The sequence below is a fragment of the Emydura macquarii genome, unplaced genomic scaffold (assembly GCF_026122565.2).
Source record: "Emydura macquarii macquarii isolate MOO-44397 ecotype Brisbane River unplaced genomic scaffold, CSIRO-AGI_Emac_v2 contig_2365, whole genome shotgun sequence".
Classification (NCBI taxonomy): Eukaryota; Metazoa; Chordata; order Testudines; family Chelidae; genus Emydura; species Emydura macquarii.
In genome coordinates, this window is record NW_027132502.1 from 1,246,325 (window position 1) to 1,497,589 (window position 251,265).

General features: G+C 47.7%; 1 protein-coding gene and 1 long non-coding RNA gene across 5 annotated transcripts; both read right to left on the reverse strand.

The window, feature by feature from the left end:
- Positions 1 to 25,270: 25,270 nt before the first annotated feature.
- Positions 25,271 to 153,904, reverse strand: TP63 (tumor protein p63). 3 transcript variants are annotated; one of them, XM_067561063.1, is made up of 15 exons: positions 153,837 to 153,904; positions 152,095 to 152,170; positions 126,702 to 126,830; positions 125,775 to 125,907; positions 87,330 to 87,584; positions 47,477 to 47,663; positions 45,911 to 46,026; positions 45,434 to 45,543; positions 45,026 to 45,162; positions 43,928 to 44,010; positions 42,758 to 42,894; positions 32,205 to 32,362; positions 30,933 to 31,077; positions 29,798 to 29,891; positions 25,271 to 28,035 (listed from the first exon to the last, which is right to left on the reverse strand). In XM_067561063.1, exons 2-15 carry the CDS (start codon positions 152,154 to 152,156, stop codon positions 27,742 to 27,744), a joined length of 2,040 nt encoding a protein of 679 aa, XP_067417164.1. In that variant the 5' UTR covers positions 152,157 to 152,170; positions 153,837 to 153,904; the 3' UTR covers positions 25,271 to 27,741. The 3 variants fall into 3 exon arrangements, with proteins under 3 accessions (XP_067417164.1, XP_067417163.1, XP_067417162.1); XM_067561062.1 differs by lacking the exons at positions 152,095 to 152,170; positions 153,837 to 153,904 and adding an exon at positions 129,294 to 129,313 and having other exon boundaries at positions 45,038 to 45,162; XM_067561061.1 differs by lacking the exons at positions 152,095 to 152,170; positions 153,837 to 153,904 and adding an exon at positions 129,294 to 129,313.
- A 14,850-nt stretch (positions 153,905 to 168,754) lies between these two features.
- On the reverse strand, positions 168,755 to 181,673 carry LOC137161638 (uncharacterized). Of its 2 annotated transcripts, none has more exons than XR_010922146.1 (4): positions 181,498 to 181,673; positions 180,646 to 180,763; positions 178,745 to 178,901; positions 168,755 to 169,186 (listed from the first exon to the last, which is right to left on the reverse strand). It is a non-coding gene; the product is annotated as an uncharacterized lncRNA (long non-coding RNA). The 2 variants fall into 2 exon arrangements; XR_010922145.1 differs by having other exon boundaries at positions 180,553 to 180,763.
- Between the last annotated feature and the right edge of the window lie 69,592 nt (positions 181,674 to 251,265).

A 251,265-nucleotide genomic window follows, 5' to 3' on the forward strand; every position in this document is an offset into this window, starting at 1 on the left:
TGCAGGAAAGCAACGAAACGTCAGATGCAGTGTCACGCTGCCTGGGGAGGCTGGGGCTTGGCTGCTGCTATGTCTAAACCCAGGGGAATGAACTAAACACAGGACAGCTCCCTGGCCATGGATGAGTAATCCAAACGGGGGGGGGGGAGGGGGAGGAGGAGGAGGGGAAGAGCTCGCTATAGGAAACACTAGCGCCCATCTTTAGAACGCAGAGCCTCTCCGGGCTGTGCCAGCCCTTTCTTCGGAGGCTTTCACTCCTGGTTGTCCCAAGGCTGCATGGTCTCTGCACCGCGTTGCCCTCCACCATGCAAAGGGGATGGAATGGGCTCAAACCCTGTGGGTGTGTGTGTGTGTGGGTGCGTGCGCGTGTTCATTAACCGTGTGGGTTTTCCTGGACAAGTACCCAGCAAAGGAGCTGGGCCCCTGGCTGTGTTTCAGAATCAGAGCTCAGAGGCGTGGGGGTGAGGGTCTGGTCATCATGATCCCGGCTGACCTTAGCGGCGCTGAGTAGATAAATGAGTTTTCACAGCGTTCTCCCCTGCCCAGCGCCGGGCACGCACGCAGGCGTGGCGCAGGCTGTGTGGAGCAGCAGCAGACATGGCTGACCACTGTGAGGCCAGTCACACACAGGGTGAAGTGGGGGGCTTTAGCCTGTTTCAGCAACACAGTGGGTCATAACAGCAGCTGATTTACGCCATCAACCAGCAGGTGCCAGGGAGCTGGTGTATGTGCCTGAATGCGTCTCTCTCTCTCTCCCCCACCCCCGGGGCCATTGGGAGGGTGTGACCGGGATTGAGGGTCTGGCTCAAGTACCATTGCACGCTGGCAATTCGCACATGCACACTGTCCCCCTGGGGCTGTTGGACACCAGTGTGACCCTAAATTAGGGCAGCCTCCAGGCTGCTCTAACTTACACAGGCGGCTAGACAAGGTAGAGCTGCACCGCGATACAGCAGCGGATGAAGCTAGTTTTGCCCGCCTCCAATGGCATGTGGCTAGCAGCCGGGCCCCCCCCCCCCCCCCCCCCCGGGGGGGGGGGGGTGTTGCAGTGGTGGCAAACACAGCCTGGAGCATGACGACGCTGGGTGGTGAAGGGCGTGAGGGAACAAGTGCAGCCTGCCGCTGAGCCGGGGTTTTGCTGGAAAGGCCAATGGGCCATGAGCTGCTGTCTGAGCAGGCGGGCACGGCCTTGTTCCCACGGCAATTGTCTATAGCTGGATATTTGGGGGGTTTTTTGGGGGTGGGCAGGGAAGGTGCCTGCAGGCAGCCCAGGTAGCCAGGAGGGACATGCACCATGCGGCCGGCTCCACAAGTCTCTAGAGGCCGGCCACAGGGCAAAGGGCACCCAATGGCAAGGAAGCAGGTGGCCCCTGGACATAAGAGAGCCACTGTGTTTTTTTTTGGGGAGGGGGGGGGGGCCCGTTGCCTCAGGGGGGGTGGGGGAGGCACATTACAGCCTCCTCTCCCCCCACCCCGCCCCCCCCCCCCAACACACACACACACGGCCTCCTGCCCCCACAGACAGTCGTGCCAGCACCTCACTTGGCGCGGAGGAAAGCCAGTGCATCCTGCTTAGCTCGGGCATGGGGCAAAGCCGCCTTTCCCCATTGTGGGCCGATCTGAGTCCCAGGGCTGCCTGCTGCGTGGTCATGCTAAATATGGTCCCTTTGCCTGGCTCTTACACAAGACAGCCGGGTGGAGCGGGGGGGGGGGGCCATAACGAGTTCTGAGGTATGCCGCGCCTCGCCACCGAAATCAGCCGTTACCACTGGCTCCTAGCCGCGGCTGGCGCTGGGCACGGCTTTCCCCATCTGATCAGTGGCCCATCCTTGCTCCTTGCCCCAACGGTCCCACCCTGGAGCTGTCATCTGCCTCTCTCTCTCACACACACACACACACACACGGCCAGCATTAGCCCAAAATAAAGCTTTTTAAGCAAGGGTCTTGCCCCACTCCACCCGCTCTCTTCCCCCCCCCATACCCAGCTTGTGAGCCCATTGCATTGCCGGAGCAGACAGGGATGCTGCCCTTGTCTACACGGCTCACATGGCCTTTGCTGGGTGGATGCTGCTAGTTCGGGGCAGCTGCTGGAGCCTTGTGCTGAGAGCAGCAGGCGCGGCTCGGCAGTTACAGCCCAGCGCCAGGCACCGCCCGGCTCAGGACCAGGCCGTGTGTGTGGCACTGCAGCATGGCTCGGAGCCAGCACACCCCTGGGCTGGGGAACGGGGCGTACACGGCCGTTAAAAGGCTATGGTCCAGCTGCCAATGCGCCCCTGTGGAATGCACGTACGCCTGGAGCCTCGACAGTGTTTAGGTCCCAAACTCGCCTTCATTTCAGTGGTGTCCAGACAGCTTCTAGGATCGGGCCCCGCCTCCTCCCGCGTACAATTCAGCCACAGTAAATCGGCACGCGCCTGGGCACACGTGCAGTCCCCTGCACTCTCGGCTTTGCAGGAGGGGCTGTGGCGGCACGGAGCTGGTTCGCCAACGGCTGGGGACTGGCTGTGTGCCGAGGCATGTTCATAGCATCCTAGATTAGGGGGTGACAGGGTCATCTAGTCCGACTCCCTGTCCAAAGCAGGCCCAAGCCCAACGCAATCATCCCAGCCAGGGCTTTGTCACACTGGGCCTTAAAACCTCTAAGGCTGGCTAGTCTACCACCTCCCTAGGTAACCCATTCCAGGGCTTCACCACCCTCCTAGGGAAATCTTTTTTTCCTAATATCCAACCTAGACCTCCCCCACTGCAACTTGAGACCATTGCGCCTTGTTCTGTCATCTGCCACCACTGAGAACAGCCTAGCTCCATCCTCCCTGGAACCCCCTTTCAGGTAGTTAAAGGCCGCTATCAAATCCCCCCTCATTCTTCTCTTCTGCAGACTAAACAAGCCTAGTTCCCTCAGCCTCTCCTCAGAAGTCTTGTGCTCCAGCCCCCTACTAATTTTCGTTGCCCTCCGCTGGCCACTCTCCACTTTGTCCACATCCTTTCTGCAGTGGGGGGCCCAAAACTGGACACACTATTCCAGCTGTAGCCACCCCAGTGCCGAATAGAGGGAATAATAATCACTTCCCGCCCTCTGCTGGCAATGCTGCTCGTGAATATACAAGAGCAGGGTTATACCCTGCAAAGCCGCTCTGGGCCATACAGCAACACGCCACCATCCATGAGCGTCTGCTCCGCATCGCCTCCGTGGCACTGGAACCCCCCCCACCACCCTGAGCGGCGGATGGTGAAATGGCGCCAGGGCTGACTCTAGCCGAAAGGGCCCATGGGGCACATTCAGCATGCGGAGAGTCCACCTTACCCCCAGCCCCTGCTCGCTCACCCACACCAACGCCCTTGTCTCTACTCCAGCCTCACGGGGATGCTCTCAGAGCCAGTTCTCGCCCCTGCCTATTTTTGCAGACTAGAATTTCCACGGCCATGATGTCTGGGTCAGCCCGGCCGTTCCTTTAATGATGATGGCTAGCTCCTCCCGGCTAGGAAAGGCCCGGATCCTGGCTCCGGCCCTGAGGTGCTATTCAGACATCACGTGGCCAGTCGCGAGCGAGGCGGCTGGCCCCCTGGCTGGTCACAGCAGAGGGATAGGCTACGCAACATCCGTGCAAGCAGCAGCCGTGCCAGACCCTGGCCGTGGGCCTCAGTCCTCACTTCCACGCCACCTCTGAAGTGGGCGGCTCCTCCTGCAGCCCGCCCTGGGTGAGCCTGGGACAGGGACCAGTGCGCCCTTTCACACAGGCTCTCAAGCGGCACCAGACACGTAAGCTACTCTCCCACTTTGAATCTGGCCTTGGTTTCAACTAGCAACCCTGTGGTGAAAGGCTGCCTAGTGCCACACCCCAGGGCCTGCCTGGTCCGCCAGCCAGCCCGGCCTTGGCCCCTGCCACCAAATCAGGGAGTTTTGGATGAATGGAGCCAGCAGGTGTTTTTAACTCCAAACGTTCCCACTCACTTGTTCCTCTTTGCAGGGGTCACCCTTACCAAGTCCCCATCTATGCATTGACACCTGGCCATGGTATCTCAGCTGCTACTCATCTCCTACGTCTGGGGGAATAACAGTGGGGCACGTTTTGGGGTTACCCGAGGTGTCTGGGGTGAGTGGCTACCGCCTGCACCCAGCCTGATGGAGCCTTGTCTGTGCCCGCCCGCTGCCTGCTACTGGCTCCACTCAGCCCCAGATTGCACCCGCCCACGGAGCCGAGCAATTCACCCACCCCGCTACATTCCTCGTGGGTTATCTTCTGCCTCCGTGGAAGCAGGGCATCCCAGTTCGCTTGTTTCACCCCCGTTCAACCCTCAAGGCACTTAGACGTGGCTACGGGAAAACCAAGTGGAAGGTCATTTAATGGTTTGAGACAGAGATTCAAAAAAAAGCAAGTGAAAGGGTTTGAAAACACAAGAAAAAGAAAGCCAGAAAACCCAAGCCGTAGCCTGTGCTGACTGACAAGTCACTTTCCTATCTAGTAAGGCACCCGCTGGTCAAGTCTTCCAGTGCTTGTCCGGTTCAGAAAGCTGGGAAACACCTTTCAGGAGCCACGCCCGCTGTGTGTGTCTCTCCTCTGTAACCCTTAACCACTTGTGCACATTCTTCTTCTCTAATACAGTTACAGACGAGTGGCTCCAGGGACAGATCCCCTAGTCAGAAACTTTTCTTGGGGGCTCTTTTGGCTTTGTAACTCCTCAAGCCCACACCTGGCCCCGACCGTAAACAGAGGACTGGCTTCTCTTCTCAGCACTGGGCAGGTTAGCTCCGAGACCAGCCTCGCCTCAGGCGTCAAGTTTCACAGCAGTACTTTTGAAACCCAATAGCCTACCCTCTCTCAGACTATTTCCCATACAAACCTCTGCCAATAGCCATGGCAATCAGCGAAGTCTTAGTTTTCAGCAGAGGCCACACGCAAGCCCCCTCCCGCCTTCGGTGAAATATTGAGAAGAAGGTTGAGCACAGGGGTAATATACCTGCCCGAGCCTGTCTGTGTCACACCCGTGGTGGCCAGTCCACCCTTCACTGATGCAACAGAGAAAGCACCTCCTGCTCCAGCTATGCAAGCATTCTGCCACCGTGCTAAAAGGAATCCTCAATAAACTGTTAGCCATAGAGAGCCGAGGCCAGGGAGAGTCAGTTTTGTTTGGTCAGGGTCCAAATTTCTTGGTCAAGGGCTCATCAAGTTCCAGATGCCAGAGAAAATAATAAAAATATCATATTAAGTAAATAAAAAGATTTCAGGGTCCATTCAGAAATGTCTGGTGGTCGGGATTTAGCCGGGGCTCTGCCCAGTGACTACCCCGGCAGAAAGCAACGTTAAACATCTGCACAAGCTACTTCATTCTCCTGTGAGCCGTGTATTGAGTCTGTGTATTAATCATGGAGCTGGAGTGCATTGGCAAGGTGCTGTACCAACACCCAAAGAGCTGACACGCTATGACAGAGGGCTGCGGACAGATGGGAGAGCACAAGGGAACAATGAGCTAACAGTGATCCGAATGACTGGCAGTGGGCTCAGCACGCCGGCGGTCTAATCTTTGCCAAGTTTCTTGTAGACATCATGGAAAAAGAACCGTCAGTAGGGATTTGAGGGAAGCTGGCGGCTGGCAGCTTTGGCTGATCAGACGTGAGCGGCAACAACTCGATAGTAAATGAGAGAGATGATGGGGGTGGGCCGAGCAGTGGTGCAGGGCCTCTAAAGCGAAGACAAGTGGCTTATGTTTGATGTGATACAGAATGTGGCACCAGTGGATGGATGCACAGACAGGGGTGACACGCTCAAAGGGATGGGCTAGACAAACTCTCTTTGGAGCAGCAGTCTAAATGGATACGGGTGGGACAAGATTGCATTTGTCATGGCCAAAGAGACGGCTGTTGCAGTAATCAATAGGCAAGCAGCTAAGAGCCTGGATGAGCGGTTTAGCTGTGCGGCTGGATAGAAACGGGTGTATCCTGCAGCTGTGGCCACTTTGTCTCTATGGTCACTGCACCTTCAGTCCAGAGGCAGCTGTGTCACCTGTGGTGTTCGAGCTGAAAGCCTATATACAAGATGAGATTGAATTGCTCTTGTCTCAATCATCCCCCCATCACATCTTCATCACTTACCTGGCTTCTTAGGCAGCTTGGGTAGTTTCATAGGGCTGCAGCTGGGAACTGACGGTCTGTCAAAAGAAGCTGCAAGATTTAAACATAGCTGGGATGTGAGGATCTAAGTCAAAGCGAATGCCCAGGACATGGGCTTGTGGGGGTGGTACGGTCCACAACGGTCAAGAAAGGAGATTTTGGGAAGGAACGACTTGGAAGAAAGGATTAAGAGATCTGGTTTAGCCAGGCTGAGCTGGAACTGGCAGCTCGCCATCCGTCAATAGCTGTCAGAGAGACAGGCCGAGATGTTCGTGTTGACTGAAGGTCGTTGCTGTTCACGCTCCGTTTTATTAGCGGAACAGCTAGTTTTGCACTTGCAGGGATTACTTGTTTGCACAGCTGCTGCTGGGTAACGCAAGTCCCCTGTCTCATCAATAGATTTTGAAAGCCAAGACATTCAGCACTCACTCACCTCGGCTAAAGGAGCTCACAGCAGCAGTAGTAGGCTGTCGTCTAGCAAGCCAGCCACCCACGTGGGACACGACAGACACTTTCTTAGTTTGTTACAGCTGATCCAGTTCTCTCAGTGACAGTAGGGGTGGCCTGTGTGCTTTGGAAAAGGCATTGATTGCTCTGAATCCGAGGCCTGGTCTACGCTACACAGTTAGGTCGATGTGAGGCAGCTTATGTCAACCTAATTATGTCAGGGTCCACACTACAGGCTTGTCCCGCCCCTACTACATTGACATCATAACTCCACCTCTACGAGAGGCGTAAGGCTTATGTGGGTGTAGTTAGGGTGACGCAGCAGCGTCTGTGTAGACATTGCGTTACTTACCTCGGCTATTGGCTGGCTTGTCAATTTCACAAGGAAGCCGGGCAGCTAGAGCCTGGTTGCCCCTGGCTGCTGCCTGGAGACTCCCCGCTCTGGGAGCCGAGAAGCTGGGGCAGCTGCCAGCCGTGAGTGGGGAGCCGAGAGCCTGGGGAGGGGGATCTGGGCCCCTGGAGGGAGCTGTGTGGAGGGCTCTCAGCCCCCCACACTTCCCCTCTTCCATTCATGGAAGCGCTCCAGGTGAGGACACGCACCACCAAGCCAAGGAGGGGAGAGTGGATATCAGCTGCAGCAGGAATTACTGTGGTGGGGGTAAGGGGACCTCTCCTGGATCGACTTAGGGCTGGAATGTAGACATGCCCTTCGTTAGTTCATTGTTAACGAAGCCATACTCCTCGAACACTAAACACAGCATGGGGGGGGGGGGCAGGTTTAAAAGAGTCTGATTTCCGTCTGCGGACGAGTATAAAGGAAGCTTACTAAAATTCAATGTAAGTCAGACCGTAGCTGGCTGAAAGGTGAGGCATTTGTGTTTGGGTGGAGAGGCTACAGTTGAAAGACCCTCATGGAGCTTCGTTACTCAGAAGGGTTTTATTCAAGCGGGATGTTCTTTTCTTGTCATTTGTCCACCCCAGGCTTCCCTGCTGAAGGTTTCCCTCTCCTGCATCTGGGTTGCAGTACGGGTTCCTGTGGTGGTTTTGTGTTTCAGAACGGTATTTATGAAACTGTATCATGTCGCTCGACCGCAGGAATAAGAATCCCCTGCACTTAATATCGAGGCTTCCTTCTGAGAGTCCCAGGGAACTTTATGGACAAGAAATTAATCCTCGCAACTCCCCAAGGAGGTAGGTAAGTAATGTCTCCCACCTGCAGTGCAGAGAAGTGAAGGCCCAAATATATGTAGGCGCCTAACTCCCTTGGGTTTCCCATTGTGAGGAAACAAAGGCAGGAACATCTGGGAAGTGCACATTGAACCTCTAGGCTGTAGGGAGTGGAAATCTTCTTGACAGGGTTGGTAAAGCCACCTCCAGCTCCCCTACTTAGCAACAGGAGATCTAGTTACATCGCCACTTCCCTGCACGTCCCAGTGGGGTGGGCAGGTTGAAAGGGCCACCAGAAGGAGGGCAGGTGGATGGGTGAGTTTAGGGGCGGCTGCAGGAGGCAAGTTGCTCTGCCGGATCACCACAGCCAGAACAGAGGAGACGCGGGGCAGATCCAGAGCGGCTGATCAGCTTCGCCTTCCAGCTACTGGGTGGCTGCAACCCGCAGCATTGCAGGTTTGAGTTTGCAGCAGGTGTTGCTAACACCTCCGAGCTAACCCCCACCTTTCCCCAGTGCGGATGCAGGTGCCAGTGTCAGCTTATCACAGCTGCCCATGTTCCAGCAGGAACCTCGGCTGCAGGCTGGCCAGGAGCTCCCAGCCGAGAGAGATTTTCTGTGGGTTTTCATTTAAAAAATAAAAAGGCCATTGTCCAGTGTCACTGTGCGCCAGCGCTAGTGCTGTAAGATGGCGACGGGCTGGCTCCGGCACTTGGAGACAACATTAGCCTGACCCTATGTAAGTGACTTCTTGCTGCTGGCCGAGGGGTAAGAGCTTCTCCACTGGCCTTTCCAGCCTGACCAGAAAAGCCATTTCTGCAAAGAAAGCTGCATCTCTCCCCTCCAGGCCCATCACCCAAAACGTAGCTGCCTGAGCCCCAGGGGAAAGGCCAGAGAGACGTGAGAGCCTGGCCACGCTGCAGTTCCCCGCAGCAGGACAACCGAGGCTGTCTCCCTGCTGCTGCATGGCCAGGGCTGCCTCCTCGTGACCACAAAGTGCTGAAGGGGAGACGGCACAGGCTGCCTTGCTCTGACACCCCCCGTGGCAGCTGGGCTCAGCTCCCTAGGACTAACAAAGCTCACCCCTGGGCAGCACCTGGCCTGAGATGCCGGCCGTCCTCTCAAGGGGAGCAGGAGGAGTCCCATTCACGGCCCTCGTCAGCTGCCCCTGGAAGTGCCAACATCCTTCCCGGAAGCCCAAGCAGACCGGAGAACGGGCTGCACTCAGGCACCAGCTGGAGAAAACGGCCCTGCCCCGGCTGCCAGTTCTCACGCGTTTCTAGACCCTTCCCACAGCGTGTGCACACAACAGCGCCAGGGTGTGTAACAAGCGCCCGCAGCCACCTCGAGGCCGGTCCCAGCCCAGTGATAACACAAATAGCGCTGGGTCAAAGGTGTTAATCTGGCCAAAGCTGTAATCTGAAATGCAGCCTGTCACTGAGCCGCTGCCCCAGAATATGCACAACTGGGAGTAAAGGAGCGGGGGGGGGGGGGGATCTGACACCACCACCCCCCCCCCGAAGGGGAAAGATTTCAGTACTGATCACTTAAATCTACTCTATGCATCTCCCCCTGATGCCAATAGAAAGCGCCCCTCTCCCCAACTTCAACCCGAGCGAAACCAGGCTCTTGCACGAGTTTTCAGGCCCCGTGGTCAGAGGAGACGCAGCACTGCAGCACGGCTGATTGAATCGTGCAGCCAGAAGGGTGGGAACAAACCCTGCAGAGCAGGTGTGGACGGGGAGCTGAGCAGATTTGTTTGGCAAGGGAGAGGACGCAGGAGAGAAGCTGCTCATGAGATTTCTAGGGCGGTTTCAGATAAAGAGTGCAGCATTAGTGGCCATTAGTGGCTTGAGAAGGGTAATGCATGGGGTGCTAATGCTGTTGCTGTTGAGCTCATACTCTCATTACAAATAAAGGGGGCGGGTAACAGCAGAGATGGCTGTGGCACCATCCGTCTGGTAGTGAGATTAGAAGAAATGCTAAGCAGCTTCTGTGCACGTTCACAAGAGCTCCGCGCACCCCTGCCCACGTGGAAATCTCACGGCTGGCACAGCACAGGTCTCAAGGCTGTTTAGCTTGCAGGAGATCAGCTGCTTTTCAGGCTGGCACAGACCGTACAGAGCTCGGGACTGCGTTCCCAGCCCAGCGCAGCGAGCTAATGGCATGCGTTCCACTGGGACGGGCACCCACCTGGAAGTGTTTGTGTAAGACTTACAGAATCTGCGACTTCGCCCTCGTCTGACAGCAGCTCGTCAGTCTAGTTTTAAGGCGAAGTTGATGGGCTAGGTGAGGGTTCAGTGCTTTTAAATGACCTCCACCCACCCTGTCATCTTGCAGTTTCCACAGGAATAAGCCGCAGGTAATCCACAGCATGCGCAGAGGAGATGCGCAGCAGAACCAGGGCTTCCACCATGCCAGTGCAGAACTACTCTCATCTCCAGGGAGCTGCATTCAAAGCCTGCGTTAACCCCTGATCCAGCCACACGCTGACGCCCAGGAGAGCAATGCAATTACTCACGTGCTTGAAGTTAAGGGCAGGTTTAAGTGCTTTTCTGGATTGGAGTTTTAGTTCGCAGGCCAGAAACTGAGGCTGCTGATTTCATCCCACTCCGTTTTCTGCACACAGCACAAGACACACACATCGCAAAGGGCCTTTGCTTACAGCGAAAAGCAGGACGGGCAGGGCAGCGGGCAGTGCAGTTATGGTTGAGGGCCCCGATCCTCAAGGTGATTTCAGTGAGAGTCAGGTGCCTAAATCCCTGAGGCACTGGGCCCTAGGGGAACTTGCATCTGCACTTTGCTTGCAAACATTACACCTCATTTTTAGTAACTCCCTGAAATTTTTCTCATGAGAACTAAATGCCATTGAAAACCTGGTTCAGAAGCATAGGTATGGTGGCCAGGTTGGAGGAGCTGTGTAGTCTGAAGCCATAGATGTAAATGGGTGATCACAAAGCGTATTATTATTACTTGTATTTCAGACACACGGAGTGGTTCCAACGGGGTCTGGCCCTCTTTTGTGCTGCATGCTATACCCGCACACACACACACACACTTGCCTGCCCTAAAGCGCTTACATTTGAACTAGAAAAGCCACCGAGTGGGAGCAGAAAGAAAGGCACAGCGCGATGCAGTGATTGCCAAGGTCATGCCGCAGATCAGTGGCAAACAAAAGTCAAGCTTCCCAGCCCAGTGCTTCAGCCAAAGCTCACACTGCCTTGGAAAGCCACAGGAATGTAGCTCTGATTCCCGGGGACTTTAAATGGGGGTAATGCCATCACCAGCCTGCTGAGGGGATAGCCCACCCGCACCCAGAGTCCTGACGCTGGACACAGGAGGCTTCGTCTTCCACCCATTCGCACGCTCTGGTCTGGGCGGCCAGAAGAAAAGATACACGTGCGAGCGCCTTACGTTGGTGGAGACTTTGGCAAAGCCACTTCGGGGAGAAGAGCCGTCCTTCAAGGATTTTTTTTTTTCTGTAATGCACCGAGTCGAGGTTTGTTCAGGACTTAGAAAATACCGAACAGGCGCTAGGTGATTTTTTTACCTGTGAGTTTTGTGCTAAGGGAGGGTTCTGGATTGACAGCCCTTGAGACATGCTGAGCAAATGGGTAATCTGCATGGCCAATCCCAGGTCAAAGCTTCTCCCCACACCTCCGCTCCAACATGCCCCTAGCCTGACCTGGTAGGGCCAACTCAAAACCAAGCCCCTCCATGGTCTTTTCAGTTCTGGGGCTTTCTATTGAGGCTGGCACCAATGAGACCAGCCGCGGTGGTGACTGCTTCTGGATGGAGCCCTGACCCTCTAGGTACTGACCTGAGACTCCCCACTGAACAACCTCCAGATAGTAACGAGTTGTGTGTAAACAGCTCTGCATCCCAGCGCCTCACCGCTCCCCCAGGGAGGAAACACAGGGCCGATCCCACGTACAGTAGAACCGGTAATAAGAAAACAACCCACCAGAGCCTGAAAACCAGTTTGCCCCAGGGCCTCTTTGCTCATCTTAGTTCATTTCGACATCTCATCCCCAGTGCTGTGAGAGGCCAGGAGTTGGCATGTCAAAGCACCAACTGTGCCAGCTGCCAGATTGTTTTATTTGATTTACCGGCCAACTTGGGTGGATGGGTGGAGGCTGAATTTTCCCTTTGTTTTTATTTTCAAAACCCTTCTGGCTCTGGGTGCGGCAGGCGGGGTTGGGTGTTTTCACGTCTATCTCCTCTGTGACAGTTACATGCCTTCAGCAGCTGGGTCACCACTTGGCTCCAGTCTGCGCGTGTGCGTGCGTGCCACTGGGAACCTCTCCTAGCCCTCTTTCTGTGGGAGATAGGCACCAGGATTCCAGCCTCCAAACATCGCCCGGATGCTCCTAGAGACCTTTCCCTTTGCAATTATTTCTGTTCGCAATGGGGTGAAAGCAAAGCAAGGAGCTTAATGTAGGGACAGACCCACGCAGAAACACAGCACATAGCGTGCGGATGGAGTGCACAGAGCCACAGACATCAGAGATGGAGAAGGCCTGTTAGGTCACTCCAGTTGTTCCCAGCCAGTGTTTTGCTCAGCCTAGTTTCAAACGACTCCGATGAAGGGGCGTCCACCACTTCCCTCCGGCACTACGCCCCAGCTGGCAGATTTCACCAATTGCAAGAGTTTTCCTGATAGGCTGTGTCTACTCTCTGGCCTATGTCAGCAAAACTTGTCACCCAGGGGTGTGAATATTCCGCTCCCTGAGCAACAGAAGCACTCGTGGGCAGAGTGTTATGGCAGCGGGAGAGCTTCAGAGCTTATGCCGCTGGTGGGGGTGGTTTTTCCATGCCAGCAGGAGATCTCTCCCCCATCGGCATAGAACATCTTCACTGGACGCGCTGCATCACTGTGCGTGTAGACGTGGCTTAAGTAAACATACAGCAGGAAATACTCCTGTGCAGTCAGGGAGACGGGCTACAGGACACACGAGGTGTCTCCCTCTCAAGTGTCTAGGAGCAAGTGGCAAGCGGAGGGGCATTAGCTCCACATGCAACTTGTGCTGCCGAAGGGTAGGACTGAAAGTCACTGGGCTATGAGCTCCTAAGCCACCACACGGACTTCTTTCCCTGCTGCCTAGGAGTTGACGTGCAGAGCAGGAGAGCTGGGTGTAGAGATGGGACGGTGTGCTAAATATTATTTTCACTTTCATTTCCTTTTCCACCTTCCCAGGGTCCGCTCATGTAACTCTCCCCCAGCCGGCCTGGGCAGGGATGGCAGGAAGGCCGACTATCCCCCTTGGCAGGAATGGCCAAACTGCGGGAGAAAGCTGCAGTGTGTTGTCTACGGCCACAGAGCAGTTCAGTGCCTGGACCCCAGCCCAAGTCTGCCAGCAACGCAATGCCCTATCAGATCCTCTAGGCCACCCAGCCTTCGCGCCTCCCAGCCCGCTGCTGCTGCGCTAGCTAAGGTCACCATTTTGTCCCAGAAAGTGGCACTTTGAGTAAAGCGGGTGAACTCTTGGAAAGGTCTGGAACACATTTGATCAGGGATAGGCCTCCAAACGGAATGGCGTTGCGACCTAGTGCACGGGGTCGCGGTGTCTCTCCGGCTCGGCCTACCCGCCCCTCCGTCTCCATCTCCAGCGCAAGGGGGGAGGTAGATGGGCCAAACCTGAATGGGCTCCGCAACCACGTGCACCAGGAGAGGGGAAGCCAGGCCCAGCGCCACGGGACAGGAGCCGCCCTGCAGGGCGAGTGCAAGGTGGTCTCGCTCTCCAACTCCGCCTCCCCCCGTCTGTGATTTATCTTTATTCCTGAACTTCTGATGTGACATTTACTAAAACATTTGGCACCAAAGTCACAGGCTTAGCTATAGCTCGCACGTAGGAGCCATAGACATTTGCATGATGAAATTCCCCTTGGCTGCTACTTCCTGCTGCTCCAGGCTGTGGTGTGTGGAAGTGACTCCAGCGTTTGCACCCTATGCAGTGGCTTCAGGGGGAAAAGCAGCAGCACTAGGGCTGAATGTGCTTCCTTTTGATGACCAGGTGAATGCACGCTCTTTTTCGCTCTTTCTGGCAATGGGCAGGGGCTCTCACAGTCCCAAAAGGCTGCGAGGCCCACTTGATCCTTTTCTCAGCATTGGTGCAAACTGCATGCGCATGCATCATAACTGTGATTACCCATGCCAGGAATTGCAGAATTAGCTTTGCCCCTCGGGCAAGGTAGGTAGCAGCTGTAACCGGAAGACTCCACCCAGAGTTTTGCAAGCTCCCTCAACCCCAGCCTTACCGCACAGAGCCCACCATGCCTGTGGCTACTGCAACGTACGCCCCTTGGAAGGGGTTGGAGGGACTTGCAGGAGAGGAGGGTAAGGATCTGCGGCGAGTTGTGTTGCCTTTTGAAACTCACACAGTGACCGGATCTGGCTCCATAAATCTCATTGGGCTTGGGAGGCTGAGCCAGGTTAAGCTGTTTCCTGGGGGCCTCCAGTGTTGGACAAATCAATATGCTGTTTAGCTGGAATTCACTCAGAATCCCTGCACATGAAACCCACGCAGGGCGCATCGGCTAACCCGCCGGGACCCCTTGCCACTTCTCATGGCTCTGACAGCAACGGCTCACAGGAGCTGGGTCAGGGAAGCACCTGAAAGTCGGGAAGCTTGTGGGCAGCTGGTCAGAGCTCTTCTAGCATCTTGGCCATGCAAATCTGAGCAGGATGGCTCATCAGAGCAGGTGTCCCCTCAGATTCCTGAGACTGTCTGTTTTCCATTTGAACTGAAAGGCTCCTCCCATGGCTTGAGGGCACCGCCACCCCGGCTGCCTGCCGAATTTGCCCCTGGGAGTGAGGGGGTTTGTCCCCCCATGGTTTGGTTCTCAGGGGCTGGAGGCAAATCATCTCTGGCAGGTTTGGGTGCGGGACCCCCTGCCGAGCTGAGTTCTGCCTGCATGAGACGCCACAGAAGGTATTTTACTTGCACTGTCCGTCCGTCCTTCCAGCTCTCCCTCCGGAAGGAAACGTGGACTAACTGAAGTGAAACGAAGGCAAAATGCGCAATACCAGGAACGTTCCCATGCTGCCACTCAGGCAGCTGTCAGGATTAACGAGGAGGGCAGGTTGGTGTTATTACAGCAGCAGAGAGCTGTGCAATGCCCCAGTTACTCAACTGTTTGCACCATAGGACGGATGCCAGTGATTGTCCCATCTGATCTGTATACCCTACAGGGAAAGCTCAGAGCCCACACCACTCCCCGCAAGGTCCCCTTCAGAGGCTGCCCATCATGGTGGCTGTCCAATGGGCCAAGCCGGGGTGGAGGCAGTGCCCCCTGGAATTCAGACACTGCCATGTGTGCTGAGCTTTCCCGTGCAGCCAGGTGCTTCCCGGGGAGTGGTGCCTTCCCTGCTGGCCACAGGGTGCAAACTAAAGCAGGTTTCCATCTCTTCCCTGGGCAAAAGGCTGCTGCTGAGCCGTGCAGGGGCCGGAGAGCCTGCAGAGCGAAGCGCTCCATCCACCCCAGCAGCCTGGGGATCAGGGCACAGCGCACACCGTCCTCACGCAGCACTTGGAGCAATTCCTCCCCCACTCCAGGGCCTGCTGGCAAGCAGCACAGGGCAGGTGTGCAGGGCAGTCTCCACGGCTCTTCCTGGCCTTGAGAAGGGCAGAGATCAGATCCTCCTCGAGCCTCCACCTGCGTTTCAAGGGCCAAATTCAGGCAGGCCCCCGAGTGGCCGCATTCCACGGGGAGGGAACTCAGAGCCCCTCCCCGCCGGCGCTCCCCTGTTGGAGGCAGCCACGCTTTGGATGACCCGCACTGAAGAGCCTACGGGGAAGTCGCGGCATTGCAGGCCCACGCCCCACCCTGGACAGGAGAATGTGAAGGGAGACTCCACGTTCCCAAATGTGCTAACAGACCCACTGCTCGCTGGGTGCCCCCAGTTACCTCCAGAGGCACCCCAGGCCCCTGGTCTCTCACTCACACGGCTGGGACAAGTGAGAGGAGAATCACCCCCATGACACAGGCAGTGCTTTTTCCGTCCTGCCCCCTGCCTCGTGCAGCCCCTTCCGGCCTGACTCTAATCTCAGTTCCACCCCCCACCCCGGCGACAAATCCAGAGCATAGAAATGTCCTCATAACTAACCTCAATCTCCTCTGCTGCAGATTAAGCCCATTACTGCTTCTCCTACCTCCAAGGGACATGGAGAACCATTGATCTCCGTCCTCTCTCTAACAGCCCTGAACAAATGAGAAGATTGACCAGGTCACCCCCTCAGCTTTCCTTTCTCTAGGCTAAACATGTTCAGTTCTTTCAACCTTTACACAGAGGTTATGCTCAGCTCTATTGGGGCAGGGCGGGCGGGGGGGCACATAATTTAATGAATGTTTGAACCAGCTGCTGTAACACACTTGCCCCGGGTCCGTGGTAAGACTCAGCAGCTTAGAAGAACACACTCACCGCTTTGGGGGGGTGATTCCGCCTAGCGAGACTTATGCAACCCCGCTATGTGGGTGGTTTTGTTGTGCAACTTGCCGCCTTAATTCCTTTGCCTTGAACGTAGAGCTCAAAATGAGTTTGTCCTGCTAGCTCCTCTGCACAGGCTCCAGCTGTTGCTGCCAAAGGGACAGCGTCAAGCTAAAAAATCATGTAACAAATTGACTAGGCTGTGAGCTGGTTGGAGCAAAAACCATGTATTCTTATAGCACCTAGCCCTGGGGTCCCAATCCTGATGGGGTTCTGCTGGAATAGAAATCATCAAATTAAATGGTTGTGCTACCACGCCACTGTAGATGATAAAAACTAGGGGGACAGGATGGGGGGACATTCTAATAGCATTTCCTTTCCGCTCTGATTATTTTTCTGCCCGTCTCTTGGTTTAGACACTTTGGCTTTCTAGTTCATTTCATCATTGATTTTTTTCATGCATGGGGGTCAGATTTCAAAATGGCAGAAGGAAGGTTAAATGTAAAAAAACCCCCAAACTCTAGTTTTCGTTCTATATACAGACTGGTGAAAACATTTCTCTTCGTATTAAGGTACGTAAGTACCATCTGCCAAAATCTGTGGATGGAGTTAACAATGTCTTTGTAATAGTCACTCTCTGCATTTCTCTCACATGTCACCGTGAGTCACAAATGATCTGATGTAATCACACACACCTTTGATTCTTACAGAAGGTCATTAATCAAAGATGGTTTCCATTATTGCAATATATTTTGTTGCATAGCAACTTGGTTAAGGGATATTAGGATCTGTTGCAATATTTCTTACCCAATTACAGAGGTGATGGATACGCAGCATTCTGGAGAACTGAGAAGTGGTTGGACCCACCTGAAGGGACCTTCAGCCATAGCATCAATGGTGGTGTGGACCAGGACCGCCAGCCACCTGTAAGCCATAATCCAGCATTTGAACGCTGGCATCCCAAAATGCAAGGCCAGTGCCATGTTCCCTTGGGGCACCAAGTCCTGCCCAGCCAGCAGCATGATTCATGCTCCATGATCTGGATCAGGGCCCCAATGTTTGTCAGCTACTGTAAAATTGTCTCCTTCACATTCCTACTAAAGCTCATTTAATGACATATTTCTACTCATCTGCAATACTCTACTAAATATTTTGCAGCTTTACTGGGGTAGAAAAATGGAAGCGGCTTTAGAGGATTTCAATCATCTTCTATCATTCATCCAGCCAGGGCTTCTTGGCAAGGGATTTGTTGGTTCACTCAAGGCATCTGAGGTGGGATTAACTCTCTTTTCAGGTGACAGGCATGGCTGGGCGGAGGGACTTAAACTGTTGCAGTTGGGGTGGATGGTTTAGTCTTTGAAAAATCATGGCAGGTTTGGAGTAGAAAGATGGAGTTTAAAATGAGGTCTGCTCTTTTTGGGGGGCAAGGGTGTTTGGGGGGCATTACAGGCATTTAAAACTTGAAAGTTTTAGCTAAAGAGTAAATCGCTTGGGGTTTTCTTAGTTAAAAAAAAAAAAAATATCAAGAAAACCACAGGTGTCACATCCCCCTTTTTCCCTGACAGACTCTCCAGAGGACTGGGGAATGGATATGAACGGATGCATCACAGCTACCAGTGAAGTGAAAGCTGATTGAGAGGGGAAGCGATTTCCGAGCAGAGGAGTTAAAGAACGCTTTGGTTTTACTTAACACCCATTTAACTCAAATGCCAAACAAACCGTTGGAAGAAACGCTTTGTGCAAAAGGTTCCTAGACTGCCCTCTTTAGGGCAGGAGTGGTTATTTTCCATGGTGTGGGTGGGGCCCTGAGTAATGAGGCCTTGATGTAGTTAGCCTCTAGGCCGGGTCTCCCTTAATAGAAGTATTCTGAATCCTTGCTGGATTGTCGAATGTTGCTTCGGGTATACTTCCCTTCCATCCCTGTCTCTCGTGCTATTTGCCAGAATGGCTCCTTGTTGTGTTTCTGTAACGAACTCTTTTACAAGGACAGGCTGATGGCCTCTTGCTCGCTTCTCTGCCGGAGGGCCAGTGGACTGCTTTTTGTCTGGGGCCTACCCTCCGACTTGTCCAGCTTGGATGGCCCTAGGAGGAGGAAGAAATGCCACCAGCCGGCTCTCGGAGTTTTGGAACCCACAAGGCAGAGTCCCCAGGAAAGGAATAGAACAATAAACAACTCCTTCAATTAAGGGCTGGGAAAGTCCTCCCCGTACACGTCTCTTGGTCGTCAAGTGTTTTTGCCAGCAAAATGCAGGGCAGATACAATTTGACATTCCTGGTATTTCAAAAGGTGAAAAACAAGGACAAATTCCTATGGAAAGCTCAGCTGTCGGGCCTTCTGAACACTTTGTGACACAGTAAACGAAAGGGGAACCCCCCGGCTTTATTTTTCCTTTGCTGATCATATTTGGGCCTCTCCTCCAGCAGGGAGCCTAAGCAACCCAGTTATTGCAGCTGCAAAAGCTTCAAGGCTGCTGAACAGCTGTTTGCTGTTCCCTGGGGACAGGGTGGCACCTGCAATGCCGGGTGGTTCAGAGGGAGGCGTATCATCCTTTCACCATGTCCCAGGATACAGAGGCAGGCTGTGCGCCTCCTGGTGGGTCACAAGGACCGGTCTGCACTTCATTGCTCACCCTATGCGCTGTGACACAGCGCTCCTTGGATCAGCGATGGGGAATGCTTTGCTGGAATCATGGGAGAAGCTACCGCTGAATGGACCGAGGCTAGCTACACGTTATCGTGAGCCACTAGAAATAATTGCAAAATGGAAGGAAACATTACCTGAGCCACTGAACTTTCCTGCCCCTGTCTTAGAATTAAGTGCTCAAATCCGCCCTAGGTCTCAAGTAAGAGATTGTGGTGGCCCCATCTAGGGTCCCATCTTCCTGCACAGTGTCTCACATCATGCAATGGCCATAGAGCTGATGGCCTTTCTTCAGGAAAGGCTCAAAAGAACCAGAAGAGCTGAGGATGTTGCAGGCACAGGATTCAGGTGTTTTAATGCAGGGAAAATTTGTAAAGCATCTGCCTCAAGACCCTGCTGTCAGAAAAATCTGGTGGTCTGAATGTAGAACTGGGTTCCAGAAATACCTCAATTCTAGTCCTGGGTTCCCTTTGTGGTGCTGGACAAGTCACTGCACTCCGTGCCTCGGTTTCCCTATTTGTAAAATGGGGATGTTAATGCTACCACTTACCTCCCCCTCCCAGGGCTGTTGTGACACATCGTTAACATCTGTAAAGGAATGCTGACCGCCGGCCTCCGTTTACAACCTCACTAAATCCGCTCACACTCGAAAGCGTCACAAGCAAACAAGCGGCTGTTTTTGCAGCAGGGAACCCCAGGAGAAGATGGGCTTCGGCTAGAATAAGTAACTAGCTCATCTCGCTGCACTGGTGCCACCGGGGCCGTTCTTCGGGTGGAATTTTTAATCAGACGGGGCGGCTGGAGCTGCAAAATGCATCGCCAAAGTTCGAGCCCCCTTCCGTTTCAGCGGCGGTTAGCGCTTTCTCCGTGTAGCACCGCAGCTTGTTAACTGAATATTAGTAGTAGGTGCCACCCTCACTGCTTCAGCTCTGGTTGGGGACATCAGACCCACGTGAACATTTCCTGGCTTTATCTGCCCATGCCGTGGGCTTATGCGGCGCGTTGGGCTCGTGGGTGCTAGCCCCCCGCAGCAGGGCGAGTTCCACTGGGATGTCCATGCGTTTCCCTGCTCCGGCGATGCCTCTGTTTCAATCCCTCTGTGACCAGAGCTGCCAATAAGTGTCTTTGCTCCACTTTGCCACCACCTGTGCAGCAGTTTGCTCAGACTTTTGCCCCTGGAATTTGCAGGAGCGAAGTATCCGGACTGGCTGCATCGAGACTGCTCTTGATCCACCAGAGGGCAACATCTCCATAGGCAGGCGAAGGGGCTTTGTTTGCCGGACGCGTACGTCTGGGCGTCTCATGTGCTGTTCAGGCACAGACTCATGTTAGGCACTAGGTGCCGGGGGGCTTGGATTTCTGTCTCTCTTTACTCTCAAGTGAATAAAACCAGGTGGGGATAATGTACCGGGGAGGTCCCTGATTTGAAACTGCCTCAGTTTCAGGAAGAGATTTTGTTTACACATTTGCTGCTAAGCCCAAATTGGAGGAGGATAGCAGGGTGAGCAGCCGTCTCTGGTCTCTCTTGCCTAGGAGCACTGGCAGGCTGGACCCTGGAACAGCTTCAAAGACACTCTAGTGAAGCGTCTTGCAGTACTGCCGCATGCAGTGGGAATATCTCCTGCAATGTGAGCCTGTGGGCAATGGAAACAGTGGGAAATTGGCCACGTGCACACAAGCCAGCTGCTCTCAGCGGCAGCCTTTGCTTTACGGACCGAGGGGTCTCAACCTAAGCTAGCGCCTGGGACCCAAACATTCTGGGGGTGGAAGAAAGCCAAGGGCTCCATCTACTGCAGGGAGCCTGGGCTAGTCTCTGCAGCGGACGTTACTGCATCACGACCGCCACAGCAAATACAGCTCAGCACCTCGCCTAAGCTGGCCTCGTAATGAATATATACCCACCTGTAGGCTGAAGGGTACGGTGTAGTCTTATAAACATCTGGCGAGACACACCTTGGTGACCTAGGGCTGTGGGTTCAAATCCCAGCAGCACCGGCCCAGTGTTCCTTGTTTCAAATGGAGCAACGCAGACGTGTGTGTTCAGGGGCTAAAAGCTTGAGAGCCACAGGCCCTGTGGGCTAGATTCAGAGAGGAGCTTATGAAGCAACATGTTGTCATGCCTCGCGCAGCTGCTGGAAACTGACATTTCTCAAGAGCAAAGCGTCTGTAATCCCACAGCAGCGTGTACCAGGTCGCTTGGCCAAGAGGCAGAATGAGCTGCTCTCCCCTGAGGGCAGCAAGGCTCCTGGGAGAAGGGAGTGCCGGATCTTCATCTCAATGGGCCAGCAAATGAGGCATCGCTGTTAACGATGAAGACGGGCAGAGTGCTACCGAAAACCAGCAGTGCTGCCCCAGGGAGATGCAAGCTGGACAGGGCTAGAAAGAGCCCAGCATGCACCCTCCTTGCGCTTCCCCACCTCCCTGTATCCACCTGTTCTCTCCTGGCTTATGCTTGCATAGCAAGCTTTCTGGGGCAGGGACTGTCTCTTTGCTGTGGGTTTGTACAGCACCTAGCACCAGGGGGCCCTGGTCCACGACCGGGGCTCCACACGCTATGAGAATATGAATAATAAATAACAACGCCCAATCAGCCTGTGAAGAAGAGACCCTCACCCTGTTCTGACCTGCTGAAGTTCTGTTGGGAAGCTGTCAGGGCTGAATGGCTCAAGCCTGACTGCATTTTTCTGAGCACCATGCAAAAGGCCTCTGGACTAAAATTCACAGCTCGCCCAGTCTGCCTCGGCGCTGGTAACGAGCGACACCAGGGGACGAGGCGACTGGCCGATTTCATGGTATCTCAGGTATAGCGCTCTGATGCTGTCGGATCAGCAGGGGTCACACTGAGCAAGGACGACCTGCGGGGTTGCAACTGGCAAAGTATTTAAAAGCTACAGAACAGCCTCCATAGCCAGGTGGTGGAAACACGGTCTAGAGCAGTGGTACTCAACCAGGGGTACACGTACCCCTGGGGACATGCAGAGGTCTTTCACGGGGTGCATCAGCTCATCTAGTTACAATATTTGCCTAGTCTTACAACAGGTTATAGGAACAGACTCAATGTGAATAAAACCGTAATTGTTGCGGTCGCCTCACTGCCTTCCAGAATGACCAGGCTCAAAAGTGAGGAACAGGTTCAAGTATTACACTCAAATGTAAGTAGAATGTTGACATTCCAAGGGATTCAGTTGATAATTCCATGGTAAAAAGGAGAAAGGAAGTAATTTTTCAGGAACAGTGCGCTGTGGCACTTCCGTAGTTTTAGGCCTGATTTTGTAAGCAAGTAGTAGTTTTTATGTCAGGTCAAACTTGGGGAACGCAAGACAAATCAGACTTCTGAAAGGGGTACAGTAATCTGGAAAGGTTGAGAACCACTGGTCAAGACAATAACCCTGGAGTTGGGGGACAACCCCCGCACTAGGCTGGTGGGGCAGACAAGGGAAGCCAAGTGGTTCCCGTGAATCCTGTGCAACAGAGATCCGCCCCCCCCCCGCCCCACTAGCTGACACATGGGCTCCCGTAGACTCTTGGCTCACCCTCCCTGGCAAAGCACCATGGGGGAAAGTTGCAGAGCCAGTCCTTGCATTATGCTGGCCCATTACCAGACTGAGGATTATTTCCCTACTTACCAATCTCTCAAAGTTCCATGGCAGACACACCCAGACATTTAGAAACAAGGCTCTGCCAACACCCCAGCTCTCATGAATGCCGGCGTGCTCAAGAAAACCCCCCAGGGGCCCGCCTGGAGACCCTCCTGGCAACTGTAGGAGAGGGCGCGCCAACTGATCCGCTGGGGCCTTGGCCATCAGCGACCACGCACCAAGGCATTGGCACCAGCAAACCCTAGTGCAGCCAAGCAGAGCCACTTTTCGCAGTGGCGAAGCAAATTCCTGACTGAAACGGGGGCAAAACTTCACCACTGTAAAATGCAGCCGACAACATTAGGGAGTGTAGCTACCCAGCGGCTGAAACAGAGGCAAAAGTACAGCACAGACTAACTCCATGACTTAAGATCATACGAGTGGACCGGCTGGCCTCTTTCCACTTCTGGGGGCCACAGACTCACTGGTAGTTCTGGGGACAGGATGGCTCAGGGGAATCATCTTGGGACAAAGCCCTGCCTTTGTCCTATCCCAGTCACTTGTTTCAATTCCAGCAGAGGCTGGTAGTCACCCAAGATAGCTAAACCTTCAGTGATCTCTGGAATGAGCTGCCGGGTCTCAGTCCATCCCTAGAGTGGCTCATCCAACGCCTCGGTCATCAGCCTCAGCAGAAAGACAAAATTACTCTCAGTCCATCATCAGATGCCCCTGTCCCAGGTCAACGAACCACTGGGAGGCTTAGCATGAGAGAACCAGCACCACTGATGATGGCTGTACTGGTTTAGTGATGAACAGGACTTCTGGTAGTCTGGCATATTGAACCGGCCCTAAATCAATCCCATGCACGTAAAGCTACGGAAGAGCAAGACAAAGACACTTCTCTGTGCAATGGAGTTTTTATTGCCTGTCTTGATGAGTGGCAACTTTTGTTTTTTAAAGACTTGCATCAGATCACCCTAAACAGCAGATATATTACATGATTCCAGAAGATCAGTGTTTATAGTGTAAAAAACAAAACCAAAAAAACCAGACAAGGGTTCATCTCGTGTAAGGAGAGAGAATATATACAAGGCATATAAAATACAGTTAGCATTCCTTTGAAATTTTTGCACAGCAGTGTGACCATTACAGAAAGCCTGCTGGGTTAGTACCTTTTCTAACATCATAGCACAAAGACCGTGCATGAACGCGTCAACCCTTCCAAGCCGATCCGAGCTGGGTTTAAAAAAATGTAAGTGCAGACTGAAAAAAAAAAAAAGTGTGTTTTGAACCGTGCATTGAAAGCCCTCATTTGTCCCACAAAACAGTCTGATTTTGTGTCTGCCAAGTCATTCAGTGAATACTTGGCCAAAATATCCCGATCTTCTGGTTAATATTCGGGTTGGATTGCAAGCACTAAGGGTTCCTGCCGGGAGACAAACCAATGAGAGAGAGAGAGAGGTCTCACAGTGGTCATAGGAATCTGCCTTCATGCTCACCAGCCATCGTGATTCAATTACTCACCTCCTGTTGCCACCACACTGGATAGGAAGAGGGTGACCCAGGCATGGGAGGGAAGGGGAGAATGAAGGACACACAGAGCCCCTGGCATGAGGGAAGGGGGGTGAGTGTCCTGGAAATAGATGGGGGTGGGACGGTGACGCATAGGGATTTTTGGGGGAGAGGGGGGGAAATGCAGCTCCTGGGTGTGCAAAGCGCTCCGCTCACAAGCAACAGACTGCGCGATCCCCCTCATAATGATAGAGGCCATCCTTCATGCTCATTGCGCGTAGACGCTTGACGTACGGCCCGGTTCTGGGGCCCACTCTTTACAAAAAGCCACAAGAAATGATCCAAGGTCTGCAGAAAAGGCCGGACAAGGGGATTTAGCAAGCTCAGTGCGTTTTGCTTCGCCAACAGACGAGCGGAGGTGACCAGATGGCCGCGTACAAGTCCCTTCACGGGCCACTGGAGAGCTCTTTAACGTAATGGAGAAAGGTCTAATAAGAACCACTGGCTGGAAGCGGCAGCCAGACAAATCCAGACTGGAAATAAGGCCCACACCATTAACAGAGAGGGTGCTTAACCATTGGAACAAACCAGCAAAGGAAGCGGGAGATTCTCCACCCCTCGATGTTTTCAAATCTAGCCTTGGCTGTAGCCAAACACCAGTTATGATTTAGCCACCCAATACAGGGGTGGCTGGGCGAAATGTAACATATAGGAGGTCAGACTGGATGTTCAGAGAATCAGAGTTGGAAGGGATCTCATGACGTCATCTAGTCCAATCCCCTGCTCAAAGCAGGACCAACCTCAGCTAAATCATCCCAGCCAGGGCTTTGTCAGGCCACAGCTTAAAAACCTCTAAAGATGGAGATTCCACCACCTCCCCAGGTAACCCATTCCAGTGCTTCACCACCCTCCCAGGGAAAAAGTTTTTCCTAATATCCAACCTAGACCTCCTGCCCTGCAACTTGAGACCATTGCTCCTAGTTCTGCCATCTGCCACCACTGAGAACAGCCTAGCCCCATCCCCCCTGGAACCCCGCTTCAGGTAGTTAAAGGCTGCTGTCAAATCCCCCCTCACTCTTCTCTTCTGCAGACTAAACAAACCCAGTTCCCTCAGCCTCTCCTCGTAAATCTTGTGCTCCAGCCCCCTCATCATTTTTGTTGCCCTCCGCTGGACTCTCTCCAACTTGTCCGCATCCTTTTTGCAGTGGTCCCTTCAGGCCGTAAACTGTATGACTCCTTGAATACAGAAAAGGTCCCCAGGGCTGGGGTGGGCAGCTGTGGGTTTAGAAAAATCCAAGAGGGGATGGTCTGGCGCACCAGGTGAAGTGGGTGCCTCGCCACCTCCCAAAACGGCGCAAGGGAGAGACGAAAGCAGTTTGGAAATTCAGTCTTGTTTTCAATTCAGCTTTTATTTGCTGTAGGCTTGAACAGGGTGTTCCAAAGACACGCAAGCCTTTGGTGCAGGCAACACCAGCATTGCTACAAGCACTGGCAGATCATCAACTCAATTAACCCCTAGGCTTGACTAGCAAAACAAAACAAAAACAAAACAAAAATCACAGCTACTCGGGGGAGGGGTAAAGCTACAGCAGTTCAAACTCCCTGGACGATTCAGGGCTATACAGAAGTGGTACGCAGGAGAGATACACAGAAGATTTTTTTCACAGCATATATCTGAATCTTTACTGATGCAGCAGGTGAATCGCTCGGTCTCCCTGCTGAATTGAAAAACCAGGGTTGAAGGCCTCTCTTTGCAAGACACTGGGAAATCTAGTATAGCATCTACTGCATTCACTTTATAATCAGTGGCTTTTATTGTAGAATCCTGAATCAGCTCCGAAGAATATTACCGTGTAGATCACAAAACCACTGAGGTGAAGAGGGACATACCAACTTCACCCCCCTGAATTTGCAAACTAGCTGTGCTAATGCTTTCCTCCCATGAACACTGCACCATCAAACTGACTCTCGCATCGGGTCAGGAGCAACACGATTCCCTTTTCGGTAGCAAGCTACACGAATGAAGTTTGCACGCTGCGCACTTTAAATACTTTGAAATCTAGGACTCTCCTCTTTGAAGTGTTACAAAACAAATGATCACAGGCTTTTGGCTCCCCTGCCTCTCAACTGCATCAAGGTAACAGGAATCAGCGTATGAAAACACAAATAGTACCTGTGTCCCTTAGCTACCACGTTATAAAGGGACATAATTCCTTTTAAGGGAAATGCTTACAATTAAAAAACAAAAAACCAAAAAACAAACAACACCTTATTGTGGTTCTGGAAGACCCGGTAACCCAAGAGGAAGTAAAAATCAGGGAACAAAACTTACACATACAAAAAAATATATATATACATACCTGACAGGGTAACAGTCTTGATTACTGGTTTCAGAGCTATTCAGAATACACTTGCAGAACATGGCAGTATTGGGTAGTTACTGAGGGGTACAGTCACTGAAAGCAACTTCGACCTATAGCAATGAGCAGATCTACAAGTAAAAAGCAGTTTAGCTTCGCTTTGCTTAGCTGGAGCGCAGTTCTGCTGCACCGTGTGCACTGCGTGGCGGTTTTTTTAGTTGTGGTCTGGCAGTAAAGCAACTCATTCAGAAACTGCCTTTGTGACATTTTGACCTGACAAAATTAAGGCTAGCTCTCAAAGAAAGCCTGCTTGACAGGAGCTGCACTGCTCATTTTGAATTTGTTCCCAGGCACTAGAAACGTACCTGGCCAATCTGCATGTGAAACCAGCCACTGGGTTCAGTTGTTTTTGTTACTCGTAATTCGTATTCTCCGCTCAGACACCACACCTGCTGCTGGAACAACAAATCAACCGCTGGATTTTAACTCTGGAAATGTAAACACAACTTTCTGAAGCAGGAACACTCCCCGGTGGCGCACGGAGCTTTGAAAATACTTGTTCCAAGGCAATTATTGGAAAGGAAGCATTTCTTGCTCCAGGTCACCCAACGGCAACCAAATGCCGACAGAGTTCAATCTATTGTGGGCATCTCTAGGATGGCTCTACGTTCCTTGGAAGGAAACCATTCTACGATAAAGAGCCTTGATTAAGGATTGTCTGGGCCAGCACTACAAACTAACCTTCTCCTTCTCAATCTACCTGGAGGTTTAACGTGGACCTGGAACATTGTGTCCTCCTCGCACCAACCGGCCTAGCTACAAACATTGCAAAGCCTAGTTCGGAAGCTTCTTAGCAATCAAATGCAAAACCGATACAGGAAAAAACCCCATCAGGAGGATAGGCTGTCTGTGCCAGTGAAATGAGCACTCTCGGGGAGCATATTAATATACATTCGGTACCAAAAGCAATCTGGTCAGACACTTCTCCCTACAGCTGGACAAGCACAGGGAAGGGGAAGTAGCTGGCAAGCGGGATGCTCCCTCTCTGGAGGAAGCACTTGGTTCAGCAGGAAGGAGCTGTTTAAGTGCAGCAATCTGGGGGACCCCCTCCCCTTTTCGTTCTCTGTTCTATCACTGCATTTTTCTCAGGTTAAAAAAAAAAAAAAAGAGAGAGAGTGGCTGAGAAACCCGACGTGTGGGTCGGGAAGCCCAGCTACGTAGGGTTCAAAAGCCAAAAGACAAACCCCGCTCCCTTCTCCCCAAAAGGAAAGCCAACAGCAATGGAGAAAAGCGCCATCCGCCTCCCACCCGCCCTCCCGCCTCGCTCGTCTTGTTCCCTGGCTCGGCTACGGAGGCCAGGAGCGCGGCGGAGACGGGGCCGAGGGGCAAGCTAACTAGAGTACGGCTCCTCTGCCCTTCGTCTCACGTCTGGCCCGAGCGGAGGAAGACACGGGGAGGGTCGCGTAGTTCGTGGGTGGGGCGGGGGCAGGGCCCCGGCGGCTCACTCCCCTTCCTCCTTGATACGCTGTTGTTTGTTGCGCCGAGCGTCCATGTCAAAGTTGAAATCGTTCCACTCGTCACGGGGTGGGAAGGAGATGGTCTGCCGGAGGGTGAAGCGGACCGCATCGATGACCCGCTCCCCCCGGGTCTCGCTGGAGCCCACGCTGACGGTGGAGGCGCCACTCGGGGTGCGCAGGAGGTGGGGAGGGGAGAAGTCGTGGAGCTGCCGGTGGTCCAGGATGCCTTTCCAGATGGCATGGCGGAACTGCTCCGGGATCTTGAGGCTCACCAGATCCTGGAAGGCGGAGAGAACAACAGGGTCACGAGAACCTGCCTTCACCGAGGTGCAACACACAGATCCTGCCTCCCTCGGGGCGTGCAGGGAAATGGCATGCCATCCCTCCTGCTGAAGTCAGAGTGCTACGCCCCAGCACGCCAGGGGTGAAAATACTCCCAGGTACACGGAGCGGCGGGTTTTCTAGGTCGCTCTTTCTGAATGGGCATTTGTGGAGCGAGAGATAGAGCAAACAACGCTCGACGACTAGACCACACTGAGCAGAAAACACGGGCTCGTGCACAAGCCGCTGGGGCCCAAAGGTCCTAAATCCTCTTGCAGCTGTTCAAAGTCTCCAAGAGTGGCCTCCAGGAGCTCTGCTGCTTGTGCAGTGGGAGATGCAGGGAGGCCTCAGCGCTTCTGAGAAGCCGACCATTTCTCTGAGACCCTAAGAATGGATTTAGGACCTAAATCCTAAAGGTTCCAGTATTGGAAAGTCTTGGCCTCACTGTACTGAAACTGCCCCTATCAAAAAGAGATCAAAGCAGCTTGTCACACCACCCTGGAGACTGAGAAATCCCACCCCCAAGGAGAAGGGACTGGTTTTATACTTGTTTTTAAACAGGAACCAAGTGCTATTCAATGGCTGTCACCCTGCGGGGCAGAGTCCTGGCGATTGCCAGGATAGACATGCCTAAACAAAATGGGGGGGGTATTAAGGCTCCAGGACTGTACATTAACACTGGTCCCTCACCTGGGAACAGACAGACCCACCTACCTCATCCCCCTCCTTCTACTCAAACTCTGGAAAAGCTCGGATCTGAACTCTGGGGCACTGACTCACTGCCAGAGTGCAGTTTGGGCTCTGCCTGGCTTCTGGACTAAGATCAGATATATTCAGCTGTTAAATTTGATCGAGGTCCAAACCTCCACAAAGTTTGGTAGGGGTATGTGCGTTAAAGGGCCTGGTGTCGGAGGCCATCCCTAACGTTGGCTACGCATCCCGACCTTTTTCTTACTAGCCAGCAGACGGGGCGGATTTGACCTCCCTTTGGTAAGTGTGACACCAGCTGCTCAGTGAAGTTGTTTTGGTTTGCCAGTGTTTGGTCTGGATCAGCTCTTCCAGTTGCGGCTATGGAGAGAAAATGAGCAGCCCCGCCGACAGAAGCAATAGCCCCCCCAGCCTTGCTGAGCCCTGGGGAGCGACAGAGGGGCAGGCAGCCTGCCAGCAGAGAGCAACAGCGTTGGAGAAGAGGAAACAACCTTGCAGAAGAAGCCACACTGGTGGTGCAAAAAAAAAAAAGAGCTCAGGTTGCACCAGACAGAGTTTAGCAGTGAGCGACCTGGCAAGATCATTAGGGGAAGGCTGAGAAGCAGAGGCAGGGAGAGGAAAAATGCAGACGACTTATGGGCAGCCACTTTTTTTTGGTTTTGTTTTTGTGATCAGCAGTTTGCAGGTAAGTCATGGGATCTCCAGCCCTTATAAAAACGGAAACCAAGCCCTGGAGAATGAACGGGGGAGGGGGTTTGGAGCTAACCGGGAGGCCAAAATAGAGGCAAATACTCTGCACCAGGCGAGGAGATTTCCTACTGCACTGGGGGGGCTTCAGTCTCTCAGCCTCCTGAGAAGCCGTCTCTGGTTCACAAAAGACTGGATTAAAATGAGCTGCTCTTAAAAAATCTCTCTCTCTCTAAGAAATATGGAGTTTGGATTTCTGGACCCACCCGGCCCCGAGCAATGGGGTGGAGGGAGCAAGCAAACAAAATGGTGACTGTTACTTACATCCATGTTGTAATGCTCAATCTGATAGATGGTGGTCAGCCCCTGGGTCGTGAAATAATCCACGCAGGATGAGCAGCCCAACCTCGCTAAGAAGCTGCAGGGGGGAGGAGGGAAGGGAAGGAGAGAGAAAAAGGATCACCCTGGCTGCAACAGCCCAACCCTAGCATAACCGAAGACTCTGCCACCTTGCAGCATCTCGGCACTGGGCGGCGGGGCCGTTCGAAGCGGCGCCACCTCCTCCAGCACGGCCACGGGGAGCAGACACCAGACGCGGCGGCCGGGCGACGACGGCTCTCCGTGAAACGTGCCGGAGGGGCCCCAGCCCAGTGCCTCGCAGACAGGCGCCCCCCTCGCAGGGGACCGCGGTGGCAGGAGAGGTCAGCGAGCAGCACAAGCGTTGGAGAGCAAACCCCCCCCCGGAGGGGGTTGTCCTTCCGAGTCAGAGCTGTCCTTCACGGAGGGGAAAGCTTGCCCTGCCGACACGTGGCGTGCGGAGGGAGGGCTTTGCTCCGTACATCCAGTGCTAAAATGCATCAGACACACACGCATGCGCCTTAACAACGTGTCAATCCCGAACTGTGAGCCTTCGACCAAGGGGAGCATGAGCCAGCTTGTTTGGGCTCCCAGGAGGAAGTAGGTTCTATTCCCGGCCCCGACAGCGACTTGCTGCGGGACCAGGAGGAAAAAAAAAAAATCACCATGGGTCCAAGTGAATCTGTAAGATACCACGCACCCTCAGCTCCCGACACCTCCACGGGGGTTCAGGATGCTCAGTGGCCTTGTGGGGGCCCTGGGCCCCCGTTTCCCTTCCTGGGTGACAGGGGTGATGCTACCTGCTGAGCCAACCTCACTCGGTGTGTGTGGGGAGGGTCGTTAAAATTAGCCGCCTACTGTTTGAGAAGCACAGAAACCCTGGCGTGGATGGTGCCCCAGTCAGAGCGCCCAAGGATCACCTACCCCTTGGATGTGTTCTATTTTACCGGCCCCCCGTCTCATCCTCCCCCGGGAGGCTCAGGTACGATAGCTCCAAAGAGGGGGGAGGGCAGGTGACTGTGCGGCCCGTGCATATGCGCGAGGGCCTCGTTTTCTACCGTCCTCCTAAGCATTTTGGTCTCGCCGGTCTGCTCCCGCTCACCTGACGATGCTGCAGTCTGTGGGGTACGGAGGAGGCGGGGTGCAGTGCGACGTCGACGGCATCGAGAGGGGAGGAGGCAGCACCTGCGTGGGACTGAGACCATTCATGTCTCCGGCCATGGCCATGTGGGTGCCCATCATGGGAACTAGACAGAACAAGCAGAGAGAGCAAATTGTCCCGTCAGAATTCCAGACCAATGGGCCTCCCGGGGCAGCTCCCCTGACTTGGGAATGCCATGTATTTCAAAGGGAGTCTTAAAGTCACCATAGAGCACCTCAGTATGCGGTATCATGGGGGTTATCTGGGGCCAGGAGAGCTCTGCAGAAACGGCAAATGATATTCCCTCCGCTCCCTCGCCCGAGTTAAATCCGGTCCCAAATATGCTGGATGGAAACCTAAGCCAACGGCAGGCTTCTCAGTTTTCTTTGCAGCAGAAAAGTCAACAGGACAAAGCCAGCAGGGCAACCCAATACAAACAGCTAAGGGCCTGGTTTTCAGAGACACCGCGCACCCAGGGAAAGTCACGGGGAGCCTCATGCCTCCGAAACCCTAGCCCGAAGCTGCAGCTGGATTTGCAGAGCTACCGAGCACCACCCCCTGATTAGGAAGAGGATTTTGCCCAGGAGGTTACAGTAGCTGGATCGACAGCCCTGGCGCCTGAATCTCACTCTCTGCAGAGCAGGGACCGTATGGGCAAGCAGCTGTGCATGCTTCCTCTGCCCTACCGCCGCAAACATGCCTCCGGGGACGTCCACGTCGCAGCAAAGAGGCGTGACTCCCAGCTTGCGCAGACAGACACACGTTAGCCATGCTCGAGCTCGTGAGACACAGCCAGCAGGGCCGCAGCAACCCGGGTGCTGGCTCAGGCTAGCCACCCGAGCACACACACAGGAGGTGGGGCGGGATCGTCGTCTGTCGACCAGGCAGTGTTGCAGCCCGGACCACGCTGCTATTTTTAGCCTGCCATGATGGGTAGAGCTAATGCGTGTCTGTCTACCCCCACTGGGAATTACGTCTCCTGATGAACCCTCAGACCTGCCCTAGAGGGAGGAGGGACCGCTGCTCTGAGTGGGGAGGTGGCTCCATCTGGGCCTGAAATCCCCCCGTTGCTGTGGTTGCCAGCAAGGGGCTAAGTGAAATGGGCGCTGGAACATGGGCAGAGATCACCTGGCCATTTCATACGACGCTCCAACCCTAACCTCCTAGTCAAATGCACCCAGAGGCTGATGGGAAAGAAGAAAAAACCAGCAAGAGAAAGAGCGAGTCCCTTACTGTTCGTCCCCATGCCGTCAGAGATGGCCGTCGGGGTCAGAGCATTGCGCTGTTGAGGATTGATCAGCTGGCTGACCGAAGGCAACTTGTTCATGCTGTTCATTTTGCTGAGCGGTGGCGAGCTGGAGCCATAAGATGACTGCGACTGCATGGACGTTCTGCAAAATAGCGGAGAGGTTGAGGACGAGAAAAGATGCCATTGAAACTGACGGAGCAGGTATTGTGTGTATTGTGGGGAGAGGGTTCTATTTTTGTATAAAAGACAGACATCATAGGGGTGTCGTGAGTAGCGCTTGTTGAGAAATCCCTATCTTCTCAGTAGGAAATGTCCAAAAAAAATTTAAAAACAAAAAATTTTCCAAGAACATTTTTTTTTTTTTGGATGGGGTGTTGGAAGAACAAACTGAAAATTTGGGGCTTTTTTTTTGTTTTGGGTACAAATGGAGTTTTTGGTTTCAAATAAATCCAGAACATTTCTACCAAAAACGTTCATGGATTTTGTGTGTTGTTTTGTTTATTTGTATTATTTTGTCCAAAAAAAGTTTTTTTTCCCCCTACCGAGCCAAATTTTTGTTTAAAAAATCCATTTTCATTTAAAAAAAAGAAAAGAAAAGTGATGATAATATTTCAGCTCACACTCGTCACTACTAACAGCGAGCTGCAGATCTTGTGATTGTTCTCTGGCTTGAATACTATTATTACATTGGCCTTTTAAAAACTCTTTGCTGGGGATTCACATAATCAGGTGACCATCTATTTCCAGGTGTGCATTACAACCAAAAGTTCCCACCCAAGTGGGTGCTCTTGATGTCTACGGAGGCTGAGGTGTTAAAAGCATTTGGACATTCAGATTCTGTTAATTTTAATGGGAATCAGATGTCCAAATCCCTTAGGCTGTTCCGAAAAATATCAGCCTCAGATTACAACCCTCCAAACCAGACTAAAACCAGCAGCCTCCTCTTGCACCAAAACCAGAAGGAAACCAACCAAACCCTCCCCAAAGCCTCCAGTCCAAAAAGTCTCACTCTGGCCAGTATTAACATGTGCCTCTGTTACAGGCCTGCCCAGAGAAAGGTGCTTGTGAGATCTCTCCTCTCCCCACCCTGGACTGCTTGAACGGCAAGATTTCATCTTGGAAGATCATGAGAGCGCCAGACCATGAGCTGGTGAACGCAGCCCAATCCCCAGATGGAGTTACGACCGTGACATTCCATCGGGAGTTGGGGATTATTTGGAATATGCCAAAAAAGATCATTAAGGCCAGTCTAAAAGTGCAACTGGCGGCATGTCAAGCTGTCGTAAGAGATCAGCTTCTCTCCCCTGTACATTGGGCAGAGATCTAACATGCTGGGGGCCTTTGTACAACTGTGCAAAGGTGCTTGGGAACCGGGCAAGCTTCCCAAACATGATGATTTCTAACACTGTTTCTTGTCTGGTGGAGCTACAGAGCTTGTGGGATTGTTTTGCTGCATTCTAATCAGAACGTGCCTGTGGGGAGCGGGACCTTTATCCCCATTATTTCCCAGCAGGAAACCCACTCATCTGTTCTCTACCCGAGTACACTGGATTCCTGGGAACTGACTTTTCTTGGATGGGAATGAAGTAACGAACGCATGCGAGATCTCAGACCATCCAGAATCATGGACTTCACCAGACTTTTCCTGCCTAGATAGGGTCTTTTAGTATAAAAAAAAAAAAAAACCCAAAACAACCTAACTTCTGGATGACTTATTGCAATGTTAGCATCCAGGCCCTACCTATCTACAGATAGGTAGTCTCCACCCGCCCTACACCTTTTAGACTCGCTACATTGGGTGGAGAACACCTGTTAGCACGATGCAGTATCCAGAACCTGAGGAAGTGCAGACTAATTACACAGTTGTAGGAGTCACAGAAGGGTGTGAAGGGAACTCCTTGTGTTTTGGGGGCACAACTGTAGGACAAGATCCAAAATAAATGGAATACACCCAAGGAAAGAGTCAGTGCAAGAAGCTGACAATGAACATTAGTGATGGATGCAGCTCCCATGGGGGAAGGGAGCCAAGCGCTGAAAGTCGGACCCAACTTTTCAGGGCAGAGGTGGAGATTTAAATCAGAGGTTTCATTCGGACCATTATAAAAGTCCAGGCCAGCCACCGGGTTCAGGTCCGGATGGATGCCTTGTTAAGGTTTAGAAGGTGTTTGGACTTTGGGGTTTTTAAGTTTGGACGCTTACGCTAGCCAGATTCCGGGTAACATGAGCACCACAGGGCTGAATGGACTCCGTGGCAGCAGTCCTCTTGCGTGTGATGCTTATGCATGCAAGTCACTATGTAGCAAACTTGCTGCCTGTCTAACGCCAGCCAGGTCAATGGGATTTCTAATGCCAGCCAGGTCAATGGGATTTCACCGGAAGAGAATTTAGTAAAGTTTGGGATGGATTCTATTTTAAAAAAATACAACTTTAGGAAGATGATTTTTTTGGGGGGGTGCCGGCTTCTATAGGGCAAAAGTTTCAAAAGCACTCAGCACTGGGTCAGAGTCTTCTCCCGCCACAGTCAACACTGACAGCAGAGTTGGGCTAATGCTGAATGCTTTTGAAAATACCATTCCCCATGGTCTCACACAGAGCCAATTCTCCCCTCATTTCCCTCCTGATTTACACCAGTCTAACTTCTTGACGCCAGTCGAATCACAGGTACAAAACAGGTGTGAGATGATAATCAGACTCCATATTTATGCCCATAAGCACTTCAGCTCAATTTTTTTATCATGTGAGAAGATAAAAGGAAAATTAAGAGACAGACAGAAAAAGAAAAATCCCAAGATAAACCAAGATGCAAAAGTTTATTGAAAAGTAACATCACACATCCATAAAGCAACAGCCTCAGTAACACAAGAAAGTAGTTCTTGGTATGAAACACACTACTTGGTGTTTGGAGATTTGTTTATAACAAATTGATTTGTTTCCCCAAGTTATTTTTTAAAGGTATTAAAAATCCTTGTGCATGAAACTTTTATTTTAAAATTATGTTAAATGACTCCCAAGGAAGATTACAAGTAGGAGCATTAAAATCCCTTTGCTGCCAACGCCATGAAATGCATTTTAATATCATATGGACTGCGATTAACAGACTGTTATGCTTCTTGGAACAATCTGATACAAAAGGCACAGAGTCAAATACTGCAGCTGACTTTTCTTTTTTTGTAAAGAGACTAGAATAGGTACATGGCCAACAACATTTGTAGTTATGCAAGCTACTATAAGGGTAATCAATTCTCATATTTCAGGGCATCAATTCATCATCTGGAAGGGTCAGGAAGAAAATGTTTCCACATGCAAAGCATGGCATGGTTGACAGGGGTACTTTAGGAAGTATCAGCCTAAATCAAAGGCAGAATATTGGACTTAATGGATCACTGGTTTAATCCAGTTGGGCAAATCCTAGAAGTTCTAGGGTCTAGATCACGAGATCCTTACCGCACACTGGTGAACACTTACTCACACACATAGTCCTACTGAAGTCCGTAAGAAGAATTCACCAACATGAAAGAGCGGTTACTTACCTACCTTATAGTAATTGTGGTCCTTTGAGATGTATTTATCAGTGTGGATCCCGCTCGAGGCGAGTGTGCAAGTTAGGAATTCTTTTGAATAGCAGCGTTTCTGGGACAGACCTGTGCCAGGATGTCCTCAGGACTCCACCCACCGCTGAGGACCTAAGGGGCAGAATCCTGAATAGGTAGGACGCCGAGTGATGGGATATGGGGCATGCCCGAAGCAGGCAGAGAATGCAGCCTGAACTCTAGTGGAATGATCCGTGACATTTGGAGGGACAGGTATGTCAGCCATTTGGTAGCAGACGGATATCCACTGCATGATCAACTTGGAGAGTTTCCGTGAGGAGACTGCCTGATCTTTGGATGCACCAGAGATGGCAATGAAGAGATAAGAAAACAGCCAGAAGGATTTTGCTCTGTCAGGGTAACATACCAAAGCTCTTGAAACATCTAAAAGGTGCGGCGTTGCTTTGTCTCAGAGCGGTACGGGTGTTCAGAAAGAAAACAGGTACACGTATGGACTGGTTTCAAAGGAAAGCCCGAGACGACCTTAGAAACCTCTCTTGGATGAGGTCTCAACACCGCTTCGTCTCGGTGGAATGCTGGGGGAAGGAGGGTCAGCTGTGAGAGCTCGGGGTTGGCGGGTCCTCCTGGCCTACGTGATGGCAACTAAAAAGATCACGGAGATGGCCACTGGCGTCAATGCCAGGCGGGATTTGTTCAGTGCTGGGCTGCAGGCCGACCCAGCATCACTCGACACGGCTCTGCAAGGGAAGCAGGGTGAGTGGGTCATTCCCAGGAAGGTTGATGTTTATGCAACTCCCCACGGGAGGCCAAGGACCAATGCTAGGCGCCGCGTTGGTCGCTGTTTGGTCCTGCCTTGTCTCGTGGTACCCTTCTCCAGTGCTAGAGGAGACCCTCAGTGCCTGACACGGAGGATTTCTTGTTGGAGCTGGGCCGGTGGGTCACATGCCAGCTGCTGGCGCACTGGCAGACGAGGATTTAACAGGGGTCAGATCCATTTCGGAGGTGGAGCTTCTCTCCTCTGGGTCAGAAGTTACCCGCCCAGATTGCTCTGAGAGGTAAAGTTTCAGATGGGCACCCTTGGATTTCGGAGTCCTCGGTGAGAGCGAGTTGCGCACGGAGCGCTGATCCAGGATGCGGCGCTCGCCAAGACAGAAAAAGGAACAGCTGTAGCCGTTAGCAAGAAGAATTAAGCCGTCACAAGATGGACATGACTTGGAACCCGAAGGCTTTGAGTCCACCATTAGCGAAGAAAGGTGCTGAGCACCAAAATGTGGTGGCTTCTGTTTTTGTTAAAAGACCAGATTGGAAAACAAATTAAAGTTTAGAAGGAGAATTGGGACTGACATCTGACTAGCCAGTTAAATCTAAGAAACGCTAAGGGGCAACAAGCAAACATCACTAGCTCTGTCTCACCACCACGGGCAGTAAGAGGGACCTGAGGGGGCGTTGTGGAGACACTTTATGCTCCTGGCTGGTGGGAAGAGGAGGAGATCACTGTGCAGGCAAAGCCCAATGGCCCGTTTCCCAGAAGACTCCTCTCTTGAGCATTAGAGACCTGTGCACACCTAGAGCGGGATCCACACTGATGAGAACATCTCGAAGAAGAATAAGGGCTTGCAATTCACCAGAGTCTCAATCCAACCCCCGGTGAAGTCAACAGGAACCCTTCCGAGTCCAGCGGGAGCTGGACTGGTCCCAGTAGGGTTGATGCAAAGTCAATGAGTCTTTCAAGTGACTTCAGCAGGCTGTGGAACAGACCCTTTCTGATCAAGGCGAGACAATTAATGACCCAGGTTGGAGGGCATACTTCTAAGAAAATGAATTCTTGCCTATGCTAATTAATGTGCTTATCACCTCCCGCTGTCCAGCAGTACAAAATATTTTAACTACTTGCGTTACTACTGCATGACCAGCATTAAATCAGGCCTACCCGACCAACTGTCACAATCCCCGGCTGTTTATTCTCAAACAATATCCCCCCGTCCCACCCCCACCCCCACCCCATGAAAACTTCTTTAATTTAATGATTGAGACCTGCTCAGAGAAACTCACAAGTTTCACAAATACAGCAAAAGTAACAAGAGAGAGTTTTAACAAACATATTACCAAAAAAAAAAAAAACCCACTGAGGAAGATGCCATCCGGGTTTCAGACCTCCCAATGATAACGCTCTGGCTAAGAGATCTGCAGAATTGTTTATTCTTGCAAAGTTTGAGTCCCTTCAAGCAATTGTTCTCATTATTTGCTCTGTTTCTATAAAGGGGGGGGGAAGGTTGGTGTTTTTTTTATTTGCCACAGAGTTTCTAGTCCCATGAACTGGACCAAAAATAGCCCCAGCTCCACTCATGGATAGACTGCTGGGTTTGGAGGGAGGGAATGTTTTAAGATGGCATCATTCGGTTTGGGAAGCTCTCTCCTGGAGTCCATGATTTCACTTCTGAAGCAGGCTGAAAGGAGACTGTAGAGGATGAACCAGAGAAAAAGAGAAGATGAAGGCTTAGGACCTTTATAAACAACCCAGAAGAAAAACACCTTCTTTCTACCTTCATGATCATAGTATGGACTAGAAGGAAGAGAGACCCCACATGGCTCAGGGCCTGCATGCAAGGGTCTGGGATAGGAAAGTTCAGCACGCTGCCCAGTCCTGGCTAGGAGCATCCAAGAATGAAGGAAAGTAACCGACAAAGAGCGCCACGGACGCAGAAATTCAATTTCCAAATCACAGACCCGGGGCGTAAATATTTATTTGGTGTTGATTCCAGCCACTGCCAACACACTGATCAAGCATGTCCAATGAGTGGAAAAGAGCCCTCACAACTGGGGGGGGGGGGAAAAACAGGTAGACCACCCAATTTTTGTTGGCTTAAAGACAGAGCCTGCTACCAAACAGGACTATAATCCAATGTATTGCAAGATGGTTATGATAACAATCTACCAGCCACACCATGCCACACTTCAAAGGCTGATAATTCTATGCAACAGGAGTGGAATATAATGCATAGAGTAGCACTGAGATCCATGCTATCTAAAACAGGGGGTGGCTTTATACTGCCTGCACAACAAAATACGTTGCTACCTCCTCCTACCTATCCCTATCTTTTTTGCTCCCTTTCCCTGTGATATTCCTCCAGTGAGAACACCATCCAAATGTTTGGAGTTCACAGTGCATGCAAGCAATATGAAAGCGATATGAAGCACGCCAGGCACACAGTTAATGGTGAGTAACTACACCAAGGTGTGAACGGAAACGTCACTGATAACGTTATTTCTCTGCTGACTGCAGCACACCCATTCTTCGCAAATTCAGGCCACAGTTTGACCACATCAAGCATCTGGATTGCTCTGCCTCACTGATGCTGACTTGAAAAATTAATTCCCTTAGGCTTGGATGATGAGGAGCATGCTCCTGTAGACCGAAAGCCAGTCGACGGCCTGCAAGCTACGGCCAAGTTACCACTGCAGAAGTACTTTGCTGGGAAACACTGATAAAACGGCTCCTCATTTCAGGAACAGTTGGTAAAATTGCTTTAACCAATCTATGGCCAATGCAAATTAAGGGCAGTTTGCACCATCTGAAACAATAAGTAATGGAGCAAAACTGAGCATGGGAAAATGTTGGCTGACTCGGACAAAGTGTTCTCTTGGTCACGTCCCTTAGAGACCGAGGAATAATTTCATAAGGGAAACAGGAAATCTCATTGCACCTATAGCTAGAATACTGGAGGGCTCTATGTGGCAACAGGTGAAAGGGTCTTCCCCATGTCTAACTTCTAGGATTCCCCGGTAATGCCCCTGGCCTGTGATTTACACTGGTGTGGCTGGCAGATTGAACGCAAAGAGTCTTCCAAATCGAAACATGAATTGGTCTTATAAAAATGCACTCAAGGCTTTGTCTGTCGCAGATGCAGGATGAAAACAATTGCTAAGCCCCCACCTATGATCATGAAGGTATCTGGCATGCCAAAAAAAGAGAGAAAACCATGCATCAAAGAATGAGTAGACAGAAAGGAATGAGAGAGAGAGGGAGGGAGGAAGGGAGTCTGCCAGAATGTAATTATAGTGAAATATTTTCTGACTACCTTGTCAAATGCAATACTTTTTGATCACCATTGTGCTTGTTTTTGCTTTCTCTCCCAAAATATTAAAACAATTATATTTCCAAATTGCCAAATGCAGTCCGACTTTTTTTGCATGAAAATCGCAGGCGATTACAGTATTTTTCCAAACTGATCCCTCTGATTTATTTTTAAACAGTTAGTATATTGCTACTGTAGTTTTCCCTTTTGCTTTTTCCAGTCCTCAACCACACCCTTTTAAAGCTTAAGATGAAACTTCTAACGTGAGAGTCTGTGTGTGTGGGGGGGGGGTGAGGGATGAATTTGGCTCTTAACTATGGTTCTAAAAGGGAAATGGAAAGAAATCAGTTTCTCTCAGTTTAAAACTAGATTATAAAACACATACATGTGCAGACAGCTACTTTTGGTGAATGTAGAGCTACAGGCAGCATATCAAGGTCCCAATCCTGGAATCAGATCGATGCAGGCGGACACCTGGGGCTGCACAAAGCCCCAATGGGACCTGACGCACAATCCAAATAGGGGACTGCAGGTAAAACTTGTAGCTTCTGATCTTGTAATGGGCATCTTATGCGCATGCAACTCCAGCACACGTTTTGGAAAGGGTAGCCCTATACACAGAAATATTTTCCTTTTAATTAAAAACTGCCTGACAAATGAGTCACAGTTTATCTGATCTCGGTTGTCCTGATAAGGAAGCAGTGACTAAGCCTCTCCTACCAGATTAGCAGAATTTGCTTCTTTTGACTTTACTGCCTAGAAGAGACTTTGTCACTGAGTCAGTGTTTCCAGAATTTCCTCTCTTCATTACCTCTATGTCGACACCTTGGAAACTCTTTTACTGCGGCTCTGGAAGGGGGGTAACAGCCATCAGCCCGTAGGGTCTTTATCCCTAGAGGTCTCTGGTTCTTGATTGTTGGTGCTGGAATGAATCCAGCTGACTAGGTGAACTGCTGGTTTGTCAAAGCAATCCAATCTGAAAACCAACCAAACCTAGGAGGTTGATATTGTTAATGCACTTTTCGGCACGGACTATTGGGCACCTTGGAGGAGATCTCTCAGCTATCACTGCGTTAGGTATGTGCAAACGCTGAAGGGTCACTTTTCCTCCTCCATTCTTAATAGCTCCTAATCTGTCGCCACAGTATCTGGGTACACGTGGCAGCTGAGAAATGAATACATAACTGGAGCAGCGCCAGGAGACGTGCTGAAAGAAGTTTCATTACATTAAGTGGATGGACTCTCACACATGCACAGTTTTTAAAGGTAAAAATACCAACTTTCCCTGTCAGGAACCCATCCCACGGATACAGAAAAAAGCAAAATGGCAAAGCGACTCTGTCAGCACTGAGAGGAAGGGGGCCATTTACTTCAATCCACTTCTGCTTACAAAACCATTTTTCAGACAGAAATGGCTGTACTTCAGGGGCGTCGTTAAAGCCACGAAGGTATACCGTGGTGCAGGCCAACTACCTCTCTAGCTAGCACTTATAGCGTAGACACACACACAGTGCAGACCGCAGAAAAGAAACAGGGATCTGACCAAGTAGATAGGAAAGCCGGCCAAGTGTCCCTGGACGCTCCATCCATTTCAACACACAAGAGCTGGCTAATGTCTCTACTGGACTAAAGCGGGCACTCAGCGCGCATCCTCAGGACGCGTGGGGTGAAATCTGCCACTGTGCAGAGAGCTGGCGCAAGGCCTAGGTGCCACATAAGCCCCAAGACAAGGCCAAGGTGCCCAATGGGCTTGAGTGTAACTTGTGGTTTCCTGGTCCCGTGCTGGCTTTACCCACAGTGCAAAGTGACACCCATTGCCTCCACGTGCACGCATACCAGCCGGAAAAAAGGCCACTGTCTGGGTGGGTGCACACAACACACGCTGCTCCTTTCTGCTGACTGCTTTAGTGCTGAGAGCAGGTAGTGCGAGTGAGCAGTGCATGAGACCGGGGGTCTGTCTATCCTCAGCTGTCTCATGGACTCAGTGTAACTGTGGGCAAGCCACAGTCCTCTCTGCGGTGAAGTTTTCCCCAGTGCAAAGTGGGGAGAATGGCAGCTTCTCTCCCCTAAGTTCGAGAAGGCAAAATGAACGATTGTAAATGCTTTGACAGCCTTAAACGAGGGGCCCAATGCACGTGCTAAATAATGCTTCAAACACCCCACGGTCACAGCTCTTCTGCCCCTCTCTCTCTTTTAGTTCTGCAATTGTTTAACTTAGGGTTTTAGTGTCCCACTAAGGCACAGCACCCGTCCATCAACGATGTAATTTACCGAAGGCACAACTGCCCGGTCTAACCGTTTTTTTACAGCCCCGGCTCTTTACGCTCTTGGAAGAGAGCTCACAGACAGAGTCCGAGGGTGGGTGAGTTGCTGCCGCCGAGTATTTTCCCTTTGCCACCAGAGTACGTATGTGGAAGAGGCACACCATGCATCGCTTAGCTCAGTACTTTTCTGTCTGCAGGCAGGTTAATGGAAGCCACCAGACAACGTACTTTAAGACAATTGATTGGCAGCCCGTGCATTCCAGTTAAGAAGCAAGCATTCAGTTCCTCTTCGTGCATCTCAAAGAACCGTCTATGAGAACAAGAGACTGGACCAAGTGGGAGGGAGGGTTGGGCTGCTCTGCTACAGAGCTAGGAGAAAGCTGTGGAGTTGGGATCTAAGGTCTCAGCTCCTCTAAAATTTTGGACTCTGGGATTTGCTTTGAGTCCATCTCTAGGATCCTGCTGGATCGGAGCAAAAAGTCACCCTCTGCTCCACACCTTGCTATCAGGCAGGATTTTGCCGGGGAAGAGTACTTGGGCATTTCTTAACCATCCCATCAATGGCTGAGTGTATGGGGACAACCTTTCGCAATCTTTTGTCCCTCTCTCCCTCTCTTGCCAACCAACCATTTGTTGGCATACTCACTGCTTCTGGAGCAAGTGCTGGTGCTGCTGCTGCTGCTGCTGCCTGTATGTCTCAATCGTGTGCTGCGGGAGGTACTGCATGAGCTCCAAGGACTCTTTGATCTTTAGCAGCATTTCATACGTCTCCCGTCCCCGTACCTGCACAACGGGGAGAAGACAAGACTTAAACAGCTTGAATCTAAAGTTACAAAACCACAGGGTAGGATTTACAGCCACCTCCACAATCTTCTGTTAAAGCCAAACAAACAGTAGTAGAGCAGGATGCAAACTCAGTCATGCTGTAGACGCTGGGTGTAAAAGAGCCATTCTATATTATATGTAGGAGGTAGACTGAAGCTTCATAATCCAGACCTGGATTATGAACACTCAACACCTGGGGGTGGTTTAGATTGAAGATTTTCATTTGGCGCCATGTAAATATATCAGGAAAATTCAGATCCAGGTGTATAGCACTTAGATAACACTGTGGTAGGTACTAGAGAAAATCCTTCATTACAAACAAGATTCATTTTCGATCAGTCTGGATTTGAATATCATGTGCCCCAAGCACCAGGTGCTTGTATCTGAGGGTTTGGTTTGGACCCACCTCTTCTATTAAGTGCACGGCGCTACATTACTCACTGAGAAAGCCAGTCAATTGGCAATTACAGACATTCTTTGCTCTTCATTTCTGTTCCTGTCCTGTGTTTATTACAGGATATTTCATTTTGATCATTTTCTGTACATTGCTGATAATGGTCATGAAAGCAAAAATACTTCCATCATAGCAAGAAAGAGTTCATTACTGCTGGAGGAAACTTGAATTTCATAATCTCAGAAAGGAGAGGGGAGAGGGAATGATCTATTAGGCCATTCCAATTCAATGGAATCCACCCATTCGCCACTGCAGACTGTTCCCTCTGTACATTCTTAGGCCCTTTATCCAAGCCATTCTTAAACAATTTAATCAATGGGTCTTGCACATTGCTCGCTTAGAAGGCGAATTTAAGAAGCTGGGTTTGGAAAAGCCATTGCTCACTCTTAAAGCTAACATTCTGTTGATAACTACATCCATGATGCTCAGCTCTTTTACTCAGAACCAAATAAGCAGCTGATTTACCTCGATTCACTTAGATGAGGACAAAGGAGTTAGAGGAACATAGGCAAAAAATAAAACAAGGACCAGACTTACCGGTAAGTACAGGAGCTCATCATCTGGGGAGCGACGTTTTTTGATAGATGTCATCTGAATGCCATGCGTGCTCTGCCGGAACGCTGCAAGGAAAACCCCAGAGCGCCCGGTTAGAATTCAGCATATCTACTGCTGCTGTGTTTTCAATGAGATCTCTGTGGACAGGACCCAGAGGTTTGTAAAAGGTTGCTGGCTGAAAAGGACCTGCCAAGGTGTGAATGCAACTTGCGGCATCTGTTTGTGGCTATGAAAGAAGGAAGCTGACTTTCACATCTTTGATGGAGTATAACTGGCCTTGAAGAATGAGAAATGACTCAGAGAGAGAGCTGGGTAAACAGAAAATCCACAACTAACTGCACCCAGGACAACCGCCAGGTCTTTACAGGCAATACAATGAATCTAAGTAGCTCAGTGCTGCCTAACTCTCCATGGATCATTACCATATTGCCCATAACTCTTTAGGGAGTGGGGTAGCTGGCAAGCAAGTAGAATCTATTGATGAGACGAATCCCAAGAGCTTGGTGTTCCAAACTAAAGTCTGGAGCCTGGCTCAGTGATTAAGTGTAAACACTGAGCATGCAGGAAACCGGGGGTGTTTGACTGAGTTAATGTCAAGAGTCTCAAGTCAAGCCCCCTTCAGTGGAAGGGCAGTCAGGATTATGCAAGAATTCAAGAGACCAAGGCAATGGAGGAAAAACCAGACGTGTCCTTACATAACCAACAGGGTTGCAGCAATAGGGCCTAGTCATGCTGGGCTCAGCGCTTTGCACAGAACAAACCATGTCAGGTACCAGCTTATGTTCCACATTTGGTATAGCTGTAACTCTGATTGCAACGGACAGGATTTCCACGCCGCACTGCGCCTAGTGACATAAATGCTCCTGCTGGGACAGCTGGCCCACTCATGATGCCAAAGAGGCAATTTTTGTTTCAGCCCAGTTAATTTTTAGCGTTTTAAAATTCACTGCACCCGCCGAAGCTGCTTTTGTAACAGGGCGTTGGTTGCTCTTCCACCCCACGTCCTCCAGCTCTGTCCCGCCAACCGGAGTTCACTGAAAGCTCTGGCTGCAAGCTGCCTAAACCGTGCCAACTACTTACGGCGCTTCGTACCGTCGCCATTCTTTGTGCTGTCGGAGACCTGCTGCTTTCTGATGCTGTCCTCGTCCGCTTTGCGATCCCTCCCTGGACAGGCGCAAATGCGGGCTTCGAAACACCGGCGGCCCAGGACTTGTCCACTGGAGTGGGGAGGAAGAGGGGAGGCATTAATAAAACGCCAGCTCTCCTGAGGTTCAGTCTGATGCCCCGATCACTGGAGCACCCTGAGTTGTAAGGACAGGGGCGAAAATAATTCTGCTCACCCTCCCCATTTTTAGGAATGCTACAAAAAAAACCCCCCAAACCCTGAACAGGATGGGAACTGGGAAGCAATGTCATCTGGCAAACACGGGACAATGCTCCCCCCCAGCACCCCACACTAGTGCTACGGATATACCACGTGCTACTCACTCTCTTGTTTCCAGCGTTACGATGATGAGGATCGGGCGGCGGTTCATCCCGCCAACACAGCTGCTGTTGCACATGAAGTTGTACAAGACCGTTGTGAACTCTGTGCCGACCTGGACGCAGAAAAACCGTGATAAAGGGGTGACTGCAGATGGAAGGGTCTGTGTATTCCTCGGGTTACTCTTTCCACCGCTTACTACACTTTCATTATGCAATGTCAAAGACAGGCCGCAAACTGCAAGGCTTGGGTCTAGATTTTGGCTTGCTCAGGGCCTGGGAAAGTTCAGACCCCGCAGGGGGTTTCTGCTTCAAACCCACCTCTGAGTAGGAGGAGGATGAAATGAATGGGCTGAAGAGAGTTAAGATTCCCCTTTAACTAAAGCAAAGAGCTTTTAAGAATTCCCCTTGGTTCCATGAGGGGCAGGCTTCATTAGAGACGGCAGGTGAGAACACCGGAGGGGAAACAGATCTCACACCTACCTGTGGTGGTTCATACGGTACGAGCACACTCTGCCTTCCCGTGATGGGGTCTTCAACGTATTGGGCATGGCTGTTTCCTTCCACCCGGATCAAGTGGCTGGGAGGGGCTATCTGCCCTGCAGACAGAGGGAGGAGGCAGAAGGAAAGAGTTTTCTTGCGAAGGAAGGAGTGTGATTTTTCACAAGGGGAGGAAGCGAGGCCGCTGCCTCGGAAACGCTATCTTCCTCACTCAGCTGGCCCCCCATTGCCACGGATCTCAGTGCCTCACAACCTCTGATGTGACTATTATTCTCACCACACCTCATGGAAGCAGGGAAGTGATTGTACGGATGGGGAACGGAGACAAACAGACTTGCCCACGGTCATGCAGGGAGCATGGAGTGGAGCAGCGACTTGAATCGCCTGCTAACCACTGGACCACTCTTCTCTGTCTCTCGAGGGGAAGAGTTGCCATGCCTTAGAGAGCTCCATGATAACACACCTGGGCCTAATTCCAGAAAGCAACTCCACAAAGATTTTCATCCTATGCCAGGCCTTGAAAAGCCTCTGCACAAAGCAACCTGAATCCTTCCACACCCCACTTCTTTTACGCACTTTCCAATAATACTCTACATAACACAGCTGCCCCCTGCCACTCCTGACCCTGACAGCTAGATAAGCGGCAGTCTTTGGGAGTCATGGCCTCCCATGGGGCAGCACGCTTATCTCGCTTCTTCCCTGGCCAAAGAACTGGCCTCCTTGCTTGTTGTGCTGCCTTGTCTAGCCGTTTAGACTGTAACCGCCTCAGGACAGGACCTACCCATTGTCATGCACAGCTAGGGTGCTAGATAAGTAACACATCCGGCCCAAAACCAGATGCTTTCTGAACCCACATGAACTTGGGTAAGAGTCAACAAAGGTGTGAAGCGTGGAAAAGTTAAAAACCCGGGACATCTTTAAAACGACTGCTGGCAAACAGTAATAAATTAAGAAACAATAGATTATTGATAAATCCATTCTGATCAGATATCGCTAAACGGATAGGAGGACCGTCTGCAGCTCGAGGTTGGTGCTTGGTGTTATCCTCCTAAAGACAAAGATCTCTCTATTTTTGAGACACAGATTGAAGACTCAGGATGACCTTGCATCCTGTTACCGGCTCCCTTTCCCAGTAGCATGGAAGATCATTCCTGAGCAGAGCAGCTGCCTCTTGTAAAGGGAGCACGTTTGGGGAGAGGAGGGTTGGGGAGGAGGCTCTCTGAGCCAGTCTGGCGCAGGGTCCAATGCTGATCCAGCACGGGCAGTAGTTTATTTTAGCCCTGCCTTCCCAGGGCTGCATTGCTACAGTGTACTACTGAGGGTCTTGAACTGAGGTGAGGATGGAAAGGCAGACGCTACACAGAAAGGAGGGAGGGTTGTCAGGCTCTCACGGGTTTCTTACTCAGCAAATCTCCCCTCTAACATTGGGCCTAGACTCCCATCAAGTCACACTGTGCCCGCAACACAGCCATGCCACGCCAGCACTGCCCGGACACGGGGTATGTAGCTGAGGGCAGATTCTGGCCCGGCCCGTGATGATCGCCTTACCCTCGTTGAACTCCCGGCTCAGCTCGTGGTTCGGGCAGCGTTTGACCACCTCGGTGACATGCTCGGCCTTCTTGTAGACGGGCATGGCGCGGATAATGGCGCCCTGGGGCGGCGGGGTCATCACTTTGATCTGGATGGGACACGTCTTGGCGATCTGGCAGTACAGCTTCTTCAGCTCGGTAGAGTACTAGACAGGACGGGGGACAAGAGGAACATCAGTCTGTGTTCGCAGCTGGGGGAGCAGGGGCAAGAGCCAAGGATGCAGAATTACCTGCGCTCTCCAGCCATGTGTACAAGGGGCTATTCCGGTCGCTACTCTGCATGAGCAGCAGATCCACTCTTTTTATTTATTCTCTACGCGTTTCAGACAAAAGAAGCGTCAAGTCAATGCTCCCCGGAGCAACGGCTGACGCGGTTCAGACGCGTCTGTTTCACAGCCAATAGTACATAAGGGAGCGATGGTGCCAGCCTCACGTCCGACTGCCTTTGACTGCCCTCACGCAATGGGTCAATTACCCATCCTGCAGCTAGGGGAACTGGGGATGGCCTTTCAGAAACTGCTCAAACAAGCCTGGAGCCCAGCACCTTCAGCACCACAGCTGAGTCCTTCACCTCCCACGCCTGATGCAAGCAATGGTCCAGTTCTAAATGCCCCACATCTGAGCAGCCTTGAGCCCTGGGAAATCCAGGCCAGCATGCACATTTCCAATTTCATAACATTTTGCGAGCGGCCGCCTATCTCCCCAGTGGTCTGAAATGAAATTGTGGATCCAAACACACCTACTACTGGGTGGGGATTTGAAAACGAGACCCCAGTCTGACCTGGGTGAGTGGGGCCCATCCCACGGTATTGAGTTGATGTTATTTACACGACATGCACTTACGTCAGGGGCGTGCTAACGGTGACCCTGCCTAGCGCCTCGCTCCGCGGATCTCAGAAGTGCTCACTACACGTTGCAGCAGAGCAGCATTGTGCTTTTTCACATGTGGGAAGATAAGGCCTAGAGAACTGAAGTGACTAGCCCCAAGAGAGAGCAGCAGAGCCTGGGACAGGGCAGAGAGTCTAAGACATGGGCCTTCATCAGTAGAGTACAACTTCCACTCCTGAAAGTAAGATGCACCACATGCTCCAGCTACTTTAGTTACAAATAAAATGTACTACAATCTCCCTTCCATCTGAGTACCTGCCCCATGAAGGCCCCAGTGTAGTAGAGCACAGAAACACATATGGGCTTCAGCAAAGCACGTATGCACCCAGGTAATAGCAATGGACATAAGCAAGCTCTTAAATGCTTAGTTCGATCAGAGCCTAAACCCTTTTCTCCAGGTTCTCTCCCTGAAGATTGTGTCGTCTGCTCTGCTACAGGAAAGACTTCCACACAACACCCCTCCACCCCACGCTTCCCTTTCCTGTCCCCCCTCCCTCCCCGGCAATTTGAATCCACATGTAAAGAAAAGCAGCGGCTCACAGCTCAGCAACGAAAGCTTTTTCTCTCGAAGACGCACAGAGACGTTTAGAGCTGGTTTTATTATTAGTATTATTATTGATCTATTTAAAGGTATGCTCTAGCTCAAACAGGAATGATTTCAGGGAAGATCTCCCGTCTGTGTTACGCAGGAGGTCAGACTACGTGACCACAATGGTCTGTTCTGGCCGTGGAATCTAGGAAGCACAGACCTGCCTCCGTAAGGCTAACCACTTTAACCACAGAAATTGCTGGCGTTCTCCCCCCGACCTCTATTAATTTCTTATAATGGAATGCGAGCAAAAGCCCCAAAGTGCTTGTTTTCTTTCAAATGTCAGTAATAGCAATAGCTCATCTACCTGCTCCCAACTGTTCAAACAAGGAGCCAACAGGTACGTACAGGTTTCCAAAGCCAGCTGGCCATCACATCCTGCCGGTACAGGAGAGCCTGGCATACGTACGGGTGGGTGACTGGTCATGTGGCAGCAAAAGGATTAGCTATTGATATTCGGGATTATGAGTGTTTCAAAGGTTACTGAAGGCAACATGCAAGAAAACCAGAGTCAGAAGAATTGGGGGGCGGGGGGAGGAATGAGTAATTCAAGGTCATCCTCCTGCCCGTGAGTTTGACACCACTGCAGCTGAGGGGCTGCCAATGTTCTAAATTTCCAATTTTTCTAAAATGTGAAGACTAAGTTATGCAACCTGTTTTATGTGCCTGCAGGCTAGGCATTAAACACACAAAGGATTTACCCAGCCTGCGGAAATGGGGAACGTGCCAAACAATTAAAAAAAAAAAAAAGACAGGTTGCGAAACACGACTCTAGACTGTGACTTATCAAAGGCTTCCTTTTAACCTGTAGTTTCATATTTTTTTTTATTAAAAAGTAATTCCTTGCCCAATTCAGTTATTGCCATCTGAATGCTACAATGTCCTCAAGAAAGGAAACACTTAAAAAAAAGATCCATCCATTCTTAAAATGGTGGGACATTCAGCCACCGCATTTTATTCGATACATTACTTTGGTGACTGTGCTGCAGCTCAGGACTTACGGACTCCAACAAAGTCACTAAGCCGAAGGTTTGCAAAGCCATCTAATGGATTTGTGTATCCCATTCCCATTGACAGAAACCAAGCATCCAAATCCCTTAGGCAGCTCTGAAAATATGTACAGCCCAGCTTGGTTCAATAAAAAGCACAAAACGTGTTGCTGGGGAGAACATGCTGGATGTCTACAGGTGTTTGGAGAGTTAAACAAGGAGGAGGAAGACAAACTTCAATTGATCTGGGGTAGATGTAAACTAGGTGTAATGGGTAACATTTCAAGTTAGGTTCGTTGAGTTACTACTGTTCTTTTCAAGAGTGAAATCTTGACGCTTGCTACAGGACTTGAATAAAGGTAAGAGCTTAGGGCTATACAGCACTTTTCATCCCCAGATAATCCCAGTGTGTATTTGCACACAGGGATCACTTTGGACTAAGAATGCAGCCCATGCCAGAGAGAAATTCAGCAGGTATTTGATGCAATGATTTAGGGCAAAAATGAATAACTGCACCCAAATGAAACTGCAGGGGAAACTATTAAGCAAACAGAACCTAACTTTCCCAAATGAAACTTGACCAGGTCACTGGAATTAACACCCTAACCTGTACTACAATGCACAGCATCTTTCATGACCACAAATGGTGTGGACTGGGAGTTTTAGATTTCATTTAATGGAACAAGTGTGAGAAACTTGGAAAAAATTCATTCCTCCTGGGAGAGGAATGGTCCGCCGTTTAAGCAGCGAGACTTAAGATTCTGGGTTTTCACAAGGCCCTGAGTACTCGCCTCTGACAGATACAGGCTGGAGTTCAGCACATCATAGGATCGGGCCAGGTATGACATTATATACACCCGCATGCAGCTTCCAGTGTATATTCTATTAACCTGGTCTTTGTTCAAGGCATCCCCAGTACACTGCAAAGAGGGGCTAGGGGCAATATTCACAGCAGAAAGGCAGGTGAGCACTGAAGACAAGAGGACAGGAAAGCTAACAGCCTTAATCCTCCCTGACTGGGACAGGGGTTCAAGTCTTGTCAGGGTTGCACAGGGGATAGGACATTGGGAATCCCAGCAAACCACAGTATTCAAAGCCATTTCAGGCAAAGCAGCCCTTCAGGCTACAGTCACCGAGAGGCTGCCGTCATGTAAGCGGAGTGTAAACTTGCCCATAAAGTACCTGCTTATCAGATATTAAATAAAGGGCTTTGGTTTTTGTTCCTGACAAACCCTTTGTGACCATTTGTAATTGGAGTCCTAACTACCTATTGGCGCAATAGATGGAAACAGCTCATTCACCGTGACTTCTAATCAGGCCGATGATATTATCTGTGTCTATGGACTAGAGAGATATTCAATATATTTTCAACCGAGGTTGGTGTTGAGGTGTTTCAACAGAGGTTAGTGAAAACCCCAGAGACAGAAGCCTTCTGTGCATCCACAGAGGATGTGTATATTTGGGACGATAGAGAGACCACGGCTTTGCACTTCAACCTATCCCAAAAATCGCTGCATCTAGACACAAGAGATTGACACTGTCTCCGGGCCCAAGTAGTCTTCACTCCCCTTGCTCAGATTGCCCTCCCTGCTGCCTGTTAAGGTTGGTTGATTGTTTTTGTGACACTCTTCCACCAGGAACTGGACCAAGAAACTCCTTTCTTCCCACTGGCCCCCAACAAGCATTAGACACCAAGAACTTTTGCTCAGTAACAATATGACGGGTTTAGAAAAATAATAGCCCTTCCCCTAGCAGGGGAAAGAGAAGAATGGATAAAATGACTAACAAGCTGCTGCCATCATTTTATGGTAGGTCTTGCGACGTTTGATGTTCTTTTCTACAGTCATGAGAATCTCCGCTTTCGGCATAGATGAAATACAAATTTCTAGCCCTCCTGGTTGTAGGCTGGAAAACACGTGCAACCTAAATGCTCAAAACCCCAAAAGGTAAATAAAAAGAATACCAACATTTTTATTTTTGAAAATCTCCTGATTTTCTGGGGTCTATTCATGGTTTTTGAATGCATGGGGCTGGCAATACTGAAACCAGGAACAGCAATGAAGGAGAAATTCCAGGTTCCTGTGTAAATGAGAGTTTTACAACCTCTCAGGCAGATTCTTCTTCAGATGGGCATAAGAGCCAGTCAGACTGCTTGGCTGTCCAGTGACATCCCTGGTACATGAGGCATAAGGTATGGCAGGAACTGACTCAAGCAACGGTCAACCTGTTTTGAAGTACCTACGCACCAATGCAGCAGCATCCCACCGTTCTGCAATACGAAGGTGAAATATCACTGAGGCTGCATCATTAGCTGTTTTCTCAACTCCGGGCCCAGAGATGGACAATTTGGTGAGACGTTATGAGGAAAGAACTAAATATGCCACGCTTGCCTAAGTGAACACGAAGAGAACGTAGGTCTACAAATATTAAAAGGGTGCAGACATGAGTGAGAGGAATTATTTTGGGGGGACAAAAAGAGGGTTAACTGAGTAATAGGTTCTGAAATCAAGAAAGGAAATATTTAGACTCAAAATGTTTTGTTCCAATGAGCTGTATTTTCTAGGGGAATAATCTCCCAATGGAAATGGACCGGTAAAATTCCCAGTTATGAAAAAATCTGGCCCGGGCTCAGAGAGGGACTAGAAAACCCAATAAAACTTTTCATTTTGTCATCTTTTTCTTCGAAAATGGCCAGAAACCAGAAAATTTAGTCAGAGTCAACACTTCATCCTATCTTGCACTGCTCTTTTTGAGACAAAATTAATATGCTGGTATACATAAGGGAAACTCTGGCAGGTTTGGACTCATTGGGTCAGATACTTTACAATGTCAGTATTCGGGCTCCCTCAGATGAAGTAATCAACATGCCCTGATACGCAGTTAGAGTATGACAATGAAACTGATTGGGAGAGAATACTTGTAAATTAGGTTTGCTCAATACACGGCTCTGTCCTTTTGCAACACGACAACTACTATTATCCATTAATGGGAACAGGAGCTGAACCAAAAAACACAGCCCAGGGAGCTAATCCCGAACACCCCAGAGAGAATTTCTACTAGAAGTACAGCGCAGACGCTGACTTAAAACAAATGCACTAGGAATACAGCCCAGCTATCCATTCTCAGCTGAGAGCGAGAAAGATAAGCTTTGCTTAGCCTTTTCCCTGGGGTTCAAGCACTATATGTCATGTCCAAATAGGCAGACTCCGAGATTGCTAAAAACAACAGTAAATTCTGCTCTTTGACTAATAATATGTTTTAAAGGCAAAGAAAAAACATTCCAGTGACTCCAGCCCTGCCCTCACCACCTGCCCAAGCAGACATACTATATTACACACTCTTGGCACCCCCCCTGGTAATTCAGTATCACAATGCGTACACATGCCAGCTCACATCAGCCAACACCTGTCTGATTTCTCAACAAGCCCCCTTCTCCTTAAGGTGGGTAAACAAAAGGTTTAAAGAAAAACCTTTCAACTCCCCAATGAAGCATTTTCGACTAAGTAAAGGAAGGGTCTCTTGGAAGGAACTGCTCTGTTTGTGCAATACAAGTCGCGTGGGCTGTCCATTGAGTAATGAACTCCCAGGCAGTACTCTGATGCAGCAAAATCCCCGACACGCTGTTTTAATTCATAAATTCCAAGGCCAGGCGGGACTACCATGATCCTCTAATCTGGTCTCCTGCACAGCACAGGCCATGGAACATCCCCCAAACAATCCCCCAAGCAGATTTTTTAGAAAAGCAACCCATCTTGATTTAAGAATTGCCAGTGATGGAGACTCCACCAGGACCCAATGGTTAATTACCCTCAATCCTAACAATGTACACCTGATTTCCAGTCTGAATTTGTCTAGCTTCAACTTTCCAGCTCTCCCTCTGCGCTACATTGAAGAGCCCATTATTTAATATTTGTTTCCCATGTAAGAATTTACAGCCGGTGATGAAGTCACCCCTTCGCCTTCTCTTTATTGAGCTAAATAGACTGAGCTCCTGGAGTTTAAGGCAGGTTTTCTAATCCTTTCATCATTCTCATGGCTCTTCTCTGGACCTTCTCCAATTTATCAACATCCTTCTTGAATTGTGGACACCAGAACTGGACACAGCATCCCAGCAGCGGTCACACCAGTGCCAAATACGGAGGTAAAATAACTTCCCCAACCAAGAGTTTGTTTATGCATCCAAGGATCCCATTAGCCCTTTGGCCACAGTTTCACACAGACAGCTCATGTTCAACTGATTATCGACCACCACCCCCAAATCTTTTTCCTGGAGAGAGTCCCCCGTCCTATAAAGATGGTCTAGATTCTTTGTTCCTACCGGTACACATTTACATTTAGCTGTATTAAAACCTACTGTTTGCTTGCACCCACTTTACCAAGCAATCCACCAGATTGCTCTGTGTCTGTAACCTGCCCCAATTTTTTTAGTCGCCTGCAAACTTTATCAGCGATGATTTGATGTCTTCTTCCAGTTGACTGATAAAAATGCTAAATAGTGCAGGGCCAAGAACCCATCCCTGCAGGACCCCATTAGAAAGACACCCACTCAGTGAGATTCTCCATTTACGTTTACATTTGGAAGACTTATCCGTTAGCCAATTTTTCATCCAGTTAATGTGTGCCGTGTTAATTTTATATCGTCCTAGAATTTTAATCAAATGGGTGTGCAGTACCAAGTCAAACGCTCTACAGACGTCTAAGTAGATTACATCAAACACTATTATCTTTATCAAGGAAACTCGTAATCTCAAGTACCTCTTCAATGTCTGTCTCAATTTCCAAGCTGGTCAAGCCCCTGCGACCCAGCAAGCTTCTAAATTAGAAAGTGTCGCACCCAAACACCAGGAGTGCCTACTGTTAACGCTGAATATTATTGAATACAAAGCAAATCTAAGCTGGTAGCTAGTGAATATAAGATCCTGCGTCATCAGCTCCCTTTCATTCAGAAGAATAACGATTAAAAACAAACTCACAACCTTCCCCCAGAAACTCACTTTTTAGTAAAGCTCAGTTAGTTTGGGATTAATTTTAAGTTGCAGTTTCATGATCCCATCTGGCTGCAAGTTCTCCACTGCTACATTGCAGCTGGGATACTGCCCCAGGAATAAAACATATGGCACCAGAGGGGAAACTGAGTCTCTCTCTATTCTGCTAGATGCCAAAACACAGTTCACAGAGAATTCAGACACGTGCAATTTTGTATTTGTTCCTGGATTTCAGTTTGTTTGGTGTGATTTTTTGTGTGCGTGTTTGTTTGTTAGCAACACGCTGTGCTAGAAGCTTGATTTCCTATGTGCAAAGGAGTTCCAAAGAGCAATGCCAAAGGTAACAACAGATTCCTAGGACATAAACACAAATTGCTTAAGAAAAGCCAATTTAAGCAATTCTGACATCAGAATGGTGTGGCGGGGAAAATCTCTCTCGACCCAAAATAAGATCTATGAATTATGAGACACCAAAACCATGTGTGTGTTGATGGTAAGTGCTCATAACATCTGCCATTCACCAGAGACGTATGAACAAGATGCTTTTGTGCTAGTCTGAATTCAGAGTCTCATCCTAGAGCGGCTGAGTCAGGAGAAAAAAGAAATCACAGTGGGTTTCCCATAAGAATTCCACACGCAGTGTTGCTGCAAGACCAATCCTGTACAGTAAACTCGGGAGATCCTTGACTCTACTGCCAATTTATCATTGCTTCGGGTCTGGAAAGTGCTGTATAAAGGCAGGTTCCATTGTCCTGAGAGAGAAGCTTCCTACTGATGGAGACGCTGGCTTCATTCAAAACACGGCAGCCAAAGGAGCCGCTTACAACAAACTTGAGAGCATCCAATGGTTGGGCTGAGCCTGAGCAGATGTGGAAATTGGGAGAGCTAACGGGAGAAGAGGGCGCTGATCACCTCAAAAGCTGCCCCTATGTGAGGAAAAATAATATAACGAGTTAGTGATTCTGGAGGCGAGGCTCCTCGTTTCAAGTGGCACCAACACTGCCCTTCCCACGCGTATCGCAGGCCACAGTGAAGTAAGCCTCACAACCTACTTGCAAAGGAGGAACACAGCTCCCTCAGTTTTTTTCCTATGGGGAAACTGAGGCACGGATATGGGCCTGTCTTGTGCAACGTCTTCCCATGGCAAGTCTGCAGAGCAGCGGGGCACGTAGCAAGCCCCTCGTTTTCTGGACTCCCAGTCCAGCCACAAGATCAGCCTTTGCCCCTCGAAGTGTGTGGACAAACGACGCAGCGCCGCGCCTACACAGAGCTCCAGCCACTGCACAGGCAGCTGCAGCGAGCCTGCGTGAATGTGGAGTAAACCCCACATCCTCACGTCCACACAGGGGCTGGGAGCTGGGGGGGCTCTGAACTGAAGGGCTCCCGTGCAGTTCAGCTTCATTTCAACTCCAATTACTGAGAGCTCGCTGCTCGTCCCCCCCCACGCCTCTCTCCGGGTGCAGAAGGTTGGTTGCCAGACATGTACGAATTGCACTGACGAGCCATTAAAATCCTTCCTCCGAGCGCTTTTCCCCAGGAGCCGCAGCCAAAGGCCGCCTGTTGCCACCTGTCAGTTGCGGGGATTAATTACCTGAACCGGGCTGGGAGCGGCGCATTCTTCCCCCGGCCGCGCCCACTCAGATGTTGACATCAGGCAGGTGGGCCTCATATCTGCGCTGGCTACAACCTGGAAGGGGGGCTCGGCGTGGGGGTGGGGGAAGAACGCAGCTCCGCAGGATAGAGATGGGGAGCGTTTACACTGCAAACCACAAGGAGGAGGAGGGAGGAATGCGTCACCATAATTCTTTGTTCCCTCGGGGCATGACAGCACGAAATGCTCGTAACGCTGGACTGGACTCCAATGGCAATTGCTGCACCTTGGGAGCTTTAATAATAATAATAATAATAATAATAAAAAGCCGGCCTGCTTAGCTAAACGGGGCTGGGGAGGGGTGGCTGGGAGGAGGAGGAGAATGGAGAAATGTAGCCTTCAGGCAAGAATTCAGAACGGAGTCTGGCGTGCTGGGTTTCCCCCCACCCCCTCGAAAGGATCAGCTAACTCTTTACCCATCTGACGAAGCGGGTTACAGCCCATGAAAGCTTATGCCTGCAGAAATGAAATTTGTTAGTCTTTAAAGCACTACAGGACTCTGGCTGTTATTTCTCTGTCTGACACTCTGGAGCTGCTTGGATTGCTTCCCAATTAGATTTCACCTCTCAGTCACTTGCAGGAGGCAACCAGGGTGAAAAAAGACAGAGGCTGCATGGAGAATAATCAGTGGGACCGGTCTCTGTCGATTCCCAGAGACGGCAGGTCTGAGTGGTGCCCAGGATCGCTGAGAAGCGTCCGGGCAGGCTAGCTGCCAGGAGAGATGGCCACTCTGAGCACTGAATGTGCGTATTGAACTCCCCCAGTTACATTTCCAGTCCACAGACAGTCTCAGCCAGGAGAGAGTAAACAGCTGGGCCCTGTGAAACTCAGTCTCCAGGACCGGGTGCTGAATCCACACAACTGAATGATTCTGATCGAATACTCTCAGCAGGACTCTCTTCTTTCCTCAACTTCCTGAGTGAAAACATCGTAAGATCAATATATTATCGGCCATTACAAGTCAAAGAACGGACGACTTGGCAATGCTCAACCCCCTGAGTTTCTAAACCAGCTGTTCCCAAACGTTTTCCCGCATGACCCCATTTTCAGATGGGTCGTTTCCCAATACCCCAGACAGCACGGAAGTCGCAGTTTAAAACTGGTGTCCTCCCTGCTGTGTGACCTCACACGCACTGTACGTGCAAGGTCACGCCACGAGGAGGAAGACATTTTGCTTTACAAAATGGCATCCTCTGGGTTGTATAACCTCACACACACACGGCGCGCGTACGAGGTCATGCAGCATGGAGTGCGCCGTTTCGTGGAGCAGAACAGCATCCTCCGTGTGACGTGCCCGCATGCGCCCCGTGCGTGGGAGGTCACGCTGTGCGGGGGATGCTATTTTGTAAATTGGCGTCCTCTGCACGCTCGGGATGGCCGTGACCCCAGCTGCTGATGAAGTGACCCCACTTGGGGTCACGACCCACAGCTTGGGAACTGCTGCTCTTAACTATCTGCTGCTGCTCTTGCTCGTATAAATTCGTTCGAGGTGGACTTGTGCTTGGAATCAGAGGAGATGGAATACAGGAGAGGAAAGCTCTGATTCTGCTCCACAGATTCACTGTTCCAAATAGAGAGAAGGGCAAAGAGATTAACTTCCAGCCCTGTGCAAGGCACTCCCTCTCTGTCCTGGGCATAGATAACTGACCCCATTCTACATGTTTACGTGCCATTCCTCCCCGCACTGAATACACTTCCGTTCCCCTTTACATAATACTGTCTCCAGCCCCTCCCTTCTCCAACACACACAACCCTAAACCAACACGGGGTGGTGCTGGAAGTAGCGAGAACACAAGGACTGACCGGGGGACACTGACCCGCACACCAGTAGAAAAGTAGAAATGTTTCCAAGCAAACTGGAGCTGCTGGGTCCGCTGCATTTTGGAAAAATCAGGTCACTTCGTTAGGTGTCTATAGACGAATTTAGTCTTGAAAGTTTAAACTCTTAAGTTTTTCAAAATGTTGGATATAATATGCTGGCTTTAGCAGTATTTGCATGCTTTGTTGTGTCAATGCAGTGATGGATGACAGGAACGGAGTGCTGCCATTTTATATTTCAATAAATATTTGCAGTCAAATTCAGAAGTCTGGCATTTGAGCTTTTTTACATTTCATCGAATTTTGTGAACAAGGCTCAGTTTCACCAAAAGCCTGAGAAAATTCCAGGGGGTTGGCTTGAGAACAGGGTCCATTTTTGGGTGAAAGAGATGAACATTCAAAGGGTTCTGCTTTCAAACAAACAAACAAAAACATTCCCAACTTTTGAACATTGTAATTGCAAAACTTCATTTTGCTAAAGATCAGTTTTCACATGGAAACACATGACCTTCCGCAAACTTCAGCGCAGAAATCCTGAAACATACATGATGAATAACTGTGTGAACATTTTCACAACTGTGTACAGCCCTACAGCATGCAATAAAGACCACACCTGTCCAAACATACTAATGAAAAGTTATAAGGAATAATATGGAGAGGAAGTTATGGGGAAAACCCTAACTTTTCAACTTAGGTACCTCTTCATTAATGCATTTCTCTCTCCTTTTTTGGAATTATTTTTAAAAAGTTGTTTTTTAATTTAAATTAACCAAACAATCTATTTACACTCACCCTGGTCATTCTGCTTATAATATGTTGTATCTATTTTCCGTATCTTGTCTGGTTCTGTCTTTTTAATTGCGGGTTCTTTGGGGTAAGTACCGCATTCGTCTTTGAATCTGGAAAGAACTTAGTACATTTTGGATGCAACCACTGTATAAAGAGCAACATATATGGGATACATTTCACATGGGAAAATGTGTGCAGAAGAGGGGGTCCTAAGTGAACTGAAACTGAGGACAGTGGGCCAATCCTGCAGTCCTCCCTATACAGACAACATGCCCATTGACTGCAATATCCAACCTGGCGTTACTCAATACAATACGGCAATGTCATTGCACCTAGTCATTTCCACAGTGAGGTGGTTTTTTTACTGCAAAAGAAAGAAGTATCCTAACATATCCTTGCATATATAGTTGCATACATAATATGAACTAAAACACTGCATTCATTAATTCTTGGCCCATTCAGAGTAACTCAAGAGAACTCAACCACTGGATTGACCTCTGAAAATTACATGCTGCCTCAACCATAAGGTATGGGCCGGATGCAGGAATCATGGAATGAAATTCTCTGGCCTGTATTATACAGGAAATCAGACTAGATCATCCTTAAATGATGGTCAGACAGGGTTTTCTGTTGTTGTTTTTATAGGGTGTGTATTAGATCATCCACCTCTCAACTGGACGCATCCTAAATCCTTGAATCTGAACAAGGGTCTGCCCAGAATGGACAGAGTGTTAAATGCCACTGAGCACTGTAGCTCTGTACTGGTGCAAGGGTCAGCCTGCATGGATCTGAGGGCAGGAGTGGGACCCTGAGCTGATTTTCCAGGTTACCGTTACAGACGAGGTCAGGTCAATGGGAGCCACCAGTAAGAACAACTCTTCCCAAACCCAGAGACCATTCTCCAAGCTCCCAGGCATCTCAGTCACAGGGCGCCAGTGCACACCTGGAAGGGAAACGGACTACAGGCCTAAGTGAAAGCGACTGCAGCACCACGCTTTCACGGTACAAGCTGCGGGGACCGCAAGCAGTGAGCACACCGCACAAATGGCGAAAAGCAAAACTCAATTTGACGTTCAGCCTGACAGCGACCCTTCAGCAGCAAGGCTGCTCTGAACCGAGCCTCCTGCAGCCAGTACCAAGGACCATTTCCTTGTCACCGCCCTTCGTTGGAAATACGTTCTGCACACGCCGGCCACCCCCAATTAGCACCGGTGATCTTCCTGTTCAACCCATGCCAGTGCGGCATAGCCGGAAAAGTGAAATTAATAATGAACATCTGACATGATCTCTCATGTACCATTCCTAATGGAAGAGAATTAAAGACAGGGAAATCTCTCTTCAAAACAGCACATTGAGCCTACAATTTTCAAAGGTGCATATAGGAGTTAGGCCCCCAATCCCACTGAAATAGGAACTGGCGACCTAACATTCATTCCCGTGCAACACCCAGCCTTAGGTGAATAAATGGAATGAAATGCATAGCAGCTTATGCGTTCTAAGGCCTGGTCGAAACTGACCGGCAAATTTGGCGGCCGTAGACGGGAATTATGCAAGCTCTGTAGAGTAGCTTCCGTAATTCCAAATCAACTTAGTCACGTCCGTTTTGCGCGCCGTCTCCACTATGCCACGCCAATGGGAAATGCGTCCTCGTCGACGCAGCGCTATGCTTTTTTTGGAGGTGGTTTTATTAGATCAACTTCTGGATCGATTGAGCAGGTCTTCACTGCCACTCAATCGAACCAGGGGGGGAGGGGGGGAATATCGATTTGCTGCCGTCAGTGTAGACATAGCCTTAGTTATGGGCAGCCGGGACTTCAGTAACTCATCCTGCCCTGTGCCATGAGCACCCCTGGATGGCAACACGTTATCAACGACCTTTTGAATTCCCTTCAGGCTGTCACATGAGCTAACCTGACTCAGCATAATAGGGCAGGCAAAGCACACAGAGCACTAGTGCCTTAGCAGAATGTCCGCCTGGATTCTTATCCTGCTCCAAGCTCTATGACATCAGAGCACATCCCAGCTATACGTGGTTTTGCACTGGAGACGCACCTTCTTTCACATATTCATAGATTCAAAGGCCAGCAGGGACCACTGTGATCATCTGGTCTGACCTCCTGCAAAACAGGCCAGAGAACTTGCCCAAAATAGTTTCTAGGCCGTATCTTTTAGAAAAACATCCCACCTTGATTTAAAAATTGCCAGTGATGGACAATCCACCGCGATTCTTGGAAACTTGTTCCAGTGGTTAATTATGCTCACCATTAAAAATAGACACCTGAATTTGTCTAGCTTCCACTTCCAGCCACTGGATCATGTTATACCTTTCTCTGCTACATTGAAGAGCCTGTTATTAAATGTGTGCTCCCCATGTGCATACCTGCACATTATAATCAAGTCACCCCTTAACCTTCTCTTTGATAAGCGAAATAGATCGAGCTCCCTGAGTCTATCGTATAAGGCACGTTCTAACCCTTTAATCATTCTCTTGGTTCTTCTCTGAACCCTCTCCAAGTTATCAACATCTTTTTGATGGTACTTTAATACATTTGCTACTTTGCTTCATTTTAATTAAAAACACATTTCCCACACTAAGGTGACAGATGCAGTGATTAATTGAGCATCCAAAGTGTGCAGTATATCCCTATTGAAAGATGATATGCTGAGATTGTCAGTTCTTTTGGGCAGGGACCATCTTTTTATGTTGGGTTTATACAGCCCCCCACCCATTGGGATCCTGGTCCATGACTAGGGCTTGTCGGTGCTACTTCAGTACAAATAAATAATGACAATGTAACCAAGTTTGACTGCTACTCGACCAAATGTGAGATTTTACAATGGTTAGTAGCACAATGCTCCCTGGTTAACTTTAATTATTTTAATCATTTCTTTTCCCCCACTACCTCCAAAAACAAATTAGAAAGACTAATTCCCTGTGAAACAGGTAAATAAAAACCAGGTGCTCTAATGATCTGGCAGAATGTGCCTGACACAGTGAGAATTTAATTAAAACATTTAAGACCTGGATCAGAAAAAGCACCATGATTGAAAGTTAATGAATAGTTCAATTTCATCTGACAGTCTGAACCTCAAGCTTCAGAACATTTAGCACCTTTTGGAGGGGAACTGGAGGAAAGGGATGGAAGAGGTTACTTTAAGATCTCATCTTATTCTGCTTGCCTTTATACTTCTATCTCCCCCAAAGATCAATCACTGGTTCAAATCCATCCAACAGAGAGGCACAGTTGCTGCAGGTAAAACTATATGTATTTCTTTTCATTAAAATACAAACTGTTTTAGTTGCATTGAGAGATGTATCTGCTTCAGCTGTAATCCTGGGGGAATTTTGTTATTATATCAGGGCACGATACAGACAAGTCAGTCAGGCTCCAATCCATCAGACACGTAAGCACATGCTTGATTTTACGCATATGCGTAGTTCCGTTGAAGTCAATGGAACCACCAATGTGATTACAATTAAGCAAGGGAATGTTTGCGGGATTGGGGACTTGGTTGAGAAAGGTCCAGATTCAGCTCCCATTTAAGGGAATGAGGAGTCTTTCAGTGGACTTCAGTGAGACTGGAACTGGGGCCCAATCTAGAAAAGATGCGCACAAAACAGCTCACCCACTCCGCACAAAACACATGCACAGATGCTGCTTTCAAATCTATGCTGCTCACAAGAAGTGCAGAATGCCAATTTCTCAAAATACTGAGATCCAAGATGGTTTTGTTCAGGTGCTGCTTTAAACCGGGCACCAGGTAACTATTTCAAACGCCCTTCTTATAAACACTGAGTTCAGTTGAGAGAGACTAAATCTTCCATCATCATCTAACGCGCAGATAAAGAGCACAGTATTTACTTCCTATTTTTTCCCAGATCTCGGTGGTTTCAGGTTGAGCTGTCCTGGCATGCTGCATCATGCCAGTTGAGTTCCATATTCCAACCAGCCTGAGGAAACACTGTCTGAATAACCTGACATCAAACTTCTGGATATGCATTTTTCCCCTCCTTATAGGTATAAAAGTGGCAGTTGAACCAAGCTGACAAATTAAGCTAGTGAAAAGCTAGGCAACCCAGAATCACTAGGTCAGGGGTGTCAAACATCCGGCCTGCGGGCCGCATACAGCCCACCAACCTCTTTGGTCTGGCCCATACGCTGCCGCCATCTCGCAGCATTGTACTCTTTGGTGGCAGCACGCGCTGCCATGAGATCTGTGCACTCTGACGGCCACGCCTGGAGCACTGTGTGAACGAGACACAAACGAGACACAGCGCTCCAAAAGGCAGGAGAGGGACAGTGCGGTCTTGGGGCATCGCGCAGTACGATAATTCTTTAATCGTTGATCGATTCTTTTAATGGTAAAATAGCAGTAGTTGTAGACGTGAATTTACTGCAGTTTTTATATCGCTGATATCTAGCAAATAAAATATAATACTGCATAAAAATGGCTGTGCCCAGTATTTCAATTTATGGTATGCATAGCCCACTTGAAGTGCATTTAATTCAGATCTGACCCGCCATAGCAAATGAGTTTGACACCCCTGCACTAGGGAAAAGAGGAGACAAGAAATTACCAGACGGAAACAGCAGCGCAAACAGCCTTTCACCTGCTGACTATTTCTGTGCCCGCTCATTCAGGAGGCAGCTCAGAGCAGCAAAGCGAAGGCAAAGGCTGGCGGCACTCTTGGCCTCCAGGTGTTGAGGTCGCAGGTGGAGCTGTGCCAGGCTCAGGGGGTTAGTTTGTGGGGCTCTAGTGCTCACCTGAGTCGAGACCTCAACATGGGATGAAAACCAATTCAACAATGCAAGGCACAACTTCGCCAATTCCACCACGGTTTGCTGTTCTGGGGCCCAAATCAGGTCAAAATAAGTTCCAGCCTCAAACCACAAATTCACGTGCAATAGAAAGATCAGCTGTTATTTATTTGCACTGCTGTAGCACTCCTCATCCTGGACCCAGACCTCATTGTGCCGGGTGCTGTGCGACAATATCAATTCACAGGCTTATTTGAAACACTCGGCATAGGAAACAGCAGGACAGATCTCTGCAACTTAAACTTCCGCAAAAGAGGGGATTCTCGGGCGACTCGTTACCCCCAGCTGGCATCAGAGGCCGGTGGGGTTTGGTGAAGTAAGACATTCTCTCTCAAAAAGCTTACATGAACTCATTGGATCTTGAATTTGTGTATTTGACAAAACAGAGTAACTTAGCCCGACATAATCTCTCATCTGGTTTGCTTATCAGGTGGCATCACACAGAGATGCAGGGACCCTGGAATACACAAATCTAAGCCAGGCTGAGAGAAATATCAACCTGAACCACACGGTCTAGAATGTGGTTCTAATTCCTTATATGCTGTAGCACCCAAAATGTGCTAGGGGATTTCTAGACAGAGGAAGACAGTCTCAGCCCCTACAAACTTGCAACCTAAAAAACGTAGAGAAGAATAGGCTGTAGCAAGGATAGGGTTAAGCATGAGGTATGACACCCATAACACAACTGTACACTGAAAATGAGTTTCATATTGCCCTCTAGTGGCTGGTCTACTACAGGATTACAGCCTACTATTACCACCACCAGCTCATGCAATTATATCTTTAGCTCATCGGCAGGGGTCTGTACTGGGCGGGGGGCTGAAGGTCCCATGTGCTAACCTTGCAGATGAACCATCACGCAGCTGTTTCACGAGCACCAGATGGTCACCAATCTACTAGAATTCTTTGAGGGGTCAATAAGCAAGTGGACAAGGGTGATCCAGTGGATAGAGTGTACTTAGATTTTCAGAAAGCCTTTGACAAGATCCCCCACTAAAGGCTTTTAAGCAAATAAGCAGTCATGGGATAAGAGGGAAGGTCCTCTCCTGGATCAGTAACCGGTTAAAAGACAGGAAACAAAGGGTAGGAATAAATGGCCAGTTTTCAGAATGGAGAGAGGTAAATAGTGGTGCCCTCCAGGGGTCTGTACCGGGACCAATGATGTTCAACATACTCATAAATGATCTGGAAAAAAGGGTAAACAGTGAGGTGGCAAAATTTGCAGATGATACAAAGCTAGTCAAGATAGTTAAATCCAAAGTAGACTGCGAAGAGTTACCAAGACATCTCTCAAAGCAAGGAGGCTGGGAAACAAAATGGCAGACAAAATTCAATGTGGATACATGCAAAGTAACGCACATTGGAAAACATAATCCCAACTACACATTTTATAAAATGATGGGGTGTAAATTAGCTGTTACCACTCAGGAAAGAGATTGTAGATTCACTGCGGATAGTTCTCTGAAAACATCCACTCAATGTGCAGCAGCCGTCAGAAAAGCTAGCAGAGCTGGGAATCATTAGGAAAGGGATAAGTAATAAGACAGAAAATATTGTATTGCCTCTTTACAAATCCATGGTGCACCCACATCTTGAATACTGCGTGCAGATCTGATCACTCTCTCTCAAAAAACATATATTGGAAAAGGAAAAGGTACAGAGAAGGGCAACAAAAATGAGTAGGGGTATGGAACAGCTTCCACGTGAGGAGAGATTAATAAGCCTGAGACTTCAGGTTGGAAAAAAGAGACGACTATGGAGGAGGGGGGAATATGACAGAGGTCTAAAAATCATGACTGGTGTGGAGAAAGTAAATAAGGAAGTGTTATTTACTCCTTCTTCACAAGAACTAGGGTCACCAAATGAAATGAATAGACAGCAGGTTTAAAACAAACAAAAAGAAGTATTTCTTCACAAAACACACAGTCAACCTGTGGAACTCCTTGCCAGAGGATGTTGTGATGGCCAAGACTATAACAGGGTTCAAAAAAGAACTAGGTAAGTTCATGGAGGATAGATCCATCAATGGCTATTAGCCAGGATGGGCAAGGATGCAAAACCATGTTCTGAAGTGTCCCTACCCTCTGTTTGCCAGAAGCTGGGAATGGATTACTGGGGATGGATCACTTGATGGTTACCTGTTCTGTTCATTCCCTCTGAAGCACCTATCATTAGTCACTGTTAGAAGACAGGATACTGGGCTAGAGGGAACTTTGTTCTGATCCACTATGGCTGTTCTTATGTTCTAAAATCCAAGAAGGGAAGGTTCTGCGATTCTTCCCCTTCAAGTCCCGCCCTGGATCCATTTCTCCTTTCTTTTCCCATTAATTCCACGTGAGGGGAACGTGCAGACTCCTCTCCAGTTCTGTGCTCTAATAAACTAGACTATTAATCATATGCACAGAAAAAGAAAAAAAAATTAAACCCATCAGGCTCTCCAGGCAGCGGCAGGGCCAGGAAAAGGCATAATTAAGGTAATTTTCCTGTTAACTTCAAACGTTCACCCCCCCCCCCCAACCTCCTCCGAAATCTAAGATGAAGGCCGTTCCCATCAGGCAAAGCTTTGGAGCAAGTAGCAGCGTCCCCAATTTCTACATAAACGCTGCAGGCCACAGGGCAGAGGCAAGCCCCAACTGAGCTTTCGACAGTATTCAAGCAGCACGGCGCCTCTGGTCTTGTCTTGCGCATACCTTACAAGTAGCATCATGTCTTCCCACCTCTTTCACTTGCAGCACACACATGAGCGCCTTGTTCCTTTGCTCTTTACTTCAGAAAAAGAAAGTCCTGAATGTGCACGCACCTGCTCTAAGAGAGAGACTGTTTCCTCCTGTAAATCTGAAGCATACCATAGGGTAGTATTTCAGCATAGATTTATGATCCTTTAATTTGTACAAAGGATTAGTCCTCAGCATCTTCTTGTTCCTGACAGGAAAAATTAGCATGACTCCACTGCCAGTGGGGTGCTGGGTTTTCACTGAGTTTTCTGAGTTGGACCGTGCTCCATTTGAAACCAAGTACAGGTAACAAGTTTTCTCCTTAAGAACAGTCAGGGCCACTCCCATTTCCTGATACATGATGCACAATTTCCAGGATTATGTCTACACAAATCCTCTCCCTCTTCCTGCTACCTGCAGAGAGTTTCATCAATCATTCAACATAACCAACAACAAAGCTATCCTGACGAGGATGCATCCCTTCGGGAGAGGAAGGGGAAGCCAGGATTCTAGCCCAGGTTCAGCCATTGATTCGCCATGCGACCTTAAGCAAGGCAGTTGAACAAATCATCTGTTCCCCCCTTTCCTTATCGCACCTGGGGGGTTGTGAGGCTCCTAACATGCTGTGAGATCCCCCCAAAGACGGTCCTCTACAGAGAGAAGTCGTTGGAGCAAGAAGAATTATACTACTCTGGAGGGGAAGGGGGCCCAACTGGACAGCATCAAAACTGAATCTACCCTCTTCTGCCAGGACACCTACGTTTCCTGGGCTCATTAACCTGACCAAGAGTGGGTGCTGGTTTTGAATGATGGGGGAGGGGGATAAGGGGGAAAAAAAATCTAACTGGGAGCATCCACAGCTCTCTTAAAGAGTTCTAGGAAAGCAGTAACTGATCTGGATGCAAATGATGTCAGTAAAACAGCTGAGATTCTAATTAACCTTAATTAATTACCTTGACCAGGCCAAGTTCAATGCCGGAACATATTGTTTACACAATGGGACTCTGGGGGCGAGTGCTGAGAAAACCGGGTGAGGGTGTGGGGAGGAACCATGGTTGAGATCTGCAAAGCCCTGTTATCAGTATTTTCTCCCAACGCTCTCCCCCACCACAAGAACCCAGCCAAGTACAGCCCTTGAGTTAGCTTTCCCTGATGTGGTTTCTCTGAAAAGTGCTTTCACAGCCCTGCCAAGATCTGATTCAGCAATGCACACACGCAACCTCAGAGCTTTTCAGCATGTGAGCAGCCCCGCTGAGGTCAAAGGGACAACGCACGTGCTTAAAGTTACGCACTTGGCTTCAGCGTCCTGCTGAACTAGGACCTCGCTCTCTGGGCACTGTTAGAAACTCCGTGTTGGTAGAGAACCACCTTCAGGAACATAGTAACTTCAATCACAACACCTGCAACACCACTCCTGCTGCTGGGCAAACCACCGAGTCACTCCCTCAAACCAGACTTCCTTCAAATGCCTTGACTGACCACTCAGACAGTGCCACGTTCTCCATTTCCTTGTCTCCCCCGGATAATGCAGGAGACCTGCCCAGCCCCAGGCCCTAGGCTTTCCCCAAGTTTGCCTCAAATGTCTGAGGCCCACTGGCAGGCAAACGCTGTGCCACTGCAAACCTATGATGTATAGGTCAAACCATCCCCTCTCCAATCACAACGGTTACTCCAAAATTAAAAGGCTAACGAATTAAGCCAGGGAAGGCTTCGTACACTGTGCAGATCAACAGGCACCATGGGAACAAGTTTTCCAAATAGTTTTGGAAAACTTAATGGCACTCTTTCCATATTGTACAGCCAGGAGAACAAGGGGAGACCATTTGTTTAAACATACGTTGTGACTGGAAAGCCACATAGGAGGAGGACAAGTGAGATTTAAGGCCCCAAATTGTACAAACCAGATCTGCACGGGCGGATTCCTGCACCACCCTAACGAATGCAGTATGACTACATAGGCTTGAAGGGGTCTGCCTGCATGGATCTGTTTGCAGGGAAAGAAATCCGTAAATCAACTGGGCAAACATGTCAATTCAGCCAGTCTCTCCGCCTCTGAACACTGGCAGAGGGAGATCTCCAAATTTGTTTTCCATTTGAAATCATTTGCTGAATGATCTGAGAAAAGCCACTGGTCAGGGGGCATTGGTTGGAATTGGGACTTTGATTTTTTGCAATTTGCATCATTTCAGTTAGTCACACAGCTCGCATGAGGTCTTTCGGTTGGACGAGGGTTAAGCTCTTTGAAGCAGGTTTCCGGTGCAGATCTCCACGGCTGCAAATCTGAAATTTGCTTTCCAAGAAAAACCACCAGAGGGATGGAAACAGCCGCACAACTTCTGAGTCCCTGCAGCAGCACTCCAGGGGCAGACTGCAAGCTCCGGACGGACCAGCATGTGCATAATGAGGCAGTCAGTGGGCAGGATCGTCCCGTTTAAAGCATCACTGCTTTCCCAAATGAGCAGCAGCCTTTGCCATTGAATCATGATGGAGGCGGAAGGGAGAGGGTGCGAGGGAGATAAGCTCCCTGGGAAGTGACCCATTTAATCTGATTTCTCAATTAACCGCATCTCAATTAAGGGAGGTGTTCTGTAATTGTGAATGGTTATCACACCCCTCCAGCATTTTAATTTCATTTTGTGCTCTCCTCTGTGTTCCCAGCAACTTGTCAACATCTCTCTGGCATCAAGAAGCCCCCATGCTGAACACAGATAAACAAAGATAACACGAAGAACAAATGATTGGCTCATTGTTCGATATCCTATTGTTCAGACCTGGTGCTTCAGAGGAAGGTGCAAAGCCTCCATACAACACAGAATGCACAATTACGAACAATGCTATACACGAGTGAAAATGGATTCCTGCCCTCCTAAGCACTCAGTTCACATCCCAATGCACAAGATCTGAACATCCCATCATCTGTCTCTTAGCTTGCATAATTACAACATCATTAAACAGCAGTACATTTATCGAGCCTTAAAACTCCAGCCAGTTCTAGCCATTGGAATCCCCATCACTGGAGGTTTTTCAGAACAGGCTGGACAATCACCTGTCAGGCATGGTCTAGGTTTCCTTGGTCCTACCTCAGTGCAGGGGGAATAAACTAGGTGACTTCCCATGGTCCTTTCCAACCCTACATCTCTAAGGCTCTGAGTCGCAGCTGTGTGTTTACCGTGTCACAATCCAAACAAGAGACAAATTGTTCTGAGACTGAACATGCTGTAATGATGAAGAATCAACTAACAAAGAATGTAGAAAGTTTCTTGAGCCACAGGGCTTGATTCTCTCCTGCATCCAGAGTCTGTTCCCCTTCCTGTGGGCCAGCCTGCCACAAGGTCTGCCATGGTGGTCCATAAACCAGTTGAGGACCAGCTAAGTTGTATCCTGCCTGACCCCTCTATCCCCAGTCCTGTCTCTGAACGCCACTAGCTTTACCCCTGAGCAGCACACAGGAGCCAGACAGGATTTGAGGACCGGGATCTGTTTTTCTGAATAGCTAAATGCAAGGATTTACAGACACGTCCTCAGTAGGATCAGACACACCGGAACCTTACTGAAACACACCAGAGGCACGTAGATGCAGCTCGCTGTACAGTGGAACAGGTTTAGGGCCCCAGCTGAACACAGAACAGTCCCTGCTCCAAAGGGCTTAATATTGAAAATATAGACAAGGTACTTCGGCTGGGCACAAACAAATGGGAGAAGCACAAGGAAACACTGAGATTACGAACACTCTGGTGAGTGGCCCACAGTGCACCAGCTGCCTAAAACTAGAGGGCATCAGTTATTCTTGAAGGCTAAAACTGTAACTGCATTTTTTTATTTAAACACAATTTATTTAATCTCTAGTCAGATTCCGCCGTCAAAGGCTCTCGTCTGTGGCACGCTGACAACTCACTCCAACCCCCTGCATCTTTAATCCTCTAATTAGCAAAGAAAAATGTGATCTTGACTCCCTAAGCTAATTTTCTGCCTGGAACATCCACTCCTGCAGGTAGAGTTTAGCAGCTAAGCAACATTAGCGGCTCGTGTAAGCCAAGAGAAAGCATTCCCACATGCGTGGGCACCCGCTCCACTGGGTGCTTCGCCAGGAGCTCTGAATGGAATCCCCCGGCCGGAGGAAAAGGGGCTTTTCACATTGCTAGCATGGATGTGGAGGGGTAACGCAAATAAACTAGAGGCCGGGACTCAGGGAAAAGGTGAGGCGTTGGCGTGCTCTGAAGGTGGGTGGAGGAGCCCTGGGATGGGCAGGGCTTACCTGAGGGGGAAAAGAAATGAGAACAAAAGCTATAATTTGAGTGTGTGGCAGACACCTCCCAGCCACCCTGTGCTCGTGTTTGCGAGGGAGGCTCCAGAACAAACGAACAGGAAGGGCCAACACTTTTGGAACCCCCCTTCACGCAAACGACTTCTCCAGAGATAGGCAGCGCTGTTGCTCAAGTCACCCTCAGCTGTGAAGACACAGGACATGGAGGGAGGAGGAGGAGGGTTGCCATAGAGGACAGGAGATGCACGCTGGGAAATAGTCTGAGCATCTCTGCAGTTAAGGTGACCTACAGGGTCCCAGGCCCAGTAACTGACACTCTCCTCAGGCCAATCCAAGGGGTTCTCCTAAGCTGTCGGCGATTGCAAGAAAATGTAAGCTCCTGGGGTCCAAGGAAGACCCTTTGCAACAGGATACACGGCGAAGGCTGACAAATGCATGGGACTGTGGGCGTGAGTGCAAGTGTGGGTTGTGTGTGTGTGCGCGGAAAAGAGTGCTTTCATTCCAACACAGCACGTGCACTACAGACGAATCCTGGCCAAAATGAAGTCTGAGGGGAGAGGGTCTGCCACGCTGCACTCCTTCAACTCACGGGCTTTGCCGAGCACTAGCGCTTGACTGAACAAGCTTGTGCAGGAGCTACAGGACAGTGCTAGGCAACCCAAACTCAGAGGGTCAGAGCCTCCATTCCAGCACACTGGCTACAGGAGGGGCTGCGAAATAGGGTAAGGGGGAACCATCACTGCTGCTGGAGCATTGCACGCAGGATCCGTTCCTACAACCGGCTGGCACAGAACTCAGCACCTGGCCCTTGAGAAGCGGGCCCCAGGGCTGCAGTCAGCATTTCAGAAGCTCCATTTCCACACTCTCCCTTTTACTCACACCAATTCCCTCGATCCGTACAAACAAATACAGCCCCAGGGATGAGGAGGAAGAGGAAGGCCCTAGGGAACATTTTTTTCATCCCAACAAGGAGCCAGCAGCGAGCGTGCCGGTCTTTGTGCGGATAGCTCTGTTTAAGACAAGACGGAGCTCAGAGCATCAGCAGTCCCACTCTGCCACTGACAGCAGATCACGGAGACCTGGATTCAGTTCGGGACTATCCCGCAAGTCAGGTAACTGCAATTTGAATACCCGTGGCATGTGCAGCTCCCTGATTTACACGCCCAATCAGGGTAATTACACACGCAAGTCACGTGTTCAACTCCATGCGCATTTTGTGGGCCTGCTTCATCAATATTTTAAACTGTACGTGAGGGACTCTGTTATGGGCTCAGCTAACTGCTCCATGATACACGTGCTGCCACGGACCCTAAGCGAGTGACGTTTCCAGGACAACATTATAGATGAATTAACAAGCTTTTTAAATTGCATCTGCTGAGCATTCATTCTCTATTTGATTCTTACTGACCAAACAGGATCTGGTCAGTAGCATGTGAGGAGGTGTATTTCACCAGGAATCCATGTCCTACAGTTTCGGAGACTTGCCCAAGGTTATTCATAAAAATGGCCATACTGGGTCGGACCAATAGTCCATCTAACCCAGTATCCTGTCCGCCAACAGTGGCTGGTGCCAGAGGCTTCAAAGGGAGTGAACAAAACAACAATTATCGAGTGGTCCGTCCTGTCATCCTCTTCCAGCCTCTGGCAGTCAGAGGTTTATGGACACCCAGAGCATGGGGTTGCATCCCCGACCATCTTGGCTAACAGCCATTGATGGACCTATCCTCCATGAATTTATCTAATTCTTTTTTCAACGCAGTTATAATTTTGGCCTTCGCAACATCCCTTGGCAACGAGTTCCATGAGTTGACAGAGTTGTATGAAGAAGTACTTCCTTTTGTTTGTTTTAAGCTTGCTGCCTATTCATTTCATTGGGTGACCCTTGCTCCTTGTGTTATGTGAAGGGGTAAACAACACTTCCTCATTCACTTTCTCCACACCATTTACGATTTCATAGACTGCTAATCATATTCCCCACCCCTTCGTCATCTCGCTCCTAAGTTGAACAGTCCCAGTCTTTTTATTCTCTCTTCATATGAAAGCTGTTCCATAACCGTCATCATTTTTGTTGTCCTCTGTACTTTTTTTCAATTCTAATATATATTTGAGATGGGGAGACCAGAACTGCACACAGTATTCCAGGTGTCAGCATACCATGGATTTATAGAGTGGCATTATGATATTTACTGTCATCTATTCTTTTCCTAATGGTTCCTAACATTCTGCTCCCTTTTTTTGACTGCTGCTGCACATTGAGCAGATGTTTTCAGAGAACTATCCACAACTCCAGGATCACTTTCTTGAATGGTAACAACTAATTTAGACCCCATCATTTTGTATCTCTAGCCGGGATTATGTGTTCCAATGTGCATTACTTTATATTTATCAACATTGAATTTCATCTCCCATTTTTTCTCCCAGTCAGCCACTTTTGTGAGATCCCTTTGTAACTCTTCGCAGTCAGCTTTGGTCTTAACTGCCTTGAATAATTTTGTATTTTCTACAAACTTTGCCACCTCACTGTTTACCCACTTTTCCAGATCATTTATGAATGTGTTTTGAAAAGCACTGCAAATCCTTGTGGGACCTCGCTATTTCCCAGTCTCCATTGTCCAAATGACCATTTATTCCAATCCTTCATACTTATCTTTTAACGGGTTACAGCACAACGAGAGGACATTTTCTCTTATCCCATAACTGATTATTTTACTAAGAGCCTTTGGTGTGGGACCTTGTCAAAGGTCTTCTCAAAGTTCAAGTACAACGCAGCAACTCTATCACCCTTGTGAAGATGCTTGTTGAGAAGCTCAAAGAATTTTAAAGGATTGAGGCGGCACAATTTCCCTTTACAAAAGCAGTGCTGACTATTCCACAACACATTGTATTCATCTTGGTGCCTGATAATTCTGTTCTTTACTGTCGTTTCAACCAATCTGCCTGGCACTGAAGTCAGGCTTACCATTCTGTAATTGCCAGGATTACCTCTGCAATCCTTCTTAAAAATCCGCTTTACATTAGCTATCCTCCAGTCATCTGATACAGAGACTGATTTAAAACACAGATTACATACCACAGTTAGTAGTTCTGCAATTCCGTTTTTGAGTACCTTTAGAACTTCTGGGTGATACCATCTGGTCCTAGTGACTTCTTACCATGTAATTTCTCCATTTGTCCAAAGCTTCCTCTATTGACATCCCAGTCTGGGACAAATCTGAGAAAGTGTCACCTAAAAAGAATGGCTCAGGTGTGGAAATCTCCCTCAGCCTCTGCAGCGAAGACAGATGAAAAAAATGCATTTAGTGTCTCCACAATGGCCTTGAGTGCTCCTTTAGCACCTTTATTGTCCAGTGGTTCCACTAACTGTCTGGCAGAATTCCTGCTTCTGATGTACTTTAAAAATATTTGCTATGAATTTTTGGGTCTTACGCTAGGTGCTCTTCAAATGCTTTATTGGCCTGACTAATTATACTTTTACACTTGCCTTGCCAGAGCTTATGTTCCTTCTGATTTCCTTCAGTAGGATTTGACTTCCAATTTTTAAAGGATGTCTTTTTGCCTCTAACTGCCTCTTATACTCTGTTGTTCAGGCACGGTGGTTTTGTTTATATGTTTTAATTTTGGGTATACATTTAGTTTAAGCCTCTATTATAGTGTTTTTAAAGCGTTTCCATGCAGCTTGCAGGCATTTCACACTTGTGACTGTTCCTTTTAATTTCTGTGTAGCTAGCTTCCTCATTTTTGTGGAGTTCCCCTTTTTGAAGTGAAATGCTACCGTGGTGGGTTTCAGCATGTCAGGAACAGAGTCATTAACAAAAACCGAAGTATTCCTACTCACAGTCCCTTGAATCTATGCACTGGACAGACACTCTCTCTCGCTCTCAAATAAAGTCCTCAGGGATAGTTCTTTTTAGATACTAAACTGATACCACATTTGATCTTAGCCAAAGCCAGATACTTTCTAGCACCAATGTGAGCAATTAAAATAAAAAATCAAAAAATCAAAACTCTTCTACTGTGCCTTGAAAGTTGCTAATCGAATTAACAACACGTCTAAAAGTTTTATGAAGAAATCACAGCTATTCACAGTCAACTTTCAGCTTGATTTCTCTCTCTCTCCTGCCCCACTCTCCACAATGTGTGTGGAAATGTTTGCTGGGCTACATGTTTGAACAGGTACTGAGAGACAAACAAGCCTTGGCCCCATCTCATACAGAATGGATTGGTTGCAGATGTTCTCCTGCAAGCTACATCTTGCCTCCTGCAAGAACATTCATCTCCAAAACACATCGTCTCACCTACTTTGCCTGAGGCCAAAACTCAAAGGTTATTTAATTTTTTTTTTTTTTTTTTATTGTTATTAACTCTAACGTACCTACAGCCGTGCAAGCCAAAATGCACCTGGTTATTCAAGATGAGCTAGGATCAGAACTATTAAATGCAGATAAATGTAACCAAGTGGAGGGGCAGCAATCAGTATTTTCCCCATTGCGGTCCCAACAATGCCAGGGGTCATAAAAACGCGACTGGTGTATTTCAGAGCTGCCTAATGACACATTTCACCAAGACAAGTCAGACGGCAGCTCATACAGTGGCTGGTGAGTCAATGACAAGTGCCTCTCCCTAATGGAGCTTGAGGGGTGGATGATCCCTAGAAGGTGTAACTGGCTTGGAACGACCAGTGGATAAAACCGATGGAGTTACGCCCTTGCCTTCCCAGGCTGGCCAGACAAGGCCCCGCATACAGTGGCCTACACAAAGCATCGGAGAGAGGCCTCAGCTAAGCAGGGAAGTGAGTGCTAAGCGGATTGCCAAATGGCAGCCATGGACAGTAACTTTCATAGATAAGCTAAAACTAGGCTTCTCTAGGAAGTACTAGCTCCTCAGAGGAGGAGATTAACATTGCATCACACAGGAGATGAAAACACAGGCCCAGATTTTCAAAGGTGAGTTCAGGTTGCCAATTTCAGACATCCCAAAGGATGCTGATCTGGGGGGAAGGGGTGGCGCTCAGTCCTTTCTGAAGACAAGACATCTCTAGTTAGGCACCCCAAATCACTAGCCAATATGGAAAACCAGTGCACGCAAAGGTTAAAATTGCACAGGAAAACCCTATACAAGAGAGACTCTTTAGTAGCCCTGTTTTAAGAAGCTGCCCCGAAGAACCCTCAAACACAGCATGCAATCCCGCTCCACTTTTAGGAGAAGATGCCTCCATTAGAGAGTAACGTTCTACTGTTAAGTGACCGACAGTGACATACGCCAAATATGTGGTCTCTCAATGACTCCACATCAAAGGTACTCAAGTGGACGTGTTTTTCTAATGGCCAGCCCCACAAATACTACCTGGAATCCATGTGTCAAGATGGGCTTTTTACTTCTCAAGCATCACCAATAATAAAGGCTCGCAGGGGGTGGGGGAGGGCTGGTTTTGCCAGCAAACGACACCAATGCAATGCCATTTCCTTCACTGGATTTGGGCAAAAATAACTGGTGGGAACTTAGTGAAAAGTCTGCTGATACTGCACTAGAAGATATAGAATCCAAGCCCTTCTCCTCTTGCTCCTGATGGTCTGCTAACAGGAGCAGAAGACCAGTAAAAACTTGTTTCTGTCACAAAAGTCACCATATTTTGACCGTATTGAGGGGCCGCAGAGCCAGAGTGAGCCATTTTTATACCACCACGTTCCAGCAGAGAACGTCAGCTTTAAAAGCAATGGGTTTTTGGTCAGTTTCTTGAAGAAAAATGTCACAGTCTTCTACTGTATCACTTTTAACATTCATGAAAGTGACAAATGGCACATGCCAGCTAATAGCTATGGACCCAATCTGTAAAGGCCTGTAGACGTCTAACTCCAATTGATTTCAAAAGCGTAAATGCCTCTAAAAATCTGGGCCAGTGCTCCTTCCCCATATGGCCATTCTAGGGACCCACAACTCCTTTGTAGGTCAGCATCTGCAATGATGTTTTTTAGTGAGAGGCCTTTATACAAAGAAAAATCTGCCTAAAAAGAAATCTAGCAACCCCGTGCACCTATCTGCTTCAAGAACATCAGGGACAGGTCAGCAAATGGATGACTCAGAATTAATAACCTGAGACAGTCTGCAGCAGAAAGGAACAGGAAACAAAAAACACTCACCATAAAACAGATCAGCACATAACTGATTAATGAACACGTGTCACTTAGCGTTTTGTGTCTGCTGAGCATCTCATGGGAACTTTTCTCCTCTCTCTCCTGTTGGCATGCAGACAGAAATTCCCAGAAGCTAGTGTCCCATGGTTTCCTTTCCTAATCTTAATGTCTGGCCTCAAGACAGGATTGCAGGGCCATCGCCACTGCCTATCTTCTGTTCACTCTTGCACGCTTTAACCCGCCTCTGAGTTTGGGCTGCTCTTCAGCTTCCAAGTCTGGAGGACGAGATGGAGTCCTAGTTCCATGTTGGGCTAGATCACGCTCAGAGGAAGGGACTGGCCGCTGACCACGTTGCATCTAATGAAAAGGAACCGATGGCCACACAGCCTCAGTGATGCTAGCCGCCAGTTCTGGACTGACATCTCTCTAGGATGCAGAGCAAGAGTGCTACAAACGCTACACCAGACTGCTCCGCCTGCAGAAGGGCCAGCCCCTCCGATTCCATCTCACTCCAGCTGCACAAAATGGGAAGCGCGGTTTTCATTCAAGCAGACACTCAAACCGCTTGCACGTGAGGATTTCTCTTTGGGGTGCCTTATGATGTTGACACTCCAGACATAAAGCTGAGGGACCATTAAATTACCAGCTAAGCCTGGGTCACCCAGCAGCAGACCCTGGAAGAGAACCCAGGTCTCCTGAGCCCCAGCCCAGAGCTCTGTCCACTAGACAACACTGCCACAAAGCAGACCCAGCCTGAGGAGCAGCAGAGAACAGGGCTGAAGGGGTCGATCGGCATCCCTGCCCTATCTCAGGACTCTGTCGAGTGGGTATGACGGGGGATGTGGACAACTGTCCCCTGAGAATCGCACAATTCATATGGCTCCCAGACCATAAGTGGTGATTTCTATTTTTTAAATATATATACTCTTTTGATCTTCCTCTTGGGAAAAAAAAGTTACCAAAATGTACTTTAAATATTTGAAAGGAAATAGGCTAATAACTTCAGTGTTTCCTGCAGAAAGAGAAAGGGTACTAAACTTAAAAAATGCATATTCAGTAGCAGACGACCTGTAACACAAAGCCAGGATGTTGAAACTGAAGCCATACTTAAAAAATCATACTGTTGCAAAAGAAAAGACAGCCATAAATCTGAGTTTCTCATTTTTATCTGTGATGCAACCTTATAGTCACCTAAATGTGACTTTTTGTGCTGCAAAAAATGTTTGCATTAGAAAGATATCAACTGGTCATGTGTATCAGACACGCACGTAGTTTGCTAGCTTAAAAAACAAAAATAACCCCACAACTTGGTATCACACAACAAACCTGCTTCTTCCAAGTCAATTTCTTTAATCTGGTATATTAAATGTGTGTTGAATTTTATTTGTAAACGTTTTCCTGTTTGTAAGTCAACAGTAAATGCATCTTCATATCAATATGAAGTTTAAAAAAAAATCGAAAGTCATTTCACAGGTCTATTTATAGAAATGAAACCCTTTTTAGTAGTTAATATGCTATGTGAAAATATGGATAGGACACACCTTCTTTACATAGTAGAAACCTTAAGAAAAGCAGTTATTGCACAATGGAAGTTCATGCTCCCTTCTATATACAAACCCTCTCTACCTGGGACAGTCTTTTAAAGCAGAATACTTACCATTATCACACCCTGCTCTACTAAAACACGCCCCTGCATCCCAGTTTAGCACAAGGTGCTTATCTTTAAGCACATGTAGTCCAATTAATTTAACACACACTTCGGCACGTGCTTAAACGCATTCTGGAATTGCAGCCCAGTCTACAGCATATTATAAGGAAAACTGGCACCTTATAGAATTCAGCATATTCCATCTGAGCTAAGAGAAGGAACTAATCTGCCCAAGTATCCCCCTTTATACTTTGGCAGGTACAGTAAGTGTCTATTTTAAACACTGTGCCCCACCCTGAAAAATGAAGGTATTAAATTACATAATAAATCACTTGCCAAATATCTTTGCTCCTCAAAGCTTTTTAGCGCAACGTTACAGATTTGTTTTTTAAAAAAAACTCTGAAAACTGACACGTTTTAAATAAAAGGGGGCAGGAGGGATGACAGTTGTACAGCTACCCGGCATCACCAGCAAAGAGAGATGTTGGTAACATTGATATTTTAAAAAAACACTTCCTATTCAACAGGACACAGATGCAGCAGAATGGGACATGGCCCCTGCTCTGCCACCAACTACCATGTGACCGTGGGCAAGTCTTTACGGCCAACATTTTTGACTGTCCAATTTGAGACGCCAAGGGCCCCATTTCCAGACGCACTGACCACTCACAGCTCCAGTCAGCGAGAGCAGAGGGCATTCAGCCAATGAAAATCAGCCCAAAAGCCGTATGGAAAAAAAATAAGGCATCAAAATTCAGGTGCTACATTTGGAAAATTTGGCTCGTCTTCTACTCCTCACTCTCCCCATTGCTAAAAGAGGGATTATAACTCTGATTTGCCTACCAGGCAGGGGTGTTGCGAGGATTAGTTCAGTAATGTTTGTACAGCACTTTGAAGATTTAAAGCACTACGTAAGTGCTAAGTATAGTTATAGATATGCCAAGTTTTAACCAAGAGTGAACAGAAGGGGGAAAAAAAGAGAGGGGGGTGTTCTGCTATTTTTTCCTCCTGTCTCTACTTTTAAGATGCCCACCTGACCACCAGCCATCAAACATTCTGATCTGTAAGTGTTTTTAACCCTTACTTCACTCAGCTCCAGAAACCCAAGTCCCACACGGATCTGATGAGAAAGATGGCCCCTTTCCAGGTTGGGGCTGTTCCTTGTAAAGTTAATTCCTCTGGCAATACTGCTAGAGGCGCAATGATACATTTGATGCATGGGTTTCTTTTCACACGGTGATTTTTTTAAATATATATAGTGAGATCCTAATCCAGGTTTATGATTCTTTTTATTCTTTTCTCATGGAAGGTGGGGCTGTGTGTGTTGCACTAGTGACAATTATGTTTAATTAACACTTTTTCTTTCTGCCCCAGACACACAGAATTCTCATTAAAAAACCAAAAAGCTTGTTTTTTGTTTTAAATGCTGGACTTGAGGGCAGAGAATGAGACTTTTGCTGAGTCAGTCTGATAAACTAAAGATGTAATAAAGCAAAGAATTTCTTTTCAACTAAACGGTGGCTGAGCTTTTTCATTCTGTGGCCCACCAGGGGATATATCCTCCCGCCAACGCTTCCCCTTGCAACATTGTTAAGAAGCAACGGGAAGGGCTGCGCAACGCACTGGTGGTCCATCATTAAGTCAATGGTACTTCATGCAAGCACATGGGTCCACCAAACACGTATAGGACTGCAGGACCTGGCAGGCTGTGAACCTTCTGGGGTAGGGCCAGTCTAAGCTCTGTATTTTTTTAGCAATCAAAGTGTTCTTGAGTCTGAGCACATTATTTGATTTATCTTGAGAGAGAGCACAGTCTGATGGGCAGTGGCTCAGTAGATCTAAGTTCTATACCCGGCTCTAACACCGAGCTGCTTGTGTAACCTTAGCCAAGTCACTATCTTGTCTATCAGAGCGTCCCCTGGGCAGCCCTTTAATGCAATGGGGCCCTGCTCTCAGCTGAGGCATGACCGTAATACAAATATTAAAGATTAATAATAGTCATATTAAATAAATATATCACTCCAAATAAATGTTCAAATTGTGTGACCAGCCTATCCTAGGAGTATTTAAAAGATGAAAGACAAAACAAATTATATATGAGAGAGAGAGAGAGAGAGAGAGAGAGAGAGAATGCAAACTGCCCCTCAGGTAAATTTCTGAAACCCAAGAAGTGCATGAATCGATTATTCCTTATAGACAGCCACATGGGAAAAGATAACACTAATAAAACCAGAATGTCCCTGGAAAGGAGGCCCTGGTTTCTATTTTCTATTATTCTGAATAAGAATCTGGATGGGTTCAGATCTTTTTTATGGTGCAAAGGCAAAGATAAACTCTCAGGCTCCTCCTGGGCTGCTTTTTATGGGTGAACTAGTTCTTTCCAGATTAGGTGGCGCACAAATGTTTCCATATGGGAGGCGGCACCTCCTTCAGAAAGTTACCTGGAGAGTTTCCTGTCTTTCTAGGCCCCTTCAAAAAGACAGAGGACAAACTGCGAGTGCCTCCGAAGAAGGCTATAGTCTTATTGCCAGGCTCTCAAAACAAACATGCCCCTATGGAAAACGAATTTAAACAAGGCTCCAGATGTGCATCCATCTAGAAAGCCGATTTGTGGGAGCTCCTTTTACAGGAGTCATCACCGCCATTGACACGCATTCCTTATTGCTTCCGGTTTGTTTTTCTGGCTCAGGTTAGAAAACCTTGCACACGAAGGCACGTATCAATGTTCTCTTGGGGCCAGAAAGCTCATACATCATTGGGTCTGGGTCCCTTGGTTGGTTTTGATCTGTTTGAATTTTAAGGAGGCATTCTCTCCGTGGTGTAGCTGTTACAGCAAAAGCTAAAGGAAGGCTGTGCACGCACACGTTGACCACTTGACTGGTTATCATGTTGGGCTGAGGGCAGTGCCCACATCCCAGGGTGTTTTTGTTTTGTTTTCCCAACCTTAGGTACACGTTTAGCGTCATACGTCACATCTTCAAGGAGGATGACTCCAAGACGTTACGCCATTATGTGCACCTGAGGCTACTGTAGACAAAATGCTACAATGTTTTTCAGATTACAGTGTGATCATGTAATTAAAAAGACTATTGCAATAACAAACACGCACTCAACAAGAGGGGCAGAATTCAAGCTGTGCATGCATCTTTAAACACTGGAATTTCCAGCCTCTAACTACTTTACCCTACCGTTCCAATCTAGGCTTTTTGCATGAAGTTGGGTTTATTATTTGTAATGTGCTGCGCAGAACCCTGATTAGCAAGGGGAGGGCAGTGATTTAGTTAAAATAAAGAAGTCACATTAACAGTGGGGGCCAATTTTTAACTCGAGGACTGGAACGGCTCTCACATTACGTGCTTCAAATTGGTCTTTCAGAGACTCGTTTTTAAAACTGGATGTGGTTACTGTGATTTGTGCGCAAAAAGATGTGTAACAGCACAAGCAAATAGTTATTTAGATGCACGTGGAGCTATCAGATTTGTAGACACAGTTAAATTAACTTGAGCACACAACAGCAGCTTGCAATCTTGCCCTGAACTTCAGAGTCAAAGTTCACAGGGTTCTGTATTCTATAACAAAATGTTGACAGGTCCGATCGATGTTAAACCCAATCTAGTGGAGGAGAATGTTGCCACACTTGTGGTTTTATCGTGCATCTTCACTAATAGGTGTTTTTCTTGAAGCCCTAGCTTCAGAAATCAAGAAGCTTCATGAAAATCTCAACTTTCATGAAAAAAAACGGGGAGGAGGAAAGTGTCAAGCTCTCATGGTTACAGAAAAAAAAGCATGAACATGCAAAGCATGTGTACCTTCAAGACCAGACAGCCAAAGGGAAATAAACAACCCCAAAATCTCAATTTACAATGGTCTGACTCATGATTTTTGATAGCCTGAGTTTGGCAATTCTGTTAACTTTAGTTCACCTTGATCTCGTGCTTTGATTTTTAATTTTCCTCCTGCAATCAGTCTATTCCACATGCAACTGGTTCTACTAGTGATAGCTGATTGCCAAATCTTTCACTGGAAAAGTCTGTGTTTTTTATCCGAGTGGGTGGGGTCAGTTGCATATAACTCTTCCTTGTGCAGAAAACAATCCCAGGTGTAACACTTTTGAAATGTCTTGTTTTCTTCTGCTTAAAAAAATGGGAGGAGACATTTGAGCCTTAGTATATGGGAATTCACTGAGTGCAAGTATCCCACAATGAGTGACACATCATACGCCACAGACTACAACTTCACCTTAATTGTAAGGGAAATCTCTCAAGTTTAAATAATACACCCTTGACTTCATTACAAAATAGAAAGAAGACACTTCATTCTATAGCTTGACTGTCAGCTGATTTATATTTAACTTGAGCTCTGGATTCGGAATCACTTTAAAAAAAAACTCCAAAGGATTTTAATTTTTGTCCTTTAAAAAAAAAAAACAGATTAACTTGACACTTCTTGTCTTCTCAAGCACATCAAAACTCAGACTCTTCTTGAAGTCCTCCACAATCCAGTCTCAATTTGTCATCATTAATTAATTGAACGCCATACAAAAATGAAAAACTAACTTGATTAGACAGCGTGTTTTACTGGAATACCCACCTCACGGAGCTTAGAGAATTCAGAGAGAAAATCCGAAAGCCTGCACAGCTCCCTGTTTGTAATAAGTATGAAATGAAACCGAAGTTTCACCTAAAGTGACTACTGCTTCGCTGAGATTTCTGGTCAACTTTTAATCAGAAGACCACCACAGAATCTGAAGTGCAAGCCTACTCTCCTGTCATGTTAAAAAGAGCCCTTTGCCACTCTCATTTCTAGGGTCTTCTCTTCATTAGCACCTGTGTCGACAAAACCTTTGTCACTCGGGGGGGTATTATTTACAGCCCCCAAGCGGCAAAAGTTTTGCCGGCATAAACGCTTGTGTGGATCGCGCTATGTTGGTGGGAGATGCTCTCCCTCCCCATCGACACAACGCGGCTACACACGCGCTCTGACAGCGGCACAGCTGCACCGATACAACTGTGCCGCCCAATGTGTAGACTAGCCCCAGGCCACCACTTCCAGTCCAGCTGGATCAACAGCGACTGAAAGTTAGTTACCATCTGATCGGTGTTCATTGTCCCGGGAAAAAGAAATCGCTGGTCTGAGGACAATTCCAAGGAGCAAAGTGTCCATACTTCACAAAGCCACTCCTATGTGAGAAACTAATGGGCAGCCTGAGGAGGTATGAGCTAAACCTAGCGTGACTCAGCCATGAACAACCTCGGAGGAGGCCGTTCCTTGGTGTGCTCTGTCTGCCAGGACAAGAAGATCCACTGCCAACAGATGCCAATAGGGCAAGATGGGCCCGTCCAGCTAATCCACTCCCAAACAGGGGAAGGAGCATGATACAATAACCTGGCTTCCTTCCTTAACGTTGTTGCTCTTGGGAACAGCAAGACAAAGCCAGAAAAAGTGCTTTAAACTCTGGGGCTCTTAATAAGGGTGGGGCCATCTAGTAATTAAGCTTTTAATAGGTCATTGTAGTGCAAGAAACTCTTCCAGTCAGGTACATTCCTAAACTGACAGTAGAGAGAAAGGAGATGCCAGGCATTAATCAAAGCACACGAAGTCATAAAAATTAGCGACCCAGCAAAGGGTCCAACAAGACCTTAATACCCTCTGCATTTGTCAAGAGGATCAGGCAGTCCTCCATCCTCTCACTGACATTCTGCCGGTTTTCTTATTTCTTAATGCGATAGCAGTGAAGACAGCTTTCAATCCTCTCCCGCCCACCTCAGCAGTAAAGCAGCCAGATGCATATTACCACCCATTCGAAGGCCCGTGTGAAATGAGTTGGTGGATTAATTAGCAACAGGGCAGAGCTCTGAAGATGGAAAAATCTGCTTGAGTGCTTAATAGCTGTACTGATTTCTGGCCAGTCCCTGGTGGACATTGCAAAGAGAGGTGGGAAAAAAAATCCCTCAGCACCCACAACCTCACGCTCATGTCATCAGCATTCCCTGGTTAAGGCCAAAGCTGATGGGGGCATGAAAACGGAGAGGATGTGACATGGCTTCGGCAGCTGTGTGGGGCGGCTGTAGCACAGACATACCCTCCTGCAGCACCCGTATGTATGAAGAATCTATGGTGCTACAGTTCTGCTGCTGCAGCGTGCATGCTTCCTATGCAGATGGAAGGTTTTTCCCACTGATGTAGTCAATCCTCCCCTCTTAGAGGTGGCAGCTAAGTGCATGGAAGGATTCTTACACCAACCTAGCCGCGTCTAAACCGGCGGTCAGGTCGAGCTAATTACATCACACAGGGTGAAACGTTTTTCACAGCCCTAAGCGATGCAGGTAGAGTGATCTAATCGTTAGGTGTAGACCATACCGGAGTTATCTTTTCATCTCTAGACATGGCCCCCTCCAGGGCAGCATTGCAGCGTACTGGTGGGGCAGCGTGGGGGAAGCTAGCTTTACATCTTCCCATGGTGTTCGGTGGAGAAAAGAATTCAGTCTACAGGCCTGGTCTCTTTTCAGCAGCATGTAACTCAACTTCCCCTGCCTGCCTCACTGCACCACAACCGAAGCCCAGCATTCACCAGCTACTAACATATTTAGATATACAGATACCAGGCATGTGATCTAGCCAAGCGCCTTGTGAGCATCTCCGCTGATATCAGTGGGACAACTCATGTACTTTGCTGCATCGGAACACTAAATGCATCGCATGTCCATCACATGAAAGCATTTTCCAGAGAGTGCTAAGGGGAGAGTGTCAAATGCTTTGGTGCCAAATTTGGTGCCAATAAAACTCTGGACCATATGCAGTGAAAAATGTCTTTTTTAAAAAAAATTAAATATCCATTTCCCCTCCCCCAAATATACACTGTCCAGGGCACAGTGAACACAGCCCAAAATGCAAAAGGAGCACCGTGCTGGAGAAATGGAAAGTAAAACTGACCAACATAATTTTCCTAAGTTAAAAATAAAATTAAACAGAATAAAGAGAGAAATCCAGATTTCCATATTTATTTGGATTACAACTGTCTAAGGCATTATTACTAACACAGGTAAAGAAGAACTTCAATTTCAATTTATGGTTTTCTTTACGGCCTCCCTTTAAATTGTAGGAGAATAAGAATTTGACTTGTGAAAGGGCACTACACTACTATGTTTGTCTTCCAAAAATGACTTCTGTTTCCAAACAGAAAATGTTCAAGATATGCAATAATTTACTGTCCATTTATAGAGGTCAATTTCTCCCCCCACCCCACAATTTCTCTCTATTTGGACAATGAAAATAAACTGGTCAATGTCACTTTTTAAACTCTCATGCAACAGCACTCTGCTGCTCACTCTGATTTAGTTGCAAACACTATTGGAGAACATTTAAACTTGAGTTAAAAATTGTATTGGAATTAAAATAAACAAATAAATAAATATATAATTTTTTTTTTTAAATGGTCTCAGGTTTAAACATTATTTTAAAAGACCAAAAAACTGAAGCTAAATTTACCCAGTTAGCTTGAGTTTTAAAGATGGGGAGAGGCTGTAGAAGGTAATTCTGTCAAGGGTTAAAAACCAACCAGAAAAAAGTGTTTAAAAGAGAAAAGAGTGAATCTTTTAAACTGGGATGCCTAGGCTTAAAATCATTAACATGAACTAACTCGTATAGTCAAAAGAGAGATTCGTTTTCCTCCAGGAAGGTAATAGAGAATTCAAAGCTTAAATTACAAATTAAAAATATGATTGGACACAAATAAAACAAAGTTCTCCTCTCCAAATTTAAAAACATGTAAATACAATAATAAAAAATATGATGATTTTGTGCAGGCACAGAACTTCCCTAGTGATCCAGTATTGCCAACCCCAATTGAAAAAAATCAGCAGTTAGGCCCCCCAAAATTGTGAGTTTTTTAAAGCCAAACTCGTGAATCACGTGATTTCAAGAGCTGGGGTTTAAAAACAAAAAGAAAGAAAGAAAGAAAAATGAGAGCTGGCAGCACTGGAGATCAATCTCTGCCTGTGAGATGAGTGTAGGATAAGAAAGAAAGGTCCATCCCAAGAGTCAGAAAGGAGAGACTAGCTTGCAAATCAGCACTGACTGCATAACTGTACATTCAACACCACGCTTAGTGTGCTAAATCGGACTCTACCAAACTTCTCCCTGTGCAAAAATCCTAATTTTCAATCTGCCGGACTAGAACGCTATTATGAACGTCCACCCGTGTTCTTACTCTTTGACCTGGAGACTTAGGTAACACATTTGTGCATCTCAGGTGTACTTTGTACACCTTGGGTTTTTGTGGAATCTCTGGGATTATTATTCCCTAGGGACATGGCCCAGATTAATTTTCCCCTCCCCTTCTCCCAAGATGTTATACACTGAACACAAGTCACTGTTATCAGAGGGTTGGAAGGGACCTCAGGAGATCATCTAGTCCAACCCCAATTTTCTATGATTCCTCACATTACAGTACCATATCTTTTTTCTACCACTTCCACCGGCCTCTAGGCCAAAGTCGAGGAGGGCGTCCCCTTCTGCAGGCCTTACCGTCCACGTTGCTGACTTCGCTGTGCTGGACTGTTGAAATGACACGTCGAAGCTGTGAGGTCCCGGGTAGTCTGTATTTGAGGGGATGGCCGGAGAGGGCGAGAGGGCGTCAAAGGTGGAGCTGGGCTGGGCATAGGGCGAGGGTGCCGTGACACTGTTCTGAGCGTGCTCCGTGTTGTAGGGACTGGTGGAGGAGGAGCCATTTTGAATCTGCTGGTCCATGCTATTTAGGAGCCCCAGGTTTGTGTACTGCGGCTGCCGAGAGAGAGAGAGAGAAAACATTAACAGCATTAGCACACACTTGCAAACCGAAGACCAAAGAAAGGCGGCCTTCGCTAGCTAGAATTTGCTTCATATGTGGCATTTCCTTAGCGCTTTTCGTTGAAGGACCCGAGAGCGCTTTGCCAACATCTTCCAGTTCTGTCCACCACCACCTGGCGAAGCGTTTGCCCATTTTACAGAGGAGGACACAGACGGCAAGAAGTGATATGCTCCTAAGTCACATGACATATCAACAGCCAAGCTGGGAAGAGAGCCTCAATCCAATAGATGTAGCAGAGAGGGTGATCAACCATTGAGACAAACTACCAAGGAACATGGTGGATTCCCCATCTCTTGATGTTTTGGATCCAGAGTGGAGGCCTTTGGGGAGGAGATGCTTTCGCCAGACACAAGTCATTGGGCTCAGTACAGGGGGTAGCTGGGTGAAATTTAAGGGCCTGTGTTATGCAGGAGGTCAGGTAGATGATCTAATGGACCCTTCTGGCCTTAAAAAAAAAATCTATCAATCTCCTGACTCCCAATAATCCTAGACCGTTCCACTCCTGAATTTAGGGTCAGATTCTGCCAGCCTCATTCATTCACCCAGTGAGTAAATGTATCGAAATCAATGAGGTGTCACCAGTGAAGGAACTACTCAATGAAAATGTGCGAGTGTGTGTCCCCTTGAGACATTTGCATTGTGTGTTGCAGTCCCACCACGGCTTATCACAGATATCGTCCACTGACCAGACACACAAGGGTAGAAGAGAGTTATTGCAGGGGTTTCATTGAGCATTAGCCTTTGACTTGCTGGATACAAGTTTCCTTTCATATGCTAATGAGCAGCAGACTTTGTGAACAGCTGTATTTGCATAGCATCTGGTACTTAACAGGCAGACAACACCAGAGGAGCTTCCAGTCGAAGATTAGACATGGCACAGCCAGGGAGGATGAGCAGGAAGGGTGGAGGCAGTGGTAAGGGAGGAGAAAAAGCTATGGCAGCAAGAGGTGAACAGAAACCCTTATCTTTATGGGAACATCTTGTTTGCGTCTGTTACGAAAGGTGGGGAGCCCCTAGCAATTCTGCGTCTGGCAGAATCCGAGGGTGTTTTCCTGCCCATCCAAAGCTTCCCTGGAATCCCAGCATTCTGGGAACACAGGGAAAGTCTGGGCTACAACCAGTCAGCAGGTGGTAATGGAGGAGACAGGGGTCTGCAGCTCTTTTCTCTTCACGAGCTCACGTGCCTTGTTTTCCCCTCAAGGCACTCAACTCTCTCCCGTGGCAAAGGGAGCAAGAGTTCCAAGCCTACGTCTCCTGCATCACATGTGGGCTAATCACTCCCCACCCGCTTCATCTTTGCGATGGCGACGGCCTCACCAAACAGCAGTTCCTGGACAACCATATCTTATGTACCCACTGGCGAAGCCCCGTGAAGTCAAAGCACTGATTTTAGATAGCAAGGTCCAGAATTAAAAGCCTCACTGATCCTGCATAGCCACACAGCACTCCCTAAACTCCCACTCCGGTGTACAGCAGGCTTTGCAATGAGACCCGAGACAGATTCACTGGTTCTAAGCTCTTCGTCACAGTTCGTAGGGGGCTGTCCCCGTATGTTACAAGCGAAGAGGAAGACATCCCCACGGCTCATTTGCGAGGCTAAAGCATCCAACGTTAGCCAGGCTTTTCTTATGTGTCAGGTGTGTTCCACTACCAAGTGGTGTTTATCAGATTCGTCTGAAAGGCAGATCAAATACACCAATCTTTTACAGCATGTTCTACTGACACTCCCACGCTCGGGCCAACAACCTTGGTTACTCTGAGGGCCGTATGTAAAGCCTGTGTGTTCTTTCAGGCTCTCTAAAGGGTTATAAGCAAGTTGAGGTATGGAGAAGGGGTGGTGGAGCACAGTCTGGAGGACCAAACACATGGAGTTGGGAGACAGCATGGCCTAGCATCCGTCACTAGATGTACAGTGCCTAGCATAATGGGGCCTCCAGGCACTACTCCAATACAAACAATAATTATGCTCTAAGTAGTAATCCTTGGTGAACCTCCTGTAAAGCCTTGGGCTAGCCATATAGCCTCTCTGCCTCAGTTTTCCCATCTGTAAAATGGGAATAAAGTTTACATTTACTACCCTACAGGGTGGGTGTGAGATTCACTCTATGTCCATGTTTGTGTTGAATTTTAAACATACACAGCACACAGTTAAAGGTCAAGTACAGCCTTGGTGGTAGTAGATCACAATCCAGGCCAGAATTTTTCCAGGCACCCAACCATTCTTGAATTTCAAGGGAGTTGGACGCCTACCTACTTTACTCTCCTTTGAAAGCCCAGCCCCATTTAATCTAACTTTCATATGTATTTTTCAAAGAAAACAAAGGCCCCTAGAGTTCTAACTAGATACACTCATTTGCTTCACGTCTCCAGGAGATTTGTATCTGACGCACTCCTTAATGAGCAGAAGAGACAAACGGAACACAATTATGAAAAGCGTTTGTCGGAGCAGCTCGTCAAATGGAAAGGGGGGGGGGGGGAAAAAAAGGAGGAGAATCTAGTCTTTTAGTCCAAGCTATTCATAATTCCAGGCCATATAATAGGCATTGGGGAAGAGAAACACCCAGACAGACGGAGCAACTACAGTGAATGGAGAGCAAATGCTGAAGATGCTGGCAAGATGTCAATTGAAGAGATAAATATCCCATTAAAGTTTAAGATCTCCTTCAGGGAATCGACGGATCCTCGTCATTCCATTCAATCCAGGGGTCATCTGTCTAAATGTTAACAGTGGAATATCCATTCCATTACATTTATATATTCACATTCCAAAGCTGAATGCCACGTCCCCATCTGCTCTTTAAATAACTATTAATCTCCTTACACTTATCCTAGCGCTGACACGAGCAGCTGTTTGACTCCCCTCCTTTCCCTCTGACTCCTACAAATCCTCCAACCCTGCCTGCTCCCCCAGGACAGGTGTTGCACACCCAGGTGACATGGAAAGAAAAGGCATAGGCATACACCTGACTGCACTAAACCTGTAAGGTATCCCAGTTGGAGGCCATGCCCTGGGCAAAAGGCTTGAAAAGTTGTTTGCATTCAGGGGTCAGTATCTGAGACGCTCGCGAGCCCTTTGGTAAGAATCAGATAAGTCTTTCAGAGGCACACGCCTTCTGACAACAGAATAATCAGAGGGACAGCCAGCCTGGAGAAGGAGCACATTGGAATTCAACTGAGCATTAGCTCAGCCGGCAATAAAACGCCTCCTTGGCCAGGAAGTAACTACAGACATTGTGCGCTCAAGAGAACAAAAAGCAATGTACATTTGTGCATGTTTGCAATCCAGCCCTTTCTAGGGAAATGATGCAAAGTATATTTTTAAGAAGTCCAGGATATTTAGAAAAAAGCTTTTGCATTAGACTTTAGATAAGATGCAGTCTAAGGCCCTGACCCAGCAAAGACAAAAGGACAAAAAGCTCAAAAATAAACTTTTCAAGTTTGAGTCATCATATTTTTAGCACCTGTGTTTTCATAAAGGCTCAGGTTCAAAATGTTTGTAGGTTCCCACCCCCCTTTTTAAATTCCTGACTTATTACTAACACCTCAGAGTAGATTTTCTGAACAAACAGGATTTTGAGACATCTAATTCATATTCTGTTTCTTTGCTTAGACAGTGTAATTAGATTGGTCACTTTCACTTCCCGTTTATGTTCAGTTTCATTTTAAGGTTCTCATGAACTTCCATAGTGTTTTTGTGTTTGGTCTAGCAACACTGTTAAATAAGATTTAAATGAAGGGATGACCGAATTTTTTTTAAAAAATGTACAGTTATTAAATCATAACACGTCATCTTTCCCATCTTCAATCACAAAATTACCCAGCTTTCAGCTAAAGGGTCTGGGCAACACGGTCCAGAAGACATTTCCTTTACTAAGTAATACTATAATAAGTAACACCACGAGGGGGCATTCAGAATCATAGAATCATGGAATATTAGAGTTGGAAGGGACATCTAAGTCCAATCCCCTGTTCAAAGCAGGACTAACCTCAGCTATATCATCAGAAGACTAGGTGCAGTGATCAGGATCACTTAATTTATGTGCAAGAATAATGCTCTCCCCCCCCCCGCTTAGTAAAACTGAGGCCGTTTTTCCAACGTGTCATGTTTAGTGTAAAGATGCTCATTCTAACATCCTGTTAAATGGAGAGATGTGAACAAAACCAACTGCTCAGTAAACGACAGCTCACTGTTGTACCATTATTGCATTGTGTCTGATATTTACATGGCAAGGAATGTAAACCTCTCAAAACTTCCAAAATAAATAAACAGTTTACCAAAAAAAAAGCAAGGAAGTTTTTGAGATGCATTAAGTAACAATCAGCACATTTTTAGAATGAAGACAGCTTTTAAGAGTCTAATACTTCTTATAGTCAAACATCAGCCAGCTTGAACAGAGCTCAGCTATTGAGTGATTGCATAAGAAAACAAAACTTTTCAGGAGAACGTCCATGAGAAAAACGTATCTGCAGCCCAGCGTCAGCCACAGCCCAATTCTTGTTTCTTTTCCCACTGAAAATTGGGAAGGCTTTGATAAGTGGATGGAAAAGCTGGCCGTTTTCACCTTAGTCTTTGTCAGCACCCGTGTCTCCTCTGTCAGAAAAGCTACTCTATAACTTTAGAACAAGACTTCTCAGGGAAGTGCAATTGATCTCTTTATATATGACAGCACAACACACAGGAATGGGGTGGGCAGGGACACAGGGGCAATCATTTTTGCCCACCAGATTGCTTTCCCACTAGAATTTTAAGCAGAGCTACTCCCCTAGAAGAGGGGAATCTGCAGGACCCTGCCTTGGCAATGCAGATCTGAAAGAGCTCCAGCAAAACTTTGTCACATAGACATCATGCCTTTTCTCCAGTAGGTCAAGAAACACTATGTGGTTCAAACGTTCCCTGGCCAACAGGGAACCCTTAAAAGTGTCATCCCGGATGCCCAATCTATTGCAGAAACGGGCCAGGTTGAGAACACGACAGGAAGCTCCAGAGACCAGGCAAAATACTAACCTCTAGCAGCCGTTACTGGCCGTAAGACAACCTAGCTTCTCAGTACAGATCTGTATTTTATGCAAACCATCACAACTCACGTTACTGGCCAAAAGACTCCATGCAACACACTTCATTTTAGCCACATACTGAGCACTGAACCACAGTGAAGATTGAAGGCACCAGGGCTAATAATTCCAGGAATAAATGGCAAGCAAATTTGCACTGATGTTTTCACTCTGAAGAACGAATGTATTGTGGAGTTTCATATTCGTCGTCCATCACACACCTTTACGGAGCTGCTATTTAAATGGTTTCTAAGGCTAGTTATAACTATCCAGATACCAGGTCTCCCAAACGTGACAGCTTCAAGCAAGGTTTAAAGTCCCACATTCTTGAAGTGTGCGATGAATGCAATGATTTTGGGGGATGGGGTGGAGAAGGGGGTTTAAAGTACTCTGGCTGACAGAAGATGCTCTTCTATTTACATTAATGGAGCTCCTGCTGAATAGGACACAGGCAGCTTTACCAGTTTGTCAGAGGACGAAGCTAATACAGTACTTTATAAATAGCATATTTACTACTCGTGCATGTGCTAAGAAATGCACCAGGACACAAGAGATCCCACCCACAGCCCTATACCGGAACCAGGGTTCAAACTGACATTGAGTGTGTAACTGAGACGACGAGACAGAAGAAACCTATACCACTTGGTTTGTGTCAGTGGCCTCCGTTCCCACCAATTTCTAGCAGGATGGAAGGGTTTCACTTTGAGTCAGATTAAGGCCATGTCTATACAGCGGTACCGATGCAGCTGCGCCACTGTAAGATGGTTTGTGTAGCCCCTCTATACTGCCAGGAGAGAGCTCTCCCATCAACATAACAAAACCACCTCAAGAAGCAGCGGTAGCCCGGTCGGTGGCAGAAGCTCTGCTGCCAACACAGCTCTGTGCACATGGCCACTTATGCCGGTGAAACTTACGTCACTCAGGGGCGTGTGTTTTTTCACACTCCTGAGCGACATAAGTTTTCCCAACGTAAGTGGTAATGGGGACAAGGCTAAGACTTTGAAAATGATGCCAAACTCCTACGAAAGTGGATTATGCTCCTTCAGTATAACATACAGCATTCCCATCGCCTCTGCCAATGGCTAGGACTCCAGCCTTGGACTTCAGAGACCGAATTCGAGTTCATGCTCCACTGCAGACTTCTTGTGTGACTCAGTTCCCCAGGTGTAAAATGGGCACAGTGATCCTTCCCTTTCTACTCAGATAATCATCTCTTTGGAGTAGGGGTGGTCTCTTACTATGTATGTACAGCTCCAATCTCAGTTGGGGCTACTGGAATACAAATAAAAGACAACTGTTTTGTTTTGTTTTTTTAAAGTTCATAAGGGGGAAAAATATCTTTTAGCCTTAAACATTCGCCAAGTGATATTAATAACAACAGTTTGCTACATTATCTGGAGTGCACATGCTCATTTATCAGTGTATATATATGTGGTAAGGGACACTTAAAATTTCATCTAGACTTCTCATGAGCTTATCCCCAGCAAACAAAATTTTGCCTATATAAAATAAAGTACTCTTTCTTTAGTTCAGCTAGAAAATCTGCTGAAATGCAGTTGGGAACTTACACCACGATCTGAAACTCGGATACATTAAAAATCAAGTTTTTTCTGCCTGCTTCTCATCTAACGAAAATATATTTTGCTACCATTGTTCAGGTGTCAGAAGTTTCCCAATCGTAATACTGGCACACTTCTCAGTAACTACACCTCAAATCTTTGGCGTTGGTTTTTAGAGACAGTCAACCAGATTCACTGAATGAGAAGACAGACATTTGTATTTTTAGAAGTTAAATTTTTTATGAGTGAACAGCACTCCTGTTACATTCATATATTTACAGAGGAGAATACGCTTTATGTAAACTTACCATACAGTATTCATGAAAGGCTTTTTAAAAAAATATACAGGCTTGATCATTTTCTCTAGGATGATCTGTCCCACTTTGAATGCGAGGGGCTGGGGGGGGCAGGGGGAAAGAGTGTTTGGTTTACATTTCAAAATTCCTGCACAGCCTTTTTATTAAGCCAAACCAAACCAATTTAAGGCAACAGCTTATGCCTGGGTCTAACTTTACACACGAGCACTTTGACAGGACTACTCATGTGATTAAAACCATGTACATGTTTGCAGGACTGGGGTCTAAGAGTCACCTTGATTCTTGTGAAAGCACCCCATGGTACGATTTTCCAAGAGGAAAAAAAGTCTGCACCCGACACTGAAGATCAGAGTTCTTTGAGGCTTCTGTTAATTTTTCTTTTGAGCTCAAGCTGAGTTTCACGCCATGGTTCACACTCAACTAGTTTAACTCTGCAAACATTTTTCAGCTAGTGCCCTCGAACCAAGCCCAGCCTAAGGGAGAAATGCTTTTCATTTTTTGGTCTTCGACCACCTGCCTCAGGTTCACATCACAGAGCTGGTCTAAAACCAGGATTATCAAACCTGACAGCGTAGGCCATTTGACGATAGAGATTTCATTATCTCCTGAATGAGACAGATCATTTATACACATGAACTAACACCACATTAGACTCTGATAATGAAAGTACTGCACAAAATAGATCATGGAAAGGGGCTTCCTTGAGCAGAAAGAGCCGAGCAGCGTTCAGCTTCTGAAAAATCATCTTCAAAGGAGTTTTCAGTCAAGGCAGCCTTCCCTCTCCCCTTCCCCCCAAAATAATGGACACACCCAATATGCAGAGTCACTTCTGAAAATTCAGGCCATTTATTTTTAAAAGCATTGCAACTTTTCTGCCACGCCCCTTCACACTAAGCCACACACAGATAGAAACAACAATCCATTTAAAAACCTTACAAGTATATAGCAGAAAAACAAAGTGAACATTAAATTGTAAGTCTCTTTGCAACGCCACATATTTCACACCAGCACTCAGAGTGCCAAATCTTCCAAAGCATCAAATTCCACAATTTTAAAGCAGATCAACTAATATCCTTCAACACCAGCAGACTTCAGACAAGGTAATGAAACTGAAATGCAGGCGAGCAGCTTCTAACGCTCTCGCATTACCAGCTGGAGAACAGAATGTCAAGGAGCCAAGCAGAGAGATTTTCACTTAAAAAAAAAAAAAACAAAAAACAAAAAAAAAATCAGACAAACAGATCTAAAGATAATAAGATCTCAAAAGGGGGGTAAAATAAAGACAGACTGCTGGATTGTAATGACCATGCTTTGGGGGCTGGTTTGCATGCCAAATGCCAGCCAAGAAAACCACAACATAAATCACGGGTTGAGATCAGGAAAAACTTGAGCTAAGATTTCTAGTGACAAATGTTTGGACTAGGGAAGGGGAGGAAGCAGTTTTCAATGGGAAAATGGACATTCGAATAGAAGAGGAATTGACTGAACTCTGTCAAAATTCAAGGGAGAGAGAGAATGGGCTGGAAAATTACTACTTGCTGATTATGATTGCCTAATTTCTTGAACTCTTTTTTTCTTCAACAGGGTGTAACCTAAATGATTCTCAGTCATTTAGCCATTTAGCATTTGATTAAGTGGAGGGGACATTATTAGTCAGGCCTGACAGGATGTCTGTGTCTCATCCACACAGAAAGGTGGCAGATGGAACCATAAAAACCATAGCCAAAGAGCACAAGGCAACAGTGGAATACAGGGTCAGTAATGGCTCACAAACTCATCTCCAATTGATTGCATCTTGGCTCAATTATACTAGGTTAAACCCGAATCCATCTGCTTTAAAACACAAATACAAAATGGGTGACAGTTATGACAGACAGCAAATATTTCAATCAGAAACAGGTAGTGTAGATAGGCTGCGTATTCACAAGGAATGCATTTTGTTGTAAACATTGAACCATGATGCAAACATGGAAAATACTTAGGAAGACTAATTCGTAAGGCAATTTACAGAAGGATACCGAGAACTGGGCAATTTAAAAGTACCCACCAAAAGCAAGGAAGAATGGTTATGATCAAATGTGAAAGTCTATTGATTAAATCATAGAGAACGCCACACTCACTAGAGCATCTGGCCATTTTAGTCTGTTCCGGCTGGCCCGCCTTGCCAACAATAGTTGCTAGAGAAAGCATGAGACCCCTAAAACATTCGGCTTTGAGGAACAAGGCAGGTGAAGTAATATCTTTCACTGGAGCCACTTCGGCTGGTCAGAGAAAAAAGGTTTTGAGCTTGCACAGAGCTCGCACAGGGTTTTGAGGACATTTGTTGTGGCCAGTTAAGTTTGGGGCCTACAGGTATTGTTGCTCTTCGTCAAGCACACATAAGCCTCTTCCAAGGTTTAAACAAGGATGTCAGCAGGCCAAACCTGGACCTAAATTTAAAATTTGGTAAAACCAGCCTTTTAGAAAACTGAACAGCTGACATCGCCCAGAATTTTTATTTTATATTTTAAAAATTCCAAACAAATAAATATTCCCTTTTAATTTTTGCAACCCAAACGGCAAATGAGGTACATGAACTCAGGACCGCTAAAAAGGCCAAAAATATGAATCTCTATTGCCTAAAGCTAAACGCAAGTTTAGAAGCCTAAATGTAGGCACCCAGATTATGTTTTTGGCCACCCATCCAAACCCACACTTCCGCACACTTACTTTTATCGCCCAAAGTTAAAACCCATGCATAACCTCCGGTGCTATTTGTAAAACAGAGAAGACTATTTAGCATCCAAATACACAGTGCAAATTTTCAGAATTGCATGAATGCAATTGCAATAAATATTTGCCTAAAGGACCTGCAAGATACCAACTGGTCATTTATATCTGAAATTACCATAACTGAGTGCAAATACAATAACTGTGCATGAAAACTAGGTTGACCAGATAGCAAGTGTGAAAAATAGGGAGGGAGTGGGTGGCTAATAGGTGCTTATATAAAAAAGCCCCAAATATTGGGACTGTCCCTATAAAATCAGGACATCTGGTCACCATAATGCAAACTGTTCTTGTTTATTTTTACATGAGCAACTGCATATACATTATTCAGGAAATTTCAATTTATTCCATATTCATCTGTGTCTCTTTATTTTAAACAGTCACATGTACGTCAAAATCTTGACCATAGCAAACTATTTGGTTGATCTCAATCTGTTCCTGGGTTGGTTTTGGTTTTTCAGTGGCTTTCTTCATGTGAACTAGTGTTCGTGGGGCTGGATTAGACCTGGTCATTCTAGTGGAAATGAGTAATGCTTTAGAGAGAACACCGAAAACAATAAGTTTCCTAAAGAATCTCCTCCTCCAACATTCTTTCACATTCATCTGCTACCAAAGAATATCTTTTTAGGCAGTCTACTTATTTGTATAAGGGTTGGTGAAACTGACCAAATCTATTTTCATACAAGGCATGAAGTACAGAACAGTAAGCTAACTGCATGATGGTGAAACAACTAGGGGTGAGATTCTCTAAAACCATGACTGATTTTGGGTGCCCAACTTGGGATCTTCAAGGAGTCTGACTTTCAGTGGGTAGTTGCTCAGGGCTCGGGGGAAAAAAATCAAGCCCTTCAAACAGTCTCTCAAGTTGGAGACCCCAAAAAATCACTACTTAATCTGACAACATGGCAAAGAGATCCCTTCATTTTTTCAATACAGCTGACTTGAAAATGTTCATGACAGTGTAACTTACAGTGCTACATATTGTACATAGTGATACACGCCCACAGAAGTCTCTCTAGCTATTATATTCAGCTCACGCGTGCTCCTGAAGCATTAAATACCAATGTTATAAATTTACAGTAATTGCCCCTTGCAGCCATCACATGCCTGTACACTGGGCAGGAGTCCGCTGTATAGCTTCCTTCCCCCCTCCGCTCAGGGGGATCAGAACCCTTTGCAATGCTTCCTAGATGTGGATAAAACCTAGAGAGGCTAGCATCCACACAACCCATCCCTTTCATCCCCACACACCACTCCACCATGAACTTTCCCCCTTGGAAAGACACTTGTCCTCCTTCTTCTCCACCCATGAGCGGGTGGAAATGGAGGACAAGTGTCTCTCCAAGCTTGAGGAAGCTGGAGCCCTTTCCAGTTTCAAGAGCCCCCCCTGCATGCTGCTTTCCAAAGTTCCCGGGGGCCAGGAGGAGTTTGATCAAGAGCCAACCCCCAGAACTGGTCCCTGCATCTGTAACAGCCTCAGCCGAGATGCACACTCAAACCTCACCGCCAGGGCCCGTTTCCAAGTAAAATGGAAGTGAAGTTCGAGCAGAAGCTTAGAAATGTGCCAAAAACAACACACACCACACTTCAGCCAGCTTAGGCTAACACTCGCACCTCTGCACCAGCAGCTGTGCAGCACAGGTCAGCTGGCTGCTGGTTAACACTTCCCTCCTGCCTACGTCTCTGAAACCCTGGTGAAGCTGCAGGGGTGGGAGATTGATAAAAACGCTACTGTTGGGAAGGCCCAAAAGTGTTTGCAGGGGGTTGATTCCAGTAACAGTAGTTCTGGGGAGCACACCCCCCTACACACCCCCCTACACACACACAGTCCATGTACGTGACAACCTATCTGAAGAGCAACCATATATGACAGCGATGGTCATTAGTTTAGAGACAAAAAACAAAAATCCAGTACCCGTTGATTAGGACATAAAATTAGCTGAAGGGGAAAAGCAGCTGGTCTCAGATTCCAGATCTCATCACAGAAGAAGCCTACAGTTTACCTTGCCAGAAGCAAGAAGCAGAAAACTTTTCCAGCGTCTCCGAGCCTAGACAACTGCTCCATTTGATCATCATTCCTTCACAGCAATAGCCCTTAAGCTGCTTTAAATCACATCACCTCTATATTTGCAGTAACTTGTATGTGAAGCAAATATGGAGGCAAAATTGGGAAGTGTGACTTTAAAAGAGAGAGAGAGAGAGAGAGAGAGACTTACTCCGTCTTTGTAACCTGATGTAGAAATTGGCATATCCTTTATATGTCATGTTGTAATTTAGCTGAAAGGGACAAACAGGAAATGGCAAAGTCATGTTCACACCAATGCCCTCTACATACTCTACCTGTATTTGTTTATTAGACTCTCATCATGCGGTTTGTCCTACTATAAAACAGCTCAGTAATCCCTCCGATAGCTGCCATATCTCACTGCAGCTCAATAAAGAAAAGGATGATGGGAAACCATGCTTGGGAGACGAACAACTTAAGAATTTCTGAGAAATCCTTTAATAATATAACTAAAGAAAACAAAACAGGAAATGTTTTCAAAAGCAGGTTTATTCATCCAGAGAGACCCACCCACATGTCTAAACACGGCTGAACTTGTGTGTCACTCTGAAGAGAACAACCTCGGTGAACAGTCAGAGGAAAATGCACAGAACACAGAGCTAAGATGGGAACACAATAACTGCCACACACATAAAATATATATATATATATATGACGTGTTTAAAAACAGAGCTATTTCTGAAAGCACTTGAACTGCCACATTGCACAGAATAGCGATTTTCCCATTTAGACTGGGATTAACAAAAGTCACATGATACTAATTCCAGGGTGAGCTGAGTTTTCTCTTCGCTTTTACCCCCAGAAGATGAACCTGAGCATGATCACCAGCTACTCTCCTTTTGGATGATTCATGCAATCTCTGTTGACGAGTCGTCATACATTTTATTGCACGGTCTGCACATTCTAACCACGGTGCTGGGGGCGGTGCCAGAGGAATAATGGGGCTTACCTGCCTCCATTTGCGATGTTAGACAAATCCATCAGTGGGAAAGCTTCCTTCTGAAGCATTTCCAGAATTTTAGTGGGAATGTTTTGTAAATAAAAAGTAAGATTTGCCCTTGAGCAACGCCAACACCACTCCACTTAACCCATCACAAGAATGAAATATAATTGCATCTTGAAATAATACAGACAGGACAAGTCAGAGTACATGGCGTAGATAAGATATTTATTCCATCTACAGCCACCACTCTCTCTTGCAAGTGCCATTCCCTCCAGGTACCCTAGCATTGCTGGTTTTCCCATACGTAGGGTAATAGAATCAGAGCCAAACACCCAAGTAAATAATCTGAGCGATGCAGCAAAAAGGACACCACACCAGACATCTGGGAAAACAGACATGTAATAGACAATCCTGGCTTTTGTTGTTTCTTTATACGGGGGTGGGGGGAGGGAGGAGGAGATGGAAGCAATTTCACTTGGCTTAAGACAGTTACTTATTAGTCTTAAAATAAAAGACCAAAGTAAAATATAAAAAATGAAAGAAGACTCCTAAAGAAGTTTCATGACAATGTATCTGGACTTGTGTTGATGGCATCCTAGATCTCAGGAGATGGCAAAAGGATGTGGAGGATGGAAACAGTCCAATCAGACTGAATGAAAATAATCTCTGCCTCCAGAATAGAGGCATTTGAAATGGCAATGGTTTTTTCCGCATGAAGAATTCTCACCAGTTTTTGGTCAAAATTTCTAAACTTTGGATGATTTCAACCTGCCCCAATCTGGAATGACTTTGCATTACTTCTCACTCGCCTCATTTTCAAGAGTGCTTGCAAAGAAAAGAATTAAGGCAATTGTTCCATTTAATAAAATGCCAAGTTTCCACAGGAGGAACAGACCCTTTCCCATTTCTGGAGGGGCCTTTTTACAGCCTTTTGCAACATGGCATTGCAATGTTCATTTCTTGTTGAAGCCAGCTGCCATTTTGCCAACAATTAAAAAGATCTTCCATCTCCCCGACGCTCTTCGGCCCCGTCCTCCCGCTTTCTCATAGTTCCTAGAGCGGAACTAACAGAACTTTAAATAAAACCAAAAGTTTCTATTTGGATCCGTGACGTGTAGGCCAGTGTCGTCATACAACATTCAAGAGTCAGCAGATCTGCACACAAATTAAACAATTTTTTGAAAGCGATGTGATGTTACTTGTTTGGGCAAACTCAAAAGTTAGCATTAATATTTAAAAAAAATAAAATAAAAGCCCAGGTGGACAACACCCGGATGTGTTTCATTTTCATACATTGCAACGAAAGCGCTCGAGTTGATTCTTTCCACTAGCATCTCTGTGACATGTGCTTCAGCTTCGTATTTCACAGAAATAAAGCTCATTCGATACCGGAGACGTCACCATTTGTGACAGAGCATTGGGCCATCCATATCCAGAACCCTGTCTACAACATGGACTTCAGCTAATTCAGCAGCCTGCTCCTCCATTGAAGAGGTGGGGTGGGGATGGGGCAAGAGGGGACACTATTTTTATCTTTACGCCAGTTGCCCACAGCACCTCTGTCGTGGACCAAGGTCCCCTGAGCAAGGCAGTAACAAAAAACAAACACAGAAAGAGAAGCCGTCCCTGTCAAAGGGGGCTGGACCTTTGAGATGGATCCAGGTCCAGCTCTCTTCTGCGGTTGGTTTCTTCCTAGATCACGTGACTAGGCCCCAAGGCCTGCAGGGAAGGGGAAGCAGGATATAAATGGCTGGTCTAGGGAGACCTTGAAGAGAGCAGAGCTGGTTGCTAGGTTTACCCACCCCTCATGCCTGGAGAGACCTGTCTGGACCCGTCCACCCACGGATGAGCCTCTGGGACGGAGTTAGGGCTTACGAACCCTTGATCGGATAGGAAAGGGGTGCCCGACCCTCTTGAGGGCTGTGGGGGCTAACAGGTGGGCAAGTCAAGCCTACACAGGCATGGTAGGGAGGGGTTTTCTGTGCAAGTGCTGGGAGCTGCCGTGCAGCAACGAGCCTTTATCCGCCAGATCCCAGCAGGGGTCTTTAGTCCCAGCAGAGCAATTACATCAGGCTGAAGACGTAAACAGAGGCATGAGCAGCACCAGGTACCACATGTGTGACCACCCCGCACGTCCGACCCTTGCTAGTGATCTGCTAGTGACCTGGCATCTGAAGGCAATGCCTCGTGCTAACCTTAGGTGAAGTCCCACATAAGGGATTGGCATTCCCAGCAAGTTTAATTCACTCATGGCATCTTTGGCAAAAAAAGAAAAAGAAAAAGAAAAGAAAAATGTTTTCTTCCCCCCGCCCGCCACCTTGAGAAGCGGAGAATTCAGATCCTGAGTCACTGCCTGACAAAATCAGAAATGACCTGACTCTGGGACAGCTGTACAAAGAGATGGCTGAGGAGCCGGGGGAGACTGCTTGTGGTTTGCTCGAGTCCCTCAGTAAAAGCACACACCACCCTGCCTTGGTGCAATACACACCAGGTCCTTGCACCTAGCCTTAAAAAAAATGAACCAGTGCACGGTGACAAAGCGCAGGGTGCAGACAGTGGTTTCTTACCAATACCTGCATAGAGGTGAGGTGCAGGAAGGAGAATCTCCCATGCTAGTGACCAGGTGGCTTCCTTTGAAGACCAAGCTTCCTTCCCCGTTCGCACAGTGCTTGGCGAAGGGCCAGGAAGCCAGGGGGGAAAGAAAGGTCTTTGTCGTCTGCACTGAAATCTGCAACCACCGCGTCTCTAACCTAGCCTGAAGAAAACAATGAAGGAAGAGAGCTCAAGAGGACCCGTGGGGCTTTTGTCCTTTTGAGGTTCTCCTCACCCTCTCGGCTGAACATTCAAGAGCCAGGGCAATGGGATATAAGCCTGGACTATGTTTAACTGCATACCAGAATCTCAACCACCAATTAACCCCACTGAGAACAGACATCAGAAAAAAGGACAACCTAGATGAAGGGGTCAGCCCATATCACCATCGGGTAGATTCTCACAGTCTTGTACTGTGTTCCCCTACAGCAACATCTCCAGATGACCTGGGGTGGATTAGCTCTGGAGACCCATCCAGCCATTGTTAGCTACAGACAGGACCCCAACAGATAGCTTTTAGGGGCAAAGAGAGTCACAAAGGGACGGAGTGGGGCCGGGAGGAAGCTGTCGAAAAGGCAACCCTCACCCTGAATCACACAAAGCTACTTAGTAGTGTTCTCGCTTCAGCCATTTATTTGAATTTCTCAAAACCAAAGGAAATGACTAGTTTAGCCAGAGGGAAGCCCATAAACCAGGAGCCTTTCATAATTTGAATTGCTTTGTTAGGGAATCTGACTCCCCATTCCTGTTCAAAAACTAAGCTCAGTGAAATATATGCCCCCTCCCTGCTGAAAGGGCAGAAATTTGTTTTGGAATATACAGTGGAAGATGGCAATTTTTTTTATATCTAAGATCTTTTCACCTTCTCTACATTTTATTTTTTTGGCAACACTTTGATTTACTTTGACCAAGTCAAGGAACGACTGACCAAACAGCTCGGTCTTTTCTCTAGCATGCACGGTGGCCCCTTCTGCCTCACTCATCTCCTCCCACTACCACCACACTAGCAGGAAGGATCCTGAAACTTGGGCTAATCGGGTTTTGTACTATGTACACGGTTTGCAAATGTGTTCTCAGGGTGCAGAGTTTGAAATTCTACATGCACCCCTATGTAAAGCGTCTATGACTAGTGTTCTTTAAGTACTCACAGTGACTTCATTCATCCAGCCAACCCTTAAAACTGCTATTTGTTCTCCAATTATATACAGAATGATTCTCATCTCCCTCTTTCGGCATTTACATTGCTTCACTTCTCTATTACAACAACTTCTACCCTTCTGTATTTCTCCTCTGCATGCTACAAGTCATGAAGACATAATGGATCTGGAGATGCCAGATTAGATGGACTCTGTGCCCCATTTTCACTTCCCAACGTAGATGGTTATGATTCACTATGTGTCACACTCATTTAACAGCTCATCCCTGCAACGTTTCCTAACAAACCTTCACGTGTTTGGGGGAAGCCTGGTGATCTTTTTACAGCATTTATAGGGGGAAGAGTGCCCCAAGATACCCCTTGGGCCCATGTCCTACTAAGTGATGCTTTCAATTAATAGCCATCACAATGCTCTTTGTACAACACTGTCCTTCATTGGGTCTTATGCAACAGTGCATTCTCAATCTGCACGGTGGAGTACACAGCATGCACTATGCCAACTCCAGTGTGTTCTGGAGACGGCAAAAAGCAGTTCAGTACTGGGCAGTACACTTGCAATCAGTGCTGTGACAATGGGAGGGAGAAGGGCTGCAGTGAGACCTTTTGGGACAGGAATTCAAACCACATGTCTGTAAAAAGGAAAAGAAGGGGAGGGGGGAGAAGAAACTCACTCCTAATCACAGAGGTATCAAAGATGCAATTGGTTGCAAAAAAGCAAAAACTTCTCAGTTAAAGATTGAAATTTATAAAAAAAAATGGCAAACAACGTTGATCAAAACTCCTATTGGCAGCTTAGTTTTCCATATATATTCCCCTGGCTTTCCTCCACCTTGTCGCTCCTGGCTTCTTAAAATCGGAACACAGTCTACAGATCCCTATTACTTTGGAGGGAAAAATAATAAAATCACTGAACATCTTGACTTCTCTACATTTTAAATGGAAATTGCGCTTCACTCAAAATTTTATAAAAATCATAGAGAGTGGTGGGGCTTGTTCATCACCCAAAATAATTTTTAAAAATTGAGCAATAATATTATTTCCCTGTTTATCTCACAAGGATTTATTATTTTCTCTCGGAGACCGAATGAACCCACAGTTTAAAATTCATGGTAATCTGATTTTTCTTGCCACAATATGGAACATCTCAGGGCGTTATGCTCAAAGCGAAAATACAGCAGCAGCCTTTAAAACCCTGTGCTCATCATGGCTATGATGAACAGCATTTAAACTGCAAGAACAGTAAGTGCATAGCTTCTGACAGACTGAGCCCGGCAACTCAACCACATGGAGTCTACAACCTTATTCAGCGAAAGTTGATCAGATAGCGTTAAGACCCAAACAATGCCAAGCAAACATGATCTCGGAAAGGTTCTCTCTGCACAGGCAACAAGAGTTTATAATTAACCTAGAAAGGAACACAAAAATATAATCCAATAGGTCAGAGTCATTAATGTGTGGAGGAAATGAATAGGAATGTATTAAGCACAGTATGGTGATCCTTTAAGAGAAAGCACAGCACTGAAGACTTTGTAAACTGAATCCAATGTGTTTTGCAAGTCGCCTTTTCTTGCTTTTCATATTCGCACACGCCAAGTGCGTGAACCCCCGACTGTACACACAGTGTGCCCTTCTCCTTAACTGTCACCCCTTCTATCACTCCCTTCCCTGAGACTGGGTTTGGTTTGGTTTTTCCAAATGGCTGAGCTTCTGCCTGCTGCAGGTCTAATATCCGAGGCACTGAGCTCCAAACATTTTCAGCTGAAACAGTCTCTGCGGAGGTTTTCGCTACCTTCGCATTCTGATGAGTGTCAACACAGCTGCTCTCCCCTGTGGAATGTAAGCTAATATTGCTATTAGAGCTGCCTCAACCCCAGGTAGCTTCCTCAAAGCCGCACAGTATGTGGCATTTTCTCCCCCCTGGTGCTCCCCCCGCCCGACCAGTTAAATATTTAAACATATTTTAAGTTTATGCTCCATTATATCAAGTGCCCAGATGTCATTAAGGCCTCTGCTTCTACAAACCAAAGTCTCTCAATAGGTTACATTTAAATGCATTCTCTCCACATAAGTTGTTTGCACAGATACACCACATAAACGGCTCACTTGTGTAAATTGGAAGACAAAACATTAAGAGTACACAGTAAAGACAATTACCAGTGGGGACTCTGGCAAGTTTTCCCATCAGAGATCCTCTGTTTATATATTATTTTATAAAGGTAATTTGAGATATTTAGAATACACTTCGGTTTGTTCCCTAAACACTATCCACTTTTCACGGGTGTGGATTTTGGCTGTCAAAGAAGAGTTAACAAGAGTCCTAACGAAGTAACACAAGCACTGGCCGCACAGCCACACGAACACAAGTGTGTGTGTGTATTCAATACAGTATGCCAGCACTGCTTTGCCGTACTTTGCCAGGAAAAGTTATTTTGTTTATAATTCGTCCCCCACTGAACAGCTGGATTTGTTGTCCCACATTTAAGACTTGGACAAACTCCATTCTTATTCCATCGTCTACCCTTGCAAGTTGCACGCTTGCCATTCACTAGAGAAAGAAGATTCAAAATCAAATGCATGCTCCATATCAAGCCCCGAGATCACCATGGCGGCAAAGCAATAATACAAGTTTGCCCCTAAAATCCTTACCTCGCTATACTGGGACTGGGCATTGTTTTCCAGGTACAACATGTTAGCAGTCAGGTTGATCAACGCCGCTGTCCTCTCTTCTGGCTCCAGGATTTTGACAGATACCCCCCACCCCCTATGAGACTCTAAAAATGTGATTCTACTTGGAAGATAACAGGACTCAGAGTGTGCCTCTCTGCATAATTTAAGTTTCCCTTATATACCCAACTATAGGCAAGAAGCAGGAGGTGGGGCTTTTTTGCTTTACCTGTCCAATCTGTCAAAGTGCCACCTGGAGTCCTCCACTCCAATGGAGAGAGGCCTCTCCCATCTCATTAAGTAGTTAGAATTCCTTATCACCAATCTCTAAAAAAGGGAAGGGGGGGGGGGAGAACAGGAGGGAGAAGAAAGGAAACTACAACTTTCTCCTGTCACTTTTAAATGAAATTGGAAGCTCAAAGAAAGAAAAAAAAAACATGGACACATTCAAGAGAAGCTTCTCAAAGCAGCTTCTTTGTTTTTTACTGCAGAGATTTGCAAGGATTTCTTCCTAAAAAACACTCCGGATGTGCTCCAGATTTTCAGATCTCAGAGAAACAGCCAGGCCTCTGAACACTGTCAGAATTCATCCCCCCAGAAGTACTAAGAAACCTCCCCGTGTGTGTGTGTGTCACACACCCCATATGTAGATGCAAAGATTACCGAAAAGCATGTGCAGATAATAGGATGACAGTGTGCATGCAGTGCTTGCTCACAGACCCCTCACTAAACTCCATCCCCTCACCTGCAATTGCTCCTGTTCTATACTCTTATGCATGGGAGGAGGAGGAGTAACAGGTCATAAAAAATACTCAAAATTCAAATCTAAAAACCGTTCAAAAGCAGCTGGTCCAAATGATCTTGTGGCCCTGAACACTGATATGGGGAGAGTCTTAAAAACTGGCTATTGGGCAACAGAAGCATATTATTTAAATAATGTAAAGGGCGCCCAACAGCAGGAAGGCACCAGGATGCTCCCACACGGTGATTTATTAAATATTTTAAAAAGAAATAGGAATTAATGGCTTGGCTTATGTTCTCCCCACTCAGCACTCCCTCGCCTGTCTGTGCAGGAGGGAGGAGAGATGGACAGAGGGGAAGATCAGAAAGTTACCATGCTGACACCTGGCTCAGAAAAAATAATACAAGACAGACTGCTGCATTGATTTTGTAAGTAAAGGGGACGCAAGGCAACCATGGGAACAGCAGCCCAGGAGACTGGCGGTTCCAAAGTTCCCATCTGTGCATTTCAGCTGGGATTGTCCAATGCATTGCCCCTTGGATTGCCTTACTGGGAGCAAAGCTGTGCTTCACAGCAGCCCTTTAGAGAATGCCACTCTTCTAACACGGGGAGTCTGTAAGCGTAACATCTAGCCCGGGTGTGAATGGGCTGTGTGCTTAGAGTACACGAGAGAAAACTCATTTGCCTGCTTCTGAAAGAGCAGTTATCAGGTGTGTCAGATGGGAGAAAATAAACCCCCCCTTTTTTTTTTCTTTAAACCAGAGTCTGGATGAGACAGAACGGTTTGCCTTCGAAATAGACTTGCAGTGCTCCTGGATGTGTGTCTAGGAGTCACTCGTCAACCTACTGCCACCTGATGGCTTCTCTCGAGGCCACTACTGCTCAAACTGGAGTCAAACCACATGCTTCAAGGCGTGAGAAAGCCACCAGCAGGAAGACAGTCTGAGAGGAGGGTAGGGATCCCAAGCAGGGCTGCCAGACTGGCTCCATGGTTTACTTCCTCTGAAGTACCAGGTACTGTTCAGTAACAGACACAGGACAGCTAACCATTAGGTAAGCACTAAGACCTTAAGTGCTGCCTACTGGTTGGATTAGGAAATGGTTTCTATTCCCAACTCTGCCACTAATTCTGTACGTCTCCTAGGGAGAATCACCCAGCCACAGACTCTTCATCTGTAAAAAGGTGGCAATCGCCGTCTGCTGGGAGGGTGGGTGTTGGGAGACTCTGCAGAGCACTGCATCACTTGTATGAATAAAGGATGTAAATAGATCCAAGTGGGTGTGTGCACACACACGCACACTGCAAATTAGCAGAAGGTGAAGTGCTCTCAGAACCTGGCAATAGAAGAGGGACAAAGTCTCTCTTGGAAGAGAAAAAGTCCAGGAGTAACAGAGGAGTAAAGCTGGGACAGCCAGTCAGTGCAGACCACCCTCATTCTAGCCCTATAGATCCCAAGCCATTCTCTCCCTGCTGCCCAGGGAGCGACAGAGAGGACCCACAAAGCGACAGCTCCCTGCCACAAAGGAGTTTACAATCTGACTGAGACCCAGTGAAAAAGAGGGAGACAACAAAGGGAAGGCGAGGGACCCAAGAAAAGGATTTGAGCGTGTTGCATGTGCTCTCGCTAGTTCCTCCTTATTAGAGGCATTAAAATGCTTTGGGGGCAGCATCCAATACGCAGGCTGCCTCGGACGGGGACAACTGCTCAGTTTGAACCAACGGAGAACGGGGGAGAAGAGTGCCACAGACTGGCAGAGCCAACATTACAAGTCATTACAGACCAGACTGGGGTTTAATTGTCCTTTTCACACGTCCCTGGATCTCCTCTGGACAATGGGACTGGCACAGGCATCTCGAGTGAAGATCTTTTTTGATTTCACATTGAAGCGGGCCACCTCTGCAATCCCTCCTTTCCCCAGTCTCTTAGCTGCTCCTAAGTCATGGTAGGGGGCTGTACTCTGATGGGCCTGTTTGGTCTTCCCTGAGGGGCACAAGGCCAATTCCCTGGCTAAACTGACCCCAAGTAATTGCAGCACAGTCTGGTTATCAAAAACAAACAAAAATCCTTCCGTGGAACAGATCTCATTTACTGTTCTTAGTCATTTATTCAGTGTTCCTGTGAGCTGTTAAACAAGCAGCCCCGTTCCACCCTACATACAGCTGCACTTCAGTGGAAAGGTGAAGCAACTTCTAGATACATTCAGCTCTAGGTTTACCTAGAGGTAATGCAAGGTATCCACAGCTACCCAGAGCTGGTCCTGGGCATATAAGATATAGCACAAATATATGGCGTTGGCTTGTCTTCACTGCTTCCCCTCACACCTCCCTTCCACACACAGTCACAACCTGGCTGCGTCCTCAGCACCGTGGGAGACATCTCCTCTGCGCAGCTGTCACAATGACAGCCTTTAATAGGCAGCAGCTTTAAAATGAACACAAGGAAGTATTTCTTCCCACAATGCACTGTCAACTGGTGGAACTCCTTGCCAGAGGACGTTGTGAAGGCCAAGACTATAACGGGGTTCAAAAAAGAACGAGAAGTTCAGGGAGGATAGGTCGATCAATGGCTATTAGCCAGGATAGGCAGGGGCTGCTGTTTGCCAGAGGCTGGGGAGGTGCGACAGGATGGATCACTTGAAGACTGCCTGTTCTGTTCATTCCCTCTGAAGCACCTGGCACTGACCCCGGTCAGACGATTGAGAGAAATAGATGGGCCATTGGTCTGACCCCATATGGCTGTTTTTACGGACGGGGGATCCCTTTCCACTCTGCTCCCGGGGAAAGGGAGAGGCAACGGATGACACAGGCAGGCAGACACCACTGTAGCACGAGGCAACCTGATGCATCACAGGGAATGCACAAAGACGATGGAGCCTCAGGGCCTCGAATGGTAATGACAGGGCACAAGGGCTTAGCTCCTTGGGACAGACTGGCTGCAGTCAGAGGAGTGTCTAACATACAACAGTGGGGGGATTTCATGGGGATGCTTTCACTGCTTCAGATCAAATATGAGCAGGTTACAAGTCGCTTCCCACCACCCCTTTTTTCCTCCAAGCTGTCAGCTTGTGCCCCCCTTCCCTCGCCCCCAGGCAGGGAAAGATCAGCGCTTGATCATTTTGCCTCTTATGTTATCATTAGCAATAAACCTCCTGAAATCTGAATGAAGTGGACCCTTCTTTTGCCAATGGAATACATCTTAGCCACCTGTAGCCCCTACTGGCTCTGCAGAAATAACACGGGGGGGAGAGCGGGGGCAGATGTTTCTTCAGTGAGCTCTGATTAGATCCCATACTGCTATATACTTTATAGCAAGATTACCATATTTGCATATTCACTTTTCTTTAAAGAGACTATCTACGAACCGCAGCTTTCCCGGTGGATTTTTAAGGGGAGATGCCTTAGAATTCATGCATCATCCTTCTGTGAGTTAAGGTCCGAACATTCTTTGATCAGTACTTTGGTTTTTTTGCTCCAGTGTATTTGTTCTTTTGAGGGGGAGGGGGAAGCGACCAAGAAACCGAGCTAAGCTTTCAGAAGAGAGGTGATTTTAGCACTTCCGTGTTTGAATGTTCAGCTCGATACCTTAAACAAGCCCAAATCTCAGAAAGCGCCCATCAGCCACCCACTGAAAGGCAGGACCCTCTAAGGTGTCAAGCGAGGCACCCCAAATTCAGGCACCAAAAAACCCCCCCAAAAACAAAAAAACCAAACGTTCATTGCTTTTGAACTTTTCCGCTGGAATACCGACAGCATCATGCCCTGATCTTTCCAGAAAGCATTTGAAGTCATTTACTTGGATGGAGGGAACACGCACACAAAGACACACACACAAAAGGGGCTGTGATTTAACTTGTCACCTGAAGTACAATGCTTCTAGTTTTACAGCACAGTGCACAGCATCATTATAAAAGCCGGCGTCCTAATGCAGCCCGGGAACATCGAACCTTCTGAAGCACGTGTGGCATCAGCCACGTCAAACTCCGGGTTCAAGTTCTCCTTTTGAATCTGATTCCCCACTGTCCAGAGAGGCTGGAATGGATTATAAAACAAGTTTGTTGCTGTGGTTTAAGGACCAGACTTCCCAGTAGCATTATCCCTGCCTGAAGTCTAGAGTGACATTGCTTTCAGTCATGATGGCAAGTGTCAAGGCACGTCTCAGAAGCCTGATGACAATACAATGAAATTATTATGCAAGTTCTTGGAGCAGGGGTGCAAGTCCGGCTGTCTATTAGGTGGTTCAGCCTGAACTTCCTGCTGATCAAAGCACAAACTACTCACACCTCCCCACTTAATTTCACAAATCGGCTTGTGGATCAGCCGTTCGGGAGAATGGAGAAACCAGCTCAGCTCTGCAGCATTTACAAATGTAGGCTTAGATGAAGGGAGAAAGAAACTACACGGGTTTGTTACCTCTTCTGGGTAACTGCTGAATGCTTAAAATGAGACATGGCTCAGTAGTTGGGGGAAGAAGGAATTTTAAAAAAGGTATGAAATATTTTCACAGGCATTTTTTTTCCCAGTATAACTTTTCTTGTAAATATGTCCCTATTCCACTGCAGTACTGAAAACCCAGGTGTGTTATACAAAGGCAAAGGGAGAAGCGAAACTTACTGGAAACAGAAGCAAAGCCAGCCAATTTGTTTTCACTGCTCAAACCAAGACGAAGAGCAAAGAGTAAAGAAACAGCACAGAGCGCAAGTGAAATATTTCCATTTTAATCAGCTAAGGCAGTGGTTTTCAACCTTTTTTCATTTGCGGATCCCTAAAAAAATTTCAACAGCAGTGCAGACCCCTTCGGAAATCTTAGACATAGTCTGTAAACCCCCTGGGGTCTGAAACACAGGCTGAAAACCACTGATCTAAGGCAATATGAATAACCCAAAGATTTTTCCTCTTTAAGATGTGGATTTTTTTTATTTTTTTTTTAAATAAAAGACCTAATCAACTACAAAGAGATTACACCTTTGTGAGAAAGCATTTTACCCACTAGTTTTACAAGTAACATCTTCGGTTCTGATGCTGCAACTTTCGGCGCAGGAATAGACTCTTTTCCGTAGGGCTACGCGCGTGGGGACAGGCTGCAGAGCCCACACAAGAAGCTGCAGCATCAATGCCTGCGACTACTACAGTTCAAAGAGATTAGAGGAAGCCACTCTCCATTTTATTCAGCTGCTACACTTGACAGAACTTGGTGTACAGTCAGTTTCCCCAGAGCATGTCTCTCTCCCATACAGCAACAGGGGAGAGAATGCGATTGGATGATGGGAAAATGGGGTTGTATGACCGCAAGAATTGGCAGGGGGGACTGAGGGTAATAGGCTGTTTTAAAGCCGTTTTGAAAACTGACTAGGTTTCAAGCAAACAGCATGTTCCAGAGTCTTTAAAATGCAAGAGTCAGCACATTCCTTCCTCTCCAAAAACCTCAAACTGCACTTCGCTGGCAACGCGCAGCACACAATCCATTTTGCAAATTGCAGAGGAAAAACAGAGAATCTCTGAAGACAGCAAAGCAGCTCTGCAATCGGTTTACACCCACAGGATACGTCAGCTTTCCCTCCCCGAAGAAGTACGCTTTCCCCCACTGGCTGTCACAACAGGCCTGCCCTCTGACCCTGGGTAAACATCTGCACACGCAGCCTATTTGAGCCGTTCCCGTCTGGTATCTCTGCAGAATGCCTCAAGGGCTAATTAGCAAGTCAATGGCATCGGGTGGGAGATAACCCGGCAGAGGGGAAAATTGTGAAACAAAACCAGTTCCTTCACAACAGATTTGTGGTTTAGGATGGGTACGCACAGCCAGAGGAGGCTGCCCTACCGCTGTTGAGCCCTTTGTAATAAGGAACAAGACACTCCTTTAGAGAGGCTCAATTACGCAGCCAAGATTACCCAAGATCTTCATTCCCTCCAATTTCCCGGCACACTCAAAAAACCTCCAAGCCCTCTTCTGCAGGGACAAGACCCACAGGCTAAACCTGCCCCCACTGAAGTCTCTGGGAACCACACAGGACCCAGGGCAGATAGTCCTAAAAAGGTAACCATACTGGAGTGGCAGTTCGGGTGGTGTTACATACGGTACCTATTACCATGCAACCTATGAACGGTGACTGCTGTCACTAGATAGTCCCCAGATTTTAGTCAACAGAAAGTGTTACTTGTATTGTATTTCCGACATTCCTTTTAGTCATTGATTTCTGGGCGAAATCAATCAAAACACTTGGCCGTGCTAAATTATTTTAAAGCAGTCTCAAACTAGTGTATCAAGACTGAAAGGAGAGCATGTCCGTGGTGAGAAACAAAGATTTTTGCAAGCAAGCTGATCAGAAAATGATAGCATGCTTTCACTGCACAGAAAATACCTCGAGACTGGAAATTGTAGAAAAGTCATGAGCGCGATGGTGTAGAAATAAGCCCTATTTTCTTTTTCTTTTTCCCTTCCTGAAATAGGCTTTTGGGGCCCAACTCCCTAGCGATTCTGCAGGCAAGACCTCCCATGACATCAGTAGCAGTCTTGCCTCTGTAGTAAACATACTTAGCACTCGAGCCTGTACCTTTAGATCTCAAAGTGCTCTGCACACATTTAATGCATTAAGTATCCAGGATGGCTGCAAGCTAGGTAATTATTGTGCAGATGGAGAAAAATGGAAACGGAGAAGTTAGCTGACTCGCCCAAGGTCACACATGAAGTCTGTGGCAGAAGAGCACCCAACTCCCCAGCCTACACTAACCACTGAACAACGCTCCCCTGCAGGCATGGCATGACGTGTCAGGTCCGTTGGGAAAAGGGAAACAACCCCATGATTGCAATGTTGCAAGACTGAGATCTTTCCCACTCAAATCACACTGCTCTGAGAAGCTGTGCCATCCCAGTCGCTCTCACAAGAGGCTCCCTGATGTACACCAAAGATTGCCATAGAAAATGGTACTAATACATGTCATGCCATGAGACGTAGGTTCTTGCTGAGGACAAGGAAAGGATAACCGAAAACAAAGGGGAAGGAGGAAGAGTGAAGGGTGGTGACGGATTAGAGGACGTTCTTTGGTTTGGTTTTGTTTATTAAAAGTAAAGAGTAAGTGTTGACAAGTCCAGCTTTTTTCTTACATAAAGAAGTCAGGGAACGAGTGTCATCTATACAAGATACGGGGAAGCCAGGAGAGCAAGGGCAGTATAAAGTACAGATTAGTTACAGGAAAGGCACAGCTGCTATAAAAGTTTTGTCAATGGATTTGTTTTTAACCAGTTCACCTTGCTTGGCCAACTCTCCCCGAACAATTCATTTGTCAACCCAATACAAAAAAAAAAAAAAGTCATTGCAATTATTTTTGGTCGCTTTGGGTCTGCAGCTGGGAGTGGGTGGGTTTGTACTCCAGAAGCTAGACCGAGCCCTGCCCAGGCATCTTGGCCACACTGCTATTTTTAGCATGCTAAATGGAGAGGAGCTAGTGCAGGTCTACCCATGCTGGGATGCACTCTCCCAGCTGCAGCGTAGGCATGCCCCTTTACTCTTCAGCCTGGCCCCACTGCAGTCTGGAGTTTTTCATGCTTATTAACTCACCGCAACCATCTCCCGGTTACCATGTGTTCTGCCAATCTGTTTATCATTTCCACCTACCGTCTCCTGTCTTCTCCTTAAATTGTAAAGTCTCAGCACAGCTGTGGGCTCTGCCCATGGCCTCTTTAGGGGCGGTTGCAATACAAATAGCAATAGAGGGCCCCCAAAAAGTGTATTTTATCACCATGGCTTCAGCCAGAGTATAAATATATTAACTTAGCCTCACTTCACCAATATCTGCGCACACACCACCTTGACCATTCACGTGCTGTATTATGAAAGTGCCTAGTAAGAATAAGTGTCTGTCCTGGAGAACTTACAACCACCGAAAGAGAGGAGACGCAAGGAGTAAGGAGGGAAATGGACAGAGAAAGGGGAAGTGACTTGCCACGGGTCAACCACAGCAGGTCAGCTGCAGAGCAGGGAATAGGTCTCAAACACTAGACCTGTGCTCTGTGCCCTGGATTATATTCAGCTCTCTCTGTCGTTGAAACGCGTGCGCCTTAGTGCTGAGACCATGCCTTCAGCTCCAGCAGGAAGCATCTAGTACACGGTACGTACTATTATAAACCAATAGTCAAAGTTCAATCCCCGTTTTCAATTATTTGTAGGAGGCCTTCCCAGGAGAAAATTCAATCCCAGGAGATTTTTTTTCCTGCATTTTCCCCCACAATTAGTTTAATGTAACAAATTCCACTTCATGTAAATGTCCTTTTTCATTTTACTGTATTCCTTTCATTTCATTCACCACCCTAGACATGCGAGATGAAGCTTTCGTTAGCGTATCTGCATACATAAAACAAATAAAGGTGTCCACACACTCATCTGCTGCAGAGCATTCAGCTGGAAACTCGCCAGTAGAGCCGCACTGAGCTGATGACTTAAATTCATCCACCCCCAACGTGAGGCGGTAGCTATGTCAGCGGGAGAAACTCTTCCGCCAACATAGCGCTGTCCACACTGGAGCTTAGGTTGGTGTAATTTATGTCATGCGGGGGTGGCTTATTCACATCCCAAGCGACAAATTATACTGACATAAGTGGTAGTGTAGACATCGCATTAGCTTTTAAAACATGGATTCTCAGGCTATTATACTCCTATTAACAGGAAAGACATTTTCCTGCAGTTCGATCTGGAAATTTAGATTTCACTGCAGGTGCTCATAAACGAAGGAGTCATTCAGAGCTGGCTGAATTAATACAGGCCATGATCGCGCCTTAATTTACTCGTTACTGATTGATTTAACATCCCCGCCACTGCCACCTTAATTTGCTCCCCAGTTAATTTAAATGTTATCACATTCACTGTTGTGCAGTAGAGGGAAGAAAGTTGCAAAGCTCAAAAGACAACAATTATTCTTGCCTAGAAGCCTCCTTCTGAAATACTGGAGAAAGGAATCCAGTACTCACCATGCAGAACTGAACGTGACTGACCATGCAAATGGAGGGTTAGATGAACCTTTTCTGAGGTATGAGGTTCCGTAGAGAGAAAACATCTGTATTAGCACAGGGAGATGGACAGGGGCTTATTTACAGTAGAGCCCAACATGTGAGAGATGTTTCCTAGACATTCATGAAGGCTGGTCCCTATGCCCCAAGGATCTCACACTAAGGGCAGACAGAGGGAAGGGAAGGGTACCTCAAACAGAGATTAAAAGAACAATACAAGTGAATTAGATTCACTTCTGGCAGAATGGCCAGAGCACGTTTCCAAGAGAAGCATGGGAAGATGCCTGCAGATGTGCTCAGGAAGATCAAGCCACGTGCTGGCACTGTGTAGAGGATGGCACGGAAGCAGAAGGAGGAACACCTGGCAAACCAGGAGGCAAGGGTGGGAACGCTGGCAGAGCACGGCTCACATGGAGCATGAGTGTTAATCATGTAGGAGACTTGCAGTGCATAGACATTTCTCACTCCTGCCTCAGCATCAGGGGGATACAAGAAAGATCCTAATGGTTCAAAACAGAGTTTCCATTAAAAAGTGGCAAGGAAACACCTCTGCCTAACCCTTGGAAAAAGGAAAACTGACAGCATTGTGCTGGGTGATTTAGAGAACACAACGAAACAGACTAAAGGGACAAAATCCCAACCACATCATGAAGCCATGTCCTGGGCAGATGCTGGACGCACAGTTTTTATTCCCTGACCCAAAGCTAGGACCCTGATCTCATACTCTGGCAAGGCTTTTAGAACCGGCTTTTAAACCATGAAATCCGATTTGGGCAAGTGGGCTGCAAATTCTAATTCAAGGTCAACGATGAAGAAGTGCCCCGCTCTTCACCCCAGCCTCACATATACTTAGAAGAGAAGTATGAACGAATGAAAGCAAACTAGTATAGAAGATCTGGATGGCTGCGGTCCACTTATATTTGTATGCTGCTACACATAGGCAATTGAAGCGCCGACAATCAACGAAGGGCAACGACGATATTTGCTGCTGAAGGGCTCTCACCCAGTTAAAAGGTTTAAGAGAAATGAGAGGAACAATGTTCACAACTGGGGATGGATTCTACCAAGCAGGACAGACAGCGGGGCAGTACAATTCCCTACAGGGACAGTTTAAGCTTCTTCTTTGCTCAGTTTCCAGACGCTGGCGGCAAAAGCATCCAGAGCATGTTGCTTGCAGACCGAGATCACTTTTAATTGATGTTTGTGTAGCGCTCTGAAGATGGAACGTGTTAAGTATTATTGCATATAACACGTGCAGCATCATGGAAAATTTTGGAGACCATCTTGCTTGTTCAAGGACGATCATGTTTTGCCTTTTTTTTTTTTTTTTTTTTTTGGGGGGGGGGGGGAAGGTGGGAGGGACGCATTTCCCTCTTTAGTTGTAGGATATTTGCATAGAAGCGGTACCCCCACAAACTGGGGATCTGATGCCAAGTCTCCAGAGAAGATGAGCTCGGGCACTCAACTCACCCTTCCGTCACTCACCCCAGGCTGTGGCGAAGCTAAGTTCCCTTGTCCAACCACATCCATCAGGGTTGTTCAGAAACCGTCCTACTCGAAGAGCAGGCCTGGGATTGCATCGAATGCTGCATTCCCACCATCTTCATTCCCTTCTCTCTTTGATGTTTAATCCTACTGCATTTTATGAAATGGAATTAGATTGTCAGCTCCTTAGGGCAGCTAATTTAACCGGGTAAAGTGCTGTGAACACCGATGGTGCTCTTGGATAACTGGAGTCAGTTTTATTTATTAATGGGCGCTCTCCAGAAGCGCACACAGCGTGTCTGCAGGCACAAAGACAGACTGTCCCAAGGAGCTTACAGTCAGACGTAACCTGCTGATTGTTCAGCAGACATTATACTGTACATGCCACACATGGAGTACTCTATGCATCCATAAAATCATCCAAAGGAAGCATGATATGAATTGCCTAGATCTGAACCCATTACTCCAGTTTTAGTTCCAGGTCAAATCCAAAGCCACTCAAGACCAAATAAAACTTTCAAGATTATTTTTTCAATATCATGAAGAATTCAGGAAAGTGATCCTATTTTTACACTTAACTAGCACCATTCATCCCCACAGCAGTTTACAAACCGAAATGCGGCTGACTCTGGGCAGCAGCCAGACAGCTAACACTGCAATGAGAAGAAGGGAAGCTTTCTTTTTTTTTTTTTTAAAGCCATGGAAGCTTTGGCGTCCATGCAAATGATCTTAGTACTCAATGTATTTGCCTCAGACGGGGCTGAGTCAATTCTTCCTGGATTTGAACCTGTGGCCCCATAGTCATAGGACTGGACGGGACCTCGCAAGGTCATCTAGTCCAGTCCCCTGCACTCATGGCAGGACCAAGCTTCATCTAGACCATCCCTGATAGGTTCAATCTGCTCTTAAAGATCTCCAATGACAGAGATTCCACAACGTCCCCAGGCCATGTATTCTTGTGTTTAATTAGCACTAGGTTTTCCTAACGTCCAATCCAAACTGCCCGTACTGCAATTTAAGTCCATTGCTGCTTCTTGTCCTGTCCTCAGAGGGCTATACGTACCCAAGGGGATAAAGGCATTCCAAACCTGATGATCAGAGGAATTTGCAGGTACATACTTTGCAGAAGAAGATAAACATTCAGTAATATTACAAAGCAAAGGCTGAACTGGGGGTGCTCACAAACACAGCGGACAACAAGACAGGAGTTGCAGGGGAGGTCACAGGCACAACAGGTGACTAAAGTAAGTGGAAAAGATTGTTCATTATGGGAATATTAACATGTAATCTCAACTTCCACTAAACCAAAGTATCTGCATTAAGGTGACCAAATAGCAAGTGTGAAAAATCAGGGCAGGGGAGGGAGTAATAGGCTCTTACATAAGAAAAAGCGCCGAATATCGGGACTGTCCCTATCAAATCAGGACATCTGATCACCCTAATCTGCATGCAGAAGAATAAAAATTTGGCAAGTCTCAGAAACCCTTTCATGCATGAACCCAGACAGCAGTGCAAATAAAAGCCTCGATCAAATGTCTGAACTGTCTGCACTGAACAACAAGCTTCCAGTCTATCTTTCTGTGGTCAATCCAGTAACATTAACGGCTGGGAAGAGAGGACCATACAAGCCATCTGGATTCATCTGCTCATCGTGCTGGTCTTGCTACATAATACGTTTCTCATCCAGGTGCCCAGCTGTTTTCTGACTAAGCAGGTACAATGGCTGCCTCTGGAAGTGCACATCACACCATAGTCAACTATTGCATACAGACATTCATCCCGACTTATTTTTTAAACCCATGCCTCTCAGCTCCAGTTGGTGCACGTCTTGTATTTGCCAGCTAGCCCTAGAAGTTTGCATGCAACCACCTCCTAATCACATCTGTCAGCTGCTGTCAGTCTTCCACTTGCTAGGCCTCCTACCCTGCAAAGAACTTAAAGCATGTGCTTAGCTTTAATTGAGGTCATTGGGACCGTAAGTATCTGTTGCCTCCTGCCTGATGTGTAGGTTGTGAGCAGAGACTGGCTTCTGTGTTACTTGTCTGCCCAGCAAGTAGCACAAGTGGAACCGGATCCTGAACTGCGGTTCCTAGATGTTACTGGAATATAAAAGGTCCATTTTAACTTGGTTTGATAACCATTATATGGGCTTCTGCCGGCCATAAACTGAGGTGGTGTAATCTCTATCCTTAGAGGTTTTTAAGGCCCGTCTTGACAAAGCCCTGGCTGGGATGTTTAGTTGGGGTTGGTCCTGCTTTGAGCAGGGGGTTGGACTAGATGATTTCCTGAGGTCCCTTCCAACCCTCATCGTCTATGATTCTATGTACAGCATTAGTACATCTTACAGGCCACGCTACGCAATTAACTGCATATACTGCCATTGCAAAACTTCTCCGCTGAGAGTCTGTGCACAATTCCCAGCAGAGAACAGTGTCACGGGAATAAAGCCTGATTTCTGCAGAGGCTAAAAGATGGATTTAAAAAAAAAAAACCAACTGATTTTTTGTTGAACCCGCGAAGAAAGCTCCAACCAAGGGACCACCTGTAGAAAGGCATTCTGCTGAACTGGTTCGGCAAGGGGCCGCACAGGAGGGAGGCTAGCCCAGAGGCACGCAGGGGAGATATGTGCACAGAGGGAGAGGGAGTGATAAACTCACCTTCCCCAGCTAGATCCCTTTAGACGGCATTCATGCTGCCAGTGGCTAGAGCTTATCCCGCCTTGCCAATTCCCAGCTCAAGGGCTGCGGTGGAAACAGGAGGTTTTCCAGGTGAAGAGCGAGCGGTTTAAAAGAAACAAGACAAGCTGGGTGGAACGCAGTTCTCTGGAGAAGAGCTCTCCGGAGAGAGACTGCTGATTACCTGGATGGCGTACCAGCTGCTGGAGAGCGTCCCAACAGTCTGAAGCACCAAGCATTTGGTCACGGGGCAGTGACACAGACACACACACACACAAGCTTCCTAGTTTCTTGCAATGGTGAGAAATCAGAGCAAAAGGCCCTCGATAGCCCAGCACTGGCCACGACACAGGAAGAGCAACATTACATCCGAGAGAGACCACCCTATGATCAGCACTTTCATGGCCCTGCCACGTGCAGCCTGGAAGTTGGGCTATTGCAGTGACGAACGCAGCCACCGCGGCGAGCAGCGGAGATCCCAGCGGGGCCTCACAGCACTAGGAAACATAGGCTGCCGACGCCACATGGGCTAAAGGAGTGACCCGTTTGTGACCCGTTTAGCCGCTCGCAATAGACTGTCCTCGCGGCTGAAGGCAGCCACTGGCGGGAGACTCCTTGCGCAGCCGCGGTGCTAGCGGCATCACATAAACTCTCTTGGGATCTATCTGGATGAAAGACAAGCTACAGGCTCTCCTCTCCGGGGAGGCTTTCGACCTCGGAGATGGAAAGAGTTGATGGCTACAGCGTTCTGCTCTTCAGGAGACCATGAGAAACACCTGCGTGCAAGCCACCAGCCAAAAGCATCCTCCCAGCTTACCCACCTGCAGGGCCCTCTGAGCCGAACGCCTAGCAGAGTGCGAGTCCCCTCGCTGTCCCCCAAGGCCTGCCCACTACAGAAGTCAAGCTGTGGCTTCCCAACCGAAGTGTCGTGGGTCTCACAAATGAGTTCCACAGAAACACAATGGAAGGGAGGAGATTCCCTACGGGTTGTTGTGGGGGACCCAGTCACAAGACAGCGGTATTGAGGGGGGGAGAGAAGGGATGCTGCCTGGGTTATTTCACACCAGACCCCATAAATCCTGCTCCGCTTCTTCTCTGCCACCTCCAGCTTCCTTTCATCTGGACAGAGTCCTGGTCCCCAATTTCTCCTGCCTCTCTGAAAACAGCATGCCAAGAACAGGGCGTTTCAACCGTAAAAGGCAGCAGGAGAATGGAAGGTCTTGGTTCCAGGGGAGAAGACATCGCTTCATTTTCAGTCAGCTGCCACTGGGAACAAAGGAGACACCCCCCCCCCCAATCTCGGTTTCCCTTTCTAGATTATAAACTCAATCGACTGACATAAACCAACCCAGGACTGGCTCCCTGATATTCTATTTGCACGGCGGGACACAAACACCGCCCAGCTGCAGGGAAATCCAGGCCAGAATTTTTTGCCCCCTCTCTAATTCTGCTCTCTAACAGAACTGCCCCCTTTCAGCCACTTGCTGGGTGAAATCCTCTGGCTTGTGTAACGCAGAAGGTCCGACTGGATGATCAGAAAAGCCCCTTCCAGCTGTAACCTCTGGGAATGCACATACTCTGTCCAGAACAACCCCTGATGTGGTCCCCACAGGCAGGACTCTGTCTCAGGGGGAGCTCGGTCGTGCACACCTGGACACCTTGCTTAAGCAGAGGAGTCACTGCCTGTTTTCAGCGGGACGGCACGGAGGAGGCTTACCATGCAAGCTCAGAAGAGTCCAAAGTGCGGCAACGTGGCAGAACCAGTATAGCCAGCTGCCGTCTCATTTAAATCCCTCCTTAACATTCAACACTCTGGGGATCTCCCCTCTGTCTAAGGCACTTATTACAGTCCCATAACCATAATACCTCCCATCTTTCATGGATTTAACCTCCTAACACCCTGGGTGGTAAGAAAATGCGACCGTCTCCATTGTCCAGCTACAGAGCAGAGACCCAGAGAGAGTACGCAGCCTGCCCAGGGGCACATAGGAAGTCTATAGCACAGCAGGGAATTGAACTCAGGACTTGCCCTAACCACTGAACCATCCGTCTCTCTAGTGAAACCAGAAAAGTCACTTCTTTCTTCAGTAAGGTCTCTGCAAAGCGGTACACGTGCCTACACTGGGTGACCACATGATCGTAATGCTGTGCCCCTCATTCTGCCCCTCTCCGTTTAATCACGTGCATGCTTTACATAGGCACATCTTCCAGGCACGGCCAGTACTTTCCTGCAAAGCCCCTCGCTACCTCTGAACTCTATTAAACTATGATCATAGTCTCTGCCCCTCTGCTGGAACACAGCAACAGCACAGTACGCAGGGAGTCAGCCACTTGCTTATGTAGTGAACATTTCAAGATCAGAGCCAGATGTAATAGAGTAATACACCCTAGAGTAATAGCCCCCTGTACTGGAGAGTCGCTACTTTAAAAGCACACAGCTCTGGGGCAGTTTTTCTGAGGTCAGTGGTTCCTATTCCATTTAAAAGCCATACGTTTCATCAATTGGACAGGAAGCCTTAGAGTGAAGGACTGAGATTTTTTTAAGGATGGCAACACCCAAGCGCCCTGGTGTTATGATGGGGCTTCTAATCTAGAATTCTAACTGGAGTCAAAACCAGCAAGCTACACGTACCTGAAAAAAAAGAGAGGAACAGGCCTCCTCTGAAGCCCATGGAAAGTCAATGAAAGATGTTGGCTTTGGATAAGCCCTTATCTATTTACTTTGCACCAGTTTAAATCTCTTCGCTGCAGACAGAAAGCTGGCTTTTATCTTTCCATAAGGCAATATATTAAAGATTGCTCTGTTTTAAGCTTAGTCTCACATGGCACCTCCGCTGCTACTACATTCCTGTGTGTTTATCTGCCCTCTTCAACCCTTTCGCTCCGATCAGATGCACACAGCACATCGTGTCTTCAAGTGACATGGCCGAGGTTGCACTATAGACAGGTGCTAGGAGAACTACTGCCCTGCAGCTATCTGCAGGAAGAGAGGAGATACAGGGTTAGAAGGTATTTCAGATTAAACACAACACCTGCCCTGAGGCGACACATTCTCTGCCAGCACAAGCTGCGGCCTCCATGAGCCCTAGAAAAAACAAAGCAAACACCAACTTCTCTGCAATGCGGCATTGTCGCCCGTCAAGTGATGTTTGCTAATTTACAGGGAGAGAAGGAGAAGGAACTTTCTCTGTTTTAAAGCCAGGCTGTTTGCACAGGTCTGAGATGCATTTTTTCCTTTGTGGAGCCTTTTGTCTAGTGCTTGATTGAACGAAGGAGTTGTTCTCCGTTACTGGAAGGCTCTGGTACATTTATAAATTAACACAGGGGCACACAGCACTTTAAGCACTTGAATCAACAGCCACGCAACAAATTACACGGAATTACATTAAGCAACTTGTCCACAAAGCTATACGCTGGGACGTATCCCCATGACATTCATTAATACTAATGAAAAAAAAAAAAACCCAGCCCCCGCACGCAGCTTGGAAAATGTGTGCCCTCCAGGGCAGAGATCAAAAGCAAGAAAACCAAAGCAGAGCCTAGTTGAAGGCAACAAAGCACCCCTTTTCCGCAGTGCTGTCCGGTCAGCAGGAGGCAGGATTTGCCAAAGCGCTGCAGGGAGCCGACAGACAGGGGAGGGCAGCTTGGAACAAGGACTCAAGGCGGTCTGTCACCTTACCGCTGCGCCGCGCCAAGCGTTTATAGAAAGCAGAGCTAGGCTTCTGTAACAAAGCCGCAAGGAACTCTACAGTCTGGGTGCTGGCTGTGGGAGGGAAGTTGGCAAAGATGCAGCCGATGCTTTTAAGAGATCCCACCAGCTTGAAAGACCCTGCCAGTGCTAATGACATTTCCCATTTTATCGTCAGGGAATCCCTATAGACCAGGGAGAGTCTTTCAGACTGGAGGAACTCTCTCAGGTCACCGGTTTACCAGAGCAGTGCAATTTTTTTTCAGGCCCCGCAACCTTTCAAGGCAACAGCCAAACTTTGCCCCTCCCTGGGTGGTGGAGGCAGAAGCTCCATTCCAGGTGGGCTTTATGACATGTACCTTCAATCACAGGACAATCCCGCGACCTTCCAGCACCGGGAATTGCAGTAGGCAAGGCCTGGGGAAAAAACCCTTCCTCATGCCTCTGAATTATAAGCACAAGTGTCACCGCCAGGACGAGAATCGGGCACCAGGGCGGACTGCTTCAGCACTAGAAATCAGTAAGATTAGCCTAAAAAGAGAACAATGGCTCTGGGGATTTAACGGTTACGGATTCAGGGGATGGAATACCGACCGGGGGAGGGGACACTAGTTCTGCAGACACTAGCCATAATCATGCGCTCAGGGGAAAAAACCAAGCTGTAACGTAACAAAAAGGTAATTGCTGGCGTGGAGACACAGGGAACCTTCAGCCAGCAGGACTCTGGCCAAGAGGAAGCCGGTCACCTGGAACCAAAGGCAAATAAGCCAACCGCCAGTGAGGCCTCCTCTGCATGTCACCAACACACACGCTGGTGAACCGGCAGGCGTCGCCAAATCTCGTTAGAATCACCATTTCCTTGCCTGTCTGCATGGGGGGAGGGGAAAGAGGCGCAATAACCGGGCTGGAGACCCAGGTTTTCAGGCTGTGTCTACACTAGCCCGCTTGTCCCGTTAAAGAACTCCCGCTGTTGCTTCTTTAGCCTTGCTTCCTTGGCGAAAGCACCAGTGGAAGTGCAAGTGTGCTCGGGATACCGGCAGCCCACGTAAGCGTGCTATGAGCAGGGGAGAGAGCGGATGGCAGGGGCTGGCTGGAAAGCCAGAAGGGAAAGAAGGAGGAGGCTGCAGAGAGCTCCCTCTCCCATCCCTCCAAAATTGGCTTTGCTTCGCCCTTCTTCTCATTTGCTCTGCCTGACTCTGCCCTCCAGCTCTGCTTCAAACGTCCCCACCAGCCAGGCCCTTGGGCGAGGGGCAGAGGGCCGGCTCCTGAGATCAACCACGCTAGAGAGCCAGGCCTTTCACAGAGGAAACCCCTCCCAGCGTGCACTGGCTGGGTTAGCCCCCATCTGCCGTTTATAAGCAGAGCTGTTGCCGCAGTGGGCACAGGGCCCGAGGCAAACGCTTACACGCACACTCACCCACATGGGGTCGCCCCCGTCCGCGTCCTGCATCCGGACGCAATCCATGCTAATCTCGATTTTGTTTGTAGGGCCGCTGTCCGACGCGTCGTCCAGGAAGTTCAGATTGATCGGCTGAACGGAACATATTGGCCTATGGGAAAGAAAGCAGCGCCGTTAAAACAAGGGCTGAAGTCCTGGGGGAGTCAGGGAGCTTACGGTGGTAAAGGCCTCAGAGCAAGGAGAAGAGGATTTAAAGCTTTTCCTTCTTCTCGCCCGGCCACAGCTAATAGTGGGTGTTAAGAAGGGACACAGCCCTGCCTTGTTCCTCAGAAACCCCGTCCCAATGAAACAAACCCAACCCAACCTTCACTGCAGGGTTTCACTAAACCTCCTCACTTTCCACCCCCTTCCCCCTGCATGTCCCGGAGCTGGTTAGGACCAAAGGATCGACACCGGGGGGAAGGGATGTTCTCATTATTCCCACGCTGGCTGAGACCAGGAACTCCTTGAAATCTCACCCCTTGTTCTCCCAGACTCGTCCTCTCCTCCACGCAGCGCCTAGATGTTTGGAGACGCATTGTGGGGAGGAGAGATGGACTGACATTCTTACTTCGAGAAATCTAATAGGCAGGGGAGGTGAGCACAGCGGTTACCCCAGGGCCCCAACTTCTGGGGGAGCCACAACACTGATGCTCAGCTTTCAGGGTACCACTTGTGAAATGGACATCTGGGCACCAGGAACCAAACTGAGACCCACTTCAGTGTCCCCAGCAGCCACTCAATAACCATTAGTCACCACTGATTCAGGCTGGATTCCTAGCAGTCATCCCGAAAAAAAAAGGACTTTGGAATTCCCAATACTAATTCTCTGAGCCCCCCCCAGACCCCCCGACATCCTGTCCCCCAAATGCTAGTGTGCAGCAGTCTCTGCTGGCTGGTACTTACTGTTCCAAGAAGTCCCAGAGGTGCTGGAAAACCTCGGGACTCAGGAATTCTCTTGTCTGCGAGCCCTGGGACATGGTGGATCGGTAATAACTCTCCGTCCAGGAGAAATGGCCTGGAGTTTCTACAAACCTAAAAACAAACAAACAGATGACGCTGAATCCTCAATTAAACTACGCAGAAACCCATAAACAGAAACTAATGTGTGGCAAAAGGAGACCCGCTAAATGTCTCGAACATTTATAGCTATACAGTAGGCATCCCATGGTACTGCAAATGTGTTTAAAGGGGAAGGAATCAGAGCACCCTTCATGTTATGTTAGACAACACCTCCACCTCACACAGAACTCCATGTCATCCTCACATAATCACCACAACAGTTTGCACTTAAATAGGACAGGGTACAGGGCTGGGAGTCAGGAGATGTGGGCTCTCTTCCCATCTCTGCCACTGACCTGCAACGTCACCTTGGACAAGTTAGCTTGCCTCTGTTTCCACTCCCCCATCTGTCTGCCTGGTCTATTTACAGGGTAAGCAGCGACAGCCTCTTACAGGCGTCTGCACAGGAGCTAGTATGCCAGGCCCTGTAAACGATACTGTTATATAAATAATAATAAATGATTATATTGCAGCTTTGATCTTGGGCTGAAAGTGGTGATTTTGAGGGGAGAAAAAAAAAAAACTCTCATCCATTTTTTGGTTTAAAAAAGTGGATATACTTTTCCTGCCTTAGGAATAGTCTCAGTTTTAACTGCAGAATTGCGATCACACAGGCTCAAATTAGATGTAAAGTGGTGTTTTAATCTCATTTTTCTCATTAAACAAAGAATCCCAAGTAAATTAAACGTTTAAAGATTATTTTAATAAAAACACACCCAAACGGCAGCGTAAAGCATGAAGGATCCTTTCTCCAAGAATCAGGCAGCACAGACAATACTGGAAAGGTTTATTCACGATACCGGGAAGTCTGATAAATCAACTCCAACTTCATGGTGTTACAGTGGTCAATTACATATGCTTTCTTATCGATTACATGGTACCTTTTAAATTCTTTATCTATTCACTTACAAATACAGACATTGTCCCATCCAGAGAGAACAACAGTGATAATGGTCCTTACATACATGCAGAGACACTTTAATCACTCTACTTACATCAAGGATGCTAGGGCTACATTTGGGATCGGGGGGTAGGGTGGAGGAAGGGGGGGGGGTCCTTACAGATCAGTGGCAGATGAGACAGAAATTCTAAAAGCAAATGTGCTGTTCTCATTGGAATTAGAATCACTGAGAGGACATCTGGCTTCCTGAGAACATCGGATGTCTGCACTAGCCACTGTCCTTGAGGCTCAGGTATGCTCGTTAGCCATTTAAATGAGTTTCGACCTACAACTTCTTAGCTGAAAACAACCTCACAGCAGAAAATGCAAAAGATTCATATGCAGAAGTACACACACTCTCATTTAGAGCCAAAAACTCGCCACACGCTTACACAGCCCACTCCTCTGAGGACAGCCGAGTTGTTCCACGGACTGCCTTGAATTGCTAGTTACAGGCTTTCCATTTAGCAAGGGCAGGCCCTAAGGAAAGCTGGGGAAGGAGCGCTATGGTGAAAGCCATCACGGCCGCTAACAGAACAATCACTGGGACTGAGTGAGAGAGAGAACCCCCAAGGGGAACACTTGGGAACAGGCAGCTTATACAAAGGGCTGCAATAAATATCTTTTGTTTTATACTTTCTTGACAACATGGCCTCCCCCGGTCCAAGAGAGGCCTGGGAAAAGCACAGGAGCTTTTGAAAAAGCTGTTCTTTTATTTAGCTAGATTTGTACAAATGCTTTAAAAAAAACAATGAGAGAGAGAGGAAATTGTGATATCAGCTATAGGCTGGTATTGAACCATGGATCTCCAGAGCTAAGAGCACAGGTCTCTACAGCATGAGCTAAACAGCCAGGCTCTGAGACAAGATAGGACACTGCAGCAGAGCCCCAGGCCCTGTGGGCCTGGTGGGGGAGGAGAATGCACCAGAGCTCTTCTCTGGATACCAATCAACCTTGGTACAACTGAAGCACATCCCACTTGCATTGCAGGAGCACCTTGTCGCCTCAGGCTGGCCGGGGTCCCCCTGTGCTAAGCGCTGCACAAACATAAGCCGGCCTGCTTCAGCTACCCACGCCCCCAGCTCCTCCTGCCTCTCTGCTCCCACTTCTCCACACCCCACCGAGTGGGCTGCCCCACACCACCCTGAGGATGCCAAAGAGCCCAGGGGTGGAAAGCCTGAACTCCTGAGCTCCCCTTGCAGCAGTGCCGGACCCCTCTGTCTCATGCATGGGCCGAGGGGGAGCAGCAGAGATTGCTCCCTTTGCTAATGCAACAGATCCTGCACCGCCCCTTGCTCCACGGGCTCCACAAACCCCCCAGGCCCTGCTCGCCATGGGGACACCTACCCCTGACCCCGCATCAGTGCCCATGCAAGGTCATCCACCCACCACACTGGCTTGCAAAACCTCTCTCCCGCCCTGAGCCCGGCCAGCAGCTGGCGACCACAGCCTGCCAAGCCAGCCCCGACCCTCCCCATCAGCTCCGAGCTACTCACCCGGCCGCCCACCAGCAAATCCTGGCCCCCCAGCAAAGGCCACGCCCCTGCCCCCAGGTCTGCTTTTAATCAAGGACTCCTCCAACCCAGAGCCCTCCTGCAAGTTGCAACTTGCCCCCCATTGGTTCCTAGCTCTCTAGACCCCCCCCAGGCCACATGACTGTGAACTTAGCAGCACAGCTTCCTGCACCCAGCTCCCCTCCTCCCCCAAGCCAGCCATAGCAATCACAGCTTTGCTTTTCTCCTCTCCTGCCCACAGTCAGGCAACCTCAGCAGCCCTTCTGTGACAAACCCTGGGTCCTGCTGCTTTGGGGAGTTCATTTGCACTGGCTGTGGGTGGGGGAAAAGGGGAAGAAACACATGGGAATTTCCAGCCAGTATCAGGCCAGCTGGGCCCTTCGCACCCTGTATCCCACCCTCCCTCAGCGGCCCGCGCAAACAGCTTTTAAGGAAGGCAGGATATCCGCAGAGGATGCCATCGGATGAGCCTGGCTGTGAGAACGCAATTCTGTCCACAGTCTGTGTAGCCTCTGGCCCTCCTCTTCAGTTCCCACCAGCCACAGTCACACGACCTCACATGCTTCAGGCCTTTCGATCTACACAGGTGGGCTGGTGTATATTCATTTGCAAAGGGACCCTGTCATTACGTGTGTCCCCACTTAGCAGGTGGTGCCCATAAAAAGAGCTTTTCCATTTCCCTAGACCAACAAAAACGTTGCCACTATTTCTCTCTTTTAATTCCATTGTAAAGCTTTTAAAACAAACAAGCTCCGTACTCCTCTGCCTCAGTTTCCCCACATTGTGCAATTATAACCACTACCCCTACCACCACCAGGAGGCTGTACGGGTTAACCAGCTAACATTTGCAAAGCTGCCTAAAGAGAGGAAATGTGACAGAAACAGTAAGTATTGATCTTCCCTCAGCTTGGACCAGGACAATGGGCAGATCACTTTTTTACTATTTGCTGAGGCATTTCCAAGGCACCTGTCATTACGAAATCCTGCTTGCCGTGCACTAAAATGCTGCTGGGTGGGTGGAGGTTATTGTGCTGCAAGGAAATGGTCCAATTTAAACTAAAAGTCAGAGTTCATGTTAGGTTGTTCTCTTCTCCCCTTTCCCCCTCAACAAAATCTAGATTTGGTACCTAACCTCTCATCATCACCCCCTTTTTAGCCTGCTAGGAGTTAGAGCAGCCTGAACAGCTACTGAATAGTTCACAGGAGTGCATGACTTTGTTTTTCTGCAGGAAAAAAAAAAAAAAAAAAAAAAGGCACGCCTTAACTCCATCCTTCTGACCGAATGCCACACATTTAGGCACCCATCCTGCAAACACCTACATGCTTAAGTTTAAATTGTGTAAGTCCCTCTAACTTCAGTGAGATCGTGTGTACAAAGTTCACCACACACATAGGAGCATTTTCAGGACTGGGAGCTTGGATTGCTACTTCCAAGTCACTATATTTTGTGACTTTTATATGCAGCGCCTTGCACCCCAAAGTGCATTCTATATTTAGTGCGTGATATTGCAAACACGACCAAATATAACACTTACTGCTGGTCATTACTACCAGACTATTGACTTCAATGGGGCTGAAGCCCCGCAGGAAGTGTTTACACAACTGGAGTTTACACAACCCATAAACGGGGTTCACTTCACTGACCCCTGAAGTGCAGACACCTCTAGGGTAAAACAAAGCAACTGTTTAAATGGAACATTATATAACACTATGTGGAGAATGCCCTATCAAGTTACAACAGACTGGGGAAATGTAGACAGTCACCACATTGTAATTTGGCTTGGACACTGGAGCTCACAACTCTACTCTTATAAAAAGATCTAGAGGCTCTTCAGTGATCCAAAGCAGTGGTTCTCAACCTTTCCGGACTACTGTACCCCTTTCAGGAGTCTGATTTGTCTTGAGTACCCCAAGTTTCACTTAAAAACTATTTGCTTACAAAATCAGACAAAAATACAAAAGTGTCACAGCACCCGGTTACTTTAAAATTGCCTACCTTCTGATTGTTACCGTACAATTATAAAATAAACCAATTGGAATATAAATATTGTCCTTGCATTTCAGTGTATGGGATATAGAGCAGTATAAACAAATCATTGTCTGTATGAAATTTAATTTGTACTGACTTTGCTAGTGCTTTTTCATGTAGCCTGTTGTAAAATTAGGCAAATGTCTAGATGAGTTGATGTACTCCCTGGAAGATCTCTGCGTACACCCAGTGGTACACGTACCCCTGGTTGAAAGAACCACTGATCAAAGGACCCTGGTTTTATGTCTCATCTAAGAGGCACTCTCTCTGCATCAGTACAATTTTCCCTAGCACTGTGCTGGAGCATTGTTTCCATACTGACTCGGAGTTCAACCTACCGAATCACCAGGATCGCTTCCAGCATCAGATAGTGTTACTTGCATGTCTTCCATCCAAACACTGACCCACTGAGGTATCTCAGTTGCAGGGACTTTTCACACATGCATAGAAAGCCTCACATGTAAAGCCTCACGCACTGAATACTTTTCTCACTCTGATGATTTTACAAGAATTACATGACCATGTGTGACAGAATTGTGTGATATCCCTTATGTGGGAAAGCAACATCATTTGCCATGAAACTGACTGACGGGTCACTTTTAAAACCTGACGACAGTTTGCACTTACGTAGTACCTGTGCTCTAAATATCTTAAATATTAACCCTTCCAACAGACAGGAATACAAGAAAAACAGGGTAAAGTGAGTCACAACAGATTAGCACTTCTGAAAACCAGATGCTTAGTCAATTGCAGTTCTTGTTTACTTCAACTGGAGCTGTAGAATCCCCGAATGTCTGGAAAAAAAAAAATCAAGCCTCCAGTGACTAGTTTACCATCATGCAAGTCATTAGCAGATTCAGGAAGAGAACCTAGGAGCACCAATTCATCCCCCATAACTATTCTTCCTCTCCTACCCTAGGATAAAAAGAACACAATGTTCCCTTAATCTAAGATAGCCACTTTCAATGTCAGGGAACAATGACAGAAAACTGTTGTGGTGACTGTGGCCGGGTAGATATTCCTACCCTAGGAGTGTTGCTCAGTGCATGCGTTCTTGCTTACAAACGACTAACAAAATGGAGCACAAAAGCCCATTTACTTATCCTTGTGAAAAGAAAGGAGCCCTTCTGTGCCCACAACACCTAGAGAAAGCACGCTGGGCCTATGTTTAAAACAAGACGTGCCCAGCCTTCGGGCCAGGTGCTTCATATTTATAGAAGGGAGGGTCCGGGGAGGAGCTAAAAGCAGAGCTCCCTCTGCCAGTCTGCCTCTTTAAGAGAGAAAAACACAGCCCCAGCAAGTTGTGTGCCTGGGTTTATTTGCTTTCCTCTCTTCCCTGCGGGTGACAGAGATGAGAAGATCTGAACTGCCAGCAGGCTAGCAGCAGGGTTTATTGTATACGGGGAGAAGAGATGTGAATAAGAAATCATCCAGAAGTCCAAAACTAGCTCAGCCTTATGGCGTTGACCTACCGCAGCACGGACTGACTTCAGCATCTCTGGAAAATCATGCCTTTTGCAGGGGTGGGGCGTCATTTTCTCCCCATAGCGTAGGAACTCTTCAAATACAATTGCCTTGTCTTATAAGCCTTAACTCCACGGCTCAGCGGTTCCATTCTCACAACCTCACGGGAAGTCTCACTGAGGGAGGGGAGTAACTCAGACTAAGGATAGGCAGACTGGAGCAGATACCAGCCTAAAGCAAAACCTTTTTGAAGACTGGCAATCTCGGGGTACATTTCCCTGCTTCCCTCTTCTCCCCCAAGATATACATTTATGTTTCTTCCGTGCCCCTCTATATTGCTGGGGTTAGGGTGACCACCCATCTCATTTGAGCCAGGACAGTCCCTTTTTTAACCTCTGTCCTGGCCGTTCCAACTTTTTTTTTTTTTTTTTTTGGATTTGTCCCGTTTGCAAGGTGGCCGGGGGGAGGGAGAGGGAAGCAGGGCTTGGGCTGGGGGTGACGCCAGCCCGAGCCTTGTGTGAGGGCAAGCCACGCTCAAGCGAGAAACAACACCCACCCCCGTTTGGGGAGGTGGGGCAGGTCTCAGGCCAGCCCCGCACAGTGTCCCAATTTCCCTTTGGGAAAAATGGTCACCCAAGCTGGGGTCCATTTGGAGGGGTCCAGAGAACGTGAGAAAAGCTGCCGCATTTCATGGCAAACAGAAGAGCCAGAAATCTCTTTTTTCAAAAGGCCGGCTCACGTTTACCCAGCAGTAGCCACACTCCCAATAAATATCTGCTGCCCGTCACCAGAGCAGCTTGCAAACCTTGGAGGACGCTCTCCTCACAGCCCCCCCGGGAGGCGGGGCAGCATTTTCTCCCCTCCCCCCCCAGTCCTTATCACCTTCCAGACTCATGGCTAGGTGGCATAGCAGATTAACGCATTAGCCTTTTACAGCCAGGGGGGCTGGGGTCGAACAGCGAAACGGGCCACAAGTGAGATGAGTTGTGATGGTCTCAATCTTGTCCTCTCTGTGATTCTAATCCAAACGCCAGCCTCTCCCTGCGACAGCTGCTGAAATCCAGTCACGTGCGTGAAAGAGGCACGATACACAACCCCCGCCGCATTCAAAAGCAGTCAACATAATTGACCAAATCTTGGTATAGTCATATTTTTAGTTCTTGAAAGGGGAGGAGGGCACTAGTTCTGAGTGTGCTGCTAAAACTCTAGGAACTTGGCAGCGTTGAGCGCGCTGGAATTCCCCCTGCTCTACATTTTAACACTGCAGTGATTTGTAGACATCACTATTTAATGAAGCACACAGCTGGGCAAGAAGAGGAGGAGGCGGAGTTGGCAGCCTGGGATAAGCCAGCGTCTGGCAAACGGTGTCATCTGGAATTCCCCTAACTCTGGGGGACTTGCTCAGTACACACTGGAAGAGCCTGTTAAAGGCCACCAATAACCAAACAGGCTTATTGCCATTAGACATGGATCCAAAATAAAATGCCCCTGTGCAGGCACCCTCCACCCCAGTGCCTGGGGAGGCTCATATCTGAATTTTGCCATTGCCCCCCATCTTCAAGATGAGCCAATACAAAACCCTTGGAGCCACACACTTCCTTATTCTATGAAAGGCTTGAGATCTGGATCCTAACTTTGCATCTCTGGCCCTTCCTGAATTGCAGAGCAAGTCCCCAGCAACACATCACATCTTTCTAAACTGCCCGAAAGGCCATGGAACTGAGGCTTGGGGAACCAATGTGAGTAAACCAAGGAACTAACCCAAACTTGGATCACCCGCCCCCCTTTTTCCCTGCCTACTCCTGAATTTCAGGACTTTGGCCCATGGAACCCAAAGAGAGACTGGTTTCTGAGGGTTCCTGGCCCAGCAGCAGTGGGAATTACTGAACGGCACACAACAATTTATTCTTACGTAGGTTTCCACCCAGATTTCAGATTCCAGTTGTTTCAGTAAGCTGCCAAACTTCTGGGATCTTCTCCAAATACCTTGGGACTCACCCCCCACACACAATTCCTGGCCCATGACCTTTATTTTGCAAATGACTCCATGTGGAAACTGAGGTAGCCACAGCGTAGGGAGAGGAGAGAATCTGTGACTACAGAGAAGGGCAAACTATCCCCAACACAAGTTGTTGTAGCAAAAAAACGTCCAGCCAAAATACAAGCCAGAGCTCTTCCCCTATTTCCTGGATCCCTGGGGCCTGATCCGATTTTCCCAGATCCTCTGTTACCATAGCCCAGAAAACATGGGGACAACAGCAAAGGATCTGGGGGAGGCGGGAATGAAACCAGATGAGAATTGGGGAATCAGGACAGGGAGGCACTATGGGCTGGGAAACGGGTTGTGCCATAGGGAAAAGTAGAGACGGGCGGCAGGACAGGGCTATGGGTGACAAATGGAGGAACTACTTGGCTCCAAGAGCTGCACACACAACAAGAGAAGGAGCTAAGAGCAGCAGCAGGGCAGGAGAGAGCTGGAGAGAGGAATGGGGCTCAAACCACACAAGCAAAGACCTGTGTAACGCAGACGGACGGATCTACAGCATCAACTTTGCACTGCTTAGGATAGGAGCGAGAGACACAGACCACTCCACATGACTGACTTCTTTTAAAATCTGGTATCAGGTAGAAGCCTCTTTAATAGCATGTCCTGGTTATTTATTGTTTTTATTTCCTTTTTCAGAGGAGGAGAGAAAGGGGGGTTCTGTTCTCCTGTTGCTGTTGGTCAGGGTCCTTTCTGCAAAGAAGAAACTGACTGTACAAAAGAAACTGAAACTAGCTACAGACAAAAAAATGCTGTGGAACAAACAAGTTAGGCAACTGAAAAAAGGGGGAATTGTTGTTATTCACCCGGGTCTTTCAGTTACGGTTGTCTTGGGTGTTATTGTACCAATAAGAGGTGTGACATTTTCCACTTTATGTTGCCCCCTGAGGGCAAGTTGTATCGTTCCTGACCGTGGCCACATGACGGTAACCTGATCCGAATGGGCAGCGAGAGTCCCCGGCAGCGTCAGAGCTGATAAGAAGGGCTGTACAGCTGGGGAACTACAGCCGCTGTCTACCAAGGACAGCCACGCCTGCAGATGGAATGGCAAGAGCCATTACAGAGGCATCAGCAAACCACAGTGGATTAGGACTTCCGTCCTCTGTGCTTCATCATAATTATCCTGACAATTGTCAGTCCTGACCTCCTCTCATTAAGTATTATGGGCATTTCTTTAGGGGTTAGAGGCAGTGCTACCTAGTGGATAGAGCACAGGCCTGTGGCTCAGGTGACCAGGGTTCTAATAGCACCTCTGCCCTGGCCTGCTGGGTAACATTGGGCAAGTCTCGTCTATCTGTGCCTCAGTTTTCCCATTTGTAAAATGATGATAATGGTGTTTGTAAAGTACTTTGATGAAAAGCGCGACATAGGAGCTAGGTCTCAGTATCACCACGCTATCAGTTCAATGTTATAGAGAGTGTTTCCAGCATTAAGAGAAAAACGTATCCTTCAGTCTTTGATTTATTTATTAAATCATGGAAATAATGGGTGTGGAGGGGTTTGTTTTGCAATTTTGAAATTTAAATACTGCCCACCGCTCACTTTTCTGATAAATCCTGCCCCCAAGTTTGTTGTTGAGATATTGAATAACGCTGTCCAGCTAGAGATGGGGAGAGACGTAAATACAGTTGTCTCACTTAACACAGGAAAAGCTCTCATCTGCACAACATTTTTGGAAACAAAATCTTCAAGTTAACAGAAAATTCAAATTAAAAGCTCTCATAAAATTATTGTTTTGTTTTGTTTTTTAAACCAAAAAAAGGGGGAGGGAGGGCAAAATATTCAGTTTGAAAATCTACCTTATATTGCATAACAAGTCCATGGGGTAAATTTTTCAGGGACACCGAGATCGGTGCTTATGGACCTACGTCCAATTTTCAAAAGTCACCTGGGCATTTGACTCGCAATGGAATTTAGGCTCCTAAGCACATAGGTAACTTTGAAAATGTCCTAAGTTTAATAAGTGCTTTTAAAAATTCTCCCCTGAATTTTACCCAAAATTCCAGAAAAAAATCAACATCAAAACTGGAAACTCTCATTCTATCTGAATCTGTTTAAGCCCTAAATTTACCCACTGAGATACTTGTCCAGTGCTACCCGAAACTTAGTCAGCAGCCTTTTCATCTTCTAAAGCAGTCTCAATAGCCCCAAATTATCCTGATTAAATAGGAGGGGCATCAGGAAACCACTGAACTAGAGCCTCAGTTCTCTTTTCTTTATGATTATGGAGTCATAGGTTTCTAGACCATTCATCACCTTAATACCTGAGCATTTATGACTTCAAGGTTTTGGCTGAAACCGATCATAAACAGCATACAAATGGAATTCTCTGAAGGGCTTCCCTGCGGTAGCAGGAGACTGCACTCAGTGACTCAGGAGTTCCCTTCCGGTCTATGGTCCTGTAAGGGCTGTTTGGATGCTGATCCTGTTTCAAGAGATGCAATTTGGGACTCTAGGTTCATATTTGCAAGCTAGAGGTCCTAAAAGGACACTGAAATCCATACTCACGAATCAAATTAAATGGCCCAAGTTTCCGAAGTGCTAAGAACACACCACTTCCTTTATTACTACCTGCCTGAATATGGCCCCCGATTTAGAACATTTTGGCTGCAGTTTTGAAAGTTTTGCCCATAGAACAAAGGGATAAGAGCTCCGTCTCAGACCATCCTGTGTTACTGCCGTTAGTTTTGGGTGCCTACATTACTCACTCAGGGTACAGAGTCCCATGATTTATGCAGGGTTTCCCCAAACAAAAGAAGCTTTATAGCCCAGGGACCATCTTTTTTTTTTTCTGTTTGTACAGCGCCTAGCACAATGGGGTGCTGATCCATGACTAGGGCTCCTAAAAGCTATGGTCCTACAAATCAATAACAAATAAGAACAGAAAGACATTTTGTTTAAGCCACTTGTTTTAGTTAGGTTTAGCCACCACCTGGTTTTTTCCCATTTAAAGTTGTATAGTGACAATGAGCCAATTCCTCAGTTTTATCCAGGTCTTATTCACTCAGCACTGCCATTAAACCCCACGGGGGCACTGGATTTTGTTACTATGTACGCAATGCACCCGCTGGTATGGGAGTGCATTAGGAACATCCAGGAGTACAGAATAAAGAGTGCACTGCAAACAGTATTGTAAATTAAGTCCAGACCTGGTGCAATCCCACAACTTGCCCATGTACTGGGTATAAATACCAATCAGTCCAGGTAATAAATCCAACAGTTGCTGAGACTGCACCATAACTTCATGTAAGCAAATTCAGCACAGTATGAAATGGACTAACACACACACACACACACAGAACTCTCCCCTAAATCCAGAGGCACTGCTAGAGCTTTCACCCACAAAAGACGCCAGGTCTCAACATGAACTCAGCTCCTTTTTAGGCACCTAAATAAAAGGACAGATTTTCAGAAGTACCCAGCAGCTCCCATCATGACCGTGTATCCCCACTGTGATTGAACGCCATGTTGCATTATTTCGCTGAGCAGTATGGACTTTTTTCTTTTTCTTTTTTGGTTCTGGAAGCCCTGTGGTAGGTCAGCCGCTTTCTAGGTAGCTTAACAAACTGTTACTACACCACAGCGCTAAGAAAATTAATTGCCTTCCTATACTTCACAGGGAAATGGTGAAAGGAGGACATTAGCAGACAAGCTGGGTGCGGTGATATCTTTGATCTCTCTCCCATATCCTGGGACCAATACAGCTACAATAACACTACAAACAAGTTAGCAGAAAGAGCGTTTAGACTTGATTGTCAGAAGGACTGTTTCTTCTGCAATCTGGGTAGGAAAAGAAGGCTTATTGACACAGAGCTAAGACAAGATGGACTCCAAAGTCACTGCAATTAGTTTCCTCGTGAAATTTCTAAAAGACAGTGAGGCAAATTCTGGGCTGTCTTACATTTATTTGGCATAGGGTGGAATCAATGCAGAATATGACCATGTGTGGATATTCGTTTTACTGGGACAACACTGCTTAATAAGGAGTTGTCACACATTAATTTTCCTCATGACAATGGCATTCACAACTATTTTACAGCTACAATTAAAAATCAAAGGAACCATCTTTCAGTGCCTCTGGGCAAGCGTTTAACTCAGCATCAGCAAGTAACCTGCTGATCTGCCTTTAATAATGGATTGCACCAGATAGTTCAATAGGTGCACATAAAAGCAGCCAGCAAGCCTTGAAGGAGACTCAGAGATCTCTGCTATGCAGCAGTGTTCTGTGATCACAGAATGGCTTTGACACAAAATTCATCCATTTACAAAAGAAACATTGTCAAAGGGGCTCTCTCTATATATATATTAATGCCTAAAACAGTTTAAAAATTGAAACAATTGTGTTTCTTATTAAGTTGATCTTTGGAGCAACAGGAAACAGTAAAAGTTAAAAATAAAATCACAACTGCTAGATTTCCTGGGTTATTTTTCAAAAGCATAGCGCCATGCCAGAAACCATGAGTGCAGTTTATGTCTACTGTGCACATGCAACCATCACAATTGTCCATTGATTTCAAGAGCCTAGATTTGCAAGCCTGACAGGTTTGGACAGGGTCTGGCTGAAAATCCAAACTTTCACGTGGTTTTCTGAACAAAACCCAACTCTTTTTAAGCTTTCCTGTCACTTGATGCTTATTCATTTGGTTCATTCCCTCTGAAGCACCTGGCATTGGCCACTGTCGGAAGACCAGACACTGGGCTAGATGGACCATTGGTCTGACCCAGTTGGGCCATTCTCATGTTCATTAGCATTGATCCTTTTTGGGGGAGTACAGCATTCATCCGATCGCAGCATCTACAGCAGACCGTGGAATCCAGTACTCCTGGTGGATGCACTTTTAACGTTTCCAGGCATTCTTCTAGCAATCAGCATTCCCCAGTTTCCACTCATCTACACGAATCACAGCGCAGAATAGGAACCTAGTTATTGTTCCTATTGTAAAGACAATTCAGCCAACTGCATCTGATCTTCAGCAAGAGGGTCATGTTACTTGAAACGGGCTCATAATTAACACTAGGCAATTCCATCAGTGGAGGCTGGTGACATCTGAAAGTGGGTAGGAAAAGGAGAACTGGGCACCAGAGTGACACTTTCATCTAAATTACAATAGTGTCTGGTTCTAATCAGGATAGGTACGGCCCTGAGGAGCTGCCAATGGGATCTGTGAGGCAATTGCTGTCTTTTTCTTTTAAGAAAACCAACCATGTAATAAAAAACAGGATAATGTGGATAAAAGGGGGTGATTATCAGCTACTGTGGACTAAAGACCAATGGGATATCCTTCCCAAAGAATAATGGGGTTAAACAAAAGGGACTTTATTTGCAACAAGAAACACACCCAAATAATTGGGCGTATTGGGGTAAGGAGAGGTCACAGTATACACCAATGTATGTAGTGCAAACGTAACTTTGGAGAAAGCATGATTTGAGCAAAGGACTGAGGGCCAGGAACACTCACATTATGAGCTTATAGTCACAGTTTATGGCCTGGATCCATGGTAGTAGATAGCTTCTAGTTAAGGAGATACCAGGTATTTGTAATCCTCTGCTTAATGTACACAAACACGCACACAGTCTGCATAGACATATATATGAGATCTGCTGGAATCGCTGTACTGTTAAATATTGTATATTTATCTAGACTCTTTCGAAGGAAATTCCCAAAGTATTTCACATGCCCTAGATAGAGTGCAGCCCATTCCATGTTCTCGCCCAGGCCTCACCCCTCTGACTTGGTGCATTGACAACGAGGTAGCTTATCCTGCAAAAGCATGCAAAGACATCGAAGTTCCTGGAACTATTCACAGTGCATAAAACTGAGCACGTGCATCTGTGTTGGCAGAAGCAGGGCCGCGCTGAGCTGGGGACTTTGAACTGGTTAGTGCAGAGGACTATGCGTAGTGCTTGCCCTACCTGTGCTCAACCACAGCCTCCCCTAGTGTTTCCTCTGGAGGCCAAGGAGGCTGAATTTCCCTCCCCCTCCAGACCCAGGTGATGCGCATTGGCAGGTCCGTGTGGGAGAGGCTTACACTGCTACGGCTGACGTACTTATGCATTGGCCAAGTAAGATCAGCTCTCTGGGGCCCTCTGGTCGGAACCTTTTACAAGCACTAAACTCATACAAAATCCTCAAGCAAAATGATTCAGCTACCTAGATATAGCCACACGTTTCCCTTCTGCCTCATCCTGTTGCGAGCAGTGACAGTAACAGGCTCTTCTGACGCGGGTGATGGGAACGCCACACAGTATGGGCTTCGCTGATTGCTCCCGCAAGGCGTTTGGCGTTGACTAACTCCCCCAGGTCCTGTCCCAGCCAACACTGAGCTCAATACCATACCCCCCATGGATTATCTGAAGGTAGCCTCTTTCTCTGTTTGTGCAAGGGGACGTTCCCTTGGCCGCTTACGCTGATTCCACCACACTTCAGAAGGGGTCTAGTCCCGGGGGATTTGTGTACCCCCAAAGCCCTAAGATTTGTCAGGGAGGTTTTGTTTGTACAAGTGCTTGAAGTTCTGCAGATTGCACACTGGTGAGGACACTGGACACTGGAGCGCACTGGGCAGCAGGTGTGGAGTTGTTGTTATCCCAGGTCACGCAAGGCAGACATTCTCTACATTCAGTAGCAATGAGAAGGCCAGAGTGGCAGGCTGGGGAGATGACATCATGCCCTAGGATATAGAGAGGACCCAAGCCAGGAAGGAAGCACGGCGAGTGAAACCATGCTGGCTGCACTTGATTCTCAGCATGGTCACATCATATATGGAATCCGAGCATTCAGTCTCATAAATATAATCTTAGGAGAGAGGGACGGATTCCTCAGACGCAGAGCATCACTTCTACAGCTCTTTTTTAGAACAGGAATGCTCAGGCTGTCTACTGCTCGCAGACATGGGACATTTGAAGCTGAGCCAGGTAAAACTTTCTGCCTCCCATAGGCACCTGCTTTTCAGAACGTAGCCAGAGTTTTCATTACACAAATTCCTTGTTCCATAAATTGTTCAGGAGGGTTATTTAAACTCCATCTCTCCTATTTGCCTGGTCATGCTGAATCGCTCTAAAAAATCATAATAATGCTGAAAATTCCCATCTCTGAGCAGAAAAGGGAAGTTGTAAACATAGTTTCCTGTCTCCCGGTGTATAATTATTGAAATGCAAAACAAACACCAGTTAAGCAAAGGATACATTCAAGGTCTTGATTCTGTTCCTGTGATTTGACTCTGTGCAATGAAGCAGGCTTCTTCAGCTTAGCTGCGTCCCTCCCCTCCCCCCAGTGAGCTGAAACTCAATGTGCTTTGGAGGATAAAACGCAAACTGACCAAAATAAAATGATTCGCATTAGTAGTATGTGTTTGTAGGATTGGCTCCTTCTATCACAATGAACCAGTAGCCACAGAGTGTTGCCAACTCTCCCAATTTTATGGTAATCCTCATGATATGTGGTGCTTTCCTTAAAGCCCCAGCTCCTGGACTCATGTGAATACACCAGAATCTCAGCTCTGATTAAAAAGGAAGGTAAGTTTCTGCCTCATGGTGGTGGAAAAAAGCTTGAAAAAGTGAACTCAAAAGGCTCAAAAGCCAGCAGGCAAATGCAAAAAATACCACAATTTATTTTGTTATTCTTATGATTTGTAAACAAATCCCATGATTTTTAGGGCCTGACTCATGATTTTTGAATGCTCGTGGCTGGCAATGCTGCAGCCTAAGACTTCCTGGTGGTCACTGAAGCTCTGCACCGCTCAGCACTCCATAGTGATGGGACCCAGATACGCCTGCTCCAAAAAACACAGGAGCCTGCTTCCGGAGCTCCAGGAGAAACGCCATTGTCAGGCTCGCATCTATGAGACACAGCTGAGCATTTCAAACTTGTGACATTCAGATCAGCTACACATGGCCAGCTTCTGTTTTGTGCACTCCTTCAGCATGCTTGGGGCTAGTGCCAGAGCATCTGTTGCTGTGTCCCAGCCTTCCCACAGAGAAGGATTTGGGGGTTTGGTTTGTTTGTTTTAAAGTATTCTGACTTTTCTGGCACAAAGTATAAAATGAGACTATTTAAACACAGGGCATTTATTTCAGTTTTCCCCAAGATGCAGATGTCCCTCTTATATCCAGAGAGAGCTAACGCAATCCACCTGCTAACCATGAGTCAGCAATAGTTATATCACACCACGTGCAAGGTTCATGCACCTGATAAGAAAGGAGCCCTGCATCTCTATGCAAGCGAGTGGAGTCTGTTATAAGTCATTGTGAGAAGGGAAGTGATACGGACGGGTATTTAGACTATACATAAAGTTAGATCGGTAAATGATGTAAACCGGCAGGAAGACAGGCACTAACAATCCCTTGGCACTGGAGCTGGGAAAAAATGCATTTTTTTTAACTGGTTTTTCAAAATGTTGATGTGTACTATACTATAGCTGATAAAAAACACCCCCGAATGGTGAGTGCATTTACAATATTTTCATTTGCATCAGAATTTTCTCAGGAGCTTTTTTCTGTCAACATTTTAATTTAAATAAACAAATTCATTTAAAAAAATAATCAAAACCGGTAAAGCATTGACCGGCTGCTAATTGTCAGACAAAGCTGGAAGTCAAGCCCGTATTTGGAGCAGGCCATCAAACTGGGCTAAATTCTGTCCCCTTTTACCATGGTGTGTAGGACCCTCCTGCACAAGTACCGCCCACTAGGGTACTGCTAACACAGAGTAAGACAAGCAGAATCCAGCACTTTCTAAGCCAGTAACATGCAGACCCAGAGATAAGCCAGTCATTACATACGCTGCCGGGTGCAGCATCATTATGCCTGAGTATGGTCTGAAGTGCCGTGGTCCATCTATGTTCTATTTTCCTGGAAAGCAAGATTCATTTTGCGCTGGCATTTTAGTTTGGGTCCGAGGTCACGTGCCTGCTGGTTTTCTTCCATTATATGCACCGGGTCCATCTTTCTTCTCCTGGCTTTAGAGAATTCAGGCAGTAATTTGTGCCCTGTCTTGTATTTCTTCTATCTTGCAGAACCACATCTTAAAGAAAAGATTCCCCTTTGGGATCCCCATAGCAGCAATACATTTCCCAGCCGCTCCTGTTAAAATTCTGAACACATGGGACCAGATAAACAGAGGTATTTAGGCACTTTAAAATGCAGATAGATGCCTAGTAGGATTTACAAAACTGTTAAGTGAGTTAGACACCTAACTCTCATTGACTTTCAACGGGAGTTAGTCACCTACCGTGGCACTTTTGTAAATGGCACCAGGTGACCATTCGCTTCTTTCAGTGCCTAAATACATTTGTCAATCTGACCTGCATTATTTTGAAGGGACTGAGAGGTTATTTCCAAGAGTACAAATTTAACACTGAGCACAGGGAGAGCATATGTATGTGGAAGAACCACTGTAAAATCTAATATGAATAGAAGTGTCCCTGTCCTGTCCCGTCCCCGTCCCCGTCCCCGCCCCACCACCCCTGCTCCCAGCTGAACACAACAGTTATCCTGCAACTATGGCCCAAACCTGGGTTTTTGCTTTTATTTGCCATTAAAAAAAGGCCCATCCTGGACTGTAAATCATTGTGGCTGCAGAAAGAGAACATGGCAAGTTAGCTATTGGCAGGGAAGTACCACGCGAATAAACGAGGGATTATATTTATAGCATTTACCACAAACAGCATGAGCACATCTGAACAGACGAGCCATTGAGTGCCTGATTCATTAATTTTTTTCAGCTTGCCTGGCGGAGGGAGAGGGGGAAATCCCGTGAATCAAGCACTCTCTCCCCAGAGCAAAAAGGACCACATAAAAGACTTAGATTCTCCATCCGTCCCCTTTCAGAACTAGAAAAAACAGAAACAACAGACAATTCAGTTCCACTTTAATCCCTTAAGGAACACAAGTGAGACCTCCAAGCAGACTGGCACCTTCTTACTACGTATTGGGCAGTTTGTGCAAGATCTTAAAGAAAAAACACTAAGCCCTTTGCAAAGATTATGAGAAGCGTGTGCTATCCTCTGCCGAAAAATGTCTCCCTGACAAAGAAAGAAGAGGTCCAGAAAAGGGCAACACAAAACCAGAGTGGGTGTGTGGGAAGAGAGAGCGGGGTTTCCATAAACGGAGAAATTAAAAAGGACCAAGATTATGTAAGGGTTTATTCTTCTCAAGAGAAACCAGGCTAGCAGTAATATCTAGTACAGAGAAGACCAAGCCAGTGTTCTGCGGTGCTTTCACAATACAAGAAGAAGGGGGTAACTTTCTGAGCAGACTTTGACATTTAAAAAACGATAGTGAAACTTATACAAGCAAACATTCTATCAGGAACCTAAAGTTGTCCTGTCATTCATCTGCTTTCTCCTCTTGTTCGGTCACCTCAGCAAATGCACTGATTTTTATAAGTTCCTGGAGTGGCCAATTGAAACAGGTCTCACCGCTCTCTTTAGACAGCGTACATTTAACCTGTGGAACTCTCCGCTACAGGGTATTATCAAGGCTAATAATTTGACCATTATAAGGTTCTAAAAAAGAGTTAGGAACTGATTTTCAAAAGTTCTCAGCGCCCAGCAACTCCTGTTGTGACACCTAAGGCCGCATTTTCACACAAGCACAGCACATTGGGAGTGAATTCTCACACACATCGGGAGTGAATTCTCACGCACATCTGACTGCAGTCGTGCCCTTGAAAAGCCTGGCCAGCCATTCAAGACTTCTACCAATGAGAACAGCCCCCTCCCGCGCCCCCCCCAGTTACACTGGCTGGATTACAAATGACAAGGCCTCATACGTCTTCAGACCCATGGGGGAGGATCAGGAAAACGAGCTCTCCTGCACCCCTCACCTCTGTGGGGCCAGTTTAGTCCCACTCCCATTGAAGTCCTGGGGAGTTTTGGCCAGGGGCTTCGTGAGGAGCAGGCATCGTCCTCCTTAAGTTCTTGGAAAGCACCTATAGCCCAGCAGGCGCTGTCGTACGGAAATGAATACATGGTTGTCTTCATTTGGGTTTGGTGCTTTCTGTTAAAGCAGCAAGTTTTGGCCAGTGTCACAGGCAAGATAAGTGAGTGGTCTGCCCGGGTGTAGCAGTATTTATGCTATGAAATGGTGCAGGTTATGACCTAAGGTGAACAGTAAAGAAGTACAGCTGTCTACAGGCAAGAAATCTGTGGAACTAGATTAGCCCTGTCTGCCAGAGGGAGATGTTGCTTTTGTTTTCCGATATTCTGTTTAAATGCTATTCAGACAAACAGTCCATCATGAGATCACCAAGCTAATCTTACACAGAAACACGAGCGACTTGTGTCAGAATTACTACAGCCCCACTGAATGGATAACTTTCCTTTTGGTTCACGACGGGTCGAGGGACACCGTGCACGTCTCCGTGCTGTGCGTAACTCTCAGCAGTTCCTGATTACAAGGTGGGGCCTGCATTTTTGACCCAAATGGGCCGCCTTCCGACACAAACCTGGAGATCTCTGTTTAATTATTCCAGATTAATAATAATGAGCGCTCTCATATAGAGCTTTCCATCTTCAACATGCCTTATAAGCATTAACTTTCACAACACCCCTGTGTGGCAAACAAGTACAGTAACATCGTTTTCTTATTCCACGTGGAAGGGAACTAAGACGGAGAAGTTAAGTGACTTGCCCAAGCGCACACATTAAGTAATGACGACAGCTCACATAGGAGTTACATAAAGTTTGCAGATGACACAGAAAGTGGGGAAGTGGTAAATAATGAAGAGGACGGGTCAGTGATTCAGGGTGATCTCGATCTCTTGGTAAACTGGGTGCAGGCAAACAATGTGAGCTTTGAATGTAAATGTATACATCTGTGAACAAAGAATGCAGGCCATACTTCTAGGATGAGGGAGTCTGTCCTCGGAATTAGGGGCTCTGAAAAAGATTTGAGGTTTGCGGTGGATAATCAGTTGAACAGGAGCACCCGGTGTGACACTGTAGCCAAAGAGCTTATGTGATCCTGAGATACATAAACAGGGGAATCTTGACTAGGACTAGAGAGGTTACTTTCCCTCTGTATTTGGCACTGGTGTGACTGCTGTCCATTTCTGGTGCCCACAATTCAAAAAGGATATTGATAAATGGGTGAGGGTTCAGAGAAGAGCCGTGAGAAGGATTAAAGGATTAGAAAACAGGTCTTTTAGGGAAAGACTCAAGGAGCTCAATGTATGTAGCTTAACGAAGAGAAGGCTATGTGTTAGGGTACATGGGGTGACTTGACTACAACTATAAGGACCTACATGGGGAACAAATACCATACACTTTTGATGGTAAGAGTAATTAATCACTGGAAAAATGTACCAAAGGTCATGGTGGATTCTCGATCAGTGACATTTTTAAAATCAAGATTAGATGTTTTTCTTAAAGCTCTGCTCTAGGAATTACTTTGGGAAGTTCTATGGCCTGTGTTATACAGGAGGTCAGAGTGGATGATCGCAATGGACCCTTCTATGAATCTATGAAACTCAGGAGTTTTGTTTCCCAGGCCTCTGCTTGGACAACATCTGTCCAATAATTAAAATCCTTGAACCTAAGTCATGGTCATCAATGTAAAAGACTCTTTCTCCTCGTCACCCCATGTACCCTAACACATATCTGGGAGGAGATTTTTCCATTAACCTCTTCTTTAAGAAAAAAGTTCAAGATTTAACTGTCCTTTGGACAAAGAAGATTGTGAACAAGCCTAAAAAACCATGTTTCTGACATAGATTGAACAGGGGTTAGAAGTTATTAATGGGATTCTAGGACTGTTTCTGAAGCCCCAGCAATTAGTGTGAGTTTTAGAAGGGTAGGCCTAAACCAATCAGCAGCGTGACTTATACGGCCTGAAATTAAAGAAGAAAGAGCAGTTTGTAGGTAAGTCCATTCATGTTAATGAAATTACACCAGGGACAAGTTTGCCCCAGCGAATACCTCTGAAACCCCAGCAATCAGAAACTTTGAGACAACAGATTTTGCACTCACATACGCGAAGAGGGAGCCAGGCGTAAAGACGTTAATCTGTTTCTACTAACAGGTGCGTCTCTTACAAAGAAAAACAATCCGAGGGGAACAGAGCTTCTAGGTAAAATACAGTCTAATGACCGTCATTTCCAAAACCATGAGTGACTTATCTGTAAACATCACTCCCCCACCTAAACTTAAGCTGGAAAAAAGTGGGCTTGAGGAGAAGGACTAATTATATAGCTCCAAGCATTTGGACTTTGATCATAATTACAGTGCCTTCCTGGTTTTACATTAGCAGCTTTCAACTACAGATAGGGAGGCACTTCTTGAAAGGTGGAACCCCTCCCCCCTCCCCATCTATTTTAGAGAGCTAGATTATTTGATGACTCACAATTATCATAGTACTTGTTACGAGTGTATCTCAGGTCCTGATCCAGGAAGGTACTTACGCACACATGTCATTCTGTGGACAAGTAGCTGCGTTGATGACAATGAGCAGACACTTCAGTGAGACTAATCACGTGCTTAAAGCTATGTCTGTGGTTAAGTACCTTGGATCTGGGCCAGAGTGCTGAACTGCCTTCAGAACGAACGACTCTTTATGGGACTTCCACGTTTGTTACAGCCGAAGAGAACACTTGTTTTTATTGTATTGTTTGAATTCATTGGTTTGGAAGTAAACCAGTCATTGGGATCTTATCCTTTCAAGGGAAAACTTGAAACAACTTGACCACATGCCTCTCCTTTTGCAGCCCACTTGCATCCTCTGCCTTGGACTTCTTCACGAATCCACAGGGAACAGTCCAGTTCAATCTGTTGTCACATACACCAAGGGGTCGATTTCTTTATCCAGATCATCCGTTCAGGTCATGGCAAGATGCTTTGCTTATCAAGGGAGGTCCATATGCTGCAGCTCACCCAGCTCATCTCTGCTCTCGTGACCCAAGAGCATTCTTGGTTTTGTCTGCCACATTTAGCGAGTGGTAAATGGCCTCAGAAGTGTTGTGAGACAGGTATTTGCCCTGCCTCGGCTCAAGGGGGTCAGCCGCTAGGGCAGGAAGCAGAGTGGCCTAGTGGAGCCAGCACAGTGCTGGGCATTCAGAGAGCTGGGGGGGGGTCTATTCCAGGCTCTGCCACTGCCTGTCTCTATGACCTTTGACATGTCCCTTCATCAACCTGTGCCTCAGTTTCCCACCCTGAGGGTTTAGAAGCCTGGACAACATGTCCTATATGTGAGTATTATTAATGAAATAACGGTTAGTGTTACAGGGCCCTGTTCTACTCAGGAACTGGCCCAGGAAACTCCATGGGGCTGCTCTCACATCACCTGCCTTTCAATCTCCCTTTTAATATTGAAGAGGTTTGGGGAAGGTGCAGTGGAGAGAGACCTGAAGCTAAACGCTCAAAGCCACGGTTCTTAGAGCTCAATGGCCAGAAGAAGCGTCAGACCTGCAAAGCACATGTTCCCTGCCGCTACTCCCACTCCGGGAGGCATATCTCCCAGGAGACCTATGCTGACGTTTGCCAGGCACTCCAGAATCAGCATGGAACTGCCCTGCTCCTGGAGGGTAACGCAGAAAGGAGACCATAGGTACGGGACTGAAGCAACGCACAGGGACACAGGAAGTCACATTTAAGAAAATACTCTAAATCAAAGTGAAAAATGGCTCTAATTTCAGCAGGATTTGCATGCTTAGCGTTATGTATGTTTATTAAAAAAGGGGTGGGGGCGGTCAGGACATAGAGCTGGTCGAAACTTGGAACTTCCATTCAGTGGGAAATTCTGGTATTTTGAAATTTCCCGTTGTCCCAAATCAAAATGAAAATTCCCCAAAATTTCATTTAGGATATCTCAAAACCACCAGATATTGAAGCATCATCTCATTTCAATACCGTTCAAGTGCTTCTTTCCAGCTTTATCGGTTTGATTTTCTATTTTGTACTATACTCAATTATATCATCACCACCACAGAAAGGTCAAAATGAAACACTTTGACCTTATCAAAATGAAACATTTAGTAATTGTTCATCACAAACATTGATGCAATGGTTTGACAAAGCCCTGGCTGGATGATTTAGTTGGGGTTGGTCCTGCTTTGAGCAGGGGGTTGGACTAGATGACCTCCTGAGGTCCCTTCCAACCCTAATCTTCTATGGTTCTTTGAAATAGATACTTCCCATGAAAGATTTGGATGACACTGAACCAGCATTTTCCAATAGAAAACGTCCATCGGAACAATTCTGAACGGCTCTACTATGAAAGATCCTAGACTGAAGTTCTCTTACCCACAGAACCAGCACGGGTCAGGCAGCAGCCAGATAAGCGTGCCTATTTGGAGCTCAGTCAACATGCCTTACTCTTAATGTGGAGGAATGAGAAGGAAAAGATTTAGACCTTGGCTTCTCTGCTGAGCCTGCCAACACAGGGGCCAAGGTTAGGGGTGGCTTTTATCATGCAGACTGGGAACCCTAGTCACTGGACCAAGCTCACCTCTCATTCCACGCTCATAGCCACAAGATGGTCACAGCCTGTGGGCATCTAACCTGGGCTGGATTTGAGCCAGGGACCTAATATCAAAGGCTGTCAAACATTCCCCATCCCAAATCACCCTGTAAACTCCCCCCACTCTGTTTACACATGTATCTACAAGAAGTCAGCATGACCGTAAGGCACAAGGTTTGGACCACCCGCTACAGACAAAAGGATTTGCCTTTTCATACATTTTTAAGGCCAGAATGCGCTGTTATGAAAGAGACTGCCCTCCGGCATAGCATAGGCCGAGAACTTCATTGAGTGAAGCCCTGACCTTCTGCTTGAGCTACAACATATATCTTAGAAAGATGTTCATTCTTGATTTCAAGATTTTGAGTGATGGCGAATTCACCCCATCCATAGGCGAGTTGTCCTACAGGCTAATTATCCTCGCTGTTAAATATTTGCTCCTTATTTCTACTCTGGATTTGCTTCCAGGCACTGGATGTCATTCTGCCTTTGTCTGACAGATTAAAGAGCTCTTTGCTAGCATCAGAAATCTCCTCCCCATGTAGGCACTCACGCTGGATTTCTTTCCCACTGAGCACACCCCCATTAAGGTCAGTTGGCTTGCACAGATTTACTGGAGATCAGAATTTGGCTGGGTTTGTCTCAAGAGCAATACAACTTCTGCTGTGGACGGGGGAAACCAACGCCATGCTGCTATGTCCCACATTCCCCAGCCAAGGCAGTGCAGTCTAGGAGTGCTGGTATTTCTCACTGCCAGCCCTCCTCCTTCCCCCAACCTCTTCCTCTCCCTGCCAGTTTTCCACACTGCCCGCAGGGGCTGGTGCTGGGTCCGGATCAGCGTGGAGCAGGGTAAGCGAAAAACATTATGGCAAATCTTGTTAATGAAACAGAAATCACAAAGCTTCCATAATCCCCTGCGCTATGTGACAGTAACCAAGCACTGTCTTAAACAGACAGCCCTGCAAGACAAGCAGCCTTCGGTAGGCAAAGCGCTGAAGGATGAGTTAACCCTGGAGTATCTGGCCAGCATCAAAATGCAGATCAAAACTAGCCTTAAAGGAGTGTCTCCAGAAGAGATCACAGTGAAAGGACTGCACCTCTTCTAACTTTATGACTGGAAAAATACTGCCTGCATGTCATTTGCATGTTTAAATATAGCAAGCGCCTGTTAGAAGAAACAAACAATCTGATACACTGAGACCCCACTCTGGGACCTGCTCTTTTATCTGCTGGAAAGCTATAAAACAGCTTCACAAAGCTAAAAATAAGAGTTGTTGTTAAGCCACAATGTTTGCAGCACACTAAAATATTCAACTCAGAAAGGAAGCAAAAAAACGTCTATGGTTTAGGATCTACTCCACAACTTACTTGATTTGTTTTGGAAATAGCCAGAGCTCAACGTAGTCTACTAATGCTTATGTTCTGCCCAGGAGCCTTTTCATTTTAAAAACAAATCTGTATAAAATTAACGTACTTGTGACACTTCTCAAAGCACAGCAATAATCTCACCCCATGCACAAGGCAAAGATATTGTTGGCTTTCCCATCGTTTATCATATATCTTTCCTGTAGCCAAAGAGGAAAGGGAAGATATTTTAAACGGATGCTTATGATTAAACAATAACCACTTAGAAAGCCAAAAATAATAATCAGCTCCACCGAGCATGAAGCGAGTGGCACATTTTTTCCCCCATGCAGCCCAGCTGCCACCGCACGATAGCCGAAAAGATAATAATTACACAAGGCACTGAGATCAAATCTGCAACAGGAGAAAATTATGTCACACTCCAACTCACCGCTGCATGCAGGGATCAGGGTAATATTGTAAGGTGGTGTATGGTGCAGGTTCAAAATTCATTTCCTCCAAGCCCTCTTGGGGTATAAACAAAACAAAATAAATAAATATATATAAAGCCAGCAGGCTAAATGCAATAAGGTCAAGTGATACAAGAGATAGAACTTTAGAGACTTATTTTACACTTGCAAATGGGTGGGGTCTTCCAGGGGCCTTGGCCAATGGGATTCATCAAGTGACCTGAGCATCACAAACAGTCACTCCTTACCAGCTGGGCATCTTCCGCAGAGATATTTCCCCCTCCTCTTTACATCCTTAATAATCTTTGGTGCACATCAGACACATTTGTTGTTGGGAACTCATCTCGGGCATCTCTGACCTTCTGATCTCACCGGCCATTGGTTGCCTGCCATGGTGACCTCAGAGTTTAATTTTGGCAGCTCTGGGATTTTGAATACGGCTGTACCCCTTGGTCAACTTCGTCTCCAGATGGCCAGAGTTTCCTGCCCCGGATTTAATCTTGCTCTGAGTGTTTTCATGGCCACCTCTGGGGCTAACGTGTTTGCAGAGTTGCCTAGGGGAATTTTCTCATCAGTCTCTCTCTGCACCTTAACTGTCTCTTGTGGTCACGGTTTCAAAAGCTGAACAACCAAAAACCCAGGGAAATTCCTCAATTAAATTTAACTCTGAACTCTTGCTCCTTTACCTCACAAAAAGAACAACCACACCAAATTTTTAGTTTCTCTCTAGGATTCTTTTCTTTTCCTTTTAAGGAATTAAAAAAAAAAACCAGTATGTTTTCATAGTTCTTATAACTCTCATATGGAGAGTTGCAACATATTTGGATATTTAAAAAGCCTTTCCCAGGAAGGAATTAAAGAATAAATCCATTTATTTTTCTGGCTGTTAGACGCAGCTGGAAACAACAGCAAAGTAAAATCCACAGGAGGAAATGAGCCTTGATAGGGGAAAAAAAATAAAAAGCAGGTCGATCCCCAAAAAGAACAAAACAAACTTTATTTTTCAGCACCAGGACCCACACCAGGGAAACAACCTGCTCTGTTTCCACCGCGTCACCCCCTCCCTGTCTTGCCCAGATAGTACATGCTGTAAACCTATCCTGGTTTTGTGGTTTTGGAGAATGAATGAAATATGAATCAGGAGCTAAATTAAAATGGATTCCAGCAGGAAAAAATAGCGTCCATGTATCTGTCCACCAACAGGATTGCATCTTCAGGCAGAAGGGGGAGGGGGGAGCTGACCCTCAACTCACCTACCCACAATGCACCTGCAAGGTGCTGATGTCAGCACAAATGCCAACCTCATGAGCAAAAGCCATGAGCCCTCTTTGGAGACGGAGAGCTGGTCTTTTTATTTTTCCTTGTAGGAAATTTTGGCTGGAAGCGTGTCATGTGGAAACATTTTCTTTGCTGTTTGTGGCAGGATGGCAGGGAAGCTATTTAAAACTTGACATTCTCCACCCACACTCAGCCTGATAGTTCCCAACATCTGTGAGCTGCGAATCCTGTAAGCTCAGAGCCCTGAGCCCTGGCCAAGTCCAGGCAGCTTACATTGCGATATGTGGAGTTTGCGGGAAAAGAGAGGGTTGGCAATTAATTGGAGATTTGTTAACTGAAGTCACGGGTTCTGTCCCCGTCACACTTAAGGCCGTCTACAAGACTTGCTCACCATTTGCACACTGCATTGACGCCATTAACACCAAGCCTATCCCTGGCTTCTCACCTTCCTGCCTTAGGCTGATTCCCGGGTTAAGAACAAACGTTTGTAGCTTGGATCAGACACGTGGGGAGCGTCCACACTTGCCTTTCCAAATGTGATAAGTAGCTCCAGTTCATTGGCAATTACCTAAAAGGGAAAAAAAAAGACCAGCACAGACATACCCTGAGAAATCCATGCTTACAGCTAAAATTCACCCCTATTCTGTTCTGCTACCATGCCCATCGCTGCGGTAGCCTTCACCTATCATTAAAGATGGTCTGGCACAGGCCATGATGGGCAGATTAGGCTCCACGGATCAAGTTTGAAGCTTGAATCAGAGCTAGGCTTTGGAGTCAGATTAGGCAGCACCAAGATCTTGGGAGCTCTTAACACAACTCAGACTTCACATTTCCATAAGATTTGGGAAATCTCACAGCACTAAAACCTCATACAAATGCCTTCCCTTGAAATTCTGGCCACCCATCAAAACTGGAAGTGGAAAACCCCCCGTCCAGTGCTGGATCAAACCCAGGACCAAAATCTTTGGGAGAAATTTGTACCTGAGGATTCTGATCCAAAGTACCAGAAAGCCAGACTTGTGGTTCTGGTTTGGGCCAGTCTTTACCTAGCAGATGGCAAAATAATGTCTTGCGTTCACACAGCACATTTCTGCCCCAGGGATCCCAAAGTGCTTTTTTAAAAGTACAGCATGCATATAATGGCATCGCTTTCTGTGCCACTGAAATGCAGTCACCTCTGGGGTAGAACGCAGCAGCAGTTTAAACTGCACAACAGTTTAGGCCAAGAAATGAAGAGGAATCCAGGAAGACCGAAAGGAACTGTCTAGGGAACATACAGTAGGTGTGTAATCCCCTGACTGTTGGTTGTTGCATGTCCCTTCTCTGCCTTCTCCACAGAGGCGTCGCAGCGACATAGCCTGACAGTTCAGCTGACGTTGTAGATACTCATGCTTTTAGCTCCAGAGGTCCATAGTATTGGCCAGGATGGTGGCCATTGCAAATGGACTGGATGCAATTAGGTATGCCCTAAATTGCCATTCACACTGGAAACATCCCTACTATAGCAAGACAAATAATTGTAAGAAGTGCCACAAGATCCTAAATGTCTAGGAACATGGTTCTGTATCTCATCTGAAAGACAGCAACTAGCGATTTCATCCCTTTTAGAAACGCTCTAGGACTTTTCCTTAAGGACTTGAATGGGTGCCATGCCATGTTTCGGATCAACATCCAAAGTCTGGGTGCTTTCTCCAGGCTAGCCAAACCTTTTCAGCCTACAGAATAGGGCTGGAGAGATCTTGACAGAGCTTGTCACATGATCTTTGGATGCTACTACTCCAGTCATTGCTGGAAGATGGAAGTGTAGTCCACCACTGTGGACAAAGTCATCTGTACCTCGAACACCTGGTGAGATTCTTCATTGCCTTCCCCCTCCTCTGACTGCTAATACTCCTTTCTGAACACAGGACCGCTCTGTTTGTAGGATGCATGCAGTGTCTGTTAGATCTCAGATGTGGAATTTTCTCTCCCCCTCGCTTAATTCTAGGAGGTGAACCGCATGGAACACCTCGCTCTGGCTGTGCCGGTTACAGGAGCTACGCTAAGCTTTTCCCAGCTGGTGGGTGCTCCTCACATATTATTCTCTTCAGTGGAAATCCAAGCCACAAAAAGAGAGAGTCTCCCACTTCTCTGCGCTGCCAGCACCCTTTCCCACATAGCTGGGAGATTCTCCAGGCTGAATGCCATCCAGCCAACGTACTTGTCCTGCTTCGAAGAAAATCTATTGGGTGGACAGAGAGAGGAGCGAAGAATTCAGAGGCGGGGCAGCTGGCCCGTGCAGAGGCTAGTAAATTTCACCATGGCGGTCTGAAATTACACCGGCACTTGTGGCCAGGGTTCCTCACCCAGGTAAAACCCAGTGCCAGCGTCTCTCGGGGGTAGAAGAGCCTGTGATAGCCCAGCTGGTCACAACATCTCAGAGGACGCTGTCACACGGTCTGGCAATGGGATGATACTTACCCGCTGGCCGAGTGCACGTGCCTTAGAGAAGAGAGGAGGAAGCCAGGGCACTGCAGATCTGTCTGCAGGGCGGATTTGCAGTTGGAGTCTCTGGTGCTCGCATTAATTAGGCGGCAGAAGGGTATGTGGCGGAAGTATGTGTGTAGGTGGGTTAGAATGCAGGGTGTCACTCCATCATTGTTGTTTTTGAGTCTGGGAGAGACAGACAGCTGCGGGGCTCTCCTCCCCCCCCCATGCCCCCGACGCTCCTCCAGCGCATAGATTTCAAGAAGTTTCGTCTAAGTGCACGGGAGTGTTTGTAATGAAATGAGCTATGGAGCGTTTCGTATGGCCGGGAAGGAGGCTGAATTCTCCAGTGATTAGCACAGAGAGCCGGGCGTCAGGGTGCCTGGGTTCTGTTCCCCGTTCTGCCCCCATTCACTCTGATACCCTGGACAAATCGTCGGAACCTCTCTCAATTTGGAGCTGTGGCTGAGGGAAGCCAGGCTGGCTTTCAGCCCCCTTTGTAGGCTCTGGATTGGGGGGTGCCCAAGGGCCAGACCGGTCCACAGTGCAGCTGGGTCTGTGTATGTGGAAATGTTTGGGGTCCCTCCGACCCCACCCCCATTTTCCAATGAAATCAAGGACATGTTTTTCAGTTTTTCTGAGTTTTGGGGTTCCTCCCCAGACTTTTTGCCACTCAACAAGGGAGAAAAGGGGATCTGGAGAGGGAACTGAGGACTGTGTCGTCCCCCCCTGAAATGTTGATACTTTTCACAAAACATAGTTCCCATTTTCTCATCCCATCAGCCTCCCCTGTCAGCAGAGGGACAAGAGCCCCCTTTCCTGGGGCCGTTTCTTGCAGCTGAGAATCACAGAACTCAGCATGCCAGCCACGCCAAGTCTTGGCTCTCCATTTCCCTGATCCTGGCTAGCCCCCAAAGCACAGAGTCATTCCACCAGCTCTGTGCTGCTGGTAGGCCCCCTGTTCTGGAGGCATGCCTGCCTCCCCCCCCTTTTCCTGGTCACACACCAGCATCATGGGGCTCTGGTGACAGTGGGGGAATGTCCCCCTCCTCGCCCAGCTTTAAAAGGACTCTCTGAAAACCACATGGGCTTGAAGTAGGGGTGTGCCTGGAACAATGCTGCAGTCTCACCCTTAGTACCACTGACAGGGAGCCTCAAACTGGCCTCTGGCTGCTAACCTGGGACCAGCCCCACAACCGCTCTTAGCAATTACCATAAACCACACCAGAAACATCCACCTCCAGACATCCCTTCGGATCGAGGGGGTGAAGGCTCTGGACTTCCAGGGGTGTGAAATCAGTTTCAGAGACTGAATGAAGCGGCTCAGATGCAGACACGATCCTCCCCGATATTCACAAGGTTTGCAGATTTGAGGTTCCAGTTTGGGTCCCTCTCCACACAGCACGTCCCGGCCATTAACTAATTAACCCCCACGACAACTGCGTATGGCAGGGAAGCTGCACCGCCCTTATTTTACAGGTGGGGAAAATAAGGCAGAGGGAAGGGAAGTGACTTGACCAAGGTCACAGAGGGAGACAGTGTCAGAGGCAGAGCTCATGAGATGCTTGCTCCTGGTCCAGTGCTCCGATGCCTGGAGGGGACCTCACTCTTAAGGGAGAGGGGTCTATCCCTCTAAAGCTCTGGGGGTGCAGTGGAGTGACTGCAGGCACCCCCGGCACGCAGGGAGTGATGAATTCCATTCGGTGGAGGGAAAATTCCCTTTCTTACAGCAGCAGCAGCAGCACTCTTTAAGGATATTTTTGAGACTTGATGAGACCCTGGGCCCAGGATAAAAACAGGGGCTGTTGTGTTGGAGACCAGACAGTCCCACCCATGGCAGGACAGGTGGCAACCCCAGTAAGTGCAGCTCATGTGTATCGTATATCAGAGGAACGGAAGTTGTTGTGTAGGTGGAGGGCATGGCCTCCCTTTCCAGCTGACGTCCTGCATGTCTGACATTCTGGCTGACACCACTCCACAAATATATACAGCATCACTGCACGGTAGGGTCAGGCCCAGGTTGGAGCTGTAAACCCCCTCTGGACAATACTCGTTTCCCTATATCATCTCGATACAGCCTGCAACAGTCCCAGAAGCTTAGGGTGCTAGACAGCTGGGGTAGGGGCACCTTGGGGTTTTCCTGCATTCTGTGTCATAACACAGCCCCATACTCAGCCTCTCCCTCCTCCAATTGGCCCCAACATCCTTCTCATCTCTGCCCCGGTTCCTGTTATACTTGATAGCAGGAGTCCTGGCAGGCAGTGCAATGGTTTCCGAGAGGTTTCTGGCGTCTATGCAAGGAGGGGAGCAAATCGGCTTCAGTGAAAGATCAGAGTCAAGGAATGGGAAGAGACCCTCCCAGACAACTTCCAAGGAGCTCCTTGGTCCCAGGATAGGAGAGACACAAGGTGGGGGAGGGAATATCCTTTATTGGACCAGCTTTTGCTGGTGAGAGACACCAGCTTTCCAGCTTACCCAGAGATGATGAAGAGTTGTGTGTGGCTGAAAGTTCATCTCTCTCGCCCGCAGAAGAATTCACTCTCCTTTCACCGGCCCACGAGGGAGCTCTTCTGGGTCAGAGTCGAGGCACGCCTTGGCAGGAAATACGCCCTTGTCTGGCCTCTACCTCTGCCCCCCTTGCACGTGCTGTGTGGATAACCAGAGAGCTGCGTGCCCGGGGATGGCACCTTTCACCAGCGCTTAGAAAAAGTCACGCGCACACAAGCACAATCGCCAGTAGATTTCTTGTTTCATAAACACGCATTTATCACGAGCTGTTCTGCTGGCTGGAGCAGACAGGTTTAGTGTCTGCAAGGGATTCCTAGGACCACAAGTTTTCAAAACAGGACAAGCCAGTACAACTTAGGTCCCCGACACCCTAACCGTATTGGGCCTGCGACAGGTTTCCAGGGTCCTGAGTCTACCCCCTAGAAGACAGGGCAATAAGGACGTTAGATGTTAAAGACCGAACCCTCTGTTCCCTCCACCACGAAGTTCAGTCCGTCCCCTTGGAAATGCAGGGCAGAGTCCAGCGACTATAAACCACCACGGAACGTGTAGGTCTGAGGCTGAGTAATCTGCTGCCACCCAAGTTAACACTGCACATGTTAAACTTGAACTGTTCATTATCTCCCCCTGTACAAACTTTTCTCTCTTGGTGTGAAGGCCTGCAGGGCTGAAGCCACCACCGTGGCCTGGTTCTTGTGCACAATGCAGAAGAGATTTGGGAGATGGTTACCTGCATCCTCCCCACCCCCTGCAATAATCGGGCCCTACATAAGCAAAGTGCAAATTACTAAGGCTGGGAACAAATCAAAACCCACCCCCACCCTCCCAGGTTCCAGAGAAGTTCAGATCTAGATTCTACATCTGGAATAGGCCCAGCCAGAAACCCCGACTCAATACACCCTCAGCTATGGAGGAAGTTCAAATCCTGATCTAAATTTTGCAACTCAGGCCCTTCTAAAGCAAAATTTCTCCTCCTGTGCCCTGGAGGTTCCAGGCCTCTGCAGGTTGGTTTCCTACTGGAGAAGAAATCAGTGACACAGAATCTCATCTATTTACAGCCCTGGAACATGGGCATCCCTTCTTGCAGGAATCTCATCCTGAACACCAAATGCCCTGTTCCTAGGGAGCAACTCCACCCCACAAACCGACTCGAGTAAGACAGAGGAGAGGTCACGTCATCTAGAAAACAGCAACAATACGGCATGTCCTCAAAGACGGCGCGGCTCGCATGCCACGAAAAAGAATTTGTACCGTTATGTGTAACAGCACCATCTGGTGACTTGTGCCATAACACTATGAATTAGATATATTTTATAAGCCATAGGCAGTTCAGTCTCAATTATCGATAACTCTCAGGGGACACCCAAAACCTTTAGGTAACCGGGGCACCAGCTCTGCAGACTTTACTTGGCAGTTCTTATAGAGTTGCCTCTCCGATAAGAGGTGGCACCAGATCAGATGCGCTTTTGAAAACCCAAATGGTAGGACCCTGTATTGGAAATGTGAAGTTCCTGCTAGAAAGTGTACGTATTTTCCATGGCTGAGCCTCTGATTAAGAATCTTCATTTCTCTTGACTCTTACGGTAATCTGTCTGTGATGTCCAACACCTTCTGCCAATTGATGCAATCATAGCAGGTAAGGAGTGCCTGGTAATTGGCAATTCTACAATTGATGTTGGCAGCTCCTTTCTTTTTCCTTTGGGGAAAAAAAAACCCCAAGGCATTTGGGCTCTTCTTTAGACGTCACCTTAGAGCTTTGCTGTTTCATCCTCTCCTGAGCAGCGGTTAGAACAAGGCATCAAGTTATGGGCTGAATGTAAGAGTATTCAAATGCCAAAGATGGCACCTGGTGCCTTCTCTCTGCCTCTTTAGATGTTAGAGGAATAGATGCATGCATCTACCATGGAAGCTGTGCATGTTCTAATAGCCTGTGTGCAAGATTTCTAACGCGTGGGATTTCTCCTGCACGGTTTCATTTGGAACCTCAAGGTCTCCAGTATCCAACGAAGGAGGTCTTGAAAAGCACTGTAGTCATCAGTTTGGGACGGAGCAGATGGAAACGCAGCTTCTCTGGGTCAAGATGGCAATGGAAGTAGAAGCAAGTCCAGTTGACCGATAGATTTCTTCATGAGAGAAGAAAGTGGTTGCTGGACCTTACTGGGGAGGGTGATCTAGGTCTAGAGTGGGCTGAGGAGGATGGTTTCCTAGCCTGATGGAAGTCCCTTGGTGCCCACTTTGGCCAAGAATGAAAGCTGTAAGCAATGTTAGTTGCCAAAGAAATATCTGCTATCGGTAATGCTGAGAGAACATTTCCTGCTGACGATAAGATTGGTGTCTCAGGAGCGGCAGACCTGGCTAGATTTCTCAGTGCCATGAACCTTGGTGTCAAGACCATCTTCCCCATGAGCAATCATTTCGAGGTGCTCGGTATTCGGCAGACTGGGCCGCTGAGGTCTGTGCCGAGCGGGGCGGTGCCATAGAGATAGCAGTGGAAACCATGGGAGGATGTTCATGGCCTGTGCTGGTGAATGGAGACTGGAATGTTTTCAGGTACCAGAGGGACCTAACTCAGGCCTTGCGAAAGGAAAGCTGAGGCGACCTAGGCCTCCTCCTTTTACCAGGTTCCTCAGATGCAAACCTGTCCTTCTGCTCTTCAGAAAAGCAGTGCAGCATCCTACCCTTCTCCGCTGATGAAGGCGGCTTAGAAGTGGAAGCATCACAGCTAGGTTTATCAGGCAATTCTGGCTCGACTCACAGGGCTGGCGCCTCTTTTCTGCAGCTAAAATGCTACAGCTAAAACACTAAAATAGTCTTAATAGACACTAATTACCTTGCTCATCTTTACTTTTCCATGAGAGCAATTGATGTAGGTGCCAAGGGCTATTAAGTAATTGCAAATGGGAGGAGACCAGAAAACAACCTACGGAGATGTGAACTGCTCTGTAACAACCCAGGACTGAGACACTCTGCTATCTATACAAACAGTGAGAAAAGGCTTTTTGGTAAATCGTTTGGGGAACAGGCAGAAAAAAGTTAAATTCTTCGCACAATATACTTCAACACTTTCTACCATCAGCCATTCAGGGATTGCCGAAATGGTCCCCAGATTCCTTGGATGGGGAGGGGGAGAAACTGCCTCTCAAAGACCTTTTCCCCCCAGCTTTCTCATGGCTCTAAAACCACTTCCACGCCAGTCATTGCACGGCACTGCAGCTTAGTGACATCTCCCCAAAACACTTCTCTTCATGCTCCACCCCACAGCAACCGTGTCCCAACGTCTAGGAAGTGCAAACCCTAATTACAACCTTCAGAGCCGAATGCCAGGGGGTCACTCATTCACTAATGGCTCAGGGATGACGGCTGTGTTAAGTGCCCATTAAGTGATAACTACCTATAATAAATACTTAGAATAGTTCTATAAATAAAATGTTTCCCCCACCTGTACACTACGAGCACCTAATTAAAGCCTCTTCTTAAATAATTTATCCTAATGCGTTAGTAATCAATTCTTAAGCAGCAAGACTGCAAGAGTCTATTCTACAGCGGATTGCAACATGTTGCTAGTGTGTGGTTAAAGCAATGCGTGCACCCCTTTAGTACATGATTTCAAGTCGTTAAAGCAGGTGATACAGCACGATATCATTTAATACATCATAATGAAGCGTTTGCACACACAACTTTTCATACAGAGAGAGCAGTGTCCTGTGAAATTAGTGATGCAACAGACTTCCCCTGAAGTCCAGTTTCTGCAAGTGAAGGTTAAGCCCAGCAAAGAGGGAATTAAAATTCTTTGGGTGCTGATGAATCACTGGCTGCATTGGGCTATTTTCCTGCGCATTAGACTTTAATTATAACTAAGCGTTAGCCATCTGTTACACACCCTAATTATAGATGCAAAACCATATTTCACAATACCAACCGTTAAAAAAGATCAGAGAGATTTCACTATGTGCTGGCTACCCTTGGGATCCTTTGCCCTCCCATTTCAAGTGCAAGTCAAGAGGGAAATTGCTCATTCCGCCTGCAGTATATTTCCTACATTATTATTTTTAAGGCAAACGGGACTTTACAACATAGAATATGACAGCTGTTTAACTCAGCAGTTCTAGATTTCCCTTTTTTTAGAAGAGAAAAGCAAGAGGGTCAAAATAACTTGAAACAGCTTCATGCAACTAAGTTTTATGTATCTATTTTAAAATCCACTGGCATCATCCGGCTCTAACACCATGCCAAGCAGAGCTAGATGGAAGTCAGTGGTGTCAGGTCAGAGTGGTACTTGAGCCCTTCTTTGGTCATCATTTCCTTTGGGGTTCACGCCTCATGTTTTACTTTGAGTGTGTTGTTCAAATGAATAATAATAATAAAAAAAACCCTGAAGCAAAATCCGGAAGACACCACTCTACCCTGCTTAGATAGGGGCCCAAACCATCACACTTCATGTGGTTTCCACTTGAAACTACAAGATTTGGGGGGAATCCAGAGTCAGTTTTGCTGAGCGGTTGGGTTCTAAGAAGGTAACAAACTGTAGATCCAGGCAGTGGTACAGACATTAGCAGCACACTGGATACATTGCAGCCGGTGTTTCCTCACAAACTCTTCTAGCGACCTCAGAGATCACATTGAGCGGGAGGGGGTGATGATCTAAACCCTTCGGGGCAAGGAACAGTGACTCACAACCCCCTCTGGATACTCTCAGAGAGAAGAATGGATGGTGACATTCTATTGAAAGGTGGGATTTGTAAAAGTACTCACCCAGCATTGGCCCAATTTTAACCCCTTTGAAATCAGTGGTTTAAAAAAAAAAAAAAAAAAAAAAAAAACCCAAAACCTCCCATTTATTTCAATGCAGCAGAGTTAGACCACAGCTGAGCACATCTGAAAAATCTACAACCCACATGACAAATTCCCCCTTTCCTTGAGTTAAGCAGGGCAGTAGGTGTCTCCGCAAACATATATGTTCAGATCTGGGCTGAAACTCTATCCTCATTAGCAAAACTCCCATTGACTTCAATAAGGCCAGGGTTTCACTCCGGGGGTTTTAACTCATGGCCCTCTCCAGTCCAGACTACAGGATACAGTCAGATCTTTTCCATCCCCATATCTGCCCTGGGTGGTATCCATCAGTCAGTCGGTCTGGGAAGAGAGTATTGGAAAATAAGCAATGCTCCCAGCACATCATCTTCTATGCAACTGGTTGCCTGTAGGGAAGCTAGGTGGGGGGAGCTGCATAGGGTGAGTCAACAATTCAGTGTAGCATCTCTGAAAAGATAAAGGGGAAGAAATGTTTTAAACTCAATGCAAATTATTTTTAATAAGATCACTTTTCTTTCATTTTATCTCCAGTCCTCTAAGATCTCTCTCTTTTCCCACCAAATCAATGTCAGCATTCAGTCAGATCAATAATATAAGTGCCTAGACAGAAGAAAACCAATCAAAAGAAGGGACAGAAGATTAGAGATTGAACTGAAACTGTTTGCTTTGAGTCAGCACACCAGACGTGCGCTTTTACTCATGAATGTAGTACAAATTCAAAATCAAAAGCCAGGGTCTTCCCCGCCCACTACTCTACATTCACTGAACGCCACCAAGTAATACATTCAATACATACTGCACAGGGAGATTAAATTATGCTCCCTACATAGCAAGGGCAGCTGCACCGTACTGCGGATACATTAAAAATGAAGATTGATATTGATGTTGGCTGATCGTAGCACTGGAGACCTCGCGACGTGTTATGCTAGATACATCTGAAGATGAACGGAGGAGGAATTTGTACACGGTCCATTACTAGTTACTATAGACGCACACTTGGCATTTCTGTTTGAGGTAGTCACATATGGCCTCACCCTGTGAGGTGCTGAGCTCAGGACATTCTGCATAGCCTAGGAGATGCCCAGCTTTTTCCAGGATTAGGCCAGGAGACAATGTTTGTAGGGGCACCTCTTGAACTGGTTCGAATAATATTTCCATAAAAGTCTATTCAATTGTTTTTTCCCCTCCTCCTCAATCACCGAATAAATTATTCACAGTGTTTTTTAATGATCTGACCAACCCTAGATATCAGGGGTTAAAGCCCTGGGCTGGGACTCAAGAAATCCGGGTTCAATTCCCATCCCTGCCACCGACTTTGTGTTACTTTGGGTAAATCTTTCTGTTCATCATTTGTCAGACTGAGATGTTATGTTTGGATACTTGGAAGTTACTTGCACTCAAAGAGAAACCAGCAGACAGGAGCACATTGAGGTGTGAACACACAGTCTGAGTTTATTCTTCTACTCTAAGACCAGACAGAATTGTCTGAGCAATCCCATAATATTCTAGTTCTGTTAGCTATGGCAAGCTAGGCAGGACACAAAATGCACAACAGGAGAGAACAATCCTTTCTTTCTCCCACTCTTTGTCCGCCTTGTCTATTCAGATTACAGGCTCTACAGGGCAGGGATTGTCTCTTACAATGTGTTTGTACAGCACCTAGCACTGTAGGGCCCCAATCTCAATTGGGACCTCTAGCCACTGCTGTAATATGCATGGTTATGCTAGGGGTTTGGATGAAACCTCATTGAAACTGGTGGGCGTAGCTTCATTTAGGATAAACGAAAGAAACGATCGAGCCCCCTTTCTGGACCGTGATAGCTGAAAAAATAGGCGCCACCATTGAAAACACAAGCACCTAGCAAGGCTTGAGTAAAAGCTGAACTATGTGGCCCAAGGGGACTCATCTAGCAAATGCACTGGTTGGAGGAGCTGTTTGTGTGCGAAGTGGCAGAGACACACAGAAGGAGCAAAGAAAGTCAAGGAGACAGCCGAAGCGAGCACTAGCCACGTGACGCTGAGACAAAGCCTGGAGAGTGCACTTTTTGGGTAGAGTGCTGGCTCAAAGAGGCTTGGGACTGGGAGCAAAGAAGCTACCTCCTGTCGTTGGATTCCTCCTGTGTTCAGGACTTTGTACACCCTTTGTAAATAAACAGGGGTGCATCAAAGAAACATCTGCCTCTGACATCAATATCTCCTCCGGACGCAAACAACCCACTGGACCCCAAATTGCTCAGGCAAAAAACGGGGAATAGCATAGTAATGTTCCAGGGCCTACCAGAATTTGCCGATATATTAGGACCTTGCCCACTGCATACAGGTAGATGAGGCCATGTCACAGAACATGCATTCACAGAAGCCCTTAGCTTACCAGGAGCAGGACGTAGGGAGTGATACCTGTTCCGCCCAACTGTACACTTCGGCACTTGGATGGTCTTGCACACCTAGAAGTGAATTTCTCCTGTGCCTTTCTGTGCTTTGCTACTCCTAAGAAACAAACCAATCAGCGTCAGCACATTGCAGGAAAATGGCTGTTTTTAAGCAGATCTTAATTCGTAGCTGTAAAACAGAACCCAGAAGGTAGAGACGAAAGGTGAACTGCAATTAAGATTAACGCTGACTCTAGATACACCATGCGATTCAGAACCTTGCACAGTCACCACCCAATAACAGCCGCTTGAATTTGCCTACTGCGGTAGACAGAGCATCTGAAGCTGGTCACATTTAAGGACAAGCGCGTACTTTTGAAGCGTCAACATTGCAGAGAGGAGACGGGTTATGTGCTTTCAGCTAGATCACGGGGGTGGGGGGTGGCAGAGAGAGCAAGGTTTTTTCGGACTCCTAAATATCTGATTTTCTGCCAAGTGAGCTGCTCCCACTGTGCTGATCTGAGGTACCTCTACTAAGGAACGCTGGGCTGTTTGTAGATACAGACAGGCCCAAATCCAACCTCCGCCCACATACTCTCTCAGGAGAGGGTGTGCAGAGCGCAATCTCCCGATCTGGGCTCAGCTTCCCAGTTTTGGATCCACCCTGGGTTGGTTCAAGATTTTAGATTTGGAAGCTGCCATCCCTCCCACACCATCCTCTCCCTCACACCATCTGCCAGGGAAGGCAGAAATCTCACCATATAAGCTGGTTTGGCAAGATTCCTGCCATTTCAGTCCAGCCGTCAGATCCATCACCATAAAGATCGAAGCTATTAGATAACGACCATAACCATGCCCTGGTTCCAAACCACGCCCTCTCAGCCCATTTCAGCGTGCCAGGACTTTCCCAGGGATGGAGCAATGGACACAAAAGGGATCTTTAATTTAGCAGAAATGGACAGAATAACAGAGCTGGAAGGAACCTAGTTCATGTTAACGTCATCCTGTTTAAAGAGGACTACGTCAAAGCGAACTAGGTACCTTTTCACTTGCGTCCACACGGGGGAATTATAGTGCACCGCTTTGGTGCGCATTGCTAATCACACCCCTGTAGTCCACACTGCAGGGCCATGTAGACATAGCCCTGTAGAGATGCTTTAGCCAAATGCAAGTTACTGGGCTCCGTGCAGGGATAACTGGGCAGAATCTTAAGGCCTGGGTTAGGCAGAAGGTCAGACTCAATTAATCAATTCTCAGGCTAGAAGGGACCATTGTGATCCACTAGAAAACAGGCCAGAGATCTTCCCCAACATAATTCCTAGAGCAGAGTTTGTAGTAAAACATCCCATCTTGATTTACAAAGTGCCAGGGATGGAGAATCCACCATGACCCTTGGTAAATTGTTCCAGTGGTTAATTACTCTCCCTGTTAAAAAATTGACGCCTTATTTCCAGTCTGAATTTGTCTAGCTTCAGCTTCCAGCCATTGGATTGTGTTAGCCCTTTCTCTGCTAGACTGAAGAGCCCCTGGGCAAATATTGATTCCCCGTTGAAATACTTCTAGACTGTGATTAATTCACCCCTTAGCCGTCTCTTTGCTAAGCTAACCAGATCGAGCTCCCTGAGTCTATTACCGTAAAGTGTATTTTCCAATCATTCTCATGGCTCTTCTCTGAACCCTCTCCAGTTTATCAATATCCCTCTTGAATTCTGAGCACTAGAACTGGATAGGAGTCTTCCAACAGCAGTCACACCTGTACCGAATACAGAGGTAAAATAACCTCTCCACTCCTACTTCAGTTTACCCTGTTTAGGCATCCCAGGATTGCATTAGCTCTTTTGGCCACAGTGTCACACTGGGAGCTCACATACCGCTGATTGTGCGCCACGACCCCCAGATCTTGTCAGAGTCCCTGTTTTGCAGGCTAGAGCTCCCGCCCTGAAATATGGCCTTTGTTCCTAGATACAGACATTTACATTTAGCCATATTAAAAAGCGTATTGTTTGCTTGTGCCCACTTTACCCAACCGTTGAAGATGTCTTTGCATCAGTGACCAGTCCCTGGCATTCTTTGCCACTCCCCGAGTTTTTGGGTCACCTGCAAACTTTACCAGTGATGATTTTATGTTTTCTTCCAGGTCATTGATAAAAGTGTTAAATAGCGTAGGGCCAAGACCCGATCCTTGCAGGACCCCACTGGAAACAGACCCATTCGACGATGATTCCCCATTTACAGATGAATTTATGGTTCCTTATGACCTTAAAGTCTAGGACGTCCGTCGCTATTTGGAAATATGCAGCCTGAATAGAGCTTCCCCAGCACAAGGAGAACGCAGTAAGAGAAGACCGAGTACGGTATCACAGCGGCTTATTGAAGAAGGTCCCAACTGAGAAGGGAGGAAGTGAAAGTCGTTGAGGGGTGAAAGCAGGAATCTGCAGTCCTCTTCCAATAGCCGCAGAGAGTCACCGTTTACCAGGATCCCTGGCCCCGTTTGCAGGGGTCTGAAGTTGCATATTACAGTCCGTACCCTAAGACTGGGCTCGATCCGTAAAGCTAGCACTGCTGACGGGTGGCACTCTGCAGAAGACCAGGTCTCTGGACAGAGGGGCTGAGTTCTTGTGGATGCGGAGAAGCCCTAGAGAAGCCAGATGTGGAGGCCCACTGAAGGCCAGAATAGGGTTCTGAATGCCTCAGACTCTCCCGGGAAGCCTCCCGTACTGGGTCTGCCCGGGACTACAGGTGAGTTTAAACCTGCCCTCCTCCGTGTGCAATCCCTCCTTCAGTACAGTTGCCTTCGCTGGCCGGGAAGAGTGCAAACGGCACACTCCTGCGCACACAGACACACCCCTGTGACGACAGGGTGCCATAGGCCCAGAGATTTCCACGGGAATGATGGGTGCAGCCAATTCCAATCTGCATCTCAAAGACTCGACACTTCACCTCTTGAAGCTGATCCAGGATACTGCTAAAGCCACCTTGTTTCAAATACCTGCTTGACAGTTCCCCAGTTCTTTTCCCTTCCAACCCCAGACACGCAAACCATGAAATTGTGAGCTCACGGGTGTGACCAACTGGGAAACGGTCTCACTGCCTCAATCCCCTCTCTCACTTCTTGCACCCCTAAATTGCACAGAAGGTATTCCCAGCTCAGTTATGTGTGAACTGAACAAGCTGAGAGGCAGAAGAACTCAACCCAAAATTATTTCCATTTAGCAATATAGAAGAGGTTTATTGTAAAAACAGAACCACTTTAAACCCGTTCCCCAAAGGTCACATTTTTAATAGCCCCAAGCAAGCGTGCATCACACGGGAACCAAACTTCCACACAAACTCTGCCATGCTACTGCAGAGTATTAGTCACTTTTGAAAATTGTGCCTATTGTAACATTTTCATAGTTATCAGGTGGTGCAACACTTGCCATTAAACGATGCACCATGGCCACTTGGGCCTCTGGGACTGAACAGGGGACAGCGCTCAGATCCTCTTGCTCCAAATCCACAGGCCTGTACCAACGGATGTGATGGAGAGTCCTCATTAGCGTTCTGCAGTGCAAAGCATGAGACACGCAGTTGGGCAGTTCTCATTCTGTCCAGTGGAGGGCAGTGGTACACACACAGGACCACTATGACGTGTAGCACTCTGGAATACAGAGGAAAACGACTGAATAGGATGGTGGACGCGCTACTGTTCTTATAGAGCAAAACGAGGCTAAGCCACATGGAGGCGAAAGGTCGGCATGCACAGAGAAACTGACTGAATTAGCTATTGCAGAATAACTCCCATGTGGACACACTATTCTAAAATAAAAGTGATTTATTCCAGAATAATTTGTGCACTTCCAGACTAATTGTTCTGGAAAAAAGTGACTTTTGTTCTGGACTAGGGTGTCACATAGGAGCTATTTGGGAACAGTTTACTACAGAATAGCTATTCTGGTTGATTCCCCCCATATAGACAAACCTTTAGTTCTTGGATAGATACTGCACTTTCAAAGCAAGATAATTATACCAGACACCAACAGAAACAAGACAATTAACTCCTAAGTCCAAAGCACTTTTAAAAACAAGACAAAGAAAGACAAACTCCTCTCCAACGACTGAGGTGCACAGGGTTTTTGTATACAGCTCGCTTAATTATCTTTTTAAAAGCAACAAAGTGCCTTTCGCACCATGACTCTGAGAATTAGTCTCAGTTCTCATTAAATAATGCTCCAGTTCAGATCTAATGAAATGAGATCATCTTAGACAGTCTGCTGCAGCTAGCTATAGGTAACTGGCTCCTTCTCCTGTGTCAACCTTGCACACATTGATAGGGATATCGAGGCAGGCAGCTTTCGTATGGCCCAGGTTCTTGCACTTCTCTGCATTGTGGGGATGCCCACGGGTCATGAGTGCAGCATATTGCTTGGGAAGCCTCCTGGACTTCGGGCTTCCTAATGAGAGTGCATCTTCCTACGACCAGAATTCACACACACAGCAGGCTAATCTCTGTGCAAACAGTGCATGCTGTGCACACCAAACAGCATTATTTTCTAGGGATGGGCCGGGGCAATGAGTCATTTCCTGAATATCTGCCATTTTCAGCCACGCTAGCCAATGTTTATGCTGCTCAGGTGCTTCCTGAATCCTGCCGGCTGCCAGGAAAATGCCTGACCCTCCTGGGCACACGCCCTCCTCGCGGCTTTTAGAAGGCGAGAAAGAAGGGCCCCATCGCTACCTCCACGAGAGGGAAGTGTAGACCCTGACGAACTCCCACTGGCCCCAAGGCTGCAGGGACAGGGTCTGGAAAAAACATACCCAGCTGGTGCTTTACTTCCGGTCCTTGGAGATGACAGCAAGGACCATCCATCTCCCAAGAAGCCCCCACTCCTTCCCAAACGCCCCTCGCATCTCCCTCCCCATGTATTTCCAGGCAGTTTGTGAGAGTGGAAGGGTGGCCATCAATATTCCGCATCCCCTCTAGGTAGTTTCAGGAGGTGGTTGGCTGCTTTGTGCATCTGGATTTGCTAGAGGGGGGCTGGGTGGCCCACCCCCCGATCCAGTGTCTTCCAGGGCACAGCCAAGATGAACAGCTCTCTGATGCACAAGGGGCTCTTGTGAGTGGCTGCTGGTGCGTTGCCTGTCCCGCCCGCCCGCTTTCCACAGCCACACATCTAAAATCCATGTGTCCACCACGCAGAGCTGCTAGGAGCTAACCGAGTGATAGCCCTGGAAAGTGATGATGTAACTGTCCAACAAACCGCTACAGCCCATATCGCTGCCTCACTCACGAGCTTCAAACACTGGCCCGCACCCACATGGATGGCAGAGGAATTCTGTCTCCACGGCCGGTTCAATCCTTGACGTCTCCGCTGGGCTGGCCCATGGGCGGTCACAACCTGTGCCGAGTGCAGTGGCGGATTTTGTGCTGTGAAGCCATCCCCAGTGGGAAGCCAAATGAGACACTCCCAAACTCAATTCGCATCCCGCCTCCGGCTTTGCAGGCGTCAGACTTGACTTCAGTGCCACAGTCAGATCCGTGGAAACCTGAAGTGCTCCAGCAAGTTAAAATTACCCTGCACTCCTGCAATCCGAGATCTGCCAAGTGCCCCCGTATTAAAGAGATTATGCAAAAATGTGACGTGCTCCAGTCATTTGACATGGCCATGTGCTCAGCAGAGGTTAATGAACGGGACATTGCTAGACTACTTCGGATGGCTCTCTACAGCCTTCTGGTTTGGGCGTCAGTCAGCCCAAGAAGAGGCACAGACATCTCCCGAATGCTGACAATCACCGATGGAAATGGACAGAGGACCCGTCCCAGGAAGGAACGCCCTTGGATCAGGTGGAAAGTCTGCGACAACTCTTCCAGGATGTCCCCTCTCTTACCTGGCAAGGGTTATCCAGACTCAATCAGTGGGTGCTCTGGGGCTGTTTTCTGGGGGTGTTACTGGAAGGTGACGTTTGCTGGGTGCCGTGACCTTAAGTCTTCTAGGCACATAGGAAAAAAATGCGGTGCTAGGAACAAAGTCACTTTTTCTCAGGGGAAAAATATTGGAAAATAATTGTTCTCACTTCACATTCCTTCTCCCCCACCCCACAACAAAAAAACAGAGACGGGAACATCACTCCTGTTGTTATCTGGTCCTCCTCACCAAAGTATCTGAGCACCTGAATCCTAAATGCCATCCAGTGGGGAGGACAGAGATTTCTCATTTTTGCACAAGTTTTCATGAACATGTCATATGCTTGTTTAAACTGTGAATTTTCCTAATGTGTCCCCAGTGGGGGGCATTAAGAGGGGCTGGGAATGGGCCCCTTTTGTTTGGATCCTATCCTCCCTGCATTTACACGGGGGAGAAGTGTGAGGAGAGGCTCCACACCTCCCTTTGAGAGGAGCTGGGCCCAGCCTCACCTGTGACAGATCAGCTACCTCCCCACTGAGACTGATCGGCGAGGGATCAGATGATCGTAAAAGCCAGGAGGCAGCTGCCAGGAGCAAGCTAGTTCCCGTGGGAGGGCCTGGATCTGCAGAGCATGACCTGAAGCAAGTGGCCTCTAGAGTGGAAACTTGTAGGGAATAGAGAGATCCTTGCAGAAGACCTGGGGTTAGGGGAACGGCGGACAGATGTGCTGTACTCATTTGATGTGGAAGAAATAAAGCTGAGGCCCCAAGAAGAGGGCCTGACCCAGCCTCTGGCTGTGGGAAGAGGGGACAGGTCAATGGTCTATATATCTACCTGTGCAAGATATTCTGATTTATATGCCCACAGGGGCATTGGTTGTATAGCATACAGTGCTGCAGGAGTTAACTACTAGAAACATTTGAGCAGATAAGCATACACAGCCCCACGTGCCTCAGTGAAAGCCGGACACTTACCTACCTGAGGGCACGAACTGGCTTTAAAGGAATAGATCTGATGCCTCTGAAGAGATAACCCGTGGACTCGGGGATTTTATTTACCCTGTAAATAGCTCCCTGGGGATTTAACTGGCCTGAATGCTTACACTCACAGAAAAGTGCCAAAAATGGTTACAGTAATCAGGGCTCCGATGAATGGGGGCAGAAAGAAAGACGAATATTGGAACTCTCCCCACTGACTTAGGAACGAGCCTCAAGTCCCCAAAACCATGGAGCACACGCTGAGCACCCCAGTGCCCAGAGCTGCTGAGATCTGGGGTGAAATCCTGGACCCATTGAAGCTGATGGCAAAACACCCATTGAATTCAATGGGGCCAGGATTCCACCCTGGGATTTTGATTTGGTCCATTAGAGAGGTAGGAGCTCCTTCATTGACCAAACAATGCACAAAGGGCATTAAGAATGAGACAAGGCGCACGAGGAACTAGGCTAGAAGTCTGGCCTCATTTCATGGGTACGTAGAGCTTGACCCCAAACCCTTTGAAGTCAATGAAAAGATGCCCAGAATCCACCTTCAATTAGCGACAAGTGCTAAGAGAAGAATTCCAGCTACTCACACTGTACATAGGGGGATTTCTCAAAGGCTTACGACTCTCTGCTGGATCAAAACCAATTTTCACTGCAACACTGAAAGCCGCTAGCCTGAAGCGAAGACCATTTCCTATGCAAAATTTAGGTTTATACCCACAGCTACTTCTGCGCTAAGATTGTTTAAAAAGACCTGTAACAAGAGTTTTTGCATTTATCCGCCTCTATTCCCTTAGTCAAAAATGACTAATCCTCTGAGGCCCAAACTTCCCAAGAAAGTTCATGCTAGCGCAGAGATCAGACATGGAAAATTTCAGACAAGTGGCTGAACGTTTCAGAAACCTATCAATGTCTGGAAATAGGGACTTGGAATGGAAAAGCTCAGACAACCTTAACTACAGCTCTCTTCCATAGCACATGGTAACTGATACAGCTTCTGGAACAAGGTTTGCTTTCTTGAATGAGACGTTTACTAACAGTAAGCTCCAAAATTCACACAAAGAACCTCCCCCATACTCTGGAAACAAAAGCAAGAATCAATTTCAAACTGCTCTTGAAAAATGCAGTCAAGTGCCCCTCCCAGTTCTTAAAGGGAAGCTCCTATTAACAAAAAAAGAGAAAGGAACAAATAAATATTTAAACACCCAAACTTGCTTTACAATATAAAACGATTTCAGCTATACACTTATTTCAAAGGTATTCACACAATATACAGAATGGAATATGAACTGCTCTGCTGTGTGTCTTAGCCCCTGCACTGCTAGAAGTTAGAGGAAGGTCTGCTTTTGCTCAAGTGGGAGCTTTGCTCTGCTTTGGGGGCTCATGATGTGAAGCTCTGAGTGGCCATTGTGCACAGCACAGGACAGCCGTGAAGATACTAATGGTTCAAAGATTTGTGTAATGCCATAACTATCATGTATAATATTATAGCGCTTGTGCCAGACATTGATATATAGGACAGTGAAAACGTTCTGCTGCACAAACACAGATGCGAAGTCACATCTGATACACTGGTAGCACATAATACAAGTTTCAAGACTCCAGCCAGCAACTGTACACTGGGGGACTTGCAGGAATTTCCCACTGACCACTGACCCGCTCTTGAAACTTCAGGGGGAATCCCACACACCCTGGGATGGAGGGAGTTCGGTTAAAAACCGCCCTTAAAAGTTGCAGCTGTGGGTTATTTTTAATGGAACTGAGATAAAAGTGAATTGGATTATTTCTAATCAAACAAGTACAGCATTTCTGATTGTCTTAAAGGAGGTAAGATCAGAGACCTACTCCAGCCAGCTGGGAGTTGATGCTGGCGCTCACTGAGCTGAGGATGAGCTATAGGGAAAGGTGGACCAGAAGTCAGTAAGGGTCCAAATTACTAAGGTCCTGATCCTGCAGTCAACCCCATGTCTGAGTCAATGGGAAATGCTGGGGCTCCGGACTCCAGTGGGGCAGGGGCCGTTGTACCAGGCCAGGACTAATGAACCTTAGCAGTGAAGCTTCTTCTTGGAGTTTGGAGAGCAAGAATGGGTCTGTGGATAAAGCGCTGGACTGGAATTCAGGCGATCAGGATTTGTTTCCCAGCTCTTCCACAGACATCCTGTGTGACCCAGGAGAGTCACTGAATCCTTCTGTGCCACATCCCCCCATCTGCAAAATGGGGACACTGTGTCTTTTCTCCCATGCTCTATCCATCTTGTCTGGGTAGGAGGAACGTCCGTATGTTTTGCAGCCTCTTGAAGAACGGGCTTCTAATCTCAGTTGGGGTCGCAGGGTACGTCTACATGGCAAAAAAAAACAAAACCCAACAACCAACCCTGCGGGGGTGAGTCTCAAGAGATTGGGGTTCATATGACGGCACTAAAAATAGCAGTGTGGACACTCCTCCAGAGCCCAGGCTCCAGCCTGACTGGGAATGTCAACACAGTTATTTTTAGCGCTGTAGCGCTAACCCCAGGTTCTTAGTCTTGCTGCTGCAGGTGGTTTTTTTTTTTTTTTGCAATGTAGACATATCCACAAAGATCCAGCAATTCCAAGGCCAGAAGGGACCATTGTGCTCATCAAGTCTGACCTCCTGCGGAACGCAGACCGGAGAAGACTTGCAATAATTCCTAGAGCAGATCCTTGAGACAAACCATCCAATCTTGATTTTAAAACTTGTTGTGATGGAGAATCCACCTGCTTCTTTCTGCCTTTGCTGTACCTGTCTGGAGCTAAAATAGGACTTCAAGCCCCTGAACTGTCAGATGCACTCTTTTCACCAACACTTCTGTGCATTCAAACTGGTATCTGCATGCCATGCTCCTTCGTTTGCTTGGAAAACGCCCCGTTGCAGGGATGAATAAAAGGCTTTCCATAGACACACTGGATGTGTGTCGAAGCTGGGGGGGGGAAGATATTTTGCAAATCTTTTGATTTTTGCAATTAGTCATTGAAATTGACCAAAACGCTCATCAAAATTTAGAAGGCTTAATCTAGATTGGCTGCTCGCTGAACAACAAGCATGTGTGCAAAAAGTAATTATTGAAATGAATGCTCCCCCTAGACGAAAAGCCCGGATGGGTTAGGAACCTTTTCTCTTTACACTCTGAGGGCATGTCAGCCCGTTGCAAACATTTTTATTTATTTGGTGTAGCTAGACTGGAGCAGATTTTTTATTTTACTCTAAAGTTTTGCAGAGTTACAGACTAGCTTACCCTAGGGGACTTTAATCAACACACACTTCTGGTGTAACAGAAACAACAAGCACACACCAAGGACAAAATTCTCTGTACATTATTTCCGTGCTAACAGCCACTCCCATTAGGAAGTGGGCTGCAGAGTGTGTCAGCCAGGAGAAGGGGATGAGCCGAGCTGGGGAGCTGCTGCTTGGAAGCCGTGTAAATGCTTAAAAGCATGCACAGCATTCTACAAGGCGATTGCAGTGCGGACAAAAAGCAGAGCAAACGCCATCTAACACAGCTGGCCTTTGTGCAATTATACCTTGACTCCCAAGCAGAAATACTGGCCTCAAGAGAGATTCCAAGCAAGGAGGAACGGAGTGGATGCATTTCCACCAAGACCTTTCCTGGTATCTCAGTGATGACAGAAAAATAAAGAACAGAAGTGCTAGTGGAGAGGGATAGTCTCATTTTGATGGTGCGCACAGACTATCAATACCTGTATGCGTGGAACGAGACTGAAATGGCCACCTGCCCATTTTGCAGCTACCACACACAAAGAGCTGTCCGGTGCTACCTAGTGGAGCTGGATTTGAACCAGCCACCGTGAGATAAGTGGCGGTGTATGCCATTCTACTATCCGCTCAGAACATCCACTCCCTATGCAGATAGGGAAAGTTATTATAAATTAATGGGATAAATATTAAAATCATTTTAATAAACGAATAAGAGGGAGAACAATCCTTTTCCTCAAGAAGGAGCATTGGATCGCCTGCTTTAAATGCAAACAAATATCCCAGTACACTATCAAAAAGATCACAGAGACATAGCACAGAGCTGGGAATCGTGTCCAGGGCTCACTGCCAAAGGAACCAGAGAAGCCTATGCATATCCCATGGCGGTGCCCCTTCCTGGGGCACTGTTTAGCTATACTGACCAGCAGTGGGCCCTTAGCCATCGGAAAGCCCCGTGCACTGGTATATGCACTGGCATAACCCCAGGCTGAAAGCAGCTAATCATTTTTAACCTCACAGTGCCCCTTGAAAACAAACAGGATCACAGTTTATATTTGAAGAGCTCGAGAAATCCATTGGTTGCTGCAGTGTAAATAGATTTGTCGACAAGCTATTAAGAAATTAGTAATTCCTCTTTGAGTCAACAGTTAGCCAGCCACTTACATCACCTCTCACAGAGAAATATTGACCCTCTTCCAGTATCAACAGTTAGGCAAATACAGCCAAGGATAAAGCATTCACATAAAAAAAACACCAGCCCTGCCAACAACAGGAAGAAAATACATCCCAGCAGAAGATTGCGTCCTTTATTTGGAATTGTTACAGTGCCACCGCGGCTGCAGGAGAATCCCTGAAAGCCTTTCCTGACCTGCGTTTCATGCCATCAGCGCTTCTGTTACACTTCTTCCAAGTGTATTCTGCCCAGAAAAGCAATGGGGACAGATTGCTTATTGCACTGGCTAGCGTGCATAGGGACCATTGCTTTCTAATGCATTTGTCATGCCATAGTGTCTTCAGAGGATATATGCCTGAGTGGTAGAACAGTACATGGGGAGTATATTTCAAATGAAAGGGCAGTTCTATTTTAATAGTTGACAATTGAACAGTGGCACCTCCTATCAGCAGAAGATACATTCAGAGTCAAAGTCACTGACTCAAACAAGCTTTTACGACTCTTCCCTCCCGTTAGCCTTCTGCAGCCAACAGAGCTATGGGAGTGCGGGCTAGATTCTATTCCTTCATCCGATCTGTGGATTAAGTTCCAGCCAGTTACATCTGTGCAAACCCCTTTGACAGCAACAGGACAACACCGGCTCTATACCAGTAAAGCGTCATTTGAGGGCATGTGATTGCACGGAGATCACTGAGAACCTGGTAGTGTCTCCGGACCTTAGTACTGGTGATGATACATAAGGAAGAAAGAAGCCAGCTTGGCTTTCAGATCTCAGGCGGAGACTGCAGGGCCAACCCGCAAGAAAAAAAAATCCTCTCCATCTTAGCTAAGCACATTGAAGATGGATCTATTTACACAGAGCCCCACAGTGGCATTTTACAGTCACCTTTCGGAGCCAAACGTCATGCTGGGTGCCTACTGTTTTCGGCCCAAGAGGCCCTGCTTTCTTCCTTCCCTAATGACCAGGAAGTCTAGGCAACCACTATGCGTCTGGAACAGACTTCAATCATCTACTGTGTAGGCTCAGAAACTTTGTCACAAGAGTTTGGTTCGTGGTGAGAAGAGTGACTAAGAACCAGCGGCTTACCTTGCTAAGTGCATTTTCCCTGACAAAAATCTGAATGTGGCCGTCAGCACAGCACAGCCAATACAGCAGTGGACGCGAGCCATATTTCGCTTAGCGTTTTACAAACACCAAAATAGCATCTCTAGCCAAGGTGGTGCTGGGGACAGAAAGGTGAGGCGCTCGGCGTGACTTTCACATCCCCGGCTGAACTTACAGAGCCAGGTACCTCGCTTTCTCCAAAGCCCCTTCAGCGGAAAGTTGTTCCTGGTCCCTTTCCCGACGGAAGATCAAGGGAATTGGGGAGCTCTGCTGCTCAGATTAGGATACCCTCCTCCTCGTTAATTTTGCCACCCATATTTCTCTACTTTTCATTTATTCCTCTCAAAAGTGGCCGTTATCCTTTGGGCAGGACTCAGCCCCTTCCAGGGATTGGCAATGGAACGCAGGGCCTCTCTCCTCTAGGACCCTGGTTCCAGCCTGTCATCATCCGTAGTGAACGAAAAATCACTCCCTGGTGCTCCATGATATCTGGAGTGGGTTACCAGACTTCATGCAGTTCCCAACAGAGAGGTGTGTACCAGAGGTGTACCAGAGGGCTCTGGTAGCCCCCTTTTCACAGGCTCAGCCCTGACACCTAATTGCTAGACAGACTGAATTATCTTGTTGCCCCTAGAGATGGCCACTCTGAGGCCTGACTGAGGCACACAGGCCGGCTAAGGAGGAGGGTGGAGAACCTTAGAACGTCCAGTGGTCCACCTACTCCAGGAGGCAACCAGGCCAGCCCCAGATGTTGCGGAGGAAGCTTTACAACCTACATAAAGAAAGTTATTCCAACACAGCCCCTTAGTGGGTTCTTACCTCTCTTGGTGTATAGTCACGTCTCTGCAGCTCGCTTTGCCTCTCTCCTCACCGGTGGCTTGCGATCTGCCCCTGGGCTTGTTGAGGCTCAGCCCGCCAGCCAGTCCTCCAGGGACCAACGAGGGGAAATGGTCCCAACACAATACAGTCCTGGCCCCTGTTGACAAAGTTTGGCTTTCTGTTTATCCTGTCAGCACAGAGCCGTAGCTCCGTAAGCTTTTGCCCTCCCCAGGCTTCAGGAGTAATAATGTACCCCCGGGGCTTCAGTCAATAGTCCTTTTGCACCCAGCCAGGCTCAATGGCTTCTTGTCCAGAGGATGCAGGGTTGGAAAGGGGGTCTTTCCCCCTTGCTTGCTGGACACTTCCAGGGTCAGCTCCTAAATAAACACTCACCCCCAAACCTGGGCTTGCAGTGCTCCCCCCCATTATATTGCCCCAGGGCCTTTTCCTTCTTGCCTCACTTCTCCTCAGCATCCTTCTACATCCTCCCGCCTGGCAGACCTTTGCTCACAGCACCTTCCCCGGATGTTTCTCTCCCCCTAGCGTGTGCAGGCATCTCCTCCTCCTCCCACGCTCTTCTCCCGCTGAGCAAAGCGCTGCTCGTTTTACAGCTTGGCCGTCACGTGATCTCGGTCTTACACAGTCACTCACGCTTGGGAGAGTGCATCACCTAGGAACCCCTCTCCCCTGTAGGGGAAGTGGCTCCATAAAAGTGCCCGCTATGACACTTGGCTGTGGGAGTGCAGGAGCGGGGGAGTTAGAGGCTGGCTTCTATCCTCAGGCCTGAGCATTGATATCTACCCTCCTAACATTGTCTTCCGGCTGGTCTAACTGAAGACAAGGAGTAACCCTTCGCTGAGCCCCACTGAACTCTTACAGCGCGGCAGCCGGGGCACCTGTTCTTTGGTGAACGAGGGGATTTAAGGCTCCAGGGATGTCAATCCGGCCCCTTTCCCCAACCCTCGATTCACTTCAGAAAGCGAATTAGGAGAAGAAAGAGGGAGATTAGCCTTTCACCATGAGCTTGAGTCAGCGAAACAAGGAAGAGAGACACAAAGGAAGATTCCACGCGGCGTGACCCTAAGTGACGCCAACTGAATTCCAGGAGAATTGTTCATATCAGAGATGCATTAAATCTATTTAAGGGAAGAACAATAGGCAATAATCTCGCCCCAGGGCAAAGCATGAAGTCTAGAAGATTCCCTGAGTCGCTGAAGAACTCTTCAGGTAAGAGTTTCAGCGCGATGGGAAAGATGTTATGAAACCTGCTGCAGCTTTGCTGGGCATCCCTTATCCAGGAGGAACTATGCTCAGTGCAATCAGAAAAACATTAAAAATCCCACCCCCTCCACTGCAACCCTTGGCTCCCGGTTTGCAGTGTTAACTCAGAGGAGGAATATCCAATTACTTTCCTCGTAAAACCCACACACCCAGTCAAACAGTGTCAAGTGGCTGGGTGGTCTAACCACGCTTGTCCCATCTGTCCCTATTATCTAACCCACTGGCGGCAAAGCTGAAAGAACAGGGTGGGTTGTGGCCAGCCAAGCACGGAGTAAATCTCAGAGACATGAAGCACACAGTGGTCAAGGAATACCCCATAAACTGATGTTCAAACTTTGGAGGAGGACAGAGGTCCATGAACACAACAGAGAGTTAATCCAATTTCTCCAAACCTTAACAAGTGTCTCTTCCAGAGAAGGTTTGGTTTAGGTTTGTGAAATGGCCAGTTTAGATGTCCAGAAAATCAGCAAAGGTCCAGTTTGGGTTGGTGCCACCTGAACCAGGGTGCCCATCTCTAAAGATGTTACCTAAGCCATGACCTTCGCTGAGTTCTCACTTTCCAGCTTTTAAGGAGGGCAGAAGGGGCTTTGGAAACACCAGCTACCCCTTGGCTTATAAACCTGCAAAACACGTTTTCTGGTAAGGATGTGGAATCCCTTCTTCAAAGCACGGTGGTTTGCTTTGTCTTTTTGTAAGTTCTAGCCCTGTGGTGGTAGGAGTGGTCACTGGGAGACAGTCCTGAATAGAGGAAGCAAAAAATCAGAAATTAAGCCAAGACCATAACACACCAAAAGAACATTTTGTCAAGCAGACAAAAGCCACGGTGAATGAAAACAATCGTCACTCACTCCTTTCACATGGCTTCTGTCTGCCCCAAATCGGAGGTGGTGGTTGAATAAGTCATTGCCATTGTGCTGAGCTGCTCGCTGTGGTTTGTGTCAGCTGTCACAATTGTCTGTGTTGATTTAAGTGCTGTTTGTAAGCTAGAAGCCATGAGTTGAAAGAACTCCAACCATGGACTCGAGCCACTCGGAGAAACAAGAAGGAAGAGAGTTTGGAAGTGATTCTGCTCCTGTCATTATTCATCCCTAAGATAAACAGTCTGTAGTTTTTTTCATAGGCAATGACCTATCAACCTCTCATTCCCTTGGCCTTTTCCCTCGTGAGACCACTTTGGCAGAATAATACTGCAATCTGGCCCCCACGTCCCGTGTCTGTAATACCGCCGCAGGGACACATCCTAGGTTATCAACACCCATGTAGTATGCACTCTCTCAGTGGCATCATGCAGTGCAATCTATTTCTATGAGCACTGACCCCTGGAAACCCATGGGCCACCGTGTTTTAGTGACAGATAAACATAAAAAAAAAAATACAATTGGGGGATACAATTCAGACAAGCACCTGAAAATGGGAAGGAGAGAAAAAGGAGAGAAAAAAAGAGGCTTTGACAAGGATTCCGGTTTACACACCTCTCTAAAGAAGCCAGGGAAGGTTAGTCCAGAAACAAGCGAGTATTTCAAACGTTAACACCACAGCAGCTGCTCTGCAATTCCAGCACACGGGTTCAGCCCGATCCTTTTCCAGCTCCCTAGACTCTGCAGCCAGGTTTCGGCGAGGGGCAGGGCAGGCTGAGGGGCGGGATGAGCTCTGAAGGGGAATCACCCACAGCTGTTGGACAGAAAGGGCCAAAAAGTTTCCCCCCCAGACACTAATCCTCTCCTGCAGCAGGTTCTGTTTCTGAAGCCAGGGTCACCACATACTGTTTCCCCCCTGACTCTGAGTCATTTTCAGAGTCTATTTCGGTTGCATTCTCTCCAGCTGGGATGTATTGCAGATGGGGCTGGAATTAGATAAGGCACAGGTGCTGCCACCTGCTACGACTCCTGTTATTCTTGTTAGCTGGAGTGGCCTTATTCTTTAGAGACACTATTTATTCACCGGGAGCAAGACGGAGAAGGGAGAGTGACTCTTGGATGGAATCTCCCGCAACCAAAGGATGAATGAGCCAACCTCATACTAGCCTTGTCATCCCCTGATCAGCACAGTTCCCCACGGTCATCCACTAACATGCCATGGACAGGGAGGATAATGCTGGGACGTGCTCAGAATGACGGACTGGAAACCAAACCAAGTCTCAGAATTTTCCGTTTTGTTTCAAATGGACAGCATGACTTAAAATCTCATCGAACGTCCTGCTTCTCACCTGGAGATCAGAAAGCGCCGTTCTAAAAGGAGACTGAGTGTCACTGCCCCGTTTTACAGATGGGGAAGTGACCTGGCTGGGGTGACACAGAGTCAGCAGCAAACCTGGGAATAGAACCAAGGTTTCCTGATTCCCAATCCAGGCCCTTGCAACCCACAGGAACCCTTGCCATCTCTCAGACTAGAGCTCCGTGAATCTCTGCTCATCCGCCACCCAGTGGGGATGGATGGGCCTGTGGTTAGGGCACCAGACTAGGAGCCTGGAGGTCTGCTTGACTTCCTGTGTGACTTTACTCTCTCTGTGGCTCATCTGTAAAATGGGGCTAATGGCATGGTGGTACCTCAGAGGAGTGCTGCAAAGACAAATACGTGAAGTGACTGTGAGGTGCTCAGATACTAGTGAGGGGGGGGGCCTTGTGGGAGCCTTTCCTGGTTTCACTTCGCTCAGGATTAGCCTTGGGGGAAAGGCTGCTCTCCCTTTCAAAAATGAATTAAACCAAAAGTAATTTGCAATCTGAAGGTCAGCACCTGCCCCTCACAAAAAAGGGGCCTTTGAGTTGCTCTAAAGGCCTGGAAACCACCATGCAACTTTCCTGGGACCCCAGTACAAACATGGGGACTGTTCTGAATGGATTTGCGACATCACTCTAGTGCAGCAGCCTGAGTCATCAATGCAAGGTGCTGAGGTGCCTCCCAATGCGGGAAGTGCTCCCTGTAGGATAGGTGGGGGACACGCAGTGGGGCTGGTCTCATTTTACACCACTGCAACTCCACTGGAGTGTCTCCTGATTTAGCCCTGTGTAAAGGAGATCCGAATCCTAGATTCCAAGGCCAGAAGGGACCAATGTGATCCCCTAGTCTGACCTCCTGCATTGCACAGGCCAGAGACTTGCCCCACAATAATTCCTTGAGCAGATCTTTTCGAAAAACCTCCAGTCGGGCCCTGGGTGAGTTAGGCTGAAAAGAGCATTGCCAAGGCATGCAAAGCTTGTGCCGTGATCCATTTAGAACCTGCACCACCTCGTCCCCTGGCAGAAGCTGCTCCCCCTAGAGAGTTAACCCAAGGAGTAGGACAATAGAGAGCAGTGCAATGACCCTGGATGGGAGCTGGCACTAGTCTGATCTCCTTCCACCGGCCAGTTAAAGATGCATTCAGAAAAAAGGGCACAAGCGGGTGCCCTTCTGGCAAAAGCTCCCACTGGCTTGAAAGGACTTCACGGGAATCAGGCTCGGAACACCACCGCCGTCTCTTCCTCTTTGCAGCTGGCTGTCTCCCACCTTGGAGCCTCCCCTACGTTTCCTTGAATTGACTAGATTTCCCCCAGCCTGATTGTAAAAGACTCCTTTCACCACCGTCTTTTTCTGAAGCAAGGTTTCCTGCCCCAGGCGACAAGCCGATCTGATTTCCACTCAGTCCTGTCATACATTACGCAGCACTCTCAGCAGATCCCCCCAGCTGCTTGCACTCAGGCACTGATGCAATAAATCTTGGACTCCCTAAAATTACAGACGCAGGCTTCATCAGTTTAGCCGGGAAAGGCGATATTAACAGTGATTAACACTCAAAATTAAAAAAAGGAGAAAAGGCAGTTACCAGCATGGGTGTAATTAAGGCGAATAGATCTCGCACACACAAAACAAATCCCTGCACATTGACTTCCTCTGCGTCACACCCCAACACACTCGAGCCTCGCCTCGCAAAGGTATTTCTCTTGTCAGCGTAGCCCAAAGCAAACACCTACGCTCTCCGGGAGACAATCGAGGGGAGAGCCAAATCTGCTGGTGTGTGGAGCACCCAGTTGCAGTGGAGGTAAAGTCTCCATCTTCTCCAGGACGTCCTGCAACACCACAGGCTAGTACAACACAATGAGGTTGTGTTAACCAGAGGGATTTGTGGTTGGAGGAGCGGGACGGGATGACAGTTCTACTGCAGAAGCCCTCCAGGGAAACTGGACTGGTGATGACGAGGGAAGAGAAACGTCTTTGAGCCCCATTCTCAGCTGCTCCACCGATCGCCATTGCCCTGTCCAAGTGATGGAGCGACGGTGACTGAGATCAGCTGAGAATCCGGCCTCTGTGCCTAGTTCCCACCCGCCTGGGGCGCTGCGAGTTTGCAAACGCGACTCGCACGAACATTCGCGGCTTTAGGAAGGACCGAGGAAAGGGGAGCCGGGGGAAGAGGGGCGACAAGCCAACGGAAATGATGCTAATAGGGTGAGAAATGGAAGGGGCATGAGAGGAGAGTGAGGGAGGAAAGTCCCAATGAAACAAATGAACACACAGTATCTCCCGTGTGCTATACCCGCTCGCACCAGCCCAGAGCGTTACGCTGGCTTAGCGCTGGCCATTATGTCTCCCTCCAGTGGCTGTCCCCTGCAGCTACAACAGCCTGCTGCATTGACAGCCGCTGACAGCTGCATTACTCTTGTAGTTCAGGTGAGAGAGGCCTGTGTTTTCACTGCTGATGGCCCTGGGTTCAACGACCCTTGGGGCTGTAGGAGGACCATAGGGTTCATTCCACTGGCTTGCATCCTCGGAGCACAGTACAAAAATCCCCTTCACGTCGACAGACTCTGTGAGCGAGTGAGAGAGCAGAATTAGCTCGGATTAAATTACGGGGAGAGGGGCCCGTGAACTCAGCCCAGCTTGGTGCGCCCCAGAATAGCTCATTTACCTTCACAGCCCCTGAGTGTCACCCCCCTCCTCCCCACGTCCTTTCAGTAGCAGCCTCAAGTGCCTCTGGGATGCAGCTGCTTCTCCTTCACCTGCTCCTCCCTCCCTGATGTGTCATGCTGCCTCGGGTTCTTGGTTAGTCACCTGGCTGCCTCTTGTGGTTTGCATCCTGCTTACGCTGCACGGCTGCGGCTCTTCTCCAGACCACCTCATGGCAGCAGCGGGAGCTGGTGTCTGCACTCTGAGCCGGTCATGCTACACTACACGCTTTGCAGCCACTTTTGCGGGGCCACGAGCCACACGTGGTCCACCCCTCAGGATGCTGCTAGTCTCATCGAGAGGCTTCATGGACCCAGTTACACCACAGCAACTGTAACAGCTTCCACACTGATGATGCCTCCCTGGAATCTGCCAAGCACATGACCTGACAGGACACTCAGGGGTTTGGTCCTCACCGCCCAGTCATGCTGAAGATACTGGCCCCTAGCATCCCAGGGTGAAGGAGCAGCAGCTGCATTATCCAAAGGTTGGGGAGATCCTAAAATCCTGACGTGCTTGCCTTAGGTTTTATTTAGTTAGGGAAAAAATCTCAGCTACCGTGTGTAAAATGGGAGTAAGTGATTTTAAACCAATGGAGTTACACCAATGTTTATTTCTGAGCCAGAAAGAGCACCAAGACCTTCAGCAGTGGCTAGACAGATGAGGGGACTAATGCAGGGAGGCCCCTCAGCCCTTTCCAGTCCTGGAAGGGGGCCCTAGCTGGACTAATTCTTCATTATAAAACCCTGCACATTTGTTAGCTGAACCCAGCGGACTGGGCGTGGTGATCAAGGGGAGGTAAGTGTCCCGTTGTCATCACTACTGGGCTGCTGTGAGATTGTTCCCCATCCGGACTCATCACCCCCATTACCTACTGCATGTGAAAAAAGCTGACGAGCACTCTGTAGCATGCTGGTAAATTCCAAAATCTTTGACAACTTCATCTAGGTTTGAGTAATTGAGAGAGTTCAAAACCACCAGCCAGCCAAGCAAACTGAGCAAAGCGTGCTGTAAAACCGGCTCACAGCGCAAGCTAAAAGGAACCAGCAGTCTAGTGTTTTAATATTAGTAACCTGAAGTGAAGAATTCTGTACTCAGTTCTAGCAGAGACGTACCAAAGCCATCGGTAGCAAACTGACACCTGTTGTCCCATGGACGGGAGATAAGAAATGGCACAATCGGTTATTCATGAAATTCCAGTTTCCCAGAAATGTACAGATCCGTTAACACTTGTGAAATTCAGGAATTAATTTTCTTTGGGTGTAACTGCATGTCACGTATTTGCTTCTGAATGTAATGAGCACAAGGTGAAGTTTCTTAAAGTTTAGGAGGACGGGGCAGGGGAGAAAACACTTGATATAGCTCTGTTCATTCAAGAATCTCAAATTGCTTTACAAAACCTTAATTATTTACTGGTCACCTTACTCACATCACCTTACTATTGGCTTCATCTCGCAATCACTGACTCTCTGGGGGTGGGACTGAGCGGGACTCTGTGCAAGAGGAATCACACTTGTGAGGGTGTCTGGGAAACTGACAGTGAGATCACGCACTAGATCGGTTTGACTATATCCATGTTACTGATGGGGAAACTGAGGCACAGAAAAGTGATGCAGCTTTCCCAAAGGTCACAGAGGGAGTCAGTGACGGAGCTGGAAATAGAACGCAGGAGTGCCAGCTCTCTGCTCTGACCGCACTTCCGCCGTGTTTTCCTTCGAGGAATGCGCTGCAGCCCGTATCTCCTTGTAAACATTGATTCTTCCCAAGAATTAACAATTCTGTACAGCCTGTTGCCTGTGCTGACTGCTCTCTGAGCATTTCCATGTATGCTAGAAAGAGCACCGGGGCTGCCATTGCACACACCCTTTCTTAGAACACAAGAAGAAGCAGGCCCATCAGGAACTCTGACACAACTTTAAAGATGTACATCAGTCAAAGGGAGTCTCTCAGACCAGAGCCCTTCTCATCTCATTCAGACGCTTTAGAGGATTTGGTGTTTGATTTTCTTGGCAAAAGGAAAATTCAACTCAAATGACCACACGGGTGTGTTACAATAAGAAGCTCTATTTATATAGCAGCTTTCATCCAAGGTTCCCCAGCTAGCTCAGAGTACATACGCACAAGGCAATCACTCATCCCCCATTGAAATGCAGCCACCTCTGGGTTGAAATGTGACAGCCATTCTACACATAACAATTGTTAGGAAGGGACATATACCAATAGCTTCCCCAGCTGAAACCACAGAATGCATTTAGTAATTACTTGAATTTGGCTGAGACACCAGGGTTGACACCTTTCCTTTTCCAAAAAGAGCTAACGGATCTTTGATATTCCTGTGGTCAGGATTTTGGTTTTACACATACCGTGAAAAAGAAAAAAACACCAGCAGTTCTGATAAGGCATTGTGTCTCCTAGCACCAAGTCAATAGGAGCTGCAGATGCTCAGATCTTCTGAAAAATTGGGCCACTGAATTTAGGCTTAATTGTGGAAACCCACCATTTGAAAATTTCCGTCTAAATTTAGGGTCTGATCTACTTTGTATCCTCTCTCTGAAAATAAAACACAAGGCAAAGTTTAGGTGAAAGAACCAATCATTCACATTCAAGTCTGAAACCCTCTGCTCTGCTGCCTTCTTCATTCTGCACAGTGCAATTTTCTGCTAGTGCAGAATGTAGTAGTGGCCTTTACCCTCATTTTATTCGCCACTTTTTTTCTGGTCACATTTAAGAATAGTCTATTTCCTGTGAAAAGGCAACAAGCGTGAACACTCAGATCCAGTTCACAAACACATCCGATATCCATAGTCATTAACTAGACGTACGGAGCCTGGGAAACACGTGGGGTGGACTAGCCCATATAGAAGTAATAAGGGCTTTCCACATTTGCCCTAACAATTCCTTGGCTTTACGTTCACTAGCTAGTCTGTACCTCAGGGCTTTCTGCTTCAAACATACCTATGAGACAGCCTAAGGGAAATTTTAGTTTATGTTTACACTATGATTCTCCGGCTCGTGCTAGCTGGAGCATAAACAGCACTGTAGCAACGGTAGCATGGGTAGCGGCCATGAAGGGCCAGCTTAGCCGCGCTGAGCACAGTTTGCCTGAAACCAGTGGGTATGTGCTCGGTCATGCCTCTGCTGCTGCGACCCATGTTACCGCTGCTACGCCGCTATTTATACGCATGCTAGGTCAATGAAAGCTAGCACCAGCACCTATACGTGAGCAGTGGAATCACGCCCCTAGCTCGTAATGCAGACATAGCCTTAGTTGTAGTAATAGGGCATATAGGTCACAGCCACTAGAGGGCGACAGGTACTCCAATTTGACATTCCGTCCAGTAGGAGGCAGCAGGGCACCCTGACCCGTATGCACGACACGTTAAAATAGCAATTTTGCATTGAAGGCTATTTAGTATACTGCAGCGACAGGCGTAGGATGAACAGCACTCTCAGAAGATGGGGAAGCTTTGGAGACCCTGAATGCCCTCTGCTATTCACCAAGATGTCTGCCTTCCAGCGGGGTCCAGTGCCATGGAGGGGATGGTTGCGTATGCATCAGCAAGGTACATATGAGCTGTATGCAGGTACCAGGTCATAAAAAATATCTGCTTCACGATAAGCACGTAGGTCATAGCACAACACTAGACACCCCCAAACATTTACTAGACCCTAAACCAGTCTGAACTTTGCAGCTCGGACCCCTCCCTCAATCCGTTTTGAAGCTGAATGTGCTGCCAAGCTATCCTGTCCTCCCTCCATGAAATCTGGGGGTTGGCTTGGGTCCGTGCTTCATTTTACGACTAGTAAAATAAGAAGCCACTCGGCTGTCTTTATTTTAAAATTTGCATTACATCAAAACCTTTAAAAAGAAGATGTCGTTAGGCCAGAGAAGCTGGCTCAGCAACATGCCTCTTAGGTAATAATATCTTTTATATTCTGTAACTTCTGAAATATAGTGATGACATAAACCCCCCCCCGAGTCTCATATTCACACGCCAAGATACTGCTAGCTCCCATCCTGCAGCTGGTCTGATTGGGCAGAGAGGGAAGATCCTGTGGCCAATGGAACTCCAGTAGTAAGCAAAGATGCTCAGATACTCTGTTCAATAGTGCAGCTTGGATCCAAGTTCTGCCTTCCATAAGGCTAGAAAGGAGATCCTTGCAGATGGGTCGCTATAGATGTTATAAAAATATCCCATGTAGTAAACACTGAGCTATGATCCCTGCACAAAGGACATGGAGGATGGAGGTGAAGCGCTTGCTCTGCTCTTCAGAGGACGCTGGGTCAAAGCTGAAGTTGAAGTCAGGACAGCATATGGGAACAGGCCAACGGTGGGGTGGGAGGAAAGATAGAGCAGCCTAGCAGCTGGTGAACAGCATCCAAGCCCCTACTCTGACTATGGACTTTCTGTGTGACCTCTGGCAAGTCACCTCATCTCAGTTCCCCACCTTAACATGGGGATAAAAACACTTCCCTATCTCAGAGGGATGTTGCAAGGGTAACTACGTTAAAGACCATGTGCTGTTCAGATACTACAGTAAAGGGGGTTACCCTAGGTACTGCAGTATTCACACCCCACTGCAATAATATTGTACAAAATATGCCTTGTCGGGTACCATAGGAAAGTGACCACCACTCAGGTCATTAATGTCACTGTAAAATGTATAAATTACCCTTATATGTGAAGTACGAATTACCTCTGCAGGATGTTACTAAAACATGTTTAAGACACAGACAGCCTAGCCTAACCTAGGTAAAGGAGCTCACTAGGTCTGTCCTGAGCATCTTTGTTTCCAGTGAATATGCAAACTGAGGTATCAAGATAAACCAGTGGGGGTTATCTTGAGGCTGAATTTGAGAGACAGGAACTTAACATGGTTCCTGCACCCCAGAGAGACAAGCAGACTGAATCCACAGGGGGCCTTCTAGGACAAAGACAATTCCTTCGGGAGTATAAAGGGACAGTTCTCCTGAGACAACAAGGGAAACCAGCACCTCGTGCTTCTGTGGAAGGTCCTGACTGAGAGACAATCAGCCGGGCTGCACGAAGACTAATTGCTGGGAGAAACCATTTGAAACAAAGGCTAGATTCAGTTTGGGGGTTTCAGAGGTGTGTTTTCACTTTTATTTGTTGGTAACCATCTCTTACCTTTGTTTCTTTTACTTCGCGCCACGTATCTGAGGTCCTTTGTTAATCAACTGCTTTTACTTATAATCTAACCCGACCCAGTGCTGTGTTTGAATGGAAGTGATGATTAACGCCAGTTAATGTGGTAAGTGGCTGGGTATTGTCTCTTTAAAGGAGAAAAACAGACCTTATTATTTCCCTGAGTGATCCAGGAGGGGCCTAGACACTTCAGGGCAGATGGTTTGGGGGAAATTCGGAACTGGGGGTATGCTTGGATCAGGTGGCTAGTAATAACCGCGGCTGGTGGGGACCAGAGCATGGTTGTGAGGTAACGAACAGGCTACTAGGCTAGAATTGCTGATTGAGGGACACTTGACACGCAGAGGTTCAGCACATGCTTGTGTGCTGGCGAGGAGCATCCAGACAGGGAGCGACAGCACCGGCGCACTTTAAGGCGACCAGGGTTACAGGACAAGTGACGCAGCCTCTGACTGGTCTGGGCTGCACCTCAAAATGTGACAGGAGGCACATAAGGATCAAAGAGAGGCAGATAGTCTGTTTAATTCCTGAAATGGCCAATACTTCATGATTCAGTTGTTAAAAAAAATTGCTGTATGAAAATGCACAGACTGCAAGCAAGGGGGTGGGTCTAGACTGGACCAACTCTAGAAAACGTACAGAGCAAATGTCGCTGTGTTTGGGAAATTAAAGCAACCAAAGTAGGCTGAGAAAACCATTGTTCTATTTGATTTTGCAGAGGAAAGTTCCCTTTAGACCCGCTGGGTTTTCCGCTTTAGAGACCTTCTGAAAATGGTATCTACTGAAAGTCGTTTTGAATTACACACACGGGCACCTTCTGCAATAACTCTGACAATGGGGCTGTACGTCTAGCGATTAGCGCTCCGAACTGGGAGCCAGGAGAATGGTTTGTTGTGACTCCAGCTGAGCCACTGACTCCCTGCGTAACCTTGTGGAAAGGAACATGACCTCCCTGAAGCTGAGTCAAGACCATCTGGAAATCTCGCTCTGTAAAAGCAGGCTGGGACATTGGGCTGCAGCTCCTCCGGGGAGCTAATACAGATAGTTACAACACTAAAGACTCCCTCCAAATTTCAACAAAGAATGAACAATATGGAATGATACTTCTAGCACAGGCGGCCCATAGCAGATCAGAACACAGATCCATCTAGTCTGCAGTTCTATCTCCTGCTGCGGCAAATCCCTGGTGTTTCCGAATAAGAAATCACTAGGAGTTAGGGGCTAACGACCTGCCCAGTCACTTTTATAAATCCCACTAAACACTGTTCTTCATTGTTAGGTACCTAAATAGCTTTGAAAAATCTATTCCAGGCCGAATACTACAGACATAATCAGTGTGAGCACTCCGGTTAATCCAGCCACAGCTCTGGTGCTACAGTATTTGAGACCCGTTGGCGTTTTCTTTCTGTGAGCATTTGGTAAGCATTTTGCAAAACCAATGGGGGAAGAGAGGAAAGGTCACAAACTCTCACCCCGCGATGCATTCATACTGAAAGTGTTTGGGTGGCAATCCTGAAAACTCCGTTGACTTGGGCAGAAACAATCCCATGCAAGTGAGATGACCAGTCAGACACATCTCGAGCAGCAGATTAGGAGTAGTGAATACGCAAAACAAGAGTTGTGGCGAGCAGTTTATGAATAACAAGCAGGCTGGGGTTTGCCCAACAAAGCATCTGGTGAATAATTTCAAACAACATTTGTAAAAAAAAAAAAAAAAAAAAAAAATCAGTCTCAGGTGATTCTTGAAGAGATAACTGGGCTGCATTCAATACTTAGCCTTTTTTTGACTGGCTGACCCCACTGAAGATGACTTTCTGTGATAGAGGCTTCCACAGCTTCTCCAGCCTGCAACCCACTCCGTAAAAGAAAGGCAGAGAGATCTCATCTCATGGGTCCAGCATTCCATAGTTCTCAGCACGTTTATCCCTGCCAACCCCCAGGTAAAGCAGACCACTGGCAGTCCACGGGCCACAGGATGAGAACTACATGCTCCATGCTATACAAACAGGGCACTGATATACCACTCAGGATGCTTAAGATTTGGTGCAGCCTGGAATCTATTGCAGTGCATTGTTTCTGCTAAAAGACAAGGGAGAATTCCCTTTACACCCCCTTAGCAGGACACGGGAAATTCCTCCTGACCAGATCAAAAAAAATAAACACAACTATGAACTTCATTGAAATTCCGGGCCTAGGGCCAGATCTCACTACTCATTCTTGCCCCAGAAGGGGCCAAGGATCCAAATACTCACAAACCCTGTAGCTGGCTCTGGATCCAGACTTTGAGACACACACCATTATGCCATGAGGTGGGTTGTGAAGCTTGATTTTGTATTATAATAATTATTATATGATCTTTGCATTTTGGTAGCACCGAGGGGCATCACCCATGGACCAGGACTCCATTGTGCTAGGCGCTGTACAGACACAGGACAAAAAGATGGTCCTGTCCCCAAAGAGCTTCCGATAGCGGTATAAGACAAGAGGCAGCATAAGGATGGGAAGAATGCACGGAAGCAGTGAGACAGAACAGTTTAGCAGGATAAGCCGAGGTCACTGTACCAGTTTGTAGAACCATGCTGTGTAAAAGGCTACGTACTCAACCCAAGCACTGTGCCTCGTCAAATAAAAATGCAGATAAGCAGGAAGGAATTTTTCCCCGCGTCAGGTCTGCAAGTGCTAGTGTGACCCTGACATTCTCACTCTGGAGAAGTGGTTAGTGAGGGCAGCTCTGAGTGCAGTAACCACGGGCAGCTTAAAGAGGAGTTCGCAGTGGTGTGTATTCCCTTCCACTGGGCTGAATATCACCAGTCTATTTCCCTGCTTGTCAGCTTCTGTAAGTTCCCCAGGGAGGGATGTTTCCCCTTCCCTGTGTTTGGATATTAGCAGCGATCCCTTAAAGCTCCCTCCAGGTGGTTATTATTTTTGTTTCCTCCCCAGAATTAAAGAATTAGTTTTCATCTCAGACAAAAGCCCCATCCCAAGCCTGTGTCTGGGAAGAGGGGGTGGGAGGCGGCTCCTGCGCTCACACAGCAAAATTTTACAGCCTTGATTTTTTTACCTTTTTTTTTTTTTTTAAACCTGTTTACAAAGACAATAGATCCAACTGCTTTATCCTCCCCTGCTGCCTGCCAGAAGAAATATGACTAGAAAAGAAGTCATTACCTGCTCAACAGACAACAAAAAGTAAAATGACAGCTACTGGACTGGTACAATGGACTGGAGCAAAGGAGCAACTCCCATTAGCTAGCAGCGGTGGCAGGTTGTTAACTTCTATGTGGCACGACCAGCGTGGGGGCAGGGGACACAAAACATAGGTGTTGTGTGATACTTAAAGACATGGAAAGTCCCAACAAAACCTCACTAACCCTACTGCCTTACCTAGGTGCTGTTGACAAAAGTTAACCAATCTACAAAATATTACACACAACCAAAAAAGAGGCAGCTGAAAACTACAGTCCTCAAACCTTAACATTTCTGCTGTGCTGTGGGAAATTTTCTGCCCACTGGGTGAATTCCATAGAATAACACGGGGGTCCTGTAAAAGAGAGACACCCTGTGTTTTTGCAGGGTAGGTGGAATTCATGCTTCAGAATTTTAAAGCCATGAATGTCTCCACAGCCAGTTTAGAATCAAAAACACAGAGGGCAACACAAAAGGCTAAGATTTGTCTTGGTTAAGTCTTTCCCTGTCGCACACACACTTCTGGGCCTCCATAGAACAGAAAGTGAACATACAGAGCTAGATTTTAAAGTGAAACAAAACCAAGCATTGGACTTGGAGCTCAGCTCTGGATTTTGAACAGCTCAGACTTGGAGTGTTTGGGGTCAGGAAGGCCTAGATGTAAAACTGGGGGTGGACAGAGATGGGTACTTGCAAACTTTAGACCTGCTCTGGGACATCAAATGCCCGGTACCTTCAAGATCATTTAGACCCGTTGGGTTAATCTCTAACAGACCCACAATACAGCCACATCTCAGTGATTAGAAGACAGAAAGTGACAGAAGATCTAACACAAAAAAGCAAAGGGGAAATAAATGTGTGCTCTTCATTTGAACTCATAACCGGGAGCAGGAGTGTAAATCAGAAGCGGTCCTTGGCAGAGGGAACCTTGTCAGACAGCTGCTGTTTGGTGCCTGCACTGCAATCTGTGCATCTTCTGCTGTCATTCTATCCCTAACCCCAGAAACCACCAGCTATCTGATCCAGTGACTTTACCTCCAAGAGCTGCAGTCGGGGACATGTTATAGCAGCCCTGGAGCGCCTTGCACTTTCACACCAAGGCGGAGGAGAAATGCTTGGAGAGGCGACCGGCTGAGGGGCGACGTGGCCCAAGCGATGGCTGCTGCTCCCGGCCCTCCAGCCAGTGCTGCAAGCAGAACAGCGACACACCACGGAGCTGCAGCCAGAGGAAAGACAAACTACATTACCCCCCGGGCAGCCTGCTGCTAATTGCATCCGTGTCTTTCCTGGCGAGCAGCCTCCCACCCTCTTTAACAAGCTTGTAAAAACACCCGAGCCCAAACGTGAATTGTGAGGGAGACAGGTGACAGCAGGGCCAACGGGCCTTTTAACACCCCAAAGTGACTGGGACGGCATCACTGCCTTTTTTGCCAAGGACGCTGTTCCAAGGAGGATCATTCAGGGAACACGTGCAGCGACAGCAGGGGGTGAAAGATGAGAGGAAGGGGAGGAGGGTGCATGGAGGTGTCTGGACAAGATTGCCATCCATCAGTCAAGGGGAACAGCTGCCGGGGCCCCCAGAGCAAATGAAAAGAGAGCACGGGTCATTCATTTGTTTTGCTCTCACCACATTCCCTCTGCACGCTGTCATGGGCCTAGGATTGTGGTGCCCTCTCATCAACGCGGAGTGCATTTGCCAGCGTGTCCTCGGTCCATGCTTCCAGGTTGCAGCGTCCCATCCACCTTCCCTCGGGGTGACGGATTTGGAGCACCCGTCACGGCAACACGAACACGCAGGGGAGTCTCTGGGCAAGACCCAGTGGGAGGAGAGCCCCGGAGCAGGGTCAGCTTTACAGATGGACTCACTGGGTCACGCTCAGAAAATTGGCTTTAAACCAGGGGCCCGATCCTGCAGCTCCGGAAACCAATGAGTTGAGTCATCTAACTATCAGGGAGCTGCAGGACTGGGTAGATTATGCATGAAGCTCCGGCATGGGGGGAGGAACCAGTTGGTTCATACAACAAGAGAGGCGGGGAAGAAATGGGATCCAAGGAGACGGGGGCTTTTATAGAACGAGTCATGGAACCAGATTGCCTCCTTCCATGCCAGGCCCTACAGGAGGGTGGAAAACTCAGCAAGTGGGGGGGAAAGCTGTCATAGGGGTGGGGTGGGGTTTGCCTCCCGTGCAATGAATGGGAGATTCCACCTGAAAGCGAGATACATTCCCCAGGGTCTTCAGGAGGCCAGCTCTGGGGCTAAAGCCATCAGAGATGTACAGGGCCACGTTCAAAAGGGATGTGCCTGGGGGTCTGAGTTGTAGGTGAAAGCAAGATTCAGAGATACAGCTGTGACAGCGAGGAGGACGATAAGTCACAGGGCTCAGGCCTGTTTAGTTTGCACTGTATTACTCCCTGCCTGTGATGCTTTTCTCCTGTGGCTCCCTGGTTTTTGGGCCAGAGCTCAGGGACAGATTTCCAAGCGCTTGTTATGGTCCTTGGAACTAAAGAGCTGTGGAGTTGTCACTTGTCAACACTTCCCTCTCTAGGCACAGTGCATCTTGCCCTTCCCACTTACCTCTCCAGCAGTCCCAGATGTGGGCCGGCCCCATCGGGCGATCCGTCTATGCAGACGGTCCTTGTTTCTTCTTATCTTAGCTAGCATAACGGCAGAAGCTATTCTTATGGGATTGTTTTTTTAAAGCCTAAGAATGGGATTTTCAGAAGACCTTGGTGTTGACCTCCTGGAGTCGATGGGGCTCTTATCACTGACATAGACTCATAGAAGTGCAGGACTGGAAGGGACCTTGAGACGTCATCCAGTCCTGTCCCCTGCACTCAAGGCTGTACCGAGCATTATTTAGACCTTCGCTAACAGGTGTGTCTCTAACCTGCTCTTAAAAATCTCCCATGGCAGAGATTCCACAAACTCCTTGGGCAATTTGTTCCCGTGCTTAACTACCCCAAGAGTTAGAAAGTTTTTCCCTAATGTCCAACCTAAACCATCCTTGCCGAAATTGAAGCCCGCTGCTTCTTGTCCTGTCCTCAGAGATTAAGGAGAACAACTTTTCTCCCTCCTCCTCGTAACCACCTTTTATGTATGTGAAAACTGTGATGTCCCCTGCTCAGTCTTCTCTTCTCCAGCCTAAACAGACCCAGTTTTTTCAATCTCCTCTCCTGGGTGAACGGGTGCCGAGTCACACCAACTCTTAGCACTTTTGAAAATTCCACCTTAACCGTTTTTTAAGCTAACCGAGCCATTTACCTTGGGCCCTGCGTCAGACGATATAGTTCCACGATTAGTCAGACAGGGCCACATTCTGCACCCGGCCCCACAAGCGGTGCCACTGGCTATTCTTAGAATAAAGTACTATTCACCGTGAGTCCGGGTATCAAAATCCAGCCCCACTGTACAGCACAAACATTTCCTTTGATCTGTTGAAGTGTGCGGTCTTTTATTTCACCGAGTAGCCTTTTGTTCTTGCATTACACCACTTCCCACCAGACGACGATTCCTTGGGCAACACATAAACAGGAAATGATTGACAGACATGAGCAGAGACAGGACAAGGCAGACAAAGAAGCGGTAGGTGGCAGATTCCATCCATGGCACAGGGTAGCACTAGGATTCCCATTGTCACGTCCCAGATGCTGAAGTATCTGTCTCCCAGCACCTGCACTGCCCCCAAAGTTACTGATCTCACCGGCCTACTGTAGTCAGTAGTGGGGAAGTTCCAGAGACTTATAACTGAGAACTGGCGGGGGCCGAAAGCATTGCTGGGGCAAGCTGCTGTTGTGACCAGAGCTGGTTGGGAATTTGTCGATGAAATTCCCCCTTCTTCCCCCATTGGAAAATGCGGATTCGACAAACCAAACTTTTTGAGCAAATGGATCTGTTTGGATGAAACTTTTGTCTGGAAGGTTTGTTAAGCCCAGAATGGAATTTCTCATCAAAGTAGGGTTGTGGGGGGAAGAAGAGACTCTGCTGGGATGTAGGAAACCCCCCGTTGATATTCCTGCCCTGAAACAAGCCGATTAGGATTTGAACTGGAGTCTTCCACAGCCCAGCAAGCGTCCTGTAGACACAGCCTGTCTCAACCATTCCTGCTGGAACTGTTCATCTTTGTATAAATTCTTTACTATTCATTGGGCCAGAGGCAGGGAGGCTGAGTTCATAGCCTGGTGCTTAAGGCACTCGCCTGGAAGGGGGGAAACCCAGGTTCAAGTGTCTCTTCTTCGCTCTTGGATTCTCCCCGTTCCCGAAAACCAACATTTTTGGAAGGTCTCACTGAGGAACAAAAACCAATTTTGAAACCTTGACATTTTTGCAGAACATAATTCTGGTTTCCCAGCCAGCCCTAATTCTGGGTGGATTCTAGGAAAACCCTGAATTCCCAAGGAGCACAATAGTAGTGAGGAGTTCATGGTGCATCCTAAGCAGCCGGTAAACCACACACAGAAGTCCTAAGTTATGTCTGCTGGTAACCACGGCGTAATACAGTCTGTTTGCTAAATACTGCCAGTGGCAGTAAATGTGAGAAGCTCACAGAATGCGGAATATTGTATATGTTGCTAGGTATCATTGACCAATAACATGTTATGTACTGCCCAGTTGTGATGGCATCAGTCATAACAGGCATGTGACTCAGATCCTTACCATGAAAACAGAGAGAGAGAGACGCTGCAGATGAGAAATAACCCTGCAGGGCAGCTGTAATAGACTTTAAAGAGATTTCCCATCTTTGCCCATGTGTTAGAACTAAATTTGAACTGAAGCTTCTAAAATGTCTGGCTCTGTTTCCTGCCCACCTTGCTTCTGGTTTTTGGAGTCACACCATTTAACTAAATTCAGAGAGAGAGAGAGAGAGAGAAAAGGGGCTGCTCTCATGAGATCTGTCAGCCCCACTTTCCAAGCTGAGGATGCTTACCCACATGGAACTGGGAGTTTTTGAGTCTGCCCATCACTCAGTACCATTATAACCTGTAGTAATGATTAATGGTACCACCTAGTTCTTGTATAGTTCTTTTCATCAGGAGATCACAAGTGCTTTACAAATAAGGCCAATGTCATGCTCTTCATTTCACAGATGGGGAAACTGAGCCACGTAGCCAGGACATGACTTGCTCAAGGTCATCCAGCAACCCAGTGATAGAGCGGGGAATAGAACCCGGGTCTCTTACACCCCAGTTACTAGTAGTATTAAGACTCTAGTGGGATCAGGGCCCCTTTGTGACAGCCACTGTATGAGCACATGGTAAGGCTGTCTTAGGTAAAATTGACAGAAGTACCTCAGTGACTTAGGAGTCTAAATCCCATTGATTGTCAATGCAACAGGCTCCTCAGTCACTTTTACCTCCCATTCCAAAGAATGTGACTGGACAAAAGGTGAGCAGAGAAACAGTGGCAAAGAAGGTGACTCGGCCAATGTTACACAGCGAGCCAACGGTCAAGTCAAGAAAAGAAGCCAGGCCCACTGAAGTACTGAAGGCTACCCCAGAGTCCCAGCCCCTGTCCCCCCAAACTGGATTACTAGTGCATTAGTAGCTATTCCCTTCCTTCCTTCTACGGCCCCCCCACACACACTCTGTTTCACACACTGAGAAGCGCTGGGCCGCCCTGCATGCATCTGCAGCCACTGATCCGTGAGTGGTTGTCAGACAACGTCACCATTTACTGATGGCGAGGGACTAGGGGGATGGACAGAAACACCCGTCGGGTTAAGGTGCATGGAAGCATCCTGCTGAATTATTTTGTAGAGGCAGATACCAGCTGCCTGTGCTCACTGGCCCCATCTGAACCGAGGGAAGTGGCCGTTGTGAAAACAAGGGAGGGCCTGGGGAGAACATGATCAGATCTGTGATCCCGGCAGATTTATCCTGGCAGGGGCTGAGGTGGACCCTGAAATCCCTATGCACCCTGACAGCCCCCCTTGTTTGTGGCGACGGCTACTGCCTAGCTGTGTCTGCCAGCTGGGTACAGCTCAATGTCTCTCTCCTCCCACCATCACCTGTGTACATCACTTGTTCTCTGAGAGTTGAAAGGTCTTGGGGGTAGGGCCTCACGGCGTGTGCCCAGCGCAATGCTGGTCCAATCCTGACACTGCCACGATGTCTAATAATAAATGCCCTGACAGCAGAGGTGACTGGACCCAGTCCTGCTTAGGTTCCCCACTGAAGTCAGTGGGATCTTTGCCTGGACGGCAGGATCCGGCCCAAACACGGTACATTTTTCTTCATCCACGCAAGCCCTTCTAACAAGCATTCTATATGATGCAGGGCCCTAATTAAGGCCAAGGCAGCACACAACAAGCTCCCTGCGTCACCTGGTTTGAGACACGTTCTGCTAATCCTTTCTGGAAAGTCCCCGCCGGTCCCCTGAATTCATTGTAACATACACATCAGCGTGTGCGTGTGGGTATAAATAAAAAAACGCTTCATTGATCTCAGCCACAAAAACCTGGCCTTATTTGTAAGCGTTCCCCTCACAGCAGCCTTTTCTAGCCCGGGCATGGTGCGGAGCAGGAAGGCATCACCTGTTGGTGCCCTTGACAGATGTGAATGTCGGCACGCGGGAGTGGGCGTTTTAAGAAAAGGGAAGCAGGGGCTGTCTCTCTCTCTCTGCAGTGGTGAAGCCTCCGCAAGTGCCACTGCAACCCCTTGATGAAGGGCCTGACGCTGAGCTGGCATTAGACGGAAATAAAGCCATCGGGGCTGAAAGGGGAGTGGAGAGAGAGGAGGACATCATAGCTGGTCTCCATGGAAACCGGCTTGTGTTAACAGGCACCAGAGCTGGCTGTAATCTCGTCACCATAGCACAAAGAAAAAGGACTTCTTGACCTCCCCGGTTCCCCCCCCCACCGCCATGGAAAATGTTAAATATTTCAGAGGGACAATTTGCCAGGTTTTTAAATTAAAATAAAGAAATAAATAACAAATCCTAACCCAAAACATTTTTGGTTAAAAGTTTCACTTTGTTTTCAGAGACTGAAAATAGTTTTTGGTTTCAATTTTTCTGTCCAAAAAAAAGAAATCTGAAAAATTTTCGCTAGAAATTTTGAAAAAAAAAAATCTAAAAATATTTGGCACGTTTCTATCATCTCTGCTGTGAACTCAGATTGCTTCTCCACCATCTAGACCCCCTCGCCCATTTCATCCACTGGTTGGGTCTAGTTAGCCTAGATCAAGAACTCTTTAAAACCAGGGCGGTCTCTTCACCACCTGCACCTTCCAGCACAGAAGGGCCCTGAAGTGTGCTCTAGACACTGCTAGAACACAAATAAATACTACGACTAAACGTGGTTGAACAGCTGATATCCTCTATTCAGGACACCAGAGTGGTCTGGCAGGGGGATGGATCTCTGAGTCAACAGAGTCGGTATTTTCTGTCTACTAGCTACTGTGATCCTACAACTTCACTTCTCAGAGTGGAAGCAATTTTTTCTTTTTAAGTGCAGTAAAAGGGAAACTGAGGTGGTACATAAAGTGCGCACGTGTGTGGATGTGTATACACAGTTATTTGCATTGAAGACCTTTCTAAGTTTGGAGCCAACCATCCATGAGACAGCCCCAGCTTCTGCCCACCCCAGTCTCCAATGGACTAGAAACCTCAGGGAGGGGCAAGAGGCAGAGTGCAGCAATGGGGGTGAGGATTGGTCCATAACGCCCTGGATCCCCCTTGACCACACTGCTCAGTGGAGGAGCTGTCTGCATTGAGCAGCCTTCGCTTACGCAGCCGGCTACTCCTAACGGCACTGTCTGCGGAGCGGCCGTCTTGCAGCGTGCACACCACATCTCAGAGGAGCATGCAGCAAACGGGGAATGAGGGCGAGCAGCAATTTAGGACAGGGCACGGCTGTGGAACAGCTTCTGGGCAAAAGCTCTTGGGAAGTTCTGCAGTGACAACTTGCAAACTGTAGAACAGGGACATTAGAGAAGGGGTTAGACTTGGGGGAGATGGGGGCTGGAAGCGGCCACTGGGGACAGAGAAGAGCATCTATTTCTGTCTCAGATGCTGGGCGGGTGCCTTATTATTTAATAGATCTTAGTCGAGTCTGCCCGGTGTGTTTCAAGAGAGAGCAAGTTTGCACAGGAGAGTCCTAAGTTATCCCCAGACAAGCGATTCTCCTCTCTCTATGTCCTATGTCCAAGCCACAGCTGGATGGAGGAAAACCATAACGTATTAGTGAGGCACAGCTGAAGGTTACAGTTTAGCTTTCTCTCTGGTATCATGCGAGGACCGAGGGGTAGTCGAGGAGGAAGAGGACGACAGATGAAAAGAACTTGCTTGGCCAATTCTCTGTTGCCTGTAGCTACTACAATATTCCTGAAAGAAGAGATGCAGTTGAGTGAGTTAACCTGCCTGAAACTGGAAGGTTTCAGTTTAAAAGAGGGCGCTGCCAAGTCGAACTAGGCCTAAAATATGTTGGTTTGTTTTTAAAAAACGAGACGACGGTGTCGTGGAATGTATTTCTTCACCAAAACCTTCAAAAGGAAAAATGGTTTCTTCTGGGGATTTTCACCTGGCCTTGGTAAACTGAACAAGGAAGCAAATATGGCCAATCTAATTTCACCACCCAATGACATCCAAACAGATCCTTCAAATGTAACACTTTAAAAATCTAATTCACTCTTCTCCATCGTGCAGGAGAGCAGATGGGATGATCGTCCTCCTCTCTTCTGGCCTTCAAATGCAAGGGCCCAGTTCTCTGAGGGGCTGAGCCCTTTCTGCCAGATGCGGTATGTTGTGTTTAAAGAAAGTTGAATTTCTTTGCACAAAAGGTTGGATTTTGTGTGGGGGAGTGGGGAGGGGAAAGGAAACAAAACTGTCAAAAGCAAAATATTTGGCAAAAACTCAGCAACATTTTCTGCTTTCTGCAAAAAAGTGCAGGACATGTTTGAAATGGATGTTTTTATTGAAATCATTATCCAAGTATGTCATTTACCAAAAAACTCACTTTTCAGTAAGAAAATGTGGGGATTTTTGGTGAAGTAAAATTTTCAATCATTTCAACAATAAAATTCACAGCTTGAGTCCATTTTGAACCCTCGGACATGGCAACAACTTGAAATTTTTCACAAAACCTTTCCCCCATTTTTTTATCCAGCTCTCATTGTATTCTTAACTGCACTACAGCGCAAAACAAACAAACACACACACACCCACAAAAACACAACCGAAAACCCAGAATCACAACAGTTGCATAGCACCACACATCACACTAAATTCCTATGGAAACCCATGTGCCCGGGGCACAAATCCGAGGTTTTAATTATTTGCATCTCAACAGTATCCCTTTAGGAGGAGATTTCCAAAGGCCACTGTAAATCACCATGAGTTGGATGCTCAGATCCCATTTCTAACTTTGAAAACCTCCCCCTTAACTTCCTGTCAACGCTGTAGCTTTAAATGCAGGGCGTCACTTCAGCATGTTGTTCTAAGGCCACCTCTGTGTCATGGGTCTGTGCGCAGCTCTGCGCTGCAGCTGGGAGCTGCAATTCCCAGCTCGCTTAGATGTACATATGCCAGCTCTGCTCACGCTAACGCGTGCACTCAAAGAGCCTCTAGGGTCCTGGACAGGGCTGTTCTCCTGACCACACAAGGCGCTGTTCCATGGTGCACGTGAGGTCACTCCGGCAGGGACGGAGCAGTGCAATCTGTAAGATGGCATCCCCCGTGCGGCATGACCTCATAGGTACTATGCACGCGAGGTCACGCTGGTGAATCCATACCATTCCCAGAAGTAGCAGAGGGCATACAGAATAGCCGGACTGGTGCTGTGGAATTGCCCCAAGACATGGAAAACTTAGACCAATTCATTCTTGCTTCTGACAGGCTGGCCGGGTGAATCCTCTGACCTTTCCCTTCACAGGCCTCTGGTTAAAATCTCCTGCTGCCGACAGGGCCAGCATGTAGTTCTGCAATGTTAATCGGAGCTGACCCCTACCGACCTATCCCTGGCAGGGCATGGCCAGTGTCCCTGCTGGGTAGGCAGAGACGCAGGGACAGTCCGTCTGTTGCACGGTGTCAGAAATGAGTTATGGCTAAATTGAACTCAGCCATTGTTCCAGGCTGCGCTCACCAGCATGTGTGTCAGCGTGTGACTGAGCCAATGGGAACTCCGGTGCATTGAGTCAAGGGGCAGCCGGGAGGGGGGTGGAGGGTGGATTTTTGAAGTAGTCTCCTGTTCAGGAAGCATATTAAGATTTACAATTCTGTAGAAGTTTGTTAGGGTAAGAACAAGAAATACAACCCCAGCCAGCCCTCGAGGCAACCGACCAATCAATCTTCGCTGCCTTGGCTGCTTCTCAGTCCCACTCAGCCCTCGGCAATTTTAAAGATCTAAACGACACAACAGCCAGAGCTTCCTTCCCGCCCGGCCCATCGACAATCCTAGAACATTGCTGGATGGGGAGCCAGGCGATTCCCGGAATCTGATTCTCTTCCTGCTTACGGTCTGATCCTCATGGACTCCAGAGGGAGTTGCAGATATTCAGGCTCATGAATTATCTAGTCCTCAGCAGACAATCTCGAAGCACATTGCCAAGGAGGTCAGTATCACTGCCATTTTACAGATGGGGATGTGACTTGCCCAACATCACCAAGGAGGCCAGTAGCAGAGCTGGGAAGAGAACCCAGTCCCCCAGACCAGTGATCTATCCACTAGGCTACACTGCTTCTCGTGAGGTTCTTATTTCAATGAAACTCCATTGAATGACTCCTGATTTACACCAAGATGAAAGAGAACCAGACCCAGGTTTTTTTTATTATTCTTAACTATCATTTTAAAATTACAAAACACAACGAAGTGGGCTAATAGTGCTGATCAGCAAAGATTCCTTTCCCCCTCCCCACATAAAGTTGACAAAATAAAAAATATTTTAAAATCCCAACAAACATTTTCTACTACGTTTTTCATAGTTGCATTGAAATATTTGAATTTCAGACAGACATTCAGAAGAAAGTTTTAAATTGAAAAAAACCACACACAAAAACCCTTTGCCCAGCCCACACAAATTTCTGAATTGCCCCGCCAAAACTCCCCGAAACTGACATTTCCTCAGAAATTCCTATTTCAACAAAATAGTCTTTATTTTATTTATTCTCAACTCTGTTGCTTAGTAACCATTAGTCTTCAATGTGCTAAGCTGTTCAGTGTGTTTCATTCAGATTAATGGTGTAGGAAAGCTGCATATTCTCCTAGGTCACCTGAAGTGCTCAGCACCTCTGAAAATCTGGACCAAGCTATGTCAAGTTGGGCACCCAAAAATAAGAGGAACAAAATGGGAGGCCATTTGGAAATGTTTGGCTCAGATCCACTGGATTTTAAACCTCAGCTACTGTACGTGTCACAACAAAGTTGGGCTGGCTCCTGGGTGGCATATGAAAGAGCAGGTATAGATTGCAGCAGGTTCGTCGCAGAAGTCAAAGCCAAGTCTTATTGAGCAATTAAGGAATACACCTATGGTACATTCCATAATTTACACCAGTTAACACATTAAAGAGAGAGAGACAGACATTTCCCAAATGCCTAGTCTTTCATCCTGGATGAATTTCCCAACTTTAGAAAGATCCTTGAGACCCAGAATTTGCATCTAGACTATAACATCAGCATTTAGGAGGCACTAGAACCGGAGGCTCCGATTCATCTGATTGGCTGTATTAGAAAGAGAGTGGCCTTGAGTGCATAACATGATAAAGGAGGTTCTATCAGCCTGCCTGGGAAATGGCCTGGATTTGTGTCTAGCTGAGCAGTTTTTAAAGATATGCAAAATCAGCTAGCCAAGAGAAGTTCACGAACGGGGCCCGTGAAGAGACTAGAATGGGTGGTGGTCAGGGGGGACCTGTTGGAGAGGAGGCGGGTTTGGAGCAAAGGTACAATACACACAGAGGAAAAAGGCTGTGGTTATAGCCGTCTGGCCTTCGACCCACTCTTTCTGCACCAGGGACAAGGCAAGGGAACCATTTAGCTCAGGATACAGATGCTGAATATCCCTAAAGTTCAAAGGTGTTTGACTTTGGCTATTGGCTTGGGCCAGTCTTCAAGTTTTCCCCCTTGCAGGGGTAACCGTAGAGGTAATTCCTGTCCAAAAGGCTAATAAAACACATGTGCTTGGACCACTAAACACACTGGTGCCAATTCACCCAGGACAGCAGATGCATGCTTTTCAGCTGGAGGCCGTTCCCTGCTTATGTGACCGTAGCAGCCAGCTGGGATCGGCGTGTAAACAGCACACAAGTCCTACGGCAGCGGGGCAGCTTGTATAAATGCTGGCAGTCTGAGCCATGCTCAGGAGGCAATTTTCTGCAATGCCATCGTTGCAGGAGGGGGATCCTAGCTCTCCTTGGTGACCCTTGGAGCTTGCGCTTTGAAAGCCCATCCGAAGAGCAGAAAATTCACATGGCTACAAAGGGAAGAGACAATTGCATCGTTCCAGCCCCCGTGTCTCATGTCGAGAGCCGGTTTTAGCCTCGCGACAGAACAGCTGCCTACAGCAAAGCATGGGGCAGACCCTCAGCTGAGGTAAACAGCATAGCTCCATTGACGTCAATGGACGCCCGTTGACACCCGCTGAAGATCCAGCCCTCAACGTGTGTCTGAAACAGCCCTAGGTCAAAGGGCACTATGGAGGGTGCAGTGCATGGTAGCTGGGTCCGGGTGGCGCACATCAGGTGTGTGTGCGGCAGTCACACCCTGACTCATTGGGCCCGAAATCTGCACCCCTGGACTCCCCACAAGCAGGAACATAGGAGCTCATTATGGAGACAGGGGGCATTGAGCTTAAGGGCCTGATCCTGTGGAGAACTAAGCACCCTCCACTGACAGCAGAGGGAGCCCCGAGTGCTCACTGCCCCACAGAATCAGGCCCTGACTTACTTACGTTAATTCAAGGGAAACTATTTGATTTAAAAAAAAAAACCAACAACTGACAGAGGAAAGAACATCCTTTTGTGAATCTGCAGCTGGCTGGAAGCTATCTGCTTTCCTTGGGTCTCTTCGGAAATGTTAGACAATAGCCAGCACCGTGGTGGATTCGTGGAAGTTAGAGGTGGAAAGTGGCCATGTTGGATTTATTTATTTTACCAAGTTTTACTGTGCAAGATTTAAAATGGCTTGAGGTCAGATTTCAAGTGGGAAAACAAAAAGATACCAACGTCTTTGACAGACATGAAAGGTACTCAGATGTGAAATAAGGACAGCCGGGGAATTACAGACCATTCAGATTAACTTCAGTACTGGTAATGATAATGGAGCAATAATTAAGCAATCAATTTGCAAACACCTAGAAGATAATAAGGTGATAAGTAAGAGTCAGCATGGACTGGTAAAAAACCAATAGCTTTCTGTGACAGGGTAACAAGACTTGTGGATGGGGGGAAGTGGTAGATATGGTATATCTTGACTTCAGTAAGGCTTTTGATACTTTCTCGCATGACCTTATAAACAAATTAGGGAAATGCAACCTAGACGGAGCTACTATAAGGTGGGTGCATAACTATTCTCTGGGAACGGTTTGCAACCAGTTATCAGTGGTTCACAGCCATAAGTGCAGGGGACTGGACTAGATGATCTCATGAGGACATTCCATTCCTATGATTCTATGATGCTATGTGTGGTGTAAGAAAGCACACATGTCTATTCTCCATAAAGCTTGTCCCAAGATGGTACAATCCAATGTGACAATTCCTAATGGTGCATCTGGGTCCAACAATGACCAGCAACAGCTGCTTCAGAGGAAGATACAAGGCACCCCATAATGATGCATAACTATGGAATAACCTGCCTAACAGGGATGTGTGTTCTCAAACCCCTCCCCCAACAATTTGAGATTGCCTTTTGTTCTGAAGCACAAGGATTTGTAACCCATACAACTTTCTTATGCCATCAGGGTTTACTGAGGATGTTGTTCTTATTCATACCAATACAAATAATTTGTTTTCAATTCTACTAAGCTCTTGCACTAAATAAAATCCTGCAGCAGTAAGTTCCACAGGTTAATTTGGGCTAAAGAAAGCAGATTTCCTTGTGCAATCAAATGCAGTATGAAGAACCTACTATTAGCAGGTTGTGTACATTTCAAGAGTAATGTTTGTAGAGTTTGGTAAATATCGAGTGTGTGTATGTGGATTCCTTTCTCCTAACTGCGGCTCTGCCCGGATCCTGGTAAGAGGAAAATCTCAGGTCCTGCTTATAGTCTTGAATTTAAGAAACATATGATTTATGTCCCATTTGGTTCTGTCTCCTGGCTCTCCCTTTGGTTACGTCGATTTCTTCTTCTTCTTAACATTGCAGGACATCATCCATTTGCATAATATCTGTCACTTGGGAGGCAGGGCAGGCAGCTCACCTTCTACTAGGCACACTCACTCCATCCTGGTTTGTATAGCACTCCCAACTTACCCCATACAGCTCCTTCAGCTACCTATGTTGCAGAATCTCTCATCTTTCTGTGCACCCCGTTTCCAAGTCTGGTGCATCTTCTGCAGCCGCCTCTGCCAGATTCAGTCTGGCAACATGTTTTAGCTGCTTCTCGGAGCCTGATCTGCATCTCCAAGGGCTCTTTAATGACTCCGGCCAAAAAAAAAAGGCACTGTGCATTTGGGATTTCTTTATTCTCTGCACAGAGCTGACCACAGGACAAGCCCTTGTTCTCTGCTCTCTGCAGGGGTGCTTTGACCAGCCAGTCCATGTAGTCACAAATCCTCTTGCCTCAGCCTCACCTCAGGGCATTGCCATGGAAAGGACCTGGCAGACCACAACTCTGCAGTGCATGGCAGTTGCAGAATGCACCTTTCTCCCACTCCACACAGGCTCTCTGCAGCTTGCCTCTGCCCGGGTTATCTTACAGGTGGTACAGGCCTGTAGTGAGAGGAATCTGGCCCCCAGCAAACAGAATCTGTTTCTCCATTTTCAGAGACACAAGACTCCAACTCCAAAGCCTCCCAACATATGCAGAAAAACACTGCGGAGTTCACTAGAAGGGGGCTCAGCTCCACAATCCACGCCAGCGAACCCAAGCGGCTGGTGACAATTCAGGGCTTTGCTCCCTAACTGCAAGTCACACAGGGGTCAGTTGCCATGTGGGCAGATGAATCATCTCAGCAGTTTGGGCGGCACTTTGGAGGCCGTTTGAACCGCAGACTCCTAGTGCAGCTTGCATGAGTCAGTGCAGGAGACTCCAGTGCAGTTCCAGTGCAGTGCAGTGCCAGCGCAGCAGATTCCAGCGCAGTGTAGTGCCAGCACAGCAGATTCCAGTGCAGTGCCAGTGCAGTGCCAGTGCAGTGGAAACACAGCAGACTGCAGTGCAGTGCAGTGCCGTGCCATCACAGCAGACTCCAGTGCAGTGCCAGTGCACTCCAGTGCAGTGCAGTAGATTCCAGTGCAGTGCAGTGGAAACACAGCAGACTCCAGTGCAGTGCAGTGCCATCACAGCAGACTCCAGTGTCAGTGCCAGTGCAGTGTCAGTGCCAGGGCAGCAGACTCCAGACTCCTGTCAGTGCCAGGGCAGCATGAGTAGTGTCAGCCCAGAGGCTGTTTCCTCATAAGCCCAGGCAGACTGAGCCCACAGTTTCCTACAGCTCTGATTAACCTTCAGGAAGCAGAGATGAGGAGGCCACAAACCAGATTCAACCCGCTCTGAATTTTATGGGAGTTCAGAGCCAAATCAAGGTTCTCTGCCTCGGATCAAAGAGGGGGATTTCACAGAGGTGGGCCCAAATGCCAGTTCTTATGGTGTTCGACAGACCAAGCCAACCACCTCCCACTGAGAGCAGCAAGTGTCTCCGTTAATTGCTCTAAGACCCCATCTGCGCTAGACACATAGCAGGCTTTGATAACCAGGGCGTGCTCTCATCTGACTAACTCACCCCAGAGACAGCTGAGTTGTGTCCACAAAGCAACTTTCCTCACAACACAACCGTGTTTGCATGTCCACAACCACCACATGGCCTCCGCCGCCATCGCGTTCTGGCCAGAGTTGTCCCGACAGTCCCACGGTTTCTCCCCCCCTCCACGAGGCATGCTGTCCCATGGACATGCACACAAGCTAAACACAGGATGGGGAGCAATCCCCCCCAGGACACCCTCTGCAGAGACAGCGGGAAGGCCAGCCACCGTGCTGACACGGACTCTCTTCAGGGGTCTTGTCTTCCCTGCTGTAACAACCCCTTCGCAGGATCATGCGTTAGTCTAGGTTGCTGGGGAAAAGTGTTGTGTGGTTAGGTGCCATAATTACTAACCATGGTGCATGTGGATACCAGCTAGGCCTAGAGCCAGCCATGCTACCGACTGGAAAAGCCCGTAGGGCAGTGAATACTAGTTCCTGATCTTTGATACGGGCTCGCACAGGAAGCGCATGCACCCGCCCTTCTCTGGTTCTCTTGCTCCTGATCTAGTGCCAAGGCATTTGGGAAACTAGAATATTTGCTTATCAGGCAAGTTTGAACACTAGCCATTGTTGTCTGGCTGCTGTGGCAAGCGGAGTGTCTTTAAGCCACGGACAACACTGAGATGGAGCTTCTGGAAGTGGCTAAGGGGTTAAAGCTGGGACATCTGGTGAAATATTAGCCTCAGCTGCTGCTCAGAGGACATCTCCTGGGGTCAAATGTCTCTCTCCTTGCCAGTCCGTTTGCTCACAGCTTGGCAATGGTAAACACTTGAGCGTTGCAAAGCAATGGAGAGAACACACCGCAAGGGAGGACAGCATCTGAGAGTTTACCTAGACAGTGGTAGGAAAGCAAAAATAGCCCCTCGCTCCCTAACCCCACCATCCTTTTCTTCCCTCTGTGGATCACAGCTACATTCCCCGGCCAGGGTCAGGCCGGGGCTGGAGAGGAACAGCCACCACTAGAGGGGAGCTGTTATTAAGCAGGCCACCTCAGGGCTAAGCAGCGTGGAGTTATTTGTTCCCTCAGGCAACGAGGAAAAGAACCAAAAACCAACCACCAACACAACTTGTTCCTGTCCTTGCTTGTGTTTCAAGTGCCCCAGGGGAGCAGTGCAGGGCCATCTTGCCATCTGGGAAATGGGCATTTCTTTCAGCAAGGGACTGGCTTCAATTCCCACTCTCGGCTTTCAGTTCTTTTGTAGGTGTGGTTGAAACATCCGGGACAGGGGGACCGTGAAACCAGCTCCTGACAAGACTGTTTGTATAGAGCAGACAGCCAGCTCAGCGCGGGACAAAGCACAAAAATAAGAGAGTCCCTGCCCCAGAGAAGTGACAGTTGGGTGTTTAAATGACAGGAGGAAGCCAGATGTCAGGGTTACTTCCAGCTCGGCTCTCAGAGGTGTGGAGCACTGACAGGAAAGCTGCAGGTGCTATGCATCCCAGAAAAACAGAATCGGGCCATGTACATAACGTCACTGTGCACGAACCTGTTTTCTTATCCCAGTGGGTGTCCCTAGCCTCACGCCTGCAGCTCCTGCAATGAGCTTGTGTGACGCAAGACCGTTCTTACGAACTACATTCTCCACTGGGTTTGCACATTCCCCAGGGTTTGCAGAGCACGATGGGTAACCCAAGGGCAGATGGAGCGCCCTAAGCCCCGGCTTCTCTAACTGTCTGAAGTAGACATCCTGTCTCCAATTCTCTATCGGAGGCTCAGGGTAAACCAAATGCCGCTAGCCCAGAGCTAGGGAAAATCCAGGCGTTTTGGAAACCCACCTGAATGTTTGCCGCAGATTTAGATGTAAAACCTCTTCCATGTGCAGCCAGCAAGGCCATAGGTTCCCCCATGGGCTGTAAGCAAGGGGAGTTTTCAGGATTTAAATGCCACCCTCTGCTGTTGGCTTTTGTTATCACAGAGGCCGATGCGCTGTTAGCCTGTGATTAGAGAGGCTCGCTTTTGAGCTGGCACATTTCTCCAGGAAGACAAATCCCTCCCATGTGCCGCCGAGGCACTTGCATGACAACATCATGGCAGTGCGTTGGGGCGTCACGGAGCACCCCGCCCACGTTCTGATGCCACGTTAAGATAAAACGTCACGTCACAACATGAGGCTGTTTCCGGGCTCTCGACGAACAGTGTAGAAGAAAAAGGCACCGCACACACAAACCGATGCTGTGTAAATGCTTTAACAATTCCACCAGCCGTGGGGCGATGGTAAAAGCATTTGCAGGTATTTGCTTTCATGCTCCCAGACCAACCCTCACCTCCACTGAAAGCATTCTAGCACAACAGCTGACTGCCCCTGCAGCGGACTGGCGATGGGCGGAACACGGCGCGAGACATACCTGCTGCACGGCTGTTCGAAAGGTCAGGAGAAAGGAAGTTCAACGCGTGTCACATGCGCACACATTTCCCACCCTCCAGCCTAGTTCTCACGGCGTGCTCACGGCAGAGCCACAACTTTCACCCGGGAGTGCAGCTGTAGTTTTCGGTGTCAAATGTTCAGGAGAGGCCAACTCTGTGCTAATCTTTGGCTCCAGAAGTCTGCTTTAAAATTAAAACCTTTGCTTCTTGAGTGCCATGGTAATAGTTTCTCTCCCGTCATATACTGGATAGGCCGTAAGACCTTGTCCCATTACCAGTTACTGTCTGCCCCCACGCATGGCACTGTGCACAAGATGGCAAAGGCCAGGAAAGGAGCAACAGGTACTGTGGTATTTTTAACCTGAGAACTCTTGGATGGATGGATGAGTCCAGAAAACAAACAGAAAAGAGGCATTGCTTCCCCAGGCACAATGGGTTTGGCCAGGGAATGTCTGAGGACTGAACAGGGATGTGCCATCTCTAGAGGTCTTCATTCATGAAATGATGTGAGTCTTGATTTTGCAGCCCACATTGCCAAAATATGGTTCTTGAGTTTGCACTCTGTATTACATCCGGGGGGGTGGAGGGGGAGGGAAAGGGTTACCACCTGACTGATATTTGCCCATCCAGGCTGGGTGGGGTTTTTTTTGGTTTTTTTTTAAAATGGATTTGCCAGTTGCCAGAAAAATAATTTAATCTGCCTAGGTTGTTTTTTTTTTAAATGTGGGTCTGAAGATTTGCATTGTTATCACAACACCCGGGGATAGCTAAAGTGAACGGTGTCTGTGTCTGCCTCAAGATGCTGCCATGTCCCCACTTCCGTAAGTGGTAACAGATCAAAACTGTTGAAAACACAGCAGCTGTCTGCCCACCACCACGCAAGTCACTCACCCTGTGCGTGTGAGAGAGAGAGGGTCTGAGTCACACGAGAGTCAGGAGACAAGGGATATTATCAGTCTGATCTAGACGTGTTCTCTCTCTAGATGTGATACGTCGCTGTTGAGGACAGTGGGGGTGAGAGGGGGAAAAAAAAATCGCACAGTTGCCTTGTGGTTGGGGCTGACTTGGCTTGTGGCAGGGGGATGGGTTTTTTGCATTTCCAAGGTGGCAACCCTAGGTCGGGGGAGCAGGCAACACATGAAGAATGAACTCGCGAGAGAGCTGGCGAAATCCGCGAGATTCTATTCCCAGCTCTGGAACCGACCTTTCAGGGGATCGTGGCGAAGGTCCCTTCCTGCACTTCTGTTTTCTCACCCACCCTTTGTCTGACTCGTCCAGTGGGTCTGTACGTTCTTTGGGGGCAGGGACTGCATGTGACCATCCGTTTGTACAGCGCCCAGCACCACCGGGCTTCCATCTCAGCTGGTGCTAAGTAAGACAAGTAAATATTTAGAATGCTCTCCAGACTGGAAGGAATCAGATGGGCTCATATTTTTAATTGTGCTGCCCTCTAGTGGCTAACCCTGCTCTATTTAAGTTCATATCCCATCCTCCTCCCCTGGCTCTCTTACGGCCCTTCTGCTAGTGACGGTTAACGGAGACTGCTACTGCACAAAAGCTGCTTCGGCCTTTAAAACGTGAATGTGCATTCATACGGGGAGCTGAGCGGCAGACTGGGCACCCAAGGATTGGTCACGCCATAGACAACTCTCCTCTTGTCGGGCTCCGGCATGATCCCAGCCTGGTTCTGGTGGTAAAGTCATTCCAGGCGCCTGGGTGGCCTGTGTGATCTCAGCCCCGTTCCTAGCAGACAAGTGGTCACGAAACCACCAGCTGGTCAACTCACCCCCCAAAACTTGACGTTTTCATCAGAGTGGACCAGCAAGGCCTCCTGCCCCCTCTTCCCTTTAGTTGGATGCTCTAGCTCAGGGCAAGATACGCCAGCGCTGTCAGGTTAGCCATGAAACAGGAACGTTCTTCCATGTGGCAATAAAAATCGTTAGCATGCAAGGTACGTCCAAGTCATTACAGAGATAATTGCTACGTTTCAGAACCAAACCTCACTTAAAAGCGCTCAATTATCTCATGGCAGAGCCAGCAGTGGCAGCAACTAATTGCTCAGCTAAAGACTTCTTGTTTCCAGCCTGTGTCAGCATGTGAGGGGTGAGCATTCAGAGGAGCCAATTAGGCCGCAGGTGAGGGGATGGAGCAAGGTACCTTTTACATGAAGAATGGCTAATTGGCCACCCCAGGGGCATTTATTAGCACACCAGGGACAGGATATCTTGCCCTGGGTATGATAAGGATGGAAAATGGAGGCTGCTTCGGCCAGGAAGGAGAGAGAGCAAGGAGATAGAATTACCTGGATACAGTCTCTGCTTCCTGCCTCTAAACCAAGGCCCCAAATGGTTACATAGCATCACCAGTGCCATTGTAACAATTGCCACATGCCCTCCCCAGATTCAGCTGCATTTCAGTGTGAGTTAAGTGACCGCTATATACATATAGGAAAGGGATAGGTAAAACAGAAAATATCATATTGCTTCTTTATAAATCCATGGTGCGCCCACCTCTTGAAAACTGCATGCAGATCTGGTCGCCCCATCTCAAAGAAGATATATCGGAATTGGAAAAGGTATAGAAAAGGGCAACTAAAATGATTAGGGGTGTGGAAAAGCTTCCATATGAGGACAGATGAATAAGCCTGGGACTTTTCAGCTTGGAAAAGAGACGACTAAGGAGAGATATGGTAGAGGTCTATAAAATCATGACAGGTGTGGAGAAAGGAAATAAGGACGTGTTATTTACTCCTTGTCATAACACAAGAACTAGGGGGTCACCAAATGAAATGAATAGGCAGCAGGTTTAAAATAAACAAAAAGAAACTATTTCTTCACACAATGCACAGTCAACCTGTGGAACTCTTTGCCAGAGGATGTTGTGAAGGCCAAGACTATGATGGGGTTCAAAAAAGAACTAGATAAATTCCTGGAGGATAGGTCCATCAATGTCTATTAGCCAGATGGGCAGGGACTGCTGTTTGCCAGAAGTTGGGAATGGGCGATGGGATGGATCATTTGATGATGACCTGTTCATTCCCTCTGAAGCACCTGGCTTTGGTCACTGTCAGAAGACAGGATCCTGGGCTAGATGGACCATTGGTCTGACCCACTATGGCCATTCTTATGTATATCTTGTCATTCTAGAAAACCCCCAGATGCTTGCAAAAGGGCATCATACGTCAAGGATAATAGTGAATCTGTGCCAGGAAGAAAAATATTTCTTGGGAAATACAGTAGCACAGGAGTGGTCTATGTAGTCCAGCACCTTGTCTATTAAAGTGGCAAGTAACAGCTGCTTCAGGGTGATGAAAGACACCCCCTACTAGCCAGGTGTGGAATAATCAGCCCATAGCAGAAATTTCAGCCTAACCCCTAAACCAATAAATAAGCTTGTGCAAGACACCAGATGAGTTTATATCCCCTTGTCCCTAATGTTTTGTAGTTCTCTCCATAGTTATGATAAGTATCCTCATCCTCCATCAAATTGTTTGAGCCTTTTTTAATCCTAGTAAAATCTTGGGCTCAGTGATATCTAGTGGCAGAGGGTTCCACAAGTTAATTATGTTACTTTATAAAAAAGAGAGAGAGAGAGAGAGATTCCTTTGACCAGCTTTAAGTTGGTTGCCACTATTTCACTGAATTCCTTCTTCTCCAAAGACAAAGGGCAAACAGGAGTACTCTCTCCCCCTTCTCTAGATCACTTATTAGCATTCCCATCTCCAGCACATCCCTCGTTTGTCTCTCCCTACAGCTAAACTGGCCCAGTCTTTTCAGACTGCCCTGTTGCAGAAGTCTTTGCAGGCCTCCAATCTCCTCAGCGCTTATCTCTGGCCCCTTTCTATCTATCCCAGGGGTGGGCTCGATATTCCAGACAGGGACGTGCCCTTGATTTCGGTAATGGCATTGTAATATTTCCACTATCATTTTCTATCCGATTCTGTATTCATGCTTACATGTCGTTGGCTTTCCTGACCACCGCAGCACACCTGCCACAAGTTTGCATTGGGCTTGCCTCAGGTCTTTTTTCTTGCGTGGTTACAGTTACTTTAGAACCCAGCATTGAGTGCGTGTGTGTCTGTGCATGCGGCAAGTTCAAGTCATTCTTTCCCCTCTGCTCTACCCTGCATTTGTCAACCCTGAATTTCAGCAGCCAGTCATGTTGCCTGTTTAACCGGGTAGGTCCCTTGCAGGTTTTCTTTCATCTTAAATAACTTACCAGCAAATCATCCTTCCTCCCAGTTCATCTCTTTTCAGAGCACTATTAAATAGTCCCAGACCCAATGCAGAACCCAGCTCACCTCACAGACAACCCTTTGCCTAGTTGAGAACTGACTGTTTATTCCTACCCTGTTTTCTGTCTCTCCACCACTTTCTAACGTGTGGCAGCCCTTTACCACTCACCCCACAACTACTTAGTTTCCTTAATATCTTTGTGATGGACGCCAACAAAGGCTTTTTAAAGGCCAGCTCCCCTTTATTCGCTATTTTGCTGACACACAAAGAATTCTAATGGATTGAAGGAGACCAACTTTTCCCTACAGAAGCTATGCTGGTTTATCCCTCCCAAACCAGATTTTGCAGCCAATCATATAAACTAACACCTCGTGCTTGAAAGCCACAGTTCAAACAGAAACACAGGGGATTTTAGGACTTGCTCGCCTGCAAGACCCAGACCTCAGCCGGGCTACAGACCACGCTTAAAAGTTGAAGCAGGGGGTTCAGATCTGAGGCCTGGTTTGGTGTGAACACTACATTTCTATTTCACACATACCATTCCTCCCCGGGCCTACAATTATCCACCATGCAACCCTTTGATCTTTATAATCCTCTGACTGAAAACAAGCCGATTCCCACATAAAAGCATTTCATTATTTTATGCTCTGGGAGGATGACACCATGCTCCTTTCTACTGCTTTGAAACTCTTACCTGACCGCAGAGATGAACAGCCAGGCTGCAGAAGCGAGGGGGAGGGATGCCATCTTTGGAGGGTTAGTTCGGCCAGCTGTTGCCAGCTGCAGACATTTAGTAATCACACCTGATCCCTGTTTGTTGGTAACAAGGCAAGCTGCTGCTGCTCTCTGAGCAAGGAGGCTGTTTAGGGGAACTAGAGCCTGTCTGAAATCAGTGCAGTTAGCAGCCTAACAACACCCTTGTGGAGCTGGGCCCCCCACTTTTAGCACTATATGTGGGGGAGCCTAGCTCAGGGGTCCAGCTGGCAGCCCAAAGGATGATTCTATCCCGCCCCTGAATGATTTGTAGCTGCCCTGGGACATGTCCCGTTGCCTGCGCAGGGCACAACCTAGAGACGGCAGGGGGAGCTAGTGCTGCGTATCCCTCCAGGACCTCTGCACCCCATCAAAGGCCCCAGAATCCAGGCAGCATCTATCCTCCCTGCAGCTGCCCCGACCGAAGCAAGGGGATGTGCTCGGGCCTCTTGTCCCCTCCTAGTCCACAGTGCCAGGACTCTGGTAGTGGCTGTCCCACTGGGTAGTGATGCAGGCACTGGTCCCTGGCCATGGGGCTGTCTTGGCCACAGCCAGGATGGGTGACAGCAGCTGCTGGGTCTCTGCAGCCTCAGCACCATTCTCACGAAGAGGTGAGCGAGTCCCTTCTTGAATGTCAGGTGCGGCCGCGTTAGCCCCATTAATGCCTTACTGGTGAAATCCTGAAATCCGGATTCTAGAATTATATTTCTGCACACAGCCCATGGAAGTGCCCCCACACCAAACATCTGCTCTGCAGCTTTGGAAAGGTGCCTCTCCATGCTCCTTATCATCTAGGCTAGAACCCCCAGGCTTAGGGATATTGAAACAAATCCTTCTACAAGCAAGGAAGATTGACTAACTCATGTACTAGAGCTGCTGCCTTCTGACCAAATATCTGCACGATGGGACTAGGGAGAGGACATCGAGAATATCTGGCTGATGAAGATCCTTTTGCTGGGTTTTCTTTGGCTGTTTTGCAGGACAACATTTGGGCCAGAGTTAGGATGGGTCCTAGGATCCTATCCAGGCTGGGACACTTTCCAGGTTCCAGCCCAAAGGAAAACAAAGCTTGAGGGCCCCAGGGGTCACAATCCACTTTATTGCAATGCTAATCGAGGCCTGCCCTCCCTCTTGGGAACGGAGAAAACCTTCCTGTGTGACAAGCCCATCAGGGCACTAGGTTGCGGCGTGGACAATTCCACCCGCTGTCATTGTTCTGAAGATACAGTGAGTGAAGGGAGGAGAAAAAAGCAAGATCCGGGACCCGCTGGTTCCATATGTGCATTTTGAGCACAAACTGGGAACCGTAATGGAGCGGAGAGACTGGTGTGAAACGCTGTTCGCTGTCAGCGTGACGCGTTCGGAATGTGCAAAGGTGTCCTTAGCGTCTCTCTCCTGCATGGTTCACTTGGTCCCAGGAAAACACACCCAAGCCCCTTCCTCAGAGTCATTTTTCTATTAGATTTGGATATTATTGAGTGTCCTCATCATTGTCCCCCCAGGAGCCAGCGGAGTTTACGAGGAGAGTTCGCGTCTCCTCTCCACTCCTTTGGAAGATCAGATGTCTAATAGGGACCAGCTCTCTTACCCTGCGGGCATAAAGCCCTGGAGACAGGCCACGGACGCACTTGGATCTGCATCGGACAAAGCGAATGGCAGAAGTATTGAACCATCGAGTTTTTGGGGTTACAAAAAGATCAAGGTTCATTCCTGGCGCAACCTTATCTAGCATCTTACAGTGCAACCTCAGACACTTGATTTAAAATGATGTATCTGTATAGAGGAGTAGCTGTGCTCATTCAGTACAGGAAAGAACAGTATACTCCTCATTCAAACTCTCTTACCCCTGCTGCTTGGAAAAGGCACAGGGAATGCAAACAGTTTTTCATATTAGATAGGCACTGTTTCCATAGGTCTAATATCTGCATATCACCATTGATGAGGCTCAGTTTATATCTCTGGCTCCTCTGCATCCTTCTGGGGGTGTAAAGGAGCCTCAACAGATTGGGGGAGAAATCCCCCTTGCAGGACAAGGTAGGACTGAAGTAAGTGCCCCTAAGCTCCCCCCCTTTGTAGGGGATGTACTGAGTCGGGGGGTCGGAGGTAGGACATGCCTGCATTGCTTACAGGAGTGGAGATTTTGTGCAACAGTACAGCCCCCAGGCAGTAGTGGGAAAACTGCCTCTACTAGAGCAGCCCAAGGGCTGCTCTAACTTGTGATGAGGACCATTATGTCCCCCACAGCAGCTCCCAGTCCAGGGAACAAACAGGATTTAAAGCCACCTTTCTCCTCCCTCCTCTCAGAGTGCACCTTCTGTCCTGTGTCTCTCAGGAGGCTCAGCACCGAATCTGACCAATGCTGTTTATTTTTGCACTTGAGCGAGGGAAACGTGGATCATGAGCCTGCATGCTCCAGCTGAGAGGCTTCGTCTCAGGCACTGCTCGGGTGAGTCGGATTATGTGTCTGCCCCGCTGCTTGCAGGATCAGGGCCTAGCCTGCAGCTTTCACTTCTTACACAGAGGCAGCTTCACTTTCCAGTTGCTGTCTGCTAAAGCAGCGCTCTTGTGTTTCGGTTACCAACACTGCAGATCTTAAAAGCTCCAAGCCAACCATGACCAGATTTCTATTTGTAGTCACAGTTCTGTGTCTATTCTCTACTGTGATTGCCAAACCTACCTTCTAAACTGACAATGGAAACGGTCACTGACAAGACAGTGTCATGGGACACTATTGACAACCCGACCATTCAAAGATCATGAGTCGGGCACCCGAAATCATGAGTTTGGCTGAAAAATCATCAGATTTTTTTTTTTTTAAAGTAATAAATCGTGGGCATTTTTTCTTGCCTTTCTGATTTCTCAGCCTTCAGGGAGCACTTGCTTCACATTTTCAAGCTTTTCTCCCACAACCATGAGGGCTTAAAAGGTACTTTAAAAAAAAAATGAAAACCAAGATTCTCACCTGATCACATGCCTCCTGGAGCTGGGGCATTAAGAAAAACACCAAATATTGTGAGTCTTCCAAGAAAATCACAGGACTTGGGAACACTGGGCCCCGATGCATTCTTTCATTTTTTACTTTGCAAAAACCTGTGCTTTTAAAATGAATCTAGAAAACGAGACTGACCACCCCATTGCATCAGTGAAGTGCAGAAAAAATACAATTAAGCCCATAGCAGAGGTGGTGAAAAGTCAATTGGATTTGTGTGTCTTTCTGTTTACCCTATGGTGTTACTGTTTCTTTAGCGAAGGGCAGGAATTATTTCTCCATATCATCTGCCCTTTCATCTCACTGTCCCTTGTCATATTCTTTGCAAGCAACTGGAGAAATACAATATCAGTTTCAAAGCGTGGACTGTGCTTCCCCAGTACCTGTGGGTAGCATTCGATAACAGGTATTTTGATCCCAGCGCTGCTTCGACCCCAAACCGCTGCCAAAAGCCTGTCAAGTGGTTACTCTGTTTGAACTGTGCCCTGTTTAACAGCACATTGCTTCCCCCACGCCTTCTGGGAGCTCAGATTTCTCACTTCCCACTGCAACACTTATCACAGAGTGTATCCTTCACCCCTGCCTCCGGGTCCCTTTCCCTAGACTGGAAAACCACAGATTATGGGGGAAATGGTTGGCATCTTGTTCTCAGCTCATCAATCTCTCATCTGTGCCACAGCCCTTTGCAGAGTCAAGCTGGCTCCAGCCCTCATTAATTTTTTAAGAGCCGAGGATGTGCGTGTTTTATCTGCTAGGCTGGATAAATGATTTCAGCAATGGATTTCATTTCATTGCGGATAACGCCGGTGGGCTCAGTGAGTGGAATGGAAGTTTTGTTATTGTCTTCCCTAGGACGCCATACTGGCCCATTGTAAACAAACTACACCCCAACTCCAGGTAAAGTTGGACGTGTCTGCATGCAAGTTCCACGGGTATTATTCAAGGACACAAGCTGGCTCCTGGGATGTACTGTGAATCCGTAATATGTTCATGCCCACACTTCTTGAGACAAACTCCTTCCTGTGTTCCTAGTAGCTCTTCCTCGTTTAAGACAGGATCAATATTTAACTCTCCAATTGGCTCGCAGTGTTACCAACCCCCAAAAGCGTTTTTAAAATCACTCGTCAGATCCCAGAACATTGACTTTGTCCCTGAAAAACCATGGGATTTTTGTTAAATAAAAGATATCCTGGTTTATGGTCTGTCTTTTGATTTTTGAACTCCCCTCTGCCAGTGTGCGTGGGGCACTTACAGATTTACAAATACTCCCAAAGGCTGCAGGGTTCTCGCTGCTGCCTGGTGGGGCGGAGCGTCCCATTTCCCCACAATCCCCACTATTCTCATTCATTCAAGGAGCAACGGTCTCAAGTTGCAGGGAGGGAGGTCTAGGTTGGACATTAGGAAAAAGTTTTTTACTAGGAGGGTGGTGAAGCACTGGAATGGGTTACCTAGGGAGGTGGTGGAATCTCCATCCTTAGAGGTTTTTAAGCTGAGGCTTGACAAAGCCCTGGTTGGGATGATATAGCTGAGGTTAGTTCTGCTTTGAGCAGGGGGTTGGACTAGATACCTCCTGAGGTCCCTTCCAGCTCTATGATTCTATGATTCTATGATTCTGTGCCTCCATCCCCTCCCCCAGCCTGGCAATTAATTATGCAACCTGCAACTCCCACATCAGTTTTGTCCCCCCACCACCTCACCTCTTCCTCTTCCTACCCAGCCTCATCTCTGCTCCTCCTGCAGTTCCAGGATTTATTCACCCCCCTACCCTCTTCCCAGGCCTGGTGTTGGATGTATGGAGAGGGGAGATGCAGGAGATCTAACAGGAAATGACAGGAGATCTATGCAAATATAACAAATGTAGTGAAGTTCCAACAGCTTCAGTGGAAAGTTCACGCAGTTAGCATGGCGTAAGATGGTCTAGCTAGGCATCTCCTGGAAGGACAGCCTTATGGTTTCTGGCCTCGTGACGGGCCAAGGAGAAGATGGAGAGGTAATACTGAGCAAGACCTAGGAGCTCTTAATGTGAATTACCATCGATGGGAAAAATGTGCCCGCGACAGAAAGAGGTGAGGGTAAATTGTGAGCACAGCCAAGGACCGTTGGGGGGGACCGGTAGTAAATGTCCGTGGTTACAAGGTGCAGGTTACATTTAAACATTCAATGGTGGTGCTGGAAACCCAGCCACAAGGACATTGGGCCGGTGGATGAGAGGCCTGGAAAGAGAAACTGCTTCTTAACATTGCCTTCCATACTCATCCCTGTGAGCTGAAGGATTTGACGGCTGCTCAGTGGCCTGCGTGAAACGAGTTGGTGGGTTCTCTGTCCAGCTCTTGACCAAGCAGTAATGTCTGAAGGAGGGTCCTAACTCAGCCATGACATGACAAGAGGGAGCCGGGAAAGGGGGAGGAACGTGGAGGATGAAGGACAATGGGGAACGATGATGAGCTGTGATTGTTATTGTACCACAAAAGGCACTTAAAAAAACCTCCCACTGATCAAAATGTATCTGCATCCAGCAGCCTGCTGAGGTTTCTCCCTGAGCGGCACCTGCTCTAAGGCGCCTCCCCCCGCAATCACATCTTGCCCTTCCCTGCACGTTTCTGAGACAGACGCGAACTCGAGGGAAGGGGTCACTTTTGCCCCAGCTGCTCTGCAGTAACAGCTCCTCTGGGCAGGCAATGTGGCCGCTGCCTTCCTGGCTTTGGAGCTGACGCACTGTGATCTCCTGGGACCCTACTCCCAGTGACACTGGCACATGACTCCGTCACCTCCCTCCAGATGTCCCTGGCCTCCGGTACCTGATGTCTGAGGGAAGACGAGGGTAAAGGCTCCAAGCCAGACACTGGAGCCTGGCCAGAGGCAGTGGGTGCACTGGGGAGGGCGGGGGTCACTCCTAGGGAAGCGTTCTGCCTATGGGGAGAGCGGGAACACAGATCACTCCCAGTGCATTAGCCTGACCGGGGAGGAGGGGGCATTAGGGCAGGGACAGGCTGGAAGAGGGCAGCAGTGACTGTGAAAAAGATTGGGCGGTGGGAGCGTCACAAGCAGCTGCCCATGAGCTCCCAGTAGAACACCGCGGCCCAAAGAGCTAACGCAATCCTTGGATGCGTAAACAGGGGAATTTCGAGGAGGGGCAGAGAGGTTATTTTACCTCTGCATTTGGCACGCGTGCGAGCGCTGCTGGAACGGTTGTGTCCAGTTCTGGTGCCCACAATCCAGGCAGGGTGGTGATAAATTGGACAAAGTTCAATGAAGAGTCAAGAGAATGATGAAAGGATTCAAAACCATCTCTTGTAGCGATAGGCTCAGGGAGCTCAACCTAGTTATCTTAACAAAGAGAAGGGAAAGGGGCGACCGGGTCACAGGCTAGACGTACCTACATAGGAAACAAACACTTAACAATGAACTCTTCGGCCTAGCAGAGAAAGCTCTGACATGATCCAATTCCGGGAAGTTGAAGCTAGACAAATTCAGAGGGGAAATAAGGCAGAAATGTTTTTTAACAGCCAGCGTAATTAACCACTGGAACATCTTGCCAGGGTTCATGGTGGATTCTCCATCACTGGCAGTTTTTAAATCAAGATTGGATGTTCTCCGAAAAGATCAGCTGCAGGAATTATGTTGGGGGGCGTTCTCTGGCCTGTGGTGTGCAGGAGGTCAGACTAGACCATCACCCTGGTCCCATCTAGCCTTGAAGTCTCTGAATCCAGGTAAATCACTGTGTGCTGCTGCCACCAGTGGCTGGCATGGCCAAGGGCTTTGAAATGCCAGTAGGCTCAGGACTAGGAATGGCAGGGATGATTATTCTTGAGCCAGGTGCTTTCATAACCTTGCAGCCTCTGATAATGCCTGGGGGCACATAGCCCTTCACGTGCTTGACCCAGAGGAGAGGAGGAGTTAGCAAGAGAGACAAGCCTTGGTTTCCCTTGGTTATTTATGTATGCTAAACGGCAGATGAAGCACAACCTTTCCCTCCCTGAAGAAAGGGCTGGTGAAGTCCATTTCTCATAGACGTGGACTCCCGGGAACGAGGATCTGAATGATTGCCAAGTGTGCAATTCACCGTCTATCCTCCTGGTGCCAGGGTGCAGGACCCATCATTTGTACGAGCCCCAGAGCAGGGCGTAGCCAGCCTCCAAAGGATCCCTCCAGATCTCTCATGAGATCCAGCCCCTGCAAGAACAAAGCACCAGGGGAGCTTCAAGCTGACCTCCCCTTGCCAGCGGGATCCAGGAGAGACACTGGCTCTTCAGTTCTGCGCTGAGATTCCCAGGGCCCACCTGATGGGTGCCCCATCATAGACGGTGCACGTGGAGTAAAATACGGCCATTGGGACTCTGTCGGATTTTACACCCAGTCTGCACTGGAGTAAATGGCAACAAGCGTGGCCCGGCGCTGAGAAATCAGCTCCGTGTGCTCCGCAGAGGTGCTGCCCTGGGGGCACACACACGTCCCTACACCTGGATGTTTCAGCAATCAAACATTCCCTCATCGATGTTGGTGGCACGAAAGCGAAGATCGTCAAGGCTTTTTAGGCACCTAACTCCCCTTGATTCCAACCAGTCCTGCTGCATTTCTAGTCTTCCACCGGCTGTACTATCTAGACTCCTCGGGGCCCAATTCCCCTTCACCATGCACCTTCTATTGGCATGTCCACCTGGAGTAAAAGGAGTGTTTAAATGCTAGTGAATCAGGGTGGTTTCTATGGGAATTAGGGGCCTAAACACCTTGGAGGATATGGGCCCAAGTGTGTAATTTTAATGGCATCATAACCCCCCCCAGAGCACATTTTTTAAAGCAGCATCATTAACACGATTACTGTTTGCATTCCCTTGCACGTGATAGCAGAGGGTCCAGTGCCATATTCGCTGTACATTAGCTAGTCCTTCCCCCACAAGCAGGGGAACACATTGCTTCTGCTACATGGTCTGGGAGACAGCCACCAACGTGTGCACGACACGGGACAGCAGCTGCGACAAGGAAAGGGCAGAGGATTTAGGATCTTTGGCCAACAGCTGTAGCTGCACATGGGAAGCTGATTCCCCTGCTGTGCACCCGGTGCCCTCGCTGACACCTCTGCGGGGTGAGTGTCAAATGCTACCACCCTGATTCACGCACATGAAGCGCTCTACTGCAGCTGTAAATGGCAAATAGAAGGTGCAAGACAAAATGTCTAGTTATTACAACTAGGGGCATATTGGAAATGCAGCTGCACTGGATTCAATTAGATTGATCTAACCAGAGAGATTGCTGGGGGGTTTCCCCGCTACCTCCTTAGCCGCAAATAATGGGCTACAGAGAAAGTCTGAAAAACGATGTAATTGGAAATTTTCCCCTTGGGGGCACATCCAAAAAACAAAAAGTCCCATGAGGACTAAACAGAAATAGAAAAGTATCTGTTTGGTCTGAGGTACTATGACTTGCTGCGTATTAAAATGAGTCACCCAGCCAGGTTCAAACTGCTTAATTTCAGTTTTACTGTCTCAGGGCTTTGTCTGTGCGTGGTTTTTGCAAAGGCCATTGCGCATGCACTTCTCATTGCACAGGAGCTGGTGGAAATGGGGTTGGTATTCTTCCCTCACCTCTTCCAGAAGACAGCCGCAGTGGGTGAACTTCAGCAGGTGGGGAGGGGTCCAGGTGGGAGTCCAATTCCGGGTGAAAGTTCACGTCGATTCTTATTTTATCCAACTGGCATATGTAGCCCAAGTAAATATTTCACATCTCTGGCCCCTCTGCTGCATGGTGGTATATGATTCCACACACGCTGGGGTCATTAACTCGGATCATATGTTACATTTTTATAGTGCCTTGCGTTCTAAAGGGTCTTAAATTGTTTCACAATCTACTGTGTATATAGACAGCATCAGATGTGCAGCCACCTCTGGGATGGAGGACAGCAATAAACCCAGGAAATGCACTGGAGGAGGGGGATTTTGCCCCAGGAGAAGTGCTTTTGCAAAAAAGTGCCATGGGATCTTTAATATCCTCCCAGGAGACCTCATCAGAAAGACCACCTTCCTTGGCACTCAGTTTAGCTACCTTGGACGATGAAGGATTGAATCAACTCTGCTGCGCTCTGAACCTGCAATTCCAGGGCATCTAGTTATCCCAAGCCAGCTAAGCCTCCACTCTGGCAACTCTTCGCCGATGTTATTTTCACAGCCTGGGTAAATTCCAACTGGGCAACGGGAGTGTCCTGAAACAGTTCCTTTGCCGTCTGACGCACTTAGCCACGGCAATAGCCAAATCGAGGGACCTGCCATGTTGTCAATCAATCGAGCACCCCCCGTGCCGGGAGGTACTTCTTGGCTGGCATCATCGTAACAATGTCATTTCCTGAGGTACTGTCTTGTGCAGGGGTGGGGCAGAAAGGGTGACAAATGTTCTGGTGTGATGCATTCAGCAAGGCAGCCACAGTGCCACTGGGAACGAGGTGGGGTTATCAACATATTTGATTTCCCCACATGTAGAATCATAGAAGTGTAGGACTGGTAGGGACATTAAGAACATAAGACCGGCCATACTGGGTCAGACCAATGGTCCATCTATCCCAGTGTCCGGTCTTCGGACAGTGGCCAATGCCAGGTGTTTCAGTGGGAATGAACAGACCAGGTAATCAGCAAGGGATTCATCCTGTCGCCCAGCCTCTGGCAAATGGAGGCTAGGGACACTTCAGAGCACAGTTTTACATCTCTGCCCATCCCATTGATGGACTTATCCTCCATGAATTATCTAGTTCTTTTTTAACCCTGTTATGGTCTTGGGAAATATCCTGTGGCAAAGAGTTCCACAGGTTGACTGTGCGTTGTGTGAAGAGAGGGCCAGTCCCCTGCACTCAAGGCAGGACTAAGTATTCGTATCTTTCCCATCACCGGGAGCATGGTTGGAATTTGGTTGCCAGACCTAGCCAGGCTCCTCCATGTTATGTAGTTCAGACATGTAGGCAGGGCTTGACCTGAATGTGGAAGAGGAATGGAAGCCAATGCAGAGAGCCCAGAAAGGCAGAGACAAGGCAGAGCAGCAGGGAAGAAAGGGTTAATTTATATATTGCGGGGGAGGGGATGCTGTTGGGAAGCCACTTTAGCTGCCAGTGACAGATGCCTGAGCCCCGGTCAGAGTGTGGGGTCTCTGTTTTCCTAGTGCACGGTGCATCCCAGCAGATCCATTTTATTCCGGCACACAGGGTCTGTTGCAAGTTCATGTACTGCTAGAAGCCTGGTTTGGCGCCTGGAACTGGCATGTCCCCATTGAACGCCCTGTTCTAATTCTGTCCCCCATTTCTATTCCCAGCGCTGCATTCCAGACGGCAGGCATCCTGCAGCTTCAGTAAACAGCTACCTACAGGCATTCTTCAAAGCGGCGCTCCTGCCCCCTTCCTACCCGCGTGGTCACAGGGGCACGTCCCACCGACGGTTACAGGGAGATGCTCACTCAGAATTCCTACCGTGGTGTCTCACAATTTGGGTGATGCTCTTCTCTAGGTGCCTGTTACTTGTCTGACAGTGAAGCTGGCTTCATGTTTCCAGAGGGGCCCACCACTTAGCTGTTCTTGCAGGCAAGGGATCCCTCTTAACCCCTCTCTCTTAACCTGCCCCGCCTTTCTACCACGTATTTCCCTCCATGGTCAAATGGGAGGGAGACCCACCCCAACACGGCTCAAGGACAGGGTAGGCATGGGCAGCCCAGCCCCATAGCTTCCAGAGCTGAGGAGGCCGGGTTTGAGTGTTGCTTGCTGGGCTCCCACAGTGCATGTTATATTTCCACCTGGATTGCAGTGACAGAGGCGAGTTAACACAGTGCCCGGGAGCCCAGGTTTGCGGTGGGCAGTAGTATCAAAGGCACCAGTCACAGATCAGGGCCGCATTGGGCCAGGTGCCATACAGGCGTGGAACAAGAAGCTAGCTCCTGGCCCAGAGCTCACAGTCTAGGGACTGACAAGATGTTACAGGTGACTGAAACAAACAAGCAGCCTGGGGAGAGTGAGGGGACAGAAATTCACATGCCTGTCATTTACACAGCTGATGCTAATGGAAAAATAAGACTATTTTACTCATTTACCCCCAAACAAACCTCCTCACCACAGATTATTGAGGCAATCGAATTTTGCGAATCTGGGATATTTGTCCTTGCTTTCATGGGGGGTTAAAGTCTGCACAGAGCTTTGGAAAAGTGCCCTCTCCACTAGACTGGGTGTGAAAGCTGGGTTTGACTCCTGGCTTGGCCGCTGGTCTGCTGAGTGACTTTGGGCAGACTGTTTCCCTGCCCGCTCTTTGATGGTCTTGTCTGGTTAGCTTGTAAACTCTGTAGCGCTTCAATCTTGCACAGAAAGCCATAACAAGCTCCCATGGCTAGAGTGAAGCTGGACAAATTCAGACGGAAAATAATGCCTACATTGTTAATAGCGAGAATAATTAACCATTGGAAGAACTTACCAAGGGCTGTGGTGGATTTTCCCTTGCTGACCATTTTTCAATCAAGATAGGATGTTTTTTCTAGAAGGGCTGTTCCAGGAATTATTCTGGGAAGGTCTGTCGCCTGTCTTACACTGGAGGTCACATGAGATGATCACAATTGTCCCTCTGGTTTTGGAATCTATGACTGCCTGGGACAAGAGTTGTCTCGTACTGTATGTATGTACAGCACCTAGAACAATAGGTTTGGGTCTTCCTGTCACCCGTCCGCTAATCATCATCATCAAGCAGGCATCCTTACATCCAGTTCAGTAAATAGGTAAGTGAATGGAGACACAGAGAAATAAAATGCCTTTGCTACCAACTCATTTTCTAGTTTTGGGCAGCTCAGGTGCAGATCCCTGGAGATCTGACTTGCAATCCCATGCCCTAGCCACTAGAAAACCTTTCTACACCTATGCAGCCTCTGGCCATTTCCCCAAGACTGCCGAGCGGAGCTGGACAAATACTGTACAAACGTATTAATGAACATTAGTGCGTTCCCTGAAACCACCCTCAGAGGCCCAGGAATTCATTTCCCTCCAGCATCCACCACGAGAGATACATTTGTCTGTAACGAACAAGAGTCTGGTGAGGACTCACATGAACCTATGCTGGCATGGAGAGTGCTCGCACTGACGTATCTTGATTGCCTTCCTCCTCTTTATAAGAGTTTCAGTCATCCAATCAGCAAGCAGAAACAATGCCATGTGACTTAGACAACCAAATAAAGGAGAGTGAGAATTGACACCACCGATAATGGATTGTGGCAGGGCTGCTTCTTCCCGCCTCTTTTCAGCACCGCACTCAGCTCAGAGACCTTTTGCTGGTAAAACACCCTGTGCAGCTTTTTCACAAGTGCGGTTTCCGCCATCCCGATATACTACACAGCCTTATTCCTACAGAGCCCGCCACTCTTCCGCGCTTTTTGCTATTTGCTTCTTCCTGTCTGACTTCCTTCCGGTGCCTTTTGTACCATTAGCCTCTTAATTCTCCGCAGCCCATCCGTTAGGCTCTTCTTAATGAGGTCTGCTCTGGAGTAATTAGTTAGCGCTGCCGTGACCAGAGAGCTTGCACCCACCCATCGCTGGATTCCCAGTAGGTGCTGCTGCCCAGCACTCTGTCACACAGAGACTGAGCAATGAAAGATACGGTCCAAATGAATGGTTTGTAAGCAATCCAGGGGCTGAAATAGGTTTGTGCAAAGCAGGGATCCCCAAACTGTCAGCTGCCAGGGCCAGAGCAGTCTTGCTCTTATGAGAGGGGAGGGGGAAAGGGGCAGGGCCGGGAGCAGCTCCTGGCCAGGGCGCTGGGCCCACGTGGGAGGGGAGTGGGACCAGGGAGGGAAGGGGCGGAGCCAGGAGGGGGGAAGGAAGACGTGGCATGCCACTTGTGCGAGGTTGCTGACCCTGCGTTATGTTCGGAAAGGCCGCGCGTAATTGCAACGCCACTGGACTCAGCAGGCTGGTCAAAATGTGTCGGCAGGCCGGATGCAGCCCGCGGGCTGTAGTTTGGGGACCCCTGGTGCAAAGGGTTTGTCAAACCATTTTAATTAACGATGATCCCGGTGAAAATCAAAGTCTGTATGCAGATAATTCATGTCCAGAAAAGAAAGGAATAGATTCAAAGAATAAATGAATAAATTGCACCTAGCACAGTGTGGGGTGGGGGGGTCTTGCTCAGCTCTACAAAATAATAATGTCAAAGAATCGTTCACCCCACTGTCCTCCTAGCAAGACTAGTCATACGGACACCTGCCCATTGCAAACCGGACACAACCTGCAGCCTCAATTCACATCGAGCACCAGACAACCATCCGAAGACTTTTTGTTACTACCCGCTCGGGCTGTGTTTGAACAAGTGAACCTCACGTGAAACACCCATCTTCTTTTGCCTTTTTTCTTCTCCTGCCAAAATATCTTTACAGACAGGGGAAGCAGAACAGCCCCACTATTCAATCAGCTTCTTTTCAAAATGAAAGACCCATAATCCATTTAAAATCTCAGGGTTCAGCCAGTGGAACCCCCTGATTCAATTCATGGCCAAATTCCTCATGTAGGGTCTGATCCAGCTCTACTGAAATCAGCAGGCATGTCGATTTCAATGGAAGCAATAGTAAGACACCGTACAGAAGCCATTTACTCTTACTGTTCCTTTGCAGGTCATTTAATCCCCCCCCCCCGCCCCACCCCCAATGTTATATCGAATCGCTCTGTGTGTTGACACCTTCCATCTGTAGATCTCAAAGCATTTTGCACAGGGAAGCATTCTTACCCTCATTTTACAGATGGGGAAATGGAAGCATGAAACAATTAAGTTATTGGTCTGAGATCACTCCATGAATGAGAGGTGCTTGGATATCACTGCCGTGAATGTGGTGTAAATACCAAACTAGAGAGAGCTAAGCATTTCTGAATTGGTCATCACCCTGGTCTCTGGGCTCCCATAACTACTCATGGTCCCAGGACATGGAGCTTATTAAAGGCAGAAGTCTCCTCTTACAATGTCTCCTCTTACGTTGCCCAGGCCCATTGTTTTCAAAGGAGCAGAGGATCCAGGGTAGGTTTGTTGACTGTGTGTATGTTGGTTACTACCAGGTTTGTGGATTTTCCATGTATCGCATGTCCCTCCAAGCCGCCGTGCCCTGACCCAGACACAACACTGACAGCTGCAGAGTAAATAAATAAAAACAGAGTATTCTGGTCTTGGTGGGGAAGTGTTGGGGCGGGGGGAGGAAATCAGACAGACAGAACAGGATGGCCACAGCTGTGAGAGGAACAGATGCGGCCCAGGGAGCGTGGACGTAAGGAGCAGGGACTAAAGTTCCGCAAATGCAAGCAATGTTGGAAAGCCTTGGAGAACGGCATGCATATTTGGGACAGGTGGGAAGTGTTTACATTCAAATAAGAAGTACGAGCAGCTGAGAGAATGCTGGTCACATTACCTGTGACCCAAACTGACCCAAGCAAAAGTCCAGCACATTGACATCTCTGTGCATCTTGTGTCTCTTCCACACCCAAAGGCCATTTAGGACAGGCCCAGTCCTCAGCACTCTCAATGTTCGGGGACCTCAGTGGGAGTTGAGAACCATGGAAGTGCTCAGGTCCAGATCCTAAGACGCATTTAGGTGCCTGGTTCCCCATGGGAGTTAGGCACCTAAATAGCTTTGAGGGTCTGGGTCTCAGAACCTTGCTGGAGTCACCCCTAAATCACTCTTCATGAATACACCAATCCATTCTCCAGGCACGTTCCCAGAGTCATAGAAACGGAGGGGACCTCAAGAAGTGATCAAGTCCAGCCCCATGCACCGTGGCAGGACAAAGTAAACCTAGACCATCCTTGACAGGTGTCTGTCCAATCTGTTCACGATGGGGATTCCCCAGCTCCCTTGGAAGCCTATTCCAGAACTTACCCACCCTTAGAATTAGAAAGATTTTCCTAATATCTAGCCTAAATCTCCCTTCCTGCAGATTAGACCCATTACTCATTGTCCTTCTTGGACACAGAGAATGACTGAAGACCATCCTCTTTGTAGCAGCCGTTCACATATGTGAAGACTGCTGTCAGGTCTCCTCTCAGTCTGCTTTTCTCAGGATTAAACATGCCCAGGGTTTTTTAAACCTTTCCTCACAGATGAGGTTTTCTAAACCTTTTATCATTTTTGTAGTTGTCTTCTGGACTCTCTCCAATTTGTCCACATCTTTCCTCACGGGTGGTGCCCCGAACTGGACACGCTACTCCAGCTGAGGCCTCACTCGTGCCAAGGAGAATAGGACAATTTCCTCCCGGGTCTTACCTACTTTCTTCCAGGCATTTCCTGACTGACATGACTTATGACTGGCTCCGGGTGAAAACTTTCATAAATGCAAGTATTTCACTAGAGGATGCTCAAAGGCTACTTGCTAGAGGGTTTGATCCTCTCCAGTCAAGTTAGAGGAAGAATTATAAACATAAAGTCATGCTGAGACACATTCTCTACATTTATTCACACCCTTTTCCCTGGATAAAAATAACTTTATATGTTAAGTTTAGGACCACGAAAAGTCTGGAGGATAGCAGAGGATTATCGGAAAAGGGCAGCAGGGCAGTCTAAAAGAGTCAGGAGGAACGTCTTGAATGGTTTCCATAAGAGGTATCATTAATGAGAACTTTATATACGGAGCATCCACAACCACTCTATAGAATTTTAAAGAGCCGTTAGCCTTTCTGGTACCACTTTAAATCCAGTGTCCTAAAAACATGTAAGCTATGCCTTTCATTTTAGTTAGAGAGAGTATTTAAATACCAGTGGATCATGAAAAATATGTTTATTAAAGGGCTGAAAGTCTTTAATGAGGCACAGTGATTACAAAAGTGTTGAGTCACAAAAAATAGTCTCAACAATTTGAGATTAATATCGAATATATTCCTCACTGTAAAATGCTCAGATATTATGCTACTGGATATTAAAGAAAAACTAATTAGATATGTGTGTGAGAGAGAGAGAGAGAGATCCAAAAGTTGTGATGAAAAGGTCTAAAAGCCGATGAGATTGTTATTCTTGGTGAAAACAGCACAATAAATTAATTATTGATAGGAGCTTGTAAACAACAAGAGCAGCTTTCAAGTTCCCTCTGTTTCCTTTTCTCAAGGATTAGTCAGTCTGCCAATGTAAGGAAGGTCATAGAGCTAGTGGTATGAGCCCCCCCTCTTCTGCAACAAGCTTAAGGACTTGAATTCAGTCTGCAAGTACCTTGGTTGAGAACCTTCTTTTCCTTCCCTCCCCCTAGTTCTGCCAGTCAAAGTCAATCAAGTTCCATAGAACTGGACTGCTGGTCCATCTGGTGGTGTGACCCAGCTCACCAATATATGAACCTACTTGCCCTAACTTAAGATTTATCTCTGCTAACTGACAGTTAAATGGGAATTTCCGTCCTGTATCCTGTCTCTGACAGTGGCCTGCTTTAGAGGAAGGTGCAAGAAACCTCATGTGGAAAATGATTCCCATAGGGAAATTGTCTTTGTAGCCCCATCAGCTAGTGGGGAGTTTGTCCTGCAGCAGGCAGATTTCTATGTCTATTATGAGAAGTAGGGACTTATGCTGTAGGGTGGTTGGTGCGGGAGGTTTCCGTCTTTGCACCCAGAAAGATAGGATGAAGGGGGGCAAGGCCTTGAGCCCATTTTCTCCTCGCCTTCTTGGGGTGGCTGGCACCTCCGGCAGTGCTCAGAGGGAACATCGGCAGCACCAGGGGAGAGCAGTAACTGTGCTCAGCAGCTGTGAGCGAAGAAGTAGCTGGGCACAGTAGCTGGCGGGTGAGCTGATGCTGAAATCCACACAGGCCTTGTGACCACCTCTGCTGCCCATGCAGCCTTTATAACCCCCCCAGAACCGAATGGAAAGAGACCAGGATCTCACGGCATAAGTGCACAGATCTCCTGGGGCAGCTCTGCGGGAGTTTGTTGGCGTTATACCCAGCAGCAGCAGCCATTTATCATGCATACCCTATTGTTTCCCAGATGGAGTTGAACAATCCCATCATCCGAGTCTGCCAGCTTCCCAGTGTCCGTGTCCACGTGGGGTGGACGCTACCAAGGCTGCCGATGTCTCACTGGCTCACGAATGGTGAGCGTAACCCAGAGCATGTCTCCGAAACTAACCTGCCAATGTCCCCAAAACCTAGCCAAATTCACCTGTCTTTGGTGAGAACAACAGAATAGAACGAGACTGGAGGTCAGTCCCAGCCATTTTGTAGACAGAAGGTGGCCCAAAAAAAAAAAAAAAGAAAAAAAAAGGAGGGAAAGGGACTTTAGGAACATCTCGCAGCCTTTGTTATAAATTCACGTCTCCCACGTGCATCGTTCAATTAACTTCGGACTTACACCTCTCCAGCAGTCACACCAAGCCCGGGACAAAGAAGCAGTGGGGAATAAAGTCTCTACCGTGCAGCTGAGAATCAGGAAACTAGACAACGACCAGCTGGTGGTATGTCCTGTGTCTTCACCTCCAATGCGCTGTCCTTCAGGATAACCCGGCACATGATTGGTGAGGCAGGGAGTACCGGAGACCTCCTCCCTGATCACTCATTCTAAATCCATTCCAAGTTGCTGAGGCCGTGTGGACTCTGCCTGGGAGAACCATGCTGAAGGCAACTTTCTTACAAGAACTGTGTTTGAGCACACAGATTAATTTTCAGAAGCAGGGCGTTGACCCCAAAGCCTCAGACCTTCATCTTCACTGGAAATTTGGTCCACATGGGAAGAAATTGAAAGACAGCATTTTAACTCCAGCATATTTCCAAATCATTGTCGCTGTCACCTAGGAAACGCCTCTGCATCCCTTTTAGAGCCAATGAAGTTCAAGGTCTCTGTCTTTATCTTCAAGACATTCCAGGGCCAGGACTCAGCATATAGAATCATAGAAGATGAGGGTTGGAAGGGACCTCAGGAGGTATCTAGTCCAACCCCCTGCTCAAAGCAGGACTATTTTCATCACATTCCTCATTACACTCATGCCATCACCCTTCTGGCCAAAGGAAATGGGACAACCTTTGGAGTCGTCAGCGCAGCTCCTTAATCAGCTGTGTTTAGCTATGCTAGGCACTCCCCCAGGCAGTGGAAGCAGGAGATGGAAAGGAAAACACCGGCTCTCCTGCTGCAGTCAGCAGCAGTAGCTGCTACTCAATATCTGCTGTGGGTTGGCCCATATTTCCAGTATTGTTCTGTTCTATAATTATCAAATTTCAGCCTGATGGAATAGGAAATGCTCAAAATATTCATCAGCTGACTGCCAAGGGCATCCTCTTTAGGAATTCCTTTGTGCTAGGAAACGTGGACATAAATGTCACTATCCAAAGGGTTAAACTACACAGATCTGGGGGATTTTAGTGGAAGAAACTATTGGTGCACATTAATCCATCACATTGTCTTGAGCTTCCTGGGCTACATGCACCATGCCCCATCACTCTGGCATGTCACGGCCTGCACCGTTACAAGACATTCCGTACTCACAACCAGCCATAGCTTGGCGTCTCAGTGAACTTTCACAACCAAGAACTTAAGGGAAGGAAAAAGAATGGCATTTGAAACAAAACATTCTAACCTAATGTTCAAGACACAGCTTTAAAATAAAGCCAGTGAAAAACAAATGCTTTTAAATTAGAAATGGGCCAGAACCAGAACTTTGAATACAAACCACTTAAGGGGTACAGAGTTGAACTGAAATCTCTGAATCTAAATCTGTCCTCTGGTTTTGGTTCTGGGTCTTATCTAATTCCAAACAAAGGCCTATTTCCCCAGTTCTAGCATCTAGGTAATAGAATCATAAATATTAGAGTTGGAAGGAACCTCAGAGGTCATCTACTCCAACCCCCTGCTCAAAGCAGGACTAACCTCAGCTAATAGACCAGGCCCCATTGTGGCAGGCTCTGTACACACACAGGACAAGAAGACAATGCCTAACAATCTAAGATCTGAGACAAGAGATGGATACAGACAGGAGAGTACAAGGAAACAAGAATTACAGGGTGATCTCTCACGCAAGAGATAAAAAGAGTCAAAAGATCCTGTGATGTACGCAATCAAGACCACCATCAAAGAAAGCTAGAGAAATAGCACCTCAACCCTTCTTAGAGGGAGAAGTCACTCACACAGGGCATTTATATGGCTAGATCTCAACAAGCTGAAACACAAAAAGACCTGAGCCTTTATTAAATGGTGGTCACTCAGCACATGGCCTGAAAAATGCCCCACAAGCCCTATGATTGAGATGGCTAAGACCTCACACCCTGGCTACAGGGCAGCTCTGGTCTGAATGTGGCTGAAAAGTGGCAGAAATCTCTCTGGAACAGCTGATCTCATTTGCCCACCCACCCAGCCACAGAGGTTACACAGATACATGGAATAAGATGAACAGGTCCGGGGTGTGCGGTATAAAGGTTCCCGCAACCCGAGTTTGGTAGGGCAATGTTACTGAGAAGTGGTATAGCCATAACAGAATTGGGTAGCCCAAACTAAAGCTGGGAACCACTTTATACCATGCCACATCATCCTGCTATGTTACCCGCACACTAGGGCACCCAACCTTCACCCCAATCCATAGGGCTCAAGGCATAACCTGGTTAAGGCACCCCCACTCTTTGCCCACCGTAGGGCTCCGGGGAAAGGCTCCGATCCTTACCCAATTCACATTCTAGAGCTCAGGGGCCCCCATACCCTGTCCGTAGGGCTCTGGGTGTTACCTGGTTAATTGAAGTACCCAGCCTTTCCCAATTCATAGGGCTCCAAGTGTAATTCTCTGTGGGTTTGCCGGATCTTTTACCAGTGAAGGAGCCTTACACAGTAATATCCTTATTCCCTATTTCTTAACAATTACCAAAACAGAGTACACAGGGTGACAGATTATTGCTTAAAATAACTCTTCCTTTTGCAAATCTTGCTGATTGCAGGAAAAGAGAGGAATTACCCCCCATACTTTTCTATGTTTTTGCTCTATAGGAAGGCCAGGTTTTTATAGCTTCCACCTTTTAAGGGTTTAGGGTGAATTATTCCACTATTCATTCAAGAAATTCATGAGGTGATGTACCTCCAGTTTTGTTTTTTTTTTAGACAGCAGACCAGGTTTGTAATGTTCTCTCTCAAGTGCCAAGTTTTAAGGTAATAGCTGAGAACCATCATTACAATGAGACCTTTTAACATGAGGTGTGTTTTCAGTGACCATTTCTAGCATGCTGAAAGGTTTTCCTCAAAACTACACACATTATATATTGTTAAAGGGTTACTCATTAACATTTAATTTCAAGGTTTAGTAATAACAACAACATTATCATCAAATCTATTACAAGTATTTTAAGTGGACATTTGTAAGTATCTTGTTTTCCATGCCTCTTATTTAGACAATGTCTCTGAGGCCAGTGTGTTCAATATCCTTTTGGAATCTTTGCACAGGCTTTAATTTCATTATATCCTTGGAGTTCTGGTAGGGTAAATTTGTAAAGGACTCTTGCCTTCTAAGGGTTAACCTGTCCCTAAGTGTCAGGACTGACTTGAGTCCCCTTCCATGCTTTTAACTGTGAGGAATGGAACCATTTGAACTATGGCTTGTTTTGTTTCTTTGACAAAAAAAGTTACACACACACACTTTTTTTTTAAACCTGGTATACTGTTGGGCTGGCCTTTTTCCACAATGTTCAATGGGCTCATTTAAAAATTTAAAGTACGATCTATACCTTATTTTCTCTTTGTCTGTTTTGTTTGTTCTTAAAGCACACCGTGATCTGAAAGAAAACACAACCTCTCCTGACTCCTTTTTGATCCCTTGCAGGATTTTAATTAAATAGCAAGTTTGGTTTACATTTTTTTACCCCTTCTACAACGTACACTGCATATGTCATGGGAAAATGCACGTTCCTGTTATAGTTTAACTTCTATAACATTATATTAACCATATCCATTTTATAAGATGTAACTGTTTTGTGCTTGCAGAGTTTTCATGTACCCTTATCAAAGAGACAGTCTAATCGCTCAGACCCACCTGAAGGCTCAGTGTTTTTAACATTGCTTTTCTGTGCACCTCACCCCTGCTGTTGCTCCAGGGGGGAACTTTCTTTTTAATTTCTTATTCTTTTACTGCAGCTCTGATCTGCTATTTTGTTACTCCCCTACCTCCCCTTCCCCCCTCCCCGCAAAAAAAAAAAAAAGGATCCAGAATCTTTATTCTTCTGATTCTGGCTGCCCTGCCACAGCCATGGCTACACTGTTTGTTCATTATTTAAAAAGATAATGAATCTATAAAGCATTGAGGTACCTCTCAAGGTTTAAATGATAAATAACAAGGCCAAACAATATGAATTTACTTGTGTCTGGCAAAATTTGTCAGTTTTACAACTTTGAATGAAAGATTCAAATGGATTTTTAATGACATTATTTAAAAAAAAAAAATCTTAAACCTACAAAACAGGGATTTACAAGCCAGAATTATTGGTTTAGATCCTTAAAACCTTACATATTTAAACAATATGTTCACACACAGACACAAATTCTCTTTGTCTTAACATCCCTCGTATTGCTTTAATTGTTTTTACACAGCTGTACACAGATTACATTCCCTTTTATACATTGGAGGCAGTTAAGTTCCAATGGAAACCCCTGACTTCTTTTAGTCATTTTGACTAAATTGTCCATATTCAAATCATTTAAATCAGATTGTCTCTGCCTACAGCAGTTAATTACAATTGATTATTTACATATTTACAGACCATTCATTTGAGAAAAGGAGCCATGTTTGTTTCGAAATGGCTGCAAAGAAACCAAGAATTCTTTTTCTATAACACTTTACACAACTTTCAACTGCTTAATTCCTTCCAACCTCTGTGGTATTAAATTCTCAGTCTTTTTCCTTAAATCACTTGCTTGTCTCCCAAAGACACCTCCGTCAGCCCAGATATCACCATTCCAAGCATTGCTCAGAGAGCTGAATTCCCCATGCCTGTGTCTACTCCTCCCCTGGCTCCTGCCACAGTGTCCCTCGGGGCTCCCGTCCCAGTATGTTTCCACTTTACTACATGGTTCCTGCTGGCTTGATCCTGCTGCTTTCCTCACAGAACTGTTCCTTTCCATGGGCATGGGCCTTGTTTCACTACCCATTTAACAAGGAAAGCGGGGGCCTCAACTAGCTTCCACCCCTCCTGGTCCATTTTCTTCATTCCCGTTCATTCTTGTTGGTCGTTCTGTCAGGTAGATAGGGATCCTTTCTGACAGAAGGCACAGGTGTTCTGCTATTATTTACTGTGTTTGACGCCATCAGTTTGGACCAAACAACTGTAAGTTGCCCGCATTCTCCACCAAATCTGTTGCAAGCACACGAGGGCACCCCACCTTTACCTCAATTGGTAGGGCTCAATGCATAACTGGGTTAAGGCACTCCCCACTCTTTCCCAAACCATAAGATTCCTGGGGAAAAGCACATACCTTTACCCAATTCACACTCTAGGGCTCAGGGTCCCCCATTCCCAGTCCATAGGGCTCCGAGTATAACCTGGTTTATTGAAGTACCCACCCTTTCCCAATTCATAGGGCTCCGGGTATAATTCTGTGTGGGTTTGCAAGAACTGTTACCAGTGAAGGAGCCTTACACCGTAATATCCTTATTCTCTATTTTTTAACAGTTACCAAAACAGAATACACATGCTAAGCATACAATGCTCACCATTCCCAATAGGGCAGACTTCTGGTGGCCAGACAGGATTAAATCATCTGGAGATTCCAGTTTCTGCACAGTATGGTGGGCAGGGTGGTGAGGTCTGCCAACTCTGACCTTCTTGGGATGTGTCCTGGAGTTAGGTTCCAAAGAACTTCCTTTTAGCCCTCAGTTTATGTAGTTAAAACTTGGGTCCTGCTTAGCTGTACCTTAACAAATCATTTCAAACTAAAGTACTACAAAACACCAGTCCTAGCCCATTACGAAACAGTCCTTTAAGCAATCATATCCCACCACCTTAATTGATTTAAATAGTGCACACTTAATTATGCAACAGGTAGAAACAATCAAAGAATCAGACAGAAATCTTTCAGAGAAACAATAGAGAATTAATTCCAGAGGGGTAGCTGTGTTAGTCTGGTGGCGAGGGTGGCCTGTTCTGCTCTTCCGTGGGTCCTGCACCCTTTTTGGCTATGCTGGCACTATGCCTGGGTGGGAGCAGGGGAGGGCCCGGTCCTACCCTCTGCCCCAGGCCCCGACCCAGGGACCATGTGTGGAGTAGTCTCAAAACTGCTCGGTCCATGAGCTACTCCCTTCCCTGTGTCGCCTGTCCTCAGCCCCACTGCTCGTGGTCCGCTTCCTGGAACCAGAGGGGGGGTCGTCCCTCAGGCCTCTGTGCCTAGGATCTCTGAGCCGTGGCCAGATGGGCGCCCCCCCTTGACTCCGGTACCTTTTGGGTTGTGGTAGCAACAGCGTTTGTGCCAAGCCCTGTAGCTGCTCCGCTCCGCTCTGTTCCTCCTCCTAACACCTTTTCAGCTGCCCCCATCTGCCTGGCAGGGAGGCTTTTAACAGCTGGGGCAAGCTCCTTGATTGGCCTCAGCTGGCCTAATTGCCCTGGAGTAGCCCCAGCTGGATCACCCAGGGATTTGTTGATCCTGGGGCTAATATAGATACCCTGCACTACTCTCCTGTAGCCATCAGGTCTGGCCCTGTCACAGTCTGTATACAGCAAAAACAACCAGAGTCCTGTAGCACCTTCAAGACTAACAAATCTCTGCGGGCAGAAGCTTTCGTGGGCTGCAACCCACTTCGTCAGATGCATCTTCAAATTCCTTAGTCTTTAAGGTGCTACAGGATCCTCATTGTTTTTTTTTAATAGAGAATTAGATAGCATAAAGATGAAACAACAAGAAATGTAGAGTTTACAACCACCGTTGTCGGTAAGTGATTCCTTGCCAGACAGAACGCCAGCAAACAAAGTTTTCTTTAAACATCTTAAGATCCGCTTCTTTATCTGCTGCTGGCAGGTACTATTAGGACAGTAGCACCTTCTTAACAGACCGATATGACGTCATTTGAAGTAATCTCAGGAATGTGACGACCTGACCACCTGCTACTTCGCTTATGGCTGCTGTCTCTCCTAATATGGCCGCTACTGCTTAGCCCAGGGACAAGGGTTAAGCTTAGCCAAAATACAAGGCCACAGACCTTACAGCCAATGTTATAGGTTAGATTTATATGCCAATTCATTCATACATGTGAGTGTGTGTGTATACATACACACACACACACACACGCATGCACAGACAACAGTATTTACATATTATACAATTATCATGCATATGTATAAGATCAGTATATACACCATATGACTAATCACATATAGATTGTAGAGATACACACACACAAACATGCACTCACTCCAGTGGGGAGGGGCAGGAGTGACCCTCCCTGGGAGAACATCACACACAACCTTACACTGCCATGCTCAGCGGAGGGGTGGAGGACTAGCCAGAGCTCTCTGTGCTGTGACATTTCAGGGCTGTAAGAGGAGCCCGTAGACAGTTGTGGTAAAGATGATGTAAGTTAAAGCAGCACCGGGGGGCAGCACACTGTCAGAATGCAACAGACACGTAGGTGGCCCAACACCACTTTTGCATCCCCTTCCGTGGGCTGCGCCCCATGACATGCACAGCACAGAATGTGGTCCTGTATCTATAATCTAACCCATCACTGGTTTGTCAGAATAGAGCGGTCTTTTCATGCGTCGCTATGATTACTAGTTGCTTGGCAGGACATATTTCTAATTTTCATTCCAACGTGTTTTGTTTTTTTTAAATAAGGCCTATTGCTTTAGTCATTGATATCAAGAAATGATATTAGGTATCCCCACATCCTCCCAGTCCATTCTGTAATTTATGCTGGGCCCCAGAGCACAGGGAAACCTAGACTGGAAACTCCGGAAGGTCCTCCTTTTCATCCTGGGAGTGTACAGTGCCTAGCACACCGGGGGGCGTGCTCTCTGACCTGGGCACTACTGCAATATTGATACTGAACAGCAGCAGCTTGTCAGCCCTTTCCTGTGTAAACACCTCTGCAGCACTGGGCCTCTTCTCCTCAGACTTTGCAAGAGTCAATGCCGTCTTAATAAATAAGTCCACTGAGAGACAATCAGTGCACCTGGCTGTAAGAGAGACAGATGTGTGCTGCAGCTGCAGGCCAGTCACAGAACCATCAAACGGCAGCAGAAATAGGAAACAGTTAAATCTCTCCACCATCCCTCTGAGGTAACTGCTGGAATGTTGTTGGTCTTACAGTCTGAAGAACTAGTGTTTCTCAACAGGAAGGCCCTGTCTGGAACCCAGACAAAGGGGGCTCAGGCACACAAGCCCTTGGATAACCTCATCGCTGGGTCACGCTGACCCTGACACATTCAAGAAAAGCAGCAGCCAACATTACTGCACAGCAGTTCACTTAATTGCCTAGCTGAGATGCCAGATGAGCCGAGCCAGAATGGATTCTTCTGAGGCAACCAGAATGCCCAAAACTTTATTTCCCTTTTAGCTTCTTAGTCCAAGATTCAAGTCACTGAACAGGCGCAGCTGTTTTAAGACTCTACCACATTCCTCTCTGTGTCCAAACCTTTCTTCCGATAGCCTTTTAAATTGGATACTTGTTTCCAACGAATGGATTGTCAACAACATGAAAAACTCTACAAAAAAGTTCTCCTCTTGCATATAAAACTGACTTTGAAGAGGAGAACAGGATTTTTGGGAATTCAAGATGTTCCTCCCACCTCGCTAATATATATTTAACAGAATATATTGGTTTTCTACTTGCAATCAACAAGCCTGTTCAGTTAAATACCTTACAGTTTATGCCACCTGAAATGACAGGGGCATACACTATAAGGGGATTTCTTCTGGACATTTCCTAGTTGTTACAGGTATTTACCGCTAGTCTGTCCTTCTGTGGCTCTGGGCTAGGAGTTCTGAGAACTCAGAACCCTGGCTCTGCTATTGCATAGTCACTTCGGACCAGCTCCACAAAGGTATTCAGCACCCACGGTCCATTGATTTCATGGGAGTTAGGCCCCTAGGTATCTGTGAAGAGCTGGGCCTTAAGAGCCTGATTCAGCAAACCAGGAAACCCACATGCTTCAGTGCCTTGCTCAATAGGTGCCTTATCTTGTCTGTGCCAGAGTTTACCCCTTTGTGAAATGGGAATGATAATGCTTCCTGCACTGATATCCAAGCCGTCTTTGGAGATTTGATGCACTTGTGTTCTCAAGAGATCCATGGAGAGAAGTTCTATATAAATTATTCCTGCAGATTACCAGCCACAATATTCTTTATATAGCATCAAGAGTCAAAAGGTGTTCTGAAAAGCTTACCGTCTAAACAACAGAGATGGTGCAAAGGCATGCACCACAAAGCCAGGGGGAAGTTTAGTAGCATGAGTTGTCACGCATGGAGCATAACCTTCTGAGTATCTGGGGAGAGAGAGAGAGCAGTTTGATAGGGCTGGCAGCCTTCCCCTCTGTCCCTGAGAATTAACCAGCGTGACAAAGGAATCTGCAAGCAACACCCGGCACCTCCATCCCAACAGGTCAGGAATCATCATTGCTGCAACTGTGGTCTCCAGGGAAACACCCATATGTTTGCATGAAACAATCAGGTAACTACTTGCCCTCTGTTGGAAATTCAACTCTTTTTTTCCCTTGGTGTCTGGCTCAGTGAGATAGATGCGGCCAATGTGAAAATCGACACCACGCTGGCATAACATGCCTAGCCCTTCAGAGCCACTTTTAAGAACAGACACATACATCAGAGAGAGAGAGAAAGTGAGAGAGTTCACGATCCCCTTTTACAAGGCCACACTATTATAGACGTATTGTTGATGTGACTGTATTTCTCTTTTAAAAAGGGGTAAAGAAAATCTGAAATGTAAATCCAAAGCGCAGCCCAAGATACCATCCTGCCTTTTACCAGTTACCCAATTTCCAGTCCAAATGATGCCTTCTCACAGCAAAGGACTAGGAATTTCGTATGTCCATCCTCTCTGGGGCAGAGTCATGTGGGGTTGAGCTGAGCACCGAGAGGTGAGTAGTTCTCTGAATATTGCTTTATGTTTCCTCGTCGGGAGATGAAGAGTCCAATCCTGCTCTCACCGCAGTCAATTTCTTGTGCGGACACATTCAGTGGTAACACTCTTGGTGTTGTCAGTGGGAGAAGGACTGGGGCCTAGGTCAAAGTTGCTTGTCTCAGATGCATTGGCATTTATTAGGGGAAGGATTCCACACGCAGGGTTATTCTGTCACACTGTGGGAAATTCACATTGAAATCATCTTTCAATCTGAACTGGACTCATCAATTTTGCAACATCCCCATGTTAGCTAACCCACTGATTCACAAACTATGCTTCACAGACCATCTGTGGCCCAGGGAGCTCTTGACGGAGGCCTCCAGAAAGTATCAGGTGATTGTAGTAGTGAAAAGGGGCTGTGTGCACGACAGAGTCTACATCGTACAAAGCTCTGTACAGAATGGAAACGGCAGAGAATATTCTACATTCACATAGCCCGTTCTTTTAGCATAGCGCAGTCTCCAGCCCCGTGAAGCCGCACTGAAAGTCTTATTTTGTTCTCATTGCTAGTGAAAGGTTTTAAGTTGCTGCACTCCCTTTGCCGAGCGCCTTTCAGGAGTAGTCGCTTGAATTGCTACAATTAAAGCAGTTTTCTTTTTCTCTTTTTTAGCAGCAGGAGTCTTGGTATTCACATGCTGCAGGGACGCAACACAGCTTTTCATGACAATAGGTAGGAAGGTAGGTAGGTAGTGGTATGTGACAGAGAGTGAGATGCATTCATCATTTTCCTTAAGGCGACATCTTTTCTTTTTCAGACTGGCATGCGTCTCCTTTGTTTTGGATAATAGAGGTAATTATAGCTGAAGTGTTCCTACTGTAAATCCAGCATGCAATTAAAGAAATCTTATTGCACAGAACCAGGAGAAAATGTAAGGGTGGATTATAGACAGACTACAAAAATCACACTCCTTGTCTTCCATTGTTTAAACCAAAGACTCAGGCAGCCTTCTGCTCTCCCCAAAGATTTATTTCCCTACCACAAGATATGAGCAACTCACACTGATTGCAGTGGTAGTCCTCGTATCTTGTGGTGCAAGAAAAGAAACCCCAGAGAGAAGTTCATCCTGATACTTCAACACTTTCAGACACCAAGCAAAAGCTTGTGGTATCTTCTAAATCCTGGACAATTAAATTCTTATAAAACCACACATTTGGATAGAGAACAACTTATGCAACTTGGATGAGATATTCCCCTCCCTCCCCCCGCTGTAATTATTACTCAGAAATCTATTATTATATTTTACAATGAAGCCTAAAATGTACAGCCCTTCGCCAGTTAAAAATATAGATTATCCAATGTATTCCCAGCCCCTTTCATCTTTTACCACCTGTATTTTAAAAGAATCTTGGGCATCTCCTACCTCGACCATGTCACTAATGCAGAGGTTCAGAACATCATCACCCAGTGTGCTGGGTCATATGAAGTTCTGACAACTGTGAAGAAGCGCAAGCTGAAGTGGTACGGCCATGTAACAAGATCATCTGGACTATCCACGATCATCCTCTAAGGGACAGTACAAGGGAAGAGAAGAAGAGGCAGGCAGAAGAAGAGCTGGATTGAGAATATAAAAGAGTGGAGAGGAATGGGCTTCACGGAGACTCAGACACAGGCACACAATCCTCAGGGGTGGAGACAATTGGTTGATCGTTCGTCAGTGATGGTGCCCCAATGATGAATACGGGTTATGGGAGCGATAATGATAACGATTTTTTTTTTTTTAAATACAGAGTTCAAGACTCAGTGTTTGCTCAGTGTAACTCCTGTGATGTTAATGGTCATTAAACAACAGCTAAACAAAAACTAGGCCCAGATTCAGTTTACAAGCCAAACGATTTTTAATGGTGAAATTCAGCCCTGTACAGAAAGCCATCACTTATACCCTAGAAGACCGAGGCACCCGGTAAGTCCTGCTTCTGCCCCTAGGTGTTGTGCTGGTTCTTTGTCCAAAGGCAAATTCCACTCTGAGTTAAGACTGGATATAATAATCATTTGGAGTTTCTATCCAAGCAGTTCTTTCCAAATCTGCACTGAAGCCAGATCTCTCAAGTCCCAGTTCAGTGTTTCCTTTCAGTGGTCTTTGGATCAGACCTCAGTTACAGCCCTGTCACCTGGGACCATTGCGGTATTGACATCATTTGGAGCCATGTAAACTTAGTGAGGAGCTCTTTTGCTTCAGGTCCTCTCCTGATGGTTCAAAGCAGAATTGATTATTCAAAAGTCATGAGTCAGGCCCTCAGCATTTATGAGATTGGCTTAAAAACGTTGAGATTTGGAAGCAGTAATTACTTCGGGTTCTTTTCACCTGCCTCTTGGGGGGGAACTTGGGCCCCCTTTTCAAGCTTTTGCTGGTAACAGTGGGGGTTGGAAACTTGCTCCTTTTATACGTATATGAGAGCTGAAAGTCTCACAGAATCACACAGCCCAAGAGCTGGGTGTCAAAGGGCAGGGCTGCCCTGTGGCACCCTCTTCTACACAAGCACGGCTCTGCAGTGCCCTGCCTCGGTTTCCTCTTCTCTCAGGGCCGCCAAAGGTATAAGACAAAATCTCCCCAGCTTTTCCTACTTTAAATAAAGTCCAAAACCAAATGGAAATAAAGTCTTTCACCTTCACTCAGAACAAAGTCTCCCTGGCCTGCAGTCTCTCGGCTTGGGTCCAGGGCATTGCACAACTCTCTTTCTTGGGCTTGTGTCTCTGGGCTCTCAGATGCCCCAGATGCTTCCTTCAAGAACCCTGGCAGCTCGTTGTAGCTCTTTCCCTCACCTCTGGGCTCAGAGAGATCCCTGGGGAACAGCTTTCCCCAGTGGCATGCCAACGGGTGGGGGGCGAGAGGGTGCCAAATCCCTGGGTGCTGGGCCGGGGGGGGGGGGAGGGGGGGGCGCCAGCTGGGCCCTTCACAACGTGCAGGGGGTGGGGAGCACAGGAGGCTCTGAGGGGCAGCTGGACGGAGCCCAAGGGCAGGCAGGGAGCTGTAGGTGACCAGGAAGAGGAACTCTCCCCTGCTACCCCTTGGCCGGGGGGTGAGGCCGCCCTGCCCGGTAGGGGAAGCCAGCCCCGGACTGATTGCACTGTGGAGCTAGAGCAGGAAAGGCGGGCGCCACACGGTGGGTAAGTGCCATGAGCACCAGAAAGTCCCCGGAGCACAGAAGGAGGGAAGCCGCATGTCCCCCCCTGCAGGTACAGACCCTTTCCTCCCTGGGGCAGGTGGGGGGCGGCACCATCTGGTGGGAGCTGGGGACCCCTCCTGCTCTGTGTGGGGGGTACGTGTGGCCTGGTCGGGGGGCACAAATGCAAGGATTAGCCCCCGGGCGCCGGAGACCCATGGTATGCCACTGGCTTTCCGCCTGCTGCTGTTCCTTTATAGGGTCTAGGAGCCTTTCCTTAAGCCCAGCTGGGCAGCAGGTAATCAAACACAGATGCACGGAGCCGGCTCTCTCCTAAAGGGGCTGCTCACCCTGTGACAACGGGGATCTCTGAAAAACACCAAACATGGCAAGAGTCACCGTTAAATGGTGAGATCTGAGAACATTGCAAGAGTCACTCTCCCCCCTTTGCCCATGGCAGAATGACAAGCACAAAACGTGATTACAAGCTCCAAGATTGGATTCTTAAGTAAACCAAATCTCAGCGTGTTCTGAGTCTCACCCATCCTTCTGTGAAGCCTTTTGGCTGGCCTGGGTTTGTTTCTTTGCTGGAATGACTAGGATGAGTTCTCCACCCCGCCTTTTTAAATAGATTTAAGCCGCACCATTTAAATCACTCAGAAAATGGTGCAAAGGCCGTCAAGGCAGGATTAAGTGTAACAGAAGCTCAGCCTAGGTTAAAAGTTACACAGATTGCCCCTTTAACTCCACAGTGGACCATTGGTCTTTAGCAAATCAGCCGGCCCAAATGAAATGACTTAATTATGCCCATCGATATTAAAGGTGATGTGGGAGGGCTCCAGCCATTCCTGGAAGCTGTTCCAATTGAAATGCCTCCATTAAGCCGTGAGGAAGCCACCGATACTGGATGCAATGGACAAGCGAACTGCAGGCCTGGGGCTTAATTAGCAGGAGGCGTGAAAAGCCAGCAATCCAGCCCAGCATTCCCTGGATGGCGTCTCTGGCACATTCAGGGTTTGCATGTTCCCCACCAGCGGATTCTATTTTGGAATGTATTCATTGCTCGGATGCTTCGACGCAGCTGTGCCCGTTCATTAACCGCCTCGCATGTCACTCCGCTGAAGCAAATGGTTTTGGGGGGAGCATGTGTTCCAAAGGGCTGAGCGTGACGGGCAGAGGGAGGGAGGGAAAGAAGGCATCGATGTGTAAGATCTTTGGGAACGCCAGGTGGTAAGTGAGCTTGAAAAACCCAAAAGGAGGAAACAGACAGGAAGGGGGCAGTTTTCCCAGCAAAAAGGCTGCCCCATGAGGTGAGATTTCAAGAACAATCCCCAGCCAGCAAAGCCATCGCCAAGGTGGTCAATCAGCCAAGATCTTGGAACAAAAGTTGCCCTTGCGCTACAGTAAACAGTTAGCTTCCCCAAGCCGATTGCTCCCTCAAGACTGACACACAGGGCCGAGATGCTACCAGGCAGGGTGCGACCAGAGAGCTGGAACGATAGACATGGACCCATTGCCCTCCCAACCCACCCTCTGCTTCTGAGTTCGCTGCTTCCTGCAGGAAGTCAACAGCCGCGTGTGCAGCCGGAGTGCCATCAAGCCTTGCCCTGCAACGCTTTCCTACCTGGATGCCCTGCCCTGCTCCGGAAGGTGTGTCAGAGCTGAGCTGAGCCCTGCAGCTGCTGCCCGGGCCCTGTTTCCAGGGAGACAAGGTCCACACGGTGCGGGCGGTGACTCATGCGGAGATCATTCCTGTAAGAGAAAGAGGGAAGGAGTGGTCCCCCACCTCTTCCGCAGGGAAGGGGCGGCGGCTGGCTGCCCAGTGGGGAGGTAAGGCAAGTGTTTGGAGAGTCATGGCTACGCCCATTGATTTGAATGGGAACCACACATGCAGCATTTATCCCTGGCTCTTCCGTTTCCTGAGGCTAGCAGGACAGGAATGTGGTAAGGAGGTGCCATTGCGTACATTTTGTTCCCTGACACACACATTCCACTGCCTGGAAACCACAGCAAAAGCAATTTCACACAGGGTGGGGGACGCCCATCAGCCTCTGCGCACTGGCATCAGAACGAGGGTGCTTTGCTGGGAATATACCCAGGCCACGCGGGTGCAGTGGAAGAGCACTTAGTCTCATGGGGCTGGCATTTTCAGGCCGCATCAATTCCCCGCTCCAGCGCCCTGCTTTGGAAACAGATCTTGCGGTTGAAGCTTTGCCCACTCCTGTGATGTCCCTGGCTTTGCGGAAACCGTCACCACTTACCCAATCCCCCCCACAAAACTGCTCAGATCACATCTGGGAGCAGATAAACCCCTCCAGTGGGCAGCAGCCATAACGTCCCCGAAGTCACAGACCCGGGCCAAAAGCTGCAAACTCATCGAGGGTCTCGTTGGGCTGCTGGTGAGCTTCCAAAGAGGTTTTCCTCTGTAGCAGAACAGACTCTCCAGGTTGGCAATGCTCGCTGAGATGCCGCACAGCCGCGTCATAGGAGGACTGGGGCATAAATATCAATGCCTGGGCAGTTCTGCTGCCAGGGGTCACTTGGTGGCCTCGGAGAGTTCCCTGCGCTGCACATAGTTCTGAAAATTCCAAATAAGCGCCCGCCAGTCAACGGCGGACAGCTGTGCAGGGGCCCCTCGCTGGATAAGAGGGACTATGTTTGGTAAACTCATGCCATACCATCTGAGGTGCGGGAGGGATTCATTATGAGCCCTGTTTTAGAGCGGGGTACAGCGAGGCACCTCTGCTTTTGAGTGCTCACCTCCGGATGCTCAAGGTCCGGTTCGCAGCCTTTCTGGGCACCTGCGGCTCCCCCCGTTCGCCGTCGCAGCGTTGGGGGCTTAGGATTTAGAGGCTCCTTCGGAAAATCTGGCTCTAAGATCACCCAGCAAGATGGGAAGAGAACTCACCAGCCGCAGCTCTAATCACTAAGCAGCACTCCCGTTAATTTCTATCACATCATGCTCGGCCCTGAAAAAGATCTGCTGCACATTTATTTAATAGGTGCCTGAAGCAGCCGCTAGAATCCCCGGATCAAATCGGCATCAGACACAAAGGAGTCCCGAAGGACAATCCTGTGGCCATTTTCACTAAGATATACCTGTTTTAAGCTGTGCAGTTATTGCTCATTCCTAATGATGCTGCACGCCGAGGAGGTGTAATAAATCTGCTTCCCCTCCCCCCAACATGCAAGCTCCTTGAACTTCTTCCCTTAGGTGGTGCTTAACGTTATAATCAAACATTAGAAACCAAAGTGGGCTTAAGAACAAAAAGCTTGACCAAAAAAGATTTTGTGCCTTTCTTGCAAAACCCTGGAACTCATTAAAGTTGAATTGTTGAACTCATGAAAAAGAGCTGAGGTTAGTGTGTTACCAGAAACAGGTTGAAACTAATACGGTTCTTGCACGGAAGTCATGAAGTACAGCACTTATGTCATTACATGGGGATCATTACCAGCACTCTGATGTCCATAAGAAAGGAGACAAACATCAGGAAAATCTTCCTGACAATGAAAGGTACTGGGCTGTGGAATGGCTATCCAAAAGACTATCCAAAAGGCAAATAGGATCCAAAAGACTATCCAAAAGGCAAATAGGATGAAACCAAAGTCCAGACTTTGTGACCTTCCCCATCCCCTCTCTCCCCTCCGACCTGGTAAAAGGCCAAGCCAACATCTTGGACCTGAACACCCTCAGGGTTGAGTAAAATCAGGACAGGATCTGAAGGTCATGGCTTGGAAAAGATTCTAGGCCCCATTGAAGTGAATGGACGTTTACCACTAACTTCAACGGTGGCCAAAACAGTCCCATTCGTTGAAGCTCTATGTTTTTCCATCGCACTAGGCTACGATTCTCCTGATCTTCCAGCCATCTCCCTCAGCAGTTTAGTGCTAGTGTAACGTGCCCTGAAGATGAACTTCAGTGAGCCAAAGTGCCGATACAAGCATGAGTAGCCAACCTTCCCAAGACTGCCCCTTCAAAAAGTCTCTGCACCCTGATCTGGTGGGACCCTCTCCAGGGGTGAGTGGAGATTTCCATCTCCAAGTACTGTTAAGTCTCTGGTCTCTACACAGAGGCTGCAAATGGGTGAAAGTCGGTGGCAATTGTGGTGGGTATCCTTTTGTGATATGAACACCTGTCTCATGTAACGTAGGCCTGCCTCACAGAGGCTCGCAAGCAACCAAATATTAACACCCTTTGTTCATTAGTGACCTGGGCAGGATTCAAGCAAGTGACCTACGTTTTCAAGGCTCTGAATCCCCAGTAGCTCTGTCTGAATCAGAAACAAAACTGAGTTCAAAATATTCCTGACAAGGTGGAGTTGAGCAAATAAAGCTGTACTTGTGGCTTGAAAAGCGTGTTGGCAATGGAACGGGGTCTCCTTTGAAAGTTAGCTTGGTATGAAAGGACGACACAAGCAAAATGTTAAATCCCAATAGGGAACAGAATGAAATAAAAGCAGATATTTATTTTCCTAACATCGCATCAGCAAAATCGCTGTTTCCTGGGCAAGGTTTTGTTTTTTTTTCTTGTGCAGAATTATTGTGATAAGTTGCCAATGATGCCTTCCTAAGAACAACTGCCAACGCTTTCTCATCCC

Excerpts from the sequence above, each read along its gene's own strand:
- TP63 (XM_067561063.1), bottom strand. The coding sequence starts at position 152,156 with ATGAATTTTGAACCTGCACCATACACCACCTTACAATATTACCCTGAT. Across the intron at positions 44,011-45,025 it reads TGGCGACGGTACGAAGCGCC|CGTTCCGGCAGAGCACGCAT; the intron begins GTAAGTAGTTGG and ends TTTTCCTTGCAG. Across the intron at positions 42,895-43,927 it reads ATGAGCTCCTGTACTTACCG|GTACGGGGACGGGAGACGTA; the intron begins GTAAGTCTGGTC and ends CCCGTTGTGCAG.